This window comes from Metopolophium dirhodum, chromosome 4 (assembly GCF_019925205.1).
Source record: "Metopolophium dirhodum isolate CAU chromosome 4, ASM1992520v1, whole genome shotgun sequence".
Classification (NCBI taxonomy): domain Eukaryota; kingdom Metazoa; phylum Arthropoda; class Insecta; order Hemiptera; family Aphididae; genus Metopolophium; species Metopolophium dirhodum.
The window spans coordinates 24,505,399-24,727,336 of record NC_083563.1 but is presented as its reverse complement, the minus strand read 5'-3'; the positions used below and the strand labels follow the sequence as shown (position 1 = coordinate 24,727,336).

The following is a 221,938-nucleotide window of genomic DNA, read 5'->3' as shown; positions in this document are numbered from 1 at the left end:
TTTACATCTTTAAACTATCTCTACGAAAATACTTTTTCGAAGTTTTTTTCTATATTATCATTCATCGCATAATTGATTTACACATATTATAAGTCAAATTTTCAATATTTTTTTATTTATTTATAATTTATATTTCGAGATTAACAATATTAATGTAAAAACAAATCAATCGAATTGAATGTCTTATTATTTTAAATTTTAAATACGAGCAATATTTTTACGTGAAACCAGCAATATAACACTAAAAAAAACCTTCAACAGGTTATTTCACTTTTAATATTATGACACTTTTGTTTAATCAATTATTTTTAAAAATTGAACACGCGCTGAAGTCCAAATAGTTTGCATTTTTAAAATTTAAAGGTTCAATAAATATATTGCCCTTGTACCATATATTATTCATAAAATATAATTATTTTTTAACGCTCGTTTCATGCCAGCAGTTAATTATTAGATTCACGAGGATAAAATATATTGTGGGCAAGAATTGAACATTTTATGTTCGCCTACACATCTATATAATTCAAAATAACTTCATGAGCCGGCTGTACTAGAAATAATCCTATACATAATTATTCAGTTATTACTTACTGACTTACCCAATGAAGGTAAATCCTGAAAGTATTTTTAGAATTTCCTAAACACATATTATAATTTTTTTGTACAAAAAACATTTATTAATTTATTATTAATCCCCGTAATTCATTATACTGGGTAGGTCACTGTCTCAGGTTTTACTATAGTCACAACATTGTTTTATTTCAAATGAATTAATATGCTCTAATTATACTACCAATTTATAGTTAACAATACGATATCCCTACTTGTTAATATATTTCTTAAATTAAATAGATATGTTTTATTTAAATTGATTTGCAAAAAAATATATTTTACAGCGTATAAAAATACCAATGTATGTAAAGAATATAGGGGCCTTCACATTTCATCGAGTCGTGTCATTATATTGCACGTTTATTCAATAATATATTGATAACATTTTGGCTAGAGGTAACGAGTTTACCACTTATATTATAGTTTGAAAATTGTATTATAAATATATTTTTGAATGAGTATACACATATTATTATCATTAATCATTACCTATAATAGTAAATTATTCAAGTGACTCGATTTAATACCAAAATGTTGTAATGAACCAATTTAAATTAATACCAACAAATAAACATATAATTTTTTTGTTATACGGGTATTTTAATATCATTTAACTAGGTACGACAGTTTTGCTTGATTATTATAAAACGTTGTAGGTATTATCTTTATTTTTTAACTGGTAAAATTGCTACCTAATAAAATAGTATAGGAACTACACTTTAGTTATAGTCATGAAAATAAAAACAATTTAACGGAATTATAATATTATGAAGTAACATTATTTTGTATATAGTCATGTGATTGCTAATGAACTTATTAAGATTGCATAGAAGTTATCAGTTATGAGAACGATACCCATGCATTTGTTTCCGTCGCACACACGTGTGAGTGTACGACATGGCAAATTTTCATTCACTTGTTTCAATAGTGTGCTGTTAGTTTTGATATTAGAGGGAATTGACCTATAATCAAACATTGAACTAAGAACATTACTCTTATGCATTGGCGATTTTTCAATATTTTAATTTTCAAGCGAGGTATGAGTATTTTTAATTTGTAATATTTTACATACCCATATTAATGTTAATAATAACCGATTATGGGTATGCGATTTCGGGTGTAGGTAATTACTAATTACTTATTCTAAACATAGGTTGAAGTATAATTTATTATAAAATACACAATAATATGTTGATGGTAATTTTTTTAAAGGGTAGATATATTGGATATTATGAATGCAATTATTTGCATGATATTATGTTTATAGCATAAGTATAAAGGGTTTTTTTAGTATTTTTTTATATTTTTATAGTATTAGGCATTTCGGTCCAATTTAAAAACAAATATAAAATGTCATCGGTGTAGTTTTTAATATAATTTATTGTTAGTATATTTCATATTTTAATGTTTAGTTATTAATTATTATGTATACAAATTGGAGTGTAGACCTAAATAAATGGTAAAGGTTTTTCTTTTTACTTGACACCAGACAGCATTACAGTTAGGCGATCATCAGCAGCATATCCCACCACAAAAGATCATCACTCTATTGGCTAACAATATTATCATAACCAAATTAATAAAAACACGTCTTATAAGTCCATATATAATTTTTAAGCATAGTACTTACTTTAACTGGTTTAAATATACCAAATATATATATATAGGTATCTGGTGAATAGTATCATGTATTTAACCTTGCTAACTACAAGTCATTATGAATTCGTTGACCAACTGGCATGACTTATTGTGACAGATGATTAATTTATTGATTTTCAAACGACAGAATAGATCATGAATAACATTATTACTAATCATACTATAATCAAATAATTCAAAATAGTTATTGATAATAATAATTATTAGTCGTATTATATTATATGTTATTACGCATTGTATTTTTCAGATAGTGAATTAGTTAATCCCTACGATGAAGATCTAGTGAACAGCAGTATTGTTATCGAGTGTAAATCCAACGAATATTTTAGTAAGTAATAATATACCTACCACACATAATATTATATCTTAATAGGTACACGTGAAATATTTTATAATAACAAATAAGGTTTGATAAAGAAGAATAAATAGCTACAAAGCATAGATTTGTTGGGTTCGCCATTCGGGGAAAGGTATCTTCTTTATATATAAAACAAAGATTAGTATTATTATAGAACTCAAAAACTGATTTTGAGTGAATTAATTAAAAAAACTGGTATGAGATGTGAAAAATATACTGCTTGCTATTTGTTATTTGTTTGTATTTTTTTCCACATTTTCTGTGGGATGTTGATACAGGTACATAATTTCAAATTCAGAATATTTCAGAAAAATCAAAGAACTCATATAATATGTCAAATATATACCTACTAACAAGACGGTAGTACTATAATAATTTTATTGTTCTAATAAGTAATATAATATCCTGATAAAAACATTATCATTGAGCATATATTATTCAATATAATATACTCAATGGTATTATGTAAAACTAACCATGTAATAACTAATAACTCTTATTGATATCTGTGGCATGCCCATCGTCTAGTTAGGGGTTAGATCCCCCTCATTGTCTGATAAATCCCTTTATTTGTGTCTTCTGTATTACCACCACAGTTTATTTAAATGTATTATTAGTTTAAGGCTTCGACGACTGAGGTCATTAGCCTATAAGGTTGGTATAGGGTTGGTACTTGGTACGATAAGGTTGGAACTATTGATACGGTTTAAAACGGTTGATTAGAAACACGTGTATGTGTAGCAAGGTTTTTGCACACTATATCGGAGATTTAGTGGCAAAGGCCGTTGCTTACTCTCAATCACATATTGTGATTGGTTTCAGCCACTGCCCGCGCCGAGCCACATACCTATTATTATTTATGTTAACAATCGTAGGTATATTTTGTTGATTCGATGTGCTAAAAAAAATTCTTAATGTGAAAAACAAAAGAAACTGAGACTTGAAAAATAATACTTTCGATCCAAACACAAACCGCTATATTCTTTATGTAATTAAAAACAATTTTGGCCTGATTGTAAATCTCTCACAAACTGCTAGTATTTTTCAACCGTCGAGATTGGCGACATATTTCGACAGCGTGCGCAATCCATTTTGGATGGGTGGTGGGAGGAGGATTAGTTTTTAAAAACTGAGTCCATGAGACACCATAATATGTACACGTGTCACTCTATTTATAACACGTTTATAGAACCTATATATATGCAACTCAATTAGTAATAACATATTATTATATTAGTATTACACGTAAAAAGGTCTTTGAACGCACATAACCATTTTAAGGTTTGTTTTCTATAAATTAAAATTTTTTTTTCGTCTTACTAGAAATTATACATAATGAAATATTATATCGAACTTTACTACCTATATGGTTAATTTTCTTGCACAACTAGGAATTTATTATAAGAGTGGTGGCGAATTTCCATCTATACCTACGTGTAGGTACTCACGGTTTATGATATTATTATAATTATTTATAATATATTATAATGCAATGTATACATAAATATACAAATTATGCATAAAATATCCGTGACATATTATTAGAGCCCTAGTATGATAATGACGTAGGTACATGCTCCTAAAATATGTTTTTATTTTCAAATATTTTTTTTCATTATGGACGGCGTTGTATTAAAATATAAATCTTTTAACAAGAATAGCTCGCTTACAAGTTTGGATTTTTATAACGTTTGTCAAAAAGAAAATTTTATCATATCGTTATTCGTTAACATATATTATGTTTAATACGACTCAACATAATATAGTTTTTATTGGCACCATCGAGTAATTATTATTATTTTTAATCGTTTAAAATGTTACTACACATTTTGAAGCACGTATAGTTTAACTGTTAATATTATTATTGTATTATTATTAATTCGTTAAAATAAATTTCAATTAAGTATTGTTATCGTATTATATTACAGGAATTAAAAATAACACATTGAGCGTTTTAAAAAACATATGGTTTGAAATTATATAAGCTTAACATTTTATTTAAAAATGATTACAATATTTAAATGTAATTATATAGTTAATATGGAAATGAAAATGTAGAAGCCACCCACACATATTTTGTAAAACGAAAATTCTTATCTAAACGTCTAAATAATAACATAGTAGTTATTAATTATTATACTAGTATAGGTACTTATGTCATTTAGGTTTCAACCTAAAAAAAAACATATAATATAAAATTGACCAATTGATATTTAAAAACTAGCCAGTAGCCACAAAATAATCAGTAAAAGAGTTTAAAAGATAACATAATATTTTACACAATATTATTTAAGTACCTACATACACTCTATATATAAAGTACACGTACCTACTACCTACTACCCACGATGGCTGATTTGCGTTTAGTAGCATTAAAGTTTTTAGTTGTTTGCGTTTGAAATAATATTTCGGATTGAATGGTACGAACAATTTTTTAGACGAATGTATTATATTGTGAAAAACTGATTTTATTAACTACCTACCCCTTCAAAAATCAAGCACAATATTATGGATTAAAGTATTAAACTACTACAATGTGCAAATATTACAATGCAAATAATATGTCTCATTACCAGATGACAACAAGGGTTATTATTTATAGAACATTAATCATTAAAATGTTCATTAAGTTTTTTGAAACCGCGCATTGTCAGAGTGTTACGTTTTTGTCTATTATGAGTATATTTACGGGCACCTAAACACTTTCAAGTTCACCGTACACACCCTACATTTCTTAATAGAAATAAAAATAAAAATAATAAGAAAGAATGAAAAATAATAATAAATAAAATAAAACACGTCCCACATAGATAGTCGCCTGTAAGGGACCCTCTAATTTTACAGAGATCTAAATAAAGCACATTACTCAAACGTCGGTCTCCCACCACGACAGTGCCGCCGCCGCCACAGCCGCCATCGTTCCAAGTACCCACAGTGCCACATACTTCAGCGATTCAGTTACCACCAAGGCGAGTCCGAGAGTGAATATCGAAAAGAACAACAAACACGATACCACCGTCGTACTTAGCGAAAGACATTTTCGGAAATCGCTTGTATACACTTAAAGATATCGCGAGGAAGCCTGTGCGAGACAACCGCGAGTGTGAATTTATATAATTGTTAAAATTTGTGTCACGTGCGTTTTTCACTCAGGTTTTCACCGTTTTCCGTTCTGCCGTTTTTTTGTTTTGATTTTTTTGCAATTCGTTTAACGCGCGTGGAATCACCGGGGCACAGGAGCCAGTGAAGGATTTCGGTCCCGACCGTCGGCCAACCGTCCTGCCGGGGCGCGAGGAGACTTGTGCGTTAGCCATGAACCGACAACAACAACAACAACAACAACAACAACAGATTACCACCACCACCACCTCCTCGTTGTCAAACACTGGACAGAGGAGTGTGAACCGTACCGAACAACATGTCACGAGACAATTCACGCAGACCACACAGAGACAAGGTACCTATTTACTGTGCCTTTACCTACTTACCATGGTTACCCGGCAGCCAGTAAAATTATATTAGGTACCAAATACCTATATATAGTTTATGTCTCGCGTATCCACGAACCATTAACCGACAATCATCCACGCCCACGAGTCCGGATGCGATTACCGCCCCGAAATCCTCGACGATTCAAATTATATACTTAAATCTCTAAAATATATTATAACTGATATGAGTATATTATATATTTTTTTGGTTTTTCATAATACTTACCTATGCGATTTGACTTTCCCACAAAAAAATTACTAGTAATATATTAAAGTAGAAAAATAGAAGTATTTTCATTAAAATAATAACCGTTTTGATTGATATTACTTAACATAATTTTATAATAAATTTTAATAAACTATAGTTACCTACCTAAATTATAATTTTCGTGTTAAATTTGTCGAATAAATACCTACCTATATGCGGCTTAATAGCATTAGTATTTTAAGTGCATTTAAACCAAAATATATAATTTAATTATATTCAATCGTTATAATTAGAATATATAAAAATAAATTATATTTTGTCTAATATTATCTTAAAATGTTAACCTAATATTATTAATATTGAGATGTATCCAAATATCTTATAAGCATTCTCAGTATATTAATCTATCCTTTTATTTTTAAAAAAATGATTCAGTACTAAAGAATCTATGATGTTATTTTAGGTTATGTAGCGTATTGCATTACAATTATTTTTAAAAAAGTTAAACATTTTTTTAAATTTAGATATAATAGATATATATTAACAAAATTATAATACATTCACGCTAAATCAAAACACAAATTAAGTTGACTTTCAAATAATTGTTTCTAGATTTCTATGTATGTTCGAATAATAATAACAATATTTAATAACTTTTGCAAAAGTGTCCATGGAATAATATGGTATTTTTTTATTTATGCGATTCTACCGTTTTTATTTTTATGTTTCTACCATATTCGCAAAATATTAGTTAATTTTTGGGAGATGAAGAGGTTCAAATTAATTTGAGCAAATTTACCTATTTATACAGTTAAGGTATGAGAAAATGATCATTGAATAAAAAAGCAGATCTTTGGTTTTTACTATTATATAAACTTTGAAGTACAAAACGTATGAGGGTTAGGCACAGCATAATATGAGCTAATTAGTAATTTTAACTTGATAGTTAGGTATAAGCTGAATACTGAAGTCTAAACCACACTGAGTTTTTTTTCAATGAACACCACACAAATATATAATAAATTGCTACACCTATCGTATGGCAATTGTCAGACAATATAGAGTACAACTACCTATATACCTTACCTAGCTAGGTACCTCACATCTCGGCACCTCACACATGTACGTGGTCAACAAACACGACAAACCATTAGATTTTAATTTCAAATACTGTTAATACGTATCCCGTGTTAAATTGTATAACATTATGTTCTTATTAAGAAATGAAGTGATAAAATATTTTGGTGTTAAGTTCGCAACAATAAATTATCAACACGTCCGATAAATTACATGTTAAGTGCGCCAAAAAACATAAGTATAGGCACCTATACGGCTATACCTAATTAATATGGTGTGTGTATACAAATACTACCCTAATACCTAAATATCAATAACAATTATTTCAAAAATCACTGTTTTTCATATTGTAATATTTGTAAAAAATAAATAAATTGTTATATACAATTTAGTTAGACATAATAATATGGTCATAATATATAGTATAGTGGTTTGAGGAGTGGACTGGGAATAAAAAAATAGCCCCGGGGAAACAGAAAATTCGGTCCAATTTTGCGCTAATAATAAAATATTAATAAGTTATCGGCCCAAATTTATTCAAGCAGCCCAAATTTTTGCCAGGCCCAGACGGGGATCGCTCACCTATCACCCTGGCCAGTCCGGCCCTTAGTGGTTTGGAAGTTATTGGAACTTCGATGCATCGCATATAGTACGCACGCCGTTTGTTGCGTGTCATTGTGTCAATATTACAGAAAACATTAAACCTGAAATCGTAATTCGTCCTTTCGTATAATAAAAATTAATATTATACACACATACCTATACATGGCTACAATTCTGTGATATTCTACATAATAATAAGGTTAAAAAATATATTTTTTCATACAAAATTGGATGTTTTTCTGATAACACATTGAAGTGAATAGTTGTGATATAATATTCAAATTTCAAATTTCAAGTTTAATCAAAGAACATTTTTTTTAAATCTCAAAAAATGACCAAGAAAACTGGTACCCAAATCATAATAGTCAAATGGATATCTCGTATTATATAACATTTTATCATACCTCCTACACCGCGCTCGTAAACATATTATTATAATAATATCAAACGCGTATCGGATGACAGCTACGATCAGCTGCGATAATATAAACCGCCGCCGCCGTCCTCTGAGTGCATACAGCGTGCGCGTAAAAGACCGTATTGTACCGTATGCACACCTAATGTTTACGGGCAACGTGACTATTATTTACACGGCGATGATTAATAATTTCATCCAAACTGGAAAGTGGCCGTATCGCCTTATACGATTCGTGCAAGGCTGGGGACACAGTGTTCGCAATATTGGTGCTTCGAAATGCTATCGACCTTTCATAAGTTCGACGCTGTTACTCCACCGCAGTCGGCAGAATGAACGCGCTGTGACTATAATAATATTATATTGTTGTACATTATCATATTTTTTGCCTATAAATATCATATCGATATGTATTATGTTGTATAAATGCGTATACGTTTTTTGAGAGATAAAAAAGAATAATCACAAACTAATAACTACAACTACACTAATTGGAGAAAAAAAAATGATCTTACGGCCAGCATGGAGACCGAAAATACCGAGAGACTTTTCAATCCACAGTAAGAAATTCGTAATGTATAAATAATGTATAATATAAACAACAATGATGTAATTATCATTTTTTTTGACGTGGGCGAGCTGGTTAAATTGATTAATAAATTGTTTTGGGGGACGGGACTATATTTATACCGTACGGTTATCATCATCGTCTTCATCATGTCGAGCTACGGATAAGATGTATATAGTCTATATTTTTCTTTTTCTTTAATATATTATAATATTATACAGAGTGAGCAATCGTTATTTCCCGTGTTTCTTTAGCTAACACTGTAGGGAAACGGGAAATCACGGCGTCCAATCCTGTGCACATAAGAATTATATAATATAATAAATGGAAATGATAACCATTTTCAAAGCTTTTATAATATTGTTATATGCGTTTTAAGCTTGTAAACAATTTAGAGTTTAGTGTACTTTAATTATACTTGTAACAATTTAAAATTATTATTTTTTCTTTTTATTAGTTTCAAGTTTCAATACCAACCAATATGTTGAAAATTTATTAAAAACCCTTGTTTTTAAATTTTAAGGAATATTTTATTCTAAAACCTTTGAAATGAATCTTGTTGAACACAGTTGTATTTTTTTTCTTTTAATCAAAAAAAATTTAAATAACTGATATTAAACTTGTGAAATTTAAAAACTCGCCGCGCGTATGAAACAAAAAACTTCAGATATTAAGCTATTTTTAATATTTACTAACTTTTGAAACTTTTTAAACTGTGTAGTACCTAATTATATTTACTTACACAATTTGTTTTTATCCAAAATGTCATTTATCGTAATAATAAAATTAATTTAATTTGATCTAATTTAATTTAATATTCTATTATAAATTAATTGTATACAATAACCTATACATAATATTAGATAAATTAGTGTGTTAGTTAAAATTTAAACAGCCAACAGGTGTCAAAAATGTCCCTCCTAACTTGTATTTCATTGAAAAACCTTTCAATAAAAAAATACAAATAAAAATCCATAAGTATTCAAATAAGATTAGACATTATTATTAGTTATTACCTATTTATTTTATTTATAATAATATGGATATACCGTAAACATATTATTTTGTAAGGTAAGAAAATCACGCATAATAACATTTAAAATGGGGGACGAGGTGGCCGAGCGGTCTAACGCGTCGACTGCGGCGCTGGCAGTCGCGGGTTCGACTCCCGGCCACTGGGCGGCATTTTTCTTCGGGCAAGTCACGGTGTCCGGAGAACAAGTGCCGCCATCCCCCCACCCCGGGGCACGGCAGAAACCTACGGGTGCCCCATTAGAAATTCTGCCAAACACAACACACACGTGTACCAACCTACCCAATATAAAACCTACCAAACCTACCCAATATAAAAACCTACAGTACCCTCCCCACACCCAATGGCCTATGTTGCCGCGGGTTACTCAATAAAAAAAAAAAAAAAAAAAAAAAAAAACATTTAAAATATCACTGTAGGTATTCATTATCCACACGGTACATTTATTACTTTTAATAGATTCCATAATAATTTATTCACGTACCTACGTATTTAACAGTATATTATGTAATCCGTTCCGGTAAATAAATTAAGCCAAATGGCATTTTTAAGAACTTACTATATTTTTTATTGACCTACACTAAACATTAAATTATGGTTTCGGTCAGTCGTATACAATGAACGGGATGTTTTCAAATATTACATTTCATCAAGTCAAATACGAAGTACTTACATTAAGCCCGTATATACATGTTTTATTAGGCAAACGAAATTTCATCGGTGGTATTTTGTATTATTTATGTTATCGGAAGGTTATATTTTTGTCATCGCTGTTGGATTGCCGTAACACATTTAATTAATGTCTGAAGTTCGTTATAAATATGTTCTCAGTACCATTATATATTATTAGTTTTATATATATTTGTATAAACTTATAAGTTATAAGTACTGTATTGTGAGATGCAACGTTTCGACACCACACTACTTCATTTCAAGAAATAATTATAAATTGGAACGTTTTTAAGTTCCGAGTATTCTCACGTTTGGCGGTGGTTTCATATTATAGACATGGCCTTTGCGATATTGTGTGTTGTTGGAATTATTACAAGTGGCATTTATAGTTTCTAGAGAAACTTTATTAGTCATATAATAATATGTACTACGCTCCGATTTTGTGAAACACATACGAGAGAAGACCTTGACAACAATTATTATTATGTATGTCCCTTATAGTTAAAACCAGATTTATCCATTTTGGGCCGTGTATCGACCAATAAGAAGTGGTTTACATTGAATGTTGTGTTTTATTTTACATTTTTACCAGATTCGCCTCTGTGACGAGCGAGTGAGTTGAATCCGTCGCACCGCTGACACTGTTAAGTTATAAATATATACCCTATAAATCGTGGTACGCTGATAATAGAAATGCACGCGCATGCGCTTGCAGTTCTCGATATTGTGCATTTGTGCCCAATTACTAATTTAGTATAGACTAAAACGTTATTATTATTATTATTATTACATTTATTTTAACCGAATCCATTTATTTTTCTCCGTCACAAAAATATCATATTTTTACTTCTTTTCTTTTTTGCTTCACACACTTTTAATTTTTGCATATAATTAAAGAAATTGTGCACATGCCATTAAATTAGATACACAAAACTGTCGTACGAAATTAATGCCACTGTAATTTTTAACATCACCTAAATCATACTGTTTACTTTATTTCGTTGTAATGTCACTTGGCGTAAAACAGCTGCGATCGCCCACAGCGCATGATGCATATATATATGACCTGTTCCAAAAATGAGTCTTAAGTAATTTGATCCCGTATTTCGCGTGACCATGCCAAGAAACGATATTATTATAATTACCGTTTACTCGAAGGGTGTAATTATAAAATTAAAAAATATATGTTATACCAACCATCATAATTGTATAAATAATATACATAATAATATATTATTATGATGTATTGTTCATAATATTGTAATATAAATTGTAATAGGTAGTATTTCTTTTAATAATTTTATAAATTGCAGAATTTCTATAATTTTAAATTTTAAATGTAAATAACTTTCGAATCTTAATATTTATTGAAAAATACTTTTGAATCTCTTTGGAACTATATATAATAGACATTTATTTTTAATATATTTAACAAAATGTCTTAATATATTACATAATATTGGTAAACTATGATAATTATTTATTTATTATTATTATTTATAATATTTCTTTTAAATTTCAGTTCACGAAGGGTTTATTGTACAGCAGTCTACTCCAAAATTTGGGTAAGTCAAAACTCGAAATACAATATACATACATACATACATACATACATATATACATACATATAAATTAACGCTAGTAAAAATGATATTTAAGTAACCCGATTTAACAAAAATGAATACAATTTTAGAAATGACGCTGCTCCGCCAGTATTTGAACAGATATTCAAAAACGCCAGATTCGCTCAGGGTGGAAATGCCGTTTTTGAAGGAAAGGTTACCGGTATTCCAAAACCTTTTGTCTCATGGACCAGGAAAGGCGCTCCACTATTGGGTAAATATAGTACAGCATTGATCTATTACAGGTCATTCGACGGCGATAGAAAAAATAATAGTAATGTTTAATAATATAATGATCTTTTGGATTAAATATCCATTTTCAGAGTCCAACAAATACAAGATGACGTATGATCAACAAACAGGGAATGTTGTTCTTACGATCAATCAAATCGGTCCAGGAGATGAAGGCGAATACACATGTTCGGCGCGCAATCAATACGGCGAAGCAATTTGTTCTGTTTTCATTCAACCAGAAGGTAAAATAAAAAATCGCGCTAAAAGTCTGAAAATAAATGCAAAATGATCGACTGACTTATAGTTGTATGTTATTAACGTGTTGAATTTTGGTAGGTCATACAGTTCAAATACCTCAAGGCACGTATGGTTCGCAGCGAGTACAACAGACACAGAATACGCTGTATACAAATAATTATTCAAACATCGATGAAGTAAGCAAAATATACTATACACATGATCGTCGATCATCGATTATTATTACTACAAGTGGATTATTATTATTATTATTTCTATTGTCGTGATGTAACAATGGCATTAATGTTTTTGTATAAGGATTTCAAAGTTGATACTTTCGAATATCGTTTACTTCGTGAAGTGTCCTTCAGGCAGTCCGTCACCAAAAGGTATCTGGGTGAAGAGGACGTCAAATTTACAAGCAGCGCACACCAAGGCCCGGTCGTAGCACCTCAAGTGCTCCAGAAACCACGTAACTCGAAATTAGTAGAAGGATCGAACGCTACGTTTACTGTAAAAGTGTCAACAGCTAAGGATACTAGGGTAAAAAAACACGATACCTACCATAGTATCTATAATATATTAAATTGAAACACATTTTTAACGATTTTTTTTTTTTTTGATCCTGTAGTTGACTTGGTTTAAGAACGGCCAGAGACTTGTAAACGGACCAAAACACCAGATCAATTTCACTAATCAAGTCGCTACACTTTCCATACCACAAGTTTGTTGTGAGGATTCTGGGCATTACACTCTGCTTGTAGAAAACCCACAAGGCTGTGTAGTATCTTCTGCATATCTTGCCATAGAACCGACGTCGATGGCATATGACAGAACAGAAGACAAGTGAGTTTGACTATTTCCTACTTCGGTTATTAACCTACTTCGAAGTTAAAATAAATATATGTTTTATGCAAGCAAATAATATTTTTTTTCGAACTTTGTGCAATACTCAATTTTTATCAGAAACATGTTAATAGTGAAAATTGTTAAACAATATTATTGTATACCGTAATTTTGTTTGGATAAACACACTTACATTTTTCGTTTAATGTTTCCTTTTTTTTCTGCCATGTATCTCATATCTTCAACAACTATTGTATTATTTTTATACCTTTCTTGTAAACGATTGTAAAAATAGTATTAATTAATTATTATATGCATATCGTAAATGACACTTTAACAATAGGTTGTGGCCTGTGGGGATTAAAACTATGATATATTATTCATCCAGGACCAAAAATAATTATGATTTTTTTATTTTAGTTTTGACAATAGGTTATCTTATTATACAAATCTACATTATTTAAACACTATCAAATAAAATGTGAATATTTTTTTTTTAGGGAGAATGTAATAACTAAGACTCACAACAAGCTCGAGTCAATAGAAGTGGTTGAGGGCAAGATGTTAGCACCAAACTTTGTGCGTGTATGTGGAGATCGTGACGTGACCGAAGGGAAATTAACACGTTTTGATGTTCGCGTTACGGGCAAACCGTATCCCGAAGTCTCGTGGTATATAAATGGTCAGCAAATTAAGGACGACGCAACGCACAAGATACTGGTTAACGAATCCGGGGACCACGGTTTGATGATAACTAATGTGTCTCAAGCCGACGCAGGTCAAGTGGTTTGTGTTGCAAGAAGTAAATCTGGAGAAACTTCTTTCCAAGTAATTATCATATAGTTCTTTTTTTGTGCTAAACTTAACCCTTTAATGAGTACTGACGTCAAAATGAACGACGTTTGTTATTTCTATCTTTGGTAAATTATTGCGAAAACCACGTTGATAATGTATTGTATCATTGATTAATTAATGTTAAGTGTTATCAATGTATTGTACGTAAAAACGGGATACATCAATTAATTATGTATACTAGGTTTCCACATTTTGGCTATATCATAACAAAAAATGAATCACAAGTCACAGTAATGTGAAAGTGTTTACAATTATACCCTACCATTGTAAAAATATTTTCAGTATTTACCTTTTTAGATAATTATATCTTCAATCATTGTGTCACGCGCTGTCATAGAATAAATATGCAGATATATTATGTAGATTATAAAAGTCGATTATTCAGTTGAATAGGTGGCGCAAACAATCATAGGTTATTTAATTCATAATATAGACGATTTATTCCAACGCTTAATTGAAAATCCGTTCAATTTCTTATCGTATAGCCCGTACAGACAGCCAGATAGGTCACATATGGTCAACGCGTCGACAACTAATACAAATCTACAGTAGTTGAAGACCACTGGAGGGGTCTTATAAATAGGGTGAATGGGTGATTGATCCGGGTGCCGCCTTTTTTATGGACGTTAAAATAATACAATAAATTACTCTTATAATTATACAATCATTCGATTTCATCACACAATTATATAGTGTCTATACCTATTGATCGCTGCATTTATTTTTATTTAATTATTTCTATTATATACTATTAATGGTGAGTAGGTATGTATTAGCCCATATTGCTTATTGCAATTTAGGAGATAGCTTTCGACACGCAGTGGTGGTATACTGGTATCGGGGTGACGGGTGGAAACGGTGGTCCTTCTGTAACATGAATATTCGTTTAATTGTACAATAATAATAGACAATATTGAAAATTATCGGATTACTATATTATGCATTTATACTCATTACTCGTACTCATACAATATACATACTTCCGTACATATGCGGTATACCTATACTTATAATGTTGCAAGATTTGTTGGAAGCTATATTTATTTTCGAAGTAGGCACACAACATATTTTTTTATAAAATATCGATTTCAAACGATGCGCCGCTGCTTAAGCGGCCCTACGAAATCGGAATATTAATATAGGCGTGGTCGGTACCAAGGTCCAAGAGTGTACGAAATAGAACAAGCGTTCGTTGTAGCCCGCGGTAAGCGATGCATGGCTCGTTGTCTCGCAGAACACTCTGACGGCCGCTTTAACGACGGCGCAACATCGTTTGAAATCTTTGGTCAGTACCGGCGAATCACGTATTTGCATGCCATCCCGCGTTTTACTATATCATATCATTATACTAACAGCCGCTCGCTGCAACACCGATGCATCGTTTGAAATTTTCGGAATCGTATAAAAAACTACCTACAAAGCAGAAACTCTGCGAGCTACATGATGCCCGCGTTTGTGGGCCGCATCACGAACGACGTAGGTATACCAATATAGGTACGGCACGAGTTACAAAAATAACAAAAATGAATGAATACATATTACCTATAGTATATCAATTGTATACTCTTAGCTGTTAGGTTAGTAATTTTTATATATATTTTGGCTTGATTTTGACATATTTTATTTATTATTTACGTAACGATTATATTTTAATGTGAACGATTATTAAAATTATGAATTTTATTTTAATAATATATTATATTCATTTTATAGTGCTACTTAATTTTCTTCAATGGCGGAGTTTACATGAACCTAATTTTACCTGTGTTTTTTTTCTGGCGGAGTTTACACTAAAAAAAGGTACTCGTGGCGGAGCTTACATGCGCCCAGTCATACGACTGTCCTGCGGGTACCGAGTTGTGCTATAGTATACTTTTATGCCGTATAGGTTTTGACCGGGTAAATCATCAGGTTAATGGAACTGAACGGAAAATAAATAAAATTATATTGTTACTTGTTTGTGACGGTCGTGACGGATCACGGGTGGTCGAAAACAAAAAAAAACAATAATGTAATGCGGGCATGCGGCCGCCGCCTTCGGAAAATCGGAATCCACGTGCATCATCGGTCCCGCTTGAGAAAAATACAATTTATGGAAAATTATATTAATATTTCATTACCTGTCGATAGCCCGCATATCTACATAACGCACATAATTTTAGTCATCAAATATTCCTTTACCATCATTGCTCATGCCTCATATGTTTGTTACAAGATCGATGTTTGAATTAATATAGTAAACATCTGTTTAATTTTCTTTATAAAACTAATTGTTTCCATTTTGTTTATATGGTATGTTTGCTATTCATTTTTACTGTCAAAAATGGACATTTACAGGTGTGGGGAGGGGGTAAGATACTAGGATAGTAGGATGTTTAAAAAATAGCGAAAATTCTAAAACGTTTCTGAGTATTGTGTTTAGAGAAAAATTAATATGTGACCATGATGTCAATTTTTGTTTCCTATACCATAGAACAATATAGAAGTGACACTTGATCGGATGCTTGTACCACAGAACAATACTCATAAGTCATAACCATGTTTTTTTCACGATTCTGATTATCACGTATTCACGATTATCGGGCCTCAGCTGATGCTGCCGATTCCCGCCAAAATACATTATCACAACATAATAAATTATTATAATATTTCATTATATTTTATCTTTATAATATCAACATTATTAATTTAATAAGTTCTAAGTTTCTGACTTTTGAGTTCTAAATGTTCCAATTTCCAAATAGTGAAGGTTAATATTGCAATGTAGTCCTACATGGTTATAATAGTTACTAATAACTGCCTAATAAGTAATAAGTAATAATATTAGGCGATATTTCATTTTTCCTTCGAGAATTGTACAAAAAGATATTCATTGTTTATTTTATGTTGTATCTACATCATAATATATAATATCAAATATTTCTTAATTGCTAACAATATATTGACGAGACAAGTGATTAATTTTTGAATGGCTCCACATTAGATTCTGAATCAGATACCTCCTAATGATAAATTATGTAAAAATAATTGGAGGAAAAGTTATCTTTCAAGTTATTTTATAGATACCTACATCAAATTATGTTGTGCTTTTGAAATCAAAAATGTTGTAAGTTTAAAATATAGTTACCTATCATATTTTCTTACTTCTGACTTTTTTTTGAAAAGTTTTTGATTTGTTTATTATCATCACATTCTTCTTAAGAAAATGATTAATATTTTTAAATTAATTTTTATTAGCATGGTGGCTAATTATTTTATTTAACAAAAAACTATTCATTTACAATATATTGTTATCATTTATAAATTAGTTTTTATGATTGAATTATAATCTATTACCTATCCAACATTTATTTTATATACCTATAATTATTATTTATATCATCTTTTTTCAAATAGTAGCTACTTAGGTATAATATTTTCAGAATTATAAGATTTTTAAAATTTAAAATAATATAATATATCTTTATATTTTTTCTAAAATGATTGTCTATTCATAATTCGTATCAATAAAAGTGAAAACATAAAGATAAGTTAGTTTTCAAGTAGGTATTCACTATATTTACTACAGGAATTTTATTTTATTTATAATTTTTGACCTTTTCTGTATAATATATGTAATGCCACAAGTTTAAGGAAGCATTGGTACTTTGTCGAGAACATTTAATTAATGAGAAAAGTTGGTTTTATTATAAATATGTATTATAATTTATATAGATCATAATAGGTACCTTATATTAGGTAGTTTAATTAATATAATAAAACAAAAATCATAATTTTTTACTTGGTTTTATAGGTACAATATTTATTTTTTTAAGTGTTCTATGTTGTTCAAGAAATAATAATGAAAATATTATTTCTAATTCAAAATTTTATCCTTCCAAAGTGATAAAGTAATATTATAATACTTGTGTTTCAAAAATATTATTTACAAATGTCAACAATATATTGACGTCTTTACTTTTAATACATTTAATCAATTTTTATAAAGATAGTACTTTGGTAATGGGTTAATGCAATAAGCTTATAATTTGTTTGTTTTAATTTAATTTATTATATTTATTTAGTGTAATTTGGGAGTTGTTGAAAAAGAACTTGTAGTTGCTCCAAAGTTTGTACAACGTTTTACACCTTTAAATATAAACGAAGGAGAAACAGTTACACTGAGTGTCAGAGCTGTTGGAACCCCAGTACCAAGAATAACATGGCAAAAAGTAAGCTGAAATATTTTATTTACTTTTTAATGTTATATGTAGGTAAGCACACAATTTATCAATATTATTATTTTAGGATGGTGTAAACATCAGCGAACAACCAGGAATGGTATCTGTATGGACCGAAGGAGGTGGTTCAGTATTAGAAATAGCAAGAGCTTCCCCGACAGACGCAGGTTGGTATCAATGTACAGCTCAAAATACAGCTGGATCGACAGCCACACGGGCTCGATTAAACATTATAAGGAAACCTCGCCCTGAAGATTTCTCAGAAGACAGACGTCTCAGGTTGCCAAAACCAACACGAGTAATCGAACCTGAGTGAGAAAGAGCTTTTTATTAGATTTTATTTATTTGAAAAAATTAGTCAAAAACTTATTCTGTATTTTTACAACATCGATAGGCCTGAGCCAGAACCAGAAGTTGTTTTTCTAAAACATGTCGAGAGAGCAAAATACCATACTCCTCGACCAGAAGAAGACAAGATTTATCCACCGCCAAGGTTCATTGTTCCACTTGCAAACATATCTCAACAAGAAGATGGTCGAATTCATTTTGAGGCTAGAATTGAACCCATTGGAGATCCAACCATGGTGGCTGAGTGGTTTGTAAATGGTTATCCATTACAAGCAAGTAAGTTTGTACAACATTTGGTTGTTAATTAAATATCATTTAACGATTGATTATTATTTATTATTTCAAGGTTCTAGAGCTATGACTTTACTAAATTACGGTTTCATAGCTTTGGATTTGTTGGGCATTATATCAGATGATGCTGGAGAATACACATGTAGAGTAACCAGTAGCTCGGGAACAGCTCAATCTACTGCTGTTCTCAAAGTTGAAGGTATGATTGAACAATTATTTTGTTAATAGAAACCCTGGGTTTTGATATTAAAAATTATATTTCAGGGAGAGATGAAATTGATAAATCAAGTCAATATCCAGACAGTTTAAAATATATTGAACAATTGGAAGATTATTCCAAATATCAAAGAAGTGATAGTTACGATGAAGTTCAGCCATTACCACCTACTTTAGTAAAATCATTACATGATATGGGTAATTTACAAGAAGGTAGAAATGCACATTTCGAAGCTCAGCTTAATCCAGTCAGTGATCCAACAATGAAAGTAGAGTGGTATAAAGATGGAAAACCTATTACAGCAAGTATGTTATATTTTTTTTTATAGAAAAAAAGTATTTCTTTATTAAAAATAATACTAACCATTATATTGTAATGATTTAAGGTTCAAGAATAACAACAATATTTAATTTTGGTTACGTATCGTTAAATATTATGCATCTTCGTGCAGAAGACAGTGGAGAATATACATTAAGAGCAATAAACCGATGGGGAGAAATTATCAGCACATCAACATTAAATGTCATTGGTTGGTATTTAATATATTTAATAAATAATTATTAATCAACATTTTAAAATTATAGTTTTATTGATTTTTTTTTTATCCATTAGCTCATAGCAGTATTACAGGTGATTTAGGCTACCCAGAACAGCAAAGGTATATTGATCAAACTGAGGCTTTAGAACAATCTTACCTACAACAAAAAAATCAGGAATATAAAATAAGTGCACCAGAAAGTGTTGCACCACCACAATTTAAAACACCAATTAAAGATCAACAAAACATTAAAGAAGGTGGTTTCGCTCATTTTGAAGCTAGATTAGAACCATTAGGAGACTCGACACTTCAAGTAGAATGGTTAAAGGATGGTAAACCAGTTGAAGCTAGTATGTACACATTTTATGTATATAAAAGACTACTAACTAGTCTAATATTATTGTTATTTAAACAATGATGAATTATTTTAGGTTCAAGAATGACTGTATTCTTCAACTTTGGATATGTTGCATTAACAATAAAATATGTAACTGTTTTTGATATCGGAACATATACTTGCAGAGCTTATAATAATTTAGGAGATGCTTCAACATCTGCCACATTGACTGTGCTAACGAAAAAAGATGTAGTACAAGATAGCCAACACCCTGGAGGTCTCGAACGGTTCCAATATTTAGAAGATTCAAGGTTAATCGACAAAATAAAATTTGTAAATTAATTTTTTCAAATGATTTTAATCAAATTAAAATTTTAGAAAGAATAAACGAAAGGCAGAAGAAGAAACAGTTGTTACACAAAAACCTAGATTCCTTGGACCATTAAAAGGAACAAATAAAATTGCTGAAGGGCAAAGAGCTCATTTTGAAGTACGAGTAGAACCTCAAAATGACGTGACCATGAAGGTAATAATTACTACTTAATGTTGCGTTTTTTATTCGCAAATACTTTTCAATACAATTTAGATATTTTATTTATTTATAAATATAAGCAGTGTTTTTTTTTAAACTTATAGATTAATTATTTATCAATTAATACCTTGCAATATTTTTATTAAAAATTTAATGAATATATTTGTTGAAGTTGTTAGAATTCAGAATAAATGTATCTTTATTGACTATATATTTATTATTTTTGAACATTCATTATAATTATAGATTGAATGGTATTTCAATGGAAGAGTAATAATGAGCGCTAATAGAATTCAAACATATCATGATTTTGGTTATGTGGCTTTGGATATTCTTGGTGTAAGAGCCGAAGATAGTGGTACATATGTAGTTGTTGCAAGGAATGCATTAGGAGAGGCCCAGCTGTCATCAACAATGCAAGTTGAAGGTAATTTTCAAAAACTTGTACAGTCTATATAGAATAAAATCATTCTAGGTTTTAATTATTTTTCATATATTTTTAGTTCGTTCAAATATTGATACATCTACTATGCACCGTGGAGTAGTCGAAAAAGCTCCTTATCTTGAATCTAAAAAATTCACTGAACCTCAGTATGATATTGAGGAAATTTCGAAGTCGAGACCTATATTTATACAACCATTAAGCGACCCTGCACCATTGAATGAGGGAAAAAATGTTCATTTGGAATGCCGTCTTGAGCCTATGGGTGATCCTACGATGAGAGTCGAATGGTTCCAAAATGGAAAACCTGTAACAGTTGGTAATTATTAATTCAGATTTATCTTAATTAATTGTATTAATTTATTAATTGATAAGTCACACAAAAATATATATAATATAAATAATTCATCAAAATACTATGTTTCCAAAAGGTTCGAGGTTCCGTACGTATTATGATTTTGGATATGTTGCTTTGGATATCATACATGTCACATCGATTGACTCTGGTGAATACACTGTGAGAGCTACAAACCATTTAGGATCAGCTCATACATCTGCATGTGTCAATGTAAATATTATATATACTATTTTAATACAACAAATGTTATATACATTTTTTGAATTATATTTAGGTATTATGCCGATCAGATATTTTAACTGAAAGTCAAAATGAGTATGCATTAGAGCAGATACAAATGTTAGAAGATGCTTCAAGATATCAAAAAATGACTACCGAAGAAGAAAGTATTATGCAAGCACCACAGTTCACAAAACCATTACATAATATACAGACATCTGAAGGTACAAACGTACATTTGGAATGTAGATTAAAACCAGTTGGAGATCCAACTATGAAAATCGATTGGCTGGTCAACGGACGTCCTGTAAAAACAGGACATAGGTTCCGCCCTGCCTATGATTTTGATTATGTAGCATTGGATTTATTAAGTGTATATCCTGAAGATTCTGGAGTGTATACTTGCCAAGCTAGAAATGAAATGGGTGAAGCTGTTACCTCTAGCTCAGTGAAAGTGATTGCAAAACAGAATTTAATATTAGATTCACAACATCCACATGGTCTGGAAAAAATACAATATCTAGAAGATTCAGCGAGATACAAAAAGGCTGAAATGATTGAAGAGTCTGTTAAAATAAAACCTCGGTTTTTGTCCAAACCAAAGAATGTGGAGAATTTAAAAGAAGGACAACATGCTCATTTTGAATGTAAATTAGAACCAGTCACTGATTCTAACCTAGAAGTCCAGTGGTTTAAAAATGGAAAACCAATTATTATTGGTAAGATTATGTTTGAAGTAATAAAATAATTAATAATCCATATGTACCTATTACATATATATTATATTATTTTAATAAAATATTTTTTTTTATTTTAATAGGCCATCGCTTTAGACCCATCCATGATTTTGGGTATGTGGCCTTAGATATCATAGATGTCATTGAAGAAGACACTGGAACTTATACGTGCCGGGCTGTTAATTTACTTGGCGTTGATGAAACAAATGTTCATTTAACCTGCAGAAGTAAATAATTTTATAATTACTTAAAATTTAAATACGATCTAGTGATTTATTAATTTTATTTTTATGTAGGTTCGTCAGGTATTGTAACAGATACTCAAAACGAAATGGGTCTTGAACAAATTCAGTATCTTGAAGAAAAATCTAGGTACAACAGAAGAGAAGATATTGAAGAAACAACCACTCAGGCTCCAATTTTCACTACTTCGTTGAAGCATTGTGATATTAAAGAAGGCCAGCGAGCTCATTTTGAATGTAGATTAATCCCAGTATCTGATAACACCATGAAAGTTGAATGGTTCCATAATAATGTCCCAATTAAATTCGGATCACGATTTACTGAAACTAATAACTTTGGATTTGTTGCATTGGATATTCTTCAATGTTTACCTGAAGATTCTGGCACATACACATGCCGTGCAACTAATTGGCTAGGACAATCTATTACATCAGGAAATCTCAACGTTCAATGTGAGTTTATAAAATAATATATTCAAATAATTTTTTAATTAATTTAATTTAAAATAATTTCAGCGAGAAAGTCAATTTATTTGGAATCTCAACACGAAGATGCATTAGGACGTTTAGCTCAGCTTGAAAACTCAAACCGTTATCAACGTCAATCAATTATAGAGGATGCAGTAACACAAGCTCCAGTATTTACTCAACCTATGAGAGATAGTACAATGATTGAAAGTCAGCCTGCTCATTTTGAAGCAAGATTAATACCAGTGGGTGACGACAAATTAAAAGTAGAATGGCTAAGAAATGGAATTCCTATTCAAGCATGTATGTATACTATTCAATATATTACAATTTTAAACTATTAATTTAAAATGTTTAGCTAATCGCGTATCAACAATGCATGATTTTGGTTACGTCGCCCTTAATCTTAAGTACGTCTATCCTGAGGATTCTGGTACTTATACATGCAGAGCTATAAATGATTTAGGACAAGCAGTCACCTCAGCTACACTGAATGTGCATTGTGAGCATTATTTTAAACTTATTATTAGTTAATTATAAGAATATACCTAAGAACTTTAAAATAATACTTAATACCTTATATTGTTTTTCAGCTAAAGCTTCTCTTCAATTGGAAAGTCAACACGAAGCAGCATTAGATAAATTAAGACAGCTCGAAGATTCTAACAGGTACAAGCGTACAGAACAAAAAGAAGTGGAAGTTACTGAGGCACCTAAGTTTATTGTGCCATTAAATGGAACTGAAAGTTTAATTGAAGGTCAAAGTGCTCATTATGAATGTCGTATAGAGCCTTATCCTGATCATACACTGCAATTAGAATGGTTACATAATGGGAAACCATTACAAACAGGACATAGATTTAGAACAACTTATGATTTTGGTTTTGCGTCATTGGATGTTTTATCTGCTTTACCAGAAGATTCGGGAGAATATACTTGCAGGGCAATTAATAAACTCGGTAGGGCCGAGTCATCAGTTAAGCTAAGAGTTCAATCTCGAGCATCGATTATTAGTGAAACTCAACACCAAGGAGCTTTGAACAAAATACAGTATCTGGAAGATGACTCTAGATTTAAAAGAGCAGCTGCTGAAGATGTTTTAATGACAGAGAAACCACAATTTGGTCGACCTCTTAAGAACATAGAACATCTTCCAGAGGGTCGTAGTGTACATCTTGAAGCTACATTAATTCCAGTTAATGACCCTACTATGAAGGTTGAGTGGTATAGAAACGGAATACCAATTCCTCAAGGCCACAGATTTAAGACAGTTTATGATTTTGGATTTGTTGCTTTGGATGTACTTTATGCTTATCCTGAAGATTCAGGTACATACATGTGCAAAGCCAAAAATGCTGCCGGAGAAGCAGTCACTACTTGCATTGTAACAGTTGACTGTAAGTTTCTTTAATCAATAAACTATTTTTTAATTTTATTAAAGTGTATTATTATTGTATTAAATAATAACTTCTATTTGTTTAGCTAAATCTGGTCTTCAGTTAGACACTTTGGATGAAGATAGATTGAAAAAGATTAAACAACTTGAAGCTTATGAAAGACCTACAGCTCAAGAAGCAGTATTTGAACTTCAAAAACCAGTATTCCTCACACCTCTTAACAGGTAAATAAAATTATTTATACTATTATTCAACATATTATATTATATTTTAGATGTTATATTTAATTTATGTATGTTTAGCCTTGAATTATTGAAAGAAGGAGAACATGCTCATTTAGAAACTCGAATTGAACCAATTAATGATGCTGATTTGAAAATAGAATGGTTTGTAAATGGAGTTGCAATCAAAACAGGTCATCGTTTTAAGACTACACATGATTTTGGATATGTTGCATTGGATATTTTGTATGCATATGCTGAAGATTCCGGTACTTACATGTGTAAAGCCACTAATAAAAAAGGAGAAGCAGTAAATACCTGTCAAATAAATGTTGCCTGTAAGTAAATTTATTTATGAAAATTGTATATACTTTAAATTTTATAACTTATAATTTACCTATATATATTTTTATTATATTTATTATAATTTTTTTAAATAGCTCGTAGAAGTATCTACTTAGAAACGCAGCATCCTGATGGTTTAGAAAAGATTCGTGAACTTGAAGCGCAAGGACGCCCAGCAAAACTTGAAATCAATGAGCCTCCGCCAACAGCACCAACATTAACCGATCTATGGGTATATTTTTATTACAGCCTTCTTATTTTAATAGTATTAAACATCATAATAATTATTTTAACAGGGCACTACTGAGGTAGCTGAAGGAAAAACAGCCCACTTTGAGTGTCAAGTAAAACCTGTCCACGATTCTAAATTGAAAGTTGAATTCTTCCATAATGACAAACCCCTCGGATCTGCTTCTCGTTTCCATACTACATATGACTTTGGTTACATATCTTTAGATATTGGCCATGTTGTTCCTGAAGATGCTGGAAAGTACACTGTTAAAGCTACTAATGAATTGGGTCAAGCTACTTCGAATATTAATTTATTAGTTCAAGGTATTTAATAACTTAAAACAAGAATTAAATGAATAAAGATATGAGTACAATTTACAATTTTTTTCCATATTAGGAGGTGGAAGTATAATTTTGGACTCTCAAAGACCTGAAGGATTAGAAAAAATAAAAGAGTTAGAAATGGCTGTACCTTTCAAACGTGCAGATTATTCAGAACCTATATCAAAACAAAGACCAATGTTTACACAACCTTTACAAAATATTGACAGCATAAATGAAGGACAAACAGCTCACTTTGAATGTCGTCTTATCCCAATTGGTGATTCGTCGATGACTGTCGAATGGTTTAGAAATGAAAAACCATTAGAAACAAGTATTAGTGGAATTTTTAATCAATTTCAAACATAATATAATATTGATAAACATTTTATTTTAGGTTCAAGGATTACAAAAACATATGACTTTGGTTATATATCTTTAGATATTTCTCATGTAAGAGATGAAGATAATGGGGTATATAGTTGTAAAGCCACAAATGCTCTTGGTGAGGCGGTTTCAACAGCCTCTATGAGAGTTAGAAGTAATTAATATAAAAAAAGTTAATGATTATTATTTTTATTAAATTTTATGAAATAAAATTTCTTTTGATTAGCAAAATCTGATATTCAGTTGGAGAGTCAACATCCAGAAGGTCTTAAAAAAATTGTTGAATTAGAACGTGGTCAAGAGCCATTGAAGAGAGAGGAAGCAGAGAGATCATTTGAGAAACCGATTTTCACACAACTTCTTACAGGCCCTTCAGAGCTTATTGAAGGTCAACATGCTCATTTTGAGTGTAGAGTTGTACCAGTAGGTGATCCAACATTACGTTTTGAATGGTATGTTAATGGAGTCGAATTAAAAATGGGTAAGTTGTACAACTCAAATAATTTAAATAATTTAAATTTGTTTATACAAATAATTTGTAATAAATTATTGTATGTAAGACATCTTATTTAATATTTATTTGTGAATTAACATTTTATTTTTAATTGTTTGAAATAGGTTCAAGATTCCAAGTAACAAATGATTTTGGCTTTGTTACATTGGATATCAGCTCAACTGTCGCAGAAGATTCTGGAGTTTATACATGCAAAGCAATTAACAGGGCTGGAGAAGCTGTTTCTTCCACTTCAATGAAAATAAAACGTAAATAGTAACCCAAATACATATTACTTGTTACATATAGTTATCTAAAAATTTAATGTTAGATCGCTCATCAATTATTCATGAACCAATACAACCTGATGCATGGGAAAAAATCCAGCTTAAAGAAGCAGAAATGAATAAAGTTCCTGAAATGTTTATTGATACAAGACCACAACAAGCACCTGTTTTTACGTCACATTTGCAAAATCAAGACCGTCTAGCTGAAGGTCAGCACGTTCATTTAGAAGCTCAAGTAGAACCTAGAGCAGATCCTAATCTTCGAATTGAATGGTTCAAAAATGGAGTCACTTTAACAACTGGTATGCTTAGATAATTTATATTTGATTTTTCTCTTATTAAAAAAAAAAAAATAATAAAACTTAGGTTATTCAATTTTATGTAAATACATTTTAATTACTGAAATAATTGAGAATTAAATAATCAATCCCTTATACTTAATGAATGCCATTATTGCTCATTTTAATAATATCTAATATCTATTATTTCAGGTTCAAGAATACGCAGCACTTTTGATTTTGGTTTGGTCACATTAGCAATAAATAGTTTGAGACCAGATGATTCGGCTATCTATACATGCAAAGCATCAAACCTTTTGGGCGAAGCTGTTTCAACTTGTACATTAAAAATATCCGATAGCCATTGGTTATTAAGTAACACTTTGCACCCCGAATCACTATCAAAAATTGAAGATTTGGAAAAACCACATACTGGACAAGTTGAAGGCCCAGAACCAGTTTTTGAAAGTCCTGTTTTCATTTCTCATCTTAATAACTGGGAATGTAAAGAAGGAAGTGATGTTCATTTTGAATGTCAAGTAGAACCTTCCAAAGATCCAACTTTGAAAATTGGTATTTAAATACTTAAAAATATATTATTGAATTTTGAATAAACATAGTATTTATATTTGACAGATTGGTTTGTAAATGGAAAACCACTTCAAAGTGCAGCACGATTCAAGTCTGCCTATGATTTTGGTTTTGTGACATTAGATATACATCATGCATACTCGGAAGATTCTGGGATATATACTTGCAAAGCTAGTAATAGCAAAGGTCAAGCTGTAACAACTGGAACATTAAAATGTACAGGTAATATCAATAATTTAAATTTTTACACTAAAATGTTTGTATACAAAATCAATTATTTGTTTTAATTATTAAGGTCTCCAAGGCATTCATTTAGACACACAACATCCACAAGGCAAAACTGGATTAGAAAAGGTACAAAAAGTAGAAGATAATTTAGCTTCTAAATATCAACGTCAAGCATCTTTGCCTGAGGCGGCTTTCCCAAAACCAATATTTGTTGTACCCCTTGAAGCTGAATTCATATTAGCCGAAAGTAAACCACTGCATTTGGAGGCTCAAGTTGAACCCAAGAATGACCCCAATCTCAAAATTGAATGGTACTTTAATGGAAAAGTACTTGATTTAGGTAAAATTGGATAATGATGTTTAGGTTATTTATGTCATTACTTCAAATCTGGAAAAACTTTATTTTACTTTTAGGATCGCGTTTTAAGACAAATAATGATTTTGGTTTTATAAGTCTGGATTTAACTGATGTGTATGAACGAGATCAAGGAGTTTATACCTGCAAAGCATATAACCATTCTGGAGAAACATATACTTCAACAACTGTGTATTGCAGTAGCAACAAAGGATTAATTGAACATACCCAACACCCGAAAGGAGAAGAAGGCTTGGAAAAAATTCAAAGCTTAGAAGAATCTCTACAAAGGCAAAAACAAGGAATTACGGATAAAGAGACTGGGCATGCGCCTGTTTTCACTTCACAAGTAACATAAATAAAAGTTATATTAATACATACATATTTTATTTATTATCAATTTGTATTTTGTAATATAGTTCAAAGACCTTGGTTTCTTAAGTGAAGGTGAAATTGCTCATTATGAAGCTTCATTAACACCTGTTGGTGATCAGAAAATGGTTGTTGAATGGTTCTACAATGGAAATGCCATCGAAGCTAGTAAGTTGTTAGGTTTGAGTCTTCTATATTTGTGTATTAATTCATTTTAAATTATCTAGGTCACCGTATTCGTACAATTTATGCATTTGGAATGGTTGTTCTTGAAATTCTTGGTACTAAAATAGCTGATACAGGAACATACACTTGTAAAGCAACAAATGATTATGGATCTGCAGAGATGAGTGTTACACTAGAATGTGTAGAAAGAATAACTGGCCAAAAACCAAAATTCACATCTCAAATTCAGACTCTTGTTGGCTTAAAGGATGGAGATTCTGCACATTTTGAATGCACATTAATACCTGTCAATGACCCAGATTTAAAAGTAGAATGGTTCCACAATGGTCAACCGTTATTACACAAAAATCGCGTTAAAATGATTTCCGATTTTGGATTTGTTGTCATGGATATAGCATATATACAGAACCATGATTCTGGAGAATATGTGTGTAAAGCAAGCAATAAGTAGGTTTAAAGTTATAATTAATAAAAACAATTCATGAAATTATTAATAAGCAATTTTATTTTTCATTAAGGTATGGTGAAGATATAACCAAAGCCACAATCCAATACTCTGGAAAAGGTGGTGTGTATTTAGATTCATTGCAACCTACTTCCTTAGCTAGAATTCGTGAGTTAGAAAACGCAACGGGTCAACCAAGTGGATTTGCATCATCTCCGGTATTAGAAGCTCCTAAATTCACAACTCAATTGGTCGACATAACAAATTTGAAAGAAGGGCAAAGTGCTCACTTTGAAGCTCGAGTTACACCAGTGAACGATCCAAATCTTGTTGTATGTTCTAGAATTTTATTTTTACCTAATCCTAAAAATTAATTATATGTGTGCATTTCTTTTTTTAGGTTGAATGGTATTTCAATGGTGAAAAACTACAACATGGTCATAGGTTTAGAACATTCCACGATTTTGGTATAGTAATATTGGATATACTGTATTGTTATGAAGAGAATTCTGGAGTATATGAGTGTAGAGCATTCAATAAAGCAGGAACTGATACTACTAAGGCAAATCTTCGTTGTTCCTCCAAAACCAATTTGATCTTAGATTCTCAACTGCCTCGTGGAATGGAAGGAGGATTAGAAAAAATCCAAACTCTTGAAGATTTAACTCTCAGAGTTAAAGATGAAAGAGTATCTGTGGAAAATCGCCAAGCTCCAATGTTTACTGAACCATTATCCAATATTGATAGTCTACGAGAAGGTGAAAGTGCACATTTTGAAGGTCGCCTGACACCTGTTGATGATCCTAACTTAAAGGTAAATTCATGACTTAACATTAAAATATCAGTTTCAATAATGTTTTAAATTATTAGGTGGAATGGTTTTGGAATGGAAAACCATTAAAAGCTGGTTCTAGATTTAGGACTTTCTGTGAGTTTGGTTTCGTTATATTGGAAATATCTCCAGTATATCCTGAAGATTCTGGAGAATATTCATGCCGAGCTTCTAACCATTATGGTGAAGCTGTCACTACAGCCAGCATGAAAGTTCAAGGAAAGAGAAGTATCATATTTGAATCACAGCTTCCAAAAGGAATGGACACCACTATTGATAGAATTGCGGAGCTTGAAGGTCTTGGAAAATCGAGGGCAACTATTGAAACCGAAGATGATCTGGGAAGAGCACCAGAATTTATTACAACTCCAGCTGATCTTAGTTTGTCAGAAAATTCGTTGGCTCATTTTGAATGTAGGCTTGTACCATCTAATGATGCAAGCATGACAGTTACTTGGTTCCATAATGGCAAAGTATTATCGGCCGGATCACGTATAAAAACAATCAATGATTTTGGATTTGTTATCCTTGAAGTAGCTGGTGTTTACATTAGAGATTCTGGTCTATATACTTGCAAGGTTAGTTTTTGTAAATTTAAAGTCTAGTTATATTATGTAAATAACATAAAAAATAGCATTGATTACCTATATAATACAATAGTATATTATTATATACCTAAGAGTACTATATAATCACATTCTCAATATCAACTATCATTGCATGCTCAAGTCCTAAATTTTGCATTTTTTTTTTTTAATAAGTAGTTATTTAAAAAAAAAATTTACTGCCCTTAAACTATAGAACATTTTGTAATTAAAGGGATATTATATTGGATATTATATTCATTAAATATTCATAATATCTGATCCATTAATCAAAAATAAATTTAATAGCCATGCTTAAATATTTGAAAAATATAAAAACCTGCACTCATTTAGTAACAACAATTTCATTATTTGACATACACAGAGGCATCTGTATGGAATCTATTGTATTTGGTAAAATGAACCTGACCCGCTAATTATATTATAATATAAAATACACATTTATTTAAAAAATTTTAAAAATCAATTCTTATTTTAGGCTACCAATAAACATGGAGAAGCAACTGTGTCATGTAAGTTACAAGTAAAAGGCCGGCAAGGTATAGTTTTAGAACCTCAATTGCCTAATACATTCAGATCTGGTACAAAAAGTATTCAAAAACTCGAAGAGAATATGTATAAAAAGGAAGAAATATTGGCTGAAGATGAAAAACCAAATCCTCCTAGGTTTACTGTAGAATTGAAGGTGAATATTTTCTTATAATTAATTTTGTTATTAAGAATCTAAAATAATAATACAAATTATTTAGGATGCATTGGATGTCCAAGAAGCCAAATCTGTACATTTTGAATGTAGAGTAGAACCTGTTAATGATTCTACATTACGGATCGATTGGTTTTTCAATGGAAAACCATTTGCCACTGGCTCACGTGTACATGTGATAAATGATTTTGGATTCATATCTTTGGATATGGACTATGTTTACTCTCGAGATTCTGGCGAATATATATGTCGTGCAACAAACAAATGGGGAACTGCCTTTACAAAAGCAAAATTAACTTGTACTGCCAAACTAAATGTCATATTAGAATCACAATTACCAGATGGAATGAGTGGAGAAAAGTTAAAAGCGTTAGAGCAAGGGCCTGTACAAGAAAAAAAAATTCATGATGAGATAGAAGCAATGCCACCAAAATTCTTAGCTCAGGTAAAAAAATAAATTGTAATAAATGTTTAGTTTTTTTTAACTATATTGTTTGTTATGATGTTTAGTTTTTTTAATTGAATATTATTTATAATGGTTTAATTGAAATAGTAAATAGTAGTATTATATTTTAATACACAGATTGAGTCAACAACTGTCGAAGAAGCAAGTTCGGTGCATTTTGAAACTAGAGTCGAGCCTAAAAATGATCCAAAATTAAGAGTAGAGTGGTACAGAAATGGAAAACCATTACCTTCTGGGCATAGATACAAATCTATATTTGATTTGGGTTTTGTATCTTTGGATATACTTTCTATGTACTCTGAAGACTCAGGAGAGTACATTTGTAGAGCTGTAAATGATCACGGTGAAGCTATTACCAAAGCTATGGTCACATGCAAACGTACGTTTACATTAATTTCTGATCTTAAAATATACTGAACTAATATTATTTTTAATTTACAGAGCTCCCAACAATATTACTTCAAAATCAAGTACCCAAAGGTATGAAAAAGTCAGAGGCTTTGACTCAAATGGAAGCAGCTATTAAAAAATACACATCTGAGATTCATTTAACCATAGATGATTTGTATGAAGTTGAGAAGAAACAACCACCAAGGTAAATTTATTTTTTCTTATTTTCATATTTTCTGAATGTTTTTTTAGAAGAAGAATCAATGGATAGTCTGTGTAAACTTAATGTCTGCCCTTAGAAACAAAATTTCTTTACAATTACCATATTTCACATACAATTTTACTATTATTTATGTTTATTTTCCTCCAATTATCTCACCAATACTACGCTACAAGAAAGAACAAAAAAAAAAAAATGTTTTTCAATTTTAATTTTAATTTTAGGTTTGTCACCCAAATTAAAGATCAGTTGTCGTTAGTTGAAATGGAATCAACCAAATTCGAATGTCAATTAGCTCCAGTTGGTGATCCTAATATGAAGGTTGAGTGGTTCTTAAATGGCCAACCATTAAGACACAGTATGTTTAATTAATTAATATATATTATATAATAGTATATAAATATTTAGGAAATTATCAATGTTATAATTATCTTGTTATTATTTTACAGAGAATAGATTTAATCCAATTTATGATTTTGGTTACGTTGCAATGAATTTCGGTTGGATATATCCTGAAGACAGTGGGGAATATGTTTGTAGGGCTACTAATTTATATGGCCAAGATGAAACCAGAGCCACTATAAAAACGTCTGGTAAGCCAGGTATCATTTATGATTCACAGCTTCCTAAAGGAATGAAGAGTATTGAAAAAATAAGAGAAATGGAAGCATCATGGCAAGTGTAAGTATAATAAAATAATATAATACAATTAGAAGGTTTTGATTAATTTATAAAAATTTTAGAACACCTGAAATGAAAGAAGAAGAAGAAAAACGTAGAGAACCACCACAATTTGTAAGCAAACCGGAACCTGTCACTATATGTGAAGGTGATTGGGCTAGATTCTGTTGTAGAGTCACTGGTTTCCCAAGACCAAGAGTTATGTGGCTAGTCAATGGAAACACTGTAGTCAATGTAAGTCTCAAATTAATATTTGGGTCTTGCCAAATTTGTTAGTTAATATAAATAAATGTTTTATTGTAGGGAATGAGGTACAAATTAAATTATGATGGAATGTGGCATCTTGACATACCAAAGACAAGGCAATATGACCATGGTAAAGTTGAAGTTATTGCTAGAAATGCATGTGGAGAGACTCGTGTGGAAACAATGCTCACAGTGAATTCAAGACATGATGATTACAGAGGAGTTTTGAAAAACTCACCTAGACGTAAGTATAAATATGTTTTAATGCATAAGAACAACAATAGAAGATGCTTAAAATTAATTTTTCATGATTGTGAACGTTATATAATTTATAAAGCACCTATGTTAAATAGGCTATGCACTGTGCAAGTCTCGGAGGTAAATAATGCTATAATAATTAATAATCAAGTATGTAGCTCTAATATTAAAACAAAATATTTCCACACATATGCACAACACAAAACTCAAAAATACACATACTTTTCCAATTCTTATCCTTTATATCCAACTATATAAGGCTTTTCTAACATGGTAAATTGGCTTGTCAAGAGGAATTCTTCGTAGCTTCTACTAACTATCTACAGCATTTCAATTTTTGGAGTATTGAATCAGGTATTGTGTTGTTTTATTTAAACTTAATGTACCTATTACAATAATACTTTGTATAGATATATTGTCTAATAAAAAATAAACTTTACAACAACCAACGCTTTTTAATATTTTATTGCACATTATAATAATTTTAAGAAGTTTTAAACTTATAGCCTTTTGTTTGGTTTCAAAACCCATTATTTAATTTTTCCATTATTATTTTGTAAGTTTATTTAATAATAGTGTATTGCATGAATAGAGGTACCTTTTATCCAATTGTTATAATTTGACAAATGTATGAAGACAAATTGTAATTGAAATGTATGTTTAGCATGGTACGACAGTGATTTGGTGCAGTATCAAAGGGATCTTAAAGAGAATGAACTAGAAAAAGTGTTTACTGATAGAGCATCAAATGTTCAAAATGTTGATTATAGCAATATGATTATTTCAACGGTTGGTGTTCAAATGAAACAAAAACAATTAAGTGAGTCAAAACCCGAATGGACTGAAGCTGTAAAACAAAAGAAGAATGAAGATTATTATAGTAAATTGAGTAAAGTAAGTAAATGATGTACCTACAAATACATTAAAAAATTTAAAAATATTAATATTTTGTTGAATAACATTATTAGGTTTTTATACAATTATACCTATACCTACTTTACAATAATAGCATTGACTATAATAAATTGAAGTTCAATCTTTTATTTTTTGGTACCTTAATCATAGATCATACCAATAGACTACCTATGTTATTTAAAATATGGGTGAAAGATTAGAAATTTTATGATCAATAATTGATTTAATAACTAATGTCTAACAATTAACATTGATTAATAAATATAAAATAATATTGACAACATTTGAATTTGTAATAACTTTATTTACCTACCTAAATGAAGTCATTGATTACCTATACATTATTTTATTACTTTGTTATAAGAATAATGGTTATATTAATTATTTAAAAAAAAAATTATCATACCTTCAAACAACCGGCACTAATTAATAATTTAAACATAATATTTTGAAATAAATAATAATATATTTTTTTTTATATAATTTATTTATTAATTGATTTGGTGTATAGTTGGAAGGAGATCAAGTGGTAAAAGAGGCAAGAATCAGAGAAGCTAGTCATCAAGTATCATTAGCAGGCGAGAAGTTGAAAACTACATCCAAAAATATGTCTTCAAATTACGAAGAATCGTTGTATGTACACTATAAATTTAAGTTTTTAATTACTAAAATTAATTAATAAACATATCATTAATTAATTCTAAAAAAATATGTACAGTTTCATACGATTAACTATAAAACAAAATTTACTTTATTTAGAGATAAAGATAAAAAAGAAGAATTAATGCCTTGGCAAAAAACAAAGTTACTTAAACCACGGGGTGATCAAAGTCAACAAATAATACCGGATCCGTCTGAGTCTTCTGTGCATGGAAAAGAAATTCACGTAGCAAAACAGCAACAGACACAAAAAGAAGTGAGTGGAAATTAGAAAAATTAACATTATAACTTTCAAATATTTATTTACATTTATCACCTAGATACAAGGTGACAAAGAAATACGCAGAAAAATTACTGCTACCGAAACGACTGAAGTAGAGCACACACGCAAAAACCAAGAAAGGGTAGTCCAAGGAAAAGTTGTAAGAAAATAACCTATAAATCATAATATAAATATTTTATTTTTTACACGTTAATATTTTTATTTTCAAGGAACCGTCCAAACCGCCAATATTTACAACTAAAATTCAACCCTGTCGTGCATTCGAACAGGACCAAGCACGTTTTGAGGTCGAATTCGATGGTGAACCATTACCAACGATCAAATGGTACCGAGAAGACTTTTTAATACAAAACTCACCAGACTTCCAAATACACACGTTTAGTACGAAGTCGATACTAGTTATTAGACAAGTAATAATCCATATTCAATAGATAAACAGGAAAAATTGATCTGAATATTATTTAATATTATTTTGGTTTTAAGGTATTTATGGAAGATTCTGGCGTGTTTGCCGTCATCGCAGAGAACAGAGGTGGTAAGGCAAAATGCAGTGCTAATCTACTTGTCGAAGAACGTAAACAAGTCGGCAGGAAAGGACCCGGTCCACCAAGTTTCCTTACTACAATGCAAGGAGCAGTCGTGAAAGCCGGTCAACTAGTCAGGTTTGACGTTAAAATCAGCGCTAATAAGCCACTGGATGTATATTGGTTAAAAGTATGTATTTAAATAATTATGGTAGTTTTCGAAATATATGTGTTTTAAAAACTATTTAAATTTTATTCCTATACAGAACGGAAAGAAAATCACCCAGGATATTCGTTACAAAACAGTGGACGAAGACAACCAATACACGCTTTTGATCATCGAGTCAGTCACCGAAGACAGCGGAACCTACGAGTGTGTGGCCATCAACAATTCTGGTGAAGCGAGGTGTGAAGCTCCGTTGTTAGTCCAACCCTTGGAACAGAAGGATAAACCCAAATCAAAACCCAGTGGTAAAGAGCAGGCGCCAACAATCACTCAACCGTTGTCCGGACAAGTGATTCACGAGGGACAACCCGTGACGTTCAGCTGTAAGATTTCTGGACAACCTCGTAAGTAACAAAAAAAAAAAACTAAAATGATGACTTTGTGTTTATATTGTTATTATTATAATTACTATAGCAATAACAGTAAAATGGCAAAAAGGTGATAAAGTGATTAAACCGTCAAAATATTTCCGCATGACGCAAGACGGGGAAACGGTATCACTTCATATATCCGAAGTGTTCCCTGAGGACGAAGGCACGTATAAATGTCTAGTGTCGAATGCCGGTGGCCAGGCTGTCCTATCAGCTAATTTGAAAGTCATTGGTAAGTCATGAAATATTTTCCCACGTGAACAAAATGTAATAAATCAATAATGTTTTAGTACCTGAAAATCAAGATGTAGCTCCAACTTTGAGCCCAATGAGAGACGTTATCGTTCCAGAAGGTAATGCGGCTCAGTTCCGCACGCAAGTGTCGGGTCAACCGTCACCGTCTGTACAATGGTTTAGAGAAGGAACACTTATTCCCGAAACACCAGATTTTAAGGTGAGTCTTAATATTACCTATAATTCGAATAACATAATAATAAGTATATGTGATATAAAATATAAATGTATATGGATTCATAATTTTTCTGAAGGACTATTTATATAGGATCTAACCACAATACCAAGCCTATGAATATAATTTTAGATTTTGAGCGGACTAATGAATGTAATTATTGATTTAACAATGATCATATTTTTTTATTTTAGTTTTAGCACTTTTTTAAGTAGGAAATGAGGGTTGTTTATGGTAGCAAGATCTGGATCTATATCTGGTTGGTCCTTGGGGAGGGGGGGGTGTATGCAGATACAATAGATACCAAGATAAATAGAAATAAAAAAACGTTGTACTATTTTAATTTTTTTTAATTGATGTAAAAATTGTTGTCTGTTACAAAACTTGACATTTACTAGGTCCCTCATAAACTGTTTATACAGTAATTAAAAAATATCAAACTACATGGATATTTTTTATACGAGTATGAAGTTAGAATATTGACAAAAATCATCAAAATCTCGAAAGTTCGATGATTATTTTCTATTTAAAAATACATGCGATGATAAATAAAGATTTTAAATGTAATAAATGATTTCTCATAAGTTTTTATATAGGAATTTAAAAGAAAGTTAGAGCATAAAGTACATTTTTATGAGTGTTTTATAGAAACATTACTGTAACCTGTTTAATTATGAGGTACACTTTTGTTATAAAATGTTATAGAAGTAATAATATTCCATTACGAAACTAGTTTTATCACAGAGTATACATATATAAATGAGATAATATGTTGTATATGTAAGATTTTGATATTCATTCAAAGAGTTCATTCAAGACACTTAAAGATAGTGTCTTGTAACGACACAAACTTCTGTCTTTCATATGAGAACCCGCTATTTGAAAGTAGATTATTTACCGAGAATTTTGCTGAAAATGTTGATGTATCAGAATCAAAATTCTAACTGTAAGTTGTGAGTTATTTAGCTTTATGTACTAAGGCGAATAGCTCTACGATAATATGTTTGGAAAATACGGGGCTATACTGATTTAAAATTTTGCTGATTAATATTAATTTATCAACATTAATAATTTGTATAATAAATAATGGATAAATATTTTATTTTTGTAAATCCGTTTTTAAGGACTTTCATCCCTAGAATAAACATTTTAATAACTGAAAAAATACACGTTCAAATTTAGAAATAGGTACATCAACATTTTCAAAAAAAATAATCCACTGTACAATTTACAGTAAAAAGGGGGCAGGGGGTTTACATTTGAAAACAGAAGATTGTATCGCAACCCAGAGTTTTACAAAAAAATTTAAGAATTAAATAAAATGGAATTTGAGTATATTTAAGAAATGCAAAAATCAGGATTTGAATAATTTCATTATTAAAAGAAAAAATTGGGGTGAGCATGCTTGGTGAATCATCCTGTATTATATCTTACTAGTTTTTTTTAATAAAAGTTAAATAAATTAGTTTTGAAACCCAAGTAACTTACCTCTACCCAAAAAACACAATTAATTGTAAAACTTATGTAAGCTGCTTCGTTCCACTAAGAATCTGAAGTATAAAAGAGTAAAAATATCGAATAGATATGACATTTTTAAATATTAATTATCATCAGCAAAACTATCAAAGTGAGTTTTACACAAAAAGTGTTTTCCGCAAATAAAAAACAAATTTATTGTATAATCTAAAATATTTTTAAAAAGGAATGTATGCATTATGCACCTACTTATATACCTAGTATACTGTATACGAGATAATAATTAACTTTTAAAAAAAGTCATACATAGACCTTTGCAAAAAAAATTAAGATATTTAGGACAGCACTAGTCATTTGATCTGACACGATTATAATGTATGAAATTATCATATATTATAATTAAACACATTTAAAATTTAATAAATGGTTGTTCATTACAATATGATGATTATCAGTTTAGGTATTTCAGTATTCGGTTTCTTATTTTAGTAAATATTATATTTCGTGTTTTTATTCATGAAAATGTTCTATGCATGATTACAGATGATGTACGAAGGTAACATGGCCGTTCTGTTGATAACATCGACATACGAAGAAGACTCTGGTGTGTTCACGTGCCGTGCCACAAATAGCGCTGGACAAGTAGAGACCTCGGCCAAACTTACGGTGAAAAGTAAGAAATAATCACGATTACGTATAATGATATAAGCAAATATATATTTGTACAGTATATATATTTATAATACATGATCTATCATAAGATATATATATACACATATAGTATATATATATATATAATTTATATATACTGTGTCGGTTATTAGAATTAAAATATTATCGTTAAGTCACATATGGAAATGCTACCTGTGCTTTCAAATATTAATTTAAGAACAATTATTTTCCCGAGGGAAAAATATGATTCTGGTTTTATTATTTTCTTCTATCTCTATTTTTTTAGTCAATCCGTCAAGGTTGAGTGCTATTTATTAATTTAATAATGTCGATACTGAAAATGATAATCTATAAAGCTTAGTGTTTAGGCTTCGTTTTAACCCATGAATACTTATCGAGTGCCATACAATTATACAAATATTTTCTTATTATTTATTTATTAGTATTAATTTTAAGTGTGCTGCAAGAATTTTGTCTTATTTATTTAAATGGCTTTCGCGGCTATTATAGTTATTGTTATCAAAATGTATTTTTCATTTTTAACCTGATTTTTATTTTGTTTTTATATAATCATTATATTTATTAAATTATTTAAGCTGGTGCGATTATATAATAAATTGTATTAACAAATATTACATTATTATGTTTAATAAACGTCTATTGAATGCAAGTACTTATGTATCCTGTAATTTAGCCAATAAGTAGTGCCAATGGAATATAAACCATCGGTTGCAAAACTGAAATAAGAAACTGATTAGACTATATAATTTCCTTTTTTCTGACTTGTGCAACGTTCGAGGTATTTACGAATTTACGTCAAATTCTTACTTCTTAGTAATTAATAAATAAATTAATAAATAAATAAATTATACTAGTAACAGATTTGCAACCGGAAAGTCCGTCTTTAAATTATACACAACGATGCTGAGTTAGCATTTAAAATTATGTTACAAAACAGAAAATATCGGTACAGTAGGATTTGTGTGCTGATATACCTCATGTCAAAAAAATATAACAGAAAGACAGCATGTTGTAGTACCATTAAGTTTACAGAAAAAATACAAATCAAAAGGCACCATTAAAATAGTTCAAACAAAATAAGTGTGTTGTAAATATGAGCGATTCCACCGACCTAGGGTGAGCGTTGTACGCGTTTGTCTTATTTAATTTCTTTTGTACAATAATTATACTGCCCGTCACCAACACATACCGTCACCTGCACTGTGTTCACGATATAATATTGTTAACGACTAAAGAGCCAAAATAAAAAAAACGGGCTAAAATGCCGGAAAACGTTGAACCGCAGAACAAACAACTAATCGTAATAAGTACCACCAGTCCACCCCGGCAATAATAATAATAGTAATAATCGAGAAGATCGAATACCGATACAGCTACAAATGAATCTGTTCCTTTCTCGGGCGCCGCGGCCGTTCGGAATCTGTTCAACCGATCGCCGCCGTGTCTAGGAAGATTTCCTTTTTTGCCACTGTTCGTAGTATTTTGCACTCGACGATTCCGCGAATCGGTGTGTATATTTAAATACGAAAGCAATGCCATTTAATTATCGGGGCCATAATGTAACTGCAGTTGTTGTACGCAGTGTTTGCGTTCACGGTAATCCGCCAAGGGGGAAACGTGTAAGGACTAGAAACGTATGTGTGGGAGTGGAGCTGACAGGAACGATAAGCAACAGAGAGAGAGAGAGAGAGAGAGAGAGTGAGTGAGTGAGAGTGAGAGAGAGAGAGTGAGTGAGTGAGTGAGAGAGAGACAAAGAGTGAGAGAGAGAGAGATGGAGAGAGAGGAAGAGAGAGAGAGAGAGAGGGAGAGAGAGAGATGGATAAATAAAAAGACAGAGAGGGACAGATACACCGACAGATTTGACAGGGCCGTTGAGAGAAAGAGAGAGGGAGAAAGACATAATGCAGTATTATTGTTAAGGCAATCTATTTTTGAACCGACTGGTGGTGCTTGGGACTGCCTTGTGACGTGCGCACAACCCTCGTCCAGTCACTATTTATGGAAATTCTTCGGTGTGTGTGTATCCACATTACATACACATGCGCGTGGACAGAAAAAAACTCATACACGGCGGTGGCACTTTTTTACCGAGGGAAAATTTTTTAACTTTTGTTTTTGTACCTAATCACACGGCCGTTTATAATTAAAACTCACAACATTGTGTTGATTTTACACTTGGCACGCGTCAGTCCTTCGGCGATTCTAATTGATTGCCGCAACGACGGCCGTGTGACATCTGTGTACAGCGATGAATCGCAGGATAAGCGTCAAGAGAGAGAAAAAAAATGATTTATGACCCTGAAAAGAGAGCGAAAAAAAAATCCGGCAACGAATCCTCAAGGCCCCGCCTGTACCTACAACAGCAGCTGCAGGAGACGCTCTGGCTCGAACTGCCTCCTCCTCCGCCATCACTGCTGTCGCCACTGCTACTGCCGCCGCTGTATAGAGACTGTTTAAAAAAAATATCGTATGATGGAATAAACTTTTACAATCAACAAGACAACAAGCGATCATTATCATCGGAAAAAAACATATTATAATACAAACGAAATGTGCGTGGCTTTATTTTCGGAAAAAAAGAATAAAAGATTAATTAGAAAAAAAACACAATTATATAGTTATTTTATGTGTACACAAATAATATATGATTCGTATAAATATAGAATACAATATTGTATTATTATGATATAATAGTAAATCGCCGAAACATTCTCGGCTGCCAACCGATGATGATGTAGTCGTCCGCGAACTGGTCGAACACAGCGGATCCTCTGCGAGTCTGTAACAAACAAAACCAACAACGGACTGCAGTGAAAAACTAGTTTCGCAACGCGGCCTCGGCCGTTTTTAACATGATAATAATATTTGCATTGCTTCAACGCACGACGTCGCCGTTTGGGCTTACGGCGTCCGCGATCACCTTTCGCCCGAGACAAATGTTATTTATCATCGTCCAAGTTAGGATAATATTGCGGTCGTATATGGTCATATTGTCATACTTATACGCCACGGCGACGTGTGTCGTCCCGTCATGGAATTATTTTTAGCTGGGCGGGTCGTGTCGTTACCTGGCGTGATACCTACGTACGCGTAACCGGGTCACGCACACCGATAGATGCGTTCCGGAAAAATCGGGTTTCCCAGCTCCACCGCCACCGCCCGAAGATTACGCGGTTTGCCAAAAGACCCCAAACATTGAAATTCGTTTAAAAATAGCAATTTTTCACAGTCGCATAACGCATTACACATCAAACTGGCAGAGAATTTATTAGAGGGCCCGTGACTTACACGATTGTCGCAAGTTGGGTTACCTGACCGTAAAATTTGTTTGATTTAATTGGTACGTTTCGCCGTGCGTGACTAATGCGAATCTAATGCGAATCTTCGCATACTCACGGTTGCATTACCTAGCTATACAAAATGTTCCTATTTTTGATTTATTAATAAACATGATGCGGGATATGTTTTTTTTTATTGAACATACATAATAATTGTTGTTTTTTATCACGGTTATTACTTATAAGTCGTAAGTTATAATGTATTACTACATACATCTAGAAGTTAGAACAGATTCTTTAAGACCTGTAGTTTAGTTATAAGTTTTTATATTAGACATATTTTATATTGTATTAGTCAGTATGAAAACTAGGTCTGCTTCTATGTTGGTATATTGTAATAAATTGTATGGCCTCGATAATCCCGATTTTACACACAAAACACAACATATTGTGTATGGAAATAAATATATACGAGTATACTACCTATTATAAATAATACGAAGAGCCAAGTACAGATCCGCGCGTTAGATCATTGTTGTTTATTTATGCTTTTTACAAATAAAAGTGATCACACTTTTGTTTAACTATTTTATTAATATAATTCAAAGTTACATGATATGCTCGAACTGTAGCGCGTATAAAAATGATTTAATCGTTTCTCATTGTACTGAGGGTTTGTGTTTTATGTATACCTAATTATTATAAAAATATTTTTAAATCGTAATTTTTTTTATTAACTATCATTTATTACAACAAAATAAGTTTTTTTAATTGAGTAAATTCGGAATGCAATTAAATTGAAATTATAATATTTTTATCTAAGTATCAATGCCTTTATGTATTTATAAATTTTCGCTGTATATTGTACTATATAATTTAATTATAATACAAATTTGTAGTCACGTTACCTATGCCCAACTGCATAATATTTTTAAATAACAAAAGTCATAGTAATTTTTATGATAAAAATCATATACATACACAGTTATTAGTTTTATTCAGTTTTAATAAAAAAATACGATCAATTCAAATATGTTTTGGTATGGTTTGGTATTTATTATAAAGAAACTTTAATTTTTAATTGTATTTTAAATTAAATTTTAAACAAATTATATTACATTATTATTTAAAATATAATACTCACGTTTTCAGTAGTAGAGACAGTAGTAGTAGTAGTAGTAGTAGTAGAATTAATAGTAGTAGATAGAAGTAATATTATAGAAATCCTGATTTCTTGCCGTACTTGTATGAACGTTTTTGACAGAAGCCTCAGACCCTACTGTTCTACAGTAGCACGTTGGCATCTGTAGCATCTCCCCTTCTCGGTTAGCAATAATAACTCTTTCATCACACTTGGGGGGCCACTACATACACGTACGTTACATCGATGAAACCTTCAACATGCCGCCGTTGGATTTGAACTCCTACCAAGAAGAAACAAAACAGAAAAAATCTATAATAATAATAATAATAATAATAATTTGAATGCCAAACATTAATCATACAACAATTATGTCGATGAACAGTCATTGTTCTAAATGCCAAATGCATTTGGCTGCCTTTGTGTTTTGAATTAATTTATTAGTTATTATATTAAGAGCATATTATTATTAATATTACACATTGCATATTGTTTATTATATTTTAGAATAAAATACACAAAACGTATCCATATGTGACAATAAAGTACGACAATATTTTACTTCTATTTATGGTAATATTGATAACTACAAGTATATGGTTATCGGAATAAGGTCTGTTAATTTTATACTGGGTGTTACAGATAGAACTGACTTTTGGAATAACTTTTGTTCTAATTAATATTTTAGATTTTTTTTTTCATATTTAATTTACAGTCACTTGCTCTACTTATATATTATACAAAAAATTAGTTTTATTTTTTAACACTGAAAATAAAAAATTTAAAATTTGATTTAAATTTTTTTGGATATATTCAAAATAGCTAATTTGTGAATCTGATTATAAGAACAATTTTGATAGTAAATACATTTATCTAAATCAAGTAGTTTATTTTTTAGAATTTTTTAAAATATACATTTTTTTGATTTAATAAATTTGGAACGTAATAACTTTTTTTAAAATATTTTTTTTTTAAATTTGCTGACATGAATATATTTTTTAAATTATTTACTTATCATATAATTTTAACAATTTTTGTCATACGTTTAAGTAGCATCATTTTTTTTTCGTCAGGTCTTTCTGATACACCTTATATATTACATTAAAAGTAATGCAGTACAGACTTGAATAGAAAATAATATTCAAAATATATCATTTTTAAGTTGTGTTCACAGTTTTGTAATAATACTATTATTTTAAATATTATTTCAATTATTTCAATCAATAAATTAGTTTTGGAATATCAGCGAATATTTTAAGAAATTGGCACACTTACAACCGATTAAGGGATGATAATGACTAATAGCATTTTAAGTAGACATTTAAGTATTATACAATACAATTTCTTTGTATAATATTTAGTTCTAATTTATTGGAAAATATATGTTATTAATTATTACTACCTATAGATCATTTGACCATATTAAAAAAAGATGAACAAAACATTTTTTATTTTAATAAAAATATGTGTTTAGGTTGCTTAGAACAATATACAATGTAAAACAATTATAAATATGAAAATAATATGATGACGGTTAAATGAATGTATCATGTTTATAACTGTCGATCTATATTTTTAAATTTTTTTTGGTCTACACGGAATAAATTTAATGTAGCTCAAGTTTAAATTAATAAAAAAATCTCCAACACAAACATTAAAATGGTGGGACACAATATAATCCATGAAAATGGCAGTATAACAATATTAATGAACATTTTTATTTGATTTACTGTAGAACAAAAATAAATAGATTCTACAATTGCCAAATTTCAAAAATCTCTGTATATAACATGTTTACACATACATATAATATGATAATATATTCATAATAATAAAACAATACTCTTAATGACCTCGAAAATAAAAAAAGTGTTGCCCACATATTAAAGATTAAGTTTTAAAATTATTTATGAATTCCATATGACACCGAGTAAGACAAATATAATGAGTCATTTATTTGTGGGAAGTAAATTGTTACTACCACAGAATAAAAACTATTTAAAGAATTTACTATTTTTATTTTGACTATTTAGTCATACTATATAGCTGTAATTTAAAATCTAAGACAACTAATAATGTTTTTACAGGACAACGCGGCGTTACTTATAAGACCGGTACATTTGACGATAAAGGTGTAGTGGATAGCGTACAACTAAATCAAGTGTTAGGAAAAACAAAAGAAATAGGTCCTCAAATTTCTATTAAAAATATTAAAAGTGATAAAAAAGGGTTAGAAACAAGTAATAATTTATTGCCATGGAGAAAAGGAATTGTTGTTGACAGAATCAGAAAAACATCAGTAGAAGCTAAAAGCATAATTACAGAGAATGTAATTATTGAACCTACAGAAATTGGTGATTTAATCACAGTTACACAAGAAGGAAAATTCATATATACATACGTTACAGAACAGATATTTACTTTAATTCAAAATAAAATTGATACTAAAGATGTAGAAAAGGCAAAACAAATAATTAATCAAGTTTTGGTAAAAAAAATGAAACAAGGTGATATTGTGAGTTTAAACGAAAATGACAAAAAAGAAATAGTTTGCGAGGTAACTAATAAGTTAACACAGTTATATACAAAGAAAGTGGATAACAAATCGTTCGCAAAGGATATGCTGAACAAAGTATTAACACGAACTATGGAAAAGGAACACCAAATTCAACCCTATACACCAGAAGAACAAAAGAAAGATGAAACTTTCGTAACAACAACTAAAATGATTTTCACAAATAAAAATAAATCACAAAGGGACTCAAAATTGACAGGAGGAATTATAGAACCAATAAAACTCAAGATGGATAAACATGAACCACAATCTGAAGATAAAATTATTCCTAATCAAAAACATCAGAGTAAATTTTATTTCGGAGAACAGCAAACTGAGAATTATGATATCGTTCCAGATGAATACAAGCCTAAATTAAAAATAGAAAGTATTGAGAATATAGAAGCCAAAGGTCAACAACATTACAATACGAGACCATGGTTAATAAAACATAATAAAGATACAACCAGTCAGGAAATAACTTATTCACCGGAATACGAAGATACTTCAAATAATGAAATTAATACTTCTAATAAAGATTTAAAAACAAAAAGTCAAAGAAAAACCAATATTCCTTGGACAGAAGAAAAAGTAACATTGAAAAAGACAACTATAGAAAAACAGGTTTTATCCAAAGAGAAGATAGAAGACGTGATACTGAGACCATCAAACTACAACAAAGAGGATGCAATAATAAAAGAAAGTATTCCACTATCAATTTATACTAACGATGAAGAAAAACCCATAATTCAGGAAATCAATGATACCCCAAGCGATGATGTCAAAACCAAATCTAAGAAAAAACCTTCTGTTCCTTGGCAAGAAGAAATTGTCACACTCAAGAAAACAAAAACACAAAAGCAACCATTATCAAAAGAATCAGTTGAAGAAATCACTCTTATACCGTTTAAGAAACCGGTAGTAGAAGATATCCCTGTTGCAGAAGAGACTCCAGAAACCGATACAACTGAAATAGTGGAATCAGTTGTTGAAAAAGGTGGTAAACGCCGTGTCAGGAAAACTAAAACAGTCGTAAAGGACGAAGTTCTAGAAAACGACGAAATCGTAGAAGAACAAAAACCTACCATTGAGGAAGTCGATGATACACCAGTTGAAGGGGTTCCAACTGAACAGCAAAGAAAACCATCAGTACCATGGCGCGAGGAAACTGTAACACTCAAGAAAACAAAAACACAAAAGCAACCATTATCAAAAGAATCAGTTGAAAACGTCACTCTCAAAACATTTAAGAAACCGGTAGTAGAAGATATCCCTGTTGCAGAAGAGACTCCAGAAACCGAGACAACTGAAATAGTGGAATCAGTGGTTGAGAGAGGTGGTAAACGCCGTGTCAGGAAAACTAAAACAGTCGTAAAGGACGAAGTTCTAGAAACCGACGACATCGTAGAAGAACCAAAACCTACCATTGAGGAAGTCGATGATACACCAGTTGAAGAGGTTCCGACTGAACAGCAAAGAAAACCATCAGTACCGTGGCGCGAGGAAACTGTAACACTCAAGAAAACAAAAACACAAAAGCAACCATCATCAAAAGAATCAGTTGAAGAAGTCACTCTTAAACCGTTTAAGAAACCGGTAGTAGAAGATATCCCTGTTGCAGAAGAGACTCCAGAAACCGAGACAACTGAAATAGTGGAATCAGTGGTTGAGAAAGGTGGTAAACGCCGTGTCAGGAAAACTAAAACAGTCGTAAAGGACGAAGTTCTAGAAACCGACGACATCGTAGAAGAACCAAAACCTACCATTGAGGAATCCGATGATACACCAGTTGAAGAGGTTCCAACTGAACAGCAAAGAAAACCATCAGTACCGTGGCGCGAGGAAACTGTCACACTCAAGAAAACAAAAACACAAAAGCAACCATTATCAAAAGAATCAGTTGAAGAAGTCACTCTTAAACCGTTTAAGAAACCGGTAGTAGAAGATATCCCTGTTGCAGAAGAGACTCCAGAAACCGAGACAACTGAAATAGTGGAATCAGTGGTTGAGAGAGGTGGTAAACGCCGTGTCAGGAAAACTAAAACAGTCGTAAAGGACGAAGTTCTAGAAACCGACGACATCGTAGAAGAACCAAAACCTACCATTGAGGAAGTCGATGATACACCAGTTGAAGAGGTTCCGACTGAACAGCAAAGAAAACCATCAGTACCGTGGCGCGAGGAAACTGTAACACTCAAGAAAACAAAAACACAAAAGCAACCATCATCAAAAGAATCAGTTGAAGAAGTCACTCTTAAACCGTTTAAGAAACCGGTAGTAGAAGATATCCCTGTTGCAGAAGAGACTCCAGAAACCGAGACAACTGAAATAGTGGAATCAGTGGTTGAGAAAGGTGGTAAACGCCGTGTCAGGAAAACTAAAACAGTCGTAAAGGACGAAGTTCTAGAAACCGACGACATCGTAGAAGAACCAAAACCTACCATTGAGGAATCCGATGATACACCAGTTGAAGAGGTTCCAACTGAACAGCAAAGAAAACCATCAGTACCGTGGCGCGAGGAAACTGTCACACTCAAGAAAACAAAAACACAAAAGCAACCATTATCAAAAGAATCAGTTGAAGAAGTCACTCTTAAACCGTTTAAGAAACCGGTAGTAGAAGATATCCCTGTTGCAGAAGAGACTCCAGAAACCGAGACAACTGAAATAGTGGAATCAGTGGTTGAGAGAGGTGGTAAACGCCGTGTCAGGAAAACTAAAACAGTCGTAAAGGACGAAGTTCTAGAAACCGACGACATCGTAGAAGAACCAAAACCTACCATTGAGGAAGTCGATGATACACCAGTTGAAGAGGTTCCGACTGAACAGCAAAGAAAACCATCAGTACCGTGGCGCGAGGAAACTGTAACACTCAAGAAAACAAAAACACAAAAGCAACCATTATCAAAAGAATCAGTTGAAGAAGTCACTCTTAAACCGTTTAAGAAACCGGTAGTAGAAGATATCCCTGTTGCAGAAGAGACTCCAGAAACCGAGACAACTGAAATAGTGGAATCAGTGGTTGAGAAAGGTGGTAAACGACGTGTCAGGAAAACTAAAACAGTCGTAAAGGACGAAGTTCTAGAAACCGACGACATCGTAGAAGAACCAAAACCTTCCATTGAGGAATCCGATGATACACCAGTTGAAGAGGTTCCAACTGAACAGCAAAGAAAACCATCAGTACCGTGGCGCGAGGAAACTGTCACACTCAAGAAAACAAAAACACAAAAGCAACCATTATCAAAAGAATCAGTTGAAGAAGTCACTCTTAAACCGTTTAAGAAACCGGTAGTAAAAGATATCCCTGTTGCAGAAGAGACTCCAGAAACCGAGACAACTGAAATAGTGGAATCAGTGGTTGAGAAAGGTGGTAAACGCCGTGTCAGGAAAACTAAAACAGTCGTAAAGGACGAAGTTCTAGAAACCGACGACATCGTAGAAGAACCAAAACCTACCATTGAGGAATCCGATGATACACCAGTTGAAGAGGTTCCAACTGAACAGCAAAGAAAACCATCAGTACCGTGGCGCGAGGAAACTGTCACACTCAAGAAAACAAAAACACAAAAGCAACCATTATCAAAAGAATCAGTTGAAGAAGTCACTCTTAAACCGTTTAAGAAACCGGTAGTAGAAGATATCCCTGTTGCAGAAGAGACTCCAGAAACCGAGACAACTGAAATAGTGGAATCAGTGGTTGAGATAGGTGGTAAACGCCGTGTCAGGAAAACTAAAACAGTCGTAAAGGACGAAGTTCTAGAAACCGACGAAATCGTAGAAGAACAAAAACCTACCATTGAGGAAGTCAATGATACACCAGTTGAAGGGGTTCCAACTGAACAGCAAAGAAAACCATCAGTACCGTGGCGCGAGGAAACTGTAACACTCAAGAAAACAAAAACACAAAAGCAACCATTATCAAAAGAATCAGTTGAAAACGTCACTCTCAAAACATTTAAGAAACCGGTAGTAGAAGATATCCCTGTTGCAGAAGAGACTCCAGAAACCGAGACAACTGAAATAGTGGAATCAGTGGTTGAGAGAGGTGGTAAACGCCGTGTCAGGAAAACTAAAACAGTCGTAAAGGACGAAGTTCTAGAAACTGACGACATCGTAGAAGAACCAAAACCTACCATTGAGGAAGTCGATGATACACCAGTTGAAGAGGTTCCGACTGAACAGCAAAGAAAACCATCAGTACCGTGGCGCGAGGAAACTGTAACACTCAAGAAAACAAAAACACAAAAGCAACCATTATCAAAAGAATCAGTTGAAGAAGTCACTCTGAAACCTTTTAAGAAACCGGTAGTAGAAGATATCCCTGTTGCAGACGAGACTCCAGAAACCGAGACAACTGAAATAGTGGAATCAGTAGTTGAGAAAGGTGGTAAACGCCGTGTCAGGAAAACTAAAACAGTCGTAAAGGACGAAGTTCTAGAAACCGACGAAATCGTAGAAGAACCAAAACCTACCATTGAGGAAGTCGATGATACACCAGTTGAAGAGGTTCCAACTGAACAGCAAAGAAAACCATCAATACCGTGGCGCGAGGAAACTGTAACACTCAAGAAAACAAAAACACAAAAGCAACCATTATCAAAAGAATCAGTTGAAGAAGTCACTCTTAAACCTTTTAAGAAACCGGTAGTAGAAGATATCCCTGTTGCAGAAGATACTCCAGAAACCGATACAACTGAAATAGTGGAATCAGTTGTTGAAAAAGGTGGTAAACGCCGTGTCAGGAAAACTAAAACAGTCGTAAAGGACGAAGTTCTAGAAACCGACGAAATCGTAGAAGAACAAAAACCTACATTCGAGGAAGTCGATGATACACCAGTTGAAGAGGTTCCAACTGAACAGCAAAGAAAACCATCAGTACCGTGGCGCGAGGAAACTGTAACACTCAAGAAAACAAAAACACAAAAGCAACCATTATCAAAAGAATCAGTTGAAAACGTCACTCTCAAAACATTTAAGAAACCGGTAGTAGAAGATATCCCTGTTGCAGAAGAGACTCCAGAAACCGAGACAACTGAAATAGTGGAATCAGTGGTTGAGAGAGGTGGTAAACGCCGTGTCAGGAAAACTAAAACAGTCGTAAAGGACGAAGTTCTAGAAACCGACGACATCGTAGAAGAACCAAAACCTACCATTGAGGAAGTCGATGATACACCAGTTGAAGAGGTTCCGACTGAACAGCAAAGAAAACCATCAGTACCGTGGCGCGAGGAAACTGTAACACTCAAGAAAACAAAAACACAAAAGCAACCATTATCAAAAGAATCAGTTGAAGAAGTCACTCTGAAACCTTTTAAGAAACCGGTAGTAGAAGATATCCCTGTTGCAGACGAGACTCCAGAAACCGAGACAACTGAAATAGTGGAATCAGTAGTTGAGAAAGGTGGTAAACGCCGTGTCAGGAAAACTAAAACAGTCGTAAAGGACGAAGTTCTAGAAACCGACGAAATCGTAGAAGAACCAAAACCTACCATTGAGGAAGTCGATGATACACCAGTTGAAGAGGTTCCAACTGAACAGCAAAGAAAACCATCAATACCATGGCGCGAGGAAACTGTAACACTCAAGAAAACAAAAACACAAAAGCAACCATTATCAAAAGAATCAGTTGAAGAAGTCACTCTGAAACCTTTTAAGAAACCGGTAGTAGAAGATATCCCTGTTGCAGAAGAGACTCCAGAAACCGAGACAACTGAAATAGTGGAATCAGTTGTTGAGAAAGGTGGTAAACGCCGTGTCAGGAAAACTAAAACAGTCGTAAAGGACGAAGTTCTAGAAACCGACGAAATCGTAGAAGAACCAAAACCTACCATTGAGGAAGTCGATGATACACCAGTTAAAGAGGTTCCAACTGAACAGCAAAGAAAACCATCAATACCGTGGCGCGAGGAAACTGTAACACTCAAGAAAACAAAAACACAAAAGCAACCATTATCAAAAGAATCAGTTGAAGAAGTCACTCTTAAACCTTTTAAGAAACCGGTAGTAGAAGATATCCCTGTTGCAGAAGAGACTTCAGAAACCGATACAACTGAAATAGTGGAATCAGTTGTTGAAAAAGGTGGTAAACGCCGTGTCAGGAAAACTAAAACAGTCGTAAAGGACGAAGTTCTAGAAACCGACGAAATCGTAGAAGAACCAAAACCTACCATTGAGGAAGTCGATGATACACCAATTGAAGAGGTTCCAACTGAACAGCAAAGAAAACCATCAGTACCGTGGCGCGAGGAAACTGTCACACTCAAGAAAACAAAAACACAAAAGCAACCATTATCAAAAGAATCAGTTGAAGAAGTCACTCTTAAACCGTTTAAGAAACCGGTAGTAGAAGATATCCCTGTTGCAGAAGAGACTCCAGAAACCGAGACAACTGAAATAGTGGAATCAGTTGTTGAAAAAGGTGGTAAACGCCGTGTCAGGAAAACTAAAACAGTCGTAAAGGACGAAGTTCTAGAAACCGACGAAATCGTAGAAGAACAAAAACCTACATTCGAGGAAGTCGATGATACACCAGTTGAAGAGGTTCCAACTGAACAGCAAAGAAAACCATCAGTACCGTGGCGCGAGGAAACTGTAACACTCAAGAAAACAAAAACACAAAAGCAACCAGTATCAAAAGAATCAGTTGAAGAAGTCACTCTTAAACCGTTTAAGAAACCGGTAGTTGAAGATATCCCTGTTGCAGAAGAGACTCCAGAAACCGATACAACTGAAATAGTGGAATCAGTTGTTGAAAAAGGTGGTAAACGCCGTGTCAGGAAAACTAAAACAGTCGTAAAGGACGAAGTTCTGGAAAACGACGAAATCGTAGGAGAAGATATTCCAGTCATTCAGGAAGTGGCAGGTATTCATCAAGTAGATAGTGGGATTAATGTTGTTAATGATGTTGTGGAGGTAGATACTGTGGTCAAGGAATCTGATGTGCCTGCTGTTGATGATCAACCTATTATTAAAATTCGGTTTATGAAGCATGATGATTTGCTAAACGAAGATGTTAATAAAAAGCCTAATGCAATTGTTTGTGCTCAAAAAGTAATTTCAGTTCCTAAAGAAAAAACTAAGAAGAATAAAAAACATGTGCAATTGAATGAGGATATGAATCAAGAAAAAGAATTTTCTCCTGACGATGAAGTAAGTGCCTTGAACGATGAGGAGGTTGATGTACTTTCTCCGAAAATATTAGACTCTAGGGATCTCAAGGGAATTATGAAACCGAGAGATGAGATTGTGTCTGTTTCTGATGCGGTTCTTAAGGATGAAGTGGAATCTATAGATACTTTAGCAAAGCCTAAAAATCTAACTGAACAGAAAGTTCCAATAAAACTTCTTAGTGAAAAATTGGAACTTCCTTGGAGAAAAGGACGTAAAGATATAGATAATGACTCAAATGATATTGATATTATTGAAAACTCTGAAAGTCATGTTCCTAAAAAAGAGTTATTGAATGTTGTTGAATTAATTCCACAACAGCCAAAACCATTGGAAGTTAATGAACCGCTATTTGGTACAGTTCATCTTAAAAAGTCTTCACCCAAAAAAATGAAAGAAATTGAACCTTTGGCTGTTCCTAAGGTACTACTTAAATCGCATCTATATAGAATTGATTTAAATACTAATGAGCATTTCCCTTCTGTTTCATTGTTAGAACCTATATATGTAGACAACGGAGTTCTTTCTAGAAATTACGCTGAGGCTATGAAAATAAAGAAAACTAAACCTAAGATCTTAATACTGCCTGAACTAGAACCTGTCGTTCTTGAGAAGTTTGAACCAACTGATTTTCATTATGACAAAAAGGAAACACCTGAGAGAAAACCATCTTTAGTAAAACAGTCAGTTGATAAAAAAGTTCCAGACGAAGAAACCCCGAAGAAGTTAATAATTGGTAAAGGAAAAATACCTATTCAGAATGATGATCAAGAAAAAGTTATATTGAAAAAAGTTCCCCAAAAACCTGTGGAAGAAAAAGTGGAAATGCCAAAGCCAATTGAAAAACCATATTTTAAACCTGAACCAGATTCAAAACCATCTGAAGACATAGATTTTACATTAGAACCATTCAAACCTATAACTTTAGGTATAAGTCCTGAAGTATCTGAGCCAATACCGTTTGGTAATGAAAGTTTGCCAGATGTAGAATTACCAGTTAAAAAACCTAAATATATAAGAAAAAAAATAAAGAAAGAAGAAGAGCCTATTCCTGATAACAAAATATTACCTGGAACACCGAGGCCTGTACCAGAAGATGAAGAAAAAGATATTAATCTCAAGTATAAACAAGGGATACCAGAACCAGAAATACCAGAAGAAATAAAATTAAAACCATTTTTATTAGAAAAACCAACTGGCGTAAAAGAACCGGATGACCTTAATGTGGGTGAACCTGATGTATTTGATTATCCTAGGGTAGAAGAACAAGTAAAGCCTCGAGGCTATAAGTTGAAACCAGAGAAAAAAAAGAAAAGACCTTCCAAAACTGTTGATATGCAAATACCAACTGATGACAATGATGACATTAAAACTGAGCCATTGTCAATTGTCAAAGAGAGTCCTGTACTTGAAGAAATGGTTACCATTGATGTAAAGCCTATTAAAGTTGTAGCTGTTGCGTTAGACAATAAACCATTGTTAGCAACCATCAAACTCAAGAAAGCTCCTACTAAGTCGAAGGTTGATGTTGACCATGTAAAAATCCCCAAAGTACTATTAAAGTCTCATCTAAATAATATAGAATATAACACCCATGAATATTTTCCTACTACTTCATTATTAGAACCTGTTTATGTAGACAACGGAGTTCTGTCTAGAAATTACGCTGAGGCTATGAAAATAAAGAAAACTAAACCTAAGATCTTAATACTGCCTGAACTAGAACCTGTCGTTCTTGAGAAGTTTGAACCAACTGATTTTCATTATGACAAAAAGGAAACACCTGAGAGAAAACCATCTTTAGTAAAACAGTCAGTTGATAAAAAAGTTCCAGACGAAGAAACCCCGAAGAAGTTAATAATTGGTAAAGGAAAAATACCAATTCAGTATGATGATCAAGAAAAAGTTATATTGAAAAAAGTTCCCCAAAAACCTGTGGAAGAAAAAGTGGAAATGCCAAAGCCAATTGAAAAACCATATTTTAAACCTGAACCAGATTCAAAACCATCTGAAGACATAGATTTTACATTAGAACCATTCAAACCTATAACTTTAGGTATAAGTCCTGAAGTATCTGAGCCAATACCGTTTGGTAATGAAAGTTTGCCAGATGTAGAATTACCAGTTAAAAAACCTAAGAATATAAGAAAAAAAATAAAGAAAGAAGAAGAGCCTATTCCTGATAACAAAATATTACCTGGAACACCGAGGCCTGTACCAGAAGATGAAGAAAAAGATATTAATCTCAAGTATAAACAAGGGATACCAGAACCAGAAATACCAGAAGAAATAAAATTAAAACCTATCCCTATAAAAAAACCTTTAGATAATAAGGAAACTGATGATGATGAATTAGGAAAGCCTAAGCCTTTAACTAGTGATTTTCCTAAAATTGACATACACACAAAGTCCAAAAAATCACCTTCACCGAAATCCATAAGCGTTGATAGCCCTTTGCAGGATCTTGAAATAGTGAGTATAAAAAGAAGTGAAGATAAACCTGAAAATAAAGCAATTGAGAGTGAAATTGTAGCACCCTATTTTATTGAAAAAGTGCAACCATTAGTAGCCGAACACGAAAAGCCTACTGCTTTTACGTGCTCTGTGGGGGGAATCCCTACACCTGAAGTTAAATGGTACCGAGACGATCGTGAACTACAAACAACTGATGTTTACGAAATAATTGTATACGAGAATACATCTACTTTGAGGATTTCTAAGCCTACAGAGGAACAGGCGGGCGTTTATGTTTGCCAAGCTACAAACTCAGCTGGAATTTCAACTTGTACTGCACTTCTGGTGGTGTTAGGTAGAATTAGAGTGTCAGTGATGTCCCTGAGTGGTTTAACATTTTTTTGTGTGATGTTGTTTATCTAAATATTGTACATAAAATGTGATTTATATATTAAATACATTTAATGAGCGCTAATTATTTTAATCGTTTCTCATATTATGGTTTGTTATGCTTTTGAAACTGATTAAAAATTAATAGGTTATTAGAATAGTTTTATTTCTATTTTAATTCACTAATGTATTTAAAAAATATTTTAGATTCTGAAGAAATTGGCGAAGCTCCAACTTTTGTGGAACCTATTAAACCTAGAAAAGTCAGGGGGAAAAAGTCTATAGAATTGAGATGTGTTGTGAAAGGAATTCCTATACCTGAAATAATTTGGTGTCGTGAAAATGAAGAAATAATTTCGGACGATGACGAATATAGAACTTCATTTGATTCTAAAACTGGTGAAGCCATATTAACATTAGTAAATTCTATGGAAGTAGACCGATCTACGTATCTTGCTAGAGCGGTGAATATTCACGGGAAATCTGAATGCATGGCACATATTACATTTGGTAATATATTATATACAATGTTGACTGAAACTCAACTTAAAATAAATTATTACATTTTTAATTTTCAGAAAAAGAAGAATATGGAGAAGCGCCCAAGTTTGTGGAACGGTTGAAACCGAAAGTTGTGAAAGCTAATGAAACAACTGAACTCACATGCTTAGTCAAAGGTGTTCCATCGCCAACAGTTGTATGGTGCCGTGATGATGAAGAAATCATACCAGATGAAAGTCATATGCTAATTTACATTCCTGAAACAGGAGTGTCTAAACTTATTATAGTGCACCCCGATGATATTGATGAGTCAACGTATACAGTGAACGCAATTAATAAATTTGGAAGAGCTGAGTGTAGAGCAAATTTGATAGTTCGTAAGTAACGTTATATATAATATTATATTTATGTAGTTAATTAATTTTTAAATTTAATTAGAAAAAGATGAACTTGGAGAGGCACCGACATTCGTACAACCAGTAAAACCGAAAATTGCCAAAGCAAATGAAATAACTGAACTTAAATGTTTCGTAAGAGGAACACCGAAACCGTTAGTAATTTGGTGTCGTGGCAACGATGAAATAATTCCCGATGAATGTCACTTGGTCACATATCACCAGGAAACTGGAGAATCAATCTTAACGATTTTAAACCCGACTGAAATCGATGAAACTATTTATACCGTGAACGCCGTGAATAAATATGGCCAAGCACAATGCCGGGCAAATCTAATTATACGTGAGTGCATTTTAAAATATGTTATAAATTCTATTAATTATCTAAATTTTCCTCCCATTAGAAAAAGATGAATCGGGTGAAGCACCAATATTCGTAGAACCGATAAAACCAAAAATCGCTAAAGCTAACGAGGCCATCGAGTTAAATTGTTTGGTTAGAGGAATACCTACACCTACCGTTGTTTGGTTTAGAGGCGACGTAGAAATAATTCCAGATACCACTCATTCAATAACGTTTATACCAGAGATGGGTGAATCGAAACTGGTTATTTCAAAAGCCACAGAAGTTGATCAGAACACATACACTGTGAAGGCAACCAATAAATATGGCAGAGCTCAATGCCGGGCAAATGTAATTATACGTAAGTCACATCGTTGAACAATTATATTATACACTATAAAATGTAAATTAATGATTTTAATATTAATACAATGGATTATCAATTCAATGTTTTTAGAAGAAGATGTTTTTGGTGTAGCCCCGAGCTTTGTTGAGCCTATAAAGCCTGTACTAGCAAAACCAGACCAAACAACTGTTTTACGATGTTTGGTGACTGGTAATCCGATACCAACTGTTGTTTGGTGTCGTGGAAAGGACGAAATTGTTACGGACGACATGCACACAATCCAGTTTATTCCAGAAACTGGAGAATCCACATTAACAATTGAAAAAACAACAACAGTCGATGAAGCGCGTTATTCAGTAGAAGCAATAAACAAATTTGGAAGAGCTATTTGTAGAGCTAATTTGGTTTTAGGTTAGTATTGTTATGATTAGGTATTTACCATTGTTTTCCAAATAAAATTATTTTAGTAAGTTATAATACTGATAGTTAAAATCGGCATGCTTTTGTTTTTTTAAATTCCATATGGTGCGTATTATCTATCAAATATTTATCATTATCTCTTATCAAAATTAAAAATTATGAAATCTCTTTTTCGGGTTTGAAAAATAATCATATTCATAATAAATAGTGAATAAATCAAATAAATTGAAATACTATATTATATTTCATTAATACTAGGGTTAGGATATTTAGTATCCTTAAATAATCTGCATGTGCACACCTAAAAGAATAAATATGTAAAAGTCATAAACAACCCCTAAATTGAAAAATTAATACAAGGCTCTTTAATATATAGTTACAATCACAGTTGAAAAATATGAAAATGCAGTATATAGGTAGTCGCAATTTTTTTATAAGCATTTAAAGTTCAAATTTTGACAAAAAAATTTTTTTAGTAAAAATCACGAAAATGCGCAAATTATTTTGAATTAGAAATTCATAAAAATTATTCATTTCAAATCTAAGATTTAAAAACTTTATGATTCCTCATAAGTTTGGCTATATTTATCAAAAAAAATGTCTACATGAAAGTAAATTAAATTTGTATGAATGTTTGAAGTAATTTTTACCACATTGGATATTCACTCGATTTCTCATTTTATTTACTTAATAATATTTTCAAAATATTTTGACTCGTTTTGAGCTGTTAACGGATATTTTCAATTTTTAAAATTGTTTTTACTTTAATGTCAGTACAATTTTTTCGTCGGGTCAAAACACTTGAAAATGTAATACAAAGCTCCTCACATATTTTTAAAAATATTAGTTTAAAACTATTAAAAATACATAGGCAAGATTTTTATAATAATTTACTATATAGTTCAATTATTAACAAAATTTATCAAATTTAAAATTTAAATGATTCAATAGGATTGAAAATGTAAAATAAGGTTTTCAGTTATGTAGTTAATTCTGTAACCAAAAATCTAAAAAATATTTAAAGAGTTTTTGAAATTATTATTAAATTATTATAAATTATTATTCTAAGTTCGAATTCGGATGAAATTACATATTAAAACCAAGAAAAATGATTTCAGGTATTTTTTGGGAATTTGAAAATAATATTCGTGGGCACCCGATACTTTTAAAGTATATTATTATATTTTATGTATATACAATTACGTTTTCAAATGCAATGTTTATATTTCTAATGTAAAATTAATTACTTTATAGTATCAATAATGGCAGGGTACAACTTTTTTTTCTAACCAATTTTTTGGTTTTGTTTATTGCCACAGAAACGCGAATCAACAGTAAAAAAAAAAAAATTATTAAATTAAATAAATTCCTGACAAGATTTATAACGACTTTATTATTTTCATTTACAATTTCCTGAAGCCTTATTCATTCATTATCAGAATAATGTTTGATGACATTGTATTTACAGAAAAATATGACACTGGAATTGCTCCAACATTTGTTGTCCCGATTAAACCCAAAGCCGTCAAGCCAACCGAAACTGTAGAACTACGTTGTGTAGTTACCGGGACACCAATGCCTACCATCGTATGGTGTCGTGGCGACGAACAAATCGTGCCAGACGACAGTCATGTCGTATCTTATACACCAGAGACTGGCGAGTCCAAGCTCACGATCTGTAATGCCACGGGATTGGACGTAAACGATTACATCGTGAAAGCAGTCAACGATTTCGGAGTGGCACAGTGCAGAGCAAATCTGATTATAGGTAATAATAATGCGATATTGTTATGTTTGACAATAGTCACTGGTAGTGTCAATTATTTTATGAATGGTTTGTATAGTGAACGTTACTGTTGATTTTGTCTTATTGATAAGATAATGCACTTAGTTTTGGACCGGGCTTGCATTAATATCAGTTACAACATTTAGTAATGTTAAAGGACCCCTTAAAATTTGACTAAAATTACTCATAGTTAATTTCGTGGTAGTTAATAATGGTTATATAATGCTATGTAATACTTGTAATCAGAATGTTGACGAAAAAAGTATATTTGATAAAGTATATTATATTTTTTAATGGTTCCCGGTCACCTATAAGACCGGAATCATTAGGCATAAACATAAACTGTAGTTTCTGGTAAAAATGAGATTTAGTTGATACTTTATGTTTATGAGAGGGGAAGGTCTAAATAAAAAGTTATCAGTACTTTAAAAACAATTGGGTAAAACGAAAAACCAGTTTAAAAAAAATTTTATTATATTTTCAAGTATTTTGACTAAGAAAGTACATTTTTATCAATAATTATTTAAGAAAAAAATACCAAGTTCAAACATAAAATTTCAAATGTCTATAAATTTGAATATAGCTTCAAATAAATTTAAATATTTTGAAAACTTTGTGTATAGGAAATCATAATTTATATGGAATATTTTAAGGTTCTATGCTTATTCATTTTTGAATTATCACAATATAAAAAAGGTGGGTTAGTGGATGTCGCTCTGCTGTACAGTAGGTTATAAGTGGGTCACTGTAATGGATGGTGTTAAATTTGAATTCAATGATATATTATCATTGTATGAGAAAAACGATTCTGAGCGAAAACGGTCAGTCAGCCTATGATATTACCAAGTATATTTGATGATATTATTGTGAATAAAGTAATAATTTATATATAACCTATTTACGTGGAGCCTTGTTTTAAATTTTCTATCCTTAGCTATAAAAGTTGAACTACAAAATAATTATTAAACTTTAAATATGATACATTTTGTCAAAATTTGAACTTTAAATACTTATAAAAAAAAATTGTGCCTATGTATTTTTAATATTTTTCAACTGCTATTGTAACAATAATAATACCTAATACCTATATCAGGAGTCTTGCATTAAATTTTCACGCTTTTTTACACAACAAATAAAATTTTATTGATATTTATAGAAAAAAAAACTAAAAAAAATGAAAACTGACAATGTCCGTAAACAGCTCAAAAAGAGTCAAATTATTTTCAAAATTTTATCGTGTATAGAAAATACTAATAAAAACATTCAGTGAAGTTTTCAAGTATCTACAGTCATACGTTTTTTATTACAACAAAATAAGGAAATCGTTACATGAGAAATCAAGTGAATATCAAATGTTGTAAAAATATGAATTTCAAACGCTCATAAAAATTTTATTTGACTTTCTTATAGACATTTTTTTTTGGATAAAGGTAGACAAACTTATGGATAGTCTTGTATTACATTTTTAAATCTTAGATTTAAAAAGAAAAATTTTTATGAATTCTCAACTCAAAATAATTTGCTAATTTTCGTGATTTTTCAGTATTTTGTCAAGATTTGAACTTTAAATGCTTATAAATAAAAACTGTGACTAAGGATTTTTTATATTTTTCAAATGTCATTGTAACAATATAGTAGGAGCCTTGTATTAATTTTTCAAGCTTTTTTACCCAACAAATAAAGTTTCATTGACAGAATTGAGTTTCAACAATTGAACTGAAACCAGAAAATGTTTCCAAACAGTTCAAAACAAATAAAAATATTTTGAAAATTTTATCGTATATAGAAAATGCAAATATAAGCAACTAGGAAAAAATTCATGTATATACGTTTATTTGTTTAAAAATTAAACCAAAAACTAAAATTCGATTTCGTCAAAAACCGATTTTGCGTAAAAATTCCCGTTTTTCCTTAATTTTTATATTATTTTTCCGGGCGCTTTTGAAAATTATTGGGAAATTTAAATTTTGACCTCTCAAAAGTATCAATTAGATTCACTTTCCCATCGAAAAAGATATTGAAGTTGAAAATTGAAGCATTATTTCGACTACTAATCGTGTACACAGACACGAAAATAAGCATAGAACCTTGAATCATTCCACATTTCCACATTCTACTATTTACTTTGAAAATAATGTTTGGGCTGTTTTTGAAAATAAGTATCTCAAAAATGATGATGCCTTGTAATCATAATACAAATACATTTTTAATGTTAATGATTTCTTTTAAGTTATTAAAAAACCCGTAACTGCTTAACCTAACTATCGATTTAGATATATAATAATATATCTAAATCGATTAGTGCAAACGATTCATCTTCTTTTAAACAACATGTATTAATATTATATATTGTGTATTATACAGACGACGTCGTTCGAGAAATACCTATACCGTTAGAGGAGGCGCCATCTATAACTAAACCTTTGCAACCAGTAATAACTAAAAAAGATTCGTGCGTCACGTTAGACGTGCATTTCAGAGGAACTCCCGAATTAAAAGTACAGTGGTTCCACAACGGCAAAGATATAACCGATAAGAAAACGTTCATGCGCACCTTAACTATAACTGAGACCACGACTGTGATAATTATAAAGAAGATCACCAAGAAAACCACTGGACGTTATGAAGTTGTGGTCACTAATAATCGCGGAGAAGCGAAAACGTCCACTACAGTATTGATTGAAGGTAAAATAATTGAATAGTACTACTAATATTTGTATTTATATGTAAGCATTACAAAACTGTGTTTTTCAAAATATATTTTTCAAATGTTACGTTCTCTGTAGATGAAGATGATGTAGAGGAGAGTATAGTACCAGAAGAGGCGGTGGTCGGGAAAGCGCCGTATTTCGAAACGGAATTGCAAACCGAAACAATATGGGAGGAGGAAGAGGAGGAAACCATAATACGCCTTGTTGTAAGAGTAAAGGGCACTCCGAAGCCCAAGATCCATTGGTACGAGAACGGAATGGAAATAACGCCCAGCGAAGAATTTGAAATTGAAGAACAGGACGAAGAAGTATCTGTGTTGACGGTCAAGAAAAGGCCAACGGAGAGCGTTCGGGAAATAACGTGTCAGGCCACGAACGAGTACGGGACAGCTACAACTAGGACTTTAATAATCACAGGTAATTCCGAATATTTTGAGACACTTAGTTTTCGATAAGGCGTGTTCTTTGGACATGTGTGTACTCTTATATAAATAGTTTGTTTTGTTTTTCAGTTTCAACCGACGTTCTCTTCGCCATTTTTCCTATCGATTAATTGAATGTTAATTATTATCTTGCACTCTCACACATACACACACCCATACAATATTATACGTAACCCACCATGAAGTGACGCCCTCCAAATGATAATTTAACTTGATATTGCTTATGAAAAAAAATAATAATGAAGTAACTGTGTTCTTTAGGTATTAAAGGGACGAAAGCCTACAGGAAGCCGTCGTGGGTGACCCAGATGGAAGAGTTGCGGGAACAATTACAAGGTAAATGCACCTCTGATAGTTTAGACGCTTGTTGTGTGTACAGTCCCGAAACCCGGCCCGATGAAAACGACGGAGACGATACGGTCGTCCGATACGGTACGTACTTTGCCGATTACGATGTCAACAGCGCGTTCTACTTGAGCCCCATACAAGAGCACAGTGAGCCCACTTCATCGGACGGTGGTTCGGATCGGGTTCGGTCTCTGTCCTGCCAAGAGGTGTCGTCCTCTTCAGCGGCGGAGACAGAAGACCCGACCGGCCGCAGTCAGACTTATCCGAGGACGCATGCCGATGAATCGGTGGCCATGTATAACCGCCGCAAGTACGCTGGCCACCCGCTGGAACCTCGTGAAATTGACCCGGAAATGTTCTTCCAGCTGCATACAGCTGATAGCCAAGATGAGCTCCAGGAGTTCCTGTTGCTGGAGAGCCAGTGCATGTCCACTGACGGTGGGCTGCACGCAGCGTTTGTTGACGAAAAACCGATAAAATAACTGAAACCCTCGATTTTTTATAATATTATAATAAATACCGATCCGATTATTTTTGTTGTTGTTATCGCCACGGAAACGGTTTGTATACTTGCCATAACGTGTGTGTTAGTTTATGTGAGCCAACTAACCAATTATAATATAATATACATTGTAATTGCAAGGTTTCATTTTATCGACATTTTATGGCATTGATTTACTTATTTATCGATGATCTAAAAAGATTAAGTAAAGATGAATCGACGGCGTATGTCTGTAATAATTCTGTATTAACCATAGTGAAAAGTTACGGAATCGTCGATTTTTGATATTTACCTATTTTGGAAACCGGACTAAATGAAACACCTTAAATTTATTTGTTTGTGTTATTATATTTTGTGTGTTTTCTTATTTTATTTTGTTTGTAATTGTATGAAATAATATTAGTTTTATTGTTTGTGCCTGTGTTGTTTTTTAACCATTTTGTTTTGTATCCTGAACGAAATGTTAATGTTTGATTCAATTGATTCAACAATCAGAACTCTATTCCAAATAAATGCATGGTGTGTTCCCAACTTTAATCAATGAAGTCGGTTTTATATATAAAACAATGAGGTATAGACTTCCTTACAATATTATTCACTAATGTGAAATAGAATACTATATCACTAACTACTGGTACCTTCATTTAATCTTTTATGATACCTATTCGGTAAAAATAGTATCTAGTCACAACCAAAACGTTTTAGTTAAAATGTTCAGATGTTAAAAAAGCTAATGTTAGAAATAAATAACTTTCCAATATTATTAAGTATTATTAAAACATATTTACACTTTGATAACCAAAATCGATTTCAAGTATAGGTTACATTAGAAAAAAACTCAAGATAAATATGAAATATTTTTAGAAATCAGGTAGTGGTAGGGTACCTACTGTGGTAGTACAGTTACAGATAGCTAAATAATATAGCTATAATTATAATTTATATAAGGTTATATTATACTTAAATAGGTAATAAAAGAATGGCATTTTTAATGTTTGAATTTAGTCTAGATAACTATATATTTTGATAGTATTTCGTTTTTAACAACAACATTTATTATTTTTTTCAGTGACCGTTTGATTTTGATATTATTTTGATATTTACAAAATCACATTATTACATTTTAGTTTCTTACTTACTACAGCGTAAATAGTGACACGGGGCTGAAAAAGATAGATTATATCAAAAGTGGTGTAGCTAAATTGCCTATCCAAAACGCCACGTTACTATATTTTTTGATTCTGACAATAATTATTAATATAACAAAATAATCAAGAATCATTTTACAATAAATTACTAATTTTCACGTCAATAAGTGGCTTTTAAATTGAAGGTGGGAAAACCGATGGGTTTCCGTATTTCTCTAACACGTGTCAAATGAAACTTACCGATTAATCCTATAATAAAGCAATATGAATTCTGAAAACCAGTTTGAATTTGTCGTAAAGTCTACCTACTATATTATTTCCTCCTTTTTTATATTTCAATTTTACTCAAAAAATTATAATGACAAAAGTAAATACCGGTAAGTGGGTAACGCTCTGATGTACATTAGGTGTCTAGAGAGTCACTGTAATGAATGTGTTAAATTTGAATTCACTAATATACAATGATTGTACACGAAAAACGATTCTGAGGAAAGACAATCTATCAGCCTAATAGCCTATAATATTACTAAGTAGGTATATTTTATTATATTATTGTGATTAAAGTAATTTACTTTACTATTGGGCATTACGCCGAAAAAAATGCATTTGAAAATGTCATTGTAAATAATAATATACAATATCTGCTTGTATTTTACTCTAATAATACTTTAAGACTTATATTGTTAACAATGTGAGAGAAGCCTGGTATAATGATATTAAATTTTCAAGCTTTTTGACCCAATGAATAAAATTGTATTGATATTTATAGAAAAAAAAAATTGAAAATATCCGTGAACAGTTCAAAATGAATTAAAATATTTTGAAAATATTATCAAGTATAAAATGAAATAAAAATTTGGCGTAAATTTCAAGTATCTACAATTTTTTTTAGAGGTACACAAAAAACTAAAATTTTTTTTTTTAAATTATTTTTTTTAATTCGATTTAACGTAAAAAACCGGATTGTTCATTAATTTTTTTTTTCCTGGTGGTTTTGAACATTACTGTGATTTTTTAGTTTTGATCTCGAATACAAATATTAAATTCACTTTGGGAAAAATACTAATGTTAAAAATCAAAGCATTATTTCGACTTCTTAACGTGTTTACAGACACTTCAAAAAACACACACACATCATTGTAAAATTAATACATTCATAGCTCCGCTCAGAATCTAAAATGTCTAATTTTTATTTTTGAAGAATTAAAATTAAAACTTTAAAAAAAAAAATTGGAGAAAATCCATTTCATTTAGATTTAACGACATATTTAAAACTGTATTAAGATTTATTATCACTTGACAATTTTATTGAGTATTGACAGTTGACACATCAATTGGTACGGTTGGAATAAAAACTTGTCTGATTTATTATCGTCTTGAGCCTGTGTTAGAAACCGTCACTTTCAATCCTCTTATTTAACACTTGGAATGGCATCAGGTAGGCATAATTCAGTTGAAACGAATAATTGTAGTCGATTAAAATTTTATTTTATTTAATAGTGGTGTATTATATGATATAATATTACGTACTAATTATTATTTATCAAAATACATTTATTATTAAAAACAAATCAATAATGTTATAAGCATAGTTGAATAAATTTATGACAAGGTGGTGATCGTGTGTACATCTTATATAATGTGAAGTTTACAGTAACATTTAGGTACATAAAATATTGTAAATCAATACATTTTAAAATAAAGAACAATATTTATTCGATTTCTTAACCTTTTTAAAACCTTAAACAAATATCTACATGTGCATGTGCTGCAGTAGTATAATAGTTGTAAAAACTAAATATTATTATATTAGTACTTACACTGTAATTCCCAGGAGTGGCTAAGTGGATTTCATCCCCTCATCCCAAAAAATAACCATTTAAGAATTAATTAAATTGTATGTATTTAAACTATTCTCATACAAAATTGAAATATATAATCGTATAATAAATTATTGAGCGTACTTAACTTAATTGGCAACGGAATCACAAGTTTTACTAAGATTAGATAAATATAATATAATCATCATATTTTACATTCTGAGCGGAGTAATGAATATATTGATTTTTTAATGATGAATGTCTTTTTTTGTGTAACTCAAAAACTTGTAATTTTAGATAAACTTTTTTTTTATCCAATATTTTTTATGTATACAAATTTTTTACCAGAAGGAGCAAATTGGATCAAGATGGTACTTTAAAGAGGTCATTTTTCGATTTTCTCAATTATTATTTAATGCCACGGGAAAAACCACCAAAAAATTACAAAAAACCGCTAAAAATAGAATTTTAATTTCTAATGCTTTGTATATCCCCATAGAAACGAAATAAAAATAAAAATAAAAATGTTGTTACAATTTATAATATTAGTTCAACTTACAAGCTATAATAAAATACAAAAATAACAATACAAAATATCTAGACTGACAAACCGTCTCAAAATTATTTTTCTTATACAATGATATATCATTGAATTCAAATTTAATGCAATCCATTATACAGTGACCCACTTGTAACCTACTGTACAGCAGACAGACATCCACTTACCCGCTTTTTTATAAAATGTTTGACCCTTTTTGAGTTATTTATGGACATTTGACATTTTCGTTTTTTGTTTTCTATCAATATCGATATTGATATTTTTTGCTCTATAAAAAAGTTTAAATACTTAATTCAAGGTTCCTCATAAGTTATTATTAAAGCTATTTAAAATAATTTAAAGTACAAGGGCATGATTTTATTTGAAAATATTTGAATTTCAAATTTTGACCAAATAGGGAAACTTAGAATATAGTAATTGTTTTTTGTATGCAATGATTTATTATTGAATTTAAATTTAGCACATACATTACAGTGACTTACACTATGACTAGGTACCAACACTCGACACTTACTGTACAGTAGAGTGATTATCTTAAACCCCATTTTTAAATGAGATATATGATAATATATTATCGTTAGTATAAATAATAATTTCAATATTATCCATATAACAATGAAAACAATAATACTTGATTCCTTATAATTTATACTATGGTATAGGTATATAAGATGATAACAAATATTATTATTATTATATATAATATTATTGTTTGCATTTTATTTTGTGAAATCGTAATACAAATCCAATCAAACGCAGTTTTAATTTAAACGTATATTTTGTATATAGGTACTGAGTGATTCTTTTAAAAATCAATGATTGTATCAAAAGTTATTAACATTTATTTAATATATAGTACCTATGTTGTATTAAGTATACAATATTAGAATTATTAAATATAGTACTTTAAAATAAATTATGAAAACAATGTATTTCTATAACTAATTTTTATTATCAGAGAATTTTTAATTTTGACATCCCAAAAGTACTAACTAGATTCACTTTCCTACTAGATAATATATTAAAATTGAAAATCAATCATTTTTTCATCTATAAATTGAGTATATAAAAAACACAAAAATATATCTTTGTAAAATCAATAAATTCATTGCCCTGGTCAGAATCTAAAATGTATTATGGATAAACAGCGGTTTATTTTAGGAATGTACCTAACACCAGTTTTTGACAAAATCGATTTTGTTTGTTTTGTCATAAATCAATATTTTGTTCTCTTAAAGGTTTTTTTTAACATACCTCATACTAATATCCTTGTCCAGATTATTCTTATATTCTACATCGACTTACAAAAAGATGGTAAGCTCCATCAAAAATGTTAAGTAATATAACAGAAAATAGAATAAATAAAGTTCAATAATTTGTATTATTTATTTACATAATTTCTGTTACAGCTTTCCAAAGTCTACCAAGCTTTGTAAACGAATTAAAAGACGAGCGAGCTGTTGAAAATGAAACGATTGTGTTCGAATGTCAATTTTCAGGAAATCCTACTCCCGGTTTGATTACATAGTCCCCGTCATAATATATAAGACAAATTCTTATAACTTATTTTGATTTTAGTGATTATATGGTATCACGATGATACAATTGTCAGAAACTCACCTAATGTTCAAGTTAAAATCACTGACACCAAAACTACATTGACTATTAAAAAAGCAACAAAGGAAGATGAAGGTGTCTATATTTGCAAAGCGAACAGCAATTTAGGAGAAGCTAAAAATAGATCAAAACTTTATGTTAAAAGTAATATTGATTAAAAAAAAACATTAAGGAATATAAAAACTGAATTTAATTTATAATTAAATATAGAACATGGGGATGAAACATTCACAGCTACCGAAGATGAATTGGAAGAAAAAGAAGTGGAAGAAGTGAAGAAGACGAAAAAGACTAAAAAGAAGGCTATAAAGAAGAAACATAAAAAAGAATCTGAGTAAGTATTGAAAGTATTAAAATAAGCTAAAAATTATATACCTGTAATTCTTAATATATATTATAGATCATTTAATGAAACGGAAACAAAAGAATCACTTCGTATTAAAATGGTAATTATAAAATTTTTTTTATTGAATCATTATAATTTTTATACGGTTAATTTCAGTACCTATCTAATAAGTAATAACTTATAAATTAGGTATAATATATAATTAATATTATTTTATTTCTTAAGTAAGATCTATTATATGAATGATATTTTTAGGTTATATGTTTTTATTATTATCAAGTCTACCTGAATTCGTTTTTCGATCTCTAGGATCTACTAGATTAACCGTTCAATATTCATCATATTATAGCTAAAATTTTTTTATGGAATCTCAACTTTCTATTAATTTTACCCATATGTCCATATAATAAAGAAATATTAAATATATTTTCATACTGTAGCTGTATAATATTGTATTACGAATTACGATGTTGTCCGGAAATAAATGAATCTGAGATGGGCATTCATATGCGGTGGATAGTAATAAGTTACTTTTTTTCATACGTGATCCAATAATTAACGAATATGATATAATTTTAGTATTATTAATATAAGTTAAGCGACACTTAAATAAATGGTCCAAACTATTTTATACAATTTCCTTGAATCGTCAATATCGGTTGAGTATATTTTAATGATTCTATAAGTTTCAGCACATTTTTTTGCCTTTTATATATTATTTATAGTTAGAGATTATAATATATTATTTCTTATTTTATTATACTATAGCTGTTACCCGTGGCTTTTATTCTAGTACTCTTACAGGTCGTCCTGAACCTCAAATATTATGTGTGCAAAATTTGGTGCAAATTGGTTAAAATCTGTGGATTTGCATATTATGCGTCATTTAGATATAACCCGACTAATAATATTATCTCTATTAGCCGACTATCAATTCAAATCGATCTATATATTGTTTCCATTTTGTTCCATATTCTCAATAGTTTTCTGTCAAAATAGGCCAAGTATTTTTTATTATATAAACCTCAACATTGCCTCTAATTAATATATAATAGCTGTACTCAATTCTACATTTATATTGAATACCTAGTCTATATGTTATTAGCATAAATGACAAAATATAACACAATTCAGAAACCAACCATAATACTAGGTACTAGAGGTCTGCCCAGGCTGATAATTTACAGCCCGGTCCGGCCCGGTAATATTTTTTGACAACCAGGCCCAGTCCGCAAATAATTTTAGGCGACTAAGCCCGGCCCGATCGAGCCCTGTCCTTCCCAATGCCCATCTAAAAATTATATGGATTAAGCACGGCACGGTTGAGCCCATATATTTTCGTCCAGCATGACCCTGGTAAAATATTTTGTGAGATAGCCCAGTCCGAAGTTTTTGCAGTTTTTAAGTAGATACTAGATACTAGATAGTAGATACTATATATATATATATATAGATACCTCTTATTATCTTTTAAATTTTTTTTTTTTTTTTAATGATAAAATAGTTTAAGAACTAGGTATTAGTATAGGAGATACCCGGTAACTGTTTTAATTTAAATACCTTTAAAGGTCGTATTCAAGAAATCCTGATTGCACCAACACGTTGAGCATAAAAATACTAACAAATTAAGTAAAATATAGTAATATATTTAAAAGATTTGAAAAGATCATTAATTTAAAATTATCACTCTTAATACAATTTAAAAAAAGAAGTTGTTTGTCTTTAACAACATATTTAATAATAAAAAACATCTTATAGAATTAATATAAAAATTCCTCAACAATTAATATTTTTTTTTTTGTTTATAATTTTGGTCCTGCTAGAATTTCTAATTTTTCATAGAAGCCTGGCCCAGCCCGGATTTGATTTAAGAAATTTAACTTTTGTTCAAAAAAAGGTCCGGCCCGGCTCGTCTTGCATTTTATAGAATCCGGCCCGGCCTAAAGCCTGCCCGGGCCGGTCTGGGTAAGCACGGCTCGTGCAGGTCTTTACTAGGTACCCACTTACCCACATTTATATATATTAGATTCATTCATAAATTTATAAATTATATAAACTGTGTGTTAATCAATTTAGGAATTACGGAACACTAAATTTCTCTTAAATATTATAATAATAGGTATGTCAAATGTCATGTTTGCAGGTAGAGGAAAAACCATCGTTACCGGAACATGAACCGTTGTCTACGTCAGAAACAGTTTCGGACGAGACGGTCAAGGAAGTTCGTGGACCTGAACATGTTCGCCCAAAACCATCCGAAGAACCAGCGCTGTTCACAGCACTCAAGGTCCGGAAGCCCGCGGTAGTCCATGAAGTTGACCAAGTGTTGGATCAAGTTGAACTGGCTGAGTTTGGACCGGCTGAATGGCCATTACGGGAATTGGCCACCATCGATATACTCACTCGACACGGCATATCCACGGAACAGGTAATCGCATATCGCAATGTCTGCATACAACCATACAAGTTGTAGGTACACTGGTCTGATCATTAGTAAAAAATTGAAATCATGTTAAACAGTTGAAATGATTTTCCATTGTAATTAGGTTGATTTAGTTTTTTTGTAAGTTACGTTTTTTGTAATAGCTTTTAATTTAATAAATGTATTTTCTGTATATTTCTAAATTAATATTTTAAACTTGGATGAATTTGTATAAAACTAGAAATTAAATTAAAATATTTTAAATAATGTTCCTATTTATAATGTTATCCTATAAGTACGTCTTCATACTATTTTCAGCTAAATGCTTGAATATACATATAAATTAAACCATTATTTTTAATTTTAACTTTTACTTTAATCTTTGATTTATTATATGGCGTGTTTTTCTGTGCTATAGGTGTTCGAAGAATACACATCGGGTCAGTTCCCTGCATTGAGGACTGCGCCCGCTCAGTCAGCAATGGTGCATCTCATCGAACGTGAAGGATACACATCTTTGGTGGCTGACGTATTCACCAAAGAATCGACCATACCTGAGACCGTCAACGAAGTGTTTAAGGCATTTATGACAATGATCGAGTTGAAACATAGCACACTGGAAGAGATCATTACCTACTTGACGCCAGAAGACTTCCAAACCAGCACCTGGGATTTTGAGCACGCATCTCAAATTACTACAGACGATACGATCACCGATACAGCTGATATCAGCGAGTCTGTAAACATATTAGTCAATGGTACATTTAATAATATATATTTTTTAAATCGATATTGATTGCGTAGATTTTTACCCGATACAATAAAAATATTAATTCAAAACATGTTTCATATTTTTTTGGTTAAATCATTTCTGAAATTCGTATTCATCCAAAAAAATAGTAGTTATATTAAATTTCAATTTATATTACCAGTATATATAAACATTCATCATATTATATTATTTTTGTATTATTTAATTTATTTTGTAATATAATGTTTGTTTTCTTTTTAGAAGTTAAAAAGAAAACGCGATCTACAAAGAAATTAGTAAAAACGAGCGAAGAGACTTTGTCAATCGGTATGTATATTATTGTTATAACATTTCAATATTATTAATTGGAACACAATATTTAAATATTATATATTTAAAAAAAAATTGTTCGTTCCATTATATAAATCATGTTATACAATATACACCATAACACATAATATACACAATATGTTATAATGTACACCTATTATTAATATTGTACATCGCATATAGCTTCAATAATATTTCAGCTTCAGTCAACTATTTAAATGATTTTAAATAGCTCTTATCATTAAATATAAATGCAGCTTATTTTAATGCTACTTTATGACAGTATTTTGATTGATGATAATTAGTGATATATAAATCCTAATTATACTAACGGTAAGTCTACTTATTTTGTTTTTAACTAAGAGAATGATCATATTGTACTATTATAGGTGCAATTTATTAATACGACGAATAATAATTATTATTTATTTAACAAAATAACGTGCTTATTCAAAATATACTATTCATTTGAACATTTATTTTAAATTAACACATTTTATTTCACAATAACTAGTGTACCTTAAATCTTAATTTGTGTTATTAATATACAAAATAGAGCACAAGGATAATTGTTTCTTAACTTGTTTTGCTAACAATAAAAAACTAAGTACTGTGTCTACTACGTATACTTTATATTTCTAATTATTGTATTAAAAGATGTTTTATAATATATTTTTCTCATTAATTTTAATAATGGAAACATAAAATGCGTGCTTTTGTTAGTATCTCATATCATTAAATCGATCTAAAATATTCCATATTAATATTTTTTACCTAACTAAATTTCCTAAAAAAAACCATCATAGAACTTAATATATTAAAATACGTTTTTAGCAGATTAAGTATTTATGATTTTATTTGGATTTATTTTATGAATTTCAACAACATTGTAAGTTTAAATATAATATATAGTTGGTATATAATGAATTTAAAATGATTATAAAATGTAATGAATAAATAAATACATACATTATATTATTTTTAAAGAAAATGTGCTCAAGGTATTGTGATGAAATGCTCTCTTTTTGTCTTTGTGTTTGTTGTTTATTATGCTATTTTCTATTATGACGCTTCTTCGGTATTTTCTTCGACTATCTCTATCATCTTCTGCGTTTTTTTGTTTTTTTTATTGGATTGTTTAAAACTTGTTGTTATATCAAATTATTTTCATATTTATTTGATGACTTCTTTGGTTTATCCACAGACAATGAACAAGTACAAAACATACTGGATGATAGAAGTGTTAAAATTACTGAAATCACGGATAGTAGTAATGTGATAATTGAAGTACCAGAAGATAGACTGATCAAAACGGAAAAAATAATGAAACAAAAAAAGAAGATGGATGATATAACTGTCCGTGAAGACGAGGAAGAAGAAATTATCACAACAGAAACAAAAACAGCAAAAAGAATTAAAGTAAAACGATCAATCACTGGTGAAGAAATTATTCCTGAAGAAACAACATACCAATTCGATGTAGAAAAGTATCCTGCTATTTGTCCAACTGTTCTGAAAACATCAAAAACTTTAAACGAAACAATTGCTCAGCAAGAAGCTGTTGAGTTGTCAACTGAATATAATAATGTACCGGAAAAAGCACAGATTAGAATAATAACACGAAATGCCGCAGAAAGCATAGTAACAAAAGATGAAGAGAAGGAAGAAAACCGAAAGGAAACCTTAGAAACTAAAAAACATAAAGCAAATTCTGTTTTTGAATTTAATGAAAGTTTTTCAACAGATAACCCTGAAACTCAATCGCCTCTTGAAGATATTTGTAAAACGTTTGAGTTTATACCATGTTTGGCGATAAAAGATATTATACCCAAAGAAAGTATAAACATAATTGAAATTTATCCTAATCAAAGCCTAGGTAAAGGAACTGAGTACAAACCACAAAATAAGGAAGCTAAGGTTACTGTAATTTCACATTCACAAAAAGTAGTCACAGAATTGATTGCCTCTACAAAAGAAGGTGAAATTATACAAAAATGTATGCCACAAAAAAAAAAAGCTACACAAGATTATGTTGAACACGAGAGTATTAATGTTGTGGAAGTGAATGCAGCACACACTGAAAATCAATTACAAGACGTATTTAAACCAACACCAGTGAAATCTTCAGTTGAATATCCACTTAACGAACAATTAGTTGTCAGTGAATCACATTCAGAAATTCAACCAGAAAATTATTATCCAGAAATAATTGTGCCCACTGAAATCGCCAAAGAATTAATAGTACCATCAAACAATGCTATTACGACATTCCAAGTAGAATCTTCAGAAAAAGAAGAAAAGTATAATCAATTAAAACTACCAATTGAATATAAAGCAGATATTTCAATTATTCCCGAAAAATATATTGAAGTCAGTGAGTCTAACATACAAGAAAAAGAAACTAAATTAGAAAAAGAACAAATACCAGAGAAGTCATTCGCTATTTCTGATATAACTGTACAGTCAAGCATAATTGTAAATGCAGTTAATCAAGAAGAAAATGAAGAAAAATTCAATACTCATTTACCTAAATCCCATACTGCAAAACTGACAATAAACAACGCAAATAAAGTGTGTAGTTCGTCAATAACAGAAACTAATGAAGCAGAATCTGATTTAAAAATTCCAGCCGTACCAGAAATGAAACAAATTGAAAGCTCCGTTTTTGGTTTAGAAGTACTCGATGTAACTGAGATTATACCTAACGAGACAGAATCCAATTTTACATCACAATCAGTATTAGAATTATTACCAGATACTAGTTTTACCGAAAATAATTCATGCATTGTCACTGAAACTACAGCTGATGATTATTCAACAGAATTATTAACAAATTTGAATTACAAATCGTATGAAGCCGAACCAACATTTGAAGAATTAGAAGCCAAACAAATATCTCAGATTGATGTACAAGAAAATGGCATTCCATTAGATGAAACATCTCAACCAACATCAGTTAAGCCGGAAACAAATTTTTCCCCAATTCAAAGTATAACTGTAGAACAAACAGTTGTGGCAGAACAAGAACAGTTATTGTTATTGAAAATACAACCAGAGTTGCATAATACCGTAAGTGTGCCATCTCATTCTCTTCAAGCTCTCGTTATTGAAGAAATTACACCGGAAAATTGTGTCACAAACCTAGAAAACACGTATAAAGACAATAATCGACGCGCTTCAAAAAAAGCACACATTAATTTTGTAGATGACCAATGTATTATTGTAAAGGAAGTTTCGGCTTATGAGTCAGAATCTAATTTATCACTAGATAGTAAACCTGAAAATGTACGGGCAGTACCAGTGTTTTCCGGTCACGATGTGGCTGAAACAATAGAAATAATTTCAAATGATGCTGTTGAACAATTAAATATAGAAACATGTAAAAACAATAAGGCAATACTAAAACACATACCGTATGAAGCATTTGTGTCAGAAGTCACATCTGTAAATGAGTTTGAAGATATTTTACTAAATAAGGAAAAGAAACAACCAAAAACTGTAAACATTACAATGGACGAAGTGATTGGGGTAAATATTACACAACAGCCTGTTTACGAAAAAGAAAAAATGTCGTTTGAACAAAAAGTGTTTAAAACTAAAAAGGCTATAACTGAATATGTTCCAATTGAGACTGTTGATCGCTCGGAAATTGTTACTGGAGATTATACTTTAGATTTGATACAACCGGAAATTTCTAAATTGCACGCATATCATCAACCTAGTACATTTGAAAGTGTGATTTTGTACGAAACCAACATATCTGAAAAAGAAAAAGTAATGATAGACGACAAAAAACCATTACCATGTTCGGCAAATACATCGTTAATAGTAGATGAAGCAATAGAGGTTACAGAAATTATGTCTGACAACAGACCAGAAGACATTATTATTTCAATAGTGCCTAAAGAAGAAACAGCTGAAACTAATATTATACCATTTAAACCTCTCGCGGGTCAAGACATCATGACTTTTGAAAATGTGGAGACAGTAACAGATAATAATCCAATAACGGGAGTTGCGCATATATCTCAAAAACCGTTTCATGGTCTACAAACGACTTTAATAATATCAACAGATTTAGAAAATAAGCTATCGGAATTTGTGATGCCGAATTCAAAAAAAGCAGAAACAAATTATACTGAATTGGATATTCCAATTAGTGTAGTTGAAATTTTAACGCAAGATAAAGAGCTAGATTTTATAGCTAACGAAATTCCATCACATACATTGGACAGGCAAGAAATTATTTTAGAAGAATGTCGGGTAACGTCAGAAACAACGGTATGTAGTTCTACTAGTGATTTTGATGAATTTATACCACAATCAGTTTATGCTTTGCCGTCTAAAAGCACTCAAATTGCAATTGAATCAATAGAAACCGCTCCTCTTGAAAAAGAAGGTGATTTAATGGATGATAATATACTTTCAGAGAAGCGTGCCGATTTTTCATATGAAGAAGTAAAATGCATTCAAATCACTGAACAAGTTCAACTCGACACCAAGCAAAACTTTATAATTGAAAGTATACCAATGGAAAAAAAAATTAATATTTCAATCACAGGACAAGATGCTGCAGAAACATTCCAAACAAAGGTAGAAAGCCCCGTTGAAGAATTGAAAATAGAATTTCCAAATGAAAAATCTGCTAAAACTATTCAAGCAAAAGAAGTTCATGGCGTTGAAATATCTGAAATCATAACCCAAGAGACAGAATCTTCATTAGATGATATTAAACAATACAACAAAAAAAAAGTAAACATTTTAGTTGAAGATAATTCAGCAAGTTATATGGTAACTGAAATATTTCCTAATGAAAAAGAAATCCAACTTATACAGCAGTCTCAGCCAAATTATCGGCATGCCGAACAAGATATTTTAAGCCATGAAGGACTGCAAGTTAACGAAACAAATATTTCAATTTGTGAAAAGGAGTTAAGTGATTTTGAATATTCAATGAAATTAGGTAATCAAGTAATAGAACCCTTCAAATGTATTGAAATATCTGAAGTAAATGCTCAAGAATCAGAATATAATTTATTCAAATCAGTTCATCCAAAAATGGAAAATGCCATTCATAGTTTAAATGAAAACATAGGACTTATAATAAATTCTACAGTACTTATTGATAAAGAAAATGAACTTCAAATAGATAAAATAAATACTAAAAATGCAACTCAAGTTTCAAATTTAATTGACTATAAAGTTCCTCAGAAATCTGAAAAAACAACATTGGAGTGTGTTCAACATTTTAAAAATATAAAAGAAACAGTACAACAAGCATCATCTGAACACATATTATTGGAAGGTATAAGTACAACTGTAGTGAATTTACAAGATAATGAAATGCCATTTGAACAATCAACAAAATTAAATGGAAAATCTGCCTCTCTAGAATATGAAATGGAACAAACCTTAGATGTAACCGAAGTATGTATAGGAGAATCAGAATCAGATTTTATCCCTACGTCTTCACCAAGAAGCCACATTGCAGTAAGTGATATGTCAGAAACTCAACAAGTTGCATCAAGTTTTGAAATTCTCTCCCAGAATTCCACACATTATTTAAGTGTTCAAACATTGCCATCCATAATTTCTATAACTCCACAATCTACAGAAAATCATAGCTTTGAAGTTACCGAAACTCTGTATCATGAAACTGAAATACCATTTAAATCTGCTGAAAATGTATTAAAGACATGCTGTCTTACATTTCAAGTGGATCAAAATATTGAGGTAACAGAAATTGTAACGAATGAATCAGAAAAAACCTTAGATTTAGTTGAAATTAATAAAGGTTCAGAAGCAAATATAGTATTTGATGAAAACCAGACTGTTACAATCGAAGAAATAGAAACTTCTGACGATGTTGCTCCGTTAACTGAGAGTGTGAGTAAACCATTGAGTGCAACGGAACAATTAGAACCACTTTTAGGAATTTTGGTAACCGAAGTTAGGTCCGAAGAGTCTGAAATTGTGCATGAAAAACAATTGCACCCACTATTAAAACATGTAACGCCAATATTGCCAGAAAATCAAAGTTTGAATGTTACTTATGCAAATTTAGTTGAAAAAGAAAGTATACTAAATAAACCTAAGCAAGAAATTCAACAAAATGCACAAATTTCTTCGGTATTTAGTCCTATGAAAGCTGTTCAATTAGAAGAAAATATTATACAAATGAGTTTAAATGATCTAAAAACCACAACGCCCCGTGAAATATTTTTAGAATCAACTCAAATTCCTCATGATTCAATCAATCAATTAGAAATTAGTCTATTAGAAAAAGAATGTGAATTTAAAGTGGCAATAAATCAGAAAAAAGAAGTAGCAAACATTAATGTGGATACTATAAATATACTCGATACAACCGAAATTATAACAGGTGAAAAGGAAACTGTTTATACTCCTTTAACAAAACCAATAACAAGACAAGCTTTTATTGATATAACTGACACTCAACCAGTCAGTAAGGTTTTTGAAGTCAAACCAGAAGATAGTACAAGTGAATTAATAACTCCAAACGTCGTTACTTGTACAGTGAAACCAGCTCAGGAAATTGTCCATGGTGTTGTGATTTTTGACAATATAGGTCATGATAAAGAGGAGATATTTGAAGGGGAATTTAGACCACCCCTTACTACTGCTAAAATAAACGTAGAAAATGAAAAAGAGACGAAAACTGTAACTGAAGTTATAACTCAAGAAATGGAAGGACAAGTTAAAAATGTAGAGATGCCATCTACTAAATATGCCCAAATAGAAATAACCTCTGGAAAAGACATAGCAGAGAAAACAGAAATTTTATCAAATACTGCTTTAGGATCATTAAAAGATTTTGTTACTAAATCATCAACTGCTGTTCCAGTACAAGATACATTTGAAAGTATTCAATCTACCATAACTGAAACAGAGGACAAAGAAAATCCATTTTATTCTAATTTAATCTACCAAAAATCTAAAGTGGATATAAATATTGAAGAATCAAAAAGCGTAAATATAACTGAAGTGATTCTGGAAGATAAAGAAGGAAAATATATTTCTCCAGAAATGCCAGCAGAAAAAACAGCAGGGAAATCTATTTTACCAAATGAAGCGGCGGAAGCATCCATTGTGTTACCTAATGAACATTTAAGAACATTAGATAAGTTTAAAATAAAAGAAGAATTGGCTAATATTGTACTCGATACACTTAAGAATATATCTCAAACTGAAACAACTGTACAGGAAAGTGAAAAATATCTTGAAACTGTTGAACTACTTTCAAACAAAGCTGAACTTACAATGATACCTAATAATAGTTTAATTATAACTGAAGTAATAACAGATGATAGAGATGAAAAGTTACATATCAAAAATGAAAAGAGATCACAACAAGTTATTACATCTTTATCAAAATTACACGAAGTACCACAAGTATCAGAAATCATTTCATCAAATACAACTAGTGATGTATTTATTCCTGTAATTGATAATGATCACGCATTTATTTCACATTCAGAGCTATACAACACAGCGATATCAACTGAAATAAAACCGTTAGAAAAAGAAAAATTGTTTACACAAAACCAAAAATTGGACATTTTTAAAGCAGAAATTAAATTAAAAGAAGATAAATCTCTAAACATCTTTGAAACTGTCTTAAATGATAAAGAACTGCCATTAACAATAAAAAAACCTTTCGAAAAACAGGCATCATTAACTCAGTCATTATTTGACGTTGTAACAATATCAGAACATACAGTGAATGAATCTGAAATTAATCTTGAATCAACAATAATACCAGAAGTACAAGTGGTCAATATATCATTTGAAAATAATAATAATGTTCAGGTAACTGAAGCAAATATTGTCGACACAGAAATTGATTTTTTAACACCTATTCAAAATACTGAAAATGCTACAATTCCTAAATTAATTACTCAGCCGGTTGCAAATGTTACGGAAATTATAACTAGCATGAATGTTCAAGAATTAACTCAATTGGGTCAATCTGAATATAACATAGCAAGTGCAAACCATTCAACATTTAAAAGCATTTTACAAACAGAGATTGATATATCAGAATCAGAAGGTATCTTAGAAAAACCAAGATGTATCGAAGAAAAGGCATCAGCAAAAACTGAAACATTAGAAAACATAATAATAACAGAACCAGAAGTATCTGAAAAAGAGGGACCACTTGAAGAGTTAAGAAAAATAGATTTGAGACATGCAGAACTTTTATTAGAAGAAATTAAATCTAGTATCATTATTTCAAATGTTGCCAGTGAATTTAAAGAAACTGAATTTATTGTAGAACCAAAACGCAAACATTCGGTGGCAAAAGTTATTTCAGAAAACTTACAAGTAATCACGAATAGTGAACAAAATGTTTCTGAAAAGGAGGGTACTTTATTTATAGAAATTCCAAAAGATGAAACTGCAAATGTAACATTTGAAAATGCTCAGTCCGGAATTATAGTTTCAGATATAATCCCCGAAATCAAAGAAGAATATTTAAAAATAAAAAACACATCATATTCTACAGCGAAGTTCGTGACGGAAAATTTTGAAAGCCTTATACAAAATGAACAAACTGTGAATGAAAAAGAACAAATTACAAGATCTGAACCAAAACCAGAAATAACTAATGCATTTATCTCCATTGAAAAAGCAAATATAGGAGCAGTTGTTTCCGAAGTTATAAGTAATGATAAAGAAAGTGATTTTAATGTACAACATATAAGAAAAATATCAAAAGCATCAATATCAACAGAAGAATTAAAACCTTTAGTAACAACAGAGACACAACTTTTATCGAACGTTGACGAACTAGAAATACAAAAAATACTTCCCGATAATACAGCTAACATAAAATTAGAAGAATTTAGACACTTAACAGTACATGAACTAGTCGCAAATGAAACAGAATCCAAAATAAAAGAAATAAACCAAATCCAATTCAATATAACTCCAACAGTCAACGAGGATATAATCTTAGACTCTACTGTAAACCTAAAACAAGAAGCAATAGACCATCACAGAGCATCGATCACTGACATACCAATGAGCACAGGTAAAAAAAATATATTTGTAATAATAATAAATAACGGTAACTACGAAAAACCGATTTTCATTATGTAAATAAAAAAAAAATAATTCAAAACATTGTTTGAACACGGACAATTAAAAAACTTGCTGTTCTGTAAAAAATGTAAAAATTAATAATTTAATCGCTTAAATCAATAAACTGAGGTTTAAAAGGTACACAATGAACTAAAAATAAATAAATATAAATCATCAAACAAATTCTCTACAACATTAAATATAAATAAAATAAATCAGAAAAATACAATAAATTGAAAAACAAAATACAACACAATAATAAACTTAAAAAAAAAAAACAACATAATTAATACAAAACTCCTAATACTAATCATCAGTCTAAAAAAATTAACAAAATAGATGTATAAAAAATGTAATATATAGTATAATAATGCATTAATATACACACATTTAATAGTTATAAGAAACATACGTGATAATATAAAACATGACACAACCACATAAACACATTTTTCAAAAAAAATTACAGATGACATATTGCCAGAACTACATGGAGGACAAATAATATCAACGGTGACACAAAAACAAAAAAATCACACACAACAACACAAAAATCTATTAGATACACCAGAAGAAGCTACCCTTCTCCCCGATGAGTCTATATCAGTAGACAATAGAACCTTAACAGTTATTGAGGGTGGTAAGAAAAAGGTTATCAAAAAGAAAACTATTAAAACTGTAAAAGACGGAGTGGAAAGTGTAGAAGTGATAGAATCAAAGCCTGAGATTACTGAAATTGTTGAGGAGGAGCCTAAGCCATTGCCAGAAATAGAAACTGATAAACCTGAGGTAGCTACCCCTATCACCGACGAAACTACATCAGTCGATATTAAAACAACAACGGTCATTGAAGGTGGTAAGAAAAAAGTGAATAAAAAGAAAACAATTAAAACTGTAAAAGACGGAGTGGAAAGTGTAGAAGTTATAGAATCAAAGCCTGAGATTACAGAAATTATTGAGGAGGAGCTTAAGCCATTGCCAGAAATGGAAACTGATAAACCTGAAGAAGCTACCCCTATCACAGATGAGTCTACATCAGTCGATATTAAAACAACAACGGTCATTGAAGGTGGTAAGAAAAAGGTTATCAAAAAGAAAACTATTAAAACTGTAAAAGACGGAGTGGAAAGTGTAGAAGTGATAGAATCAAAGCCTGAGATTACTGAAATTGTTGAGGAGGAGCTTAAGCCATTGCCAGAAATAGAAACTGATAAACCTGAAGAAGCTACCCCTATCACCGACGAAACTACATCAGTCGATATTAAAACAACAACGGTCATTGAAGGTGGTAAGAAAAAAGTGAATAAAAAGAAAACAATTAAAACTGTAAAAGACGGAGTGGAAAGTGTAGAAGTTATAGAATCAAAGCCTGAGATTACAGAAATTGTTGAGGAGGAGCTTAAGCCATTGCCAGAAATGGAAACTGATAAACCTGAAGAAGCTACCCCTATCACAGATGAGTCTACATCAGTCGATATTAAAACCACAACAGTTATTGAGGGTGGTAAGAAAAAGGTTATCAAAAAGAAAAATATTAAAACTGTAAAAGACGGAGTGGAAAGTGTAGAAGTTATAGAATCAAAGCCTGAGATTACTGAAATTGTTGAGGAGGAGCTTAAGCCATTGCCAGAATTAGAAACTGATAAACCTGAAGAAGCTTCCCCTATCACCGACGAAACTACATCAGTCGATATTAAAACAACAACGGTCATTGAAGGTGGTAAGAAAAAGGTTATCAAAAAGAAAACTATTAAAACTGTAAAAGACGGAGTGGAAAGTGTAGAAGTTATAGAATCAAAGCCTGAGATTACAGAAATTGTTGAGGAGGAGCCTAAGCCATTGCCAGAAATAGAAACTGATAAACCTGAAGAAGCTACCCCTATCACTGACGAGATTACATCAGTCGATATTAAAACAACAACGGTAATTGAAGGTGGTAAGAAAAAAGTGAATAAAAAGAAAACAATTAAAACTGTAAAAGGAGGAGTGGAAAGTGTAGAAATTATAGAATCAAAGCCTGAGATTACAGAAATTGTTGAGGAGGAGCTTAAGCCATTGCCAGAAATGGAAACTGATAAACCTGAAGAAGCTACCCCTATCACCGACAAAACTACATCAGTCGATATTAAAACAACAACAGTCATTGAAGGTGGTAAGAAAAAAGTAATCAAAAAGAAAACTATTAAAACTGTAAAAGGCGGAGTGGAAAGTGTAGAAGTTATAGAATCAAAGCCTGAGATTACTGAAATTGTTGAGGAGGAGCTTAAGCCATTGCCAGAAATAGAAACTGATAAACCTGGAGAAGCTACCCCTATCACCGACGAAACTACATCAGTCGATATTAAAACAACAACGGTCATTGAAGGTGGTAAGAAAAAAGTGAATAAAAAGAAAACAATTAAAACTGTAAAAGACGGAGTGGAAAGTGTAGAAGTTATAGAATCAAAGCCTGAGATTACAGAAATCGTTGAGGAGGAGCTTAAGCCATTCCCAGAAATGGAAACTGATAAACCTGAAGAAGCTACCCCTATCACGGATGAGTCTACATCAGTCGATATTAAAACCACAACAGTTATTGAGGGTGGTAAGAAAAAGGTTATCAAAAAGAAAACTATTAAAACTGTAAATGACGGAGTGGAAAGTGTAGAAGTTATAGAATCAAAGCCTGAGATTACTGAAATTGTTGAGGAGGAGCCTAAGCCATTGCCAGAAATAGAAACTGATAAACCTGAAGAAGCTACCCCTATCACCGACGAAACTACATCAGTCGATATTAAAACAACAACGGTCATTGAAGGTGGTAAGAAAAAGGTTATCAAAAAGAAAACTATTAAAACTGTAAAAGCGGGAGTGGAAAGTGTAGAAGTTATAGAATCAAAGCCTGAGATTACTGAAATTGTTGAGGAGGAGCTTAAGCCATTGCCAGAATTAGAAACTGATAAACCTGAAGAAGCTTCCCCTATCACCGACGAAACTACATCAGTCGATATTAAAACAACAACGGTCATTGAAGGTGGTAAGAAAAAGGTTATCAAAAAGAAAACTATTAAAACTGTAAAAGACGGAGTGGAAAGTGTAGAAGTTATAGAATCAAAGCCTGAGATTACAGAAATTGTTGAGGAGGAGCCTAAGCCATTGCCAGAAATAGAAACTGATAAACCTGAAGAAGCTACCCCTATCACCGACGAGATTACATCAGTCGACATTAAAACAACAACGGTAATTGAAGGTGGTAAGAAAAAAGTGAATAAAAAGAAAACAATTAAAACTGTAAAAGACGGAGTGGAAAGTGTAGAAGTTATAGAATCAAAGCCTGAGATTACAGAAATTGTTGAGGAGGAGCTTAAGTCATTGCCAGAAATGGAAACTGATAAACCTGAAGAAGCTACCCCTATCACCGACAAAACTACATCAGTCGATATTAAAAAAACAACAGTCATTGAAGGTGGTAAGAAAAAAGTAATCAAAAAGAAAACTATTAAAACTGTAAAAGACGGAGTGGAAAGTGTAGAAGTTATAGAATCAAAGCCTGAGATTACTGAAATTGTTGAGGAGGAGCTTAAGCCATTGCCAGAAATAGAAACTGATAAACCTGGAGATGCTACCCCTATCACCGACGAAACTACATCAGTCGATATTAAAACAACAACAGTTATTGAGGCTGGTAAGAAGAAGGTTATCAAAAAGAAAACTATTAAAACTGTAAAAGACGGAGTGGAAAGTGTAGAAGTTATAGAATCAAAGCCTGAGATAACTGAAATTGTTGAGGAGGAGCTTAAGCCATTGCCAGAAATAGAAACTGATAAACCTGAAGAAGCTACTCCTATCACCGACGAAATTACATCAGTCGATATTAAAACAACAACGGTAATTGAAGGTGGTAAGAAAAAAGTGAATAAAAAGAAAACAATTAAAACTGTAAAAGACGGAGTGGAAAGTGTAGAAGTTATAGAATCAAAGCCTGAGATTACAGAAATTGTTGAGGAGGAGCTTAAGCCATTGCCAGAAATGGAAACTGATAAACCTGAAGAAGCTACCCCTATCACAGATGAGTCTACATCAGTCGATATTAAAACCACAACAGTTATTGAGGGTGGTAAGAAAAAGGTTATCAAAAAGAAAACTATTAAAACTGTAAAAGACGGAGTGGAAAGTGTAGAAGTTATAGAATCAAAGCCTGAGATTACTGAAATTGTTGAGGAGGAGCTAAAGCCATTGCCAGAAATAGAAACTGATAAACCTGAGGTAGCTACCCCTATCACAGATGAGTCTACATCAGTCGATATTAAAACCACAACAGTTATTGAGTCTGGTAAGAAAAAGGTTATCAAAAAGAAAACTATTAAAACTGTAAAAGACGGAGTGGAAAGTGTAGAAGTTATAGAATCAAAGCCTGAGATTACTGAAATTGTTGAGGAGGAGCTTAAGCCATTGCCAGAAATGGAAACTGATAAACCGGAAGAAGCTACCCCTATCACAGATGAGTCTACATCAGTCGATATTAAAACCACAACAGTTATTGAGGGTGGTAAGAAAAAGGTTATCAAAAAGAAAACTATTAAAACTGTAAAAGACGGAGTGGAAAGTGTAGAAGTTATAGAATCAAAGCCTGAGATTACTGAAATTGTTGAGGAGGAGCTAAAGCCATTGCCAGAAATAGAAACTGATAAACCTGAGGTAGCTACCCCTATCACAGATGAGTCTACATCAGTCGATATTAAAACCACAACAGTTATTGAGTCTGGTAAGAAAAAGGTTATCAAAAAGAAAACTATTAAAACTGTAAAAGACGGAGTGGAAAGTGTAGAAGTGATAGAATCAAAGCCTGAGATTACTGAAATTGTTGAGGAGGAGCTTAAGCCATTGCCAGAAATAGAAACTGATAAACCAGAAGAAGCTACCCCCATCACCGACGAAACTACATCAGTCGATATTAAAACAACAACGGTCATTGAAGGTGGTAAGAAAAAAGTGAATAAAAAGAAAACTATTAAAACTGTAAAAGACGGAGTGGAAAGTGTAGAAGTTATAGAATCAAAGCCTGAGATTACTGAAATTGTTGAGGAGGAGCTTAAGCCATTGCCAGAAATAGAAACTGATAAACCTGAGGTAGCTACCCCTATCACCGACGAAACTACATCAGTCGATATTAAAACAACAACGGTCATTGAAGGTGGTAAGAAAAAGGTTATCAAAAAGAAAACTATTAAAACTGTAAAAGACGGAGTGGAAAGTGTAGAAGTGATAGAATCAAAGCCTGAGATTACTGAAATTGTTGAGGAGGAGCTTAAGCCATTGCCAGAAATGGAAACTGATAAACCTGAAGAAGCTACCCCTATCACAGATGATTCTACATCAGTCGATATTAAAACAACAACAGTTATTGAGGGTGGTAAGAAAAAGGTTATCAAAAAGAAAACTATTAAAACTGTAAAAGACGGAGTGGAAATTGTAGAAGTTATAGAATCAAAGCCTGAGATTACTGAAATTGTTGAGGGGGAGCCTAAGCCATTGCCAGAAATAGAAACTGATAAACCTGAGGTAGCTACCCCTATCACAGATGAGTCTACATCAGTCGATATTAAAACCACAACAGTTATTGAGGGTGGTAAGAAAAAGGTTATCAAAAAGAAAACTATTAAAACTGTAAAAGACGGAGTGGAAAGTGTAGAAGTTATAGAATCAAAGCCTGAGATTACTGAAATTGTTGAGGAGGAGCTTAAGCCATTGCCAGAAATAGAAACTGATAAACCTGAAGAAGCTACCCCTATCACCGACGAAACTTCATCAGTTGATATTAAAACAACAACGGTAATTGAAGGTGGTAAGAAAAAGGTTATCAAAAAGAAAACTATTAAAACTGTAAAAGACGGAGTGGAAAGTGTAGAAGTTATAGAATCAAAGCCTGAGATTACTGAAATTGTTGAGGAGGAGCTTAAGCCATTGCCAGAAATAGAAACTGATAAACCTGAAGAAGCTACCCCTATCACAGATGAGCCTACATCAGTCGATATTAAAACCACAACAGTTATTGAGGGTGGTAAGAAAAAGGTTATCAAAAAGAAAACTATTAAAACTGTAAAAGACGGAGTGGAAAGTGTAGAAGTTATAGAATCAAAGCCTGAGATTACTGAAATTGTTGAGGAGGAGCCTAAGCCATTGCCAGAAATAGAAACTGATAAACCTGAGGTAGCTACCCCTATCACAGATGAGTCTACATCAGTCGATATTAAAACCACAACAGTTATTGAGTCTGGTAAGAAAAAGGTTATCAAAAAGAAAACTATTAAAACTGTAAAAGACGGAGTGGAAAGTGTAGAAGTTCTAGAATCAAAGCCTGAGATTACTGAAATTGTTGAGGAGGAGCTTAAGCCATTGCCAGAAATAGAAACTGGTAAACCTGAGGTAGCTACCCCTATCACAGATGAGTCTACATCAGTCGATATTAAAACAACAACAGTCATTGAAGGTGGTAAGAAAAAGGTCATCAAAAAGAAAACTATTAAAACTGTAAAAGATGGAGTGGAAAGTGTAGAAGTGATAGAATCAAAGCCTGAGATTACTGAAATTGTTGAGGAGGAGCTTAAGCCATTGCCAGAAATGGAAACTGATAAACCAGAAGAAGCTACCCCCATCACCGACGAAACTACATCAGTCGATATTAAAACCACAACAGTTATTGAGGGTGGTAAGAAAAAGGTTATCAAAAAGAAAACTATTAAAACTGTAAAAGACGTAGTGGAAAGTGTAGAAATTATAGAATCAAAGCCTGAGATTACTGAAATTGTTGAGGAGGAGCTTAAGCCATTGCCAGAAATAGAAACTGATAAACCTGAAGAAGCTACCCCTATCACCGACGAAACTACATCAGTTGATATTAAAACAACAACGGTAATTGAAGGTGGTAAGAAAAAGGTTATCAAAAAGAAAACTATTAAAACTGTAAAAGACGGAGTGGAAAGTGTAGAAGTGATAGAATCAAAGCCTGAGATTACTGAAATTGTTGAGGAGGAGCTTAAGCCATTGCCAGAAATAGAAACTGATAAACCAGAAGAAGCTACCCCCATCAACGACGAAACTACATCAGTCGATATTAAAACAACAACGGTCATTGAAGGTGGTAAGAAAAAAGTGAATAAAAAGAAAACAATTAAAACTGTAAAAGACGGAGTGGAAAGTGTAGAAGTTATAGATTTAAAGCCTGAGATTACAGAAATTGTTGAGGAGGAGCTTAAGCCATTGCCAGAAATGGAAACTGATAAACCTGAAGAAGCTACCCCTATCACAGATGAGTCTACATCAGTCGATATTAAAACCACAACAGTTATTGAGGGTGGTAAGAAAAAGGTTATCAAAAAGAAAAATATTAAAACTGTAAAAGACGGAGTGGAAAGTGTAGAAGTTATAGAATCAAAGCCTGAGATTACTGAAATTGTTGAGGAGGAGCTTAAGCCATTGCCAGAATTAGAAACTGATAAACCTGAAGAAGCTTCCCCTATCACCGACGAAACTACATCAGTCGATATTAAAACAACAACGGTCATTGAAGGTGGTAAGAAAAAAGTAATCAAAAAGAAAACTATTAAAACTGTAAAAGACGGAGTGGAAAGTGTAGAAGTTATAGAATCAAAGCCTGAGATTACTGAAATTGTTGAGGAGGAGCTTAAGCCATTGCCAGAAATAGAAACTGATAAACCTGGAGAAGCTACCCCTATCACCGACGAAACTACATCAGTCGATATTAAAACAACAACGGTCATTGAAGGTGGTAAGAAAAAAGTGAATAAAAAGAAAACAATTAAAACTGTAAAAGACGGAGTGGAAAGTGTAGAAGTTATAGAATCAAAGCCTGAGATTACAGAAATCGTTGAGGAGGAGCTTAAGCCATTCCCAGAAATGGAAACTGATAAACCTGAAGAAGCTACCCCTATCACAGATGAGTCTACATCAGTCGATATTAAAACCACAACAGTTATTGAGGGTGGTAAGAAAAAGGTTATCAAAAAGAAAACTATTAAAACTGTAAAAGACGGAGTGGAAAGTGTAGAAGTTATAGAATCAAAGCCTGAGATTACTGAAATTGTTGAGGAGGAGCTTAAGCCATTGCCAGAAATAGAAACTGATAAACCTGAAGAAGCTACCCCTATCACAGATGAGTCTACATCAGTCGATATTAAAACCACAACAGTTATTGAGTCTGGTAAGAAAAAGGTTATCAAAAAGAAAACTATTAAAACTGTAAAAGACGGAGTGGAAAGTGTAGAAGTTCTAGAATCAAAGCCTGAGATTACTGAAATTGTTGAGGAGGAGCTTAAGCCATTGCCAGAAATAGAAACTGATAAAACTGAAGAAGCTACCCCTATCACCGACGAAACTACATCAGTTGATATTAAAACAACAACGGTAATTGAAGGTGGTAAGAAAAAGGTTATCAAAAAGAAAACTATTAAAACTGTAAAAGACGGAGTGGAAAGTGTAGAAGTTATAGAATCAAAGCCTGAGATTACTGAAATTGTTGAGGAGGAGCTTAAGCCATTGCCAGAAATAGAAACTGGTAAACCTGAGGTAGCTACCCCTATCACAGATGAGTCTACATCAGTCGATATTAAAACAACAACGGTCATTGAAGGTGGTAAGAAAAAGGTCATCAAAAAGAAAACTATTAAAACTGTAAAAGATGGAGTGGAAAGTGTAGAAGTGATAGAATCAAAGCCTGAGATTACTGAAATTGTTGAGGAGGAGCTTAAGCCATTGCCCGAAATAGAAACTGATAAACCAGAAGAAGCTACCCCCATCACCGACGAAACTACATCAGTCGATATTAAAACCACAACAGTTATTGAGGGTGGTAAGAAAAAGGTTATCAAAAAGAAAACTATTAAAACTGTAAAAGACGGAGTGGAAAGTGTAGAAGTTATAGAATCAAAGCCTGAGATTACTGAAATTGTTGAGGAGGAGCTTAAGCCATTGCCAGAAATAGAAACTGATAAACCTGAAGAAGCTACCCCTATCACCGACGAAACTACATCAGTTGATATTAAAACAACAACGGTAATTGAAGGTGGTAAGAAAAAGGTTATCAAAAAGAAAACTATTAAAACTGTAAACGACGGAGTGGAAAGTGTAGAAGTGATAGAATCAAAGCCTGAGATTACTGAAATTGTTGAGGAGGAGCTTAAGCCAATGCCAGAAATAGAAACTGATAAACCAGAAGAAGCTACCACCATCACCGACGAAACTACATCAGTCGATATTAAAACAACAACGGTCATTGAAGGTGGTAAGAAAAAAGTGAATAAAAAGAAAACAATTAAAAATGTAAAAGACGGAGTGGAAAGTGTAGAAGTTATAGATTTAAAGCCTGAGATTACAGAAATTGTTGAGGAGGAGCTTAAGCCATTGCCAGAAATGGAAACTGATAAACCTGAAGAAGCTACCCCTATCACAGATGAGTCTACATCAGTCGATATTAAAACCACAACAGTTATTGAGGGTGGTAAGAAAAAGGTTATCAAAAAGAAAACTATTAAAACTGTAAAAGACGGAGTGGAAAGTGTAGAAGTTATAGAATCAAAGCCTGAGATTACTGAAATTGTTGAGGAGGAGCTTAAGCCATTGCCAGAAATAGAAACTGATAAACCTGAAGAAGCTACCCCTATCACCGACGAAACTTCATCAGTTGATATTAAAACAACAACGGTAATTGAAGGTGGTAAGAAAAAGGTTATCAAAAAGAAAACTATTAAAACTGTAAAAGACGGAGTGGAAAGTGTAGAAGTTATAGAATCAAAGCCTGAGATTACTGAAATTGTTGAGGAGGAGCTTAAGCCATTGCCAGAAATAGAAACTGATAAACCTGAAGAAGCTACCCCTATCACAGATGAGTCTACATCAGTCGATATTAAAACCACAACAGTAATTGAGGGTGGTAAGAAAAAGGTTATCAAAAAGAAAACTATTAAAACTGTAAAAGACGGAGTGGAAAGTGTAGAAGTTCTAGAATCAAAGCCTGAGATTACTGAAATTGTTGAGGAGGAGCCTAAGCCATTGCCAGAAATAGAAACTGCTAAACCTGAGGTAGCTACCCCTATCACAGATGAGTCTACATCAGTCGATATTAAAACCACAACAATTATTGAGTCTGGTAAGAAAAAGGTTATCAAAAAGAAAACTATTAAAACTGTAAAAGACGGAGTGGAAAGTGTAGAAGTTCTAGAATCAAAGCCTGAGATTACTGAAATTGTTGAGGAGGAGCTTAAGCCATTGCCAGAAATAGAAACTGATAAACCTGAAGAAGCTACCCCTATCACCGACGAAACTACATCAGTTGATATTAAAACAACAACGGTAATTGAAGGTGGTAAGAAAAAGGTTATCAAAAAGAAAACTATTAAAACTGTAAAAGACGGAGTGGAAAGTGTAGAAGTTATAGAATCAAAGCCTGAGATTACTGAAATTGTTGAGGAGGAGCTTAAGCCATTGCCAGATATAGAAACTGGTAAACCTGAGGTAGCTACCCCTATTACAGATGAGTCTACATCAGTCGATATTAAAACAACAACGGTCATTGAAGGTGGTAAGAAAAAGGTCATCAAAAAGAAAACTATTAAAACTGTAAAAGATGGAGTGGAAAGTGTAGAAGTGATAGAATCAAAGCCTGAGATTACTGAAATTGTTGAGGAGGAGCTTAAGCCATTGCCAGAAATAGAAACTGATAAACCAGAAGAAGCTACCCCCATCACCGACGAAACTACATCAGTCGATATTAAAACAACAACGGTCATTGAAGGTGGTAAGAAAAAAGTGAATAAAAAGAAAACTATTAAAACTGTAAAAGACGGAGTGGAAAGTGTAGAAGTTATAGAATCAAAGCCTGAGATTACTGAAATTGTTGAGGAGGAGCTTAAGCCATTGCCAGAAATAGAAACTGATAAACCTGAGGTAGCTACCCATATCACCGACGAAACTACATCAGTCGATATTAAAACAACAACGGTCATTGAAGGTGGTAAGAAAAAGGTTATCAAAAAGAAAACTATTAAAACTGTAAAAGACGGAGTGGAAAGTGTAGAAGTGATAGAATCAAAGCCTGAGATTACTGAAATTGTTGAGGAGGAGCTTAAGCCATTGCCAGAAATAGAAACTGATAAACCTGAAGAAGCTACTCCTATCACCGACGAAACTACATCAGTTGATATTAAAACAACAACGGTAATTGAAGGTGGTAAGAAAAAGGTTATCAAAAAGAAAACTATTAAAACTGTAAAAGACGGAGTGGAAAGTGTAGAAGTTATAGAATCAAAGCCTGAGATTACTGAAATTGTTGAGGAGGAGCTTAAGCCATTGCCAGAAATAGAAACTGGTAAACCTGAGGTAGCTACCCCTATCACAGATGAGTCTACATCAGTCGATATTAAAACAACAACGGTCATTGAAGGTGGTAAGAAAAAGGTCATCAAAAAGAAAACTATTAAAACTGTAAAAGATGGAGTGGAAAGTGTAGAAGTGATAGAATCAAAGCCTGAGATTACTGAAATTGTTGAGGAGGAGCTTAAGCCATTGCCCGAAATAGAAACTGATAAACCAGAAGAAGCTACCCCCATCACCGACGAAACTACATCAGTCGATATTAAAACCACAACAGTTATTGAGGGTGGTAAGAAAAAGGTTATCAAAAAGAAAACTATTAAAACTGTAAAAGACGGAGTGGAAAGTGTAGAAGTTATAGAATCAAAGCCTGAGATTACTGAAATTGTTGAGGAGGAGCTTAAGCCATTGCCAGAAATAGAAACTGATAAACCTGAAGAAGCTACCCCTATCACCGACGAAACTACATCAGTTGATATTAAAACAACAACGGTAATTGAAGGTGGTAAGAAAAAGGTTATCAAAAAGAAAACTATTAAAACTGTAAACGACGGAGTGGAAAGTGTAGAAGTGATAGAATCAAAGCCTGAGATTACTGAAATTGTTGAGGAGGAGCTTAAGCCAATGCCAGAAATAGAAACTGATAAACCAGAAGAAGCTACCCCCATCACCGACGAAACTACATCAGTCGATATTAAAACAACAACGGTCATTGAAGGTGGTAAGAAAAAAGTGAATAAAAAGAAAACAATTAAAAATGTAAAAGACGGAGTGGAAAGTGTAGAAGTTATAGATTTAAAGCCTGAGATTACAGAAATTGTTGAGGAGGAGCTTAAGCCATTGCCAGAAATGGAAACTGATAAACCTGAAGAAGCTACCCCTATCACAGATGAGTCTACATCAGTCGATATTAAAACCACAACAGTTATTGAGGGTGGTAAGAAAAAGGTTATCAAAAAGAAAACTATTAAAACTGTAAAAGACGGAGTGGAAAGTGTAGAAGTTATAGAATCAAAGCCTGAGATTACTGAAATTGTTGAGGAGGAGCTTAAGCCATTGCCAGAAATAGAAACTGATAAACCTGAAGAAGCTACCCCTATCACCGACGAAACTTCATCAGTTGATATTAAAACAACAACGGTAATTGAAGGTGGTAAGAAAAAGGTTATCAAAAAGAAAACTATTAAAACTATAAATGACGGAGTGGAAAGTGTAGAAGTTATAGAATCAAAGCCTGAGATTACTGAAATTGTTGAGGAGGAGCTTAAGCCATTGCCAGAAATAGAAACTGATAAACCTGAAGAAGCTACCCCTATCACAGATGAGTCTACATCAGTCGATATTAAAACCACAACAGTTATTGAGGGTGGTAAGAAAAAGGTTATCAAAAAGAAAACTATTAAAACTGTAAAAGACGGAGTGGAAAGTGTAGAAGTTCTAGAATCAAAGCCTGAGATTACTGAAATTGTTGAGGAGGAGCCTAAGCCATTGCCAGAAATAGAAACTGCTAAACCTGAGGTAGCTACCCCTATCACAGATGAGTCTACATCAGTCGATATTAAAACCACAACAGTTATTGAGTCTGGTAAGAAAAAGGTTATCAAAAAGAAAACTATTAAAACTGTAAAAGACGGAGTGGAAAGTGTAGAAGTTCTAGAATCAAAGCCTGAGATTACTGAAATTGTTGAGGAGGAGCTTAAGCCATTGCCAGAAATAGAAACTGATAAACCTGAAGAAGCTACCCCTATCACCGACGAAACTACATCAGTTGATATTAAAACAACAACGGTAATTGAAGGTGGTAAGAAAAAGGTTATCAAAAAGAAAACTATTAAAACTGTAAAAGACGGAGTGGAAAGTGTAGAAGTTATAGAATCAAAGCCTGAGATTACTGAAATTGTTGAGGAGGAGCTTAAGCCATTGCCAGATATAGAAACTGGTAAACCTGAGGTAGCTACCCCTATTACAGATGAGTCTACATCAGTCGATATTAAAACAACAACGGTCATTGAAGGTGGTAAGAAAAAGGTCATCAAAAAGAAAACTATTAAAACTGTAAAAGATGGAGTGGAAAGTGTAGAAGTGATAGAATCAAAGCCTGAGATTACTGAAATTGTTGAGGAGGAGCTTAAGCCATTGCCAGAAATAGAAACTGATAAACCAGAAGAAGCTACCCCCATCACCGACGAAACTACATCAGTCGATATTAAAACAACAACGGTCATTGAAGGTGGTAAGAAAAAAGTGAATAAAAAGAAAACTATTAAAACTGTAAAAGACGGAGTGGAAAGTGTAGAAGTTATAGAATCAAAGCCTGAGATTACTGAAATTGTTGAGGAGGAGCTTAAGCCATTGCCAGAAATAGAAACTGATAAACCTGAGGTAGCTACCCCTATCACCGACGAAACTACATCAGTCGATATTAAAACAACAACGGTCATTGAAGGTGGTAAGAAAAAGGTTATCAAAAAGAAAACTATTAAAACTGTAAAAGACGGAGTGGAAAGTGTAGAAGTGATAGAATCAAAGCCTGAGATTACTGAAATTGTTGAGGAGGAGCTTAAGCCATTGCCAGAAATAGAAACTGATAAACCTGAAGAAGCTACTCCTATCACCGACGAAACTACATCAGTCGATATTAAAACAACAACGGTCATTGAAGGTGGTAAAAAAAAAGTGAATAAAAAGAAAACAATTAAAACTGTAAAAGACGGAGTGGAAAGTGTAGAAGTTATAGAATCAAAGCCTGAGATTACAGAAATTGTTGAGGAGGAGCTTAAGCCATTGCCAGAAATGGAAACTGATAAACCTGAAGAAGCTTCCCCTATCACAGATGAGTCTACATCAGTCGATATTAAAACCACAACAGTTATTGAGGGTGGTAAGAAAAAGGTTATCAAAAAGAAAACTATTAAAACTGTAAAAGACGGAGTGGAAAGTGTAGAAGTTATAGAATCAAAGCCTGAGATTACTGAAATTGTTGAGGAAGAGCCTAAGCCATTGCCAGAAATAGAAACTGATAAACCTGAGGTTGCTACCCCTATCACAGATGAGTCTACATCAGTCGATATTAAAACCACAACAGTTATTGAGTCTGGTAAGAAAAAGGTTATCAAAAAGAAAACTATTAAAACTGTAAAAGACGGAGTGGAAAGTGTAGAAGTTATAGAATCAAAGCCTGAGATTACTGAAATTGTTGAGGAGGAGCTTAAGCCATTGCCTGAAATAGAAACTGATAAACCTGAAGAAGCTACCCCTATCACCGACGAAACTACATCAGTCGATATTAAAACAACAACGGTCATTGAAGGTGGTAAGAAAAAGGTTATCAAAAAGAAAACTATTAAAACTGTAAAAGACGGAGTGGAAAGTGTAGAAGTTATAGAATCAAAGCCTGAGATTACAGAAATTGTTGAGGAGGAGCCTAAGCCATTGCCAGAAATAGAAACTGATAAACCTGAAGAAGCTACCCCTATCACCGACGAGACTACATCAGTCGATATTAAAACAACAACTGTAATCGAAGGTGGTAAGAAAAAAGTGAATAAAAAGAAAACAATTAAAACTGTAAATGAAGGAGTGGAAAGTGTAGAAGTGATAGAATCAAAGCCTGAGATTACTGAAATTGTTGAGGAGGAGCTTAAGCCATTGCCAGAAATATTATCTTCTAAGCTGCATGAAGGTACTATACCCGATGTACACTTAGCAACACAACCCATTACACACTTTCACGATGACACATCACAAACATATGATAGTATGTCACATGACGATATACAATCTACATCTCCAGTTTATATTTCAGACAGTCTTATGTCAGGTATTGTATTTTATTATAAAAACTACACAGATATGTTATTTATTACTTATATTGAAGTGTGATCGTTTTTTTTCCTTGATATTTCCATTTTTTCATTCGTAATCACATTGCTTCATCTTCAATGAAGTTTTTATATTGATTTCTGTTATTTTGTCTTTTTTTGAAATAATGACTGTTTTTTCCTATTTATGTTATTTCAAATTATTTTATTTTATTGTTTTCTTTTTGGTTGAATTGTTCGGTATTGGACTTTCGGTTAGATACAATAATATATTTTGAATTATTTTTGTATAATTTTCATCATATTAGATTAATTTAACGTTAAATATTTTAATGATTTTAGTATTGGTGATATTACTTTTTACACTCTATCCAATATGATTTTCAATTATCCGGTTTTTACCAGGATTTTTTCATACAAATTGTTTTGTTGGTGATATAATTGATTTTTTTTTTTAATTTTGCTGACTTGAAATACAAATATTTGAACAATAGTATGGTGATTTTCACTAATCATGTTATAATTTGATATTCCAAAATGTTTTTCATTAACCAATTAATGATCTTTTTTAATTTAATATTCATACCAAAGCTAGATTCTTAAATTTGATTATTTACCTATTTCAGATGAATTAGTTAACGACGGTTTAAAAGAAGAATTGACTGATGAATTGATCGACTCTCCGTTCGATTCCAATACATCAAAACCAATGGTCAAGCCTGCAGTTATTGATAAAATAGATACCACTCCTTTTAAAGAAGTTGATATTAAAGAAGCTTTTTCGACTTTAAAACCAAGGAAGAAAAAGTCAGTTTCTGATGAAGAAGAAATAGTTAGTGTTACGTTCATTCCTAAACAAACTAAACCCAATGAGATAATTGAACAAGAATTTAGTATCAAAGCTCAAACATATGAAGAAGAAGAAATTTCCATGACGGGCAATGTAAAACTGCATCGAAAGTCAGTTATAGAAGAACCCATAAAAACATTAACTATAAATGAAACAAAGGAAATTCAATTCCTACCAGAGGATCTTATTAAGGAACTAAATGAACAAAACTCACATGATGAATATGTTCAGCCTTATAATCCTATTGAAAGAATAATAAAACCAGTAGAAGAGACTCTTGATCGAGTCTTAACTGATCAGGCTACCACTGATACGCCAAAAGTAATTACCAATCAGCTTGAAACTGTTAATGTTGAGCGTGAACCAAGTAGAAAACCTTCAATAATGAAAGATGAAGCAGTTAATGATATCACTAAAGAAAATATTGAAACTATTGTGAATGAAGCAGAACAACCCTTGGATGAACATGAAATCAAATTAATACCGAAACCAAAACGAAAGACTTCTCTCAAAAAGGGAACAAAAGAAAAATCTCCAGAACAATCTTCTGTAGTGCTTAAACGACCAAAGAAAAAAGAGGAAATACCACAAGAACCTACCAAAGATGTTTTTACGATTACAAAAATAATTGAAAAGCCAGAGGAAGTCCAAGAGGTAACTGAAAAAGTTGATGTAAAAATTGAACCTAAAAGAAAACCATCAATAAAGAAAGAAGAAGCAGCAGACGAGATAACGATTGAACAAATTGAAACTATTATAAAAGACGAACAGCCAAAAGAAGAAGTTGAAGTAGAGTTAAAACCAAAACGAAAGACTTCTCTCAAAAAGGAAACAAAAGAAAAATCTCCAGAACAATCTTCTGTAGTGCTTAAACGACCAAAGAAGAAAGAGGAAATACCACAGCATCTAGAAGAGCAAGAAGAAATGTTCACGTTTAAGAAAACAATTGAAAAGCCAGAAGATGTTCAAGCGATATCTGAAACAGTTGATGTGAAAATTGAACCGAAAAGGAAACCATCAATAAAGAAAGAAGAAGTAGCAGACGAGATAACGATTGAACAAATTGAAAATATTGTAAAAAAAGAAGAATTGCCCACAGAAGACATTGAAGTCGAGTTAAAACCAAAACGAAAGACTTCTCTCAAAAAGGAAACAAAAGAAAAATCTTCAGAACAATCTTCTGTAGTGCTTAAGCGACCAAAGAAGAAAGAGGAAATACCACGAGAACCTACCGAAGATGTTTTTACTATTACAAAAATAATTGAAAAGCCAGAGGAAGTCCAAGAGGTAACTGAAGCAGTTGATGTGAAAATTGAACTGAAAAGGAAACCATCAATAAAGAAAGAAGAAGCAGCAGACGAGATAACGATTGAACAAATTGAAACTATTGTAAAAGAAGAAGAATTGCCCACAGAAGACGTTGAAGTCGAGTTAAAACCAAAACGAAAGACTCCTCTCAAAAAGGAAACAAAAGAAAAATCTCCAGAACAATCTTCTGTAGTGCTTAAACGACCCAAGAAGAATGAGGAAATACCACAACCTCGAGAAGAGCAAGAAGAAATGTTCACGTTTAAGAAAACAATTGAAAAGCCAGAAGATGTTCAAGTGATATCTGAAACAGTTGATGTAAAAATTAAACCAAAAAGAAAACCATCAATAAAGAAAGAAGAAGCAGCAGACGAGATAACGATTGAACAAATTGAAACTATTATAAAAGAAGAACAGCCAAAAGAAGAAGTTGAAGTAGAGTTAAAACCAAAACGAAAGACTTCTCTCAAAAAGGAAACAAAAGAAAAATCTCCAGAACAATCTTCTGTAGTGCTTAAACGACCAAAGAAGAAAGAGGAAATACCACAGCATCTAGAAGAGCAAGACGAAGTATTCACAGTTAAGAAAACAATTGAAAAGCCAGAAGATGTTCAAGCGATATCTGAAACAGTTGATGTGAAAATTGAACCGAAAAGGAAACCATCAATAAAGAAAGAAGAAGCTGCAGACGAGATAACGATTGAACAAATTGAAACTATTGTAAAAGAAAAAGAATTGCTTACAGAAGACGTTGAAGTCGAGTTAAAACCAAAACGAAAGACTTCTCTCAAAAAGGAAACAAAAGAAAAATCTCCAGAACAATCTTCTGTAGTTCTTAAACGACCAAAAAAGAAAGAGGAAATACCACAGCATCTAGAAGAGCAAGACGAAGTATTCACAGTTAAGAAAACAATTGAAAAGCCAGAAGACGTTCAAGTGATATCTGAAACAGTTGATGTAAAAATTGAACCTAAAAGAAAACCATCAATAAAGAAAGAAGAAGCAGCAGACGAGATAACGATTGAACAAATTGAAACTATTATAAAAGAAGAACAGCCAAAAGAAGAAATTGATGTCGAGTTAAAACCAAAACGAAAGACTTCTCTCAAAAAGGAAACAAAAGAAAAATCTCCAGAACAATCTTCTGTAGTGCTTAAACGACCAAACAAGAAAGAGGAAATACCACAAGAACCTACCGAAGATATTTTTACTATTACAAAAATAATTGAAAAGCCAGAGGAAGTCCAAGAGGTAACTGAAGCAGTTGATGTGAAAATTGAACTGAAAAGGAAACCATCAATAAAGAAAGAAGAAGCAGCAGACGAGATAACGATTGAACAAATTGAAACTATTGTAAAAGAAGAAGAATTGCCCACAGAAGACGTTGAAGTCGAGTTAAAACCAAAACGAAAGACTTCTCTCAAAAAGGAAACAAAAGAAAAATCTCCAGAACAATCTTCTGTAGTGCTTAAACGACCCAAGAATAATGAGGAAATACCACAGCCTCGAGAAGAGCAAGAAGAAATGTTCACGTTTAAGAAAACAATTGAAAAGCCAGAAGATGTTCAAGTGATATCTGAAACAGTTGATGTAAAAATTAAACCAAAAAGAAAACCATCAATAAAGAAAGAAGAAGCAGCAGACGAGATAACGATTGAACAAATTGAAACTATTATAAAAGAAGAACAGCCAAAAGAAGAAGTTGAAGTAGAGTTAAAACCAAAACGAAAGACTTCTCTCAAAAAGGAAACAAAAGAAAAATCTCCAGAACAATCTTCTGTAGTGCTTAAACGACCAAAGAAGAAAGAGGAAATACCACAGCATCTAGAAGAGCAAGACGAAGTATTCACAGTTAAGAAAACAATTGAAAAGCCAGAAGTTGTTCAAGCGATATCTGAAACAGTTGATGTGAAAATTGAACCGAAAAGGAAACCATCAATAAAGAAAGAAGAAGCTGCAGACGAGATAACGATTGAACAAATTGAAACTATTATAAAAGAAGAACAGCCAAAAGAAGAAGTTGAAGTAGAGTTAAAACCAAAACGAAAGACTTCTCTCAAAAAGGAAACAAAAGAAAAATCTTCAGAACAATCTTCTGTAGTGCTTAAACGACCAAAGAAGAAAGAGGAAATACCACAGCATCTAGAAGAGCAAGAAGAAATGTTCACGTTTAAGAAAACAATTGAAAAGCCAGAAGATGTTCAAGCGATATCTGAAACAGTTGATGTGAAAATTGAACCGAAAAGGAAACCATCAATAAAGAAAGAAGAAGCTGCAGACGAGATAACGATTGAACAAATTGAAACTATTATAAAAGAAGAACAGCCAAAAGAAGAAGTTGAAGTAGAGTTAAAACCAAAACGAAAGACTTCTCTCAAAAAGGAATTAAAAGAAAAATCTCCAGAACAATCTTCTGTAGTGCTTAAACGACCAAAGAAGAAAGAGGAAATACCACAGCATCTAGAAGAGCAAGAAGAAATGTTCACGTTTAAGAAAACAATTGAAAAGCCAGAAGATGTTCAAGCGATATCTCAAACAGTTGATGTTAAAATTAAACCAAAAAGAAAACCATCAATAATGAAAGAAGAAGCAGCAGACGAGATAACGATTGAACAAATTGAAACTATTATAAAAGAAGAACAGCCAAAAGAAGAAATTGATGTCGAGTTAAAACCAAAACGAAAGACTTCTCTCAAAAAGGAAACAAAAGAAAAATCTCCAGAACAATCTTCTGTAGTGCTAAAACGACCAAAGAAGAAAGAGGAAATACCACAGCATCTAGAAGAGCAAGACGAAGTGTTCACAGTTAAGAAAACACCCGAGAAATCAATGTTATTGAATGAAGAATTCTCTGAAACTGTAGAGTTTAAAATGAAACCAAAACGTAATTCATCGGTTTATAATATAGATGAAGGAACTGAGGAATTATTTCAAATAGAATTAAAACCCAAAAAGGAATTGCAGGATATAATAATTTACGAAGAAGAATCGTTAGATTTTAAAGTTAAACGAAAGCCTTCATTACAGTCTTTTAGTCAAGGTATGCATGTTATTTAAATATTTTATACCTATTTTTTATACCTCTTAGTATTACGTCATTTTTTTAACTCATTTTTACTATTTTTTTTTTCTTTAAATGTTATTCATATTTGATGCAGATGGAGCTGAGTTGAAAATAATTCAAGAAAAAGATATTTTTGTGAAGGGTACGGCGATCTCTGCTCAGTTTTTATAGCTTTCGCTATTGTTTTTAGTCGTCACATCTGCTTTACACGCTTCACATTATTCATTGAATTATTATTTCTTTTTAATTATAAATATGAATGGACTTGTTTCAGATAATTCCACTTTACAAGAAGATAGTCATGATGGTGAGACAATGTTTGCAATCCGCTCATACATTGCTGAAAATGAAGATGCTTTAGACTTAGTTGAAGGTGAAAAAGTTTATGTTATAGGTAAGTTAATATTCTTATTTACAAATTTACCAAAAATATATTTTTTATTTTTTTCTATTTTAGAAAGCAATAACCAAGAATGGTGGTTTGTTAAAAAACATTTAACAGAAGAAAAAGGTTGGGTTCCTTCTATTTATTTGAGAGATGAAGCCAGCTATATGCGGTACGTACAAAAGAAATTACATGAAAAGATTGATAAACTACCAATTTTCCAAAGTAAGCAATAAAATATATAGAAATGTAATATTAATGTTTAGTATTTTTATTTAATCATATGATACCCGTATTTATTGTATCTGACAGATATGCTCTACATAGTTGTATATTAAGTTAGAAATTAATATACGTATAAAATAAGAATCTATTGAGAGAACTTAGATAATATTTTCTGATCATTAAGGTTAATACTAAGCCTATTTAGTATCAATTAGCACTTTAAAAAGTGTATTGATTATTTAATATACTGTGTGGTTGTAAATCACAGATAAAAATACCGGTATTATAGGTGCACATTAAGTTTGAATGTTTGATTAACCATAAAATAAATTTTCCAAGGACATGCTTCAACAGAAAAACCTTCAGCTCCACGTTTTGTCGAAAAACTCCAACCTAAACATGTGCCAGATGGTGGCACTGTTCAGTTTGAATGTCATGTGGAAGGAAATCCTAGGCCTCAAATCACATGGTTTAGGCAAACAGCAATAATTAAACCCTCTCAAGATTTCCAAGTAAGTAAAAATTTAAGTTTTGGTACTAACTTATTTTTAAATTAATATATATTTTTCTATTTTATCAAAATTAATTAATTTTAGATATTCTATGATGAAGACAATGTAGCAACATTAATTATTAGAGAAGTTTTTCCTGAAGATGCTGGCACATTTACGTGTGTTGCCAAAAACGTAGCTGGATTTGCATCAAGTACTACGGAGTTAACCGTTGAAGCTCCATTATCAGACCATGGTTCTGATGTAACAGGTCTCTCCAGAAAGAGCATGTCTAGGTATTTATAATTTAAAATTTAAACCTGTAACTCAACCCATTATTATGTATATTTAAATATAAAACTTAAACCATTAACAATGTTTATCGAGCTACTGCGTATTATAAAAACATGGTTTACATAACGACTATTTTATTAAAGAGTGTGTATGGGATTTTCAGAGAATCGTCATTAGCTGATATACTAGAAGGTATACCACCAACGTTTTCACGTAAACCCAAAGCTACGTGTGCATCAGAACACTCAGATGTTATAATTGAATGTCGTCTTGTAGCCGTGCCGGAACCAGATATATTCTGGAATTACAATGGCAGAGAAATATCGATCACAGATTCCATAAAAGTGAATACATATTCAGATATGCACTTCTATGTGAGCTGCATTAAAATTAATGACGTTCTAAAAACTCAAGAAGGCGTATACTCTGTAATAGCAAGAAATAGAGAGGGTGAGGCTAAAATGGATTTGGTTCTCAAAGTTAAAACTGGATTACCAGAGAAACCACAAATACTTGAACCTTTATACGACATAACTATAAACGAGGGAGAGACTGCCGTTTTGAGTACTCAAATTAGTGGAGAGCCCCAGCCTATGGTCGAATGGCTAAAAAACAGTAAGAAAATAACAGATATCAAAACTTTCGTGACCAAAGATGGTGTCCATTCATTAACCATCGATAACCCAACTCCACGTGATTCCGCAAAATACACTGTTATCGCTTCAAACAAGCTTGGTAATGCACAAACCACGTGTTTTCTGGCAGTTGAAGGTACGTGCTATATGTTTGTATAAACTTAATTACATAATCAAACTAAGTCAAAGAAAAACATTCATGATTATTATATTTACTTTATATTATAATTATTATTTCTACGTTAGATAACAATATAAGCAATTAAGTCCAAATTAATAACAAATGAAATCATAAAAGTCACATCTTATTTTCCCAGAATATAATGATATTTAACTGAATAACTATTTAAAATAAATTCACAGAACTCCCTGGTCCACAAGCGCCGCTGTTTATTGAACGTTTCCAAGAACAAACCGTCAAAGAAAAAGGAACTATAACATTAATTGCTAAGGTAACCGGAAATCCAGTTCCAATAGTTTCTTGGTTCAGAAATAATAAACCATTACTTGCTTCATCAAAGAAAAAAGAAGTATTTGATGGTGAAAATATAGTTTTGGAAATCGTAAATGCTGATAGTGAAGAAGACGCCGGTGATTACAAATGTGTAGCATCAAACACATTTGGTACTGCCACACATGGCGCTAGGGTGTCGGTTGATGTACCACAAGTGTAAGTATATAAATTGATGATTTATTTTTGTTTTTATATAATATATATTAATTATTGTATTAATAACATTATAGGAAATTCACCCGACCATTGACAGACGTGGAAGTAGATGAAAAACAATCAATTTATTTAGAATGTGAAACATCACACACAGTTTCCACAAAATGGCAATTGAATGGCAAAGACCTCACTGGTATGGATCACAGAGAATTGCACCAAGAAGGACGATTCCATCGTTTAATTATCAAAAAATCAAGCATTCTCGATTCTGGAAAATACACTTGTCTGGTTAAAGACCAGATTACTTCCAGCATAGTAGTAGTTCACGATGTAAAAGCAGAGTTTGTTAAGAAACTTGAAGATGTTGAAGTAAAAGAAAACGATTGTGCTATTTTGGAGGTTGAAGTTTCTTCAGAAACAGTAAATGTTACTTGGCACAAGGTAAGTAAATACAAAATACCTATATCTTGTTTTAAATAAAAGCAGTAACCACGTATAAGTAATATTCATTTTTATGTTATTTACATGATAAGAACGGTGAAATGCTTACGGATGGTATGAACAATAAAGTATTCTTTGAAAAGGAAGGTCAAACACGTAAGCTAATTATTCGAAGCATATCTGTTCACGATGACGGTGAATATACGTGTTCATTGGGTGAACAAGAATGCACAGCAGAAATAAATGTTATAGGTATGTATTATAATATTATTTTGTATTTAAGTACCCATATTATAGTAATCAATGTAATATTAATATAGCTAGGTAAATATACATACCCAAGTCTGAAAATGTAATCAACCCTTCATTAGTCACTCGATATTTTGTATTTACAGTCATCCCAATTATATTTATTTTCTAAATCATTCAAATTATTTTTAATTTGTATTTTATTATTATTTATGTATATTTGAAACATCATAATAAAATAAATGTACATGCCATTAACGATTTAAAATGTTTTATCATAATATGATAAAACATATATTATATAACATCTTAAGATTAAGATGGATTGTAAGAAATATATATTACTTTCTTAATTTGTCCATAAACATAATGTTTATTACATCGACATAATAAGTTAGACGGTTAGTTCCACGGTGTATATTTGTATCCCAGTCAACTTAGGCTCAAATATACTAAAATATAAATAGACCTAACCCAAAACTAAATATAAATAGGTACCTGTCCATTGAAAGTACATGGAAGTTGTGCTACATTAGTGAATATTTGTTTGGTTTATAGAACCCTGAAATTTGGAATACATATATAACCCAAATGACTAATTAAGGGTTAATACTTAATTCTCTTTTTTGCACATCAGTCAACAGTATATTTGAATTTCTCTGATTTTGTTTTAAATTATAAATGGAACTTAATATTTATTTTATAAGTCTTGAAACTTATTTAGTTTGTAATATATTAGTGAATTTAATTTAAATACACTAGGTTATCCATTTAACTGGTTATAGTGGTTACACAGTATTAATACTTTTTAAAATTTTGAAAAAAAGTATTTGTATATTATTATTTATAGTTTAAATTATTTATTGCACTAGATTTTATAAACAAATCTTTCATACTAATAAAAATATATTCATTATTTGTATATTTGCCTACATTTTAAGGAAGGATTTTCTTCTGATTACAACAATTAAAATAGGTCATTAAAAATAATTGTAAAATTTAGTATTTATTTATTTACATTCCATCAAAAAATTAGATCTTTTTGTAAAAAATTAGTGCGTTATAAAAGTTTAAAATTACATGATATATAAGATTTTCTCAAAATAAAAATAACTCCCTGAGTGAAAATTAATGTTGGTAGCTACTTAAATAGATTAAACAATATGCTTTAAAAGTTATTATGAGTATAGTATAATTTTAAATCTTTTAATATAATACCAATATTATTTTATGTTTATACTTCAATAATATACTGAATTCAAATTAAATTTGTGATTTTTCAGAACTTGCACCACAAATAATAAAAAAACTAAAAGATCAAAAAGTTGCTACCGGTGAACAAGTATTATTTGAAATAGAATTAACTAAAGGTGATGCATTAGTTAAATGGACCAAAGATGGCAAGGAATTACAGTTAAATAACAATGTGAGATTAACCATTGATGGCAAACGACAAAAATTAGAGATAGTCAAAGCTACAAGAACTGATACTGGGGTTTATGGATGTCAAGTTCATGAACAAACTTGTACAGCAAAATTAACGGTTGAAGGTAATAATATTTTTATTGTATTTTTATAGTTTAAACAGATATTTTAAACAACGAAAGCGTATACTCCTGACAATCGACTAAAGCGTAGGTACTCAGTGAACGAATACGATTTTTTTATGTAAGACCTGATGATATTCACAAAATTAGCATTTACATTTTTCACATTAGCATTAGGCACTTATAGGAACACAAAAATAACCAGATTCTACACGTAAATACCTGTTTTAAAAGTTCTTAATATGTTAGATTGTACTTTGTCCACTTATTAATCAGAGTAGTGTTTGTATCCGAACGACTGACCACTAAACGCGGTTCACCGGAACTATTACATTATAAAATAATATGTACAAACATTTTCTTGAAAACCCAAACCAATAATTCCTGTTTTCTATAGAACCAAGAGCCAGTTTTGTGAAAAAATTACCTGATATCACACTCGTTGTTCAAGGTAGTGATATTAAACTTACAGTTGAGCTTTCCAAGCCGGATGTACCTGTAAAATGGCTAAGGTACTTATGAGTGTCAAATTGTTATTTAATTCATATTTTATTTAACGTTGAAACCTTTACGATTTAGATCAGGTAAAGTTATAAAAGAATCTGATAAATATGAAATAATTTCTGAAGGAGCCGTCCATACTTTACTTATTAAAAAACCTACTACTGATGACGAAGCAGAATATATATGTACTGCTGTTAACGTAAAAACATCAACGAAATTAAAAGTTGAAGGTACTACTTATATTGTTGAATTCTATTAGAATATCAATTTTATTTATTTTAATATAACCTATAATTTTCAGTTAAAGAAGAGCCACCCAAAATAAATGACCTTCCAAAAGAATATCGTTTGAAAAATGGGGAAGAGCTAAACGTGGATGTAACATTTACATCAACACCGTTGCCGACAGTGGAATGGTTTATCAACGGAAGTGTACTAATAAAAACAAATAGAGTATGGGTAATTTTTATTTATTTAAAACAAAAATCATTAATTACATTTTTGGTTTAGGTGTCCTATTCTATTAGTGAATCATCGGCGAATTTGACCATCTCGAAGATAGAAGAAGTAGACACGGGTGTCTTAACATTAAAATTAAAAAATATTTATGGTGAAACTACTGCGGATATGAACATTATTGTTATTAGTGAGTATTTAATTTTTTTTCCTAACAAACGTGATCAATAATGATTTATTATACATATTACAGAGGTACCTGGAGAACCAGGTGTTCCAGATGTTATTGAAGTCACAGACACTTCAGTCACACTTCACTGGAAACCTCCACAATTTGATGGGAATTCACCTATTGAAGGTTACGTTGTTGAATACCACGACAAAGATGAATTTATGGTGTAAGTAAACAGAAATATTATATATTTAAATGTCTTCAGTTGTACATGCATTTTTATCAAAATTATTTATCAGGTGGCATAAAGTACAAGTGACAGATACCACACACGAAGTCACAAGTTTAGTAACTGGACATGAAATAATGTTCAAAGTGGCAGCGATAAATTGTGCTGGAATAGGTCCTTCATCACACAATACAAAATATATAAAGATGGCAAGTCCAGGATCATTTACTCCACCCGTTATTCAGGAACCTTTATCTGATTTATCAATTGGAATGGGTAAATCGGCAGTGCTCCAATGTGTAATTACTGGGAAACCCACGCCGGATATTAAATGGTAATTGTGTATACGACCTAATTGCGTCATAAATTTTAAAAACCTAACATTTATCTTATTTGTAGTATTCATAGTTTAATTAATTAAGTACTAATTTTTAATGGTTTTCAATCTGACGAAATAATTATATTTAAAGGCTTAAGAACAAAACATTATATAAAACAAAGACAACGTCCTTTGAAAACCATGTGGCTAAGTTGACGATCGCCGAGTGCAACGAATCTACAACAGGCACTTACACATGCCAAGCAACCAACGGAGCCGGTACTGCGCAAACATCATGCAAACTCAGCGTACAAGATGTACCTAAAATTGAAGTCCGTGAATCGGAGACTTCGCAAATGATTAGGGTGCGTAATCAGTGGAAGGTCAAAGCTACATACAAGGGTTATCCAAAGCCAACCATTTCGTGGCAGAAGAACAGCCAACCGTTACCGGTGGCTGATAAACACATAAGCGTATATGACGACAACGACGAATGGTCATCGACAATAGCTATTTACTCGGCGGAAAGACCTGACACCGGCGTCTACACAATAACCGCATCAAACGCTGCCGGCACGGCCACGTGCAATCTGAACCTCAAAGTTATTGGTGAGTATGCCGATTTTTCGGGCTTTTAACGACCATCGATAAAATATTATATTAACGTGTAGTATTGTGTTTAGAGCCGGCTAAGGACGGTAAGGGATAAACAAAATTCTCTCTGGTTGGTAATGTTTTGTTCTCGCCCATTATGTCAATCCCGTTATTTTGTTGTTATTTTTTACCCCTTTCTCACAGGGAATGCAATCGTGAAAAATCCACTATATGTGTCTTAACATTCTCACCCAATTCAAAAACGAATACTTAATTTCAATTAGTCTAGTGTTTATTCTGAAACACTGTTTTAATTTCGTATACAGATAAACCAAGCGCGCCGCAAGGCCCGATGCGCATCAAAGAAATCAACTCGGACTCTGTGACGATCGAGTGGAACAAGCCATCCGATGACGGTGGGTTGGACATATCAGCATATCAGGTTGAAAGGTGCAACGTGGGCAAGATGATCTGGTCCAAGGTGGCTGACGTAGACCACGACGTGTCAGCTTACAGCGTGCAAAAGTTACACGAAGACGCCGAGTACATGTTTAGAGTTTGCGCTCAAAACGCTGTTGGCGCATCAGACTTTTTGGACAGCGAACCTGTCACCGTCAAATGTCGATACCGTAAGTAAATTGACTCAATATGAATAAGTAATTTCGTTCATTACACGACGGTGAACATAACTGCAGTGATATCTAGTCAGTTCATATTCACATTTTAAATCAACCCAAAAACATAAAATGCAAATGATAGATAATATTATGAAAAGAGACATGCATATATAAATTGCAAGGGGACGCAATAAAAATATACATTTTTTTTAACCTTTAAAAACAATTATGCTCAAAAACAGTGTAATAATAATATATAAAAACTATTGACGAGATGATTAATATTTTTATTTAAACGCCGCAGATAAACCGTCAGCACCACAGGGCCCTTTGCAGATCACGGGTGTGACGGATACGTCGTCAACAATCGCTTGGTTACCACCTTTGGATAATGGTGGAATAGCAATCGAAGACTATTGCGTAGAAATCAAGGAGATAGACAAAAAAGCTTGGAGAAAGGTATGTTAAATAAATTATAAACAAAGTGTAACGTAAAATATGTGTAATCGGCCTTGGCTTTCCGATATTCAGATTGGTTCCACGAAAGACTTACACATAAAGATGTTAGACTTGAAGAAGGGGTCGTCCTACGACATCAGGATTACGGCTAGGAATCATGTGGGCTACGGAAAACCATATCAACCAGACGAACCGATTGTGGCGGGCAAACGCATAAGTAAGAAAAAATTAATTTCGTAAAATACTTGCTGTCTGTATTAGTACCACTTTACAGCAGTGTAGACAAGCTAATGCTTTTTTGCTTTTATTAATCTGCTTATATAGACTTTAGAAATGGAATATCCGATGAAACACTATACGTGCTTATGGGAATATTCCCGACCAGACCAAAAGTTTCCGGTAAGTAATTATTTCTCTGCTTTGGCCGCTATGTTTAAGTCTTGTCAACCAAAGTTTAACGTATTATTTCGTGATAATGTCTATAATAGAAACCATTTTGACCCAACGCATTACAATTGTAATGAGTAATGACTATACCAGCTATGTTCTATATGATTATAATATGAAATATGAATAATAAATATAATATGAAAGTATGCTTATCAATAGGTATCATGTCTCTTCATTCCCAGCATCTGTTCTAACAATGGAATGTTATTATTCTAATGATTATTTTCTAGTTTATTTTTTTTTAACTTGGACAAATATTTCATAGAATCTTATTTTTTGTTTTAATAATTTAATCAATAAAATTGTAATATTCTAGTTAATATTTAATATTTTGTTTTAATTTATGATGAGATATGAGAAATCACTGTCACCAAAAAATATATATTTTCTAACAAACCGCATATTATTTACTCGATAATTGCATTATTGTCTAAAAACGTAATTATTTAATCTTACAATATAGGTACCTAGTTCATTTATTATTTATAATTTTATAACATTGAACATAAATCATGCGAATGTAAATAATGAAAATCCTATTATATAATAATTCGGCAAATAATCTTTTATTTTATTTAGTTGCATAAATAAATATAGATTACCCATAGAATTTAAAATATTAAGACCTTAAAAAATAATTGTTTGTTTTTTTTGAATAAGTGAGTTATCTTATGAGTAATCTAAATATATTAATGTTGATCGGTATCGACGACTATAGACTGTAATGAAAGTACTAACCTGCTAAATTTAAGCTTGTTTGAATATTTCTACTTGATTAGTTTGCTTGTTGGTAGTGAAAACCATATTGCTAAACCGATATGAATCCATATAAATTGTATTTTATTCAAATTAATATATATATTATTTTCAATTGTGATGTTTATTAACAACATCGGTTAAAGAAACCTCTCAATGTTCCGTTGTACGAAGTGTCTACAAAGTTCAAAAATATTTTGAAGCTTAAACAAATATAACATTTCAAAACTCATTTTAGACACCCTGTATGAATGTATGGTGTACTTTCACATAACATAATATTATACACATAATACATTTGATGTTTAATATGCACTGCTCATGTCCATGTGGTTACATACGATCTATTTTAAAAACATTATATTTTATACATAAATTCATTAGGTACCTACATGACGTTGTCTTTTCAATCTTTGAGTGATAAAAATACCTTACGTATCAGAAAATTAATTTGTATAATGATTTTTAGCTTCACCGTCGCCGCCCACCGAATTCACTGTGAGTGATATTACCAGCAAAAGCGTTACCTTGCATTGGGGCCCACCAGAAAGTAATGGTGGATCTGAGATCACAGGTACGGATTACAAAAATGTTCGAAAGGATAACATTTAAATTAACACAATAGATGCCTTATTATCATTGGTACGCTGTGCACTGTGCAGTGTAATAATGCACCTACATATTATGCAATATTACATCATTATTTAACACTTTCATAATATTTGCGATATCATAAACGTGCCGCCGTGCCGTATAGTCTTACCGACAGCAAAAATATTGTTGATCGCATCATTATATTGTTCTTTACCCTTTACTGTTTTTTGTCTCCATTTTCTGTACGATAATTTTAAACTATTTCTCGAAAACGATGACAAAACAAAAGTATACTCCGCAGGTTATGTGATTGAAAAGCAGCTGAACACAACAAACAAGTGGTTCAAAGTAGCCACGCTAGAACCAACCGTAATGAAATATTGCGTAGAAAACTTGAAAGAAAAATCGGAATATTTCTTCAAGATCTATGCGGAAAATTGCATCGGCCTTAGTCAACCGGTCGAAACGAAATTAGTCAGTCTATTAACCCATGCCAGTAAGTATACCTACGGTGGGGCCGTGGGGGTTTGTATTTTTTCGCGCTCATAAGTAATATATTCAAATATCAAATGTTACAAGATTGTAAATTCGTTCAATGAGAGCTATAACAGTATTAATAAGGGGCCATTTTGTGCCCATATGTTATAATCGTTAATGTTAATATCAATATTAATCATCGTCGTCATCATCTCCCATTTCTCGATTTATAGCCGTACCCTCGCCGCCAACCGCTCCGCTGGAAGTTCGGAACCTGAGTACCAATGCAGTGATCGTGGAATGGGGCGTACCTGAAACGGACGGCGGTGCTCCGCTGTTGGGTTACAACATAGCAATTCGGGATGAGAAGAAAACTATGTGGATGGAAGTCGGCCGGGTGGAAGCGGACGTGCAAAAGTTCAACATCAAAGACTTACAGGTATAAATTAATTTTTTTGGAAAACTTCCTATTATCAAAACATAAACTATAAAAATGTAATCACAACTTCGTTAATTTTGTTTAAGTTACTCACAACATGAATATAATATATTATTTTAGTATAATATGCACAATATATATTATATACAAGATGGTCTATTTAACTGTCTATACACTCATAACTTCGAAAAGGTTAAACTTCTTTTTTAAATATTTTGATGTATTTTAAAAAAGTTAATATTTTTTGAAATTATGAGTATTGTGTATCACTTTGTATATTATTATATAGTTAATCTTCTTACTATTTTACTTTACTGATTTGAATTGAACCACTAGTAAATATCATCTTTATTATTGTTATATGAAGACAGTATATTATATCACTTCCCATCCCTCATTTTACGCTTGTGGTTGTATCGATTTATTGTACGCTGTGACTTATAGTATGTGCCTTGACGATTATACTAAACTGCGTGCATTGTGTTTTTTTGAATTTCAGGAGAACCATAGGTACCAAATTAGGATACTGGCTAAAAACGAAGTGGGTGTCAGCGAACCACTGGAAACTGAAGAACCGTACACCGTACAAAAACCGACAGGTGAGCGACCGTCATTGATGTTGAATATTATATTGCCTATGGGTTGTGTATATGCTGTGATATTCACTGGTGTTTATTGATTATGAGTATACACGCCTCAAAAATATTAAATTACTATTTAGGTACTACATTATTTTAATTGTCTCTCCTCTCTTGAAGTTCGAACAATATGTGTAGGGTATGAGTTACGGACTATGTATTATACATATACCTATAGAAAACAAACATGTACAACTGTACAGTGTACAAGTGTCATTTTATCGTGTCACTTCTGGAGTTTTACGACATTTTAGAGCGTGTTGTGACGAGTGTCTGCGGTAATAACATTTCCGACTATCAAGTAATCATAAAATATTAATTTTTATATGGGCAACAAATGAAATGTTTTGTTACGCTAAAAACGTTCAAAATAAGAAATTCGGGGTTTGACATTAAATATAAGTAGGGTAAGGTATAAGGTATATTATTCCATTCCACCGAATGATATTTGATACGTTATTTTCTCAGATTATTACGAGTCGGACGTTGAAGAATCGGTAATGGAGTCCAAACCGTCTCTGACGCAAACATCAGAAACCACTACGTCATGGCTCAGAGACAACAACATGGACGCAGACATATCGTCTTATTCGAACGCTGCGTTATTGAAGAGGAGCGAATACTTTTTCCGCATTTGGTATTACGCGAGAACGTTATTCAAATAATGGGCACGCGTCATTATTATTATTATTATTATTATTGGTATTGTTATTACCTATTTTTATTATTACCTATTACCCTTTATTATTACCTATTTTTATTGTCAAACTAACGTCAACATATAAAGAGATGGAAATGTTTTGTATTGGCGTTCCCTGAGTCAAGACGAAACGTTTTCATTAATTTCTATAATATGTTATTGTTTTGTTTTTTTTTTTTAAATGATTGTGATAAAAAAAATTCTTTTTAATTTTAGTTTAATAATTCCCCCCTTCCTTTCCCAAATCCATGTTCTTAATTATCTAACTCGCTTTAATTTATAAATAAAAATGGTGGTAACTTAACGTATTATTTATAAATTAATTCAAGTTGATAATATAATACTTTAAATTGTTATTATAATAAGATATAAATTATTATGATTATGACATATAGCTATATAATAATTGTATAATAATTATTATTGTACCCCCTGTTATTTTAGTGTTAAGGAATATAATATGTACCTATATCTAAATAAATATATATTTTTTTAATTACCTATAAATCGGGCCATTGTTCTGTGTTATTAAATTATAATAAACGCACAGAATAATTTAAAGAATTAATAATACAAACGATACTGCATACAGCCGTTATTCTACATTATAATATAAAATCACGGTTATCCGTGTAAAAAACCAATTGTAAAAATCAGGTAACTCGCACTGCTGTACGATATAGGTTTCGAATGTAAGTACTTCGTTATTTAATAGGTCACTAATGCAGGATTTGATACATTTGAATTCAATAACAAACAATTCAAAACAGTTGAAATTTTAAACAGTAAATTGTTGTGATAGGTGAACAAATTACACTTTTGTCACGCCTGCGCCGAAAGTTTAGTTTCCGATAAGTTTAGCGTTGGAAAGGCGGAAAGCGACCATTTTCCGTCCAGCGGGCGGTAAAGTGGGAATCCTCATAGTGCCAGGTGGTAAAATGGAAATCCCAAGAAGTGCAAATTTTCACCCGTCACTGACCCGCTCACTTCCAGCCCTTGCCACACAATATACTATTTTTGACCCCCCGTCATAGGTACAAATTATTCTGATATTCAAACAGCCAAACTCTACATTTTCACAAAAAAAATTACAATGCTATTATTTTTTAATCCCCACAGATATTTTGTATTCAATAACACTTATTATGTACATTTATATATTGAGAACAAATCAATCAAATTATTTTACATTGTTCATTTTAAAAAATAATACATTTTTGTACTTGTATAATATTATAAATTCCAAGGACCCCTAGAGGCCATTAGAAGGAATTAGACCTACCATGCCCAATCGCAAATATGACCCTGCTGTCAGAATGTGGATTTTCAGATTTACGCAGATCGAGTGTGTTCACGGTGCTGCCAGCCATCATGCTGACCCGTGGTTGGACGATATACCACACCATGACTCGGCCGTAAACTTCTATGGTGTAAAATTTAAACTCTATACCAGAGGTGGCCAAACCAACCTGTTTCAACATTTTTACTGATATAATAATAGATACCTATTATTCTTTGTCCTATTCTTAATTTTATTTTTCATTAGGTAGTTAACCTATATTGTTCGGCGCTCGACTCTATTAACGCTGGCCGCACCACTGCTCTATACCTTTCTGAAGTAGCATTAAATACTAGCAAGTGTTGGGTACTATTGCAGGTGAAAGCCATCAAATCCCAAAGTACTCATGTATCCTGTTGAGTTTTTTTCGGATAGAGTGTAAGAAGCTATTATTAAGTTATAAAAATGTCATCTTAATAATATTATGGTATAATATACTCAATTAAGAAAATTCAAATTTCAGAATAAATTGTGTGCTTATTTTTTTAAACTATTTTATCAATTAATTAATTTTTTATTTAAAGAAATATAATGAAACACAATAAATATAATATGAAGCCTTATAAAAATTATCGTTACATACCTAACTAATATCAATTAAGGAATATAATTTTAAACTAAAGCATATTTTTACTAGTAATCTTATTAAAATTTAATTTAATTACAAATGTAATAGTTAGTTAACTAGTTATTAGTTAATAATTATTACGATATAAGCTGAAACAAATTAACATTTGAATTATTATTTTTCATTTAACTTTTTGAGGTAAAAATAGTTTAAGTAATGTATTTTGTATTAAGATTGTGTTATTAACATAATATAATACATGAATAACTAGGAGCAAAATAATAATTATATAAGTCGACATCTATACATAATATTATTATACTCAACTCAAATATAAACATAATTATATTTTGTAACGAATTTATACATTTATTTGATACACTTTTTAATCTACAATGTAATAAATAATATTAATAATTATAAGTTAGGTATAATAACTATACTAATAAATACTATGCTCCGCTTACGCACCAGAGTATAAAACCACTTGATCGCGAAATGTATACAAATAGAAAGTTACAATATTATTGACAACATGTGACATTAATTGTTATATAAAACAATGCAAGCCGAAACAGTTGAACAGTAATCGATATTACTGTTAACTATAATCTATAAGCTGTAATGTATAATACTATAATAATGTCAAAGACCCAATGCATCCCGAAGAGACTTGTTTTGCAGCAGTCACTTCGGAGCACTGGATAATGCGAGTGGCTGTGTGCGAGTAGGTTGGTAGCGTTAATTAGATACCTAGTGTAAATTATAATTATATTTTCTACCACGGTTCAGTTATGCCCTGTGGCATAAAAAGTGGGTGAGTGTTAAAAGTGTATCGTTTGCTTCAGCTCTGAAGACTGTTCTACACGCCATTGTCATTAAAGTAAGGTAGTAAGTACCAGCTCCAGCGTACTGCAACTATAGTATTATGGGTACCTATTTATGTGATAATTTATTTTGTAAATTATTTTTGTTAATGATAAAAATTAAAGTATTCATTAATTCAATTTAATGAATTCATCATAAGTAATTCAGAACAATAACATTTCTTAACTTTTATAATGTTGTGTGTAATTAATGAATAATACTTCACTATGAGCTTCAGATTATGTAGATTAAATTTTGTACTGTACAGATGACAGATCATTAGATAAATAAATGTATAAATTAAAATTCATATACTCATAAAAAATGTATGATATTATTGCAATTATGTACTTTAAATTTATTTTACTATTAATAATACATTATGTTGAAATTTAGTAAATGTCATTGCGTGTATAAAATATAATAATATACTTAAAAAGTATCAGGTACTCACAAATCATATTAATTTTAGCTTACAACAAAATAACTAAAATTGTTCTTCGTTTATATATCTAATTTCGTTCAAATTTGAACTAAAAATATTATTTATAAAAATTGGGTTTTTTATTTTTTAGATTTTTTCTTATTGTAGGTATATAAGCTACTTATGAGAAACCTTGTTATATACTTTAAATCTTTAACTATAAAAATTTAACATTCTATACATTGTTAACCACAAAATAATTTGCACATTTACGGAATTTTTATAAGAATTGTCAACGTTTGAATTTTAAATGTTAAGGTACAAAAATAATCGTGCCTATGTATGTTTAATATTTTTAATTAATAGTTTATTGACTGACATTACATTTTCAAGCTTTTTTTAATAAGGGAAACTTTTTTTTTCGACAATATAGTAAAAAAAAATTTAGAAAATTTGAAAAAGTCTCATGGCTAAAAATAGCTCAAAAAGAGTCAAAATACTATGGAAATTTATTTATGGAAAATGGTAATATTAAATTTGATGAAAATTTAAAATATTAAAAGTTATTAGTTTTTGAGTTAAAGGTAAAATCAACTGTCAAAAATTGTTTTTCCCAACGCTTTCGAAAACTACTTGGAATTTTCAATTTTGAACTCCTAAAACTAGATTCACTTGCCCATTCCATTAGAAAAGATGCTGAAGTCGAAAATCGGAGATATTATGCATAGCTACGCTCAGAATTTAAAACACAAACACTGAAATTAATATTTAATTGTGGAAATAAACATAAAAACGTAATTAATACCTTATGTTAAAAAAAAACCATTCATATATCGTTATTGTTTCAGTAAATTTCGAAATTAAATATTATAACAAACTTACATAATATTATTTATGGGAAGTACAAAAAAAAACTAGTAAATCTATTAAATCTAAATATCTAATATACCTATTAATAATTAAGTTAATATATTTTATACCGTTTTACTTTTGGGGCGTGTGCCTACCTACTGCACAATGCACATAACTATTACCTATACTATATTATAATTTAATTCCAACTATTGTTGAACAACACTTTTACCGAACGATGTTTTTTAACCAATCTAATATATTTTATTGTTACATATTGGCTATTTTAACTAGCTATTGACTATTATAATCAATACATTAGACTAGAGTTTAGACTATTATAAATTATAATAGAATACGATATGTGTAGGTACACCATTGAATACGGCTTTATATATCCATCAAAAACACAAAATAAAGATATCATACATATTTTACTAGGTAACATTAAGTTATAATAGTTTATAATTTGAATTAAATATATTGTGTACTTGTGCATTAAACACAAAAATCCGAGATATCAATAAATCATATAAAATTATCATTACCTAGCACATATATATGTACGATATAAATAATATGAAAATAAATTATTTTTTTTATTAGCTTTCGCCTTTATAGTTCATCAATTAAATTTACATATTATATAAAATATTACACAGGCAACAGCTAGTAATATAATAATATGTATTATTGACTATTGTTTTAATGTGCTACACTGTCACATGATAACATCAGTTGTTAGATAATAGTTATAATAATATTACAACTATTAGAAATTATATATTATATTAATGATATTTTAATGTATTTTGAATTCTATATTGTATGTTATATGTTATAATATAATATCATTTATTCAAGAATATAGTCATAGGCACTTCATAATTAGCACCCGCTAGTGGTTTAGGAATATATTACTACAGCACCAAAAATACAATAACAAATCGGAAATACAAAACATTTAAATAAAAACAATAAATTTATTTATTTTATTAAAATTATATACAATACATTTTAAGTTTCCAGAAGTATGAAAATTAAAATTAAACAACAGTAGGTACCTAAGTATATAATAATGTTAGCTAGGTGGGTAATAGGTTTTAAATGTTCTTGTGTACTATACGAAATGCAGTGTAAAGCATCCTCTATTTTTATCTGCATGGTTGGATCTGCCCTTGAATAATACAATCTTACGTCGTCAAGTATAATATACCACGTAGTTCAAATTACCTAGTCAGTACTCATGGTTTTATAACTTGACACATTTAGACATATTTTTATTTGCTATGATTGACCGAAATTGTTTATGATCGTCGCATCACCAATGTGCGCTAAATACCTGAGCTCATATACAATGTGACTCGTAGTATTTAAGTTTATTAAAAAGAAACTAAATGGTTAGAAAAAAAATTAGAAATAGCTATAATGGATGGTTGGTACGAGTGCCGTTATGATACATACGAATCGGTAGACTATAATATCACATTTCTTGAAAATTTTAGTTTAATGCCAAAAGGATCTGGGATTTTGGGTAAAAGCCAGTTGAATGCTGGTCAGGTAATTAGATAAAGAACAGCGGGCAATACAGCATACACGAATATTGGAAAAATGAAAGTAATCTTCACATAATATTCCGGTTTTAGATTCTGAGCGGAGCGTATTGATTTTACAAAGATGTGTCTTTTTAAATCTTTTTTTTTTTGTGTCAATGTATACCATAAATAGTTGAAATAATGCTTCGATTTTCAACTTGAGTATCTTTTCCGATGGGGAAGTGAGTCTATTTAGTGCATTCGGGAAGTTAAAATTTAAAATTCCTAGTAGTTTTTAAAAGCGCTGGAAAAAAAAACTAAAGAAAAACTGGAATTTTTACGCAAAATTATGTTCCCGACAAAATTGTTTTTGATTTTGGGTCTAAAAAAAAACTCTAAAAAAAATAACCGTAGCTACATGACATGTTCACTGAATATTTAATTATACAAGGCTCCAGGCTCCTCGTGGCTCATACATTGATACAATATCAGTTTAAAAATTCATATAGGTAAGATTTTTTTTTATAAGCATTTAAAGTTCAAATTTGGACAAAACTTATCAAATTGAAAATTTACAAATTATTTTGCAGTTAAAAAGGAAGATTTTATGACTTTCATTTCGATTGGAAAGGGAAGAATAGTATTATTGAGTCCGATCTGGTGGAGAGTTAAATGATAATAATATGATATTCGTCTTTTCGAATGCTTGACAGACAGTTGACATCGGCCGTGGGCCGTGGCTATGATATATATGCGTTGCTGTATATTATTATATTATTATATATTAGTAAGCCCTCCATATATAGAAATTGGACTCTTCTCAATAGAGAAAACTTCAGTAGATTCTTTGAGCGAGTGTTCGTTAATCGTTATTCGATGTTCCACTTTATATCACATTTTGTACCTTATCGTGTGCATCTATTCATATATTAATATTAAATTACTATTATTATTAATATTTACCTACTATAAATTTCATGTTTAAAAATAATTGTATGACAATAATATTATATTTATAGTTTATTTAGTAAAAAACCTTCAGAGAGGAAGTGAATATTAATTTTAGAGTTCCATTTTTCAAATATCAACCCTTGACAGTCTTGACACATTTTTGGCTTTTCTTCAAGGAATTGTTTACCACCTAGGTCGAATCGAAAATTGTTACTTGTAAATATGTACTTAACGTGAATATTTTGCACGTATCAGGGGCGGTTAATGGGGCGGGCGATGAGTGGGATATACCCCTCCGCCATGATCTTTTTTTCAATATTTTTGTATAAAAAAGTTTTATATTATTGATATATTTATAATGAAAATAAAGTAAAAATATATTTATTTTTAAATGTGATAAATTAATATAAATACCTATATTTTTGTTAAAAAATTATTATTTTCTAATTATAAAAACCAACAAACTCTGGTTGATTCGTAGGGAGGGGTAAATGCCTACTGTACTAGTGTATACTTATTAAATATGCTCTTGGCTAAAATGCCATATTTGTATACATAAAATAAGTACTTATTAAATTAACAGTTCATTGATACCTATAGGACCTACAATATATTTATATCATAAAGCATAAACTATAATTTTTTTAGGTTTTTAAATGTCTTTTCTCAAATCTTTTATGGTTTAATTACAAATATGTTCAAAATATTAATCTAAAACTTTACTATTTAAAAACTGTGTAATCATCATGTATTACGCTAGAGTTGTCTCGATGGATTGGCTACAATAGGCCTTTTCATCGTGGAGTTCTAAATATAACCCCTGCAAGTGGTAAGTGAAGTATTATAAACTAACAAAAAAAGAATGGCTTATCTACTAATTAATTTATTTATAGAATGTGAGTTTCATTTATCGTTAAGTACCTGTCTAGGGTTCTAAATTTGAAATATTTCAAAATTGAAAATTTCACTGTTCTTGAAATATTTCAATGAAATTATGAAAAATATTTTTTCTTCTTTTGAACGTGTTCGGTTATAGATGATTAGAAACAATAAATTGATTACATACTTATTATTAAAAAAAACCATATTATTTTTGTTGATTTATTATTTCATATTTGTATATTCTATATTATATAGTGCTGAAAAATATTCCTGGCATTATTTTGAGAATAAAAACATTTTTTTTACATGAGTTTTAAAATATTGTTGTATATCAGCGATCCAAAAGATAATGGTTTGTTATTAAGTTGAAGTCAATTCCAACAATGAATGAAATAATAGTGTATTTTCAGTAATTATAAATTGTAAAAAAGTCGTATGATATGTGTGTATATGTGGCTGAGTGATGTGAAGGTGCTCTGGGCTCATTATTTAATACTTAGATCCTATAGTTTGAAATGACTATTACATATTTGTTAAACAACTTATAAATTATATATAAATATGTTACATATTTTTTTTGTTTCATACAATAAACCAACTTTTAAAAATATTAACTTAGAAGTTGACGACTATAAACTTATAGGTATAATAAACATTTTATTTTTATTTTTCATCAAAATAAAATATTTCAAGAAAATAAATTTCATGAAATTTTAAAACCCTATACCTGTCTATTGATTAATTTTTTAATTAATTTTTTTTTAATTTCTAAATTATGTTTTAAATTTTAATGATCAATGTGCATGTTAAAAAACCAGCCTTTTTCCTCCCCGTGATAAAATTAAATGACTGGGAAATCGTATGGAAATAATTTCTAGGGGAAGAGCTGGGCACACTCGATGTATATATTATGAAAATATAAAATACAAAATGTACAAAATATAATTATTATACCGTTTCGATGCGTAGCAAAAAAGAGATGCGGTACGCGGCACTATATAGACGACCTACTCGTATATTATGTAGTATAGTCACTTCGACACCAAAGAGGTGAAGAACGGCGTTAAAATATGCCGATATGATAGTAAGGGACGGATCTAAATCTAAAACGCAGGGGAGGGGGGGGTGGCTACATTTTTTTCAGAAAAAATACAATTATTATTTTAGTACATGATAATATATTACACTATACCTAGATAAGATTTGATAGCAAAAATAACAATTTTGCTTGTGTTTTAAATTTATGGATTTTAGGAATTATGAACTTAAGTATTTATTATATAGCATTTCTAAATGAAGATGCTAAATCCCCTTAGCCCACCTGGGTCCGCGCCATAGTATTATGCATACATTATTCGTAGGTGCAGGTAGGTGCCTAAACTGAAAGATAATATAGGTTCAGACTGGGCCACTGTGGTTACAATCTTCTGCAGACACCGCCGCACCAGTTCTTGCGTTTACATAGTAATAATAATATTTTGTATGTATATTACAGCAAACACAATACTATTATAAATGTAATGTGCGATGGTGGCGGTAGTGAGGTGCCGAAAAAATAAATAACGTTTCGACTAAACCGCGTTTCGCAATCGGATCACGTATGTGCGGCGGCAAAGATCTGCGCGGTGGGGCGGCGGAGGAGTCGCGGAGTAATAACACGGCTAGGCGCGAGCTTGAACTTGACCTCGTCGTTGTCGTCGTCCGTCAGCTGCCGGTCGCGGCGCTCGGCGTCGACGGCGGACGACCGAACCGACCGCCAGGCAGCGCCCCGGCGCAAGCTCAACGCCGCCGAGTTACGACCGCCACCGGGTGAAAGCTTACCGCCGCCCGGCAGACGTACCGCGCGTGCCCTGCCGACCGAACGTCTGATCGTGTCTCCGCCGCGACATCTCCGCTTACCCGTGTGTCTGCGTGTATGTATGTGTGTGTGTATATATTTAAATAAGCCCCGCCGTCGCACACTCGCTGGCCACAGGTTGTACCGTTGAAGATCTCCGACCGCCGGCACCAACTCCCGGAAATAACGTGCGGTAAACATCGCCCGCGATCATGTCTGTGCCGTCACCGTCGCCCGCGGCGTCAGCATCGCGATAGACGGTGGATGCGTGAGCGTCACGAGGCTTGCCGACCGGATTATTTGACGACGCATTGACTGCAGTGGTGCACACGTGACAGTGACGACGACGACGATGATGGTATCGTCGGAAAATGATTGAATCGGCCGCTCTGTTACACGAGGTGAGCGCAATACCACCCCGGTAGCGTCTTACGATTAATTATGTATTATGTTTACTGTTACGACTTTTATGATATTATTATGATGATGATGATGACGGTATAACATGATTGCGGTACTATGATGAGCGTGTAACGGGACGGTACGACCCGGGCGGTCGCGTTTGTTGTCTTTAGCCGGGACGCGCGAGCAATCGATCGCGTGCAGCCCTATTATACCGCCCCCGCGGATACAGCGACAGCCGCCCTCGTGTCGGCCACGTGATGGTTACGCGGCGGTTCTACGCGTGAGTTACGCGTACGGCGGTACACGCGCCGTAGGTACACGTAAAACGCGCGCCGCCGTCGCCATGGTAACCGCGCGTAGCCGGCCGGCAGTGGTGCCGATCTCGCAGATTTCTCGTATTTTTTTTGGGGTCGGTGCGTTGTGGGGCGTTTCGAGGGGGTAATGTTTCGAATACAAACGGGGTTGTTTTTGCTCGGCGTACTATGGTGATGACGAAACGCCCGGACAGCAGGAACACTGATTAGCATTATAAATTTAGTAATAATATCTTCGTCGTCATTTGCTTATTAAACCTTATCACCTAGATCTCACGTGCTATTATAATATTCTGTGTGTAACTGCATATTGTTACTTGCTTCCTAGTACCCCTACCCCGAATGATTATGCCACCGGTGATGAATAAAAAATATTTAGGAAAAATAAATTGCAACCCGTCGTGTTGTACCTGTCGTTGATCGGCACAAATTCGATGATATCGAGACGTTAACAACTGCCACAAAATACTGCTATGATAATATTGTAGTTGTACAACTCGCGTGCGCAGATCGTACGTTTTACGTAACAACAATGACGATTTGGGTTTCACAACACGTGCTATATATATAAAAATGATATATTGTGTGTGTGTTGTAGACGTATATTATAATATAGTGTATAAGGTTTCACGGCGGCAACACCGAAAACCGGTGCAGGTAACGATCGCGACACAAACAGATACACGTATTTAGCCCGCGATAGCGTGTTTGGATGGAATCATTATTCGTCGATTACCTATATATTATTATTCTATATTCCTGTTTCACCGAAGCGAGACGCCGTTTATCGACATCGTTATTGCACTGTCTGTGGTGTCTGTACGCGATCGCGTGCGTGGAGAGTCGTTCGACAGCTGCAGCCGGACATTTGCCGGACAACGCGATTAATTCGGATTGGACCGAAATCGGCGTTGGAAGTACAAAAGTCGACTACTAATAACTTGAAAACCGTCTGGGTCGTTGTAACGGGCATGGGACGTGCTGGCGTGCCGCATACATATTTTGATTTCGCAACACTATAATATTATGCTCTAATCCGGTTGTCACATCTATAATAATAATGATGATAATAGCTGTCGAGGGACACATAATGATTATAATATTATATTCGTAGTTATTGTTCTCCTCGTTAATGTACGATTTAATTTCGCCGGGAAACGATTTAAACGAACGTGAGTAGAAATTTAGAATATGGTTTGCGTGTTGATCTTTGCAATTTTCTAATCGAGAAAAATAATTGAACCAATTCCGTGCACTTAAACGGTTGTTAATGTAGCTCCGTTATTATTTCCGCCATTGCCAAACGTCTAAACGTTTGTTTTCAAGCCTTTCTTTCTTCAAGTCGAATAAATGAATAATTGTTTACGTAACGATGGCGACATTATTTTTATGGATGTTTTTCTCTCAAATCTGTGAGGCATTATTTATGGTATGAACAATAATTTATCATCATTGTTTACGCCGGTTGTCGTGTAATTTATTCCGAGGAATGTAGGCGGACAAAAGGTCACTACTGTTCACTATACCCTCACTACTGCCCACATGCGCTAAAAAATGAAAATATAAAATAACTTTAAGTTTTAAGACAATGTAGGTAGGTGAGACCCCACTATTAGGGAACTATATTAGAACTTATCTATTAGGGGGGAACTGTGGGATAAAAATTTCCCCGTGAGGAAGCAAAAATGTCCCAGCCCTCGTGGAAAAAAATCCCTGGAACAATATAAGTACCCACAGTCCCACATGGCATTTTTTAATGAGTTATTGAATATATATTTTCAAAACGTTGAATAAAATAATATATTTATTTACAAATTAAATTAATAATTACCTATAAATACTTATATCAAATTAATATTGTGTTAGTTCAACGAATAATAATAATAAAAAATCAAGTTGAAAGAATTATTTAATGTAAAAAAGTAAGAAAAGTAAATAATGTTGAAAATAGGTAATGGAATTTACTTTTATTTAATAAACCTATATACCTATTTTATCATTTGCATATAATATAATCATTTTTGATTATAAACAATAATATACAAAATTCTATACAAAATGAAATCGAATTTGTATCTCCTACCTATATTATTAATAAAAAAAAAGAAACGCTTTTCGATATTATTATAAAATATAAATCATTGATTGCAGTCTTAGATCATATTATACTGAGTATACTATCTAAGGTTGAAGTTATATATAATGAAATTATTTTTGAATATAGCTATTTAATGTCCTAATTTGTCGAAATGTTTTATTTTCTGGATGATTTTGGTTCCAATTACCATTGAGGGGGCGAAGCCCCATCAAATCTTTTGTTTATCTAGATTCTTAATACCATAGTTGCATGTTTAGTTCATATCGTCTCGAGAACGATGAACACTGAGCGTGTTTTTAAAAATGTGTTGGCAATTAAATTAGTTTATTATTATTCCAGCGCCTGGATTAATGTTTCAGTGGTAAAAGGGGAAGAAGGAACGCGATAATATTTTTAGATCATAATATAATATATAATACAACTGTAAAAAGATAATTAAGGCTACACGCTACGCACTTATCCGTTTACTTCAGGGAAAGCAGAAAGTACAAAGACATAATTAGGCATTGTGACTTATGACGAGATCAATGTTGAATTGTTTAGTTAGTTCAATTCATAATAATCATATTAACGGCACAAACGATCCAGGTAGTTGTGTCCGTTTTTATAATACTCTTGTTGGAAACGGAAGTTAGATTTTATTTTCGTATAAAAACCATACTAATGACTCAACATTTTTTTGAATTTGTTGATTGCATTATTCATAAATAGTTTTAATTTTAGATAACTTTTTAAAATGTTGACCTAATTTAAAGTAGGTACATTGAGATAATTACTCCAATTAAAAATATTTTAACCATTGAACTCTGCTGTGGGAACTGTTAAAATTATTTATTGAATCGATGTGAAACCATTTTCACGGCCTACACAAGTCAAAAGTTAATTGCATTACTTAATTATGACAATTATTACTTTATAGAAGTTGTTAAAAAATAAAAATAATTTAAATAATATAGACGACAGATGTACAATAATTATGGTAATTGTAAATATATATTTTAAAAAATATCTTAAAATTTTGAAACTTAAACTGAGTACAATAATAATTGTATTTTATGTAGTGTCATCATTTTATTTTTATTGAATTACTTGGTTAAAAGTATAAAATACATTTAGGTTTAATAACCAGACAGATTAAAACTATACAGCACTTTTTGGTATTTTAAAATCCATCATCGTTAGGTTTGTTTATGATGAGAAAAAAGTCTAGTTTTAACGGGATAAGAAGAGTTCAAAGCAAATATTTCTAAGCTATTGGTATTCGCTATCCAGTATACAACTGAACAAAGACATTTTTATACAAAACCTATTCGTCCTGGCTAATGTACATTAGACGGCATTTACATTATACTGCCTGTGGATTGTATATAAATAGTTTTGACCCTCTTTATTTGTACTACAGTCGAACATAAATAACACAGACGCTATAAACCAGTGTCTTTCGGAAAAATAAAAAAAAGTCGGTTAACTATCCGACAACCAAAGTCCTACGAAATGTATAATGTCGTTGGGGTCGTACGATGTTGCGCGAGCAATATGACGTGCTGTTCATATCTCGAGAGTTATTGTGTTTACGAGTTATCACAACCGACAGAGATAGACCATAGACTAAGTTAAGAGTTTAAGGCTACTTCAGTAAAAAGTGTTCCATGCGCATTTTCTTTGTCGTCTGCAGTTGCACTTTCCGTTCTAAACTGACTATAAACTACAATTTATAACCGTTATTAATTGAAGTGTATTTGCAGAGCTATTTGTTTCGCATGGGCACAATAAGTCGATGTAGTGCTATAAATCGAGATGTTTTTAATAATACCTAATAATAAATTAATAATATAAAACTTGCTAATGTGCAGTTTTCAGGAATGTCTAAAAATTATAATAATAGGTAGAACGTAGGTATACAACTTAACAAACTGTACGTTGTACATAGGTACCTATCGTCAAGCTTGAACGTGATATAATTATGTTATTAACTGTTATAAATAAACCTGGCGATGAGTGGACGGTTGTCGAACGATAAACATGTCTCGCGTCAAGTAGAAAAAAATGTAATTTCATCAATTAAGTATCTAAATTATAATACATCATATTATGTTAATCATGTGAATAAAGCGGCTACAATCATTTACAATTATTTCATGTCACCGCAGAGTGTAAACTGAGGTGTAATAAATAAATAATTATACGGTTTAAAACGATATTTTCAGGCGAAAATGTGTAGATGTAATCAACATTCAACTAGGTTATAACATCTAATAAAATGTTTGGCTATGATAGAAAATAGGTACGTCCGTGTTATAGACAATGGGTATAGTGTTAAATGTTAAAATTAAAATCTAGGTGATTATAGATAACAGATAAGATTAAAATTGAATGATATTATTATTTTTTTACTAAATGTCGGATAAATCATGCTTTGAAGTTTAAATATGTTTAATAGATATAATAGGTACATCGAAATTATATAGATCCAAAGGTTAAGCCTATTTCCTATAATATCTTTGAATTTTAAAACCATTTACCTATAATTCTTTATAAACATTAAATACAACAAATTCAACAACCTATTTACTTGTATAATTTATGAGCGTGCATGGGAATATACCTTAGATTATTAATTGTACTTTTAAATGTAAATATTTGTTATATTTTTAAATGTGAAATGATAAATTATCATTTGGGTTTTGTAGTAGGTATTTCTTCAAAGTCTATAACGTATTCAATAGCTTTCATGTGTTGTGTATAAAATGCATTTTTTTCTATAAAAAGAATAACAGTGGGGTTAAAAGTACACTTCAAACTGCTTTTATAATACTACAAAGTTAAATATATTCACAATAACTGAAATATAATTATGCGCTTTATTAAAACTTTTTAATGAACCACTTATTAGTAAACTAATATATTAAATGTCATTTTTATTATGTTCATTAAAAGTTTCATAAAACTGAAGTATCGTAGATACTTAAACAACTTTAAACCCTTATAAAAGTACTGTGAAAAATTAGTCATGTCACATAATTTGCTATTTTAACAAATTATTAAAGTACTATAAAATAAAGTGTTGTTGTTAAAAAATCAAAGAGCTTTTATTGATTTTTAAATTATTTTCTCGTTTTTACATTTTAGGTATAAAATGTATTATTTATATATTATAATGTATACATTTAGAACTGTAATTTACTTTATACTTAGTTCAACTAGAATCTTGAACCTATTTCACATTTCATCAAAAAATATGGCTTTCCGAATTAATAATGATAATAAATAGGTATTTGATTCGCGTTTATAATTTTAAATCCAATAGTATACTTGAGTAGGCTGCCCCAGTGTTTAAACTTTAAAACTTTTGTTTTATTGATTAAAGCTCGCGATCAACTTACCTTATCGCATTCATTTAGATCAGGCATACAATAATAGCTATAACTATGAAATAACTAGGTATTTAAATAACTAAAATTAAAGGTGTACTGAAGTTATCTTTCTGCAAGTATCTTCACACGTGTTTGATTTATTATTCGTTCCTAACTTAGTTTATTAATAAAAAATAAGACGTATTAAAGTATATAATAATATAGTTGAGTTGCTCTTGACATTAAGAATATACTGACGGAATGTTTACATATAGCAGACCTATCAAAAATGTATGACATGAAACAGTCGAATACTAGAATAACATATCGTATAAAGTGGATGGTTTCAACGTAATAATTTCCATATCGCTAATTAGTGTCGTCGGGGACGATAAATCTATTTGCTCGACTTCGTTCGATGTATTTATATCATTTTGTTCCGTCCAACAGTCGTTCGAAATGATTTGCAATCGCTACGCACTTCACAGACGAAATCCATAGCTTATCTGAGTTCACAGATCGCCAGATCACAGTAAAATGTTCGACGAATGTAGCTTTATCAAGTAGGTAAGTACTCAGACACTTATTATTACGTACGTAGTTTATTATTGGTACGCGTTGATTTTACCATCGACATTGCTCAGGTCGTTAAATTTCGAGTACTCTTCCCGACAAACGCTACAATATAATATGATTATAATATTGTTAATTTATCGCCGCAGTTGATAACGACAGTAACACATTAAACACAATAATATTATATACTTTGCATGTTTCAATTATTGTATTTTTACGAATGTGATTTCGATTCGGATTGCGAGTGAGTTGGCTGTGCAGTTGATAAGGGTCAACGGTGTTTCGTGTTTCACGATGGGTTTCGCGTGCGTTGTGTTAATCGTAACTACTTGTTAAATGCACACACTTCCGCGTAGACAAAAGCACAATACAGAGAAAGAAAGTAAGAGAGAGAGAGAAGGAAAGAGATTTAAGACACGATAATCTCATCGGTCCACCGTGTACGCCAAGAACAAAAGTATTATTATTATTACTTTATTTTTTTACGATCCTGGGAAAACGAAAAAAACCGAGATGACGGTCAATTTATCGACTCTTGTTTCGTTATAATACTATTCACATTGTGTACCAACTTAAATCGTCTCGGTATTACATAATATTATTATGCCTATGTCCTCGTGTCTAAAAGCGCAAGGCGTAGGTTTATATATATATTATACCGTTTGTCGTCACGTCGGAAACGATTTTTTCGTCGGCTTAAAATATAAGTCTGACCATAATATAACCGACTTGCAGACATTGTGTATGCAGTTGACGACGACGAGCGTTGGACTGAAAACGATCTCAAATAATGTCCATAATTCAAAATGTGACGTATGCTATTATCACGTGCGCTTTTCTTGTCGTGTTGTCGAGCCGTTTTATTTTCATCGGAAATGTTATTCATCGTTAGGTACTTGTTACATTTTGTCTCGGTAATAATAATATACATAATTTAGTATTTTCCGTTTGTATTTGGTGGTTATCCATTTTTTATGAAAGCGTTAAACACTTTAAACAATGCCTTCCAAAGACTTAAAAGTATACTATATTTTATGCAACAGTCGCAGGTTAACGATGAAAAAAAAAATGAAATAAAATCTGATTCCGTAGTTTAAATAGAATTTAACGTTTTTATTATTTTTTCCAATGTACTCTACGTATTTTGTGCAGATGTGCCCACATCATGACACTTGCCATGTTATATAACTACCATGGAACCCACACAGCATTTTAATATTTTCCAACTATAGTAAAAATATTTTCAAGGCAATAATAATATTATTATTTTAGTTGTCAAAATATTTTAAAAAGTTGCGTAAATAATTGAAAAATATTTTAGTTATATTCTTTGGCCAAGAAATTCATATTTATAAAATGTTTTATAAAAAAAGTGTACAAAACATTTTAATCATATTTTTTCAAAAAATATTTTTATGCAAGCTTTATAAAAATATTTAGTAGACATTTTTATGCAATCATATAGTACAATATATTATGTTATCATGAGAATATAATATTTATACAATATTATCAGTCAAATATTCGTTATTCAAGCACGTCAAAATATTATTATTTCCCAAATGTTGTATGGAGACGTCATATAATAATTGTGACCGGTTAAACGTAATCTAAGAAATCTATTTTAATTTATATGTTATAACTAACAACTTACTCCAAAGTACAATGGACTTACGCCATACGGCACAGTGTATCAAAATAATTTTGTATAATATTGATTACCATTACGCAGTCAAATCCAGTTAACATATTATTTTATTTTTATATATTATGTATAATTTTGTGTATGTATTATTATTACTATTATGTCTAAAACGTATAATGATAATATTTTTCGACAGTCCAATTTCTCGATTTGCATGGATTATTTTTGTGGTTAACAGCCAATTGTGATTAGTGGTCGGATATTTTCACATGCTCTCCAAATACATACATACCACTGAATAGAATATCTGCAGGCTGATATTATTATTATTATTATTATATACGGAATGTTTAAAACGAAAACGGCAGGCTATTATTTCTTTTGGAAATAATTCAGACACGTATTATAAACGTCCAATGTTGTCGAAGACATATCTTTTGTATTAGTTAGTGTACCTACCTATAATGTATTTTTATTGGTTTTGAATAAAACGAACCCCAAAACATGATAATAATTTTAAAAAAAATCCTTATCCCTATTTGCCAAAATATATTTTACCTACCTAAAATGTATTTACGTGATATCACGTTTTAAAAAGTATTGATTTATATATTATGAGATTATACAATATAATATGATAATAATATAGTGATACCAAGAAAATTTTTTTTTTTTGGGATTCAGTTACTAAATTAATTAAGTTAAAGAATTTGTATTAGTTGTTTATCCATTTATCGTTTCAATGGATTCAACAAACTCAGTAGCCATTATAAACCTATACACTTGCCTATTATATAGGTACATATTACATATATATTATTTATTATACATAAATTATAGGTAGGCTAAATTTAAGCAGTTTTAATGTAATTAAAGAATTATGAGAATGAGTTTAATGAAAACCCTAGTAAATCTGGACTTAATATAGTGCTAGTCACGAGATTCTCTGTACGAGTACTACGTTCAGGGCCGGCGAAAGCTATAGGCGGCCTGGGCGACTCCACAGGGTGCCAAACTTAATATTATTTCAATTTAATTTATCTTTTGACACGCGTTACAATGCATTATCAATCTACACAATTTGAAATATTTATTACCTAATTATTATCCAATTTAGTTTTAGTTTAAGATACATCTGCTATATTATCTCATATTTGTATAATGAATAATAATTATCGTATGAATATAACAGTCAAGTTCTAATTCAACACTGCAGCGATACTGCTGGTTTTGGTGTAAAAATAATGCATGTAGGGCTACATTGATGTAGGCATATACCACCTCCTTAATCCGTTTAAATAAAATATATAGATGGTCATAATAATCGTAACCAAATAATATTATGTAAGACTTAAGTATCCATTTGTGTACATATACGTTATGGATTTTATATAAATTAATTACATTTTTAGGACTATATACATAAAACATTTAAATTTCTGTGTTTCGCTATCTTAGACCATAAACAAAAATTTCGGAGCATTAGTAGTAGGTAACCGTATACCCGTCATCAACTTGCCAATCAACAATAAAATATAAATTTTTTTGTCTTCTTTTTTTTATAGGTAATGAATTTTTATTCTGAAAAATGATAAAAAAAATATTTTTATGTAGTTAGGTACCTACGAGTTTTTTTTTTTACTGTTTTAACACATTTCATTATTTCAATAAAAAAAATACCTACACATTTTGGTTTTATATTTACTATCAAACCGTTCTCTGAATTAAAAGCTAGAAAAGTTATGTTCTAAAAAAATATTATTAATATTTGTTAAAGATATATGAGTATCAAATTTAAAATTACTTTTTTGATCAAATTATAATAAAATTATAAATAAAAAATGCACACTATTTTTATTTAATCTTACTAAAAAACTAAATTTTACTTTAACCGTGTAAGGGTGGTAGAGGACGTCACACATGGCTTCACCCTAGGTGCCAATACTTCTAGCGCCGACCCTGACTGTGTTATATATTCCATATTACTTATACATTCCACAAAAGTATTTTTTTATTGAAATGTTTAAAATTATAGTTTTTAATAGAATTTAACCGTTGATAAAAAAAAAAACTTATTCGTTTGTCATAAATCATAATCATTATTAGTTGTAAAGAATGTGTGGAGAAACGGTATGTTGGTATTGGGCTTGTAATATTATTACTAAGGTAAGTTAAGTATCTATAGATACACTATACAAATGCAAAATACTCATATTGTATTAAAATTTAAATACACTCCATAAAAGGAAAACAGGAAAGAGGAAACCAAAAAAAAAAACCCCGTACATAAAGCCGTTAGGTTTCTTAACATTGAATTTATGTATTGAATTACAATACAGTACTGTCGGAACACATTGACACAATCCCGGATGACGTGTATATAATAATAATAATAATAATATGTAGACGCTATTTGTTATTCAGTAATTGCTTTCAATCGTGCTATAATTTATTTTTAAATTATTATATATAGAAATTAATTATGAAGAAATAAATTGCTTCATTGCAGGAACACAATTTGAACAGCTTTTTATTGTGTTAGGCAATGGTGAAGTAATTATAAACAATCGAGTTCAGATATGTCACACATAATATATATCACTTATTTTATTATAGGTTCAGACTTCAGGTATAAAACTGTACATGATAAATGGTTTTTAAATTTATGTAAGCTGTAAATTGGCTAGTGGAGGAAGGCCTAAACGCGTGTTAAAATTAAAAGTGTTAGCTTTAATATTTTGTAAAATAAAAATAAAATAATGATGGTGGTTCAAAAAAATTGAATTGTTTATTTGAAGTATAAATACGATTATTGTCAGGCTTGTAGTGTTTTTTTATACACATTACACCTATATAGGCATATATTATGTTTGGCCTATCGCAGAATGTATTGTATTTAGTATTTATACTTACTATATTATAGATATGACCTAGCATACTCGTAGGCTAATCAATGCATATAATATCACAATAATTTTATTACTTTTTGAACGTGATTTTCAAATTTTTCAGAATGCCATTATTGTATATAATTAATGTAAACTTTAAACTTATATGTAGCTATACATTTATAATTCACACCTACTTTTATGATATAACTCTCAAAATATTTTTTCACTAAAACGTCGACGCTCGACAGTAAGTTTCTATTATATTTAAAATATTAGCATCTTTAACGAGTTAGAAAAAAATGCTCATAATATATGGTCGTTAATCGCTATAATGTGGAATATTGGAAAATATATCTACTTGAAAAATGTGACTAATGAACGCTATGATTTATTTTATTGTTTTTAGTGTACATGCACACATTTTTTAGAATGGCACTATAATAATTAGATATGCGGTTATTGTTGATTATAAAAAGCATAACAATCGATAGTCGGTTATTAATTCACGGCACTGCCTATATAATATTATTTTATCATAATCGTTGGAAAAACGCCAAGGAAAAAAAAATAATAACCGATACGAATCGTTATAATATTATACAATACGCGACCAATATTAAACCGTCGAAAAGTTTAACGACGCGCGTGGCACTCCCCGTCATATATGCACAAGCATCTGCGGAGAAATTAGCCACGGACGTATATATAATAATCACCCTATATCCGGATAATATAATATATTATACCGTACACGATGAGGAGGCTACACACTCGACCGAGTCTGTTATTTCTTACGTTGTTATTAATTTTTCGTGATTTTCCGTGTACAAAATGTTTATATGCCTGTGAAATAAAAAATTTAAAAAAAAAAGAATAGGAAACAAAAAAAAGTAGACTCATATACAAGAAACACGCATGGTAGTTATGCTTGTATGTAAACCAAAAAAACATTCTATTCGTATACTTTGACCATCGAAAACGACCACCGACATCGCACACTGTCGGATAATCGGAAATTGCGGGTTACGTTCGGTTGCCCACAGCTGCTGCGGACGTCTGTGCTGCGTGCGCGGTGAATAAAACGTCGGCGGGCGTAGGTACATTAATTCGAAACTAATTGCATTACCACAGAAATGTATTCGGATCGCCATAAATCTTCTTCAAAAACCGAAGGTTAGCGAAAGCGAATGAAACAAAAATGAAAAACGTCACCTGTTGCGTTATTATTATTATTGTTATTCGACGTGGTTCGATTGGATTTGAAACTTTTGACCGTGAAAACAGCCAAACAAAACGTATACAATCATTTCACTGTACCTATACATATAGGTATATTATATACGACTAATGACTCACGGAATCTTAAAAAGACGTCCCCGATAGATCGACCCTCGGTACACCGTTTTTATTTTTTTATTTTTGGCAACGATTGAATACTACCGAGTACCGATTGGCCTATATTATGTTGTGTGCATCCGCGCAATGTCGCAATATCATAACTTGAACTACATATTGGTCCGTTAAAAATAACGATGACGCCGACGTGTCTTCACATAAAATTCAGAATTTTTTTCTCTATACGCTTATAAAAACGAATGATATATTTTATTTATACGAGACATAATCAATAATCATGGATAATAAATATAAATCGATGATAATGTAGTACTTACTACTTTCATGAACGTCTTTCCAAAGATGGTAAGCAATAAACAATAATATAATACATTGTACAAAACGCATTGTTTCAACGTTTAACTGCATTTGTAACAGTTGTACCCATTCAGTTCGTATCTAACCATTTCTGTTTTACTGTACTGTCTGTTTTCTAAATGTCATATTATATTTCATAAGTATCCTCATTGCTCTTGAAGGCATTTTACCGTTATCTAAATTGAATACCCAAAATGGTATTATAATATTAGTAATTACTACGAAAAGCTGCTTTTGCAAGACCACGTATACGGACTCAAACTAGCTGTATTATTATTTAAAACTCTGAAATTTATATATTATGCAAGATGGTCCATAAATATAAAATCAATATTCAAAACTGTCTAACTTAACCTAACCGGTTATTTAAAATATAAAAATTAAATCAGGTAGCAAACTTTCATAAAATACAATAGAACGGACGTTTCTTATGGAAGTACCTAATTTAAATATGCATATCAAATTATATTAAATGCTTTGCGAATTTTTTAATCAAATTAAAATACTAAACGTAATTTTATGTTTTTTATATTTACATATAATTAATTTGTATTCAATAAATTATTATAATATAATCGCAATAAAATGAATACCTTTTAATAATTTATCCAAATTAAGCCAGAATTATATGACCGACTTGGCAACACTCTAACAGTAAGTGTAACTAACGTCTGCCCGGTACTGATCTTATTATAATACTATGATGACTACCTATTTATTTTTAATTGCTTATACCAAAAAAGTAATTTATAGTTACTGTGAACTTTAATTTACCACTGTTGATCTTATGTAATTATTATAATGTATAGGACATAAGTATATATATTTCATATAAATATCAGGTATACAATACACAATTACCGAATATCAATAATTTATCGATCACGAAACCAAACCGTGGTCTATACTCACAACGTGAATCCTTTGAAATCACGCAAAAAAAACGCTGATTACAATGAGTATTTTCCAGAACGTTGTTAGTTTTTTGTGGGAGCCCCCGTTTAACCTTGGATTTGGAATAAAACACATCTGAACGTCTGATTCATAAATACTCATAATATATATTATATATACGTGACGTGTTACAAAACTATAACTTTGTACACTTTGAGTTTTTTCTTCCGTCGCAATAATACATTATATTCATAATATGATGTGTTTTATTTGTTCGCACAATAATTTGTTTATTTATTATATTACGCGAACATATATACGCTAAGTAAGTATAACAAATTAACTTTTATTACAATATAAACATATTATAATATAGTGGATAATAAATCATACTACATCGACGGTTGTTTTGTACTACGCGTACAATACCGTACGGCTTCTTTTCAACGTTATTTTTTTTATTATTTTCCAAAGGTGGTTTATATTGTTATTGTGTGGCATATTTTTATTACGGGTCAAATATTTTTCATCCCTCTGTTAAATCCGTGCGCCGAATTGAACTTATAGGACCTTTGGTTACCAGCCCCGTTTTATTTGCACCATTAAAACGATTCTATACTATCCAAGGGAAGGTACAGTTTGAACGATAAACTTGATACAAGTTAGTAGCTGCTTCTCTGTTTTATGCAGACGTCATTCTCGGGTTGAAGGAATAATAATAATGTGGGGTAGAAAAACTCATTAATTTTGCAATGACTCATCGCCTCTATAATTAAAATAAACCATTTTTAAAATCAACGAATTATGCGTAGGTACCAACAGTGCATAGTATACTATATTATATTGTATGGCAAATATTACACTGCAAATTCATGACATTACATGCAATTCTAATGTTTATAATATGTAACCTACACTATATTTACATGTTTATGTACCTAATCCGAAAGTGGTGCAGACAAATTAATGTTCAATGATTTGTCCAAGTGGAAGTGTAGCGAATTTTTTCGATTACATTCTGCACATTATAATAATATCTTGTAGAATTTTATATAGTTATTTTAACACAGTCTGACAAAGTTAACATGAATGTGTTGAATAATTTTTTATCGGACATGTTTATTAAAAATAAAAAAACATCTTGTAGATTATAATATCATAATGTAATAGTAATTTATTTAATTTAATTATCGCATGGTTTAAAATAGATGTTTAGTAAAAAATAAAACTATTTTCTTACAATTTGCTTGCACTATGTACATAATATGCGAATACGTATGTGATGACTAATGATTTATGCGTTGATTTGGATTTTGAGAAATTATAAAGGATTATAAATCACGAGTGTCGAATAGTCATTACAGTTGAACAATTATGAAATTAAGCCGTCTCCGTTGTATGCGTTCTAAGATACGTCCGAGTTATTGATTTTGAATATTATGTTCATTAATATAAGTTCGGAATACTCTGCGCCTACCTAACGACAACCAAACATAACTATTGGCTAGAATGATTAAAATGTATGGATTATTTTGCATATTATAGGTACCTTCGATGATAATAAACGTAATGAATGACAAATATTGTTGATGTATTTTAATAATCATTATATCAACACGGAAGTAAGCAGTAGGTCGGTATATATAATAATATAATGACTAATGTGTAGAACCTTTCATATTATGATAATTTTCGCACAATGAAAGTGAAATGTAACTCAGAATTACGTAGGTAGTTAAAACAATTATATATTATTATGATCAATGCTTTAACGTGTTATCTTACATTCGTATCGTTAGTTATGGTTTTGCATAATTTATAATTTCTCTTCGCCTCCGAATACATCCCGTCGTGCTATGTTATTACAGCAAAGACAAACGTAGGTACCTAAGTAAACTTTTCAAGTAAAAGTTGAACACTTGAATTATTTTTAAACTCATTCGTACATACATTCGTTCACATAAACATGTACAATATTGTGTAAATTTCGGAATATTTCGTGCTTGGCGAACCATGAAAAGTGTACCTACTACCTATACCCGGTAAACAATAAAGGAGACAATTGGCTTGGGACGGGCAAATAGGTATAGTGTATAATATTATAGACTATAGTTATATTATGTATGTGTGTGCTTGTGTGTATTATAGGCTTCTATTATGGGCGCACATACGTGACCAAATATAATTATTGAGTAGGCGAGCCGTGCAGTCCAATATATTAGGTATAGGTATATATGTATTATCGTGGTCGAATTGTCCAATTAAAGAATTATTTAAGGTAGAGTAAAAGAGACTATCGTATAAAAAAATACGTGTGCATAATAATATAAAATTATATTCGTGTTCGGTGTCAGATCTCGATGGTTGAGAGCTTAGTGGATGGAACTTGTTTAATATTTTACACACGAGAAATACTCATGTGGAAATATAATGGGTATAATCGTATTTGTACCACAATACATTTTATAGGTACCTATTCGCAATTTTTATTTTATTTTATAGTTCACGTGTTAAAAATGTTAAAATGTGTAAAAAAAATAAAATGTTAATTTATTTGGTTATCATATTATTCTAATTATTGGTGATGTAAAATGTTTGTAGTATGTGTATAATATAATGTATATATTATATGCTCGGAACGATGAATATTACACTGACATCAGAGTATCGGAATATTATCTAATCAGATACCTACCTGGTCAACGATGAAGACGACAGAACACAAAATTTAAAACCAATTCTAGGTTAAATCGACGCATTAGGTATAGAAACTAAGTCAGCTATATATTTGACGAATTCATGCGTGTAAACAATAAATCGATCGGATAGATATCGTTTGAAATATCCAACGGAATGATATTGAAGTGAAATCCAATACCAGTCTAAATTAATATATTTATCTTTACTGCGCATAATTCAACTCGATAATGTTAGGTACCTATTGAATATTAATGTCCAACTCTACGTTGAAATAATTTTACAACTGTAGTATATTATATGTACCTATAGTTGGCTATATACATATCGATATATTATTATTTATTAGACACTTATTGAAGTTTAAAATAATTTAAAAGATATACCTAAACTTAACTATATCGTGGCTACTATAAGTCTATAGTTTATAGTATTTCAATTTTTTTTTCATTCAAAGAAGAATACTATTTTAAATAAAAATAAAAATATATATTATTCTAAAAGTATTTGAATATACCTATATGCATTCTGAATATTGTATTCTTTTAATGCATTCCGAATACAAAATAAAAGTGTTCATTAAAAATTGGTTGCTATGTAGGTTTGTTTACATACAACATAAGCATAAGCCTTAATGAAACATTTTTGAATGGGTTAAATAAAATGTTTTTTGATTAGATATTATTGTAGTAAGTTTTTTGTATTAGACAATTTTTTGAAATAGACTTATTTTGTAGACTTATTTACAAATAGACTATTTTAGTAGACAAAAAGACCCTCGCAACAGTCGCAACCTTGTCAATGGCATAAATAAAACTTATATATTCTTCCATCAGTCAAACACGATTTTGTAATATTTTTTTTTACTTCCATGGGGAGGTAAATTATGGGGTGAATGACGTGATGTCGATCCCTATCGTAATGGACAATTTATCAGAAACTGTTAATCACGCGTCGGGGTTCAGCCCTCGCGTGTAACTATACTAATTCAGCATAAATAATAAATATACTATGGCAGAAGTTTCAACAATGACTGACGTGTCTGTATAATATGTTCTGAGATTAATATTATTTCCTGACACAGACTTTATACGTGGACACTGATAACTCGTTATATTCTTGACGTATATGAGAAGATCTTGTGAAATAATACGCAGCGTATAAGGTAGGTACACAAGGTGTATTACAATATAAGCCATTAAAGTATACAAGAAAGATTAGAAACGTCACCGAGACATTCGCGGAGAACGATCGTTTTCGTATAGGGATGGTTTTCAGTGCATAAGATATATATATATATATAATGTATCGTAGACTTATATAGTATATTATACTGTCAGTGATCGGCATGATCCATTATGCGTGTAAGATTATACCTACGTATAGGTTTAATTCTTCATGGGTTTAATCTTGCGTAGGTACTATAATATATTGCTAGTCGTCGTCGTTTTATTATATTCAGCTGAAATGGTATCATTAGGTGCGTGTACTGTGCAGTAGGTATACACCTCGGTATACACTTAATGTACAATACCTATTCTTAATAGAGGTTGTCGGAAAATTTCACAAAACTCGTGTACAATGATGATTTGAAATATTATTTAGATAATTCACAATTGTACGGTGTAACGACTTTGTTATTACATGAATCGTGAAACACTTGGTTTTCCTAGCATAAAAATATATGATGTCAAATATTACTATCAAATACTAATATAATATATAAATATAATATGAACGCCTAAACAATTTATAGACAATTGTGTGGCGAACAACATCCAACAATATTCACCACAGTTATTAATTACAGACTTGTTGAGAATCCGCCACACAAAATATAGTTTGTTATAAATATAGGTGTAGTAAATATTTAAAACTGATTGGCTAAATTAATACCTATATAGGTTTTAATCTAGGTTTTCAATAACTTCTAAAAAGGCAAAATTACTACGCATAACTGCAGGTTTTTTGGTAATAGATAATATTATAAATAAAAATGACCAAGTATAGAGAAATGATTGTTTTTAATCTCGTCTACATTATGTTTCGATATAATAATAAAGCGTGAATAATTTATAAAAATATAATATATATATATATTGTATAATGGTCTACCAAGTTTTTAAATTAAGTTAGAAGTTTAGAACAATAAATATATATTATAGAACTAATGCATCATACAGATACAAATTTATCTTCGATTTTTAGGGAAGGGGAGCAAAATAAAATGTTTGCATCCGCCAGATGGACCCTCGTCCCACCTATAAATGCCACTTATTATTATGACCTGAACGATGCGTCGGGCTCATATATATATACCTAGTATAATTATTACGCGTTACTATTCTTAGTTTAAAATATAGGAGGCTGTAAGCCTGTAACCAAGTTATGCTCCACAGCTGTTTGAACCTAAACAATTAAAAAATATTCAACTCCAATTTTTTCCAATAAATTAAAATTTATTAAATATTTTAAATGAAACAAAATACAATTACGTTGGTTTACGTATTTTACGTATCATATTACTATAAAATATAATATCAAACGCCTATCATGCATCTATATATACTATAGTAATTGTTTCGAATATTGCTATATATATAAACATGCAGTATATTGTATATAGTATAGGTACTCAACTCACGTCATGTATATTACATAATGTAATAATGTAAAATATTAACTTACACCGTAATTTTTCGTAAGCGGATAGACGATACGCCCACGTAATGTCACAACTTGTCACAGTTGTATATTACATACCTATATAACCTATATAGTATATATACCAACAACAACACATAATATTATTTATACCTATATACCGCGTGGTTGTTCGGATATATGAAAATATGTATAATAATATTATAATACAACAATCGTAGTACCTGTACACAATGTGCCTACTTACAATAACTGTAAGTCTTAAAATATTGTAATACCATCGTGTGGTTTGGGTGACTGTTTGCAGCAGACGGTTTCCTGCCGCCCGACGACGACTCGCAGCCGCACGCACCACACTGCAGCGACCTGCCGACGGTGCCGGCGGTGAATGCCCGTCAACTGTATTATGCTGTCGTACATGGCGCCGTCCGTTAGCGACAAGCCGCCAACGGTGCCCAGCCGGCTGACGCTGGAACACAAGTCGTCCACGACCACGGCGTACCACCGGTTCAACCGGCCGACGCCCAGTGTCGTCGCGTTCAACGTGCAGCAGCTAGACGGACACCAGCCGCGCGAGGGGTTCGGCGCCCTGCCCGCCCCGCCCGTCCGGCGAACCATGGTCAAAGAGGACAGCACGGGCAGCATCGCATCCAGCGTCATAATCGACGCCGTGCTGCCGGCCACGCACGAGAGTAAACGGCCGGCCACCAAACCGGCCGCATCCAAAAGGTTAGTTCATATATTTTCGTCTTTAAGTCGTTTAAATCACAAGTTTTTTGTTTTTTAACTGCTCCGCTCTCCCCGCAAATAATGGCTGCGATCTTGATTCAAATGACAGAAAATTATTGTGATCGGCTATTAAAAAATCTAAGCTCATGAGTTTTTGGTCTCTAATTAAAGATCTTTTTGATTTAATAACCGAATAACCTCGATCTAATCGTTAAAGTCGGTTGGAGTAATAATATGTATTTAAAAACATTTTTTTACTTTTTAATATATATAACCTACATAAAAGTTAAAAGTTTATCGCAATTGATGTAATATTGAATAAAATTATTATTGATCATCATATAGTAAATATTACTTTCTTTATCTTTTTAATATTTTTATCATTTATTATTAATTAATACATAGAGGTAATACTAATCTAATTCATAAAAATCTCGTATCACGGTGTTTGTGGTTGTTTATTTGGTATAGGCGTGAGAATAGGTCGTAAAGTATATTTCATCCTCCTGTAGGTCCAACCTGGGGAGGTGCTCAAATGGGAATTTTGAGATTTACGGTGGAAAATTTTTGTATGTAAACGGTTGTTATTGGTTATAGGAGAAATAATTAGTATATTAAATTATTTGGTTACCATTGGTCGGATTTGTTAATCGGGCAGATCAGGTGCAAGCATGCATCAAATCAAATTTTCGTACATTGCCTACTTGATATTCTGTCGCACATTGTCCTCGATCTGACGTAGTCGGATTACCTACCAGGGAGGCTAAGTTGCATCCAGAAGGAGTTATTTTAAATAAAAGTTATAATTTTTTACGGGCAACGAAGTGCGCGGGATCAGCTAGTAATATTATAAATAAAAACAACAACAAATAATACAACTATTGCATACGATTGAAAATAAAACAAAATTCAATACAAGACGAGAAAATTAAAATACTCATTTAATTAATTTAATCATATATTAAATATAGGTAATGAATGTTTGTAAATCTCGGTAGAAAGTTTAGTCGATCACGCCAAAAAACGCCATCCCTCCTCCAGAAAAATTTAAAAAAATGCAAATGTTACCGCGTGTTATTTTTTCGTCAAACTGGAAGTTTCTTTAACGTCGTTCGGCCCGAAAAAAATCGATCGCGAAAATAATCCCCCGTTATACGTATGTATAGTAAGTTGTCGTGTATACGTTTATAAGTCTAAGCTGCAAATATTATATTCGATATCAGACCGTCGTCGCCCAATCGTGTACAGACACAGAATTGTACGAAAACTCTATTGACTGCTATATGCGTCTATATATATATATATATATGTGCGTAGCTCGTGAGCGGACATATAATACAGTGTAGGTTCTTCGTACAATTTCCTACGTGTAATCAATTAAATGTGTATTATATTTTATTATGAGGCGATACATAATCCACTCCGCCGACTTTTGGCTATAGTAATTTACTATACAGCAAACACACATATAGGTGTAGCGTCATATACTCATCGTCGTGTTTTTTATTCTGTTTATTACTACAATGGTCTTCTTTTATCGCGCGTATTCCGATGAACGCGTTCCGTTTTTGAGTACGTGAACACACACACACATATATAATATTTAACTATAAAAAAAGTGTAATGCCATGCACCGCGACGGATTGGCTCTCCGTTTGCGAACACGCTTCGATACGGTTCGCTTTGTGTACTTACATACAATATTGCGCGTATGCCATATATTATTATGAAAATTATTACGCGCCGGTACACCTAAGGCGCGTAGACAGTGTGTACCTACTTATTTTTTTTAATAATATGTATTTATTTATTATTAAAATATTACAGATAGTTTACAGTTTCAAATTAGTTTTGTTTTATTTTATTATTCATTTTTTTATTTAGATATATTATTATTTAAAAAAAACGAAGTTTAGGTACCTACGTTTCGTTAATAAATCAAAACCATCTTAACTTAAACTTATCAACTTTGACAACACATCAAATCATTGATGTCCATTGCCCGGCATAGCAGTTAAATTATTAGGAAAATAAATCAAGATTACGCTATTTGCATGTACGTAAATAACAAGTCAAGTTGGTGAAGTTGCGTCTGGACGTATGATCTGACGCAAGTTACCGGTTCTTATCAATTTGGGGTGCAATAGACGGCGTATTATACTTTAATACTGAGTATTTATATCACATATTATCGCATATAAAATGTACCACAGTAATAATCAGATATCTGTATCCTGAGCTCGTTTAAAAAATACATTTAAAATTCCGTGTTTAATCGACAATTATGTGCTCGGAATTGCCTGCAGTCTGCATTATTGCGCGTGTAGAGTGCAATTAATCGTCATTATTGTTATTATGTTCAGGCGTTCAGCTATCGTAACATAACACGCGAACCGATTAAGATTTAAGAGTGGTTCAAACGCGCATACGCACGCCGCGACCTGCACACGAATATAAAATCCTAGTTATTGATGTCGATGCGAAAAAGAAAGAAAAATCCACTATTATATAAATATTATTTATCATTGTCCTTGGGAGGTTAATTATATTATATAGGGATATAGCCGGTTAGTTATAGAATATAAGTAAAATAGGTTTTCGATTTACCCGGCCAAGTGCACCAATGAATCGTGTCAACTTCAAATGTCCACCTCTGATCCCGCTCGGCTCTTGATTCACTGAGCTCTGGATAAATACAACCGCCTTCCCACCCCCAAAAAATCCTAATCCTTAAATACGTCACTTATAAAATGTAATGAACTTATAGGTATAAACAAAAGTGATGCTGTGATCTGGTGTGGCATGGTGGTTGTCACAAAACGTGTTTTGAGTGCAAACGTTGGCCGGTGACACTAATTCCTGGATGGGTAACCACTCTTTTTTAGTGACAAATCCTCACCACACATACACGTGTTCCGAACCAAGAACCGTACCCTCTACAAATGCTAATGACCATAGTTGCCAGGCTGAAGATCAATAAAAAAAAAAGTGATATTAATATGCCCTAAGCCCTTCATTAATAATAATCATTAATTTATTAACTTTAACTATTTTATTTAATAATTCAATGTAGGTATATAATAAAGTAGCGAATATATTTAGGAAAAATGAGTCGGTGGATATTAAAAATGAAAAAACTGTTTTTGTGACGTCCTCCCGTGTTAAAAATGCTAGTGTTTATAATTAGAAAATCGTTTATTACGTACAATATAAAATGTACATAACTAACAATTTTTCTAAGAATAACTGAATTTTAATGATTTTTAATATTAATATTATATGCTTTTTAAATACACATTTTAACCTTGACCTTTTTATATTAAAAGTTCTATCATCAGATAGGTATGGGTATTATTATTCATACAGATAAGTGATTAGTACTTTATATTATAATTATAATTCCAATTTGATGAATTGTATTCAGTAGCACCAAATTAAATAACGTAGGTACCTAGATGGTTCAGTCCACAAACACACATACGCATGTATGGCGCAAAATCGTTTTAAGTTTTAGTTATAAAAAATAAAAATTCCTCGGGTTTGCAAAACCCATATAACTATTATTATCTATAATATTATCTATAATATTATCTATAATATACATACTATTATGTTTAAGGGACCATTATTAGCTCACTATTGATTCATTAAATGTTTAGTGATTGTTTATGCTACCCGGTAAAAGTATCTCAAGTATATATGACTTATAATACAAAAACATATACAATGTGTAAATACAACATTTTCATATATTTACCTATAGGTACTTTTATGTTTAACGTAGGAATTACACGACACTAATATAGTTAAATAATCTACATTTGAAGTTTGAATAGTAGGTATATTAGTGTGAGTGTGACCACTAGTCAGATTCCTGTGTTTAATTAGTAATAGTACCTACCTGTATAATAATTAATAACTATTATTTTAATACACTGACAATAATTTTTCATCATGGAAGAACATTATATTATAACCAAAATGTTAGGTCTTGTTAATTAACAAAAGTTATATATCTATTAATTCGGTGTTAGCAGTAGATATATATAATATGTTATTCATGACTCGGGTTATGGTTAATTTGACTGTTTAGTCACTCGAGACCATTATGGTTATATTATTAGCTTATACATATTGGATTATTAAAGGTGTCTATAGGGTCCAAATGTCCCATAGGTTAATTCGGGAGAAAATCCTTGATCTAATGTGACCATATAATATTGTACATGAGATTAAATTTAAAATGCCAATTACCAGCTACGGCCTCTATAATATATAATATCCAGCACACAAAACTAATTGAAATCTAAATTATTTAAGTGTTTAAATTAGCTTATTGCAGGTACCATTAATGTTAAACTTACGAAATATGATTTCAGTGGTTTGGTTCAGGTAGGCACCTCGTTGTATTACATATTTAATACTGCAGTTATTAATGTTAAAGGTATATTTATTCCTAATTTCATGATTTTGAGTTCGTTTTATATATGAATAAATAAATATGCGAGAAGATCCAATTATGAACTTTTCCTTATACATAATACATATCTGAGATTTACTTCCTGTATTAACACACCAAATTAACCTTTACAGTTATTATGATATTTGTCATAGAATATTAATCTTTTGTTCTTTTTAAAAATATCACAATCATAGTATATAGACATACATACATAATATATTATAATATATACTTTATACTGTATAAGCATTTTCAGATGACAATTTATTGATTTTCAATAGCTTATATGTTAACAATTTATAACCGTAAGCATTGTGTAAAAATACCGTCTACATTTTTTCAATTCATTTTCAAACCATCTAAAAACTAGAAGAGCGTAAAAAATGTTCACCCTTTTAGTCCCTAAGGATTTTCAAGACCCATTTTGGTACCGCCTATTGAAAATTATAGAATATAGTATTTATGAAAAAAGGGACATCCATTGTGGTATCGTGTCGCTGTTACCTACACCTATTAGGTGTATATATTATTTTGTCCGAATAAAATAGTAGCATTTTTATTCGTACAAACACTTTGTTTACTTAAAGCTTTTAAAGTTCAATATAAAAATATCTCCCATTAATATTACCTAATAGTGGAAAGAATTACTCTTATTTATTATTATTATTACCACCAACCCGAAAATTATTATATCCCTCCCAAGACAAAAACCTAAATACACCACTGTACTGTGCAGTATAATAACTATGTGTACCTATGTAACCTAACCTATGTTTAATAGCTTATAATAATAAAGGCCTATACCGTGAATAATTCTATGATTCTTTCATGATGACCAAATATTTTAAACTACAGTTTCTATTAGAAAACCATTGAATTATATTTGGAACACAAATAATAATTTAGTGCCAAAAAATGTGACTTTAAAAATCTGGCATTAAATATATAGGTACACGTAATATTATGAAATTTCGTAAAAGCTTCTGATATGTCATAAATAACTTATAATTTGGTATATTTTTCATCAACTAAGTAGGTTTCTATATTTATAGACCGGCTTTCTTCACGTTCCCATCGTGTCAAGATAGGTGACGCTTTTCGGTTACTGAGTTACTCTGTTAAGGTACAAAATATGAGCATGGCCGTTTTCGACTAAAAACGTACTCTTCCCTTTTCGGCCGATTCACTTTTCGACCAAAACAAAAAGTTATAATATATGTAAAAAAAAAATAGTTGTTATATAATTTTTGTAAAATTATGGCAATATTATAATAAATATTAACATTATTTTTATGTTAATATATCACAATATGTATAATATTTCATAAGAAAACTAGCTGATCCCGTGCACTTCGTTCCCTTTTAAAAATGCCATCTCTAAATGAATAATATATTTTAAACCATTGGCAACCAATAATTATTATTATAATAGCTTTCAAAACCTATAGCAACCATTGATAAACAAAAATTTCCATAGGAAATCTCAAAATCCCTGTTTGAGCACCTCTCGGGATTAGTCTTTTCCCTTTTTAAATAAGACTATCTTCTGCCCAGAGGTCTAATCTATCTCTGTACCAAATTTAATCAACATCGGTCCACCCATTTAATGTATAAAAGACAGACAGACAGACAAACATTTTTTTTTATACAGGGTAATTCATTAAGCGTAAAACAATCATTATCTCAAAAAGTATTTGAAAATATTTTTTTACACAGTTTCAAGTTATTAAAAAATTATATTTTTAAATATTTTTTATCCTTATATTTTTTTTAAGTTGTTTGCTTTTTTGAACGACAGCGTTGAGTTTTAATTTCATATTCCAAAGCAGAATATTTTTCTAAGTATTTTGATACATAAAAATCGAATTTAGGACGAGTAGTTTATGAGTTATAAGTATTTGAAGTTTAGATGGGCGGAGTGGAGTGGTATGGGGTTACCCCGCAAAATGTTTGTCCATTACTCCGCTTGTCTAAACTTTAAATACTTATAACTCATAAACCTACATTTTACTACACATTTTCAAATTAAAATATGCCAAATATAATATAAGAACTAAATTAAATTAAAATCTTCAATTTACTTTTTAAAATACAGATAAATAGTTATCTTACTGATTTATTACGCAATATTTTCAAATAAAACAAATTTGAATTAATAATAATAATAGTATAATACCCTGTTAGTTGTTAAGTGTTAACTATACTATTATTTCATATTCCCATGAATACTATTTCCTAAATGCATTATTATCAGTTATCAGTAGTTATTAAATTAAATGATTCATCTACCTACGAGTGAATTAAATATATAGCATCTCATCTTAGTTTGTCTATAAATAATATAATATAACTCAATAGTTTTAACTAATAAGTAAATAAATAAACTAAGTTTTAACAAATCATTTTTGTTTATATAGGCAAACTAAGATGAAATGCTATATATTTAATTCATTTGTTAAAACTTAGTTTATTTATTTACTTATTAGTTAAAACTATTTAGTTAGGAGGTTTACAATATTTAATAATTGTTTTTTGTGTTTTCTAATCAACAATAAATATTGATTTTTTTAAAACATTTCTTGTCATTAAAATGTTATTAATAGCCTAGGATATTATTCTTTATGAAAAATACATCATTTTTCATTCAACACGATTATTGACAGGTGCAGTTCCTGCTCTATTCACCCTATCGACAATAAGTCTGTGTTATACAGAATTTTACCCGTTTTGACGAGTACCTACCCTGCATAGCTCTAAAACTATTAAGCTCTGTATTAAAGCTTTGGAAAAAAATATATATATAATAAATAAAACAGCCTGTATATAAACAGTGTGTGTGAAACAACACTTGTGTTCGATGTAGACCGAACAAAGGCAAATGTCATATGCTAGAAAAAAAAGTATTTTTAAATGGTATATATAAGTACATTACTCATGTTAAAAAATAAGCTTCACAATAGACCCAAACATTAAAAATTTATGAATACTGTAAATATAGTTTGTTGTTTGAATATATAATAATTATATACGTTGAAATTCTGCAGGTCACTAAGATTATTAAAAATAAGCTACCTAGCCATATAAAAGTAATTTGTATAGTAATCTACTATCATAATATTGTATATACAACAAACTATACAACGTTGAACTTGTTCACAACCAACATATACTACCTATATATACGGTTTTTTAAAACAAACAATTTTCACGAAATTCGGTTGTCAATAAATTATATGTTTAAAATTGTATTTTATGACGTATAGAAATATACTGTTGTAAAATTTGTGCCTTGACCCAAAAAAAAAAAAATCGTTTTATATTTGCATGCGTGTTTTTTTATTCATTCAATTTTTTTTTAATTATAGACACTAAAATACTAAATACTTATGATCTTTAGACAACATTAAAATATGATTATATAATTGTACGATAACTAATAAGTAATTTATTATTAATATATATTTATAACTTAGAAAATTAAAATCGCAAAAAGTTGTTCCTTAGAAGTAAAAAATTACTTGTGTTATTAGTATTTAAAAATGTGCCTACACACAATTTAAACATCACTTTGTTCAACTGCAATATTATTTATAATATTATTAGAAATAATACCAATGACAGTGTTTCATCTGCGTATTCGTTATTATGAACTATGGTTATCCTTTTGGGCTATAAGTTCAAATAAAATCGTAGGTAGGTATTGTTTTAATATTATAACCCGTTAAATTGTATTTACGCACATATTCCGTATATAACGACCGGATATATAAAAATGTTTTAATAGCAAATTTAACTAGATTTTATAAATAACTTTTGTTTATTTTTACAGCTTAATAATAGTTATTTAAGCTCAAAGTTTTATGTCATTTGTACAGCAGAACTGTGAGGTTATATTTTCTTTGACATCAGCCCGCGGTCATTATACAAAGACTAATTTTTCTCTCGACATAATATTATTATGTATATTAATACACGTCTTAGTTCATCCTTCGTCGTTGTAGCCATACGACGATTTTATTACGCGTAAGTACATTTAGATGAACTTCGAATCGGGTTGCACAACAATATTATTTTGTCGCGGTTTTTTATAAGCATGTCTCTTCCCACGCGGCTGTCCGCCCAGTGGTAATTACGTCATCGTGCACGAGCGTGTTAGTTTTATTTTCGACCCATCGCCCTATCCGGAAGGGATCTGGAAACTGCAAACGGCCAATTTACGAGACCGAATCTGCAGATCACCGAAACGTTAAATTACATTTTTATCAAATTACGAGCAGCAACTGTATTGAATAACGTTAGGTGCATAAAATAGGTACAATCGTGCAAGCGCACGAAACGTTGAACGTCATAAATGTATATTACGCGTCCTGAATAAGCTTTTTCATCTCCGGTGAAAAATAGAACGTCTGATGTTATATAATATTATCGTGAGAGGCCATGATGAATGCTGTCGGTTATTATAATCATATTATTATTGGGTTTCGGTGATGTTTGGTTTATTAAAATTGAATAGCTATCCCAGCTTAAAGGAAAAAAAATTAATTTAATCTATGCAATTTTAAATGTAAAACGATAATTCCGATAACAAATCGATGAAATCGACAAAAAATGTATTATTTTATTGGGGTAAATGTTTTATGTGAAAGTATACAAGTACAATGTTTATACCTATATATATACAAGGATAGGTACCGAAATCGTGATATACCTACTGCAGTAGAAAATAGTTCATCGCATAGATTCGGAATGATAGTTGGTACATACCTATATAATATTTTTATATATATGTGGTTTCGTATTTCTCACATGCTCTTTAAGATAATTGTGGGTATACTAAACAAATAGAAAAATAAATACTGGGAATATTTTTTTGGAGAAAAGGATAATAAGGCAGTTTGACCCATACGATAGGTACCATATAATTTATTATATGTATCTATTATAATAAATATATATATATAAGTACGCATCCGTTAACCATACGAACGGTATAACTAATTTAAAACAGGATGTAAGTTAAATGTTAGGGTAAAACACGTGATATTTGAAGAACATTGAAGACAATAAGGTTTCTCTCTGCTAGATTAGTAATAAATCAATAGTCAAGAACTGAAATTTAATAAACATTATATTTTAATATATATTATGCGACACATTAAGTTTGAATTTTGTAGCATTAGTAAGGAAGTGGGTTACACAGCGTCAATTTTCGACACGAATGAATACGAATAAAAAACGATATAAACAACGTCAAAATGAACTGAAAAGTGCATTAAAATTTACTGTTGTTGCTAAGGAACGCTAAAAACTGCACAACAAACCCAATTGAGCGGAAAAGAGTATATCATAATTATTGTTGTGGTTAATTAGACTTGTGTTGTATGGGTAATTATTGCCATAGAACAGCTGCATATAATATGAACTAATTCGTTTCGTTAAAGGATTTACATTTAATTTAGTTTTATGTGTTGTAATCTTTAATTTTATATTATTGCAGTTTTTACTTTTTACTCAAATACATTGGTACAAATAAAATATATTAGCCAATAGATATATTATACTTAATATTTTATACTATAGTTTTTACAACAAGGTTTTAAAAAATACTGCAATGAAATACTTAGGTACCTACTATTGTACGCGCACAAAATCAACTTATTGTTATATGAAAACACAAGATAAGGTATTGAGGTACCTATTCTACTAAATTTAATTTTTATATAATATACATATAATTAAGTAAATAGTAAATACAATTTTAGAATTTTGTGTTTATTTTTTCCGTACTGTTCATTTATACAAAGTAGAAATATTTAATAATTGGTTTTAAACAAATTTTGATACCTAGTTAACCTATAACACATGGTTATTATAGTAATGGTACCTATATACGATATCGATATTAAAATGTTACTTGTGTTGGAGTAGTAATATTATACTATTAAAAATTGTGGTAGGTACCTTAATAGTAATATATTTTTAAAATATCTACAACAGGTTTTAAACCCAATCAACATAAATCAATCATTAATACTATAAACATTTCAAAATATGTGGGTGTCCCAGGAGAATCTCATAAGAAAATATATGATTTAATCAATTATTACTAAACCCACGATATTCCACATACAACATTTTGGCGTTATTAAATAGTTTAACATATTCATTGCATAAAATTTAATTTTATAAATTTATTTTTAAGAACTGATAATTTCAACTTTCTAATATAAAGGTTTTCAGATTTCATTACATTGGTACGATTTAAATTCAAAATTTTATAAACGTAGTTAATATGCATATACATTTCTCGAATTTTCTCTTCGCTACATTATAGTCGTTAAAAAACAACAGCAATTGAATATCAATGAAATTAAAAAAAATATTATTTTAAAAATTGTACATGTTTGATGATAATATCTACCTACCTATATGAATTAAGATTCAAATGTAAAACCGTGATTTTAAATTTCTGACAGAAGATTATTTTAAGATAAAATATGAAGAATGACTATCTAAATATTGAAGTAAAATCAAAAGGTGCAGTATTCACTTGCAAAGACGATTTCAGAAAATGTCTACGCGACTGAAGCTTGTAGTTTATTTTGATACCTATGTGTCTAAACAAGTAAAAATTAAAATGTTTAAAAATTCGTAAAATATGCCTTGATGACTATTCACGAAATGTCAATCATACCAAACATAATGACACTATAATATATATATATATAACTCTAATTACGTAATTTCATGAAAACGTTAATGTTTGGTTTGACGGATTTCAATGATTTCGATTATTCTGTGATTTATTAAAAAAAAAAAACGTGTTTAATATTCGAAAAATCATCAATTAGCGTGCGACACCAATAAAGATTTTTAAAAGAGCCTCCGAAGGTTGTGCATTGTGTTGAAGAAAATAACAGTGCAATAGTAATTGATGTATTATTCTGCCCACGACTTAGCGCAATAACACTTATCAGTTATAATAGTGACAATAATAAAATCATGATAGAGTCGATTTTCGATCTTAATTTAAATAAATATATCATAAATACATATACAAATAGTATTGAGTTTATGGTATATGTATATATTTTAATAGCATAAATTGTTTGCTTGACGCATCCCACTCTCCTTATGGTAATGTTACTAATCTATTGACTATTGAGCAACGGCAACATACCTAATACGTACGGTACCTATATACAAGGATATATTATAATATTAGTTTTTGATGCGTATTAAAAAAGTTGAAATTTAAGCTCCGATAGTATTACCATCGCCTTGAAGAGTTCTTAGACCATCGGGGGCGGATACGGCGTACTATATTATATTATATTATACAGTATCGATTCCATTTAATAATAATATAAGTTTTATGGACGTCTTGGATTTGCTTTTTTTTTACAATATTTGTATATACCTAGGTACACGCGTTATTTTTAATAATAAAATCATATTATCCACCGCTAAGCCGGCCAAAAAAAAAATATTAAAAATAATATTATCCCGTCACGCTCGTATGTACGCGCGGAGTTCTACACGTCGTCGCGATGTTCCAATTGACAGTTTTTAACAAACTCGTAAGACACGATCGTGAGAATATATCATTAATTTATTTACGAGTCGAGTTCTAAACACGCACGGAGTGAGACCATTCTCTTTCATTCGTGTGCATTGTGTTATATAGATACATTTTAATGTCGTTGACGCGTATTTATCGCACCGCGCCATATTATAGTAGTGCAGATTGTATAATAATTTCTTTTGTTAGTACATTTAAAAAGAACGAGAAGAAAACGTAGAAAAGAAACACGGAAACCATAACGGCCAGCTGACAACAGACAACACTATTTGTTAGGAAGACGAACTACTCGTGTGTCCCTCGTCGAGTACCTATGCCATCCTTTGCGTGTGTATTATAATTATTATTACTATTGATCACGAAACGCCGTGACCCGGTCAGATAAGAAAATTCGGTCACAATAACCACGCCCGGGTACTCCGGTTAATGTTATTATTATTATTATTGTTGTTATTTATTTATATAAATATTTTTCCACCAACGTCAGTTTACTTTAGAAAATATTGTTATAAGTACGTCTTGTTTACGTAAAATGAATGACGTAAACAAAAACAGACGAGGCTGTACAATCGGAGATCAGTTATCAATACCTATTGTTTTCACTAAGCAGTTTAAACTATATTATATTATTACGTTTGGTTTTCAGAGTTTCGTTTGGCAGTTCAAAAGGATCTATGGTTGAAACACTGATATACGATAGCCCTTCTGTTCAAGAAGAGACATTGGATATAAGTGATATTGACGACTCTGACGGGTAAGTTTAATTTTGGTTGTTATTTAAAATCTGTTCTACATAAATGTCATAAATATTGCGAAATTATTTTATTATTCTGGAATCATCGTTAATCATTGTGTATCACGCAATCCGAGGTAATTACGACAGCTCAGTATTCTACTGTATTGAAATTATTTTAATAAAATAAAAGGGGAGTGGCTTTTGAAAAGGATCTAAATATAAAGGCATATTCGGTGCAAATCGTATAGACTAAAGTGAAAAATGTTTATATAAGAACGTTTTTTGTTCATGCGTGTAAAAACACTAAAAACTGTAAAATTAGGGGAAATACTTAGAACATATTAAGCGTCTCCAGGGACATTTTAGCAATAATCGCTTTATTCCCCTCTGAAAAGAATTTTAATGTTTAACATGTCTATAAAAAAACTCTTATTCTCAGAAATATATCTGTAGTCGGAAAAGTTTTATTAATGACTTAATTTAATGGTAAATGGGAATCAAAATATTTTGGCAACGGTAATCAGCGAAACAAATATTTATCATTTATCAATATTATTCGTAAACAATTTATTGAATATGTATGGTTCAAACGTCATAATAATTACTACGTTAAATACTTACGTACATTTACTTAACGGGAAACGAGGAAATCTAAACAAAAACACGAAATTTATTTTACTTAAAATTGTTTAGTTTGTTCTTATTGACTTATTGTTCGAAACTTTGTATTTCATACATTCATTTAGTGTTTTGTTAAACATAATAAATAATTTATAGCAACTTGTGTAATGTGTTTTAACTTGTAAAAGAGTAAAGTACTAAAGTAAATATATATTTTATTACTTTAATATGTATTCAACATTTAAACACTCCTTCATTAGTTAATACAATTTCAATTATTTAATGATATTCAATTTATTTTAATTATTTTTTGTCGTGCTTTTCATTCAATTACACTTTACACGCGAACAATTAAACTTAATAAAATTCTATACTAATATGATAAATACTGCAATTACTGCAATACTAATTCGCATTTAAATTTATGACGGTAAGATAATGATATTATATCAATTATATACGTAATATATTGATTTGAGAAATTGTGAGGTCTAATCATCTCTTGAATAAATGTATTAATATGATTACAAATGATTACCTGTATAAATACATAGCCTTATTGCTCATTAAAATATTATTTATAAAAATAATGTTTTAAATTTTTATTCATTTGGTTCAGTATATAATGCACGTTTTTGAAATGATCTGCAAAGCCAAACATGTACATAATATATATAGTGATAAATAATTACATATTATTTATCTATATTATAATATTTAAAGTTATTTTATCGATGGTGCAATTTAATAATGTGAATAAAAAAACAAACTGTTTATCGAGCTGGTTTTGTGCATGCGTTGAGTATATAGACATAAATAATATAACGTGCAACTGACCATCCATCCTACTTACTAAATATTAAAAATCTCATTACCATACTCTCATTTACTTGCAATCTGTTATTAAAACGTTTGAGTATATTTTGTTCTACACATAATAACCCAAATAATTACTTTTTTTTATAACTGATGTTAATATAATTTTTTATTAGGTATTTTCCATTATTATTATGATGCTGTTAAGACCATCTTACCAAACAACATAATATTATCCTCTTTCCCTATTCTCTATATTTTCTTGTTAATATAATAAATTGGTGAATTATACATTTTATTAATATTATTGACAATATGATTTAAACATTCTTAAGTTTAGTTGATTTGCCAGTTTTCAAACATTATGGTGAAAATGTTGTTTTTATATTATATACAATTGTGTACTATACAAAAAAATAATATATTTATTAAACTTGAATATTTTGATTAAGTGTTTGATTTAGAATCCTTCATATTAAGGTACAATATTAAATTACATAACATTTTTAAATCATTAATTTTGTTTTAAATTTATATTTTATACTATAATATAATCAGTGTACCTATGTTTATATTATGTTTAAATTTGAGCTGATAGAATTAAAATCCATTTATATTTCATGAAAAACTTCGTGCATTACCATATTATATTTAGTACCATTTAGAGAGGATCACCCACGTAGTAAGCGGATGTGTTTTAGTTTGAACCGAGAAAAAAAGCAATGGCAAACATTAATAATACCAGAAATGTCCTTTTATGCTAGTAAATATTAATAATAGAAAAACTTGAAAGATGTTATACCAAAAAGTTAAAACTTTAAAGCGGTATGTAAGAACAATGTAGTGTTACGGAGAAACAATAATAGTAACAATAAGTTCGTTGCGTTTCGGTCGATCGAAATCGTCGTCCATTGCACTTCAGTACATCACTCTGCAAAAAGTGCAACAGGGCAGCAGTGCGAAACACTGGGTGTGAGCGATTTGGTGCACTTTAAAAGATTTTTCGCGCGTTCGAGAATTTAACATTATTATTTATTATAAATAAATAATAATAATGTGTACCTATTATTACACAAGGAAAGTCAAATATTGGCCGACACCGTCGAATAGTGCGGCGCCTGCCGGAGTGGCAACACTGCGCGCCGGTGGCTGCCGCCGAATCCTCTGGTTCTCTACCCGGTCCCGTCCCTCACGACACTCGCTCCAGTGACGCCGATCCGTTTTTCGTGGTGCGCGTACGTCATTCATAACCGACTCCCGTGCAGCAGTTGTGCCGACAGCCGACGGCGACGACGGCCACAACAATAGTACGTCAGATGCACTCGGCTATTGTCGTCGTCTCCACCGGATAATCTCCGCTCCGCGATCGTTTCTTTTTTTAGAAAAATCGTTTTTTTTATTTTCCACGCGCGCCGAAGAACCTTTGATCGTTTTTCATCATTATCGCTGTTGCGCTTTTTTTTATATTTCATATTATTATTGTTGTTAAACATTATTATTTGAGATCGCGCGCGTCTTTATTTGTGTGCGCTTTCGTCCGGTCACGCCCACGATCCGCGCGAATCGATACGACGACCGCGGGATAGCGCCACCGAGAAATCCCGTGACTACCATATAGGTGAGTGTGTTATTGTTTGTGTTTTGTATCGGTTTGTTTACGTTTCCGCCGCGCGAGGAAGATCCCTTTGAGCAGCCACCGCCGCCGCCGCCGCCGAACTCCCGTGGCGCGCGACCGTTACACAACGGCGTCGCGAGAAATGGAGGGGAGTTGTATTGAAAAAAAAAACCATAACTTATTATGTTTGATTAATACGTTTTTACGTTTCTATATTATTGTGAACAAATAAGTCTTGAGAGGGTTTTGAACACCACCACTCCCCCACTGCTGCAGTGTGTACGACATTTTGATGTGGGGGGTTACGAAAGTGTCGATGACGCCATGACGCTGATGATGTCATTAGGAAGCCGGTCCGACCGGTTTGCGCGCAAACTATAATAATAATATAGTGACCGTTATTTAACAGCCTTCCGAGCTAACCCACCTTACCCACATATTATTATTATTATTATCAGCAATATGCGAAAAGCAAAAGTCCCGTAAATGGAAACATACTTTCACCTCGAACCTTATCTACCTTTATTACCTATACCGACGACCGAACGAATAAAAAGGTCCGACGCCGCGATAACTCGCCAAACGGGAATTATTATTTTTTAATTGGGTCGAGTTTTGGCGCGTAAACGTAGCACGGCTGCGTACACGGCCGCCGTGTTTTCGTATGTGGATATAGGTGATCGAATCGTTTTTACAACTTTTCACGTTGTGTGTGTGCTCGCCGCCGTGAGGCACGTACCGCGTAACAGTCGACAAGGTCAAATTCCTAGTGCTCTACAGCCAGCCTCGCGTTTATTATTACCGTACAATATTTATATGACCCGCGTTGTTCTATTCTGTCTGTATGTTAATTAACCTCTACCAGCGAGCTCCGACGATTATACCGCCTAAACCGTCCGCCCGACACAAATACGCAATTAATAGTTATGATCAGCCCACGCCGCCGTATGACTTAACAGTTATACCGTACAATGAGCACTCGTTTAACAAAAGGTGAACATAAAATTTTGACAGTCACATTGTCCGCCACAGGTTTAGGATCACATTTTTCGTGTGAATATCGGGACGCGGTTTGTAATTAAGTTGTCCGATAAAATGTGATGCGATCGCCGCTGTCGAGGGCCATGTGGTAGCGATTCGCCGCTTCGTTCTGCTCTGGAGACCTTGGAGGCACATTCGTGGGGTTTTGGACGAGGTCCAATTTGGAGACCGTCCATTTGAATTTTTTTTAAATCATGTTTATTTTCGCATTTCCTCCGGACGTCATCTGGAGAGAAGCGCGCACGCCTGGAGTTATAATTAGAGACGCAAATAGGTCAAACATCATAATATTATATTATGCTCGTCGTCGAAAACCGTCGAGCCACGAGTACAATTGTTTTTCTGTATGTTTTCAGTACTGTTGCGTCCACGAAGGTCCGGGTGAGCTTTTTCGAATCCGAGAAACCGTGTGTGCTACCTTCACCGCCAAAATCGTTGGAAATATTTGGCGACAGCACGATGACCACATCAAGTCCTATACTTCAAAGGTCAAATGGCCACGTCCAAACGCAGATTAGGTAAGTTACGAATTACGATTAATCTTAAGCGAGCGTATTAGAGCCCGGTCCACTACATGAGTGTTTCGAACGTTCTAAGCGCGTATTACATCATCATTGTGTGGCTGCCATTATTATTTCGGCACAAGACAATACGTCGTGAAGTCCTGTGCAAATCCCATCATCTATTATTATAACGATTACTATTTTTATATAACAAGTGAATTCGTGGCCAATTTAAAATAGCTACCATTGTCCAGACGGTTGAACGACCCTCCCAGGGGCCTCCAATACTATTTACCTATAACATACGTGAGAACTGAGAAGTGTTCGCCAAACCATTTTTAAACTCGATGCTTGATATTATACTCTAAAGTAATGACATACGAGGCCCTAGACGCGGCAAAGACACGCTTTGATACGTTTTTAGTGTCTGCCGTCGAGGACATTTCTTTACGACCTCAAACAACGATTCGTTTTGCCAGAAGTCCAGTGTAGTAATATCACAGCTAATTATAATTTAGACGGAAAAAAACAATATATTATGACTGCAAAAATTGTTTTGACGACAGCGACATTGATGCTTTATTTTTAGGAGAAAAAAAATTAGTTTTAATATTGATATTTTTGTATTTTTTAAAAAACACGATAACACGATTTTTTTATTGTTTTATTGCGATATAAATGATAATTGGTCGAGTCGGTTTATAGGTACTTAGGAGAACTAATTTTTCAAATTATTATTACCTAAGGATAAGTGATAAAAAAATGAATTTCATGCTGTACCTACCATGCCTTTAATGAAATCAAACTTTTAATAGTGCTCTACAATTATTGTGTGTTTAAATTACTCTTTGACTTAGAAATTCTCTTTCAAAGTTGTTTTTCAAATGCAATAGAATCTATTTATATACAGCGAAACAAGCTCCGAAAACCCCAAAACAATTTTAGGGTTCCAAATATACGTGCAAATGTATATTTTATGCTAAAAAATTATTCAATTTAAATTACTTGTAATTTGTTTTGTCTTCATTCTTGTATTTTATTTAGGTAGCAACTAATTTTAGTAATTTTATGTACACGAGCTGTATACATATAGTATTTATATATTGACAAATATATGCAAAAAAAGAGTTGTTGATGTCTGGTATAAAAATGTTCGTGTTATTAATTTAGTATGAATTGAATACGAAGATGAATGAAAGAGTACCTTTTGTATTTGAATGATATAACAGTCTCATATATACAGCCGTAGTAAAAACAGCGATACAACTAGTTTGGATAATTAACAATTATAGCAATTTGTCTAATGAACGGTGTACATAATATACCACCCGTGGTTAAAGTGAGACTTCATTAATGTACCCGTATGCCTATGCGGTATAGGTCAGTAGGACATGTGGAATTTTAAAATTTAGCAGTGTTGCACAGAAAATTATTGGTATTGTAATTATTTTGGACACCGGATTGGATTGGCCTGGATATCGATAAGGTATTAAACGGTTGTTCGTCGTTCCGTCCTCGCGCCAACTTCCAATCACGTAGCAGTAGCTACACCTACAACTCGCATAATACTATTATTGTTATTCATACAACGTGTCAATGACGATCTGTCAGGAATGTATTGTTTATGGAAAACTTTTCTCGTGACCGACTTCATATTATTATCATACCTATTCGTCTACAAAACCATATCTGAAAACGCACTCGCACAACCCTTTGGGCCTACCCACCTACCCATAATATTATACGCGTCGTAAAATCTGGAAACAACATAATGTTATAACACTTCCCACCTGTAATATATTTACTACCCAACACTATAAAAACGTCCTCTCCCCTCGCCAGTTGTCTATCTCTCTCTCCTCGGCGTACTCCACTCCGCTACAACAACTATAGGTACTATGTGATACCGACACCGAGACGCCATCATAGCACAGCGCTTACGTCACCTGCTCGTCTATTGTGTACATAAAACACACACACACACACACCGCACAAGCACGCCACAACAATCGATATCCGTTGCAGCGGCGGTCGCGGGGGCGGCGACAAACGGCAATAGCAGCAGCCGCCGAATGTGCAATCATGCGCACATCGTTCGTTCGGTGTGGTAAATAAAAAAATAGAGCCACCGTCGTCGGCTATAACCGTTCGTTATCGATGTTGCGAGAAAGCCGGTGCAACAACGATACTATCGATTGTTGGCCGCCTCGACTCGGTATCCTAACAACGACGACGATTGCGAGGAGGGGACCACCGCTAGCGCGCGCGCGCGCGCCGACCGAGGCTCTCCTCAGTCCTCGTCAGTCCGTGTCTGCGACGCACGCCGGTTTGCCGTTTTCGCGCCAGCGTTCCCTCCATCGCCGACCAACAACAGATAAAGTAGCGACACAATAACTTCACCCACGGCATGCCAACAAGTATGACCGCTTCCCATGGCGGCGTGCTGTACTACGTGGTCAAGGTGCCCAAGGACGACCCGACGTTGGACTACGTGTCGGCCACCGCTTCGCACAAGTACCTGGAGGAGAAGCGCACGCTGTCGCCGTTGAACTTGGAGTGAGAATTCGTCTTAAATAATTCACGATTTCGGCAACGAAACGCGGCGGTGTTGATATCCATGGGGTAAATTCGTTTTTGCGATAAGCACAAAGAGAACGCCGCGAGATTTAAACGATCCACAACTTTAACACTGCAAAGTTACAACAAATAGTATAACAAAAATAAATATTATGTTGTCATTGTCCAGTTTTACGATCTGTGACACTCGCGCTGATGTCGATAAAAATACAATTACCTAATTTGAATACCTAGTTACAGTTTTTTACACTTACACCACCGGCGTTTCACTCGAACTCTGGTTTCGTGTACCACCCCCCCCCCCCCCCCCCCCGAAAGTCACGTTAAATTAAACCGACTAACCACTATACCGCGATATTATACAGAGTGTAACCGACAATGACTGTCAAAACGTTCAAAACGGAGACAACTGCAATTACTTTTTTCCGTGTTTTCTCACAAACTAGAATGTCTTATTATTATTATAAATATTGTTACCTACACCTACCTATCTATCGTATATATTATTAGGTATGATGTGTTATTATTTACGAATGTGACGTTCGTTTGTGTGTGACTATGTAGTGTAATATACTATATTATTACTATTATATTATTATAATATGCTGCTACTCGTGTGTTATCGTGCTCGATACTTGGGGTGTCTAGGTGAATTAAATATAGATTCAGGGTTATCGTGCGAACAAAATAAAACCAACATTTGACGACCATACGCACGAGTAAGACTAATATGGGTAACAAATCAGTCTTTAAATTGTTCATGAATTCTTTTGTAAATCGATTTATTTGAGGTTTTGGAAAACGTCCAATCGTTTGTGTTCGTTTGAGCTTATGTTTTGAAAACTCTTTTAGCCTGTGGCTGTAGCCGTTTTCATATGGCTGATTTTTAAAATCAATATTTTGTCGTCCACTTATACAATAGAACTATATGCGATATCCATATCATCCATGCATCCATTATAATATCCGTGTCAGTTTAAGACTGACAGATTTTTTTTTTCTTATTTCGAGTGTTTTACATGATGATTGATGACAATTAGACGTGGGCGAGACCTTTTGCTGTCCGAAATCGCTGTACATTATTTTGAATGCCAAACAACGACCACACCTTTTTAAAGGTCAGCCTTCAAGCCGACGAAATTATCCCAAAGTTTTACGAGTATAGGCTGATGGATGAATTACGGCTGGCAGACTTTGCAGCTCGTACTAATATTTTGTGACTTAACAATAGCATGACATTTTGTTGCGTTCCAAATCACTGAGAAAATTTCATAACAGCTAATTTAATTTATGTAAAATTTTGTTTCGTGATTAAATTATATACTGTTTTATTTCTATCGTTTTCATTAGTTTTATTTTTAATTTCAATTATAAATTTAATATCTATATTATTATTATTAATGAAACACAAATGTCACAAATTCTAAAATATTGCAAGCCTTGTTGGCTCTAACTGATTATTAAAAACGTATGTCATCCAAATATTTATGTGCTTAATTAAATTAAAAGGCTATGTAACAAATAACAATGCAATTTACTACGTTTATTTTGTAATGGTAAAATATTTTTATATGAACATGTGTTTAGAACGTTTAAGTGTTCTTGTTGAAATTATGCATACCAGCGAAGTATACATAAAGTAGTAACAAATAGAGTAAATTAAGATAAGATAATAATTTTGATTCTATGAAATAATTATATATTTTATGTTTCTATTTTGTTATTTTTACGTTCTTTCGCTTGGAAATGTTATTTTACTTTCAAAAATACGATCTGACAGTTGTAGGTTCTTATGATTGAGATAGCGACGATATCGTATTACAATATCTGCAATTTAATATCCTCTCATACACCTATAAATTATTATAATGCATTAATGCATAATAACATTGCATATTGCGCCACGAGTCGTGTTATTTGCAGTCCAACAACAATACCCAATTCGCTCGTCGTTTGTAATGGTAAATTGCATTTTCGAATCGAATGTTTTGATAGTACCTACCTAATTATTACAAACCGGCCGTATATTATATTATTGTATATATAGTGTCGATGATCATCATCATTGTCAGCCATCGTATGTGAGATTTTTCATGGACAACCATGATCACGGTTCGGTGAGCCGGCAATGGTCCGTGAACCTGGTGCACAGGTTCCCTCTGCTTCCTGTCGTGCACCTCTTTATAATGCACCGGCTGGCATAGTGTCATCGCTGATGGAATTCCTGCAGCAGCCTGGGATCGACTCGACGCGTTCTCTCTTATATATTATTATATTATTATCTGTCCCGCGCGACCCGCGTCGGTCGTAGGAAAAAATATATTTTCTCACCGTTTCCATATTATTATTATTATTATTATATATTCGCTCCTCTTGTATCGCCGTCTCTCGACACGCACGTGTATTAATTGAATTGCATTTTTTATTCTCGTGTTTCAGTTCGGACGGTTGGGATAATCCTTTCAGACCCGACGGCGACCTGTCCAAGGAAGCCGACCAGATAGTCGAACTGATTAAAGAAGGCAAACCGATCACGCCGACGCCCACGAGCGCTACGTCGCCGCTGTTGCCCGCCGACCACAGCGGAGCGGACGTTAAACTACACGACCAGCAACAACCGGTGACGTCCACGCCGACAAAGGCCAACGGGACGTGCAACGAAAAGAACGCGGTGCCACCCAACGTGGAAGTCCAACGAGGTAATTACATACCCGGCGACCTTTTTTTAGACTGACTGTTCTAGAACGACGACGGCGATCCGGTTAGGCTAATAATAGATATTTTAAAATCTGACAATGCAAAACGTACAGGTGTAATACCTCCTACATGTAAATGTCTATAGATGTTTCCTTTACTGCAATGCAATCGATACAATTACTCAAACCATATAATCACCATTTCTGAATTATCCGACAACTCGTATACAGTTAACATTCTTTGTCTGGTAATATGTATATCGACTCATTACGCGTCTTGAATACGTTGAAAGATAAACTTGTAAATGGAAATCTGATGATTGTTATTCGGTATTAATGAATTTTTTACATGCATTGATTGTTTAAATATTCTCAACGATATGTCTTGTCAATAGCACTGCTGGTACCTTTATAAATTATAGCGTACAAGTTTAAGTTAAGCCTAATGTTAAGTACCTTACTTACATAACTACCTACAGTTGTTTGATAATACGCAAATTTATATCTGAGTCGCATTTACCATACGTTTATTGGTAACCGACTACATGCGAAACATCGATAGTTACCTACTATAAATACTTGAGATTACGATAAAAAAAATGTATTATTATCACGGTAGACAACCTTAATTCAAGTGAACAAACCACATACAACAGTGGTACAAATATTTTCTGGTGATTTTGATCTATAATTGGTAAAATAATTATGTTTTTTTTGTTTCGTACATAGGAACTGTGATAAATGGAAACGAGCCTTCCCAAGTGGAACACGTAATATTGAAGAAAAAACCAAAATGCAGGTGTTGTGTGATACAATAACACGCAACCGGATATACACACGTTTTTATTTCTATATGTAAAACATAATAATCCAAAAATGCATAAACCAAAAAACAAGAACGAGCTGTTGTATCTTCAGCTATGTTGTTCGTGAGACGATCACGTCCTCGCGATTCAAAATTATTTTTCAGAGCTATATTATTATTATTATATATATATATGTTTGTACCTATGTTTGTATTTATAAGTATATATAAAACTTTACAATTTGTATTATAAAAACAATGACTTTTCTATATAAATACCTGGTATTATACGGTATAAATAAATGTCACATAGTTCCTTTTTATATATATATTATGATATTTATTGATTAAAAAAAAAAAAAAAATGTAATAGTATAGCAATATTGCTTGTGACATTATATTATACTCGTGCATGTTATTTGGACAACTGTGGTTCGTAATGAAGACGGGGGAAAGCGAAAAAATGTAAATTTTCACGCAGTCATACAATATAGGCGCAAACGCACGCTCAAAAATTTCATTTTACGAATTCACAATAGGCAAATATATTTTTTCAGTAGCTAAACCCCTACTCTTTCTGTGATTATATATATTTTTTTTTTTTTTGTTTTGTTATTTATTTTTTATTTATTACTTGGCAGATATTGTTCTAGGGATTCAGCGAATTATAACATTTATTGTATACCATAAAACTATATTTTGTAATTTTCATTTTGATTTAATGGGTAAAGGAAGAATGTTATGATGTTGCGAACTTGGAGTGTTCACTTAAATATTTTTCATTAAGTATGGAAATGTTGGAAACCTATCGAAATTTTGACCTTTAAAGTGTTGACATTCTTTTAAATCGCTTTCACTATGACATATTTTCTAATTGTACATTTATCCTAAAAAAAACTATATATATTTAACCTGTTAAAAATTTTCTGCATAACTATAAAATATTCGTTTCAACAGATATCATTTTACAATTTTTCAAATAACTTTATACTATATATTGTAATATACTATAATTCGTTGCAAGAAAAATACCTATTTAAATAATATCATGATTACTATTAACATAAATTCCAACATTTCCAGTGTATAATTCTTAACAACTATGTATCGTTTCTGAACAATGTCATAATAATAAATATATTTGTACTTGAGTACCTATTGTATTGTATATGTTTTTTGTTATTTTTTGGGAACCAATTTTCCTATTAGTATAAGAACTTTCGTGTAAAAAATCCAAAACCTATGTTTGTGTTTTAACATATTATAGACTACATCAAAATATGTAATTACCTGTATAACTGTGTCGATTCGAAAATAGCATTTACTCAATTTACAATAGGTAATAATATGACGTATTATATGAACTAACGATAGTCCCAAGATTGTAGTGTGCAAAATTGCTTGGTTCGAGTATCTCCAATTATGAATATGAACATATAATTAAATATATTTCATAAATATTTAATGTTTATCCGACGTGATTTCGTTAAACAGATTGCGAAAATAATATCGGGCAACAGTCGCGTCGACGAATAATAATGATCAAAATTTGTAAATACCTATTATAGGTACCTACATTTATTTTATCGTTGTAAACCAATTCAACACTAACCGCGGTGCATTGCAATATTGTAATTAATATTATTTCCCGGCAGCTGACTAGTTGTAGTAGTAGGTTAAACGAGGTATTCAGGTGAAACGCATTAGTCATTTCCCATAGTTGGAATGGTCGTAATGTTTATTTTGGGACATGAATTTTTGGCCGGAAAAAATAAAAAATTGACCCAGTGCGCCTCGTGACACGTGTCAAAACAATATTTCCCATCTACTCGGCCAAGTATGTTATTTCTGCATCGTCCGACGAGTGTAGTAGGTAGGTAATACTTTTCAACGACTTAAGAAAGTGGCTTTTGGACGAAAATAATAAACTATTTTTACCACTCTTACTCGATAATGTACGTTGTTAAGCGTGTCGGGAAAATATAATATCAATGAAATATTATTAAGATTTTGTTATAATAATTAATTGGTGAATACTGAATAGTGATTATATTATTGGAACTGTAACAGCTAGGAGACGCTCCCAATTTTTTTTCTAAAATTCTACAAATATAAAGCGTGTCGGGTTAGAAGTTTAGAACGTGTCGAGCGTGATATAAGTCTACCAGACTTGTACTTATACACGAAAACAAAAATCGTGTATCGTTCATATAAATGCGTGACTTGATTTCGGCACGTTAGCAGATTTCATTTAAATTGTGAATGTTCCGGGTCTCACGTGGAATTAATGGCGATAAATTGTTATGATAAGTATGCCTATAGGTGAAAATACTATTCTGCTTTTCAATAGCAACACAAAAAGTGTGTAATAGTAAAAAAAAAAATAATGTCGAACATATTTATAATAATATAATATTAGTAAAAGTATGCAGAAATTGAAGTGTTAAATTTATTTTCAAATTATCTATAGGTATTAGGTACCTATAGTATAATATTATATATTTTAATAAAATAACGTAAAGAAAAGTAAATTTGACTGTCTCTAACTTAAAAATACTATTATACTACAGAATTTTAATCATATTATACTTCACAAAATCACAAATACCTACATCAGTCACCAATATAATTTGGTGTTTATACAATAAATTGTTGAAATTCATATTTATTTGTTTGCAGTACCTACCTGTAAACTCTTGGGCCCCGTGTTCAGGGATTTATTTTGAGGCCCCGAATTAATATTATTATTTTTATTTTTAAAATATAATAAGGAAGTTAAAGTTACTATCTTTATTAGTTATTACTTTCAAGTTTTAGTCATAAACCATCCCAACAAATCAATATCAACGTCACCTACTCTACCAATGTAAAATTTAAATAGCTGAAAAAATAGGTCATACGACGTTTTTCTAGCAAAATTTGTACCTATAGGTAGTTTATAGTTATACCGTGTTGTGGCTATTAAAGTAACCAATTTTGGTAATGGTTTAGTATTACCGAAGGTTAGTTTAATTTTTGGCTAAAACATAGCATTTATTGTATTAATTCATATTTAATTATTATAATAGTCTATATTTAAACATTTTTATCATATTATATTATTGTTAATAATTGTGTAGACAATAACACCTCCTGTAGAATAGTGTGAATAGGTCCATAGTACAAATATCTACTTAATATTTAATAGCTTAAATTTTAAATTAATCTAAATATTTTAAAAATATTATTCATTGCATACCTATTTAATATAGTAAAAATTTTAATTTTATAAGTCCCCTCGAATAATGTTTTTTAATTACAAAGAAATAATACTAACATCGTTATTCTTCGTTTAAATATCTAATTGCATTTAAATCTGAACTTAAAATGTCATATAAAAATTGTGTTAGGATATTTTTTACAGTTATTGCGGTTACAATATAAACTATTTGTGAGAAACATTGTTTTACATTTTCAATCCTTCGTTAACATTTTAAAAACACATCACTCTCAGAATCTAAAACAAAATAAAGTATTTGTAATGTCAGTATCAACATAATATCATTTAATATTTTCTATTAAAAATGTAAATAGTCCTCACATTGTAGCACGGATTAGTGCGCACTTAAGAGATTGTGATTAAGTAAAATAGTTGAAGCACCGCCACCCTTATCACAAGTGCATGATATAACTGTACCCACTAATTTGGAAAAGAAAAGAAAAATCCAAGGAATTTGATTTGCTGTATCTGTTGTTTCGTGTCTTCATTGGTACACTGTATCTAATTGATGTGCTAAATTGTTCAATGATAAATAATTATTGCATAATATACAAAAATCGATTCTAAACGGCGTGACCTGCAGTGGTCGAAGTGGGGGAGGCATACTTCGGTAGTTATCCTTCTCCCTTATAGTTGAGTCACTTGGACCACTGACAGTATAATATGTCAGGCTAAGATTATTTAATAATTATTTATAATACTTAATTATACCTTTAAGTCATTTATTTTTCTATTATAGTTATACGTTACCACAGGTCAAACTAAATTTTATCAAAAACAAATTGCACACCATATTATTATAATAATCGAGAACTGCTATTATACCTGACTTATAAAAAGTATCATAGAATCTATGAATGTGTGAATAAGTTTGTGGTACAATAGGGAAAAAATAATATAAATAAATTTAAAATATCATATTATATTATAGAATGCCAAGGATCCAATTTTTTAACATACCTTTTAATATTGTTTATAAAAAAAATTGTGGATATGAATTCAGTGGCATCATTTCAGTTTTCAGTAGAGGAAGGCAAAATTCAGCTCCTTTCGCATACAAGCACGCATGTTACATTTTTATATCCATATAAAATTATAAAATTGGAAACTGAAAATGTCCGTATAAACACCTCAAAACAAGTCAAAATATTTTGAAAATGTTATGGTGTATAGAAAATGCTAAGATAAACGTTCGGTCAAAATGTCATGTATCCACGGTCATTTGTTTTAGAGTTACACCAAAAACCAAAATCGATTTTGTCAAAAGCTTGTTTTTCCTTAATTTTTATTTTATTTTCTGGGAAATGTTTATTTTTGACCCCCCAAAGTACCAACTAGATTCACTTTCCTATCAGAAAAGAAGCTGTTGAAGGAAATTTAAGCTTTTTACTGTCCTAAAAGGTGATGACACACAAATAATAATTTAAAAAAAAACACATTATTGTAAAATTACGATTACATTCATTGGAATCTAAAAGAATACTAAAAGTTTTCAAATCTATAAAAAAAGCTCAAAAAGTACCAAATTTTTTTAAAACTGTTATGTCTAATAAATGATAATATAAATATTTAATGAAAATTTCAAGTTTCGATGTTAACCTATTTGTTTTTAAATACGATAAAAAGAAAATTAATTCGTCGAAAACTTGTAGGTTAAGTTAACCATTAAATTAGGTAACCTATTGCGAAAATTTTGTCATTTTTCTACTGCTTATTGTCAGTTTTTCACAATCACTTTAAAAATAACTAGGAATTTTAAACTCCCCCCCCCCCCCCGGGCCCCAACACAAACACTTATAACAAACTTGAAGAAATTTGCAACCTGCAGAAGCCAGCATCAAAATTAAAAATTCAATTGCATTTTTACAGCTTCAAAATACGATGACAAACACAAACTTTTATTTTAAAAGACCCTAAAAGAAACAATACATTCGTCGCTCCGCTTTCAATCTAAAATTAACGACTAAACTGAATATTAGTTCTTTATAAAATTAATATATACTTGTACCCTACGTTTGTATATTTTTATATAGGTAACTTAATCTTCTGATACACTAAAACAGTTAAATATTTTACCACGATAAATATTAATGTAATAGATTATTATTTCTTATAATACGAATAACAAGCAGACCGAGACGTATAATAAAATGCGCTATTGCTTACTATTATCATTTAAATGACGTCAACTATCATTCCGCGGATTCCACTGCAAGTGCTCTATTAATATAATCTAGACTACGACGCGACTGAATAAAATATACACACACCGTCACACTTTAATGCATTTAAAGCTTTACCTATTCCAGAACAATATCTCGATCGAAACAACGCACTTTGAGCTTTCGATTTGTGATGTATATAGGATTGACTTTTCGCCGTCTAGACGAATAGACTACATTTCATACGAGATACGAGTACGATATAAGTCGATGCTACAATGGTTCAATATAGTTATTATACTCATTTCATAACGTTGTGATAAACCGTGAACTGTGATTACCACAATCGACCGCCAACAAACATGAAATGCAGGATAGGTATTTATTTGGGGGAGGGGGCTATCACCCCAAGTGGAGCTTTTTTGTATGGACACGTTTGCAAGATTCTTTTCACCGTTTTAATATGCCTATAATCGAAGCTTATTTATTAGTTATTAAAGTTGACTCTATACAATAATATGTCAATATGTGCCTCTCTATAATAAATTGAACGTCACGTTTAGGTATTTACCTATACATTATTAGTTATATACTTCTTAAGTAATGCTTAATAGTCATTACATAATAAAAATCGCAGAGGAAATTAGCAATATGACCCGGCTGGCCGCATGGTCACATAATAATAATTAGTTATTAGTAGGACATTAATTTAAAAACTGTTCAATAGTTACATATAATTATTTAATGACCAAAAATGTCCTACACACTACAAATTATAATAATTTCCAAAAAGTAAACTTTCTAAAAAACAGGGTATTTTTATGAATATTATCAAGAAAAAAAGTATCACCTACACTATTACAGGCTTGCAGTAAAAATAAAATCTTTTAATTCAAACTAGATAATAAACTAGAAAATAAAATATTTATCTACTATTTACTAATGTTTAGTAGGTACCTACAAGCTGATTACATGCTTAGATATCGAACCAAATAAAAATTATTACTTTTGCCAGTGTTCAATATATAGAAATAAAATTATTTCATCAATGGATGATGAATAAACCTATAAATTTGGGTTGTCTGATTAGAAATTTCAATCAGTGACAAGGACTAAAATCTTCAATTGTATTCCCTATTAGATTGCTAATTAGATAAACAAATTAATTCAGTTTTTGATTGACTGACAAAAATAATTGTATCTTAATGTAGATTTTTTCCATTTCTTCAATACTGTACCTATATGGATTTTTAAAATCCAAATAAAACCTTGGTAAAACAATGAATACTTCCCGGCTCAAATACGTATACAAATATGGATAATATTGGGTGTACGGATAAATTAATGGAAAATAATATATTGCAATAGGTTAATAAATATTTTAATCGAAAAGTTGGACATTATTATTTATCATAATATAAATATGTTGTTGATGGCAAGTATCCTATTATATTATCATGATATTTTTATTAGTGATGTATACGACATTTAGGTAGATGACGGAATTATAAATATTATATTGTTTTTTTTTTATATAAACAAATCTTTGATTTTTAGTTGAACTTTCCTTGAATTATATAAGTATATTAGAAATGTATTGATGACGCCAAAAGTGTCAGCAACACAATCAACAAAGCGTCACAATATAATTATATCTACTAATTTATAGCCATCACAAGTATAACTACTACAACTATTCAATAATGATCACATACAAGAATTTGATTTCATATCAGTTTTTCATATATTATATTGATATAATTGTCTATACAGCTTTAATACTACAGAACATTAATGTATTTAATAAATGAAAACATGTACAGGATGATCATTAACATAATAAAAAATATCAGACAGTAGACAATATAGAACGAATGTTATTTCTAAACATTTACCTGGATTACATAAATTAGGTTTTTATTAACCGTTATACATAACACTTTAATCTTGTAATAGTTAAAAAAAATTATTCACTCTGCTTTCTAAAATATTTAAGCTGCACTTCAATTTTTTGATTAATGATAAATTATATAATTTCTTAAACAATTTTGGTTACCCATTTTTTAGAGAAATATACAACTTTAAATATTGACTGATTTATGAACTACAAAAGCTGTAAGTCTACAATTAACTAAATAATCATCCTGTACCTAAATAATGAAATATATTATTAAAAATAACCCTAAATAATTTATATTTAAATCATATCTCTATTCGTATATAAACACAAAATCTAGACCAATTATAAATAAACTGTTAAAAATATAAATTGTAATCAGTATATAGATATTATTTATTGGTCGTAAATATTAATTTTTAGTTAAAGTCAAAAAAAAAAAATGTTCTATAATTATTTTAGACAAATATTTATTTAAAAAAGATTGAACTTAAATATTTTTAAAATTAAAATTGAATAAAACCAACCAATTATAGAGATATCGCCCTTTAAAATGGTAACTCATATAATGTGGCTATAAGGGCACCCGCACAAACAGAAAGAGATAAAATTTAAAATTAAGCAAAAAAATATGTTTTACAAATAAATCGTGTTGCAAAAAACCAAAAAATAAAAATGGACCTTAGTTCGAATTACGGTCTGCGTTTTATGCAGTTATAAAAAATATAGAAGATGCGCCTCTAAACAAATACTGTGGTCGCCTGTGCTATATATATAAGTACCTTATGTCCGTGAAAACTGGGTATACTCTACAACTCAGTCAACTACATTACTCAGTACCCTATACATATTTTATAATTCCGTCTGTCTGGGAGAGATTGATGAACCAATAGTCTAGTTGCATTTTCCGCAAACAGAACTCAAAAATATGTACCTATAGGGTACTGAGAAATATGGGTAATTTAATTATACAGTGTACCCTGTTTTCGAGGACACTTATGTGAAATATACATAAAGGCATTAATACTAATAATAAGGGTTTTGAGTTATAACTATATTATAATCAACAGCAAGGTAACAATATTTAAACTTATATAATCATACAAACAGAGCGTATCACCAAGTTGGTAACTGTCAATAAGTTTTTGCTTACGAATAATTTTAAATATTATTTCTGTACCTAATAAAAATCTAAAGGTACATTTATTATATTTTTATTTTTTAGTAAAATTTTATTTTTTTGACATATACTAAAACGGTTTCAATTCATAGAGCTAATTTGTTTCAATATTTTAAAAGTTGAATAATGATTATCTATTGTACATCTATAGCTATATGTGCAAAACGATTTTCATGCAACCGATGATCATACTTCGACTTCCACCAATCACTTGGTGTTATAGTGGACCAGTGTCACTTAGGTTTCACGATCCACATATTATGGTAGAGCTATATAATTATGAGCTACCATTATATTGCACAAAATAAAATGGCTGGGTGGCAATGTATTAAGAAAAAAAACAGTAAAATACACTGTAGGTATATTTAATCTATTTACTACTAAATATTACATTGAACTATTTAGTGTAGCATTTAGAAAAACTAAAAGACGATTTAAGTTTAGTCCTAACTCTCGGTGAAGACCATTTTCCATTTAGATTATTTGTAAACGCCATTTCTTTAGATGACACTCCTTCGTCCACTTCATCTTCTTCGGTTTTAATTTCCATTTTCTGAAAAACATTATTATCGCGATAAAAAAAATCCGTTTCATAAACATAACCACCATATACCTGTATAATTAGGCGGAGAAATGTTTGTTGATTTTCAAGCGAGCTGGTGATCGTTTTCAATCGATCTTTCACTTTTCCAATCTCATCAGCCAAGTGATTTTCATTATTTTCTAATACCATTTCGATTGCTGTTGATAACAAAAAATACGAAACATAGAATAACAAGTTTGGTTTATTTATTATAACACAAGTCCAGCTGCGTTTACACTATACTGCAGTAATAATAATGAAATATTAAAAATACGTTATCGCATGCATCTCAAGTTCAAAGTTTGCTCGCCAGTGTGAACGCAGCAATACAAATCGGATACACGAACAAACTTACAGCCGCGAGCGACTAACCGTAAACCTGAGCGGAGCAGCTGAAATTATGATTGTTGGGAGGCTTACCGTCATCAGAGAACGGGTTACAAAACCATTTTCGCAAGATAAAATCCAAAAAGCCCATTTTTGTTTTTCTCTCGTTTGGATACTCGATCTGCTCAGCTTTATCGATTTTCTCCATCAGCACGTGTGGCAACTTACGTTCCAGTTCTGTGTGTAACACGACCTTGAACAAAACAGTCGAATTGTTGGTTGATCGAAGGTTTATTGGTTCTTTTCACTGACACATAACTTTATAAAGCTATTATAAATAAGTAATGATATATTATGAAAATAAAATATAAATTATATACATACATGACATGAGCATCGAGCATCAATTATATAGTTCGATGCTCATGGCCAATACCTGTACAATATAAATATATAATATATTAAACGCTAAGCCAGGATAATTTGGAAGGTTCTTCTTTCAAGAAGGTGTTTACGTGTTACACATTTACAACACGTATTCCTACATCAATTTCAAGTATAGTGGTTACATTTTGACAAAACTACAGTGACGTTCTGTGGAGGAAGGGTGTCACAAACCGTTTTCCGCCGAAGTTACCCACAACCGTTATCACTGTGTTTGTTTTCCACCAAAATAAATTAATATGTTATATTATATATATTTGGGGGACCCTATAAATCCATCAAATCGTAATGATCATGAAATACGTGCCTCACCTCACCTCACCTCACCTCACCTCACCTCTTATCGAGTAACATAATTTTATAAGTGTATTTCCCTATCTCAACGTATACGCTTTTAGCTGAATTTATATTTGATACACAGCGTATATAAGAATAAGTATAACATAGGTATTATAGTAGTGTACAAGTTAAAAGAATGTAAGTTTTAAAATCATTCTTTAAACTTATAATGAAAAGTATCAACAGTATATACAATATAAAATATATTAAATACTAACTGACCCGGCAAATGTTGTACCGTAAAGAGTTTTTTATTATTATTTGTTATTTTTATTTTCCTGGTGGCACCTAACCAAAACTAGAACCAATAGAAGCACTATCTGAACCTAATACGTGAATTGTGAATATGGTTTTGGTATATTAAATATTACAAACATCACTAGTATAGAGTCAATATATTTTATTTACGTATTATATTAATGTAGTATAAATACATTAAATTATAAAATTAAGTTACATAAAAAGTACAAAGGGGGACGAGGTGGCCGAGCGGTCTAACGCGACGGATTCGGCACAGCCGGTCCGAGTTCGATCCTCGACCACTGGGCGGCATTTTTCTCCGTGCAAGTCACGGTGTCCGGAGAACAAGTGCCGCCATCCCCCCACCCCGGGGCACGGCAGAAACCTACGGGTGCCCCATTAGAAATTCTGCCAAACACAACACACACGTGTACCAACCTACCCAACCTACCAACCTACCCAATATAAAACCTACAGTGCCCTCCCCACACCCAATGGCCTATGTTGCCGCGGGTTACCCAATAAAAAAAAAAAAAAAGTACAAAAATTGAAATATATTATTGATGGTATATAAGTTTTAATAAACAAATATTTAACATACTTGAATCTAGTTCAAAAAATTATTCATGATCACATATTGAATGTGAATTGAGTGTGTTCTTCATTTCTTATTTGTTTTAATTTAATATTATTTCGTGGAGTTTTTGGTTCACTCACGCCTGAATTGTTACAATATACATTAGCCTGTACTTAATTTACCAAATTCTGAATCCACATAAATTTTAAGGATTAGTTTTTATAAAACGAGTGATTAAAATCCAAAAAAATTATTCACATGCATTTGTGATTCTTTTTATTCAAGCAGTTGCTTTAGCCCATAATATTTAGAGAGGAACGTACTTTTATTTGAACTGTAGTTTTTTAGTAAATATTGTGTATACGCGATTATCAGATGGGCACGACTGTGGCATAAGTTGGGAAATTTACTGATAAAATTATATTTTACTTGATATGATGTAGCAGGGTGGTGACTGGCGAACCTTTTTCGAGTCACGTGCCAAAATGTTGTATTAAAGAAAAATTGACGTGCCGGTAATATAATATGTTCATAGGTATCAATAAACAATTTTTTACAGGATGCGAGGGTTTTAAAAAAGTTCACTAAAATTATTTATTGTCAGTTGTGTATTTTGTTACCTAATCTTAGATGGTTTAATGAAACCACTATATCAGTTAACTTTAATTAACATTAACTTCATCCGATAATCGACTATTTTTAATGTTTTGATTTGACAATATAGAAAGTAAACTTTCACATATTATTATGTATGTTAACGCAAATATTAACTTTATTTCGAATGACCCACTTTTTTACAAAGTACAAAATATTATGTCTGGAAGCGGTGCAAAGTTCCAAGCTTTTATAATTTATAACTTTATTTTTAGAAATAATAAATAATTTTGTTCACTGTTCATTTTTTTCACTAAATGCAAGAATAAACAATGATATAAAAATATTTTTGAGTTCCGTGAAAATTTGGTCAACGTACCACATTTGGCACGCGTGCCATAGGGTTACCACCCTTATGATATAGACTTAACGTAGTAAGGTGAGGTGAGGCGCGTATATCGTTATAATTCCGATTTGATGGGATTTGGTTCAGGGGTTCTCAAAAAATATCTAAAGTAATATATTTATTTATTTTGGTGGAAATTGGAATGTAACCTTTGTTGAAAACGGTAGTAGTGATGAATAAATTGCCATCAATTGTTTTTTTTAGCGATGGTATTTTGATAAACAATTTATTATCTATGGCTGTTGGTAGGTAAATTTATGTTTATAATTTTGAGTTATCAATGGACAATAAATTACATTTTTCGATGCATGTGTGATTTCCGATGCAGTGCCTAATTGGCTTACAATATTGTTTTTTTTTTTCGATCAGACGACAAATACGAAACGCGTAACAATATTATATTTTCGATTAATTATATCGTCGGTTCATTTTCCGGCTGGGTTAAAAAAAATCTGTACGGCGCGACATAACTCAGTACGCTTGCAAGTTGTAGCTCACCGAGTTTCCCGAGTAACGTCAATTACTACGTTTAAATGGTTACGTTAAACGGGTTTCAATCCACGGTTATGTTGGGTATCTAACCCGGTATAAGTATAAGCTTACATAAGTGATTTATAAATATTAATTAGTTATTATTAGTTTATAATATATTATAATTAATACTTAATGAATTTACGACAAATTTAGATTTAGAATGTTACCGCGATGACTTGCAATAAAATTATTTTATTTAGTAAAACCATTATATTATAATATATTGGAATTTATATTGGAAATCGATTTCGGAAACAACAATATTTTCTACAAAATTGATTATCTATTCATTAAATTATAATAAAAATGTAAGATTTTACTTATTATGCATATTTTGTAAAACGTCGAAAATTATAAAACTAATTGCAATTAAATCGTACAATTATGACCACACGACGTCGTATATTATGCTACTATGTATAATAACAACAGTACACCACGGACGTTGCCCGTTGGTTTTCGGTGATCCGTTTATTAGTAATTACATCCAAAAAGACGACGACGATAACACTTAGTAGCCTATCTACAACGCCGTGTTGACCTTAAAGGTCCCCACACACTGCAACGGTGGCGGTGGCGTTAAATTCTATTGTCTTGACTTTACCACCGCTTACTTAACCGCTTACTTTACTTTTATGTGTCCTGCAGTAATTCACCGCCACTGCCACCGATGCAGTGTGTGGGGACCTTTTTTATGATTTTAAAACACGTCGTAATATTATGATAAACTGGACAGTGTTGAGCCGAGATAAATATAATTTTATCAAGATAAAGATAAAGATAAATTATAATAACGTTATCTAGATAAAGATAAAGATAACTAAATTATTTATTAATATAGATAAAGATGAAAAATTTTTTTTTTATCTAGATAAATTTGTTTATATTGGATTATGGCACTCTCCGTAAGCTCGTAGCAATATAGAATAAATTAATAGTATGTTATCGAAAATATCGATAGTTATAAGTAAATACAACCTACTTAATAAATAACTTAATTGTCTACCTATAAATTATAATAAATAAAATCCGTTTAATAAATTAAATTATCTGGATAAATTCATCTAGATGACGGTGATTTTTATCTTAGATAACTGTGTAAATTAATATTCTCTATTTATCTAGATAAGATAAAAGATAAAAGATAAAAGAATATTTATCTAGATAAACTCAACACTGAAACTGGAAAAAGATAAATTCTGCCCGTATATGAAAAATGGGAATGTCAAAATTGTGCACATGACTACATGAGTACACTGAAGTCAAGTGTCGTGGATATATATAGCGGTATTATTAGCAGGTATGAAAGAAAAACATAAAGTCGCTCGATTTACTTGATTACATTTAATGTAAATAATATCTGTACACCAAAATTATTATTGTATAATCTTTTTACCTGCATCGCCAGTCTTTTAAGCTGTGCATTTCGTCTGACAGATTCTATATCGCCAACAGCCAAACCAATGAGTAGATTCATTAGAAGAATAGGCATGAGAACCATAAATACGCCAAGCATCAAAAACACAGGCACTGGATATGGTATAGTTCTGGCCTGGCCATTTTCTTCGTCATCTTCAGCGTACAAAGGTTGTATGTAAGTTCCGAGTAAATCTATTTCACCCAACATCATTGCGAAAGTCCGTAATAATGACATTGGTATCGTACTGAATGATAAATGATTACCCTAATAAATATTTAAGAAAATAATATGTATTAAAGGAAATGCCGGTTAAAATATAAATAAAATACTATTCACCTGATTTACATGCAAAAATATGGTGATAAACTTATTGAAATTTTAAATGTACAAACTTACCCTTGATAATAATATGTAAAACGCTAAACCGAAAGCAGCAATTAATATAGAAAATAAGAGCAGTACTTTGATCAAGGTTTGTAAGATTTCGAGAAACATAACAACGTATATTCCTACCTGATCGAATCTAACAAAAAACAAATGAATACATTATTTATCATTCAATAACTTAAAGCTAGAAAGTGAATTATATTTATCATTAAAATTTGTCTAATTTATTCAACCTGCTAGTGGAAATGTTCCGTTCATTTTACTAACGAAACTATGATTCTATCGTTAATTAGTTTTTAATGCCCTTTGATATATTTAGATTTACCTCTGTAGGTTAAGAAGTAATGTAAACCAGCTAAGGAATACAGTTATGCTGGCAAAAGATATTTGATACTCCGAAAAACAATTCGTTAATATCGGTGCAATCATGGCTATAGCTGAAAAGTATAACAATATCGCCACAACGTTGGTGGGATCCAATAGGTAAGGCCAACCCTGCTGATAAAATTGAATCCCTTCTCGTACACTGTTCATCAATACATAAATTACAATCATAACTGCTACTGTCTTCAGTGTAGCTACATTTGGCTAGAAAATAGCGAAAAAATTTAATTGAATCATAATTAATAATAAATAATATCAATAATATTTTATATATACCGTGGTATCGACAGTTAATAGAGCATTACTCGTTTCATTAAAGGTATTTTGGTTGTAGACCATTAATTGAGATGAAAATAAAGTTACAAATATCAAAAATATCGTGTAGAACAATAAATGTGCAAGGTGAAAATATTTTCCATAGGTATTCCATTTCATTTGTAAGTACTTTTGACTTAATGGATGTGCTAAGAGTTCAACTCTACCATGATTAACCATTGCCTGATTATAAAATAAAAATATCAATGACAACCAAAATATTGAATCATTATAATATTATAACATACGTTCAAAGCAGGCAATGGAGTGGGTTTTAATGTACCAGTCGTTCCATTTTTTTGAACCACTGGACATTGAAGACATGAAAACGAATACTTTATCTAAAACAAGATATATTTTTCAAAAATCGAAAACATTATCTTGTTTAATAATACTTACATAAAATTGTTTGGAATCTTTTTTACAATTTGCTTTTGTAATGCATTTGTCTTGTACCGCTTCAAAAACGCGTGGCATAGACGCTATTAACGCCAATGTAACGCAAGGATGCCTGTCTGATTTCAATGTCATTATTTCTTCAGCTCTGTAACAGAAACACAATTTTAACTTTACCAATACAGACGTATGACATATTATATAGATATATTAATAATTAATAATTTACCGTGAATCGTGAGTAACCATCGATAATGCAGCTTCGGGAAACTTATAGTAAATTGCGTAATCAATTGCACTCAAATCTAAGGAGTTGAATAATAATTTACAGTTCATATACAATAACAATGTTATAGCATTCGGTTTATTCTCCATAGTAGCTAAATGCAAAGCCGTATTTTTATCCTTATCGCATTGATCTAGTAGATGTGAGTGCACGGAATGTAATAGTTCTATTGTTTGTGTATGACCACTCATAGCAGCCAAATGAAGGGGATTACGACCTTTGTGATCGCGATGAAGTAAGGCTCCTCTGTTCAAGAATAATTGCACTACTTTTGTATGACCTATGAACAGATATGTTAAATTGTCATTGTATGACGTAAAAATTATATACCAATGTTAAATTCTAAAAATAAATTAAATTTAAAATTACCTTGTTGAGATGCTATATGTAAAGGTGTAAGTCCTTCACCGTCCGATTCATTTATAATAAAAGCCCCTTTTTCCGAGTTCAATAATCTTTTCACAATATTATATCTTCCATATCTAGCCCCAAAATGTAAAGGGCTCTCACCGTTATAATTTTTTATATTCACACATGCACCTAACCGAATTAAGCTTTCCAAACTTCGTATATGACCACCTCTACTTGCGTAATGCAAAGGTGAACATCCAGTATTATCTTTTTCGTTTAATAACATTTCTAAAGCTCCTTGATGGTTAGCCTATAAAATAAACCGTAAGTACTGTATTATAAAAATAAAGAAAGTACATTTAAAATAATTTTAAAAATCAATCAAATATGATATTTGCACAAAATATTTTTAAATGATATAATAATAATAATAATTTATAATCTTTATTACCGATATCAACTCCATTTACAAAAATAATATTTACAATAACAGTGTTTATCCCAATGATAATAAATCGGAATAATGCAAATATTTTGAAATTATTATACATTTGAAATATAATGGTAGTTTGTATAATTGTATTGCATAATAATAATTATTTAAAAATAGTATTGAATAATATAGTCTTAGTAGGTATAGTAAAATCATTGATTCGATGACTAATAACTATTTGATATAAAATCAATACTTGAGTCAAATATTGTGTACCTAATAACTATTGTTTCATATATGATTTTAAATAGATAATTTTATTTATTCTAGTTACAAGAAATATACATAGTACAAATAATCAATATAGAGAAATATTACTAGAAATTTCTCTACACTGAGATATTAGATTTATTAGGTATGTTAATGAACCAAAATATTATTAATAAACAATAATGATGTAGTAATTATAAAACATTATGGGCTTGTAATAAGGCTAATAATACGTATTTACACTATATATAAGATATAACACATTATGTAAAACTGAGTCCCGACGATAGATCTAAACCTCTTATCTGATACCTCATTTAGATAATTAATAGTTCCCTGCTCTTAAACAAATATTAATTAATAAATAATACACTGATTATAGATACTGAATATGTAATGTGGCGCTAAAGGTAATTAAAACTGAGTCACTATGGTATTATTCTTACCATCCATCCGCATAAATTTCCTCCTGTATTCTTAACAAGGTACTAACATATATACTTCCAACTTCCTATACCGGCTATACCTACCACCCATCCACCCACTATATTATATAGCAGCTATTATATCTATGAGATAAGTTGTGTCCACATGACCTACATATGAACTTCAGCACAACTTTGACATAGGGTTTAACCTAGGAAATAAAGTATTAAAATATTATTTTTGATTGTTCATAATCTATCTGAAGTTATATAGTTACTATTCTCACTTCTACTAGACATCCAAAATAGTTTTTTTCGTGTTTATATATACAATTCCAGCCCATAGCAAAGAGGTGTTTATGAAAAGAAAAGTTGATCGTCAAAATATATAATAACTTTATAAGGCAAAAATAAAATATACCAACTATGAATGTTTTCATTAGAAATAAAACGCTGAACTAAAGATTGTTACTACTAAATTTTACTTTAAAGACTGTATAAATCTTTCCAAATGGCCCTAGACCATGACATTATAAGATGCCTCTAGATATCGCGATCTTATATGTTAGTTACAAAACATTTTTATTTTTCATATCTAATTATTAAATTATTAGCGTTATCCACGTATTATATGGGATTAATTTTAGGTACTTTATTATCTAAAAACAATATGTTTTAATAGAATCCCAAGTACGTAAATATTTTATAACAAACAATGTTAAAAATTCTTTTATTTTCATTGGTTTTGCCTTAATTAAAAAAATAAAACATAAAAATAAAAATAAATATTTATAATCTATAATTATATATAATTTATATCTATTTTATAATACAAACAGAGATCCATCTGCTCGATAAATACATCAAGTATTGGTTTTACAATGATGTGAGTTTTTTGGGTGTATTTTTAAACATTTTTTTCTTTTAATACCTATCGATAATAATATTTTTGCCTGGTCAAAAAGATTGAAAATTTAAAAAAAGGTTCCTCAAAAGTATTTTATATGGAACCAAAAAATTTAAAAATTATATAAATATTTTTGTTCTGATATACTTAGACATAAGTTTAAATTTGGACAATATGAAATATTTAAACGGGGAACAACGATATTTTTTAGTTTTCGTCAGGATTCGAAATTTTTAGATATGTTATTATTTTATACTCACAATGGCATTTTCAAGACATTTGGATTAACCTTATGCTATTGCATTTTATACCTTATAGTAGGTATGGTATAAAAATGTTTAAAAATGAACCTATTCACGAAAAGTTGGTATTGACTCAAAAGTTAACAACAATAATGTATTATATAAATATATAAATATATACTATTACAATTATTAAATACTAATCAACATCTACTGTACAGAAGAGCGGTTACCTCCTTCCCTCTTTTTCTATATGAAATAAAATACGTTAGATATTTCGGTATAAATGTCATTTTTTTTAAATTTATTTAATTGTTTTTGTATTGATTTATAAACTTATGGTTTTTAATTTACTATTTTATGATTATAAAATTACCATAGTGATTTCGTGAGCGAATTCGTCAAGTCTTCCTCCATACATAACTACTAAATGTAAGACATTCCTTTTACTGGAATCCTTAACTTGAATGTCAGCGCCCAATCGAATTAAACTTGCAACTGTCCTCCAACCCGACCTGCTGGCAGCTAACAACAATGGGGATCTACTTTCTTTGTCCAAAGCGTTTATGTCCGCTCCCTAAAAATATTCTGATATGCACTATATATTACAAAAAAAAAAAATGTACGTGAAATTAGTTTTTACCTCTTCTATGAGGTATTGTACGATTTCAGATCGGTCAAACATGGCAGCACAATGAAGTGGCGTCATTTTCTGCACATCACAAGAACATAAGCACTGGGCCTTTTCATCAGGCTGTAACCCAAACATTAATCTGACTATGTCAATGGCTCCTTGAGCACAGGCCAAATGAACTGGAGTGGACAAATCATATTGTTGCGTTGAAATTTTAGCTCCAGACTTCAAACATAATTCCACAGCCTAAAATAATCAAAAACAGTTCAAATACTCGTATCATCACATTGAAATAAAATAAAATTTTCATTTAAAATATTATTAATATTAATAATAAATAATAATATTTTAGTATCTGATCAATGCCATTTCACTTTCAAATATATATTTTCTTCCAATGTTTTAAGTGATAAGTTTTAACTGAAATGTTACCAATTGCTTCATTATTGTTTAATTATTAACGAAACAAATAAACCAATTAAATAAAGCCAGCGAATTTAGTTTCGAAGTTCACATTTTCAGAAGAAATAAGTGAACTAAAAGTTGAGTTTTTGGAAAGATAATATTAGTTGTCACTATTGGTTAGGTATATATGACTTTTATTTAGTTTTGCTAAGTACTTGGATTTATAAGCCTCAATCACCCGAGTAATTTTTTGTGCTTATAATTATTATTAATAGTATTCAATCGATTTGAACTACCTACTTAAAAATATGCTACAAATTAGAGTGGTTTTACTTAATTTGAAATTAATTTATAAATCGTTAAAAAAATAACATTATGTGTAATATGGTATACAATATAGTAGTTATCTGATTATTTAAATCTGATTAAATTTAAGAGTATTTAAGTTTAGTTTATATCTCAATATAATTCTATAATAAATTTAAAGTTTTAAATTAAAAACAAGGTTTTTATTGCTGTCATTTTTATGTGTAGATAATTGAATCAGTGGCCTGTAGTTGGTCTTTTAATACACTCAAATATTCCAAATTCAAACACTCCGTATTATCTACATAATACTGTGTACAATAAACAAATCCCTTTGTGAAATTTAACTCCAATCCTTCAACTTGATATTTTACACCAATTCACTTGCTTTCCAATCATTGGTTTTGTATTTATTTACCTTAAAATCACCGCTGTGTACTGCAGAATGAAGCGGCACGTTTCCCTCGGCGTCGAAAAACGATATCATTTGATGTCTTGAATTGCCTCTGCTCTCAGCCCATTGCAAAAGTACTTCCATCGTTCTGGACGCTGCATTCTTTGCTGCTTCGTGAATTGGGTAATATCCATTGTGGCAGGGTTGTCTATTATCTGCACCCAGGTCTCGCATCTATAATCATCGAACAAGATACATTAATCTAATTAGAAAAAGTAGCACCAGCAGAAAATAAGCGCCCTTTATACTTGAACTTTTACATTAGGTAATAATAATATTCATGATGATTCGATGAACAGTTATTATCATCATTGTTATTTTATATTATCACATGCTATATATACTTATTTAAACTATTTATTATAGTTATTGGTATATATAAACTGAAAACTTTAATTAGCTATAACTTCGTGTGCCAAATTCTGATATCGGCAAAATTTTTCAGCCAAAAAATGACTAAGTCCACCGAAAAAATGGGGTGTCCCGTAAAGTAGAAAAGTTCTTAATTATTACATGCCAAAGTCAAATAATCATTACTAATTATTAGTTTTGTAAAAAAAATATACTGCGCGTTAAAAATATGAAATTTATGCATTTTATAATTATTATTTATTAAATTTAAAATTCTATAATATGATCGTATAACAAAGTTAATAGAAAACAATTAATTTGGTGTAGGTACTTATTACAGCGTGGTGTGAAAGTCTACAAAAGAAATAATTAGAATGTGATACGACTATGAACAACTAGTTTATACACTAATCAATAAAAAGGAAAATTATCTTGGAAAAATCTCGATGTTATAAAAATATTATATTAGTCAAAGGTTTTGTTGCGTAAAGGACGCTCATATATAGTATCTGAGACAAATATAGTCAAACCTTTATCGGACAAATATTGCACCGTTTCTTAAAATATTTAGTTAATTTCCACGTCAAACACATTTTGAATATTGAACATAAGAAACTGAAACTAATCCCATAGGTTCACAATTTATATTGATGTTATTACAATATGTTAATGATTACAACATATATGTGTGTGTATGTAAGTTTACCAATCACTACGAAATTTAATATACAAAGTTTTGCTCACGCTAAGAAGTTACCTATATGACTTTCGATTTGGTATAGTATCTTCGTCAACGGTAAATATAAATTTTGAATCTGCGAAACTTGTGACCTGAAATGTGTCCGGTAAATAATTTTTGTTTTACTACACTTTTAGCACTACGGGATCAATAAGCATTTAATATTAACTATTAAATATCTAGTTGAAAATATACATTTATTTTTTAACGCGGGGATTGTAAACTAATTACGAAAATGCTCGTATTACATAATTTATTCATAATCTCATATTTTCACTCACATACCTACCTATATCTTTAGCAGTATAGTGATATAGCTACTACGGAAGCAACAAAGGGTCAGCCATTGGCACTAATATAATATTTTAGTAATCATCTATTGTCGTACTATATATTATGTATGAGATGGTCTTTGGTCTGTTCATTTTTAACACATTGGATTGATAGACATTTTATATTAGTCAATATAATCATGCATTCGAAGACAGGTGCTTATAATAATTTCTGAGATACAAAACAGTGAAAACTTACGAGACAATATTAATATAATAGTAGCTACACCACTAGCTGCACTTTGATCACAATATTGTCGAATGCAAAAATACTCACCAATATACGTGCACATTCATCATTATCGTGTATGGCAGCCAAGTGAAGTGCTGTCCTACCATGTTTGCCACCTTGGCCGATTTCGATCCGATCTTTGAATTTGCACATTACTTGAAGAACGGCTACGCGGTTTAGCTCGACCGCCAAATGTAAAGCCGCTTGCTTTTTGTCGTTCAATGCACTCGGGTCAGCACCACTTTATAAACGTATACATTACAATGGTTCAGAAATATTAAATAAGTCATATACAGTAAGTTATAATTAGTTTGTGCATTCGAATATGGTATAAACTATATAAATCAACATAAGATACTGAACAATTCAAAATATATTATTGTTATAATATAACCATAGGATTTGTAATTTATTAACTATTATAAGTGTAGTTCGTTAAAAATATTAATGACGTCTACAATAAAGTTTTTACTGCAGCGACAAGGCGAAGCCTCTGGGTAAAAAGACAAAAAAAAGAAGTATGCCTACTTTTTATGGCAGGTGTCTAATATGTACACTATTAGATTATATTTCTAACATACGTTTATCAGATCAGTTTTATAGAAAAGTCATATTAACTTATTATTTGGTATTTGAAAATTTGAAAAACATTAATAGTACAAACATATTATTAAGATATATTTGTAAAATATAATGGAAACTTTTGTATATATATATATATGTTATGTAGTGTACAATATAATAACAAATAAGCTCTTAACATTAAAGCACCTGGTTTTAAATGGTATGAAGATATCTAATATGGACAATTAGTCAATTATGTACTTGTACTATTGTACTCAAGAAATAGTAAATAGTATTAAAGTTTAGTTCAAATATGTTTAGTTCAACCAGTGTGAATGTAATTTTTAAACTCTGCAAAAAACTAGATGACATTTACGTGGATTGTGGATTCACATTTGAAGTATTGGTATGATGTATCTACTGTATAATTAAATTACAAAAAATATCAAGATGTAGCGAATAAATAAAGATGCTTAATCAATAAATAATATACGTATTTTAAAAAAGTAATCACGTAAGTATAAATATATAATAGATTTCACACTAATAGGTATAACTTATACAGCTTAGAAATAGATTTTTATTACGTCGAGTTATACATTTTAAGTAATGTGCGTATGTATTAAATAAAACTAATACTTTATTTTAGGGAAGCTGAGAAGTAATAAAGAAAATATCCTTTATATATCATAACTGAGATTTAGAATCTAATTTATAAGTTTAAAAAAAATAACAATAATATAAAATACAGATCAGAAAATTTATAAATAATTACTATCTAACTTTGGAAACTAACATTATAAGAAACTAATGGTCAATTATATAGCTTAAGTTTTTTAAAAACAATAAAAAAAATAATATAACGAAATTAAAAAAAAAAAATCAAACGTCAACTAAAAAGTCCACCATCATTATTCTCAATTAGACGTAGGTACGTTAAAACTTGTAGTGGTGCAAATGTGTTTTATTTTAAAATTTTTTAAATTCCTGTAAAGTATTAATTTATAAAAAGTAATACCTGACATGAGCTGTAAACTAAAAACGAATGTCCATAATATTTGTTTAATTTTTAAAAAGTGTTTTAGACTTGAAATAAAGTAATAAACACAACTACTCAGTGACGCATTTTAGTTATTTTTTCATTTTAACAAAACAAAAAATTGCATAACTGACAAAAATATTTAATATCCTAAAGTCAATTGTATTATAGATACACCATTTTATAAATGCAATACAAATTACTAAGTGTCAACCCTTCTCAGATAGGTGTTTTGGTATGCAAGACGTAACTTTGTGTTAACAAACAATATTCACTATACAACATATTGTGACAAAATTGCACGTGTAATAATTCAGGACAATCTGAGAAGACCTTGAACTTACAAAAAATAATTTACTTCAAATATATAAACCTAACAAATATCCTTGATACATCTATAGTACTAGTTTTAATATTGTATTACCCACGGTTGTAAATTTATCTCATTACAATAACAGGGCTAGGTACGTAACAGTTATTTTTGTATTCAAATTAATTAAACTAAAGCAATTTTTTAATCTGGTTATTCCATTTCCATTGATGTTTCCATACGACTTATTGAACATAGTTTAATATATTTAAGAGGACGCTACACGGCTATTTGTTGTCTCCGTCTTGCAAGTGCGTAATATATAGCAAATTTACACTCAGCAGATCACATTTAGCTCCGTTAGATTAAAAATTAGAGTGGATTGACCTATTATAAAACATGATTGTAAGAACATTACCTGTGTTTGTATGTGGGTATTTTTACGATAGTTCAATTTTTTAGCAAGTTATGCATATATAATATAGCGTAAATTAAAAATTATTTAAAATAAAACATACAAACACAGATAATGTTCTTACCATCAAGTTTCATTATAGGTCGATTCACTCAAATTTTTAAACTAAAGAAGCTAAACGTGGTCTGCTGAGCTTAAATTTGCTATGTTACGCACTTGTAAGACGGAGACAACAAATATCTATATGTATAGCGTCCTCTTAAATCATATTTATATGATCAAAATATAATTTAGTTGTATATTGTTGGAATCACTAATTACGAGTTTTTGTTTTATGAATATTATTGTTCTTACTGTTCATGCAAAAGTTATATATTCTGCAAGAATACAAAACTGAAAACGCCTATTACAATTGGAGGTCCACTATGGAGTAAAAAAGATTTAAGTAAGTGATTTCATTCTAATTATTCTTCAGCCTATAAATATTTTGTTTATTAATACAATATTATATGTAAATAATAGAGTTAACAGGTACCTAGTTAGTATAATAGGTACACATAAAAAATTCGTAGATCTTATAAACTATTTTTATTTCAAATATAAAGAATATTGTAATCTTAATTATTTATTTCTTATTTATATTTATTTTGTAAATTGTGAACAATTGCATTTATTACAACAAACGCTTGTGTTCGTTATAGAGTACTTTTAATATTCATATCTATACGTATATTTTCTTTGATGTAATGCATTAATTTAGGTGTTATTTTAAGTACCTAGGTATAGTCAACTGCTTTCAGCTTAAGAACATTTCTTACAATTTGTCGATTTACTTCTTACATAGAATATTGATTAAAGTTGTTTGTAAAATCAGGATTTTCGATTTTTATTGTGATAGTTAATTTGAATAATATGTGTTTTAACTACAGTTGTATACACGACTTTTTGTTTTATATTATTTTCCAAATGGCTTTGGAATTCAAACCTATATAACTATTGACAAAACTATTGTCTGAGCACTCTGAGCTGTAAAATTTAGTTGAGGCAAACTCATCGGAGTGACTGTGTAGTGTGTATCTTCTACTTTTTAATTTTAATGATAAAACGCCAGATAATCCAAGATCTCCGAAGAATATACTATACTATTATATTAAAATATAATACATTATGCGAATTGATTTTTATATGAGGCAAATATTAATAGTTTTTCTCACATATAAATAATAATATAATATATGATTATACTTAATGATTAATTTAGATTACGTATTGACAATTTATAGATTAGGTACTCCCCGCAGTCCATCGAATGAATAGTTCATTTAAAATACAGATCCAATATTTCAAAATATTATTACGTCTACTATGTAATTTAAATATATTGCTTACTTTTGAAGCAAATATTCCACTGCATCCAGAGAATTGTGTTCGATTGCTATGTGCAATGGAGTGTTTCCACAAGAATCTTTTAAGTTCAAATCTATAGGAAAAATATAATATTAAATAATATGCTTCGATCTTATTATTATTATATTGGCATGTTGAAAAATACAGATTTATTACTAAAGATAATCAACTACATCAGTTAATGTTTTATGCAGTACAATTCCTGATAAGGAAATAGAAAGTCAATTTGATAAAATGTCAAAATCAGAAACGATAAAAATAGTATTATTTTATGATGGATATGACATGTGAATAACAATAACTATAGTCTATTATCAGGACATACATAGTAATATCTAGTTGATACCTACTGAATATATCATGAAAAATACACGCATAATAAGATATTTTTTGAATGAATATGATATTTCACTGACATTCGAATATTCGAATGAAATGGGTAGATTTACATCATCTGTGTATTATATAGACTTATTATGATCAAAACCTAAAACAATGGTTGGCGAATGATGAACCATTTTTTTTTAACTATTACTTTTTATACTTTTCATATTACACTCAGAGTTTAGATAAAAAAAGAGGTTTATTATGTGAAGTTAAATATCAAATAAAACATATTATTACTAATAATACATTAATACCATTAATACTATTAATATTTAATACTTTCATAATGTATATTTATAATTTATTAAACTTAAAAATTAAAATATATATATAGATTCATTGTTTTATTTTATATTTATTCTTCAAGAAAATATTATACCCTATAGGTACTCATCATGTTCGTATATAAATTAAATTAAACTGACATAGTTATGATAAGGGCTCATAACTTCTAGCATTTAAATATATTTTTTGAAAGGTCCTAAAAATGCCAGTATGAACTAAAAATTTGTTTCAGAAAACTAAGAAGTTAAGTACGAAATTGTATGTTTCATATTTTTGCATATTTCAAAGTTTAAATGCTATTTTGCTTTTTTTTGTCTATTTCAGTGCCGTAGCTTTCAAAACGCGTGAGTATACGTACCACGACACGATAAACAATTTTGATGTAATATTTTTTTAATTTTTTTTAAATTATAAAAGTTTCAAAAAAAAAAATGTTTCGGTATACTTAATATTTTTTTTTAATATTTTAGTATTTTTAGTGCATATTTAAGCGCTTATATGAATGTTTTTAAGAGCATATTATTGCGCTTGTAATAATCTTTTTAGAGCTTTAAGTTATGAACCCTGATTAATTAAACAGCAAAATAATACATCGATAACCATATTTATACGTATTTTTTAATTATAGAATATTATAAAACTATTCAAATAATTTAAATGTTTGATTTAATAATTTTAATCTAGGTACTTCTTCGTTATATATGCTCTATTAATTTAAATAATTTTTTTTATTTAAAAATATATTTACAATCTATACTATATAGGTATAATGAGTAAGTGTGGTGACATAAAATAACATTTGACATAGATATCGTTAATTGTAAAGTAAGAAGGTTCCCAGCAGTGCCACCTGACAAGAAATCAGAATTTAAATACTTAAAAAAAATAATTAATGAACAAAGAAACCATTTTATTTACTGACTATATGAATTATACGGCCTATTAAATGTATTATTATAACATATTTATAAACATTTAAATAAATAAACTTAATTTGTCTTCAATAAATAAAAATAATTAATAATTTTATTCACAACTTTTAATATAAGTATATTGATAAACATGAACTGAATATGGAAAAAATATAGACCAATGTTGTGTTAGTTGAAAGAATCACATTCTTAATAACATCTTAGGCAGAGAAATAGGATGAAAAAAAAAATCATTTTTGAAGTTGCATTACTCCGTTCTCAACTGAGAGTCTGAGAAATATGATAAAGACCTATAGAAAGAAGAGAAATCGTACATATTCTTTATGTGGAATTGATATTGAAAATATTTAACAAATAAAAATGTCACCACTGATTCATTGCGTTAGTTAAATTATAATTATCCTATTTTTAGTATGAGTAAATATTAATTTCAATATCTTAAACTTCCATGAAAGTATGCGAAACACTAAAACAACTATTATATTTTCGATTAGTCTTTGAAACGTGTTTATCATTATTGTGTCTGGCTAACAAAGGATTGTATATAATAAATTATTAATTTTAATATTGTTTACTTTGTCCATACTCTATTCCATAACATTAACATTATAAAAGGACGAACCACATCACTACATCAGTCACATCCATTAATCTGTCCGTCAAGCAAACAACAAATAAAAGTTATCTATCGCAAGATCAACTTAGTGAACATTATTGTTCTAAAGTCCTCAAGTCAATATTACCTAGTCAATTAACCTATTCCATACAATTAAAATATTACAAAATAATTTTTTATTTAAAATAAACAATGTTTAAAATAGGTATATATAGTACATATACCAGGAGATTATCTATAATATATATTATCAATTATTATTTTATTCTTTTAATCTAGATTTGAAGTTAGATTACGCGATGCGATACGTTCCTTACTATATACAGTGTATAATACACACAAGACATATACATATTACGTATCAATATAGGATCGTATAATATTTACCTCCGCCGTGGTTACGAATAAATTTCAAAATATTTAATTTATTTCTGGCAGCTGCTTGATGTACGGCTGCTCGACCTTTCGAATCTCTCACTTCGAGACGAGCTGGTTCTGCTATAAAAAGACGGTTGAAATCATCTAAATTACCACTTTCGGCGGCCTGAAAACATATTTTCAACATATGAATTATTATTTACTTAGGTAAGTATTCTAATAATAATATTTATTGCAATTATGTTACCGCGAAAAATAGTTTTCTAATAAAACGCACATAATTATAAAACTCCATATATGTATAGAACCCATATTATGTATTGTAGGTAGATAGTCTAAAACTATGAAACAAATATTAACTGCTTAAAATAATTTCATACACATTAAAAATGTATTTAGGCTAAAGTATAAATAAGCTAATACAATTTTCTTTTTTTATAGATTTAGTAACTTGAATTTAGTATGCTTGAATAATTTATTTCAGATTTCTTCACTTATTGAAATAAGTGCACCAATGGACTTCAATAATTGAAATTTAATATTAAAACTTAGTAAAAATTTAATTTCAAACTTATTGAAATATATTTTTATGTTACATCCATAAAATGTAAAAAAATTGAATATAGATATTATCCGACGATCAAATGTTTTATATTATATCGGAAATAAATATTACACAATAAAAAAGAATTTTGAAAAAATGATATTTTATATAATATTACACAATATGACATACACAACAAAATATTGTTTATACAATCTATATAGTATATACAAATACAAACCAATGTCAATATAAATAAGACATAATAATCTGCTTATGGGTATGCACTATACGATGTTAAAAAGTAAAAATAAAAATTAATTCTTACTTGACAGATAAAGAAAACTACCCACTGGTAGAAATTACTGATGGAAAAATAAATTCTAAACTCACCTCTTTGTGGTAAATCCTTAAGACGTTAAATTAATATTAATCACCTAGTTTAAGGTCACCATGGTCATTCTAGTATTTTATAGAAAACCATTTCTATAGTGTCATGTGAACATGTAGTTTTATTACGTAATTAATGATTAAATGTTCTAGATTAGGAACATTATTTAAACTTCATGACAGTAAAATTTAGTTTTTTGAGTTTTTCATCAAGCTTACCTAATTCTTACAGAGCTTATACTAAAAAAATAGCATTTTCATTATCTATTTGAATTAATTAAAATATTTAAATATGAGACCATTAACGCGATCTTTTAAACGCTTCAAGAATTGAATATTCAAGATGAAAAAAAAGAAAATTGTTTTTATCATAACACTTATTGATTACCTCGATTGTTTTTTCTAGATTAATACAATATTTGAAAATATCCTAAAGAGTACAAATGAAACAAATGCAATTTCTTTTGTATGACAATAAACTTAAAAATAAAATTGTACCTAATTCATCATAACACTATTTCTTACGTCGTTATCCAGCATCACCAATGTAACATCATCAAATGTTTTACGTATTATTGTTTCGTTCTGTTTATTCATGAACGCTTGACGAATTTAACAACGTTTACTTTCGTAATTTTATTTATTTTCTTTAAAAAATATATATATATATTCTACAACTTCAAAAGATTTGTAAACATTTATTTACAAGTCCACACGAATTAAATAACTTTTCCCCTAGTATCTTCAAATACTATACGGGTATGTATATTTCAATTATTTAGAACTCATACCTATGTACGAAATTCGTAGATGAAACCCATGCGTAATTTAAAATTAATCTTATGTATATTATGATTGTTACCTAACAATAATAATATTTATTATTCAAAAATAATTACATATTTTAATTAATAGCCTATAATAATATTAACACAAATATTTCTAGAATTCTATGTATATTTCAATATTTAATTAATCCTCTGGTGTTAAAATGCCAATAACAACATTAAATGCCATCCCACTTATAAACAAATTCTACATCAACGCTGTAAATTGTATTATTCTATATAAAAAATTCGATGAAGCATTCTAATTTATATAGTTTACAAATGTATAATAATAATAATATATAACTGTACCTACCTATTCTCTGTATAAGATTATAAAAATGTAGTCATGTTATTCACAAAATATCTCCGTGTACTAATAAATAATAATATATGAAAGTTCAGAAATCACAAGTCTTATTTACGGTGACTTGGTGGATACCTCAGTAATACCTCGCTTCTCAAATCCAAGATAAGGTTATTATAATACCACATCAATTACAACTTAGGTAAGTGCAAGTCTAATAGAAAAAATATGTACTTACTTTTTTCATAAATTAATCGTGTTTAAATACAATACGTTCGGGGTCAATATAAAAGAAACATAATTACAGACAGAAAAAATGAAGAAATAATAATTTATTCGAAGATAATAATATCATAATAGATATCAATAAATTAAAGTGCCTACTATATTTTTATATTGTCAATCACTGTGAACTTTTGTCACTAGTAAATTACGCGTATATAATCGATCGATTTTATAAACACCTACTCTAAGAAAAATACAATATGGCCATTGTGTTTCAAATTTTCAAATGTAAATTTATGAACAGGTGTTGTTTTATATTATATATTTTCTTATAAAAATGCAATATGTATTTTATACATAGATAGTTTTTTGTAGTCAATTGTAAAAACTATGCAAGTACAATAAGAAATATTGAACAATTTATATTTTTAATACCGATGATGTGTATCATATGAATAAAAAAAGTAAGTAGGTATAATATAATAATATATTATATCACATTCATTTAAGGTGCATCTTAGAAATAACATTAATATTATTATTATTATTAAAAATGTTTATTATATAAAAATAACTGAAATTTTTTTTTAAATATAATTCAATATGATTATAATTTTTATAAGATCAAATTTATTATTTATATTATTATCAAAATTCTTATTTATCAATGAAATTAAATTTAAACTCATGAGTAGTGACCGTTTAAACTGTCTAAAAGAGACATAGAAAGTAACTATTTAATAAAGACAAAATATAAACTATGTAGAAAATGTAATTTTAGCACCAGTAAATAGCTCAGTTTCCGAATCTCAATCTCAATAAACTATGTAAAAAGGTATAACTTATAACTTTATATAAGGTTAAGGACTTAACATTTTATCCTAATATTGCGCAAGGAGAGTGAAAGGGAGAAATAATTTTCTAACTATTTTTCTATATCACATCACAATAAATTATTTATAAAACTTAAACGTTGATTAAGTCGACCAACGCTTTTTATTATTTCTAATTAGAATTGGTTTTTTGGGAGTCATTCTAGTATATACAGAATAATTTCGGTGGTCACGTTCAGTTTTAAGTTGTGCATCAATGAATTAAATAACAATTACAATGTATAAACTCGTACATGAACAATATTTAAGCAATCTAAATATAAAAAAAGTTATTGAACAAAGTTTTAAAAAGCATAATTAAAAATAAAACTATTTTTTATTTGCCATCTTTAAAAATATTTGAAAATATATATATAATTCTATCATAGAAATTACATTGTATAACAAAGCTTCATTTCATTTTTCAAAGTACCTATTAATAATATTTAATGTAGTTTGCCTTACAGCTCTTTTCAAATTAATATTATAAAGTAGGTAAGTAAACGTTAGCATATAATAATATCTATATTATTTAAAATTGTTCGTGTTTCTTAAATATAATATTATCAAACATACATTTTACATAAAATAAAATAAGTAATCAATTACCTATAATATATTACAATAATTAATAATTTCTTTTACTTCAAAATTCAGAATGCCAATTGTTTTTTTTACACCTTTAATTTTATCTCTGGGGGTCGTTCTGAGTAAATATATACAATCGATGTATAAATATATAATGTTAACAAAAGTATAGCTGCGCAAGTATTACATAATTTGTAATATAAAATTATAAACATAATAAAAACAACATATTTTTATTTCATACTTCATAAAATTAAAACATAATTTTAACTCAAAAAATACTGATTACAATACGGCAGATTTATAAAGATAATTTGAACCAATGCATAGTATAAAAATAAATAAGATTTTCGTTTGTTCATATTTATTATATAATTGCCATTATCTCGTACCTACTCGTGTAGTCTTGCAGTGTGTACCTTATAAAGTTATAACTTATAACTACATTAAAATACGTCTAAACTCTAAATCCAACTTTAAGGGGGTTTTAAATAGGCAACTTTAATGCGGACCGGAGATAAATTCAAATTATTATTATAAATAGTGAAAAACTTTATCTTTGTATTGTAAGCTGAATCGTTTATATTTTTTTGATAATTTTCCTGAACAAATGTATAATTATATAATTCAAGAAATATTTCAAGAAAAATTATCAAATGTTTACAAGCTTATCTATATAGTATCAGCTAGTATTGAAAAGATAATAAGAAAATACATAATATTATGATCAATAAATTTATTTTTGTTAATATAATACAAATTTGTATATTTTATTATGAATATTTACGGGTCGTTTAATAAATAAATACTGATTATTTAAGATTGAATGTGTTGATATCAAAATCACTTATAGTAAAATGTTAGATACTTAATACTCAATTCAAAGATACCTTCTTTATTAGTTATATAATTAAATAAATATTGTTATTAATACTTAAAGAACAAATAAAAGAAAAAAACTTACACACTAATGAATTAGATGCTAAAATAATTTCGGGCGTTAAGTACAGAAATATGAATAAATTTGTTTCTTATTCTTACCTTAATTAGTTCTTCTGAAGATAATTTCTGAATTGCCTTGCAACCATAGAATACTTTATGCCATTGTCTTATGACCTCCAAAGGTGATGAAGTCATCATATCAATACAGGCGTTGAATAGTTTTGTGAAAAAAGCCAACACTGATCCAAAAATTACAGGAGTATAACACATAACATGAGAAACTTCCAACCAAATGAACCAATGTCCAATTAGCAAAGAGATCGCAATTATATTATGATATGTTTATTTTATATATGGATATATTATAATAATTTAATTGTCAATAAAATGAAACATTAATTTATTATTTAAAATAACTTATCGATAATATATATTATTTAAAAATATTTAAAACAAATCTTTTCGTGAATTAATAGTTAAAATTATAAATAGTTCTATAAATATATCTGTTTAATCTTTCTTTTATTTTCATTTAAAACGTAGTGTGATAACATTAATTAAATTAATATTTGTCTATAGGTAGTTAATAAAAAATAGTATGTAAACTTACGTTTAAAAAATTGTAAATTCAAATACTACATAAACCACCCGCAGAATAAAATTTAAGACGTATCTAATCAATTTGAATATTATTGTCGGTATATTTTTAAATGTACAACTTTTTAACCAAACGTAAATTATGCGAGGACTGTACTAGTATGGATGCATGTAAGGACTGAAACGCCGAACACGACAAGGGGTGCATAATATACGCCATGGTTGCTGTAACGACCTCTAGATGTGAATGTGTGATTAAAGGTTTAAAAGGAATCTTGGTGGTGGTGACTCGATGTAAAATAAAATAAATTTAAACCTATAGCATTTTACATAATTATGTAATATCGAACAATATTTTGCTGAGTGGTGTCACTGCAACACTCTCCCTTCAATCACGTCACAATGTTCGTAATCTCACACTAAATTTACATATTGTTTTACTTCTACAGATTTTAAATTCTCATATTTTTTATTTTCAATTAATAAAAAAAAAAACAATATTCTACAATACTATACTACTTATACAACAATTAGTTAGAATAAACTTTTGTTGAGTTTAATCGTGTAGTGTTACACTTTTACTTACGTGTTCTCATACACTCCTAGAATTGTACTGAACCTAATTCATGTTCATTTCTTACTACTTGATAATAAAATAAAATAATTTCATGGATTTAATTATATTTATGTCTAGAAATGATACATAAGACATTTGATTGGACTTCCACAAAAATACAAAAACTACATAATTTTTAATTTGATTAATAAATAACATTAACTTGATTACTAATCCATTATTTGTCCTCCCTCTTTCTCTCTCTCTATCTATCTCTCTCTCTGTTAATTTGTCAATGAATCAATTTTTGCTTTTTAATATTAGGTTCGTTGCAACAATTTAGGTTTATCAAAACAAAAACAATAAAGCAAGTTATTAAATAATATACAAAATACAGCCAACAGGAGACAAAAAAAAACATTTTAAATAATCATCCCTCAAGCCATAAGTACTACTGTTGGGTAGTTCCTTAAAATCATGTTAACTCACGTTAAAATCACATAAACACCGCATATATGGCTATTGTAAAAAACCTTACAGATTGTATATTTTCTAAATAAATGTTAAAAAAAAAAAAAAAATAATAATCATGTCTACTTAAAAACCAAGTCCAATCATTACATTATCACAGTATTACATCGACTACAACATGTGTTTTAGGTGAATATGAAATCATTGTTTTACTGTAATTATAAGTTAATAGATTTGTTACATTAATTGTAACAACATACACCTGCGTGTATATAAAATTGAAAAGATAATCTAATTTACTCCTACCAATGAAAATTCTAAAATATCTACTATATAAATCAAATTCATTATGCAGTATGCACTGTTATACAAATGCATATTTTATGTAATTATGAATATTGAATTTATGTACAACTAGGTATATCTTTTAATCTTTATCATATTTTGTGTTTTAATAAGTATTTTTTTTACGAATGTCATGACAATATGTGTACTTATTTATTCTTATTTTATTTATAATAATGTAATTTGTTTTGTATGATTTTAAAATACATTATTTTTAAATTTTTATACAGGTATTGTTAAAAACTAAATGTGCAATATTTTGATATTATTAGACATAACATATTATTTATTTTTAAGTTTTTCCCAATGTTTAATGCAGCATTCAATAACTGTGAGACAAAACTAATTCTGAGTTTACAAAAAATAAATATAGAATTCTAACTTCTGTTTCAATATTTTTCGTATCGTAAATTATTATCTAAAAATAGGTATATAGTTAAATATTATATACATCACGTACATTTGTTGATTCTGATATAAAAACTACGAGTGGTTTTATAAATATATACAAATTTGTTTTTTAACAAAAGATAATAGATAATAGGTTAGTCAGTAGTTAGTGTATAACACTCTACAAGGTACCAATTTTTATTTTGAGTTAAGATCTTCACTTTTAATTAAGTTCATATTCCATCAATTTGGATCATCCGTAGTTGCTTACAAATACTTTTTATGAAAGATTGAATATACAAAAAAATCTTATGTTGAACCTAAGTACACATTATTTACATGGTAAATCAAAGCTCAGAATTGTTTTCAAATTTAATGATTCATCATAAACCTATAACCGAACTGCGTAGTTTTTCCATACTATTTTTAGCAATATGTTAACATGAGTACACTCCAATTCTTTGTGTACAATATTTGGATCATCTAAGATAAAATAAACTTCGCAAGTATCAATATTTCAAAAATTGTCTTCATTTTAATAAAAAAAAAATGAAGAGGGAAACATCAAAACACACTTAGGTAAATACATAATGGTAAATAAAGATAAAATAAAATCAATACAACATGCGTCAATGTATGTAGTACATACCTCCTTGAATTAATTTTGTTGGTTTATTTAAAACAGTTCTTATTGAGATTTTAAAATGCAAATTGTATTTTAAAAATAAAATCTAAAATATCTAAAATAACATAACTCCTATTTAGACTCAAGAAACTGCACGATTAAAATATTTAAGTACTAATTTTTGGTAATTTTTCTATATACGTATAAATTATAATAGATTATAGATAGTATACGATTTAAAATAATAATTTATTGAATATGTTTATTTGAAAGTCCATCACATTATCGCAATCGTTTAAATATAAATAATATAAATTAAACATAGGTAGGTACACTAAGAATAAATAAAAATAATTACAATTCATCAACCATTAGCTAATAGTCCGACTACTTATATTAAATTAATTAGATGGCATTAAATTTTATTTTAAAAGGTGAAGTTGATAAAAATATACATAGTAAAGCTATTTACTGATAATTACAATTCTAAATGTTATGATCAATTCACATCGATTTTATTAATTTAAATTGTGTAATGAAATTTATTTATTATTATCTATCAACTACATATGTGTGTAAGAAATTACAAAATGAATGAATTACAATAAATATAATTTATCTACAAAATATTAACCATTTACTATTTACTAAATATAAATATAAATATTATTAACTAGTTACTTACAGTTCATTATTTGGCAGGAACACATGACTTGACGAACAACATTTGTACAAATAAACAGTTGGAGTCAAATATTATATTTATATACATTATTATTCATACAATATCAACACTTATTAGATTTCTTAAATATCTATAAACGACCTTATAGTACTTAAAATTAAATATTGTATTATAAATTAATGAAAACCATTAATTAAGTTATATAACAATGACAATTCACGAGGAAAAAAACGTGTAACAATATTATGTTTTTAACTTGTTACCCCAAGGCCCAAAACATAGTACCTATTAAACAATAAACATTTTAATTTTTAAATGATACATAAATCAATAAACCTCAATTTTAAATGTAAATACGTTGTAGTGTTTTTGTATAAAATATAAATTAATATGTTTTGTATTTTTGTAAGGAGCGAATGAAACGTTATTATATAACCTGTTTATGCAATAACTAATGAGTAATATAAAAGGATGATAGTACATTATTACATGTATCACAATAACAACAACAATTTAAATTATCACTAACTTAGTCCTTAATATCTACTTACATGGTATGCCTTCAATTTCATATTCCTAAGATACTCAATTTAAATCTTAACCATATCGTACACAAAAGATAATTAATTACAGATAAATGCCTGCACTTAACAAAAATGCAGAATTGTATTCATACGTCCAAAACAGCTAACTAACATCAAAATCTCATGTTTTATACAACCTGTATTATAATAATAAACCAGTAGGTATAATAGTATAACATATCAAATGGATATCAAAATCTGAAAGAAACAATATCATATACAGCTTCGAAAAGCTATGTAGGTACTCATTGTAGCGGAAAATATAGAAACAAATATTCGTCCTACCACAATACCCCATGAGTGCTCATTATAATATATCACTGTAGTATAGTTTCAATATTAAAAGCAATTGTACACACTACACGAGTACACAGTAGAAATGTATTCCAGCACTATAAATATCAGTGATTTTCTTGGTATAAGTATAATTAAAAACTGAGAAAATGAATAAATATTTCCATATATTCACTTTTGGGATATATTGTTACAAAGCTATTTCTTAAATAAAAAAAACGTCAGTTTAATTTGTTTTATTTTATACGTTACTATTTTCCAAAAAAAAAAAAAGAAATTATTTAATAATATAAATGTACTTGAAAAAGAATTAACGTTTTAAATAACAAAATAAATGCGTATATCTACCTATAGGTACCTACCTATTTTATTTATCCGTAAGTATTTTTTAATTCAACACTCAACTTTATATTTTATATCACGTTAATAGGTATAACATATTTTATTATTAATTTTCTTACTGTCCAAACATCCAAAACATCAACAAAATTTGCAATAGAATTTTAAAAATCTATATTGGTCTTAATTACGTATATTAATTATTATTTATATACATTATACAAAATCAAAATATATTATACATGGGTAGATAATTTCTTATCATGCGAGCATTACATTTAATACTGCTTACCAATTAGGTTTTGTATATTTTTTTTATTAACAGTTATTATTATTAAGCACTTTATTTTATTTTATTATAATTAATAATTACATATATAATATTATATTACTTACTCTCAAAATTCTGTAAGGGCTATCCGTCAACAAACATACGTCCCCGTCAACGGTAGAACTCTGACGAAAAATAAGTGGTGTGAGGCAAAGTTTTTCACTTGACGACAACATACGGCCTGTACCGCCAACTTTACTCCCGTGTATTCTTCTCATTTGAATCAGCTGCCACAAACGATGCTTCTATACAACAAAAATGGAAAACACGGCTTAAAAAGAATGTAAACCATGAATAAAATATCGTTTTGGAACAACCAACCCATAACGTGACATAGGCTTATTATAAAACAACCCTATAATACCTATACGTTATAGGTTTAACCCTTTTTCGAAAACTTGATAGTTTGTAAAATGTTGTGTGTCAATATGATATTACTTATTAAAAAACAGAAGATATAAACGATATTACGTTTATTTTTAATGTATCCGTCATTTGACAACAAAAAATGTAAATAGCTCAAATACATTGACTTCAAACGATTGGATTATTGTATACGTTAAATATTATTAGTATGCGTATTCAATTTAATATTAATTTGAATGTCATATTTGGTTTTGATGACACAAACTATAAGGTAAAACGATAAAAAAAAACGAAAATATTTACATTTATTATTTTAATATTTTATTATTTTACTCAATTTAAATAGATTTTTCTAATATAGGAGGTAGGTAGGAGGTAGGTACTCGTAAATGATGCACTATAATTTAGTTCAAATGTATTTAAAATTTTTAACACAAGTAGTACGGTACATATTTTTAATAATAATAGACGTGGGAAATATGTTATTTTTTCTTCGAAAATAAAAGTTGAAGCAGCAAATGTGATGACTACCTACAAAATGTATCATAAAAATAATTATTGAAGAAATGTTAAAAAATTGATTGTCGCATTAAAATTGTCAGTACTTTACGAGTTAATAAAAACCAACTAAGATTAAACAGTAAATTAATATGGGTTGAATTTTCCAAGTTGATTACAAATAATAATAGTTATATTGACATTAAATTATTAACCTATAATGAGAAATTTTCATAACTTTAAATTAAATTTAGGTAAAACACAAGAAAAGGACTTTCACTTACAAGACAGGGATTCATTTTGATTTTTTAGTTATAAATTAATTATGTAGTTTTTTCTGAAGAGACTTCAAATATTTGAATAAAACATGCGTATCATATTTATGTCTGTTTGGATATTTTATCGAAACATTTGAATAAAATAATATGTGCCTACTATATTCAATACAATTTTTAACATTCCGGAATGTTGGCTTGCACACATTTTTTTACGATAACTTAAAATTTAAAAATTATAGGTAAGGGCGCGAAGCTGCACTGTAGCAAACTGATGTCAGATCAGAATATTTTGTTTCAAATATTTACGATGATAATATTATTGATATCAAAATTATTTGTGTGTGACATATTAATAAGTATTTTTATCTTATATCGTTTTCAAAACTCTTCGTAGTAGGTACAAAAAATCCATGTACCTATTTCATCACAAAAAAATTCAAAATTAAACTTATAAAAAGGGTTTGTATACTTTCACCTTTCAAAATATAAAAAACCTTGCTATAGTGGTTCTGCATTATACTTTGATAATACAACATGTATATTGTATATAAGTACAACATATTAAACGTCAGAAAAATTGTTTAGTGTACCTACATATATTAAACGGGAATCTTATAGTAAAATATTTGAAAACATTCCTGATTTCCAACATTATTCTGAATTGAAACGTTTAATGTATTTATAAGTAATATATAAATAATAATTGAATGCGTAAATATGCAATTTTTACACATTATTTAGATTAACTATATATTATATTGAAAAATGCCAAACATTTCTTGTATTAATAGTATTTAAAAATTAATAATTATACCATATACTGAAGTATACTGAAGTATATGGTATAATTATTAATTTTTAAATACTATTAATACAAGAAATGTTTGGCATTTTTCAGAAATATACTAGACAAATAATTTGTTTTGACTATATAATATATATTATGACGTAATTAAAAATCTATAGTCAGAAAGTGCCGATAATTTCTGAATACAAATCATTATAAATCCAGTAGCGCAACAAAAAATCTTTAACTGAGTAATGAATGTATAATGTATCTTATCGTAAAAAAAATTAATAATTTTATAAGAATAACCGGACGTGATTATTTCAAAATAGTTGTATTCAATTTTAATAATAATAATAAAACAACAACGCATATTTATTTGAAATATAATCAATATGTTTTTTACTTAAATTAATTAATGATTTTATTCAGAACTTGCATGTCCTAAATCAGAATGACATAATATTATGAATCACTCGTGGGAAATCACGATTTAAACCACTTATTTAAATGAGGATTTTTAGGCACTTAAAAGTATATTAGAAAATAATATATAAATTAATCTTAAATTAGAATTTTTTATTTTACAATCTTATTTTTGCTGTAAGTAATTTGTTTTTTTCATAAGTAGTACGGTTTGTTAAACTAATTTTTATCAAAAACCTCAAGTCACATATTATATTGTTAATTATTATTATATATTATTATATCATACATTATTGTTATTAAATCATAACAAATCAATACCATAGAAACGGTGTGAATATAAGTTCATGATATAAATACAATAAAATACCTAGCTTAAAATTATTCTAATTATTTTAAAAATATCCAATTTGATATCCAATTTTATCAAAATTATAACTTCAAAATAAATATCTATAAAAATTAAATTGTGACTATGAATTTGTGTAATTTTTAAATTGCTTTAAATACCTTGTGTCTTGTGACGAACCTGTATTATATATTCAAGCGTTCTGAAGAAGAATTACACTTATTGTCATCAACTTTTATTGAAAAACTAAAAATTTAAATTCCCAAAAATAGCAAAAATATCAAAAAATGATATTATAAATATTAAACGAAAATGTTTAGTACCTATCGATATACTTATTTATATTTGAGTTACAACAAGAAAAACAAAATTTTGCATAAGCTTTCAGCTTTTGAAAGGGACGTAGGTAATAATCTTTAAACTCTCGTTGGTTTTAATGTCTACATGTATTGTATAGGTACTATGTTCATGATTTTTCTCTAAATAACTAAATAAATAAAAATAATTGTATGCTCAAAAACTAGTTTTACATACATTTTTCCAATTTTTTTTTTATTTTAGTTTTTATGACTATTTTAAAAAGTACAACATTTTATTCATGGGTATTTAATACTTTTAAAGTAAGTACCTATATCAAATGAATTGTTTTCGTAAAAAAGTAATTCAACCTACTGTTTTACTAATGGTAAAATTAATTAATTTAGATAATATCATAAAATAAACTTATAGTAAATAGTAATATACCTACTAGACAGACGTGGTCTTTGCTCAGAATCGTTTTTCGTTTACAATGATTTTAAATCGTTGAATTCAAATTTAACACATCGATTACAGTGACTTACTCGATACTTAATGTCTAATTTCTAATTCCTCTCGAAATCTATAAATTACTCAAAAGATTTCATCAGTAGTTGAGTAGTATATAAATTATATAATATACAGCCATATAAGTACCTACTACTTACCAATGGCGTAATTTGTTCATGTCGGAGGGGGGGGGGATAAGGGTGATTGAAACATTTACCCCACCACAAAAAAAAAATTTTGGTTTATATCATAACTCATAATCACCTCTCAGTATCTACAACCAATGTGATTTGTAATCTGTATAATGTAAGTACCTACATAATTATTATATGTATAAAATATAAATGCGTCATAAGTAATTACATACTTTTAATAAATATATGTATAGATTCGTGAAATAATCTGCATAGGCATAAAGTACTCAAGACAACCTCAAAAGGTTATAACTTTGAAACTTAAGTCTGACAAATTCTGATTGCATCATATTGTTCTTAAGTCTTAAACTCATAATTCGGTGAAATGTTATCAAAAAAATTTTTAAAAAAATCACTTGGGAGCTAAACTGCATTGTTATACCGTATTTGAATATATTTGTCAATAGCGATTAGTGTTTATTACGAAGTAATATATCTCAGGTATGTATTACAGCTAGCATATAAAGTAGTCGGGTTTTTATGTATTATTTCTATGAAATATACTATAGTACCTAGTTATAATATAATATATAATTAATAATATTAATAGTTAACAAAGTACTTAAATATGGTTTTCCAGTTTTAAAAAATAATCACGGGGGAGGGATACGACACCCAAATCCCCCCCTGCCACGTAATTTTGACACTTCTACTTACTCTGAACAACATAAAACTTTTTTTCTGCTAAAAATCTTAACTGGGACTAATGATGAACAACTATCTTGTGCTAAATGTATTATGGTAGGATTTTATAATATAGTTGGTAGTTATATATTTAACTCATGCGAAAAATACATAAATATAGAGACGTGACTATCTAAAATAATTACTTAAAAATCATCGTTTTTGACAGTTTTTGGTATTCCCGGGGGCCGGGATTGATTTTGGGAATTTCCGCAGTGCCAACACTGTAACCATGTAATCGTTTTTAATCGTATTCCTTTTGCTTAAAGGAACGCAAAACACAAAAAAAAGTTTTTTTAATTTGAAAGAATGTTCAATTCTAAGAATAATGGTATAGATTTTACGTTTCTACTCACATTATTCGATAAGTTATGAGCAATTGAAAAAAGACGCGAGACATAATTGGTCCCGTGGCTCATCGTAATTGCTTATCTTATACGTGTAAAAGTTCCTCGCTTCACACAACGATTTACCAACCTAAAAATTTTTGTTTGAAATTTAATTTACATATAAATATGTAATTTTATGTGTTTAAGACGATACAAGTATCAGAAATTCAATATAACGTTGTATAGTTTTTAAATATTAAAAATCTTAAAAGAGATATATTTTTATTTTTATTTTATATTTGAATGGCCATGACGTGCCGTTTAACAAAAATATCACTTTAAAGATTTATTAATATTTAAAAAATTAAACATTATATTGAATTGCTGATACTTGTATCGTCTTAAACACATAAAATTACACATTTATATGTAAACTAAATTTCAAAAATAAAATTTTCAGATTGGTAAATTGTTGTGTAAAGCGAGGAACTTTCATACGTTTAAGATAGGCAATTACGATGAGCCGTGCCTAATGACGTCACGCGGCTATTCTACATTTTTTATAATATATCTTAAAGTAATCATTTTTTTTTTAAGCGTATTTTCACCAAATCATTAACCATAGCTACAATAATTTACATTTAAAAAAAATTAAAGAACATTTTTTTGTGTTGTGTGCTCCTTTAAAGCAAAATTTAATAATTCTGATTGTACACTTTTCATAAATACCTTAGGCCGGCCGCACACCAAAAGAGCAAAACTGCGTTAAGCAGCGTTAGTCAGCCTAACACGGTTTTGTTAAAAATAGAACAGTGGAAATTGCGTTGCATACACACACTGATAAGACATAGTCAAAACAAAACGTTTTTGCTTTAAACACAATTAGTCATGAGTCATGACTATTACCATCTGAAGTGTATCCATTTTTCATCAGTCACGCTAAGACACGAACGAAAAATTGTTAATATAAAATACAATTTTATAAAATATTTAAATTTAAATAATTATACATAAATTGGATTGTAATTTTAAAAAACAATGGCTTGTGATAGGGAACTATTGGTAAGTCTAGTGGAAAAAAGACCATCAATATTTGACTACAATGACAAACATCATAGCAACAGAGTGGTTCAGGATAAATTATGGGAAGAAATTAGTTTGGAAATGAACTGTGACGGTAATTATATCAAATAAATTATGTTATATATTATATTGTATTATATATTATTTTAATATTATTATTCCATATGGTTTATTTATTGCATAGTGTAGTGATAATATGATAATATGATATTTTATTTACCTATTATTATTATTATTATATATAGGACGGACCTAGGTACATGATTTTATTATATTATAAAAAAAATAATACTTATTAAATATAAATAAACAATTAAATAATATAATTTAATTTAGTTTATAATTAATAATATTAATAGGCAAATATAATATAGTTCTAATAATTATAGGTGAATATATTATGATTATACAATATATACATTTTGCCAAGAAACTGATCCAATTTCTGAATTAAAATATTGCATAAATTGTTCACGTATATTAATTGCTTCTCTTGTTGGTCTGTGGTTTGTAGGTCTATTGACTTCTTGATATGGTAGTGAACTTGTTGTTTCTATTTCATTTTGAATATCGATTTGAATAATATCACTTTCTTTGTCAATAATTAAATTATGAAGTACACATGCAGCCTGTGTAATAATTGTAGCTCTATCAGGCTGCACCAACATTTTATTCTCAAATACATTAAACCGTTTTGTTAATATGCCGAAAGCACACTCCACAATTCTCCTCGCTCGTGATTGCCGGTAGTTATAAATTCGCTTTAAATTTGTAAGTGGTCTACGTGCAAATGGTTTCATTAAATTGGTTTTAAAGGATACGCTTCGTCCGCGACAAAAACAAATGGAAATTCATACTCTAAATCTTTATTTATTTTTCTTGGCTGAGGTAAAAGCAATTTATTAGCTTCTAGTAATTTTCCAAAATTTGATTCCTTAAGAACACCTCCATCACTATTACGACCAAAATCCCCAACATCAATAAATATAAATTTAGTATTAGCATCAACTACTGCTTGTAAAACTATAGAATGGTGTCCTTTGTAGTTAAAAAATCCGGATCCTGAATTGGGTGGACATTGAATGGCTATATGCTTACCATCGATGGCGCCGACACAATTTGGAAAATCCCAACATTTTTCAAATCCATTTGCAATCTTTAACCAATCTTCAGTAGTTGGCAAAGGCATAAATTGTGGTGATAGGAGTTTCCATATTGCTTTACACGTTTCATTAACAATTTTACCTGCTGTAGTAGCTCCTACTCGCAGATTATAATGCAAGCGTTGAAAACGTTCTCCAGAGGACAAAAAACTAAAAAGAAAATTGTATTTGTTTTAGTATCAATATGTAAAAGTAAGTGGACAAGTCTACGAAATTCATTTGCAAGAGAACTTCGGGAGCTTAAAAATAAAAAATCAGGATCTGCTAGTTCAAAAAAAAGAAAGTGGTATTTATTTGAAAGCATGAGTTTTTTGACGGACTTCATGTTACAACACAAAAAAATGGCTAGTAATATAAGTGACATATACGTAGAAGAAACAAAAGAAAACAGAGAATCAGATGAAGAACAGAATGTAACACAAGTAGAAGAAAACACAACAGTAGAAAAAAGTATAATTACAGAAAGTGAACCAGACTTCAGACAACCAGTGTTTAAAAAACCAAAGAAAAAAGAGTACAAGACTGCGAGTGAAAAAGTAGCTGAACCTATGATCGAATTTTTAAAGTCTAGGACAAATAAGCCAACACATTTTGAAGATCCCCCAGAATTATTATTTTTTAAGAGCTTAATTCCTGATTATAATAAGCTCAACGAAAAAAATCAACGTCGGTTTAAAAATGATATGTTAACAACCTTAAACAATTATCTCGATGAACAAGATCAATAAACCCAGAGAGTATCGTTGCAAAATAACATTAATCCATATCCATATACTGCAAGACAAATTTGTGAACAGAATGTCAATGCATTTTATCAAGATTTTGCTTCAGACGTATCTTCACCTTCACTAGGGAACAGTAATAATTCATTCTAATAATCATATGTATCAATACATTCCAATAATATTATATGTATATCATGTACGCATTTTTTATAAATATTTCAATTATTAATACAAAAAATGTTATTTTTTACCTTAATGTAAGCAACAGTCTTTCTTCAGGAGAAATACTTTTCCTAAAATGAGTATCCTGTTTTCTAATTTCTTCTTGTATTTGTTGTAAAATAAAGTCAAACGTATCAATATTAACACGTGTGTAATTTTTAAATTTACTTTCATCAGCACGTAATTCACATAATAAAGAAAATATCACATTATGAGTTATACGTTTCTGATTTAATGGATGAACCCATAATTTTTTTGTCTGTTTTTTCTCTAACTCTTGTAGAGTGTACCACAGACAAACTGCAACCTCTTCGTCAGATGACATTTTGGTAACTGTTTGTGTATTTTTTTATGTTTGTCTAGTCTTGTCTTGCCTTGACTTGACTAACTGATATGCGCATATACAAAACAAATTGTTTTTAGTTCGCAGTTTTGCTCTTTTGGCGTGCGGCCGGCCTTAGTTATTTTTTCAAGTTTTGAACTTGGGCTACTTAGCACTAACATGTATAAAGCGTTTACAGGCAATTCCATTTTTGTAACTATGCTTATCAAAATATGTAGGTATCAATTTGATCAAAATGTTAATTCTTAATATACCTGTTAGATTATTTCTATAAACCTTCTCTTCATACTTTTAGCATGATTAAACAATTTACTAAGTGGAATTAAATGAATCAATAAATGCATTGTTTTTGATTAATTTGGTCGACTATATGCCAAATAACTATATGCCAAATGACTATTATGCCAAATGCCGATCCACCACGATTTAATGCTTTCTGCTCAACTCTTGAAAAACCCAATTGAAACTAAATAATATCTATAGCAATAGAGTAGGTAGGTAGGTATAATATTTACAATAATATTGTATTAAATTTCCGAAAAATAATAAAAATCAATGAAAAATTCGCAGAACTAAAACACCCGTGGTATAGCCGTTAATCGTTATCATTTAAATCAACGGAAATACAATTTTAAAAAATAAATACTAATACAAATTTAATGAATCTGAAAGGGTCGGAAGCGTGCAGTGTTATACGCCGGGACACCAATTTGCTTCGTGCGCATCAGTGCATCACTAACACCTAGAAGGCTAGAAGTTAAAATAATTTAAGAACAGCTGGATGTGTTGTGGTGTAGTAGATCGAACATCAGTGGTCGTGATCGCTAAGCAAATACTGACAAGCTACTTAGCCACGTGATGCGTGTTGTGTGAAAATTTATAATTGTGTTTGAATATGTAAATTGCATTATTGCGTGCACGTGTATTCTTAAAAAATTAAAAACTGATCCGTAACAACGGTTGTTGTATAAATGGACAATGGTAAAAGGTACAAGATAAATATAATTCACAGCAACACAAAAATAAAAATAAAATTAATTCATCTGCACTCTGCAGCAATTATAGTTATTGAGCATTAGCTAACGTGACAATATTATGATAATTAAACTGACCCAGCTCACCAAACAGATTAAATATGAATATAAATGCTAAAAAGTAAAAATCAATAGCCCTTATTTAGGTTCAACAGTATAAAAGGTGGATAAGTGGATGTCGCTCTGCTGTACAGTAGGTTACAAGTGGGTCACTGTAATGGATGGTATTAAATTTGAATTCAATGATATAATATCATTGTATAAGAAAAACGATTCTGAGCGAAAACGGTCAGTCAGCCTATGATATTACCAAGTATATTTGATGATATTATTGTGAATAAAGTAATTTATATATAACCTATTTACGTGGAGCTTTGTTTTAAATTTTCAATCCTTAGCCATAAAAGTTAAACATTTTATACAATTTTAACTACAAAATAATTAATAAATTATAAATTTGATAAATGTTGTCAAAATTGGAACTTTAAATGCTTATAAAAAAAAAAAATTGTGCCTATGTATTTTTAATATTTTTCAACTGCTATTAGAACGTTATATCAGGAGCCTTATATTAAATATTCATGCTTTTTTACCCAACAAATAAAATTTTATTGATATTTATAGAAAAAAAACTAAAAAAATTAAAAACTGACAATGTCCGTAAACAGCTCAAATAGAGTCAAAATATTTTCAAAATTTTATGGTGTATAGAAAATGCTAATATAAACATTCAGTGAAATTTTCAAGTATCTACAGTCATTCGTTTTTTAATTACAATAAAATAAGAAAATTGTTACATGAGAAATCGAGTGAATATCAAATGTTGTAAAAATATAAATTTCATACGCTCATAAAAATTTAATCTAAGTTTCCTGTAGACATTTTTTTTTTTTGATAAAGGTAGACAATATATGAGTAATCTTATATTACATTTTCAAATCTTAGATTTGAAAAGAAAAATTTGTATGAATTCTCAACTCAAAATAATTTGCTAATTTTCGTGATTTTTCAGTATTTTGTCAAAATTTTAACTTTAAATGCTTATAAATAAAAACTGTAACTAAGGATTTTTAATTTTTTTCATCTGTCTTTGAAACAATAACCTAGGAGCCTTCTATTAAATTTTTAAGCTTCTTTACTCAACAGATAAAATTTTATTGATATTTATAGAAAAATAAACTAAAAAAATTGAAAACTGACAATGTCCGAAAACAGCTCAAAAAGAGTCAAAATATTTTCAACATTTTATGGTGTATAGAAAATGCTAATATAAACATTCAGTCAAAATTTCATGTCCCTACGGTCATTTGTTTTAGAGTTACACCAAAAACCAAAATCGATTTTCTCGAAAACAGATTTTGCGTAAAAATTCCCGTTTTCCTTAATTTTTCTTTTGTTTTTCACGTCGTTTTTGAAAACTACTGGGAAATTTTTACTTTTGATCCCCCAAAGTACCAACTAGATTCACTTTCCTATCAGAAAAGTTTTTTAATTATTATTGATTTACCATTAAAATCGTGTAACTTATAAGTTATACCTCATATTTATAAATCATTATATCAGTGAATTACGAATGTGTTCTGAATTTTTTTTTAATTAGAATCTATATAATATGTGTGTGTGTATTATCTATACTTAAAATAAATATATATATTATCAAATTGCAATTGAGTTTTTAAAATTTAATTTGAACTAGAATTTTTAATTTAAATCTAAATCTTTAGATAGAATAAAATATTACAAATATTACTACTAAATATTATTACAATATTACATATTAAACTATTCACACATGTTTTTAGCGTTGTTAAAATATAGATTTAAAGCACTTATATTAAAATAATGTTTATAATTTTACCCCAGGTATAGTATCGTCATTTCGTTGAACGTTCTTGCTACCGCCAATTACCCATGACATCCACCTGATACCACCATCTCTAGTCGGTTCTTCTTTCATAGTGCTATATATAGGAACAAATGTACGATTATCACTTTGGTTGTGGTTCTGGCGAGTGGAATATTTTTATGTGGTGACCAATAATAGTTGGTGAATTTAAGTTGTTCTAGAATATTATGATAATAATTAAAACTTATACTTTAAAAAAAATTATATTTCTATGTATTTGGCATAATTGTAATTCAATTATTAATTGTATAATGTGTACACGAATTTAAAAAAAAAATTACTTTCTACTCTTAAACCGTCACATGAACACAAGAACTCGAAAGATGAACAAAGGTGGTGAACATGCAAACAGAGATCAAGAAACAACACTACTGTATACTGAAGCGGTATAAAAACGCGTTTTAGAAAATTGCTTCACCCTCAATATTACCACAATCGATTCTATGAGCATTTTTAGGCGTTCCTTGTTTTTCGTAGAATAATTGCAGTTACAAATACAATACACACGCACAAGTTTATAGTAGATGCGTATCTATACACACACAAATATACACATTAAAACTAATATAGCGAATAATAAAAATAATATATATATATATATACATTATACATACACGTTATAGACTATAGTGTTATGTACACGCATAAATGCAACAATTGTCCATTGATAATAATGATTAGAGTCTACATAACATATGAACCTATTTGCATGTATACGTTGAACGATAACAACGTATTTTTTTATACAATATACATATTATGTTAAGTATATAGGTATATTACACCATTAAAATTAAAGTATAGGTACCTACTGGCTACTTCCTACCAATCTAATAACAAAGTACCTAAATGGTTATATCATATTATATAATATTTATATGAATAGTAATTATTTGCATGGTAATAATTTGTAAAACAATACAAGTATTATCTACTTATATTTTATAAACTAATGCTTATTTTATGGTTTTAATTGTTTTTATACGATACACTCACAGCCATAGACGTGATGTGCAAAGAGAGGTAGGTACTTAGTGTTCCTGGGTACCTCCTGACATTTTGCAATAATTATTGAGGCCTTGAAAGTAAGGCCTCTGCCAAAGGACTATTGTTTTTTTAATTTTATTTGAATTTCTACATAAAATCAAAAATTTTCTAAAATATGTCATACAAAAATAAACAAAATATTACTTTGCGTTATTACATAATGTAACATAAGAACGCAACATTTTTTTACATTTGCGTGTATAAACCATAATTTATAATATAAGTACGTACTATGACTGAAAACCGTTTGAAATCATTAAGTCTAATTATAGGTAGGTATACAGAACAATAAATGGCTTCAAATGTTGATACAGAATTAATAATAAAATAATTCGATAATTTAAGTAATATATTATTATGTACCTATACATTTTTATCGCGTATTGTGATTATTATTTTTATTATTATACATAAATATAATAATATTATACATAGTACAAAAAGAAAAGAAATTATGCATGCATGTATATTATATTAATTATACATGCATACATTTTAGTTTATGAACGTTACTAATTGTCTTGGTAGGAGAGCTATCAAATAAAAAAGGGGGCCCAAAACTACTGTAAGCACCATATTATAAAGTTCTCACAATTATGTCAACAATATAAAATAAAATCATTTGAAATATTATACAATGTAGGTACCTACTTACTTGTATTAACAAAGTAATACAAAATTCATAAATCTAACAAAATTTGCCATAAATCAAATTTAAAAAACCTTCAGTTAGACAAATGAATTTTTAAATAACTCATTACATAGTCATTATACTAAACATTAAAGTAATATGTTTATAGGTCAGATTTTAGAAATATAGGATAATATATGAATTGGCTTAAGCCAATTGTAATGATTTTCGAATATATTTTATCTTTATAATATTTAAATAAATTATCAGTAAGAATTTCCACTTTAATAGTTTAATATATTATATATTATGTATTTTTTTAAATATTATAATTTAATAGGTAATCGAAATTGATTTTATAAAAAAAATTATTGTGCTGTATAAAAGGTATTGTATTAGGTATGGTTTTTGTTTTTGAAACTATTCAATATATGAAAACACTTACATCAATTAAGTTGAAAAATACATTAAAAAATGTACTTTATAAAGTTCTAGCTAGATAAAATTTCTTATATAAAATGATTATGTTGCATAATATTATATACATAACTATAATATCTACATAAAAGTTATGGAGCAATATTTTTTCATAAAAGAATTATCATAATTCATAATATAGAAATATCACCAATAAAAAAAAAAACAGTGGCAACTGGCAAGTGTAGGTAACTACTTACAGTAGAGATCGAGACTCAAGACGTGAGGTACCTCGTCATTGATTAGTTCACTGTAATAGATGTGTTAAATTTTAATTTATGAGATGGCTATCACATTTTATCATATATTTATATATAAATAATATATAATTTAAAATATGTTAATAAATGGAGTTCTATATGTTGAAAAAAAAAATTTTTGAAAATGTATATTATTTTCGAATTTAGGCGCAGGAAACACCTGTTGATGGCCATCATTTCCATACACATTTCACATATTTTTGAATTATGCGGCGGAAGGATTTCTAATCAAATTTCAAAACTAAACTAGAAAGTTCACTGCACCGGTAAGTTACATTTTAGAAAAAAAGAATCGAAAATGCTGTTAAAAATTGCTCAAAAAAAAAGATGGAAATTCGTGTTTTAACGCCATTTGCGTTACCTGCATAGATTTTAAAGAATATAAGGAGCGTATTGATGTTTTCCAAATTAGGCTTGACCAATCATATAAATGGCAATCTAGAAAATGAAAAAATAAGCTGGTAAATGGGTGTTGCTCTGCTGTACAGTCGGTTACAAGTGAGTCACAGTGAACAATGGATGATGTTAAATACTAACTATTTTTATTTTTGCTTTGGTTTAAACTTTAAAGTCCATGTAATTTTGTGATTTAGTTTTTAATTGATATAATAATATAAATTAAAATATCAATAATTTCCCATAGGCCATATAGTAGGTGATAGAAATTCCTTCCGTGGCACACGCATTATTTGGCACCCAACACGGATATTCGAATAAAAGTAATTAACTCGGTGATTATTGATCGGATAATGAATAAAGATTTTATCATTGCGATCTTACTTATGCATAGTTACCATGGTTGACCAATTTGCTATTCACAATAATTGTAAGGATTACGAGTATTTAATGAGCACAGTATTAAGGTTTAGATTTCCTACCTAGGTGGCTAAATTGCACTTACTGTAAGTCTGTAGCTCATCGTCGTGTCCCCAATTCACCGCAGGTCGATTGCCTACCTGATATACTGCTTCCATATTGTTCGCGATCCGACGTACTCGGATTGTCTACCTATATAAGTGACTAAGTTGCACGTAAATCAATTTTCACTTGAGGTGTCTGACTTGCTAGAGACACTCAAACACAGTTTTCGACTTAACACTTTGTACAAACAATAAAGCACAGGATATACGAAGGCACAAAACACTCTATCAGGCCGTAGGAATACGGTCTATACATTTTTTAAATAAATACATATTTTTTTTAACTAATCTTTGGCATAGGCAGCGTAGACCAGCGCTGGGTGGGGACAGCTAGTATAATAATAAACATAAATATTTCAAGGCCCCCGCATGAATAATATTTTGAAAGTTTCAATACAAAATAACCAAATAATAAAATCATTACCTGTTCTTTGTTTAAATAAGTCGTAACTCGTAAATGGGTAATACACTAATACCTATCTATAATTTCGTCAAAATGTCAACTTTAAATGCATATAAAACAATGATTGTGCGATTTTGCCTTAAACTTTTTTAATTCCTGTATTAACAACTTATGAGGAACATTGTATTATATTTTAAAGATTTTTGACCGAGCGTACATTTTTTTATCGATAATTATACAAATAAATTTAAAAAATAAAAAATGTCAAACACTAAAAAAGCTCATAAAAAGTCAAACTATTTAAAAAATGATATCATGTAAGTATATAAAATACTGATACTAACGATCAGTAAAATGTCAAATAACTACCTATACCTATTATCTACGATTATGGTTTTTTGCAGAATTACAAAAAATAACAAAATTTATTTTATTGAAAACTTATTTTGCAACGTAATAACTGCCCATTTTCCCCCAATTTTTACTTTTGATTTCTCAAAGTATCAACTAGATTCACTCATTCACTAATCACTATTCTACCAGAAAAGATGTCAAAGTGGAAATTTGAAGCATTTTTAGCACTCTAAAATATGATTACATACAGAAAAAAAACACATCATTGTAAAATCAATACATTTATCGCTCCACTCTGAATTTGAATCTAAATCTATTAGAATAATATGTCTGTGGGTGAGATGCGGCCCGACTTGTCGTTTCCGGTGTTGGAGACCAGTGAATTCCGGCCCGATAATATTTTAGGTATAGGTTAGTTACGGCCCGAGTAATTATCATTACCTATGTACCTTACCTATATAATATATATATGCCTATTACCAAGGCTTAAATAACGAGTTAATTAACTTAATGTTTTAACTTAATTTTAACTTTTAATTCGTTAATGCCCAGCCTTGCCTATTACTTATGCACCTGGCAGATGCGGTGTTGGATATACATAGCGATAACCGAATAACGATAAACGAAATGTTCAACACGTATGGGAAATTGGGAAGTTATATTTTTGTATAATATGATAAAGA

The 221,938-nt window shown here is 30.5% G+C and overlaps 4 protein-coding genes and 1 long non-coding RNA gene across 12 annotated transcripts; 2 read left to right on the top strand and 3 right to left on the bottom strand.

Moving 5' to 3' along the window:
- Nucleotides 1-5,175: 5,175 nt before the first annotated feature.
- On the top strand, nt 5,176-115,732 carry LOC132943112 (titin). 5 transcript variants are annotated; one of them, XM_061011927.1, is made up of 108 exons: nt 5,176-6,086; nt 12,219-12,261; nt 12,390-12,532; nt 12,642-12,794; nt 12,889-12,986; nt 13,108-13,332; nt 13,421-13,635; nt 14,136-14,463; nt 18,555-18,701; nt 18,778-19,022; nt 19,105-19,334; nt 19,405-19,548; nt 19,614-19,871; nt 19,952-20,095; nt 20,179-20,454; nt 20,536-20,752; nt 20,820-20,967; nt 21,220-21,400; nt 21,477-21,734; nt 21,847-21,983; nt 22,048-22,711; nt 22,813-22,956; nt 23,026-23,424; nt 23,488-23,742; nt 23,798-23,941; nt 24,033-24,836; nt 24,922-25,060; nt 25,139-25,395; nt 25,498-25,634; nt 25,699-25,957; nt 26,031-26,288; nt 26,352-26,495; nt 26,568-26,822; nt 26,960-27,103; nt 27,166-27,423; nt 27,613-27,972; nt 28,036-28,212; nt 28,286-28,558; nt 28,633-28,922; nt 28,993-29,113; nt 29,173-29,578; nt 29,650-29,908; nt 29,977-30,390; nt 30,447-30,986; nt 31,492-31,698; nt 31,763-32,161; nt 32,300-32,561; nt 32,624-32,777; nt 33,017-33,150; nt 33,242-33,473; nt 33,536-33,707; nt 33,777-33,963; nt 34,642-34,871; nt 35,404-35,525; nt 35,652-35,808; nt 35,873-35,974; nt 36,045-36,245; nt 36,319-36,549; nt 36,626-36,929; nt 37,000-37,188; nt 37,247-37,410; nt 39,445-39,574; nt 46,101-56,546; nt 56,789-57,091; nt 57,160-57,459; nt 57,521-57,820; nt 57,882-58,181; nt 58,278-58,577; nt 60,055-60,354; nt 62,737-63,057; nt 63,159-63,500; nt 63,788-63,862; nt 69,313-69,417; nt 69,482-69,664; nt 69,731-69,854; nt 69,921-69,966; nt 72,010-72,294; nt 72,707-73,046; nt 73,301-73,366; nt 74,574-82,424; nt 98,289-102,860; nt 102,979-103,026; nt 103,159-103,278; nt 103,342-103,494; nt 103,834-104,006; nt 104,091-104,281; nt 104,443-105,050; nt 105,278-105,584; nt 105,659-106,025; nt 106,118-106,277; nt 107,558-107,824; nt 108,219-108,333; nt 108,401-108,555; nt 108,627-108,778; nt 108,836-108,971; nt 109,035-109,179; nt 109,253-109,516; nt 109,653-110,110; nt 110,185-110,199; nt 110,422-110,724; nt 111,017-111,171; nt 111,244-111,388; nt 111,496-111,570; nt 112,847-112,951; nt 113,273-113,467; nt 113,682-113,887; nt 114,387-114,486; nt 114,994-115,732. In XM_061011927.1, the coding sequence occupies exons 1-108, from the start codon at nt 5,942-5,944 to the stop codon at nt 115,188-115,190; spliced, it is 46,287 nt and encodes a 15,428-aa protein (XP_060867910.1). In that variant the 5' UTR covers nt 5,176-5,941; the 3' UTR covers nt 115,191-115,732. The 5 variants fall into 5 exon arrangements, with proteins under 5 accessions (XP_060867910.1, XP_060867911.1, XP_060867912.1 ...); XM_061011928.1 differs by lacking the exon at nt 110,185-110,199; XM_061011929.1 differs by lacking the exon at nt 111,496-111,570.
- LOC132943116 (uncharacterized) lies at nt 42,129-44,839 on the bottom strand. Its single transcript, XR_009664331.1, has 2 exons — nt 44,017-44,839; nt 42,129-42,373 (listed from the first exon to the last, which is right to left on the bottom strand). It is a non-coding gene; the product is annotated as an uncharacterized LOC132943116 (long non-coding RNA).
- An 8,726-nt stretch (nt 115,733-124,458) lies between the features above and the next one.
- Nucleotides 124,459-169,081, top strand: LOC132942481 (uncharacterized). Of its 2 annotated transcripts, none has more exons than XM_061010900.1 (6): nt 124,459-124,881; nt 144,041-144,459; nt 157,150-157,257; nt 161,689-161,850; nt 166,852-167,111; nt 167,838-169,081. In XM_061010900.1, exons 2-6 carry the CDS (start codon nt 144,119-144,121, stop codon nt 167,924-167,926), a joined length of 960 nt encoding a protein of 319 aa, XP_060866883.1. In that variant the 5' UTR covers nt 124,459-124,881; nt 144,041-144,118; the 3' UTR covers nt 167,927-169,081. The 2 variants fall into 2 exon arrangements, with proteins under 2 accessions (XP_060866883.1, XP_060866882.1); XM_061010899.1 differs by having other exon boundaries at nt 144,038-144,459.
- Nucleotides 169,082-175,113: 6,032 nt separating this feature from the next.
- Nucleotides 175,114-220,711, bottom strand: LOC132943535 (transient receptor potential cation channel subfamily A member 1). Of its 3 annotated transcripts, XM_061012576.1 has the most exons (22): nt 220,480-220,711; nt 217,116-217,218; nt 206,035-206,214; nt 196,067-196,223; nt 193,442-193,532; nt 189,770-189,965; nt 189,179-189,252; nt 188,952-189,042; nt 188,035-188,244; nt 186,915-187,151; nt 186,648-186,848; nt 184,013-184,304; nt 183,587-183,923; nt 183,361-183,505; nt 183,210-183,302; nt 182,923-183,144; nt 182,588-182,850; nt 182,272-182,398; nt 181,852-182,139; nt 177,415-177,574; nt 177,025-177,152; nt 175,114-176,964 (listed from the first exon to the last, which is right to left on the bottom strand). In XM_061012576.1, the coding sequence occupies exons 2-22, from the start codon at nt 217,212-217,214 to the stop codon at nt 176,809-176,811; spliced, it is 3,747 nt and encodes a 1,248-aa protein (XP_060868559.1). In that variant the 5' UTR covers nt 217,215-217,218; nt 220,480-220,711; the 3' UTR covers nt 175,114-176,808. The 3 variants fall into 3 exon arrangements, with proteins under 3 accessions (XP_060868559.1, XP_060868558.1, XP_060868560.1); XM_061012575.1 differs by lacking the exon at nt 220,480-220,711 and having other exon boundaries at nt 177,367-177,574; nt 217,116-217,423; XM_061012577.1 differs by lacking the exons at nt 188,952-189,042; nt 189,179-189,252.
- On the bottom strand, nt 212,440-214,284 carry LOC132943799 (putative nuclease HARBI1). The gene is made up of 2 exons (XM_061012904.1): nt 213,910-214,284; nt 212,440-213,083 (listed from the first exon to the last, which is right to left on the bottom strand). The coding sequence occupies exons 1-2, from the start codon at nt 214,203-214,205 to the stop codon at nt 212,570-212,572; spliced, it is 810 nt and encodes a 269-aa protein (XP_060868887.1). The 5' UTR covers nt 214,206-214,284; the 3' UTR covers nt 212,440-212,569.
- Nucleotides 220,712-221,938: the final 1,227 nt, after the last annotated feature.

Bases quoted from the DNA above. Each gene is read 5' to 3' on its own strand.
- LOC132943112 (XM_061011927.1), top strand. From the start codon at position 5,942: ATGAACCGACAACAACAACAACAACAACAACAACAACAGATTACCACC. The intron at 102,861-102,978 runs GTATGCATGTTA...TATTTGATGCAG, and splicing joins ATTACAGTCTTTTAGTCAAG to ATGGAGCTGAGTTGAAAATA. The intron at 108,556-108,626 runs GTACTACTTATA...TATAATTTTCAG, and splicing joins AACGAAATTAAAAGTTGAAG to TTAAAGAAGAGCCACCCAAA.
- LOC132943799 (XM_061012904.1), bottom strand. From the start codon at position 214,205: ATGTCATCTGACGAAGAGGTTGCAGTTTGTCTGTGGTACACTCTACAA. The intron at 213,084-213,909 runs GTAAAAAATAAC...TTTTCTTTTTAG, and splicing joins AGACTGTTGCTTACATTAAG to TTTTTTGTCCTCTGGAGAAC.
- LOC132943535 (XM_061012575.1), bottom strand. From the start codon at position 217,214: ATGAAAGAAGAACCGACTAGAGATGGTGGTATCAGGTGGATGTCATGG. The intron at 186,849-186,914 runs GTAAAAACTAAT...GAATATTTTTAG, and splicing joins TACAATACCTCATAGAAGAG to GGAGCGGACATAAACGCTTT. The intron at 182,399-182,587 runs GTAAATCTAAAT...GTTTTTTGTTAG, and splicing joins TTACTTCTTAACCTACAGAG to ATTCGATCAGGTAGGAATAT.
- LOC132942481 (XM_061010900.1), top strand. From the start codon at position 144,119: ATGCCCGTCAACTGTATTATGCTGTCGTACATGGCGCCGTCCGTTAGC. The intron at 144,460-157,149 runs GTTAGTTCATAT...TTTGGTTTTCAG, and splicing joins AAACCGGCCGCATCCAAAAG to AGTTTCGTTTGGCAGTTCAA. The intron at 157,258-161,688 runs GTAAGTTTAATT...GTATGTTTTCAG, and splicing joins GATATTGACGACTCTGACGG to TACTGTTGCGTCCACGAAGG.